Source organism: Rhynchophorus ferrugineus, unplaced genomic scaffold (assembly GCF_030347505.1).
Source record: "Rhynchophorus ferrugineus isolate W39M unplaced genomic scaffold, kcgeb_rfMv2 rfM6, whole genome shotgun sequence".
Classification (NCBI taxonomy): domain Eukaryota; kingdom Metazoa; phylum Arthropoda; class Insecta; order Coleoptera; family Curculionidae; genus Rhynchophorus; species Rhynchophorus ferrugineus.
This window is the reverse complement of record NW_027472585.1, coordinates 18,543,572-18,831,929: the sequence shown is the minus strand read 5'-3', so window position 1 is coordinate 18,831,929 and position 288,358 is coordinate 18,543,572. Positions and strand designations below refer to the sequence as shown.

General features: G+C 32.3%; 8 protein-coding genes and 4 long non-coding RNA genes across 19 annotated transcripts; 5 read left to right on the top strand and 7 right to left on the bottom strand.

Annotated features, from left to right (window-relative positions):
• Positions 1-75,410: 75,410 nt before the first annotated feature.
• LOC143197896 (uncharacterized) lies at positions 75,411-208,530 on the top strand. Of its 4 annotated transcripts, XM_076406692.1 has the most exons (10): positions 75,411-76,033; positions 140,319-140,532; positions 146,771-146,931; positions 147,020-147,237; positions 155,931-156,127; positions 200,453-200,629; positions 201,684-201,929; positions 201,983-202,148; positions 203,016-203,125; positions 207,972-208,530. In XM_076406692.1, the coding sequence occupies exons 1-10, from the start codon at positions 75,923-75,925 to the stop codon at positions 208,166-208,168; spliced, it is 1,797 nt and encodes a 598-aa protein (XP_076262807.1). In that variant the 5' UTR covers positions 75,411-75,922; the 3' UTR covers positions 208,169-208,530. The 4 variants fall into 4 exon arrangements, with proteins under 4 accessions (XP_076262807.1, XP_076262809.1, XP_076262808.1 ...); XM_076406694.1 differs by lacking the exons at positions 75,411-76,033; positions 140,319-140,532; positions 146,771-146,931; positions 147,020-147,237; positions 155,931-156,127 and adding an exon at positions 165,481-166,062; XM_076406693.1 differs by lacking the exons at positions 75,411-76,033; positions 140,319-140,532; positions 146,771-146,931; positions 147,020-147,237; positions 155,931-156,127 and adding an exon at positions 170,999-172,303.
• LOC143199108 (uncharacterized) lies at positions 84,850-89,388 on the top strand. Its single transcript, XR_013006358.1, has 3 exons — positions 84,850-86,133; positions 86,197-88,010; positions 88,358-89,388. It is a non-coding gene; the product is annotated as an uncharacterized LOC143199108 (long non-coding RNA).
• Positions 97,488-97,989, bottom strand: LOC143197908 (uncharacterized). Its single transcript, XR_013006108.1, has 3 exons — positions 97,860-97,989; positions 97,685-97,778; positions 97,488-97,619 (listed from the first exon to the last, which is right to left on the bottom strand). It is a non-coding gene; the product is annotated as an uncharacterized LOC143197908 (long non-coding RNA).
• A 7,641-nt stretch (positions 208,531-216,171) lies between the features above and the next one.
• Positions 216,172-224,184, bottom strand: LOC143197898 (phosphatidylinositol 4,5-bisphosphate 5-phosphatase A). 2 transcript variants are annotated; one of them, XM_076406696.1, is made up of 9 exons: positions 223,623-224,184; positions 223,359-223,527; positions 223,130-223,300; positions 219,250-219,425; positions 218,960-219,190; positions 218,754-218,907; positions 217,215-217,427; positions 216,964-217,152; positions 216,172-216,907 (listed from the first exon to the last, which is right to left on the bottom strand). In XM_076406696.1, exons 1-9 carry the CDS (start codon positions 223,634-223,636, stop codon positions 216,848-216,850), a joined length of 1,377 nt encoding a protein of 458 aa, XP_076262811.1. In that variant the 5' UTR covers positions 223,637-224,184; the 3' UTR covers positions 216,172-216,847. The 2 variants fall into 2 exon arrangements, with proteins under 2 accessions (XP_076262811.1, XP_076262812.1); XM_076406697.1 differs by having other exon boundaries at positions 217,215-217,352.
• An 85-nt stretch (positions 224,185-224,269) lies between these two features.
• LOC143197902 (uncharacterized) lies at positions 224,270-225,455 on the bottom strand. 2 transcript variants are annotated; one of them, XM_076406704.1, is made up of 3 exons: positions 225,244-225,455; positions 224,499-224,621; positions 224,270-224,441 (listed from the first exon to the last, which is right to left on the bottom strand). In XM_076406704.1, the coding sequence occupies exons 1-3, from the start codon at positions 225,311-225,313 to the stop codon at positions 224,332-224,334; spliced, it is 303 nt and encodes a 100-aa protein (XP_076262819.1). In that variant the 5' UTR covers positions 225,314-225,455; the 3' UTR covers positions 224,270-224,331. The 2 variants fall into 2 exon arrangements, with proteins under 2 accessions (XP_076262819.1, XP_076262818.1); XM_076406703.1 differs by lacking the exons at positions 224,270-224,441; positions 224,499-224,621 and adding exons at positions 224,763-225,001; positions 225,053-225,175 and having other exon boundaries at positions 225,244-225,432.
• A 12,320-nt stretch (positions 225,456-237,775) lies between these two features.
• Positions 237,776-239,582, bottom strand: LOC143197899 (isopentenyl-diphosphate Delta-isomerase 1-like). The gene is made up of 2 exons (XM_076406699.1): positions 239,320-239,582; positions 237,776-238,262 (listed from the first exon to the last, which is right to left on the bottom strand). Exons 1-2 carry the CDS (start codon positions 239,535-239,537, stop codon positions 237,806-237,808), a joined length of 675 nt encoding a protein of 224 aa, XP_076262814.1. The 5' UTR covers positions 239,538-239,582; the 3' UTR covers positions 237,776-237,805.
• Positions 239,583-243,247: 3,665 nt separating this feature from the next.
• Positions 243,248-245,780, bottom strand: LOC143197900 (uncharacterized). The gene is made up of 2 exons (XM_076406700.1): positions 245,423-245,780; positions 243,248-243,764 (listed from the first exon to the last, which is right to left on the bottom strand). Exons 1-2 carry the CDS (start codon positions 245,638-245,640, stop codon positions 243,308-243,310), a joined length of 675 nt encoding a protein of 224 aa, XP_076262815.1. The 5' UTR covers positions 245,641-245,780; the 3' UTR covers positions 243,248-243,307.
• A 3,200-nt stretch (positions 245,781-248,980) lies between these two features.
• On the bottom strand, positions 248,981-249,676 carry LOC143197903 (uncharacterized). Its single transcript, XM_076406705.1, has 3 exons — positions 249,496-249,676; positions 249,303-249,425; positions 248,981-249,244 (listed from the first exon to the last, which is right to left on the bottom strand). The coding sequence occupies exons 1-3, from the start codon at positions 249,581-249,583 to the stop codon at positions 249,126-249,128; spliced, it is 330 nt and encodes a 109-aa protein (XP_076262820.1). The 5' UTR covers positions 249,584-249,676; the 3' UTR covers positions 248,981-249,125.
• Positions 249,677-249,801: 125 nt separating this feature from the next.
• LOC143197901 (uncharacterized) lies at positions 249,802-266,659 on the bottom strand. 2 transcript variants are annotated; one of them, XM_076406701.1, is made up of 5 exons: positions 266,482-266,639; positions 266,261-266,410; positions 259,182-259,331; positions 255,317-255,448; positions 249,802-249,963 (listed from the first exon to the last, which is right to left on the bottom strand). In XM_076406701.1, exons 1-5 carry the CDS (start codon positions 266,567-266,569, stop codon positions 249,881-249,883), a joined length of 603 nt encoding a protein of 200 aa, XP_076262816.1. In that variant the 5' UTR covers positions 266,570-266,639; the 3' UTR covers positions 249,802-249,880. The 2 variants fall into 2 exon arrangements, with proteins under 2 accessions (XP_076262816.1, XP_076262817.1); XM_076406702.1 differs by lacking the exons at positions 249,802-249,963; positions 255,317-255,448 and adding an exon at positions 258,401-258,617 and having other exon boundaries at positions 266,482-266,659.
• A 951-nt stretch (positions 266,660-267,610) lies between these two features.
• Positions 267,611-268,356, top strand: LOC143197907 (uncharacterized). The gene is made up of 2 exons (XR_013006107.1): positions 267,611-267,986; positions 268,043-268,356. It is a non-coding gene; the product is annotated as an uncharacterized LOC143197907 (long non-coding RNA).
• A 9,385-nt stretch (positions 268,357-277,741) lies between these two features.
• Positions 277,742-280,476, top strand: LOC143198208 (uncharacterized). 2 transcript variants are annotated; one of them, XR_013006182.1, is made up of 4 exons: positions 277,742-279,469; positions 279,521-279,897; positions 280,044-280,206; positions 280,266-280,476. It is a non-coding gene; the product is annotated as an uncharacterized LOC143198208 (long non-coding RNA). The 2 variants fall into 2 exon arrangements; XR_013006181.1 differs by having other exon boundaries at positions 277,742-279,897.
• Positions 280,477-286,101: 5,625 nt separating this feature from the next.
• LOC143198685 (uncharacterized) lies at positions 286,102-287,354 on the top strand. Its single transcript, XM_076408046.1, has 2 exons — positions 286,102-286,602; positions 286,887-287,354. Exons 1-2 carry the CDS (start codon positions 286,102-286,104, stop codon positions 287,352-287,354), a joined length of 969 nt encoding a protein of 322 aa, XP_076264161.1.
• The last annotated feature ends 1,004 nt before the right edge of the window (positions 287,355-288,358 follow it).

Genomic DNA, 288,358 nt, shown 5'->3' with positions numbered 1-288,358 from the left:
AACAAATAATAAATTATATTAATATCGAATAGATATCAAATGATCATATAGAAAAGATAACTGGATGAATATGGAAATAAATAAATAGATAATAATAAATAGAGAATAGCAAATAGAAAATATAGATTTCAATGAAATTAAAAAGAGAAAATACAATATTTTTAACAAAAAAATTGAACCGACTTGAACTAGAAGGAAAATTAAGAAACAATCAAACTTAAATTTTTCAACCAAATTTAAAATATATTATGTACATAATAATCGCTGTTTTAACTAAATAAAAATAAACAAAAAACTTAATTAACCTATGTATTACATGTGTTTTATATTCTATTATATACACACAATTTAGCTTAATACCTACTTAAACCTTTTTATCTATTTACAATATTATTTTGGGTACTACCAACTGATCACTTTGAAGCCGGTGTCGTTTTTATAATTTTTAGTGAGCTCCTTATTTATTTTTTGAAGTCGGTTTAATTTTTTTGTTAAAAATATATTAATTTTCTCCTTTAGTGTTAGATATTTACTCAGTAAATTATGCAGTTATTTTATTTAATATTACAATGAGTAGGCCAAGTAAAATTGCGGCCCGTATGGGGAAAAATAGGGATAGTGAAACAATTATTGAAAATACGGAGCGCTTCAGGCCCCGGGGTCCGCTACCTAGCCTAAGTGATATGACAAATATTCTAACTAAACTAGAATAAGTTAACTTACGGTCCGAGCCGTGAATCAAACTCGCGACCTCCGATTGGCAGCTAAATGATTTAAGATTTACGCCATAGAATCAACAGTCTACCTTATTTCAACAAGGTCTTATACACTTCAAAAGCAAACTGAATGGCCTTTGCTGAACCACTTCCGATTTTCCGTCAGATCAGCTCAGAAATAACATTATACCCAAATATATTATTATTTTATTATTCGATTACGATGTTTCCTACGATTTCCCTCCCTTTCCTAAAACAGATCCTGATTTTGTTTCAATGGGACTATCTCGGAAGTGCACTCTTTCGAACATAGAACCTCCTTCATTTTCGAAATAGGAAAAAGGAAGTGACACTGGGCGCAGCATTTTCGCAAATAAACCGTTATGAAGTTCTCATCTCCCTTCCTCATGATAAAATATTATATCTATTATTATAGTTATTATTCCTGTTGCTGAGTATTACTGTTGCTGAGACCAACATTTCGGAGGTCTAAAATATTGAGTTACCAGATGGAATTCATAAATACCATAGATAACAGGTCAATTGAAAAGTCCCCGGCCTGATACATAGATGGCACTACTAGAATTAAATCCACACGTTTTTAGTTAGCCCTAACCCTTAAAAGATCCATGTATAAATTTGACAGCGATCGGATTATTAGTTTACTAGCGACCCGCCCCGGCTTCGCACGGGTGCAATGCTGATACTAAATTAAATACACTACAGAAAAAATATGAACGTTGTATATAAAAACATAGCGGCCCGCTCCGACTTTGCACGGGCATAAAATATATATGCCTATGTCACTCAATGAAAACATGATTAAAATCGATCCAGTATTTTTGGTTCATTCATTACTGCCCTTGGCCTGCACGCATTAAATTTGGAGTAAAACAATTCCTTTTCCCCTATAATTACTATGAAGATTTCCTGCTATCTTTGGAATATCTAAATTCATACAATTTTTATACATTACACATTTTTAAACGCAAATTTTAAATTTGTAATATCTCCGAAAATATTTGTTTAATTTACATGCTGTAAGGAACCATATTGATCTATATTAATTGCACACTGTATTTAAGGTACTTAATTCGATAAGGATTAATGCCGTATTGCTTAAAATAGCTTCGTAAATAAGCCATTTTCTCACGTAAAAAGTAAACAATAAAAATGGTTAATGTGGGTTATCCCTAAAAGATAAACATATACCATCGCGGACTTTTTTGTAGACCTTTTTATGGTGTACAATACTGTAGTACATTAATTTGATCTAACTCGTAGGGTTAGGCAGGGTTTTTGCTAATTGCTAAATAAGCCTAAAAAAATAGGTTAATTTACGACATCACGTTAGAAACCTCTAAAATTAGCAATGTTGCCTTAGTATATTATGCATGTATTATACATATAAACCTTCCTCTTGAATCACTCTATCTATTGAAAAAAACCGCATCAAAATCCGTTGCGTAGTTTTAAAGATTTAAGCGCACATAGGGATATAGGGACAGAAAAGGCGACTTTGTTTTATACTATGTAGTGATGAATTATAGCATTTTGAATAAAGCAACTTTGGTTACTGTGAAAAAATGGATAAAAAGGAATTTCTCGTGATGATAAAATATTGCTTTTTGAAGTGAAAAATACAGTTGCAGCAAAAACTTGGCTTGATGCCGAGCTTCCGGACACTGCCCCAGGAAAATCAACCATCAAGGTTTAGTATGCTAACTTTAGACGTGCTGAAATCAGCACCGAAGACGATGAACGCAGTGAACGCTCAATAGAAGTTGTTACCGACGAAAACATTTAAAAAATCTACAAAGTGATTTTGAATGACCGTAAATTGAAATCAAGTTAAATAGCAGACACTCTAAGAATATCAACTGAACGTGTACATCATACCATTCACGAATATTTGGGTATGAGAAAGCTCGAAGCCAAGTGCATGAGAAGCACACGATGATCCCGCTCCATAACGTGGGAAAACGCAACAGTCAGCTGGCAATACTTTTCATTGACTACCTTGAAAAAGGAAGGACCATCAAGAGCGACTATTACATAGCGTTATTGGGCCGTTTGAAGGACGAAATCGCGGAAAAACGGCCGCATTTGAAGAAAAAGAAAGTGCTACTTCTTCAAGACAATGCATCGTGTCACAAAGCGATGGCAAAAATCCGTGAATTGGACTTCTAATTGCTTTCTCATCTACTGTATTCTCCAGATCTAGTCCCCAGCGACTATTTCCTGTTCTCAAATCTCAAAAAAATGCTGGCTGGAAAGAAATTTTCGTCGAATGAATAGATGATCGCCGAAACTAGGGCTATTTTGAAGCAAAGGACAAATCGTACTACAAAAATTGTATCGAAAAGTTGGAGGGTCGTTATAATCAAAAAAAAAAATTTGCGGAAAGAATGTGTTTTACTATGGTAGGTCGGAGACTTTTCAACTGACCTGTTATTTAGAGCAACTTATGATTTCCTTGAATGGTACATGTTTTTGTCTGCGTTTTAAGAAAAAGGTATCTACAAAATATAAACAAAAAAACTTCCTTGTACAAAAAATGCAAATTAACTAGCAAATAACGAAAACATATTGAACCACCTGGTATCTGGTGTTTAGCTCTAAGACACTGTTGAAAATAAAATTGACTTTTTGATTTCTGTCGGCGAAAAAAGCTCGGAAAATCAAATAGCGAGATCGCGTGGGAATTCTTTGTGGAACTCACATGGCGTATGATCGAATAAAGCGATCCGTTCTTGTTGGTTTGCTTTCTATATCGGATTTTGACACTTCTTGTCGCCCCGGGGAGGAAAAAGAACAGGGAAAGGACAAAAACAATCCCTAAAAAAATTGAGGTATTCTCGAGGTGGATTATCCTAAGGTTGGGCCCAGGTTTTCCCATGTCTCGCCTGAAACGCGAAAAATATTTTTACAATGCTCTCAGGGAGAAAATAAAATCAGTATAACAAGAAATCGTTTTTATTAATTACAACTAACATTAGATGTACTATTGCTCTATTGTACATGCATTAATACACAAGCAAGGCAAGGCGATTAATACATCAGTTTGTATTTCCCAAATTAAAATAAAATTAATCTACTTAAGATAAACTTAAGAATACACTTATACACTAAACAAGTTCGTGTGCTTTGGTTCGCTTGAAACTTCTGATTTCCTTCGTGTTGTCCAGTAGCTGTATTGCTTCCATATTGCTGTGATTTAGCAACCTTATTTCATGTTTTAAGGCGAAATCTTGAATCACTTCGTGTATCTATTTGATTTCGAGGTCATCGTGCATCTTTTCGTTGGTTACGTACCGATAAGCATTGGTAATTAATCGTAGAACTTTTTTTGGATACGTTGGATTACTAGTTGATTTGATCTCTTAGAGTAACCGCATATTTTCACCCCATAGGTCCAAATTGTCTTTATGATTGTCTGGTAAACCAATCTCTTTGATTTTAGGTCGAGTTGAGAGTATCTTCTGACTAACCAGTACAGTTGCTTGAGTTTGAGTCTAATGTCGTATGATTTTTGTCTAACATAATGTTTCCACTTTAACCGAGATATATTCCGAGGTGTTTGGTTGATTCTACTTGAGGAATAGGGTGTACGTCAAACGATATAATTAGGTTCTTGTCATTTCGCCGCAAAGCAAAATTAACATGGACAGAGTTGGAGCTATTAAGCTGTATTTTCCAGTCTCTAGTCCATTTGTAGATATTGATTATCGCAACATGTACTTTTTCTACAGTCTTAGACAGAGAAACATCTTTTGCCATGATAACTGTGTCGTCGGCAAATGTTCTAAGTATTATTTCTTTTGTTTTTCGGATATCAGTAGTGTAGAGCAGATGTAGGAGTGGTCCTAAGACACTATCCTGTGGAATTCCGGCCGAAATAGGTTTAAGTATTGAGAATGCCCCCTCATAGGAGATTCTAAATTTTCTTTTGAAAATATATGATTCCAGCAGTAGACGGCGTCCAGGTATATTACAGGGCAGTATTTCTTTTCCTCAAAAGCTTTTTCAACAATCGCTGTTACCCTGTGCACTTGGTCGATTGGCGAGTGGTGATTTCAAAATCCAAACAGGAAATGTGGTATTTCTCTTAATGGTTTAATACGTTTTAACAGTAGTTTCTCAAATAATTTTAATATCGCAGGGAGTAGCGAAGTTGGCCTGTAGGATCCAACTTCTTCTACTGGTTTGTCAGGTTTTTTAAGCGTAATTATAAGAGCAACCTTAAGAGATTTCGGAACATGGTCAGTCTCAAACAGGCATTGAATATATATGCCAACATGATTATTGCTTTTCGTATTAGCAGCTCTTTTAATAACCCAAGTGAAATATCATCAATTCCAGGAGCTTTTTTAGGATTAACGTTGTTGTCAATTTCTGTGGCAACTTCCATTGGAGAAATCAGATTTACAGCTACATCGGGCTGATAAACAGTATTTGTATCAATTGTAGATTCTATATCATTCGGTTGAAATGCGTTAGCTATATGTACTGGGAATAATTCAGCTTTTTCATCGTTGCGTCGCACTCATTAATTTTGATCATATTTAATAGGCGGTACTTTAGTAATTGGTCTTTCAAATCTCTGAGTTGCTTTCCATAGCAGGTAATCTTTGTCTGTTTCCGGGCTTAATTCACTTATATATTTTTGGAAGAAACTCCATTTTTGATTAGTCTGATTACTAATTCTATTAAATATTGTTTTTTTCTGTTAAAATTCTATTAAATATGCAGTATTTCTGGTTTTGTGCTATATTCGTCTAACTTTTCGTCTTTCTCTATCTATTCTCTAATTTTAAGGGGGTAATTAAACTCATAGGCATAGTTTTTGAATATTGATTTTTTGTTTGTGCTGTGGTCTAGATTGTTTTATATAAACTGCTATTTAAATTCAACTACGGTTCCATGTGGTTTAATCTGTTATTAGTTATTAGGGAAGTTTATTTACTTTATATGCTAATGAACATGGATTTATGAGAAAGCTGATACCGCATAAATCAATTTGACAGAACCGAGCATTCTGTGTGAAATTAATTAATTTTTAATTTTTCTAAATAGATAATATTCAAAGTAACTTTGGCTTATAGTTTATATTGGCTCTGGAAAATTACGAAACCAAAATAATGTTATGGATTATAACTTATTTAAATATTATAGTGCAATATATTATCGAAGAACTTAAACTATAATTTATAATGCAGTTATAGTAGTTTGCAGGTTAAAGTTGTTTTATTATATTTACCTTGAACTCTTTTCCACCCGACTTTTCCATGAGGTAGAGTTTCAGTCGCATATTTTATGTAGTGGTATTTCCGTGACAGGTCATTTTGATATCACTGTATTTTTTCTTAGTTTGATTAGATTTAGTCTACTCTATTATATTGAGTCAATTATATATATATATATATATATATATATATATATATATATATATATATATATATATACTCGCACATTCTCTACAATACGATTTTCTACTATTATCTTATATTAATGATACACTATCATTTAATTGTTTCCGCTCTCATCATCCTGTCTTGGTAATTGTCAACATTTGATCATACTCTTACATCTCTACAGATGACTATTGGCATTGATAACTATACAACTGTTTTAGAATATTTAACTATGTTGGCACCTAAATGCTTGGAAAATAGTTTCAAATAGTTATTCTAGTAATTCATATTAACATAAGATTATATATAACTACATAGTATATAAAATTTTACTAAGATATTATACATTGGTTTTTCACAATTTCATTTATCAATCATTCAATTTATATTATTATGCAGTTGTTCTATTCACATGATTTAGCACCATTAGATTTCTAGCTATGCCAAAAAAAAACAAGTTAATGATATCGTTTTGACGCAGTCGAAGAAATATAAACAAAACTGAACCGAATCTCATGTATTTTATGCAAAGAGGAATATTTTGGAGGAGAATAAATCCTTTTGGATAAATAAGTGGCGAGGTACAATACTTTTTACTTAAAATGTTTCTGTAATATTTGACTGTAAAGTACATAACCTTGTATAATGTTATAGCTCGTAAAAGCGGTTTATAACGCCGACAAAAAAAAACTAAACTACATTATGAACTACATAAAACATTTAATTGATAATGGACCAGCCCCCGGTTGTAAATTATTAACGCATTAAATTCGAAATTTAATTAAAACTAGTATAGCGTCACCGACTACAACTTTCCTAGACATCAGTGGACCATAGAATATATTTCATCGTTTTTAACGATCAACATTAACATTTAATAACTCTATAATTGTAACTATTAGATGGGGCTGTACGTCGTCATATCACGCCAAAATATGGACTCTCGAATGTCTTCATAAAATTATTCCGTAGCCGTTTGAATTACCTTGGTTTGTGGTATGTTAATCTTAACACGCCTTCAACTCCGGTCGCGGTACTCGTATGAATTCCTTACCAAATATGACCGTCCGGTCAAATATAGATATTTTTCATCATATTTGTAAGTACTGGCTTGACAAGGTTTAGTTTTGATAAAAATAATAAATTTTAATAATACATTAGGTAGGGGAAAGAGTAAATACGATTTCTTCTAATAGGTAGCCTTAAAGACTCCTAACTAATACATATTCAATGAAGCCCTATTATAGGGCGTTTTAAAGACAACGGTCAGCTTAAATATTACTGTCAAATATTACAATCAAGACTTAAATCCGCCACTTTCGGACGCTTATTTTGCTAGTCCTTCTCTATGGTTCACGACACTGTCACAGTTTGTAAGTTTAAGGTCTTTCAAATGCGATGCTTAAAGGAAATATTACATTTTAGGGAAAAAAATTTCAATCAGTACATATTTGAAGACTACATTCAGACACGCAGATTACGATGATTTGGACCTGTCTGTCGAAAGAAACTTGGAAACATTTCTCAGAGACTTCTGTGGCGAAATTGACCTTTTGGATGGAAAATATAACGAACGATTCTGACCAAAAAACATGGATCAAGATCATAAAAAACGATCTGAAAAATAGGGGTTTTAAATTTCAGAGGCCAGAATAGCTGCGGCTGACCGCCAACTGTATCGAAATTCAGTGAAGAATGTTTGTTCCTGTAGTAACAAAGGCAAGGGTACTGTAAACTGAAGGTAATTTCAGTTTAGCCCATGCGCATTTTCATTTATTTCAATTATTAATCTGAGTGAACAAGTGCTCTCGTAGCAAAGTCTACGCAAGCGCATATACCTTGTTTTGTAAATGGTGTTTAAAATTTTGCTCTAATATATTTTTCTTTGTAGATCGTTCCGCGACGGAGAAACTCAGCCCTATATAATTAAAAACCAATAATTAAACATGTTACACTAGTAAAGAAAATTCTGGTAATTTATTTATTGGCTAGTAAATATAGTAATATGAAAGTTATCATTCATTTTTTTATGAAATATTTTAAATTAAATGCTAATCGAAATGCACATTTTAATAGTTGAGTGTTGTAATTTTGTTGACCGAGTAAATAAAAATTGGAAACCATTTTAAAATAGAAACTCATATTCTATTAGAAAATGTTATTATAAATCTTTAAAACGGAGTGAAAAAGACATATTTATATAGAGATTATATTGATATGATATTATGTATATGATTAATTTCTTTACATCAAGTTTAGTGTTGGGAACAATGGACTGAAATCGACTATCGACTGTTCAGTAATTGACTACTTTTTACTATCGACTATTTCAGTCGCTATTTTTGGTTCGACTGCTTTTACTAATAACTGTTTTCAGTCACTATTTTCGGTCCGACTGATTTTATTACTATTTACTATCGACTGTTTCAGCCATTTACTTTTAGTTACTATTTTCGGTTCTACTAGTTCATTCGACTGATTTTTAACATCCTGGCCTTCCGTCCTAGCCGCGACCTTGAAAGTAATGCGCCGAATAAATGCTTATATAGATTTATATCTAATATATGTGCTTTTATGTTTTTTTTTGTAGTTTGCTTGTGAATAACTATATATTGTAAATTAATATAGCAGCATTTTGGAACGCTAGTTTTCGAGGGCAAAAAAATTAAATTGTAAATGATAGATAGTAAGATACTTTTGACTGGAAAATAGGTAATACTTTGGACTGGTATAATAAGTAATAGTTTTTTGATAAACTTTCACGATTTTTCTCCAAGCCTCTGGTTTGTCGAAACTTTTTCCTAAAATATTGAAAACTAAAATTAGGTTCCAAAGGTTTCAGAAATTGCATAGATCCAAAAGATTTGAAGAATTTTTTACAGTAGCAGTTATTAAATATCTTTCAAAAATATTAACCGCAAGGAGGTGAATAAAGTATATTAAATATTTCTAATAAATACATTTTCTGATAGGAAAGCTCTATTTTAATGTTCAACAATATATTTTGTTGCCTATTAAGAAGAATACCACAGTTTTTATTTGTTAACGAATGGACTATCTTAACAGAATGTGTTCAACTTTTAAAGCCCATTGAAGTAATGACCACCGAGTTATCTGGTGAAAAATATCCCAACGATGTCTTTAATTATACGGTTAATAAGAGGACTGCAACATTCTATCAAATCCAGGATTTTAACAAGTTAATGGGGGAAAAATGACAAAATTGTCTATTAGATGTAATCAATAAAAGACTGGCAACTTTAGAAATGAACGCGATATGCGGAAAATCCATCATTTTTAGATCCTAGATTTAAAAAAGCAGAATTTAGCACTCAGCAATCATTGCACATAATGCTGAGGCCATACAAAAAGTTATCACAAAAGAGGTAGCTTCCATTCTAACTTCAAAAAATACAAATATAGTTCCACAACTGGAAATTCAAGACACAACTACTGACCAAGAATGTATTGACATCTGGAGATACTTTGATAAAAAAATTACTAGAATGGAATAAGTAATTACTCCAAGAACTGCAGTAACTTTACAGATTAAGCAGTATTTGGAAATACCGTTTATTGGGCGTTTAGAAAACCCATTGGATTTTTGGCGAAACCATAAAATGACAATACCTGAGTTATATCAGTTACATGTAAAATATTCCTCTATAGCCGCAACATCTGTCCCTGGGAACGAGTTTTTCCAAAATCTGGGCAAATAATTAACGATCGAAGAAATCGCCTCACGGGAGAAAAGTTGAACATGATAATATGCGCAGTAATTTGAAAATATTTACGTTCAAAAACAAATAAAACTTTTATTTAAAAAGGGTCTGGTAGTTATTGTACGTTCATTTTTAGGTTAATCATGGATTAGCTTTTTCAATGATTAGGTATATGTTTACGTTTTATTTAGTAGTTATAGTTATTGAAAATCGTTAGTTGTTAGGTTTTATTTAAGTTGTATTGTACTATTTATTTTTATAATGCTATGTTATTTAAAAATAGCAATTAATATATTAAAACAAGACAAAATATTTGTGGTGTTATTATTCCATTCATTTTTACACATCCACAGAACATTCAGTATAAGAGTAACCCTACTTCATTTAAAATTATATTTATTACATGATAATAGAAATTAGTAATTTTTTTTCCTTTTTTTTAAAAGGTTACCACGAGAATGAATATATATATACATCTCTGTCTCGCTTAGACTACCATTGGAGAATATAAGGACATTTAAAATTAACTGCTCCAGGCATTTATCTCCAGCCTTTCCTATTTCACGTTTTATACAGATAAGAATTCGTATATCTTCGTCTGACATCGCGAATGGAAAAAACAGTCGAATCACGCATTTGACTTAAAATAGTAATTACTATTCTCAGTCGCTATTTTTTTGACTATTGACTGTTTCGACTGTTTTGCGACTATCAACTGTTTCGGCTGTTTTCAGTCGATAGTTCTCAACGCTAATCAAGTCCGTGCACCATATTTACTTAAAGAAATCATACTGAAACATTTTTAGGCAAAGTCCATAAATCATACTGACATAAAGACCTGATATTATCTAATATCTATAATTCTATAATATCTATATATCTAAGTCAGTTGCATCTTGCACACCATCGGACTGAAAAAAGTTACCAAGTCAATATATCACTAATTTTACAAAACAATAATTTAATTACCTATGCTCTTATATAAAAATATATTCCTTTTTTCCTTGTTTGTTTCACTCCTCCACTTTGAGAGTAGTAGTCATTAGGTCATTAGGGTGCCATTGATGATTAATGTTTTGTTTATTTGATTCATGTCAACTCGTACTGGTAAATTTGATCTCTTCAAAGTATCATTCTTTTGCACTCTTGCATCCTGCAGAATCCTATCTAATTGTTTCTATTTCTCTAATTTAACTTTCATCAGCTTTGCCTCGACAACTACTAGCAACTTCATCTATAAAAGAAATATTAAATTACTATTAAAATATATCATGATTGAAGTATAGAGATTTTTATCAGTTACCGCAATTTTGTGCTACAATTTTTCATGGACGAACCCAATAATGAATCGCCTAGTGAACTGATTATATTTTAATTGATGTATTGTACATTTGCTAACCTAAACCGAATGGATGGTTAATTACAACAAAATGTGTATAACAGTTATAATTACCTTTTATACAACTTCTAATACAATTGTATATTATTTCTCTCGTACCCTTTGCAAAGTTTTTATATAAAAAAAGAATAATTGTCTTTTTTGCTACTTGTAATTATTTTGAAATCTGTAGCTATCGGGGTGAAATGTTGGCATATGTTGAACTTCTATTTGATACCTCTAACGGCAGCATATTTGTTGAGAAGTAGGCCCTCCCCTAAACGCCGACTATGGATTGATGATGAACAGTTCATAAAATACTCTAGATATAAAGGAGGAGTAATCCGTTTACTAGGTTAAATTTTATTGCGCTTTAAAATATAAGTCGTATATAATATATTTTTCCGAAAATAGAAATAGTATTCTAAATAGTGTTGGTTTGGTTTGGGTGTAGCTCGTCTTCGTTCTTAAGATACCGATATTAAAGATAAATCTCGCCTAAATCAACCAATAGTTAAAATAATTTTGTTAATTAATATTAGTTAATTATATGAAACAACAAATAAAAATTAAAATTTCTGTTTGCAAAAATCGACACAGGTCTTAAAAATATTACGGTAGATCGGAATATTTCATCTTTTCATATAGTTACGAAAATAAACATCGACCACAAAACATTTTTGGTTACTTACATAAGAATGGATACCAAAAGAAGATCAATACCCTGGATCCATATGAATTAGGATTGAAAAATGTATTGGAACATTTTTGAACAGCTATTAAAACCAAACGAAATCGAGCCGTTGTAGAAACTAATATTTATAGGTTATAAAAATTGAATCACAGGCCAAATTAATGTGCTAAAATGTACGGAGAAGCTTCACAAACAATTGAAAACAAGGAAGGTGATACTAAGAGCTGCAATTGAAAACAAGGAAGGTGATACTAAGAGCTGCTCGATGTGATTAAACCATTGATTTGGCTCTCTACTGCCAACACCTAATGAGACTGAAACAGTTAATTAAACAAATACCGGAGTTGATCGAAAGTTTCGGCATTTCCTCCATTCTCTGCGCAACTTTCTTAATTGTGTATAGCTTCAACATAATGTGAAAATTACTGGGTTTAGTTTTTAGCCCAGATGTCTAAATACACATTATGACTAACAAGACCTAATCAAATGTTATTATAATGTTTACTTTTTTCCATCAACATTTGTTGTCTTTATATTATTTTTATTAGTGTCTTACTGCGTGTGTAGTGTACTAATGTTCTAATATTTCTAACAAAGATATAACAAATTTTTCTTAATTTTAATGTGCTTTAAAAACTGTATTATTTTAAAACAAATGTCTGGAAATTCCGTTAGACTTCTTCGTAGGTTTTCTTTACACTATCCTATGTTTCTTAACAGTGTATGAAGGGATAACTTACGTCCCTCAAAGGGATGCATATCCCTAAGATTTCTATGAATACTTTCTAAGCTAACAGTTATCTCTCAAATAATGGTATTAAATTATATTTATATTAAAAAAATAGAAAACATTTTACATATTTCATAAATTTAATCTCGAACTAAAATTAGATCTAAAATCAAGGTACGTAGACACTCTGTTTTCGGGTAAGAGTCACACGTTACCAGAATTATGAAAGATATTATTGCAGTTCAAATAGGAAGTTCTGCTACATCTACCATACTCGCCAGATATTTTTTAATATTCATTTATTTCACTGTTGCTGGTCGTTGCCGACTAACCTAATCTAGGTGTATATCTAGGAAGACCCATCAGCCCTATTTTAATCTCTAGTGTAACAATGTTTATGTATTAATATTGCTGTTTTTCTATTATATATACCTCACTACACTACACAAAGTGAATGCATTTTGATCGACATTTGACATGGAAGAAACATATAGTGACAAAACGCAAACAGCTTGGGCTTAAACTAAACCAACTGTATTGGCTGATCGGGCGTAATTCTAAATTATCACTAGATAACAAGTATAAGTCAATACGTATGTTCATTTGGACCTATGGTATTGAACTGTGGGGTACTGCTAGCAAACCTACCAAATCTAACATAGATATCCTCTAGAGGTTCCAGAATTAAGTGTTGCGAGTCATCGTCGATGCCCCATATTACGTCTCCAACAAACTGATTCAGTGTGATGTCCCCTTAGTACCCATAACCATTCGAATATTGGATTCCATAATGATTCGAAGTGTTAGTGCGAATTACTCTGAAAGACTATTAGTGCATCCCAATATTCCCAATACATTCACCAAACAGTTAAATGTGCACGATGACAGTGCAGTGCATAGGCTCAAACGCAAACAACCATAGAATGTAGATAGAGTGGGATTTAATAATCTCTAGAATAAGTTAGAATGGTATATAGAATGAGATTTAGATTATAAGTTGTACAGCAGATTACTTACTGAAGCGTTCATCTACATGTCAGGATAGTTATTATATACTGAAAATCATATAATGATACTTGTTGCTCACGGGCAGGTTGTTGAAGTTCTAAGAGATTAATTGAAGAAAAACATTAGTAATCAGTTTTGTAGTACCTGGAAGCACCTAAAATATTTCTCAGGACTTTGTTCAGGAAAACTTGTATTGTATTTATATTACTTTTCACTGAACATCCCCATAATTGAATATAGGTTTTAATACTTGAAATTTAAATACAGAATATATAGGTATAATAGCAATTTATTATGTACTGATAATTGTGATATCCATCCAAGTAACAATACATTTTCCTATATTTGAATTCCAGTTATTTCCTTTTCTTTTTTTACATGTTCCTTCTGGTCAGTAATTGGGTTAACGCCGTGAATGATAATTATAAATTTTAATATTAATTGCTGTAAATAATTAATTTTTTGCAGATATTGTTAATTAATATTCTGTTAACCACAAGCTGGCGCAACGCTGTTTGTCTAGCACACGGTTTCGAAATGCTGAATAAGGTCGAAAATAGCTCCATGACTGATACCATACGAAAACCAATATCGCTCTTTTGATACGGTATCGCTATGTTTCCAGAAAGACGGGCAGAATATGTACTAGTTAAATGAAAATACCCTTTCCACCTTCGGCATGGTTTATAAAGGGATACTTTTGAAACGTATAGGACGTTTCGTAAACTCCGTACCGCTTAGTACAGTTCACACCTTTCCTATAGTAAGAACAGTTCCCTTCAACTTTATGTGTTTAATGTATTATTTATTATCTTACTTAATATGCCGTTATCCCCGTTTATATCGTTATTATTTAAAGAAGTATTTTCATAAACATGTTAAAACCTCTCGAATATTTTCTTCTATTCTTAATTTCTAACATCAGGTGTATTCACAGGCACAGGAAGGAAAATTAACATACGCAAGTAGATTTTTTGAAGATAGAACTCACATTCTTCTTAAAATTTAAAACAAGATCAAATTGCATTTTATGTTCGGATTTTTTTTAACTTTAAAATAAATTTGATAAAATTAGTGCTAAAACAACAAAAGTTGGTGGAAAGAGGTAATTATTGGAATTACAATTGACTAACTTGTATTAGTTATATCATTTATAAATAATTCATTGCAGATATATTTTTCTTCATGTTGGAAACTGGAATGGTTAATATCCCCTTCGGTTTGGATGAACTTAATCAGACACATCGGACAGGAACTTGAAAAATAATAGAATCGTGAACAAATGTTATATAGATTGCAAATTAACAGCTTAATTATTCACTTGAATGAAACTTTCTGAAAATGGGATTATGATACAATGCTGACAGTTTCCAAGACGGGGTGATGAGAGTGGAAGCCACTAAAGCTGAGTATATAATTAATGTACGATAACTATAGGAAATATTATTGTAGAGTGTAAAAGGTTTATTTGCAAAGATATGTATGTAATTGTTCAGAAAACACATCAACATTTGGTTAAAATGTGCGACCAGAGAAAGTATTGAAAAGAAAACTGAAAAGAAACTGTTTTGCATATGAGTAAATCTAGTTTTATCAAAAAAAAAAATATATAAAGGTAGTAATAAAACCGTCTAAGGAGAAACACAGTGATATCAAAATGTCTTTATAAGGAAACACTGTATCGAAGGACACAAGAACTGAGCGTAAAAGGTAAATGAGCTGTCTAATGAAAGTAAAATATATTATTTGAATATACAATTGTTAATTAGGTGGATTAGGCCTCCAGGGGATACAATACAAAAAAACGCCATGAAAGAAGCTGTAACTCATAAGTAGTATGGAAAAATTTCCATATAAATATAATAAAACACAACCCTAACCTACAAACTATTATAAATATATAATTAATTATAATTTTAATCCTTCGATAATATGCAGTAAATTATATTTTATAACTGTATTTCTTAATTTATTAAAACACTTTTTTATTTTTAACAGTTTAACTGTCTTATTTAGATTAAAATTTTGTTCTGTTTGTAAGTTAAAGCCAAAATGAAATGAGTTTTATTTCATTTTCAGAGTTTATGTAGCAACATTACATTTTACATTTTTACATATATACACATATACATTACATGCGCCCACCTCAGCTATCAATAACCAGATCATCCAGATCTGATATGGGTAAAGTGTACATTATCCCTATCATCCCTCGACAACAATGGAGAGACCGTCGATGCTGCACCGTTAGTCGCTGAAATTACCAATTATCGAATGCAACGCAGCATAACTAAATGGATAAAGCGACAAGGGGCAATTAAGCTTTCCCCCCGATGCTTTTTATCGATAAAAATGTCACTTTTGAAAGGTTTTTAATAGCGTTGATATATCGTACGAGCTTTTCTACACTGTAACGAACGAAATTGACAAAAGACTGCATCAAAATTAGGTTTCATTGAAATAATGGAACTAAAACGCCTATTAAATTATGACATGAGAATCTCTTTATAATCCCTTTCAAATGGCCTGTTAATTTTTAAAAATTATTTTTATAAGGCTAAATTCAATAAAAAATCAAATTTAACAAGAAGAGCCGGCTTGGTAGTGTAGTGGCTTGGCTTACAATGTCATTTTAACCTTTATCGAAGTAATGTATTATTTTAATAATGCTTTGATCATTTGTAATGCGAGATCAAAGAAAACTGGATGAACTATTCCCGAAACTCTCAAATACATTTTTTAGGCGACCCCATTAACCTGGTGTCACCTGCATATATCTTGCAAATTTTCACCGATAATAACAATAGCCATTTTGTCGATTGTCGGTGAACTAAACCTCCTCCCGTGCTCACTGGCAAATATATTGTCAGATCTGATGACGATATTACGGCTGTCACATGACATCCGATCCCTTGCTATGTTAAACATTTTGACTAAATCGTTGTTCTAATCTAAGAAACGTTTGCTTCTCCGTTAGATTGTAAACACAACGCCTATTATTAGCCGGATCTCCAATATAACCAGAGCCGGATTACCAATATAATTAACTAGTTAAAATTGATGATATCTATTTGGTAGTGGTGATAGCGCTACTAGTAAGTGTGTCCTGGCATTTGCAATTGTTTAAGATTTTGTTAATTTATTTCTGATATAAATTTAATTATTACCAAAAACTTTTATGACATAACATCTTATGTGGTATAAAGTCAAACGACGTTCTTTGGAAACAACTATCACACGAGGGTGGTTCATGATCGAGAAAAATACCCTGGCACGTTTATTTACTATTGAAAAAATTCACAAAAATTTGCAGTTTTTCTATTCGGTATCGAAGAATTCCTTGGGAAACTCGAACAGCCATTTGCGCACGAACTCCTTTACCTTGTCGTCGGTGTTGAATCTTTAACGTCCGAGGGCTTCTTTCAGTGGCCCAAACATGTGGTAGTCGCAGGATAATAAATCCGGTCTGTAGAAGGGGTGTTCCAGTACCTCTCACCCTAATTCCGATATTGTATCGAGCGTGAGACGCGCGGTATGAGGCCTCGCGTTATCCTGGAGAAGAATCGCACTTCGCGCTGGAATGCTTCTTCCTTTCAAGCGATAAGCGGGTTTCACGTGGGTTTTCAGAAGGTTAGAGTAGTATGCAGCATTAGTGGAACGTTAGGTGTGCAGGAAATCGACGTACATCACGCCCCGCCGATCGCAGATCACCGTTCACAGAACCTTAACCGCAGACCTGGTTGTCTTCGCTTTGACTGGCACCCCTTCCTCCTTCTTCCTCCACTCCTTAGATGACATCTTGCTTTCGGGAGTGTAATAGGGTACTCATGTCTCGTCTGTAGTGAAGATTTGAGTTAAAAAACCCCTCCGCCTCGTATCGCGTCAGCAAGCGGCGACAAACTTTCAACCACGTAAATTTTTGCTCGAAGTTCAACAGTTTAGGAAGCCATCGCGCCGTTGTTTTGCGATATTGAAGGTGTTCATGAATGATAAACTCTACACTACCAATACTGATGCCGAATTCGAAATGTCTCGAGCATTCATCCTACGGTCCTCCAAAATGAGTTGTTCTACGGCGAATGTTGTCTGGTATGATGCTGGTTCATGGTCGACGATCATGCGGTTCATTCTCGACGGTTTCGCGGCCATCCTTGAGTGCCTTGGCCCGTTTAAACACGACAGCCCTACTCAATCACTCAATATCGAAATGAATTGTCAAACTCAGAATAATTTCCGTCCTTTTAATGCTTTTCCACACTAAAAACCGAATGACACGTTGAGCTACGGCGGTCGTCACTTGACGTTCACTCATGGTCGTATCACGCGCGTGAAACAGCTCCCGACGAAAACTATGCCACACGGTTCGTAAGGGACCCAGCTATCACAAACTCAGGCAACGACATACATATTTGAACCACCCTCGTATTTTTGAATATTGGTCAAGAAGGTTAAGATCTGTCGCTAGTTTTCCATTTTTCTCACAATTATTCCATATTGTCGCATCATATGAACTTTTTATTTTATCCGTTTATCTCTGCCTTACTTTTTAAATTACAGATATAACGTTTTATGATTACAACTATAAAGTATAAATTATAATTATTTTATAAACCCGAAACTGATGGCAAGATTAGTAGAGTAACGGAGGTTGTAATTATGGATTATTAATAGTTTGAAGCATAATTTCCACTCAGCATACAATGCCACTGATTCCACTCAGTGCTTCCTGCTGGCTTATTCTGACAGCGTATATAGCGTTCTTGCCTAACCTTTTTTTCCTATGTGCACTGCACGTTCAAAATAGATGGAGTTATGAGAAGTAAGAGTATAGCTTTATCAATTTATTTATTTATGTATTTGTGATGTTAGCTTTGCTTTTCTTTATAATATTACCCGTCCTCTATTGGCCTTTTTCTTACACTATGTACAACAGATTGTTGTTTATTATTACTGTTAATTGTCAATTATAATTGTTTAATATTGATATTAACCATCATAGTTATTCTGTCATTGTCATTGTCTGTTATTAATATTAACAATACCATTACTTATAATTACCATTACTTGAAAGTACATTTACTTTTATGTACTATTATTTTTCTTTATCACCTGACATCAAAAGCAACTTTCATGATAATAATCTATATTTATTATGATTTATATGTATTTTTAATACCTCTATAATCGGTGAAAACTTCTTACTTAGGAACATTTTCTTTCAGTTTTAAGAATGGTCACCCAACCTTCTCGACATTACCATTCTGAAGTTTAAAATTAATTTCACTTATTTATCATGTTATTTATTCTATTATTAGATGTTACATAATTTATTTTTGACCTCTGTATTTATTTGTTTGAGGTGTTAAATTGTTCTATATTGTTTGGCTCAAATTTAAATTATTTTTATTTTACGCCTTAGAAATAAATACATTTTTAATTAAGATTTTGCTGAGAATATCTAATAAAGGTTAATCCAAAACCAACCCAAACAGTTATATTAAATTAGATTTGTTTTGTTTCTGATTTAACTTTGTGTATATGACACAATATTGTTATATTATTTGGGCTGCTCACCGACTTCAGAGTGTTCAGTTGGTAGTAGTTAAAATAATACTGTAAATAGATAAATAGGTTCAAGTAGGTATTAAGCTAAATTGTGTGTATATAGTGGAATATAAAATACGTGTAGTTCATAGGTTAAATAAGGTTTTCGTTTATAATTATTTAGTTATTATAACGATTATTATATACATATTTTATTTTAAAACGTTTTTGTGTTAAAAATCTGAGTTATTATTTATTACTTTTTAGTGATTTCCTTATTTATTTTTTGAAATCACTTCAATTTTTCTGTTAAAAATATTTTATTTTACTCTTTTTGGTGTTAGATATTTACTCAATATGTTACGCTGTAGTTATTTTATTTAGTATTACAATGGGTAGGTCAAGTCAAGGTGCAGTTTGTATGACGAAAAATAGGAACAAAGAAACAATGATTGAAAATAAAGAACGATTAGAGGTGATTTGGCAAGTATTCTAACCAAACTGGAACAGCAGCAAAGTCATTGCTTCCGCCGGCAATCGAACCCGCACCCTCCGCGTGTGAGCTGATTCTCTAATTACTTGACCATAAAATCAATTGCCTGCAGTATTTCTACAGTTTCCCATATGATACAATTAGTACTTAAAAAGCAAACTGAATGGCTTTTGCGCTGAACGACTTTGGTAAGCAAACACTTACTAAAAATTACTCAAAAACTCATGAAGTGTATACGGTCGCTGCTTTCATCATCAGCTAACTTAAATAACTTACAAGTATACAATTGTCTGTACGTCCCCATAATATATAAATAAATATCCTCTAACTCCTAATCATGGAGTAGTTGTGACTCCCGTCACATCAGCTCAAATATTCGATAATATATGGCATGACAGCCTTGGTCACAAGATGAAAGAAATGCTACAAAAATGGTGTTGCATCGAGCTACACGAATATTACCAAAGGCAAGTGATAATATAAATAAATGCACTCAAAACTGGAAAATAATAATTAACAAAAGTAAATCAGTGCATGTGCAGAACACGTATAATCAGAGCGCACATGCACCAATAACAATAGATAATAGTATCATTCCATATAGTAACAACGCTAAGTTTTTCAAGAAAACAAGTGGACTCAATTTCATGTCAATATCGAAATTATACAACTCTTGGGTAACGTTAGACAGGGCACAGTCTCAAAAGAATCAAACATTCGATCTTGTATAGTGTACTGTAGTGAGTTGCATTTAATTGAATAAAACAGCAGTGTATACAAATATACAATATAAATACACAAATATTATTGGAGGCCGATGGGTCAAGTCAGCAATAAAATTATAAACAAATATCTGATTATTTTAGATAAAAAAAATATGTAAAAATATTACTTGCCTTTGAAATTTACGGGTTTCGATTTCTCCGGATTTCGCTATCAAATATTGTCTTGGTTCCAATGGGACCATCTTGGAAGTGCACTGTTTGTAATAACAAAAAAAGTTTGAAAATCGATCAACAATTGGCGGAGAAATCGGTGAACATACATTAAACAAAATATATACAGTCGCTCATAGAACCTCTTCCTTCTTTGAAGTCGGTTAATAAAAATTAACGCATTACAATTTAGTGACATCTAACAAAATCCTCGTAAGCACTGAATAATTTCACAAATATTTCACCATTTGCTTGAGATCCGACGTGTGGACATTGAAAGTCATCGGCGCACGACAAAAGATACAAATGAAAGGGCCATTTTCCATTATTACGAATAATGGAAGCAATTGCCCTAAAACGAAACAAACCCAACTTCCAGGCTAAAAGGACGATCGAGAGGGTGTCTGGAGCGGAGCGTGCCTTTAATGGGATCGCTCTGATTTGATATCCCTTCGATGGGATTGAATATTTTCAGTGCGGGGTGTTTTTTTCTCTAGAGTAAAATTGTAATATAGGTTCTCGTAAGAGTTCGGGAAAAAACCGGAAAATATATTATTTAGTTTCTGTTATTTTAATTCCTTTACTATTAAGCAAATGTATATATTCTTCATATATAGTCTATTCAAAGTTTTTTTAGTAATGCGTCATGGATATTTGTGACGTCGAAACATTGCAATGTTGCCGAATCAACTCTGAGTTTTAGTTCACTTTGGCTTTGACATACAAGAAAATTCTACATTAAATAAAATAATTGAACAAAAATGTTATCAAATATAATTTATTTTAACATTATAGTACATCTAATACATATATTATCGAAAGGCTTAAAACTACAATTAAAAACACAGGTATAATAGTTTGTAGGTTAGATTTGTTTTGTTTACATTTAACTCTTTTCCATACCATCCAAGATATAGAGTTTCTATACGCGTTTTTTTATGTAGTGGTATCCCCATGGAGGCCTAAACTACCTAATTAACAATTGTATATCTGAGAAACGTATTTTACTTTCATTCGAGAGCATATTAACTTTTTTACGTTTAGTTCTTGTTTCCTTCGATGGTGTGTTTACTTATCTGCTACTATTTGTGTACACCATTCTTCATAAAATTAATCACTGAATTATGTCTAATGCATTTATCATATCTACAAAACAGTTAGTATTCATTCTCTGCTCATGTTTAATTTTGAACAATTACAATCATATCTGTGCACACAAATCTTTCATACCCTACAATACCATATTCTACAGTTATATTCAATAAAATATGTGCATATCTTTAGTTGTTTCCACTCTCATCACTCTGTGCTGGAGGCAAAGTAAAATTGCCACAATTGTTCCCACCACCAGATCCTTTACGCTCTTTAGTTTCTGAGATTGGAAATGATACTAAACACTTCTTGGCCAACATTCAGAAATATAACAGCTGTTTCCAAATGATATCATTTGGCGCTACACATATTATACAGGACAATTTCATGCCCACTTTCTCGCAGTTGACCCAAAATTGCATGCAGTAGTTACCAAACACATGATATATGGACCTTGCGGAGTTTTCAACTACAATTGACCCTCTATGGTTGACGGCAAGTGTTCCAAGCGATACCCAAGAGACCTGATTGCTTAAACCTTAACGAGAAATGATGGATACTCATTGTATCGTCGGCGATCAGTTAGACAAAATGTTGATGTAGACTGGATGAATCGTTGGATCGTGCCATACTTGCCAATATTATCCAAAGCTTTTGGGAATCACATCAATGCGGAATATTGTAACTCTGTGAAGTCGATAAGTACATATGTAAATATGTTAACAAAGGTAGCGATATGACCGTCTTCGTTGTAACCAATGCAAATGACGAAATATTACAGTACCAGATGGGTCACTATGTAAGTAGCAACGAAGCAATTTGGCGTATCTTTTCATTTGCGATCCATGAAAGACACCCTATTTGGCAGTCCATTTAGGAAATAGTCAGGAGGAATGAACCAGGACGACGTAGTCAACTATCCCACGGAGTTTTTAAATTCACTGGAATTGCCTGGATTACCACCTCACAATTTGAAGTTAAAAGTAGGATTAGTTATCATCATACTGCGTAATCATTAATCACCCTTGACTGCGCAATGGAACAAGACTGGTTGTGGAAAAGATGATGAATAACGTCATTAACGCAACAATCATAAATGGAAAATACAAAGGAGAGGATGTCTTAATCCCGCGTATACCGATGATTCCAACGGATTTACCATTTGATTTTAATATGATGACCTTTGTGATGACCATAAGTAAATCTCAAGGCCAGTCATTGGAAGTTTGGAGAATCAACTTGGAGTTTCCCTGTTTCGCGCATGGCCAATTATACATCGCGTGTTCGCGCGTTGGAAAACCGTCATCTTTGTTTATTTACGCATCACAAAACAAATAATATAGTTCAGAAAGCTTTATTACTTTAACGGTTAACAAATTGTATCATAACTGTGTGTATCTGTAAATATCTAAATGAAACCTTATAAATAGTCAGTATTTCAGGAAAATTCTGTTTTTTTTAAGTATGAAACATCATGTGTAATTAATCGAAAATAGTAATAAAAATTCGTTCATACCGAGCATTTTTTTTATTAATTACGGATTATTAGGTCTTTTATTTATCGATTGAGGCAGTAGGAAGTCGGCCAGGTCAGCTAGTCAATTATAAATAGATTCGATTTTCAGTTTGGATTTTAATATAGCTACTTAACAATCAACCAAGTGCACAGATTAACAATCGATTAACGAAAAGTGGTTTAAAGGAAAGGAAAGCTGCCCTGCAGTATTTCTGTACCTGTCACAGGCATTTAACTAGATATGGTGGTTTGAGATCATTTTTGGCATGAGCAAATTGTTTTCGTGGAACTATTGTCATTTACTGGAGTCGAACATTTTTCTAGGAAATCGTTTTTAACCTGCTTTCTTAAGATAATGCCTTGTCATCACTTCTATATATGTTCTATACTGTTGATATCCCATGAACAAAATATTCTCTACTTAAAACGGTTGCTGACGTCGCAGTCTTTGTGACAAAAGAACCTCGAGCCTTATAAACTACAGGTGAAGTCGCCGAGATCCATAAACTAACTGGACTGGAAAGTGAAATTTATAATCCCTAAATCTGTGCATGTGAAAAGACAGAAAGCAAATATGATTTCAGGAATGCCCAAGCATCATGCTAAAGCAGAATTGAAACAAAAATTATTCAAAAATTATTATCAGACTCAAAACTAAACAGCTATACTGGTTAGTAGGAATATATGCCTCTAACTTGGCTAAAGACCTAACGCTAACAAAAAAGTGCAACATAATTACTTGAAAAAGCGTAGAAAATCATAATATTGATAGGAACCAAATTTTAGTTTAAGTTAGTCTAATCTAATATTATGTTGAGTATAAATACTCTTGTATTTATACTAGAATGAGGCGACTTTTTCCATTATTAACAGATTTCGAAAAGGAGGAGCCGGCTTGCTTAGCGCAGTGGTAAAGGCGACAGGACGGTCCTCCTACTGTTACGGTAATCTCGACTTCGAATCCTGAGGGGCATGGTTATAAATTTATGTTTGTGATTTGTGATTATCCTTGGGCAAGAGTGCAAAATTCGACAATGAAATTAATCCAAATCACGTCAGTAACCAACCTGGGTAAGACCTTCTGAGATTATTTCAAAGTTCACCCGCCAGTTGGTAGGCTTAATGCTGAAGAACGTGGTTCGGAGAACGTAGGTCCAGTCCAGATAAACCTTCGTTGGTAAAAGGAGACTTCAAAATATTTTTAAATTTTTATGTATGTTCACCGATTTCTCCATCAATTGTGGACCGATTTTCAAAAAAAAAAAATATATATTCGAAAGAGTGCACTTAAGAGGTAGCCTCATTGGAATCAAGTTAAGATCTGACGGTGGAATCCGGAAAAATCGAGGGAGACCCCCAAATTTCAAAGGTACGTACAATGTTTTCACATATTTTTTTATCTAAAATAATGAGATACTTGTGTATAATATTATTACTGAGCACATGTGACGGAAGACATAACTCCTCAACGGTTAGGTGTTAGGAGTTAGGACTTTGAAGCCGGCGCCGAACCCTAACAGTTATTTGTGTATACGACACAAAATATTATTATTATTTTTGTATTATCTGGGCTGGACATCGACTTCAAACTCATCTGTTGGTAGTAGTTAAAATAATATTGTAAATAGATAAATAGGTCTAGGTAGGTATTAAGCTAAATTGCGTCTACATAGTAGAATATAAATTACGTTTAGTAGATATGTTAAATAAGGTTTTGGTTTATTTTTATTTAGTTATTACAATGATTATATTGTAAAATCTAAGTTTGATAATTTTTTACTTTTCACTGAGTTTTTTATTTATTTTCTGAAGTCGGTTAATTAAAAAAAATATTTTATTTTAGCCTAGATATAAGTATATAGTATACTAGGTCATTCAACCGTGAACATTTGTTTCCAAAAATCATCGAATGTGCAAACAGTTTTTTTGAAACCCAAAAGTGTACTTAAATACTTTACTCACTGTATCCAGTGAAATCCCTAGAACTTATAGTAAATATATTTCAGTCAACTGGTGATATTCAAAAATTATATCTTATATTTTTATGATGATTCAACTCTTCGATATTTTTGAAATGCATACGACCAATTTAAAATATTGCAATATTAATATGAACTTTATAGCTATTGAACCTTCTTAATAACTAAAAACTACACTAATAAAGTATTTTTCTCTCGAATCATATTGGCATTTTTGAATGAATTGATGTCAAAATATATAAGTCGCTCTGTATTTATACTATTGATATGTAAGTGTCTATAATACTGTTCCTGAAATATAGAGAAACATTATCAGTAGTTACTTCATATCTGCCATTCATATTTCTTAATATTGTAACTTCCCCTATATTCTTAGCAGGTGACTATATAGACTCAATAACTTATTTCTCCCTACACTCTCCCATGTCGACTACATCTCGCTCTTTTCATATCTTGTTGAAACCTCTTAAAGTATTTTATTATTACATCACGTCTCACTTAAGATATTTTTGAATTCATCTCTTGCAAAATGTTAGCTAAATTACCATTCTACCTATTTTAACATTGTCCTATAACAAAATTCTAATGTAAATTAGATAATTAAACCAAAATAATGTTTTGAAATATAATTTGTTTAAACATTAGAATAAATCTCCGTAGTCTAACTGCCTTTGGAGTCAGATCTCAACCGGACTTGGATGTAAACAATCAAGCACTTACTGTACTTATTACTAATTCAATAATTTAACTATTTAAACTGAAGTAAATCGAAGTGATGATTTATCTAGGTCTTTCTAGGTCGACCTCTGGAAAGTAAAATGTCTCGTACGATGTTTTATGGCTGCATCATAACGTGGTGGACATACAACCCCAACCTGAGAGAATATTATATTTTTCAACAACCTTAACCCATCAACGCACAAATGTTTTCAGTAAATACACATAAACTTAGGAATTCTTTTCCGTGAAATAACTAAGATTCAGGTATGGTGGCAGTGGTAAAAATCTCCAAAAAAAAGGACACGCTAAGTACCCAATATAAATTTACAAAACTAACCAACAATAACTGTTGGCCCATTAAAAAACTCTCTAACACACAATATCGAAAAAAAAACTATTCACTTGTTTCACACATTTCATATATTTGATTTTAATAGTGCCAACATCAAGGTGATCTTGATTCTTTCCACACTTATCTTTGACAAATCTAACATTAAGTTGTTCTTCATTTTTTAAGATATTTTAGTCATAGTGCTGCTGCACATAATATAATATTTAATAGCATAAATACTTACCTCTCTAAGGAATTTTACTGGTAAAAGGGACGCCACTAACTCTTTCCAGTTTAAATTAACTGATTAAGGACACAATATGTTTTTTAATTCTCACTATTTATTGGCTCCGGCATTGTTAATCACACATGTTAAATGAATTTAAACAAGCAAAGCGTCAAAATAATATTTGCCGGTTTATATCCTCTATTTATTATCATTAATGTTTTGAATAATTTTTACTTCAGACAGCATTGTATCTCTTTTTAACAAGAATAAATAAAAGGAGAAGAAAGAATACAGTCGGATTTGTGTATTTGATACAGTTGTATTTGTGGTACATATAGTAAAAATCATTGTGGTCCGATAGATTGACTATACTGCACCGGCGAGCGTGTCCCCAGTGTTAGAAATATTTGAATATTCTCAGTATTGCTTGGGACCTCACAAGTAGGGCTGTATCTTATCTATAACCAACCTTTTGATATCGGCATAGTGTTAGTCTTCGAGGCGTCTAGTCTAAATTAGCTATAAAAATTAACGGTAATGTTGATGAGTTTTATATTAGGCTATATATACCATACATATGTAATATATAGTAAAAATGACCTTTAAAAATAACAGTAAGAACAAGACATTAATTTACGAAACATTTTAGAGGAGGTAAAAAGAAAAATACAGCATAATACTAAATTTAAAATATATTAATTTATATATTTTAAAATTTAATATTAATTTTAAATTATAAATTGGAGGATATAAAACAATGAACCTTAACTATGCCATAAATTATTAACTAAATTACGTCATATTTGAATACACAATACTACAAATGTATTCTATACAAATTATGTACAAAGACTCAAATACCTAAAAACTTAATGACGTTAATATTTTGTGTTTTTTTTTAGTAAATGTACCTTTCAAATATTTTATTTTATTTCTGCTTAATTCTACTTTTCTCTTATTTGATATTTTGGCAGATTACTCTTCCTTATCAACAAATCATACAGCTGTAGCAAGTACAATCCTTTCCAAATAGCTTCCTTTTCAGGATTAATGGTATGCAATATTTTCAAAATTCAATTCTGGAATATTATTCAGGGATTCATATTGGCTACTTGTATTTGCTTCAATATTGAGTCTTATAACATTCTTAACAAAAAATACTTATATAGACAGACTCTTTTTTGCCCGTAACTCTTCTTGACTTATCGTACCCTACTTAAAATTAAATCGTAAGATAATAATCACATCGATAGTTTTATGGAAAATGGCTTTTTGACTTCTTGTTTTTCGAGAAATTATTTAAGAAATTTTTTGTCTTTATCGTCCTGTGGTTTCCAACTTTCAAAGCCTTACGAATTCTTAAAATATTAGACTGTTTAACATTTATATTATGAATCCGACAAAGACGGCAAAATTCAGTAAGTATGGATACTAAAATCATTAAATTGGGGACACAGAGAAGGCAGAGGATACTTTTTGTCATCGGCTTCAGTTGTGCAGCAAGCTCATGGTGAAATCTTTCTTTCTCTTGCAACTAAGTAAGTCATATTACAAACTTGACATATTAATTTACTTTCACTGCAAAATTTAAGTCATTTAATTAATTTATCCTATTTGTAACAACTGAAACTAAACCTATCTTTGACTATCCATATTTGTAATCCTGTTAAAACGCTGAAATGTTAAACTAAAAGGCCTTCTTTTTAGGTTAATTTTTTTTATTACTCTTCGTGAGTCCACAATCTGCCCTATTGGCAATAAGTATTTCTTATGTCTATATGATATATACATGGCATGTAGAAAATCACTTTATTAAACAAGCTTCTGTATAAAATATTATCTTAATTATATAGTCTTATTCTAAAGCTTATTCTAAAGTCTACATAAGTCCAGTAATCAGATCAGGTGGTGTTAAACGTTTTAGTCTACGCACTTCACTATCACGTCGCATATTTAGCTGATTAGCGAGTACATTGGGACACTCTTTCGAAGTACTTCACACAAACACGTTGAATTACACTCGTTATAGGTCCTAGAGGAATATCGCGTTGTATCACTTTATTTGAAATATAGTACGGAGCATCAACAATGGCACGCAGCACCTTATTTTTGAACCGTTGAATGATGGATAAATTAGATTTGCTAGCGGTACTCCATAGTTGGATTCCATATGTCCAAATGGGCTTGAGTATAGACTCATACAGCAATATCCTGTTATCTAACGATAACTTGGATTTGCGCCCGATAAGCCAATACATTGGATATAATTTTAGTCCCAGTTGTTTCCGTTTAGAGACTATGTGCTTCTTCCAGGTTAAGCGTCGATCTAAGTGAATACCAAGATATTTAACATACTCTGTTTGGGGGAGTTGACGATGATTGATATTCACTGGTGGACGTGTTCTTCTACGCAGGGTAAACGTTATATGCGTGGATTTTGTTTCATTGGCTTTAATGCGCCTTGTCTTCAACCATAATTGTATTTGTTCCAAGTAAAAATGAACGTTATAATATAACTTTAAAAATGTCATATCAAACTCTTTAATATTTAAACAAATAAATGCCCAACATCAAATCAGAGCAATACCGTTTATCGCCATTTCTTATGAGGAAGCGCTTAGCTTGCACCAGCCTGCTGTGTTTCCAAATATAAACCAAGAACTATATATTGTACTAAATAGAAAAACACGTATGTAATCTATTATTATTTTTTGTTTCAAGATAAAATATGAAAGTTAATATTAGAAAGTCTTGTTAAATAAATGATTTTTCTAAAATAAATTGCATCGATAAAGCAAATAGCCTAGCTGTAAATATAGCAACATCGACTTTTCGCATTTCGGTTTGCGGCGAGTAGATTGCGCCGACGAATATACGAATAATTGCCGAATCTTCGGGCCATGATGGTTTTTAATGTATACTAATAGAAGTTTATTTCCAGCTTCATTTATTTCGACAATTATTTACTACCATTTCAATCCAACGGAAGAGGGATTGGTTAATATTAAAAAAGTGCATACCATAAAAAGGGTGAAATTGCCATTTTAATTACATTTTCTGTATCCATTAGCAACATGCATATTTGATTCATCGCGAAATGTAATAAACCGTATCTCTGTAATCGCGCGTCGCTTCCCTCCCAGAAAAAAACTTGAACCAGATACTGCGTTAAACTCGTATTGCGAATTTCCCCCATCCAATAAAAGTGGATCACAAAGCGTCAATTAGCAACAACCATTTTACATTAATTAAACAAAAATCTACCGGCTGCATCCGGTCGTACTTGTCGTCGATGTCATATTACAAATGCAGCGCCCGAATCAAACGGTAAAAGTGATCACTTTATAATTGGACAGTTAGCGAGCGCTGGTCCGGCTGGAGAGGGGTGGCAACGCCGCCCCCGAAACCCGGTCGAGTGTCCCCCCTGTATCGCGCACCCTACACGAACTCACCCTCACTTTTACTAATCGACTTTGGACCACGGGTTATACACCAACGGTTGTTGCTTGATTTTATAGGTTATGAAACGTGTTGGATTTAAAACAAAGACTTTAATTTACTTCACATTGTCCTCTTCATTTCTTCATTATCTTCTATACATATGAAAATGAATTTCTGCCTATGAATCTCGCAAAAACTCGAGTACGGTTGGACCAGTTTGGCTAATATTAATTTTGCAATAATTCTAAGTCCAGAGAAGGTTTATATGGTGAGAATATCGGATAATTGCAAGGAAACTAATAAAAATGAGTATGAAAAGAAATATACTTATGGGTGCACTCGAAAATGTAACATGTCAATTGAAAAGTCCCCGGTCTACAATAGTAAAAAATATGTTTGTTGGCAAAATTAGTATTTTTTATTCAACATCATTCCCTTCAAGGATGATACACAGATCATAGCTATCCTCCAACTTTTCGACAATTTTTGTAGTACGATTTGTCTTTTGCTTCAAAATAGGCCTCAGTTTCTGTTAGCCTCACCTCTTCATTCGACGAAAATTTCTTCCCAGCGAAAATTTTTTGAGATCTAAAAACAGGAAATAGTCGCTGGGAGCCACATCTGGAGAATATGGTCGATGAAGAAGCAATTCGAAGCCCAATTCATGGATTTTTGAGACGGTGCACTGTCTTGGAGAAGGACTTTCTTTTTCTTCAAATGCGGCCGTTTTTTCAGCGATTTCGTTCTTCAAACGATCCAATAACGCTATGCAATAGTCGCTGTTGATTGTCCGTCCTTTTCAAAGATGGTCAATGAAAATTATTCTATGCCCATCCCAAAATACAGACACCATAAACTTGTCAGCCGACTGTTGCGTTTTCCTACGCTTTGGAGCGGGTTCATTGTGTGCAGCCCACTCGGATGACTGTCGATTGGACTTCGGAGTGAAATATTTCATCCATCGTCAAATATCGACTCAAAAACTCGGGTTAATTTCGCTTGATCATCTTCAAACACTGTTCCGAATCATCAACTCGGCGTTGTTTTTGGTCAAAAGTCAGCTCGCGCGGCACTCACTTTGCACAGAGCTTTCTCATACCCAAATATTCATGAATGATATGATGTACACGTTCAGTTGATATCTTTAGAGTGCGGTCATTCAAAGTCATTTTGTGGAATTTTTTAATGTGTTCTTTTCTAACTTCTTTTTCCTAGATGGTTGATTTTCCTGGGGCAGTATCCGAAAACTCGGCATCAAGTCAACTGTATTTTTTCCCTTCAAAAAGCAATATTTTATCAACACGCGAAATTCCTTTTTATCCATATTTTTCACAATAACAAAAGTTGCTTCAAATACCTACAAAAGTATACACGCATCTTTTGAGGGTTAGGGCTAACACGCGAAATTCCGAAGAAACAACAATAAAGACACCACAAACCAGGTGTGTTGGGTAGGAGCCTTAGCTTTGATGGAACATATGATAGAACTCACTATATTTTCCAGACCTGGCCCCTTATGAATACCACCCTTTTGCATCAATGGGACACTCGCTTGCACAACTGCAGTTCAAAGGAGGAACTACAGAGAATAAATGCTCGGGAGATTGTCAAAATGATGGGTAAAATCAAGTGACCAATATTTTGAATAAATAAATTTAACTGTTCCTTGAACATAACATGTTTCCTTTAGCAAAAAAAGCAAGGGATTTATCCACATATCTGATACATAAACTTTTCGAACAAAATATTTCCATGCCACTACATACTTCTACATTTTTTCAAATAATGTAGCGATTTTAGGTATAAAAATGCATGTTGATTTGATAGCAATGTTGAGTATGATGAATGAGAGTGCGAGAATTATTTTCCGAAGCTAGAACTCGTTCTAGCTGCAGAGCTATGTCCATCACATCTCTTGTAACCTCTATGTAAAAGGGTATTTCGACAGCAGATTTCTTTCAAGTATACAGTAAAAGTAATTATGTCGAACTATAATTTTGGTCTTTTGAATGAAGTATTTTGTTGTATTCTCTGACACATGCGTAGACCTCGTAGCATTCATTTGAATACGTCATATCTTAGTACACTCAGTAATGTTGTTTGTACTCCATTTACAGTTCTATCAGCATTACTTATAGTGAGTTTAACAACAGTGAGTGAGTTTAACATTACTTGTAGTGAGTAGTGTACATTGCTGGTAATTTGTTTGCCAACTTGTATGTCAGGTCCTCATGCGATACTTAATCAAAGGTTTGGACGGTGTCTAGAAATAGAATTGAACAAAGTTTTTTCAATTACATCCGATTAATTATCGAGTATTTTCCAAAACGAAACTGGTGAACCGGGATGAGTTGCCTTTTTTATGCAAGTACTTGTATTTTATAAGACATATATTTATGATTTTAGACCTGTATATAATAACATAAACTAAGGGATTTATATACACTGTTTTATAACGCTTTAGAGAATTGTATTACAGTACATGAAAGAGACAGCTATTATTACTACTTAGATGTCGTAAATTATATTATTTAAAAATATAAATAGTTCTAGTATTGTATTTATTTATTTTTCTGTCTTTCTGTCTGTATTAAATCATAAGAATAAAATATTTGTGTAGTTAATTCTTCTTCTTTGTAGAGATCGGTCCTGTAATGGCAGTATTTATTATTATTGACACACAATTCATTTTTTACATCTCAATCTATCCTGATTCTATATCTCATGATAAAAATAAATTGACCACCGACCCTTGGTGCAAACGTTCCACGACAGATTATCCAACTCGATATTACCTAATACTTTCTGGTTAATGTTTCCTTAATACTGGCGCCATCCTTTTATTTTGCCATAAATCAAATAAAATGTTTATCAACACGACAACGTATTTGTTTTCGATCAATCGATTCCTAGCGTTGGCTGTAATTTTTACTCTTAAACAAATTTAGATCCGCACAAAGATCAATGTCTAAAAACACAATTAACTGAATAAAATAATCAAATAAAATGTCAAATAGTTCAATATTATTGAAGAAATTAGTAAGTATGATAGCATTGTTAGGTGTATACATATATTTGTGTTAGCAATATCTGGTTAACATTTGAAATATTATTAACAACTGTTAAACAAGCTAATTTAACCATTTTTACCATTTCATATTATTGAGATTTTCTGTTATCTGCTGACGAAATCCATCAAGCACTTTTAGAAACTTGTGAAGTTAAAATAAACAAATTTTGTGATCCGAATAAAATATCTTTAAAATGACAAATGTAGCATTGTTAGGTGTATACATATATTTGTATTAGCAATATCTGGTTAACATTTGAAATATCATTAACAACTGTTAAACAACCTAATTTAACCATTTTTTCCATTTCATATTATTGAGATTTTCTGTTATCTGCTGACGAAATCCATCAAGCACTTTTAGAAACTTGTGAAGTTGCTCTGTCATATTCAGGAGCAACTTGGAGCATCAAGAAAGTTCAAAGACAATGAAATAATTGGACAGATAATAGGTAAGACTTGTTAGATGAAGCCAAGCTCAAATTCCCAATTACATTTCAGACAGATTGACACTTGGTTATTTAAGTGTTTCTATATACTAAATTGCATTGAAGAAGTCTAAATGGAGGAACGGAGACTAGCAGCACGGCTTAACTGACACGAGGTTGCTAAGTGATAAAGAAAATGGATAAACAACGATCATGTAATAGTTTGCATCACTTATTTAAGATATGCCAAAAGATGCTCGTTACTTGGCTCGCATATTAATTAGCAGTGACAAGTTTAAAATGTAAAATTTGCATTTGTGAATCGCCAGTGGAATAAAATAAAATGGAACCAGTTCTTTGAAACGAATGGTTGCGAAAGATGAAAAGTTAAGATAATCCACGAAGAAGTTTATAACGGTTTATTACAGTCTATAACAACGAGGAACTTCAAGACCTTGTATTTAAATGAATACACTAAGCTAAAACATAAATATTTCGGAATGGAAAATGGGGCAGTTGGCAAAACATTAATAGAGTGTAAAGAGAAAAAAGTGAACAAAATGAACGGTCGATAGATTAAAAATGAAATATTTCATAATTGACTTGAATTGTGATTCTGGTGAAACTTCGGTGAAAATGTGAGTGGCTGAATGAAATTTTTTTGTTGTGAGCCTAGCTTGTGTTCTGGTAATTGTTAGCATGAGGCAATACTGGCAATTACCAGAACAGAATTATATTAATAGACAACTGTAGAATATTATATTATAGAGTGTGAACGACTTATGTGCATAGATGTGTGTTTAGTTGTTCATAGTACATGAGCAACCGGTTAAATTGTATGAGAAGAGAATGAAACTGTTTTGCAGATATAGCAAATGCATTAGGGAGAATGCAGTTATTAAATATAATTGTATGAAGAAGAATGTATTCAACGAGTGATAGAGGAAAACAGTGAACAGTTCAGCAATATCAAAATGACTTGACAAAGACACACAACAACAAAGGAAACAAGAATTAAACTTAAAAAGATAAATATGCTCTCTAATGAAAGTAAAATACATTACTTGTATATACAATTGTTATTTAGGCGGATTAGACTTCCAGAGGATACCACAATATAAAAACATGCTTTAACTAACATGTCAATTGAAAAGTCCTCGGCGTTATGACAATAATTTTTTTTTGCAAAATTATTTTTTTTATTCAACATAATTCCCTTCAAGGGTAGTACGATTTGTCCCTTGCTTCAAAATAAGTCTCAGTTTCGTCGATCACCTCTTTATTGGAGGAGAATTACTTCGCAGCGAGCATTATTTGGAGGTCTGAGAACAGAAAGTAGTCGCTGGTGACCAGATCTGGAGAATACGGTGCATGAGGAAGCAATCTGAAGCCCAATTCATGGATTTTTGATACGGTGCATAGTTTTGGAAGCAGCACTTTCTTTTTCTTCAAATGCGGCCGTTTATGGGCGATTTCGTCCTTTAAACGGTCCAATAACGCTATGTAATAGTCGCTGTTGATAGTCCTTCCTTTTTCAAGGTACTCAATGAAAATTATTCCATGCGCATCCCAAATTACAGACGCCATAACCTTGCCAGCCGACTGTTGCATTTTCCCAAGCTTTGGAGTGGGTTCATCGTGTGCAGTCTTCTCGAATGACTATCGATTGGACTTCGGAATGAAATGATGGGGCCATGTTTCATCCATTGTCACATATCGACGCAAAAACTCGGGTTTATTACGCTTCATCATCTTCAAACTCTGCTCCGAATCATCAACTCGTCGTTGTTTTTGGTCAAAAGCGAGCTCGCGCGGCGCCCACTTTGCACAGAGCTTTCTCACACCCAAATACTCGTAAATAATATGATGTACACGTTCAGTTGACATCTTTAGAGTATCTGCTATTTCATTCAATTTCAATTTACGATCATTCGAAAGTCATTTTGTGGATTTTTTAAATGGTTTGGTCGGTAACAACCTCTTTTGGGCGTCCACTACGTTAACCGTCTTCGATGCTCATTTCACCACGTCTGAACTTAGCATACAAATTCTGTATGGTTGATTTTCCTGGGGCAGTGTCCGGAAACTCAGCATCAAACCAAGTTTTTGTTTCAATTGTATTTTTCCCTCCATTTTTTTTCACAATAACAAAAGTTGCTTCACTCAAAATGCTATAATTCACAAACTAATGATCTAACAGTTGTCAAATTTATACATGCATCTTTTGACAGTTAGGGCAAACTAAAAAACGTATGAATTTAATTCTAGTAGCGCCATCTATGTGTCAGGTCGTGGACTCTTCAATTATCCTGTTACTTCATAGTTAGTGTGGAAGAGTTTAATGTAAACATAATTGAAGGATCCCCTAATTGTGTCGATTTAAGTAACTATAGTTTGGGAGGTCCTTCTATAATATATGTACTAGTTACTGTACTAGTAACATACATCTGTAAAATAAACTGAAACTTAAATTTAAAGCGGCCACATTGCGATCTTGTGACTTTTGATGATGTACACTTGCTGTTTTGTTGGAAAGGCTACACATACGTCCTTAATAATGGCACATATACCACTAATTAATATTTGAAAGTTATAAAAATAAATTCACTTTTAAAAAGAAGAATAGCCAATGAAACAAAATCCACGCACATAACGTTTACCCTGCGTAGAAGAACATGTTTACCAGTGAATATCAATCACCGTCAACTCCCCCAAGCAGAGCATGATAAATATCTTGGTATGCACTTAGATTGACGCCTAACCTGGAAGAAGCACATACTCTCTAAACAGAAACAACTTGGACTCAAATTATATCAAATATATTGGCTCATCGGGCGCAAATCCAAGTTATCATTAGATAACAAGGTATTGCTATATGAGTCTATACTGAAGCCCATTTGGGCATGTGGAATCCAACTATGGGGTACCGCTAGCAAATCTAATATATCCATCATTCAACGGTTCCAAAATAAGGTGTTGCGTGCCATTGTTGATGCTCCGTACTATATTTCAAATAAAGTGATACAACGCGATATTCCTCTAGAACCTATAACGAGTGTAATTCAACGTGTTTGTGTGAAGTACTTCGAAAGAGTGTCAGTGCATCCCAATGTACTTGCTAATCAGCTAAATATGCGACGTGATAGTGAAGTGCGTAGACTAAAATATTTAACACCACCTGATCTGATTACTGGACATATATAGACTTTAGAATAAGCTTTAGAATAAGACTACATAATTAAGATAATATTTTATACAGAAGATTGCTTAATGAAGTGATTTTCTACATGCCATGTATATATAATATAGACATAAGAAATACTTATTGCCAATAGGGCAGATTGTGGATTCACGAAGAGTAATAAAAAAAATAAAAAAAAGAAGAAGAATAACCTTCCCACCCATTTATATAGTCAGCGATAATTTTGCAATCGATGTTAAAATCATAAAATAAAACACAAAAACGACAATTAACAGAATAATTTTCTTTAAAATAAAGAAAATAAGAGCTAATATCTAACTAAAGCTGCTAATATATATTTCATTACTATCGTGACAATATAATTTTTTTTTAATTTAAATTTAAATTTTTATTGAATTAGCGCGGATATTTTCGTAATTTGATTAAATTCTTATTGATTTTATTTCTATTTCATCAATATATATTATATATTGCAATATATATTCTGATATGATTTATGTGTGTGCTGAATGTGGTGGCAGCCCAAAAATGTAATGCTGAACAATGCAAAACTGCAACCTAAGCGGGAGTAGACGCTGTTGCCCGGCAACCAGGTTTAATGACGCCGAAACCCCAAAACCTTTTTGAGCTGGCTCGCGTGATTCGTGTATATTTGCCGATGGTGTTTCCTCGCCCCCTCGGCAAGATTAGCATCTTTGATTGCCATTGGTATATGCCGTCTTTGTTTTGTGCATTGGGAGTCAAAAAACTGACGAGCACTCAATCGAATTGTTGGTGAACGGAAAGATATATTGGATAGACCACAAATTGTTTTGTATCGTTTGGAATAAAAACGAAAAGTATGTGACGAAAATTGTCGAAGCAAAAAAGTTAAATATGACTCGTAGGATGCTTTAACATTTTCGATAGTCCTTCACGTATATTTTACTTGAATTCTTGATATCTAGCTCTTAATAATTACGGTTTGTCTTCAAGTATTCATTCTTCATGAATACTTGATTATGTTTATAATGTTTACGTTAAACTCTTCCACAACACCTATGAAGTAGACTTCTAGGCGAGTTTTTTATATAGTGGTATTCTTTGGAAGCATAGTCCGCCTAATTAACAATTGTATATTCAAGTATTGTATTTCACTTTCATTAGAGAGCATATTTACCTTCTTACGTTTAGTTCTTGTTTCCTTCATTGCTTGAAAATTATATTTTATAACTGCATTATCTCTAATATATTTGACATATTCTCTCCTCATACAATTTAACCAAATGTTCAGGTGTTGCCAACAATTACACACATACTTATGCACATAAGTATTTCATACTTTACAATATAATTTTATGTGGTTATCATATATTAATTATATGCTTTATTTTCGGTGATTCCAACATATCGTATTTATTTTTTGACAAATTTTAGATAAAACACTTTGAACAGGTGGGGCAACAGTCCCGCTACCATTTTGATTGCCTATAACTTTGCTGAAAGAAAGGATAAGTAAGTCTGAAATTCATAAAAAGTTTATTTGTTCTTTTGTTTCGGCATTTTTCATGACACCCTGCAATATCTGAGGCTGAATTTCTTCAACTTTGTGACGAATATTGTCTTTATGATATTAAATCATTTGGGGCTTATTCACATACACTTTTGATTTAAGAAAAGTCATAAGAAAAGTCTGGTGCTGTTAAATCGAGAGATCTGGATGGCCATGCTAAATCGCCACTTCGCGAAAAACGTGATTCAATAATTGAATTGTTGAACGAGCTGTGTGTGCTGTGGCTCCATCTTGCTGAAACCACATGTCCTCTAGTCCTTGCTCTTCTATTTCATGCACAAGAAAATTTTGAATCATAACTTGGTACCGTTCAACAGTAACAGTAACCGCAACACCTTGGTCATTTAAAAAAAAAGGGACTAATGACGTTTTCAACATGAATACCACACCATAGAGTTGTTTTTAGTGGAGGTAATGATGTTCCATGAATTAATTGAGGATTGTGTGTTCCCCAAAACCGACTGTTCTGTTTATTGACGCGACCACTGAGAAGAAAATGGGCTTCATCGCTTCATCATATCAATATAGATTGTATTACTGTACTGAACTCTACAATAAAATTTGGACATCTACCCAATACAATAGTTAAAGCGAAACTGAGCTATATGTCACATAACTAAGATAGCGCGCAATCAAAATGGTAGCGGTACTTTTGCCCCACATGTTAATGTTGTAGCTATAACACGCTAATAAACATTTACAATAAAACCTCAGAATGTTTTTTTTTGATATATTACTCTTAATAATAATGGTATAACTTCATGCATTTATTTTTCATGAATGACAGGAGTTTTTGACATCTATTTTAAATATACGAGCGTACTTGAATGCTTCATTATTTAACAGAAAATTGCTGCTTCGTAATTTAATATATTCACATACGAATTTTCCTAAATTTTACAGTATTAAAACAAATAATATCAATGATTTTTCTACTAAAACTCATACTTAATTATCACTTAATACACAGTCAGTTAAGTCCAAGATCTACTTTTTCTTGTTTTTATATTATTTAGTTTTGATTTTATATTATATAACTTCAATAGCATATAGCGTCTGCTTGATGAACTAGATAAAATAATCAAATATAACTTTACGACAAGAATAAAGGACAATTATATAGTCATGTAAATATTAAGGCAATGTTACTAACGGATGAACAAGAATTAAAATGTTGAAACATTTATGTCAGAATAGGAATTCTTTTTGACACTATGATTTTAATAAAGTGAATCTATGAAGCAATATCTCCTTAGAACCCATAATAAGAGTAATCTAAAGTGTTTGTGTTAAGTACTTGCACTCCCATAGACTTGCATCTATGTGCTTGCTAACCAACTAAATATGCGACATGATAATGAAGTGCGTAGACTAAGCCCTTTAATGCTATCTGATATAATTAATGGACTTTAGAGTAAGATTGAGAATACAATACTTTCATGAAAATCACTTATTAGTCAATGCTAGCTCACCTATGCAGCAGTTATGATAAGAAATTATAATAGAGCACTAATGGTAATAATTTTTAAAAAAATTTAGGTTACACAAGCATAAAAATCAACAAAGGTATAAGCCTTACCTAAGATTAATAATTACATTATATTTAATCTATCATATAATCGCTTTATATTCCGATTAATTTAAAAAGATAAATAAAAAAAATACACAAAATTCCCTTCTCCACATACTCGGCTTTTGTGGATTTGTATACTTAACAGATTGAGTTTAAACTTTTACACAACTTTGTTTTTTAACAGAAGTGTATTTCTATGTAGTAGTGAATGTGTTTCTATTAGAAAGTTCTAATGGAAATGGAAAAGTCTAAGCACATTGGGTTAACTTATAATTTTAAGCTAGTTTTTCACCGTAACCAATATCATGTTAACCGTACTTTTTGATATATAAACGCAATTTGCACAAAACTTGCAAATGAATTTCTGGCAAATAAACGCCCATGAAAGTGCTATTTTAATAAATATTAGAAGAATAAACAACGACAGTGAAACGTTTAACTTGCACAATGAAATATAGTATTAGTATTAAATAATAATTATCAGTATATACATTTTTTCAGTAGTTAACTACCTAACTAACTAGCTTAATAATCACCAAACAAATAATGTTTACAATAAATTTAGAAATGTAGAAGCATATTTTGATGTTGTGCATTAAAAAATCCAAGCAGCTACAATGAGGGTTCTAAGTATATTTTAATATTTTCTGAAGAATTCTTGTATAGAAACTCCCTTTTTCGGTCAATTTTGAGCCAAACCCTTATAAAATGGATACCATTTTATGGAAAGGGAAGAGGAAAATCTAAAATTGTTTATTCCTATTCCGCAAAAAAGAGGGTCAGATATGAGAAAAGTACAAACATAAAAACATTCGGCAACTTTGTCGGAATTTTACTCACTCATCAAAACTGCCTTGACGGGCGAAACGCCGTGGGATACAGTGGAATTGGGGAAGGTTAGCAAGTGCATCCCAGTGGGGATGACGTGTGATGTGGATCGTGAGTTGCCCGCACCAACAGACATTATCCGATTTTTTTTTATATCAAACTTTTATAACAAACATTTTTAAACTAATCAAAAATAGGTTAATAATAAATCACTCTTAATAAAAATATAAGAAAATAAATATTTTAAAACAATTATAGTCAATTAAATAAAACGGTTAACTCACGTTTGCATAATTTATAATGTCAAGTCAGAATGTTATCGCATCGACTTCGACTTTTAGTTTATTTTGGCATTGACATACAACAAAACTGTTATGAATATAAAATAACGAAAAAAAATTAATACAGCTAATTATGCAGCCGCATAGTATATATTATATAATAGTACATAAAGTATAAAATAATAGTTTGTAAGTTAGAGTACTTTTATTATATTTAAATTAAACACTTTCTTAAATATATTTTAAAGTCTCCTTTTACCAACTATGCGTTTATCTGGACTGGACCTACAGGAACTTTAGAAATCATCCCAGAAGACATCCGGTCTTACCCAGCCTGGTTACTGACGTGACTGGCATGATTTGCCTTGTCAGATTTTACATTCCTGCCGAGGACAATCACAAATTTTGAATAATCACAAACATAAATTTATGACCATGCCCCAGTAGGATTCCGACCCACGGCTATCGCAACAGTAGGAGGACCTTCCTATTGCCTTTACCACTGCGCCACCAAGCCGGCTAAATTAAACTCTTTGGGATACCGCCTATAAGGTCCGGTTCTAGATGCGTTTTTTATAAATTGGTATCCCCTAATCCACCTAATTAATCTAATTAACTAATCCTAATCCACCTAATTAACAACTGTATATTCAAGTAATATATAGACTATTCAAAACAGCAGTGACCTCACGTTATCAATATATGCCTGTCGCAAATTGTAAATTCGTTTTAGAGTCAGACTATATTCTCCTTCTCATTTTATTCTATTTAAAAACGATAGAGTTCTGTTTGAAAAAATCGAACCAGCCTGCTAAAGTCGTCCGATTGTAAAACGTCTGCAAAATTCTACAAAGTATTGATTATAATAATTACAGGTTATAAACCACAAAATACAGAAATTAAAAAATATAATATAAAAACAGTATTAGTTATTATTAATCGAGTTCATCCAAATCGTAGGTGTTATGGCCGACAATTCTTCCTTCCACATATACAAACAGCTTTTGGTGGAATATACAGTGATAGAAAGGAAGTCGTCATACTATGTGACCATATTGCTTAGCCATCTGATCCATTGTATGTCTTTTTTGGGACACTTCATTTGTATTTACCTAGTAACAATTTCAAATAGTTCAGTTTTCAGAGTAGTCTCTTCAAAACTTAATCCATGTTTTGAAAGCCATTCTTTCATTACAGCCTTTGTTGATGCTACTGTTGGGATTTTTTCCATCAGTGTGCTATGATATGGTGCATTGTGCATAATAATAAATGATGGTCCCCCCATGTTCTTTAACAATTGATTTTGAAACCATAACAAAAACATTTTAGGTGAGCCGCAATGAACCTTTTACGTACTATGGGTTTATCTGGACTGGACCTACACTTTAACGTGGGCCCCGAACCACGGCCGTCAGCATTAAGCCTACCGACTGGCGAGTGACCAACTCTAGAAATCAGTTACTAGCGTGACTGGGACCATTTTTCCTTGTCGGATTTTACACTCTTGCCTAGGACAATCACAAATTTTAAACAATCACAAATATAAGTTTACGACCATTTCCCAGCAGAATTCGAACCCACGGCTATCGCAACAGTAGCGTCAGCAAGCCGGCAATATAATATATTAAGCAGCGATTTAAAATTTATCAAGATAATCAAAGAGCTAAAATAAAATTGGCCGGATTATAAACTGTACTAATTATAACTAATTTTTTGAATAAGTTTGCGTACGTTTGACAACCGGTCAATTTTGACAGGCTAGTTCGGTTTCACGTTCGAACTTATCAGACATCATTATATCTCTTTTAAACTAAAATAAAATGAGAAGGAATATATTGTCTGATTCTAAAACGAATTTACCAATTGCAGCGGGCAATACATTAAACATCTTGATGACATATGTACAATAAAACATTGAATAGACTATAGCTACATTTACAACATCAATCAGCGCACGCGTTGTTTGTAAATTGATTCAAGTATAAAAGAACAGCACTAATAAATTAAATTATAGGCTTATAAGCTGTTTTTGAAGATTGTTTTTAATTAAAAGCATTATTGTGAAATATCAGTACAATATATTTTATTCAAATTATTGTCCATCGATAGCCGCTACCTTTTATCGTTTTTCAGCCAAGTTTCAGATTCCATTTCGAAACAACGATATACGTTTTGAGGGTATCTATGAATCAACCCATTTTTATTTGGTATCTTCATAATCACTGAAGCGCTATTCAAATAGGTCATAAGACATATGCTGGATTAATTATTAGTTATCAGATGGAGCAAAGTCTGAAGAATATGACGGATGTTAATGTCTCCAAGTATGTTTACACCAGTTTTGACACATTTAGGCGATCTTTATCATGCTGATGACTATCACTGTTATATATTTCCTCGTATTTCGAGTGTCTTTAAGCAGTGCTTAGCTCAAACGTATCAATTCTAATCAATAGCGACCCCCATTGACAGTTTCATTAGGTTTTAGCATCTCATAGTATACCACACCAAACTGATCCCACCTAATATAGAGCATTGGCTTGGAGCCATGGATATTCGCCTTTGCTGTTGATGTTAATGTATAACCAAGTGGTAGCCATGATTTTTTTACTTAGGATTATCGTAATGGATCCGTTTTTGATCAGCAGTAATGACATGATGAAAAAAGTCATAAAGTTGAATATATATGATTCAAGAGACTTTTCAAGGTCTTCTATCTATGCAGCATAAAATGTCCAAACATTTGAGCCATTCCCATATTTTTCAAGCAGTTGATAATGGTTTTTTGTGTTTCTGCCAACATTTCTTCATATTCTTCTTGCGTTTTACATGGACGATCAACAAGTAATACCTTCAAATCCTTATCTTAATAGTTTTCGGCTCTTTCCCTTAGAAATCACCACTTTTAGAAATTCGGATTGAAAAAAAATTACATTCAGACTGGATGAAATGACGTTTACTGAAGCCTATCAGTGAGGCTTCAACATGAAGTTGCGATAGTACCCAATGCAACTTAATACATAACAAGATAATCTGTTATAAATTCTTTAAAATTGATTTATAGGCCATAAATTAAGAATTTAAAAAAGCCGTAAATAATAAAAGATATAATTAATATACTTAAATACTCATGAAATTGATATTTAATGTAATTTAAAATGCAAATGGTGTCTAATACATGAAAGAGCGAAGTTGAATGACTCGACGACACAGAAAAACATATTGGTGCTGACGCGCTGCATCCGCATTTCCCTTTTCCGCAAAGAGAGCGAACGTTATCACATCGAATAGTACTTTCGCTACTACATGAGGCGGGGGTGGGGCTTTAATAAGCAAATACACCACCGGCATTTAATGAACGCACTTAGGGTACACACGCTGCACGAACATACCTTTGAGGGGGGTAGCCGCGCGTGAGTCGATCTATAGACGCCACGAGGCATGGGGTGCGTAAATCTTGATGCAAGACATTGATTCGGATCGCTGGCATGGAACGGAACGTGTTTCGTTTCTATTCTTTCCTTATCGCACCTGATATTTTTTTCCACCGGGGCTGGGGTGAACGTAATAATTAATTATGGTGTTGAAAACTTATTTCTTTTGCGTGATCTTTCAATAATGTTAACGAATTTAATAATTTCGCAGAAGGTGGAAGCCATCTTGTTGTGATATTCCTGTTCAGCCAGCATTGGTTAATTGTCATAGAAAGAATCATACCATCATGGAGCATCGTTTCAGGCTTCTATTCTATAACTTTATGAAAGTTTTCGTGGATGTTTTGATTATATTTCCATTAAAAGGTTATTCAACAATTGCAAGGGAAATACATCACCATAGGGATACCGAAAAGAAATCAATATTTTCTTCGACCTATATTATTTTCAAAAATAAAATATAAATAATAAAATATATAGAAAATAATATATTATAAATCTTTTAAATTAAGCTTTTAGTATTTAATTTTAAAGAATCATGGTGATTTTGTTAATAATATCCCTATATTAAAAAATATTTAAACAAGTATCGATATTTTTTGTGGCGATATTCCCCCTTCTTTTGTTTTCCTAAATGCTTTTTGGATATCGATATTTTTCCTGTCTGTTTCAAGAAAAATAGATATATCTAAAAGAAATAACGATATCGCTTGTCGAATATATGCATTAAAATACAATTTATGGAGATAGACATACTCAAGACAACTTATTTTATTATTCAAACTTATAAAGTGCAAGATTAATTTACAAATGAATTTGTTAAAACTTTTCTTTTCTCCTTCGGTTAATTCACTAATCCAAGGCGATTGTGGAATAAAAACATCAATATGTATTCCCGAAAATAAAATTAAGTTAAAGCCAATCATATACACACATATGTTTTGTACACACATATATAGTTCGTGTCGTTTGGTATGCTTCAATCTTCTGATTGTCACGTTGTCTGATATTGCTTCCACGTTGCTGTGATTTAGTAACCTCTTTTCTTATTTTACGACGATATCTTCCACTTGATTTCGAAATCATGGTGCAGTTATTCGTTGTTTACGTAGCGATATCTATTAGTAATTAATCGAATAGAATAGAATAGAGCTCTGTTTTTAGAAAGAGTGGTTCTATATGTTCTGAAAAAAAAACATTATTAATAAAATACAAACCTTTGGGAAAAATCATTCAAATCGCATCAAGATTAGATTCCCAAAAGTAATGTTATCAAATATCTGCTCTCTTGTGAATCAAATAAGCTGATGTATCTTTGTATGCGTTATATGTACTGCTGACAGACAGAAGTTTCAAACATTTCAGTCAATATAGAGTATAGCTAGTGTTATCACTGAAGCGAGGTAAACTAAACGAAACTAAGCAAAGACCTATTTTGAGAATTAATATTTAGGAGATAATTAGACACATTACGATAATTTGATATGTTAAACCATGTCTATATATTATATCTATATATATTGTAAAAACACTTCTGATATTTAAACACTGTATTGTAGTAGTGTGTATTGCTGTAGAGAAACTCTATAAATTATATTATTAGAAAAATTATTAAAGACATAATTGAGCTTTTAGAGATGAAAACTTCGACGTTACTTGTAAGGTTATGTGCAGATTCGCAATATTTATCTTCTCGGTTTCGAAGGTTTTATATGTTAATCTTAAGAGGTAAGGTTAAGTCGTCTAGCATAATATTTATATTCTTTAAATTAGTTATAAATATTCTAGTCTGTTAAGGAAAATGTGTTTTGATTCGAAAAAAGATTTGAAAAGCTCTTTCAAATATATTTGCATCTGCATCTTAAAAATAGCATCATATAATGTTTCACATGGACACTTAATTTCTATCATATTATTTTCACAATTCCTAACTGGTGATGGTGCTATTATTGGCTACTCTTTAGATAGTATGCAGTATATCAAATATCTGCTCTCTTGTGAATCAAATAAGCTGATGCATCTTTGTATGCGTTATGTATACTTCTGACAGACAGAAGTTTCAAACATTTCGATCAATGTACATACAGTGTATAAGCTAGTGTTATCATTGAAGCGATTTAAACTAAACGAAACTAAGCAAAGACCTATTGTGAGAATTCATATTGAGGAGATAATTAGACACATTAAGATAATTTGATATGTTAAACCATGTCTATATATTATATCTATATATATTGTAAAAACACTTGATATTTAAACACTGTATTGTAGTAGTATGTATTGCTGTAGAGAAACTCTTTAGACTATATTATTAGAAACATTATTAAAAACATAAGTGAGCTTTTAGAGATGAAGACTTCGACGTTATTTGTAAGGTTATGTGCAGATTCGCAATATTTATCTTGTTTGGTTTCGAAGGTTTTATATATTAATCTTAAGAAGTAAAGTTAAGTCGTCTAGCATAATATTTATATTCTTTAAATTAGTTATAAATACTCTAGTCTGTTAAGGAAAATGTATTTTGATTCGAAAAAAGATTTGAAAAGCTTTTTCAAATATATTTGCGTCTGTATCTTAAAAATATCATCATATAATGTTTCAGATGGACACTTAATTTCTATCATATTATTCTCACAAGTCCTAACTGGTGATGGTGCTATTATTGGCTACTCTTTACAGAGTACGCAGTATATCAAATATCTGCTCTCTTGTGAATCAAATAAGCTGATGCATCTTTGCATGCGTTATGTGTACTTCTGACAGACAGAAGTTTCAAACATTTCGATCAATGCATATACAGTGTATAGCTAGTGTTATCATTGAAGCGATTTAAACTAAACCAAACTAAGCAAAGACCTATTGTGCGAATTCATATTAAGGAGATAATTAGACACATTAAGATAATTTAATATGTTAAACCATGTCTATATATTATATCTATATATATTGTAAAACACTTGATATTTAAACACTGTATTATAGTAGTATGTATTACTGTAGAGAAACTCTTTAGACTATATTATTAGAAAAATTATTAAAGACATAATTGAGCTTTTAGAGATGAAGACTTCGACGTTATTTGTAAGGTTATGTGCAGATTCGCAATATTTATCTTGTTTGGTTTCGAAGGTTCTATATATTAATCTTAAAAAGTAAAGTTAAGTCGTCTAGCATAATATTTATATTCTCTAAATTAATTTTAAATATTCCAGTCTGTTAAGAAAAATGCGTTTTGATTTGAAAAAAGATTTGAAAAGCTCTTTCAAATATATTTGCATCTGCATCTCAAAAATATCATCATATAATGTTTCAGATGGACACTTAATTTCTGTCATATTATTTTCACAATTCCTAACTGGTGATGGTGCTATTATTGGCTACTCTTTAGATAGTATGCAGTATATCAAATATCTGCTCTCTTGTCAATCAAATAAGCTGATGCATCTTTGTATGCGTTATGTATACTTCTGACAGACAGAAGTTTCAAACATTTCGGTCAATGCATATACAGTGTATAACTAGTGTTATCACTGAAGCGAGACAAACTAAACCAAACTAAGCAAAAACCTATTTTGAGAATTCATATAGAGGAGATAATTAGACACATTAAGATAATTTGATATGCTAAACCATGTCTATATATTATATCTATTTATATTGTAAAAACACTTCTGATATTTAAACACTGTATTGTAGTAGTGTGTATTGCTGTAGAGAAACTCTATAAATTATATTATTAGAAAAATTATTAAAGACATAATTGAGCCTTTACAGATGAAAACTTCGACGTTACTTGTAAGGTTATGTGCAGATTCGCAATATTTATCTTCTTCGGTTTCGAAGGTTTTATATGTTAATCTTAAGAGGTAAGGTTAAGTCGTCTACCATAATATTTATATTCTTTAAATTAGTTATAAATATTCTAGTCTGTTAAGGAAAACGTGTTTTGATTCGAAAAAAGATTCGAAAATCTCTTTCAAATATATTTGCATCTGCATCTTAAAAATATCATCATATAATTTTTTACATGGACACTTAATCTGTATCATATTATTCTCACAATTCTTAACTGGTGGTGGTGTTATTATTGGCTACTCTGTAGACAGTACGGGCTTCTAAATAAATGTCACAAGATATTCTTTATAAAATTATCATTTACTAACAGTAAACTGTAACCAAATTGTGAATGTATCTTAATATTTAAGTATATAGAATATTTACTTGTATGTTTTAGTGTTTCAATATTCAGTCGAACAATCACATCACGTCACTATTCGACGCAAATAATGTCTGTTGGTTGTACAAATAATATACAGTTAGTAGAACAAAAGCGATTTGATACATATTAAACGTAAAATAATATAAGAATTTATTTGTACTAAAATCTTAGTTAATCGCACTTGTAATTTAAAAATAAATATTTCTTCAATCTCATCATTATTATTATAAATCGATATTTTTGTGACTCTGTTACTATCATCATGCCCATTAATCTACCATAGAAGTGGATGCTGCTGTATTTCCACGATTCTTCTTGAGGAATCGGGCACCCCTCAAGTGACATAACAATGTTTTCACTGCACCCGCTTGTTGTTTACTTATTGACTACTATTTACAGTTTATCAAAAAATATTTTTTCAATATTAACAAAGACACCTTAGGTAAGAATTCCTTAAAGGGACTGATTCGAGTCTCTTAGAGTTTGAGGTGGTGGAAACATACCGGTAACGATTATGAAAATTTTAATTCCCTTACTTTATCTTTTGATTGAAAATAATAATTGCTTTCAGATTCTATCACCCTTAAGGAAACACTCTTTAGAATATGTATATAAATATTCAAACTAAAAACTTGTAAATAACAGTTTTAACATAGTAGTTCAATAATAGTATAAAGTTTATAAATCTCTTAAAAGTAAAGGTAATAGTATCAATTCCACAATAACATATTTTAGGCTAGTTGGTAATGATAACTGTAATTTATATAGTGTTCTCCACAAATTTATATTATTTATAGATACATATTGTGTATGTATAATGAATATGCTTCTTTCCTTTTAGATTAGAGACTGGATAACAAAAAGCTATCGTCAAAGAATATTGATATCATAACATGAAATTGTGAAAAATATATTACAGAAGTGATAGCATATTACTTATTACTTCTTAATTTGTCCATTTTAAAACAATTTTCTTCAACTGAACTTAATAAGTATCCAGTAAAAGTCAGTATCAAATAAGGTATTAAATTAATAAGCTTAAAACGTCCATACTGAAGGACATGTTGTGCATGATACAAACTTTATTGTCAGGGAGAGCTACAACTATCAATTTAGATCCAATTTTCGTAAATTGTGGCCTATACAAAGCCTTTGTCTCCAACGTTAATAAACCTTACATGCTCTAATAGAGCCTCAAAATGGTTATGGTGTGAATCGATCAAATTAACGATCTAAATATTATAGGAATTTATATATGAAAGCCCATATTTACTCTGTTGTATATATATCTGAAATAGATAAATATATATATATAATAAATATATATATATACAGATATATCTGAAATATCCCTCTTTTGTTAAATTTATAATCATATTTAATATTATATCATTTAATATTATCTCTCAACTACACAAAATAAAATGGATTGACTCTTTTGAGTCTGTACTCTGCCTTGCTGTTATCTAAGAGTTGTATTACTTCGACATTAACATGAGGATCAAGTATTTCCTCAAGTCTCCTTGCGATTCTCTTGATTTCCTGAGTCGGTTTCTGAAGGTCTCGGTGCAACAGGTCAATTGAAAAGTCCTCGGCCTGACACGTAAATGGCGCTACTAGAATTAAATCCATATGTTTTTTAGTTAGCCCTAACCCTCAAAAGATGCTGGTATAAATTTGACAGTTCTCGGATCATTAGTTTGTGAATTATAGCATTTTGAGTGAAGCAACTTTTGTTATTGCAAAAAAAAATGGATAAAAAGGGATATCGCATGTTGATAAAATATTGCTTTTTGAAGGAAAAATATACAGTTGAAGCAAAAACTTGGTTTGATGCCGAATTTACGGGCACTGTCCCAAAAAAATCAACCATCAAGTATTGGTTTGCTAAGTTTAGACGTGCTGAAATGAGCACCGAAGACGATGAACGCAATGGACGCCCAAAAGAGGTTGTTGTCGACGAAAAGATTAAAAAAATCCACAAAATGGTTTTGAATGACTATAAAATGAAATTGAACGAAATAGCAGACACTCTAAAGATATCAACTGAAAATGAATACATCATATCATTGGATATGAGAAAGCTCTGTGTCTCAAGAGGGTGCCGCGCAAGCACAGTTTTGACCAAAACCAACGACGAGTTGATAATTCGAAGCAGTGTTTGAAGATGATCAAGCGTAATAAACTCAGGTTTTTGCTTCGATGTCTGACAATAAATGAAACATGGCTCCATCATTTCACTCCGAAATCCAATCGACAGTAATCCAAGTGGACTGCATACGATGAACGCGCTCCAAAGCGTGGGAAAACGCAACAGTCGACTAGCAAGGTTATGGCGTCTGTATTTTGATATGCGCATAGAATAATTTTCATTGGCTACCTTGAAAAAGGAAGGGCAATCAACAGCGACTGCCATAGCGTTATTGGACCGTTTGAAGGACAAAATCGCCGAAAACGGTCGCATTTGAAGAAAAAGAAATGCTGCTTCACCAAGACAATCCACCGTGTCACAAGTCAGTGAAAACAATGGAAAAATCCATGAATTGGGCTTCGAATTGCTTCCCAGCGACTATTTCCTGTTCTCAGATCTCAAAAGAATTCTCGTTGGGAAGAAGACTATTCTAGAAAAATTTTATTGTATTTATATTAGTTTTTTTGGTACATTCCCATAATATATATCCATATAGGTTTCAATATTTTTTTATATAATAGCAAATTATTATCTATTAATAGTTATAATTTTCTTCCAATTAACCAAACTATTCTCCTATATTTTAATTCTAGTTCTTTTATTTTATTTTTTACATCTTCCCTCCAGCAAAGTTTTTCATAAAAATTCATTCCGATATAGCGTTTTTGCTATATGAAATTATAGTATTATTTATTGTTATTGGGCTTGTGCATTAATAGTCTGACTATAAGTGAACTGCATATGTACAGGTTTACTTTCGTTAATTTTTATTTTCGAGGTTTTGGTCTGTTTGTTTATATTATCACTTGCCTGTTGTAATTTTCGTGTGGCTTCTCATTATCAGTAAGTGTAGCCATCGTGATTTTTTCCATTTGTGATATACCACATGCGTAGAGTAGGTTATCCTAATACATTTCCTTATGGTACACCTGCTTGAGCTTCTTTTATTGTAGAGTAGACTCGTTTGACTTTAAACATTATGGCTGTAATGTAAGATTTTAATACTTTAATATATTGTTTCGGTAACATTTCATGGAGCTTAAAAATAAGTAAATTTAAATAATTTATCAAAGACTTGTGCTATATCTGGAGATACATCATTTCTATTACATATGAATTCTATCGCCTAATATTAATTAAGATTCTTATCAAGCATGTTCTTAAGTATGTACTTACTATACAATATATAGTTTTCTTACAATTACATTAAATGAATGAATTTATTTTATCAAAACCTCTTCCACTCTGTTTTATAGAAAGGCATAAATCTTTTACATAAATCTTTCAGTTATGCCTATCGGCACAGTGAGGGTGTGTTACTCAGGGGTACATTACATTCTACCCCTTGAAGCTATTTGTGGTTATCAATACCAACGACGTCCTAATGCTAGAGTATTGTTTCTTAAACAGTCCGGAGTCTAAAGTACAAAACTAAATTCGGACAATTGTTGTTTTTCACAGTAACACTGACCGCATAATTACGCTAAGTGAAGGTCAAACTATTTTTTCTGCATGTGTCACGTACATTATAAATTAAAGCTGTTGATGTTCATAGAAACGAATGTTGACAATAAAGTGCAAATACCGGAGAATATAACGTGTTTTTAAATGGGGTATGTGCGGTAATTCAGTCACAAATATTGTACAAATTAATATTTCTTAAAAATGGTCACTCATGCAGATACATTGACCGAGTAGATAACATTCTGATCGTCTGTTATTTCCGAGAAATCTGCAGATGCTTTAAATAAGCACTAATGAATACCGTGTGCGGAAACATTATGTTTGAAGATCGTGTTCATTGCGTACTCAATATTTCCTTGTTATTGTTATTGCAAAATCAATTTAACGAGCAATTAGTAATTAAACGGAACGCACTCTATAACTGCGGTATCAATGACCCTTTCAATTACCCAGAGATCGTGCTGAAACTTATTGGGGAAAGCTATGCGTTTTTTTATCTTAATGAAAACAGATGCTTGTAAAGGTTGATTGACATGATGGAAAATTGATAAAATATGGAGAGTATTTATAGGAAATCGACGAAAAGGCATGCACGTGACCCGTTAAAGACCATTTTTCAAATATTAGATTCCATATCGATAGGTTATCTGCTTTTAAAAGTAGCTTTAAAGAATCCTTTGGGTGTTCGAAGTACAGTACTGGAGAAAACGAAAATTATACCATTTCCGTTATTTTCTAATAAAAATTGGTTCGTTTTTCTTCTGACGTACAATTCTAATCTTGTCAAAAAGGCGGTGGCAAATTAATTGTAGTTTTACATTCAACCACAAAAAAAACAATTGATTTTTATATTATTATTAGTTATTTTCTAGTATTGTTACATAATATCAGTCAGTAATATTGCTAGAAATTATAACAACAACATTTGTTCAAGATTTTCGTATTAAGATCTCTGAGATTATAACCGCAAAATAGACAGACTTCGAATACGATCTCCCCTTTATAGATTTGTAATCAAATTATGCTCTGCCAAGTCACCAGAGGTCGCGTAAAACGTGTTAATTCTGTACGAATGCAATGAAAAAATAATATTAAAATGTATTAATATTACAGGGGGAAATTAAAAAATAAAATTTTAATAAAATATTTTATTTAAATAATAGTAAACATTTGCTTACTACTAAATTTTGCAGACAAATATTTCCTAAAAGCATGAAAAAAATCGAATATGACAACTAACAACTTATTGTCTAATTGTACATTATTATTGCCTTAAATATTATAAAATATAAAACTATAAATTAAAAAACAGTTTATCCAAAATATACTTGAAAATAGAATATTTAAATGTATTGAAGATAGTAATTACGTGTTGCAATTTTGATTACGCAACCTTCTTTCCTTTTTTATGTATTTTTGTATAGGTACTTAATTGGACCTTATCCATATGATATGTAGCCATGAATTTTTTTTCCTTGCAATTCTATTTACTTTTTTCATCCATCAGAACAAGCAACAGCTAAATATTTTTTTCTTATTATATTAACACATAAATTAAAGTAAATTCCTAATACTATGAGAAAACATGTATCATTCTGACGATCATACTTCCTCAGCTCTGTTTTCTATCTATTTATTCGATTAACTTCTTTAGAAATAGAAACTAGTTGTTTTTCTATAAATACCGGGCCTCTGGAGTTAACATAAGTTGTCGAGTAAAATTAACTACAGATAGCATATGACCTCTAGATTTTATAAAATAAGAATTATAAAAAATAGCATATTATTAAAACTAAAACTAAAACTTACTTGTTCTTTTTGGTATTGCACGGTCTGGCTCCCGCTTTCCTAAAGATAAAGGAATATGTTCCTCTATTTCAATATAACCTATATAGACACAATATAATTTCAATATTGAAGCATCCCAATTTTGAAAAAAGTTGTTCTTACATTTTACATTATGTAAGTTGCAACTAGGAACTGCGTCTTTACTAAGTAGTAGTCTACCACATTTGGGTCTATTTCCTAAAAGCTAAAAAAATGTTGAATAGCACATTTGAATTAACACTACACCCAATATTTTGTAATATTTTTATCGGCGGCACTCTAGAGGCTTGAGAGTACACTTGTTACAAGTGTGCCCATTTAAGTTCCCATTCTATATTTCAATGTTTTGTGATTCTAACTCTTTTTCACTAATACCAGCTGCCCTCTCCGAATTCATATGGTACAAATAAAGAAGATGACCAAACGAATGAAGATGGGACTAAATCTTCAACAACTCACAGCACAAGCATGCAATAAAATAAAATGACAATTAAATAATTTCGGACCTCATTTTTAATTTGCGACATTATTTTGTACAGTATTGTTATAATAAATAACTTCCCAATCACTGGTTTTGTGATTTGTTGATCATCATGGCGAATGTAAGATGGGCCGGAAACTGTTTCGCAAGTTTAAAAAAATATATTGGAATTAATGCCATTCTTGGAAAGAGCCTTTAAACACACCCTGGCCTTTAAACTTTTCTAAGGTTATAGTTCTTCAAATAAGTTTTAACCGTTTTATAGCGACCCTCCAACTTTTCGATACCATTTTTGTAGTACGATTTGTCGATTTGTAGTAGGATTTAACATAATATAACGAATTTTGAGGAAAACGGTATCATTTGGAGGCGTGAAATTTGGCACGGTTAAAGCTTATATTAAGGAAGAATTTTTAGGCCTATAATTTTTGCGTAACACGCGCTACAAATAACTAAATTCCAATAAAACTAAGTACGGCCAAACCAAACAACCAGAAATAGTCGTCAGATTTCTTTTTCTCATTCCAGGTTGATCAGCTAGAACAAAATGGTCGTTTGCTGATGTCGCTTCGGGTTCACGATAGTGAGGTGTTTTGCGGGCGACAGAAACGACTGGGACTGTCGTAGTTGGTTTAACTATCGGGGTTTGTCGATGGGTATGGATTTGATCAGGTTTTTATCGTGTTCGAAGGCGTCTAAAGAGAACCTTATAGTGACCATGTTCGTGAAACTTTTCGGGATGCCTGATACGAGGTGATTGTTCACGTTCCTCATAAATAGTGGGGCTTTGAGTAACGCGCGGACTTTTTTGGATTGGAACATTTGGAGTAGTTCAAGTTGTCTCTGAAAGATGTACCTGTACCAAACCTGTGCTCCGTAGAGGGAGACTGGACGGACTAGCATCTTATAGAGAGTCGCTTTCTGGGGGACTGGGAGAATAGTCAAATAGGTAACACAAACCATATAAACAAATGCATTAGGGTCTTTAAACAAATGCACGGTATACTATTATATAATCAACAACAGACAGATATTTCTTTAAATCAAAAACTGACAGCGTTGGTGTGCAAAATGTTTGGCTAAAAACGATTAAAAATGCGTAAGTACTATCGCGTAGAATTATTTTTTTGGCACGGTTAAAACTTTTTAGACCTCTAATGTTTGTTTAACATGCGCAACAAATAGTTAAATTCCAATAAAACTAAATATATATAAAACATACATATAAACATATAAACAAATACTTTAACAACTCTTATTCGGTATATTATTCATCGTTTTTATTGTACGTAAATCAACTATTGAGAAATTGAGTGAGTTAAAATATTACTAAATAGAGATATTTAATTGTTTAAAGCTTTTGTGCACTTTTTTTTGTGTATTCCCGTATTGTTGAAATTATTAAAGAGTTTGGCAGTATTTTTGGATAAAAAACGATTAAGAATGCCTAAATATTATCACGTAAAATTATTTTCTAAAGTTTTTGTAGAGAGAACAAATTAATGTGTCCGTTTTACCGAAAGGTATGTACAGTTGTGAAATAAAAAGCCGACATGTGGGAAAATTTGAATTAACAAAATTCGAGAATAACAAAATTCGTCCGACTTCTTTTTTAAAATATACTTGGAATTTCCAAATCAGCTTTTAATTTAATGTCTGATGAACAGGGGACAGCTAAGAAAAATTGTTCTTACTAAGGAATAATGGTAATTGATATGGTTCTGGAAACATAGTATATTATTGTACTAGAGGTTATTCTAAAGATTATTAAGATTTTTCTGTAAAAAAAACTGTCTGTCTTTCTGTGGTATTATCTGCTGATTTATTTCAGGTTTCATTAGCAAATATATTTCTTAACAAAGCAATAATAGAATATTAAAGGGAATAAATATGTTCATTTGGGCATCAAGAATTAAAATGAATGTTACAAGAATACTTAAAATTATAAAATAGTTTCATAGAGTTTTAATTCCTCTTTTAAGAACATAAGAGAAAATGGGAAGCAGTAGATAAAAAAGCCAAGGAAGGCAAATACAAGGGTGTGATCGAAGACTAGAATAAATAAACAAAGAGGGATGTAAATTTATTTAAAATTGGTAACGAGATTATTCTTTTAATCAACCTGGTGTATTTATATAGATACGTATTTTAGGTGTGAAGTTTGGAAACTATATAGATACGTAAATGAAGTAATGAAAATATGCAGCAGTTAAGATAACACTAACTACATAATTTGCATAGATGGAATACATATAATAAATAGAACAAATTATGAATTATTAACAGTAAATTTGTTAACAATTTTAAGAATTTATAAATATCAAGATGTTTAACAATTAATATAATAAGATATGTAACTATATGACATCTCATTCTTTGAATTTTTTATCAATTATTTTAATTATTATACTTTATAATTAGTTAATTTAATGATTATAACTATATATATTTTTAATAGACATTTTTAAATTGTAAATAATACATTACCTAATTATGTTCGTTATTCTTTTAATATACATGCTAAAGTCATCTATCCATTTGAAATATGATTTATTCATATATTCTCTGTTTTAATATACAAACATGCATTACTTCATTTTTTATTCCATGTTTATGTTTATAACATAATAGTAAAGGAAGGTCATGTATACTTACATACTCTGAAAATATTACAGCTATCAAAATCTTACTTATTGATTGATTATTAATTACTTGATTGAAATTAGATTTAATTAAATGCCAGTCAAAAAGGTTAGTGAGTGTTCACATTCACATAGTGAGTGTTTTGAGAGAAGCATAATCAATTTAATAAATTGTGGTTAATTTTCGATCACAGGGCGATTAATAGTTTACATTGTACAAACAGTGTTGTTTACGCTGTCTTTCATTAAAAGTAACATAGTTTTAGAGTAATTTTCTATTATTTTAAATCCTACACGTTTATAGACTTATATAGAACATATATAAGTAACATTTTGCATCAGACCACTTTAGAAACTTTTTATTAATAATACACCAATTCTTTGATCAAGCATCGGAGCAGATTACCTTCTAAGTCCAATATTATATTTGGTATAATCAACTATAACAAGCTTCAAGAAGGGGACACGAAGGCATTAAAGTTTCTATATATGATGCTGCAATAATTATAAATCATATCACGAACAAATACAAAGCCATAAAGGATCGGTTTCCTTCCAGACAGACTGACCCACTTACCCAAGCGCCCAGACAGCCTTGTCACACAATTTCGTGAATAATAAATTGCATAATGGGCCGCGCAATTAGCCTGTGGTACCATTAAAACAATGTAGAATTGACATTTTATTGCACACCTACCAGGCCTCGCTAACATAACACGCTGTACACATCCAGATCCGCCAACGTAAATAATTAAAAGACCCCAGTACCGCTATCGTCGATTGTATTTATTCAGCAGACCAAATTTGTTTAATTGTATTTATTTTTCCTATTGGTTTACGCGAATGTGTAATCCCTTTTCTCGATTCCATCAATCCTTTTAATGTAATTATTGATTATACGAATAATATATATATAATTACGATGCAATATACTATGCAAATGAAACAAAAATCCTGATACGAGTTTGGTTCTAACCAAAATAAATATTTGTTATTTGTACTAAGCGAATTGAACACGCAGCAAAGTAGCTTTACGTGAACATTAACAAATTGTATAAATATATCAAATTGTTGTAATTGGAAATCGAATAATGTCATGAGCTAGCGTACATTATGATAAAGAACAAAAATTGCTTATTGTGCTCAGTCATATCTCAATTGCAGGTTTTTGGTTTGATTTAGATGTGGTGATTCTGATGTGAATGAACGACTTGGAAGATCAAAAAAACGTCAAGATATTAAATTGATAAGTTTGTTATAGTAGGAGGTCATGGGTGAATCTGAAGTTAGTCATCTATAACGACATCGAAGTGAACTCATATGTATGTCTTTTTTTGCATAAATAGTCTATTCAAAGTCAGTTAACTCACGTCATCTGAATGGATGACTTCAAAAGGTGGCAATGTTAGCGCGTCAACTCTGAGTTTTAGTTCATTTTGGCCATGACGAATAATAAAATTCTAACCTAAATAAAATAATTAAATAGTTATAAATAAAAAATTATACTATTAAATTAAAAACTGCTTTTGTAAAATATAATTTATTTTGACATTACAGCACATTTAATGCATATATTATCAAAAGACTACAATTAATTATATAGTTATAATAGTTTGGAGGTTAGGGTTGTGTTTTATTATATTTATAATTTTTTCCACATCACCTATGAGTTAAAGTTCCAGGCGTATTTTTATGTAGTGGTATCCCCTGAAGGCCTAATCCGCCTAATTTATAATTATATTTTCCTTTTCAAGTCATTTTGATGTCACTATATTTCTCCTTAGTTTGTTATGTTACTACCTCTTTGGATATTTCTTGATAAAACAAGAATTAATCACTGCACACTCCCTAATGCATTTTCCATATCGACAAAATACTTAGTATTATTTCTCTCGTCACACATTTTAAGCAAGTGCTCATGTATATTCTGAACAATTACACACATATTTGTGCATATAAAACTTTCATACTCTACAGTAAAATTTCCAGCAGTTATCGTAAATTAATTATATCTCACCATTAGTTGTTTCCACTCTTCCACCCTGTCTTGGAAATTGTCAGCATTGAATCATAAATCCCATATTCAGGAAATTTTATTAAAGTGAATAACTAAGCTGTTGTTAAGGGTTATTAATCATTACTATTTCCAGTATAAAGAATAATATATCTGCAATTAACTTACAATGTTATGATCAAAAAAAAACCTAATCAATTTTTATTCCAACGTTTATCATTTTCCATCAACTTTTGTTGTTTTAACACTATTTTTATTACCATTTGGTATATTTGTCCTCTTCTGAAACATTCATGTCTCATCTAACTACATATATTGAAATAATAAGTCTTCCTCGATTTTATTATATGCTTTTAAAAATTGACTTACTTTAAGATTAATGTCTGTAAGTTCCAGTCGACCTCTTCGTAGGTTACCTTTACGCCATTTAAATCCTATATAACAGTCTATGAAAGGATGTTCTATATCCCTCAAAGATCTGCATATCTCTAAGCTTTCTGTGGATACTTTTCAAATTAACAGTTTCTTCTAAAATAATTGTATTAAATTCAGTTTATGTTCAAATAACTATTTACTATTTTGATTATGTCATATATTAGATCTCTGCTAGAGCTAACATCAAGCTGATCCTGATTCAGCACTCCTTATTATAAGGACAGTCTGTCTTCGGTGAATCTAAAATTATATTTTTTATTTTGTTGAGATATTTCTCTGACTCTGTCCATACTAATATTCAGTGCAGCTGCAACACGCTAAATACAGTTTCAATGAAAACCTAAGCAACTTATTAATTAACAGTGAAAATGCTGACCCCTTTAAATAATTTTACTTCCATTAACTCTTTCCTGCCCAAAGTAACTAATTAAACAACAACATTTTGACAACATTTTGAATCGTTCATCATTTGAAAATATTTGCAGACGTTTGACAATCTTACGATTTTGGCAGGCTGAATCGGTTACATTTTCAAAATCCATCTCCATTGCCTATAACATCAAAAGCTTATAGCGCTTTACAATATTTGTCTTCATTGAACATTAATAATCTATTTTGACTTTAATTCCACTATTTATCTACGGATAAAAAAATATCAATTCAAAAGATTATCCACTTATATTTAGAGCTAATTTTTTGAAAATTTGGGTACACTTTGGTAACTCACTCTAAAATCTTTATTGGTGTTTTAATATTTTAAGTGATGTGATGAACTAGGAATTATTTTTGTTAATTTTATTGCCTATTTAGATTTATATTTTTTAACGAAAAATTTTACCTTCAAATCGTTAAAAAAGCACAATTGAACCTTAAGTTTATAAAAGTCTTTGATTGACTTCTGTTGCAGATTTATTAGAATCAGACAAAAAAGATAAGAAATTAAATTTTGAATATTCCATGACTATCTGCTATTTTAATAGTTTTAAAAATTCTCCGAGTTATTTTTCCAAAAAGTCTTTCCTTTATTATTGCTTTTGGTAGTGGCGATTTTGATGTCAATAACAAAGGACTATAACGTCGATGACCAAGCCATTATTCTAAAGCAATATAATATGAATTTGGTTTCATTCGTTTCCTATTATTTTTATTCAAAAGATGAACAATTTGGAGTGGGTTGCTCTCACCCGGCTATTGACCAGACTATGCATAGTTCGACCACCATTTCAAACAAGTAATTCAAAACATGTGTGTGCATATTGATCAACAAATTTACTATTTTGGATTTGTAAACAAATCTTCTTTCTTCATGGCACATTCTCATGTCTGAACCTAAAGTATGTAGCATAAACAAAGAACATTCCCAAATTCTAACTCGTTATTGTCTATCATTTACATGAACTGATACGTTTACAGAATATTTCCAAAAGTGAATTCATACGGCCAATATAACCACCCTAAATTTTATATATTAAAAACTTAATATTAACGTTGCCTTGATATGATAATCATATTAGTCAGGCAAAAGATAGCATTACAAGCTTTTAGTTATATGAATTTAATTGGATGTTTTGATCAAGTTTGGAGTTAGGCGGAATAAGACTATAAGACAGAAAGGACATGAAAGAAATTGCCTCTTTTTGCCAGTCACAACGAAAGCTCTAATCACTTTTTTAAATTACGCACATTTCTCCACGATGTTTTACTAACTATTTCTCATAAATCGATGGGCCGATTTCGTCGTACAATTACAGACTTGAATTGAATAGTAGAATTGATTGCTGAGGATTTTTTTTAATTACATATAATTTTATGAAATTTTAGATAACGTAAAAGTCAAATTATTTACATTATAATTCTAAACGAGAATGAGTAGTTTCTTTTCGAAATGAGTAACCTCTCATACGAAGAAAGAATGTGGAGAGTTGCTTAAAACTACTGTTTAAAAAAAAGGGTTTCTTACATCGACTTGTATCTTCAGCCAAAAAAGGCAGCGAGAAACTTTGAATTTTTAAGGAGTGTAAATTTTGTAAAGGCATTTAACTTGTTGCCATTTTGAACTTAATTATATCTTGCCCATTTCATGCACTCTTAGACCTTCTTTTTGTTATCTAGTCTCTCTATTCTGTTTGGTTCTGGAACACTGTTATAGTTTGATATATAAGCTTGAGGTCTTTCAAAAGCGATGCAGGTAAATACTTCATATTTCTCTCTGAATGGTCATTTCCGAATACCCTTTTTTTATTTGTTGGAATGCCTTCTGTCAACTGCAGTTAGGCATGTAGGCAGGAAGTTGCAGTCGTTTAACAACAAATATGTGAAAAAAACAACCAACAAATTGCACCAAAATATTTTAAAACTCCTTTTCATATAAAATTGCTTCTCACACAATTCTAATGATAAAAAATATTTAGTAAGGATGTTCTTTAACGTTCACTGACAAAACAAGACAGTCAGCATGGGACAATTGATAAACGTTAAGATGGCTGAGATCCATTAACTCGCCAATTTGTTACGTGGATCAATGCAATCAAATTTACAACATAATTGTTGCCTTAAACCCATCCCTTCTCGGTTGGTACAAAAACAATCAATCCTCTACATAAAGATAATCATATTAATAGTATGTCAATAAAAGCCATTAAAAATCATACTGATAGTGATTATCATTACAGCTAAATTCACACAGACTTTAAAAAGCTCTACAGAAACCAAGTTCAACAATATTCTTGAAGATTTGAAAACTTTTTGGTGTAAACACCTTCATATCAGTTCATTATTTGTCCAAGGAGCTCGTAACACTACACCTTACTGATGCACCAAATGCAGAGTAGGATTGTGGGGTAATGATATTACGCTTTGATGATGATGTAGGTCACTCTCCTGGATTAGCACACTGCATTTCGTGCTTGGAATTGTCGTAGTAGGCCGTCGTATTTCTTCATAACCAGTAACAATAAGGCACAGAAAACTCTTCATTTACCATGTGAATGTCTAGAAAGTTGGTTGAGCTACCTGAAAGTTTTTTATAAGTTTGAGCTGGGTTCTTGTATAATAAGTATTGTAATTCATTGTCTTCGAAATTTTTAGTTATCTAGACCGACATCTTTGTCTTTTTGTCAGACGAAAACTGAAACTGGGATATATTACAGCAAGTCATCATAGTTTTCTAACATAGAGTAATATACAGAGTGTTAACTTATTACAAATAATTTCATAATTGTTTGAGTGGTCTCAGTAGGAAGGCGCTGAAAACGTCATTTCGCTGAATTTCATTGGTTAGTTTAAACTATCATTACAGACATCTGTAAAGAAAATATTTTATCAGGAAAGCATTTCATTAGTCCAGGATTTAATGCGCATCATGTGACTAACGTCTGACTTCACATTCTACTGACCAATTATATTTGAAATAAAACCCAAATGTAATTGTAATTTGTTAAAATATAAGTATATAATGAATATAAATATATGAGGTATATAAATAAAAATAATGAAATATAAATATATAAATAAAAAATAATTAAATGTGAATATAAAAAATGCTGCAATTGAAAATATAACATATCTCCTGGCCTTTATAACTAAATGTTTTTATAGTGATATTTCCTTTTTTCATGTTCCTTTAGTGCTATCAATTTAAATAAAATGTATTAAAATTGTTGTTTTCTTCCCTCATACTGAAAGCAGTCTAAGTCTGTATCTGTTAATATTTTAATTATTTGTTCAACACAAAAATGTATTGAGGCAAATTATAATTATTACAATTACAATGTTATTGTGAAAAATGTGGAACGGATATTTACAACCGTTAAATTGTATGGTATACGTCAGAATGGAGAAAACATACCAAAAAGTAATACTTTAAAAAACAGCAACAGAAAACTAAAACATATGATATATATGGAAATTAATTACTCTTATTGTGATAAAATCGAGAAGTAAAGAGACAGCCTAAGGATCTATTAGTAATATAATAAAATAAGCATGATAATCTCCTGTCTATAAAATCAAGCTCATCTTGTTGGTCTGCAAATTGTATTATTTTATTTTGTATTAATATATTTTTTAACATCCTTGTTGAAAAGCTTATCTCGCTTAAGGAGCCTTAAGCTAAAATATTAAACATAAGTATTTTAGCCAATTTACATTTGTTTCAAGTAAATGAACCCCTTTAAAATAATTAAGTTTTAAATTGATGGTACTTTACAAACAACTTTTTAAACGGTAACAAAAACTTTTCATGTAGTATAAACACATTTATCATCAATGTGGACACTTTTTGTTTTTAAGTGTGGGTAATATCTTCATGATTTCTTTTGTTGCATTCCTGTAAATAATATTATAGATGAACATAAATGCTCATACCTAACTAACATCCTTAATCTAGTTAACTTGGGTGGTTTCTTCCAAGGAAAACGACGTCTGGCTTTTTATTTTCGCACATACACTAGATACACAACAGTTTTGAAAATGAGGATATTAGGGGGATTAAGACACAAATATGCTAATTGTACTTTATGTGAGACATACAAAAATGGCGTCATAAACAAGCTGAAACAAACAATCGTGTTGTAGAAATGAGCCAATCAAATGCTTTTATAGACTAATTGAAATGAATGAATCAAAAAGATGGTCTCAGCATTAGTCGGACCACGCAGAACATTGTCTCGATTTCGCCTGTTTAAGTAAATCCTTTATATTCTCTATGTTTTTTAAAAGTGCTTGTTGGACTTCAGCTGCAAACTTCTGCAAATCAGATGACAAAAATTATGGATTTCAAAAGTATATTTTTGAGTAGACATTGAATAGCACAATAATACTAAATAGAAAACTGTTATTTTTTGTAGAGAAATGTCAAAATCATTAAATTAAATAGTTAGGTTAGGTTTTATAACAGTTATTTGCATTAATACTAGCTGTTTCAGCTGCAATCAGAATACATATTAGCACCTAAGGAAACAGGAATCATATAATCGTTTTTCAATTTATATCAAAATGCCTAATATTTTTTAATAGCTGTAAATTGTCAGTTTTGCCGTTTGTTTTACACTTTAATCCTATATATTTTAACCCGTTATTGTAATAATGTCTTAATGTTTTGAATATTTATTTTCCTTTATTTTAATCCACAATATTAATCAATCAAATAATCTAGTTAAACTGTTTTAACACTACCAGTATTTCAACAATGATATATATAAAGCTGCTATTGTAATTATTATTAGAGATTTAGACAACAACTATACTGGAGGTCTGTATTTAATGTTGCCTACATTGATGATAGTAACTTTGTATTGTTAATAGTTTATATTAGGATTGTGTTAATAACTGTTTTGTCAGATTTTTATTGATTCGGTATATTATTATTTTACTATTAGACCATTCAAAGTTAATACATCGGATTATGATGCTTATATTTGGTTGCATAAGTACGAATTTCCTATATATTGGCGAATGCGCCAACTACCACTTATAATCATATTTCATTATTGGAGTATAATTAAACTACCATAGAGATGTCCAATATTATATCACGCATTGTGTCAAGGTATTGCCAAGACACGCAATATTAGAACAATCTATTACGAGTTATATCAGTGACGTACATGGAAATAGAATGCCATCTACAACAATAGAACAGGTGAGATGTGATTATTTCCTGCGAAAACAAAACGGAATTCCCTGACCTACCAATTACGGTACGTTAGTAAAGGATAAGCCCGCTTGATTTCTATTCGGTTTAAGGTTGGAGGCTGAATAATTCTACAAATGGTAGCGCGAATGTTAATTTTTAAGTATCCGGATGAATTTCAACTTAAAAATAGAATTGGAGTTTATTATAGGTTAAAATATAGTTAAATATACGTACATTTTAAATTAATTAATTCATAGATGTTTCGTGGTAATATTACAATTTTACATAACAAGCCTTTTATATCAAAGGTGTTAAATTATAATTATTTAAATAATAAATGAACTAGAATTTATTTAAAGTAAACCGATAAATGATCGTATCTAATAAAGAACAATTTTTAGTGTTTTAGAGTTTTCTTGACAACTACTAATTTTGTGGTGATCTTGAATATTGTTGTCCTACAATCATCTATTTTGCTTATGTACATACACCATAGCATTTACGAATAGCTTTGTGAGTTTTAGAGACATTACACTGATTTTGCAACTAAATTGAATATTTAAAGAAAATATTCTTAGTGTCAATATTTTAATTGAAACTGACCAATCCTACCTCAACAAAAATTTTAATAAAAATGGATTTTTATATTGTTAATGATATAATGTGTTATCCTGGAGTAATCACTCTAATAAAAATAATATATGCAATGAGTGTAAGATAGTAATTTGGATGAAATATTAGAATTTGATTTGGGACAATATATATATATATATATATATATATATATATATATATATATATATATATATATATATATATATATATATCTTATATATATATATATATACATGACGCACTATTCCTTATGACAGCCATACTGAAAATGACGCCCAAAATAAATAAATAACAAACGTACCATAGAAACGAAGTGAGCCAATCAGATGCCGTCGCGGCTTATAGCGTAGCGATTAAAGCAAGTGATAAGTTAAAAGTAGCGCCATCTACATGTTGGACGTCGCGAAATATTTCTCCAAAATTTCCTATTAATTTATATCTCTATCTCTCTATGCGTACAATTTGTCTTAGAAGTTGGCGGACCACCATATATCTTTATCGAATTCAATTAAATTTAAATATATCCATTAACTTAGAGCAAAAATTGTTCTATTTTGTTAGAATTTAGCTTTACTGCATTTTCGAAACGTTTTACATTTCAAAAAATTAACTTGTAGAAAACGTTCTACAACATATGGCACTTCAAAGTTGTAATAACGTGGAGGAATATATTGCAGACATTCTACATCTATGAATTGCAGAATTGGATTAAAACCAACGTTTAAATCCGTATTTCTACCTCTTGTTTCTGAACTTGTTGAATAATATTTTTTTAAACGTAAACATAACTTTATTTATTAATCTTTATTTATTTATTAATCTAATTATCTAAATTATGAATGATGACAACAAAATGTTTCTCGGAACACTTCAGATAATATTTATAAAATATATTTGGTTTATCTCTCCATTGATCTTCGTAAATTGATATACATATCATCAGAATCCGCGTAAATATAAATAACGAGTAGCGTTTCTCAGTTATGAGATACATACATATATTATGAATGAATGAGTTGTTTGGGTATGTCACTAATGATGAACGCTTTAAGATCCAAAACGATAAGCACAATGTGTCCTTCATAGATTCATTAAAAAGAAGCCTTGAAGAAATTGTGCTTCAAAACGCTGGTTTTTATTATTTCATTCAAATAATTCATTCCGCGTACCTCAAAGAAACTTTTTGGTTCTTTGCAAATTAAAATATGAAGACTATGGTTGGCAAGTGTGCGGTGATTTAAAAAAATGTTGCTCGGAAAACAACCGGGTTTTACCAATTTGTTTTGTTTCTTGTGTCTAGAGGGTAACAGAGACCAAGCAAACTATTGAACGAAAAAGAGTAGGCCACTGAGGAAGCTTTAAGTTGGTCAAAAAATAGAGGCTGCTTCAAACATATAGTTCCAAAGTTTCAAGGCCGCCCAGAAGTGCAGATGAAGGAAGATATTTTTGTTGCACCCGAAATTAGACGGCTTATGACTGACCATAATTTATCATGACGGACTTTCAAAAACAAGATTGCCTTTAAGAAAGTCAAAGAGAAACGTTTAGGTAATCTAAATATAAACAAATCGTCAAGAAAAGTTTAGAAGCATTTCAACCTCTGGCTTGTTTAATATACCTGTAAGTATTTTCGATTTCGATTACTTCGATTAAATATTGATTCCATAAAGCCACCAAGGAAAATGGAGGGTTTCGATGATGTCAGACTATTGGTAGAGGTTTTAGAGACACCTTCCAGATTTTTTCTACAATCGAAATATACAAAGAGGAGCCCCATTGAGAAAAAGAATAGCAAATGGGTTTAATGTGCACTAGTGAACGTATGTTAGTAAAAAAATTGTATCGTGAATGTTTTATAAACAAAATTTTTCTCAAGGCCAGTCTCCTTTATTTTAATGTAATAACTAACGTTGGGAACTATCGACTGAAATTGACTATCTGTTTAAGACTGTTTGAGTCGCTATTTTTGGTTAGACTGATTTTATTACTTTTTACTAGTGACTATTTCAGTCGACTGTTTTCAATAGCTATTTTCGGTCCGACGGATTTTATTATCGACTGTTTCAGTGGTGTACTTTTAGTTACTATTTTTGGTTCTATTAGTTTCATTCAAGTGATTTTTAATATTCTGGCTTTGTTGTCCTCATCTCGACCTTGACAAAAATGTACTGAATTTATGCTTACATAGATTTATATGTAATATATACAATTTGATGATTTTTTTGGTAGTTTTCTTGTAAATAACAATATATTGTACATTAATATAGCAGCATTTTGGAAAATTACTTTTCAAGATTATTAGTGTAATAGGGAGAAAGATTAAAAATGTGAATGTTCAATAGTAAAATACTTTTGACTATTGATTGATGACAATAATAGGTAATTTTTTTTTGGTTGACTTTTACGTTTCGATTTAACTCTCTCGATTTTTGTTACAGCCGTTTGGTTGTCAAAACTTTTTTCCTAAAATCTTGAAAGCTAAATTTAGATTCGAAAAATTGTATCGATTTGGAGAAGCCTTTACAAGGTAGATAAATTTCGTAAAAAAATATTAACGATAAAGAGGTAAATATTTCTAATACATACATTTTCTGATAGGAAACCTCTTGTTTAATATTCCACAATTTATTCTCTTGGCTATTAAAAAATACAAGAAAATAATTGTGGTCGCCACACGTTTTGGTTTAGATTTATTTTATCAACAGAGAAATCTGTTTCATAATCTATTTTTATTACTTTATTATTACTACTATTCAGTAGAATGATGCATTCATCGAAACGTTCTAAGGTTTGAGAATATTTTGAAGGAGAATCCTCAACTTCTGCTACCTGCAATTAGATGTCATCAATCCATATTTTTAGATCCTGGGTTTTAAAAAGCAGTATTTGATATTACAAATAATGTATCTAAATGGAAGTATCTTACATTCCAACTTAAAAAAATACAAATACAGTTCTACTACAACAACTTTACAAATTAAGCAGTATTTTGAAATGCCACTTATTTGGCGTTTGGAAAACCCATTAGATTTTTTGTAAGCTCATAAAATGATATTACTTGAATTATATCACTTACATTTTAAATATTCTGCTATACCCGCAACATCTATCCTGTCGGCGCTGAATGAGTAAATTTTTTCTGACTGAGTGAGTTTTTTCTGAGTCCTGTGTTTTTTCAAAATCTGGCCAAATTACTAACGGTCGAAGAAATCTCTTCATGGGAGGAAACCTGAACATTATTATATTTTTGAATAGTCCTTAAAATATATTGCTGTTCAGTAATAAATGATGCATTTATTTTATTTAAAAAGGCTCTGGTAGTAATTGTGCGGTCATTTTTAGTTATGTCATGGATTAGTTTTTTTCTATGATTGTTTGAATGGTTTTATTTGAGTTCTATCGTATTATCTATATTTATTAGAGTATGTTATTTAAAAATAGCAATTCACAGAACATTCAAATATAAGTAAATCTAATTCCTTTAAAATTATATTATTTATTACATGATAATAGTATTCAGTAATTATTTCTTTCCTTTCCTTTTATAAAATTTGCAGGAGAAATAACATTTATATCTAGGTCTCGCTTATACTACTATTAGGAAAATAAGCACATATAAAATAAATTATCGACTATTTTCAGTCGATAGTTCCCAACGCTAGTAATAACTAATTGAACATTACCCAAAAAGGATGCCATTTTCGGCTTCAACACATCCAAAAATATAAAAATTACGTCAGAAAACTTAAACAGTTCTTAGATTTTTTGCAGATCTGTGTTATTTGAATAAATTATGTATATGTGTATTTAAATTATGTTGGATACATTAGTTGTGTAATCATTATCAACATATCCTATATCGATTATAAGAACCGAGATATTTTGACTTATATCGTTTATTTTCCCATTAATATATGAATATGGTTGTTATAATCGAAAAGGAAATTATTGTATAACATTCAAAATATAAATGATACATAATACAAAATAAATTAGAAAACATCACAAAAAAGTATTTTGTTGACTTATAAAACTTTGACTAAAATATATTTTTATAAAAAAAACACTTGTTTGCATGTAATATATTGTATATTAAATATATGTAAAATTATTTATCTGTTATAATTGGTTAAAAGTTGTTATACTCTTTTAACGTTGGAAATTTAGCCATATGTAAAACGAATATTTTATAAAAATATAAAATATTTAATATTAATATAGGAGCTATAATTAATAATTTTTAAAACTATAAATAAGCGATCTGATGGTTCTGAACATGGATTTTATAAAATCTTCTTTAACAAAAATTTTACCAAATTATAACGCAGACTCTAGAAACTTGTCTCAGAGATCAAAAGAACTGAAAATTCACTGACAGTGATAAATATTTGACTATTACAGTGACAAATTAGGTGACTTATCCTACAGTAAAAACCATAGAGTAATAGAGAGAAAATTCTCTGGAGAAAAGTTTTGCTTTGCCCAATATCCAGATGGGGTTATATCGGCTGTTTAAGTAATTTGATTGGTCAACATAAATCTCCATTAAAAGCACCTGTAAGAAAAACATTTTGCTGTGAAGATATTTGATTGGTTCTTTGATAAAGTTTGACACGTGGCAGTCCAGACGTCACGTTTAATTGATCAAAAAAGTTTAAATAAAAAAACAATCTGTAAAATCACATATAAATGTAATATAAAGACTTTGTTTTTTGAGCAAACTTTTAATCTTCCCTGTTAAAATTCTATTTACCTGTTTTATCCAGAAGTATAAGACACACCTTATTATTTTTTACATTCTATCTAAAAGATCCTTACGTAGTATACAAATAAAAGGTTATAAATTTAATTCTTTTTAAATATATTTGACAAAAAATATATTATATAAATAAAAATAGGATAAAATAAAAGAGATAGCTTTCAAAGACCTACTGACAGTATAACGAAATAATTTTCTGAGGCATGTCATTGCCTTGCCTCCTTTGCTCGTATAGGAACATCTGGAATTGCAGGTGTAGAGACAAGTTGCAATTTCTCAACTCCTAGTAATACATCCCCTATTAGTATGGATTGTAAATTATCTAAACGGTCCCCATGTATCCCCAACGGATCCTCTTAACGATTTTCTAAAGTTAAATGAGATGAAAAAAAACTGATGATGAGTGCTTTAAATGATTTCTCAAACATACTAGTCGAAGGATGTATATTCCTGAAACAATAAGCTCTAATACACCCAAAAAAAATTCCAAACTATCTTAGTTAAGTAGCCTTAGCCAATATATTTATTCCGATTATTACACATTTTTTTTCTTTAATGGAATGAATTCCCTCAAGATAATTATTAAATTTTTAATTGATGGCACTTTTGAAACACGTTTGTTCTTACTTGGGCAATACAAGTAAAGCACTATTTAAGTCCTGATGCATTTTACACCAAAATTTCTAGTTATAATTTTAGTGGAGTTGCAACTATCACAAGGTAATTAATCCAACAATAAAAGTATATAGCCGTTTGCATAGATTCTTTCGTAAGCGGATTAATTTCTAAAATTAAAATATAAATATTTGATATTTTATATGATTTTAAAAATGAATAAACTTACCCCAACTTACAACAACAAAAGACGCTGTAACGACAATAAATTTCTTTGATACTTAATCCAATTAGTTTGGGATTTTTTACATTATCAACCAATATTTAAAGATAGCTAAATATTTCTTCGAAAGAAAACGATTCTGCATTTCTTTACTATCTCTACATCCGGGTACACAACACTTCCTGGATCGTGAATTCACTTTACTTATCGTACTACCGGCTTATATATACCAATGAACTATTAACTTAATCTCCCTGTGAAAACTCCATATTAAAAGTATATTTGTTAATGTCTGTTATAACACGTTTTCAAATACAATTACATATACAATATAAATACAATACTTACATATACAATTTTAAATACAATTCAAATACAATGGTCTAAAAATAAAAATATACTTAAATACAAAATTAATATACTTAAATAAAATAAAATAAACGAATTTGTAGATATTCGATTTAAAAAATTTTATATACAGTGGTTTATATTATTCTAAATATTATTCCACTGCACATATTAATATAACATCATAAAATTATGTTAAAATGTATTTGTTTTTAAAAGTGACGTTAATCAATTTTAAATAAAACAATATTAATTTAGATTTTTCGTAATTATCAATTAATTATTATGTAATTGAATAGTAAGAATTAATATAGTAAGAATAATATTATGATACATAAAATAAGTAACAATATCTATTTTTAAAAACCTAATCAATTTATTAAAATATCTCCTTCATTTCATTATTTCATAATTAGCAATAAGCTTATTGACTTAATTAATGTTGAAGTGTATTTCTTAATATGTTAATTGAAATATATAAAAATAAGTAAATTTTCTATATTATGCCAGGCAGGTTGTATACACTTATATATTGATTATTGAAATAGATATTTTCCATTATTAAAATATATCAATTATACCCAACACTAGTAAGAACTTGTGAAAATTTATATATAACTTATGTTTTGTATTTTTAAATTCTAAACTTACCATATTCACCATAAATTCTAACTTCGCATATGAGACCATAAGGAAATAAACAATATGTAGGTATATCATTGGTTCGTAACCTACATATGTTTCTGTTTATTATGATTTAATTTGTATTAATAATTGTTAATACTTTATTTTTATTTAATTTTATATTATTTGATTTTATAAATTTGATGAAATTTAGAGGAAAATAACAAATCACTTATTAGTATTGTATTAATAACAGGCAAATTTGGTTTATAAATATATGTTAATTCCAGTAAGTATATGTTAATATCATAAGCATTATTAGCATAAATTATATAAATTCCATTTGTGGCAATATCAAGAAAATTAGCAGTATAGGGGCATTTTAAAGGCCCACAAAATGACAGAGAACGTCATCATAATATTCGTATCATTGTTCATAGTAATGAAACCATCAATAAGTTCATAAATCTCATTTCGCATTTAAAACATGGCGTAAGCATGTACCTTTGATCAGAATATACATACATATATATATATATATATATATATATATATATATATATATATATATATATATGTATATATATATACTAAGATATTTCTAGACAATATTGTGCGTGTTTGGGCACGTAGATGCTGCTAGATGAATAGTACAAAGTTACATAAAAGGATCTAAAGATACAAGGTACAATTAGGTGAAAGTTAAACTATTATCTTTAAATATAATAATAATAGTGATGAATTGCATTTCACTGAGAAACAGCTTACTTAATATTCCCTATTCTAATCTAGATGTATGAATTGCAGGTATTTTTTCAAGTGAACGAGCCACTTTTTCTTAGATTTTTACTAATATTTTAAAAATACACAAAGGAAACTGAAAAGATTAAAAGTTAACTAACTAAGATCTGAAAAGTTACTGGCTGATGTAGATGAAGATTTTTTAGAATTAATTACATCGTACATTAGATATGCTTAGTACAATCTTAATTTATAAATTAATTTATTACTACTATTCTGTTGCATTAATAGACAAGCAAGGTGTACGGGATTAAAACATATTATAAGTATGTATTTCCTAAATTAAAATAAAACAATTGCTTAAGGTAAAGTTAAGAATACACTTATACACTACACAAGTTTGCGTGGTTTCGTTCGTTTCAAACTTTTTATTTCCTGCGGTTTGTCCAGTAGCAGTATTGCTTCCACGTTGCTCTGATTTAGAAACCTTATTTCATGTTTTAAAGCAAAATCTTAGATCACTTCGTATATCTATTTGATTTCGATGTCATCGTGCAGTTCTTCGTTGGTTATATAGCTATAAGCATTGGTAATTAACCACAGAACTTTGTTTTAGCTGCGTTGGGTTATTAGTTAGTTTGATGTTTTAGTGTAATCACATATTTGCACCCCGTTGGTTCAAGTTGGCTCAATTAATTATTTTTATTGATTGACCAAACCAATATCTTTGATTTTAGGTTAAGTTGAGAGTAACGTTGGACTAACCAGTACAGTTTTTTGACATAACTCTTGAATCTAATCTACTGTGATTTTTGTCTAACATGATGTTTCCAATTTAACCTACCATCGACACGGATGCCGAGATATTAAGCTGATTCTGCTTGAAGAATCGGGCTTCCGTGAAGATGAAACAAAAGAAAATTAATCTAGAGAAGCTTTGCTATCATACAAAATAAAAAAGTCAGACAAAAATTTCACCAAATTACTGCCCTTTGAGAAAACGAGATACATTTTACCATTTTAGTGAATTTTTAAAAATCCAAATGTTATTATATACGATAGAAGAATGTATAGAGAAGGCTCACATTAAATTTTAAGTAAATCGGTTGAGTAGAAATGAGCTATGTCAATCAACTCCAAAAAAGTTTGGAGAAAGACACGTTTAAAGTTATAATTTTTAACTAGTTAGTTTTTAATTTTTTTAATTAGTTATATCTTACATTAGATATGCTTAGTAAAATCTTAATTTACAAATTAATTTATTACTACTGTTCTGTTGTACTTGAATTAATATACAAACCAGGCGAGTACGGTATTAATACGTCAGTATGTATTTCCCAAAAATCTCTGTTAAGATTTTAAAATATTTTTTTAATTAATTACACCTTATATTAAATATGCTTAGTACAGTCTTATAAATTTGATGTATTACCATTGCTTGGAATACATCTTTAAGTAAAAGTAAAAAGAATATCGTTATTTAAATTGATCCCTTAGCGAAATATAAAACCTTATACATAATCAAACTATATACATCGAATACAACTAGTTTGTTTCCATGTAGTCTGATTATTTGCCTAATTAAATATTGCATATCATTGCAATATATTAATGTAAAATGTATTAAAGTAATGATTAAGTAACAATATATATGCCATATCGAAAATAATCGCATTTTATATCGATTTTTAAAAATAAAATCAAAATTTTCTCAAAATATATCGATAATGCTTGACGTTAATTTATCTATTTATCTGCTTCGTTAAAGTTGTATTGCATTTTAAAGTGAAATAAAACAAATATGTAATAATATAAAACATATTTTATATATTGTGAATATTATGGATAACACACACCTAAAATAATTGATTATCGACATCAATTTTTTCTATTATCTGGATCATCGATCAACACCAGTGACGAATCGCAATTTGTAGAGATGTCGACCGCGGAGATAAATATCGTTACATCGGAGATATAAATATAAATATATCGATATGTTTTTTCAACAACAAGGAAAAATATTGGAAAATATCGATATACTTTTTAGTGTATCGATACTCATACTTACTCAAAAAATATGCATACTTTTTAGGCCTTCCTAATACTAAAGATATTTTTCTACATTTTAAACTAAACTAAACTAAACCTTTAAATTAAGTACCTAAAACTTAATTTTGAAGGTTATTTTTTGATATACATATATCGATGTTCGGCATCCCTAGTAGCGTATATTGTGTATCTTCAAACGCTAATCTCCACGTAGTATTATCTAATCAGTTAATCATGACAAAGCTGCGCGTTCATCTTCAGTTAACGCCGATCAAACCAACTAAATGGTAACGTTTTGGACCGAATTGCGTAAAAATTTGGCGTCCGAGCCTTAACCCGACCACCATTCAACAACCTGAACACCGTACGGTGTCTGTTTTGGGACTGTGCGAGTGTGTGTCTGTGTGTGTGTATACAGGATCTCGTTGTTTTGATTCGACAGCCACGGACTCCACGCTACGGTCGGATCGAGTCTCGAGATTCAAAAAATGTTACATTTTCGCATCGGCTATCAATGGTGCCGGTTCGAGGCGACGGCCGCGCGAGAAACCGTGAGACGATCATGTACCTAAACTGATCGGTTTGGTAGTACTGTCTGCGAAACGATCCCCCGGTCGACATCAGGAAGAAAAGCGCGGAAAATCGAATGTTATAGTTTCTAAAAATACTGACCCACGTTGTCACGGCGGTATTTATTCTATTTTAATTGATAGGAACACGATTCAAAATGAGAACGTTGGTGGTGCTCTTGATGGTAACGGTGATGAGTGAGTGGTGTAGGGCCGGTGAACTATTGGAAGTGAACGAGAACACCAAGGCAAATATCGGTAAACTATTGGTAAGTCGTCTAGTATCGGTAGGCGCGGAATGTGTATATGCTAATTGCCCGTTTTTTTTTCTTTGGCCTTGAACTCATTCCGTCCCAAACAATTCTCATTCATCATCGCTTAAAACATACCGAAACCGAATTGGTTTGTATTAAACTACTCTCATGGACTTTAATAACAGTTTATTGTAATTTACCTTCATTAACTACAGTAACTCCAAAACGTACTTCAAGTAATAAGTAGTTAATTAACTAAATCACTATCTATTCATAGAAAATTTTATATACAACGTAAAAATATTTACTTATATAGGGATTTGGTGATTAGCCGTTAACATTATTAAATAAATAGTGTTTTTGATAAAAGTTTGACTCTAAATAGATCTTATATCAACTAAAATTTTATATACCACATGTTTAAGTTTGCAAATGTATATATTATTACTAGTGGTTGCTGAGTAACTCACAATTTCTCTCTATAGTGACTTAAAACTAGGTACTTATCTAGGAAAAACCATTGGGTCTTATTTCGTCTCTGATAAAATAAGGGTTAGTAGCATTTTTCAGTATTTATATCATTTAGTGCACTTCACTACCCAACTACATAACTCAGATGGATTCTCTTTAGTTTTCTAGTTCAGTATTGTTCAAGAATTGCCGCGCTTCGGTGATTTCATGGGAGTACAGTCTTCCCTCATGTCTTGTCGTAAATCTTTTAATTTTGGAATCTGAAAGTCTCAATGTAAATAACTGTCCCTGTAGGATCTGGGAGCATCCACAATACTTCTCAGGACCTTATTCTGAAATACTTGTATTGTGTTAATATTACTTCTCACAGAACATCGCCATAACTGAATTTCATATAGGTTTTAGTATCTGGTTATATAGCGGCATCTTATTATATTCAGATAATTTATTTTTCTTCCAAATAACTAATACATTTTGTTGTTTTAATTCGAGTTCTTTTTTTTTGATATGCTCCTTCCAACGAAGGTTTGCATGAAAATTCATCCCAAGGAACTTAGCATTTATGTATGGGATAGTAATATGAGTTATTGAACTCAATTTGCGCTCATTTACTCTGGTTGATTTTTATCTAGGTACAATTATTTATATTATTACTTGCGTGTTACAGTTTTCTGATTATTCCGATAACAACAAATATCATCATGTCATCAGCAAATGTAGCCATGGTTACATTTTCTATTTGTGGTATGTCACATGTATAGAGTAGGTAACGAACTGGATGCAAAACACTGCCCTACAGTACACCTGCTTTTGTTTATTTCGTTGTTGACTAAACCTCTTATTATATTCTTGTTATATCCTGGCTAAAATATAAGAGTTCAAGAGTTCAATGTTTTGTTCCCGTAACAATTTATGAAGTTTATACATGAATGCGAGACTTTGTCGAGTGCTGGCGCCATAGCCATAGCCATAGTGCTGGACATACCAACAATATACCTCTTTTAATTTAATGTAATTTTTTAATTTAATTATTACATTGTTACTAGTCGTTTCCGACTAACCTACAATTTGTCTTAATGATAATTTTTTATATAACTACAAGGACCCATCGGCCCTATCTCAGTCTCTGGTGAAATAATGTTTATACATGTCACTGTTATTTTTTATTATATGCACCTCACTACACACACTACACAAAATCAGATTGTTTGATTATTTTGAGTCTGCGTCCTATTTTGGTAGTATCTAAAAGCTGCAATACTTTAATATTCTCATGAGAATGGAGTCTTTCCTCATGCCCCATTGCAATTGATTTCTTGACTGATTGTGGGTATCTGAAGGTCTGGATGTAGGTAATCAGTACTATAGTATTTGGGTGCGCCCACAATACCTCTCAGGACTTTGTTCTGAAAAATGTGTATTTTCTTTATGTTACTCTTTGCAGAACATCCCCATAATTGAACTCCGTATGTCCATATAGATTTCAGTATTTGGTTGTATAATAGCAATTTATTATGTACTGATAATTGTGATTTTCTTCCAATTAGCCGGTACATTTTTCTATATTTCAATTCCAGTTCTTTTCTTTTCTTCTTTATATGTTCCTTCCAGCGAAGTTTTGCATCAAGATTCATTCCGAGATATTTAGCGTTGTTGCTATATGCAATGATAGTATTATTTAATGTTATTGGTGCTTGTACGGTCTAATTTACTTTCATTAATATTTATTTTCCATGCTTGTGTCCAATTATTGGCCTGTTGTAATTTTCGTGAAGGTTCTCCACTGATGTCTCCGACAGATTTAATCGCATATCATCAGCAAATATAGCCATCGTAATATTGTCCATTTATGGCATATCAAGTGTAGAATAGACAAAGCATTGGCCCCAGTACACTTCCTTGTGGTACACCTGATTTAGCTTCTTTTATTGTAGAGTAAGCTTCTTCTTGTTTGACTCTAAACATTCTGGTTGTAATGCACGATTTTAATAGTTCGGTGTGTTGTTTTGCTAAACTTTTCTGTAGTTTATGACCAAGGCCTTCATGCCAAACCTTATCGAAGGCTTGTGCTACATCTAAGAATATAGCTGAGCATACTTTTTTATTTTTGTAGGCTTTTTCATCAACATCAAGTTATTCTGTGGATCTGGTCAATTGTTGAATGCTTGTTAATAAACCCAAACTGGTGTGTTGGTATTAGGTTTTTCTCTCTATGATTATTTGAATGTTAATGATACACATAATATTAGACAATAATACTTATCATCACTACCTCTGAGAAACAAGGCACTCTGTTTCAGGGATAGAAATGTTAAATATGCTTGATAATCGTCTACAGTCGTTAAGGTCTCTCATTTTTCAAATTGCCTGCGGAATCATAGTATGCTGTACATTTTTAAAATACTTGGTTAGTTGATTAGTTTCGAGTCAAATTTAACCTAAAGTTAATAATTTTTCTTAATTATTATTAATTTTTGACGCCTTAACATTTGCTTCATTTTTATCATATTATCACGTCTTGCTACTTGTCTTGAAATACTTACCTAAACTTATAATTTTACTTACTAAACTTTACTCCTTTTAAACCAAAAAATCATGAAAATATCTAGAGTAATTTTATTTTTTTTTGTATTTGCATAAACATTCTTTTGATTCATAATAATATGTCAATTTTTACCGAACCAGTAGGTTAAAACAAGATGATTTTTCCATTTTTCAAATGTCCGTTAACCGTATTCAAACTATTACTTGCTTCTAAGTTTTTATTGTATAAATATTATTATACATCAGTATCTACATATGTTATATCGCGCGACTGATACAGCCCTGGCTACGAAGAATGTACATTCGAAGAACTAAAGGTGTATGGTGAGTGAGACTAGACATATAGACATAAATGATTGGTAGAATACATTTTCTATTTTATATAGGTTTTATATTAGAATAGATTGACATTTTCAGTATTAATCATTCCGTATCGCCATTCGACAAATCGCTATATTGGAGTAAAATAAGTTTTCGTTGTTTCAAACCATTCACATAGAACTGACATAGTCGGCAGGATTCCAGACTTCTCTTATGTTTTCCTTTCAATTAATAGGAATAAAATTAATTATCAGTAAGGGATGGCAGGGGTGGGATGACAGGCAAATGTTTCGCTGTAAGGCCACAAAAGGTGGATTGAAGGCGCTCAAGAACGCCTAGCCCTAAACTATTCCTATAAGGAAACATTCAAGATTTAAAAAGAAACCCTAGTCCACGAATTCATAAGCATAAACATAAGCCCTTCATAAGCACCACAGTTCAGAGTGTAACGCCACCAATGGCGGAATGAAGTTACTATAAGCTAACATAGTCTGCTGTAATTTAGACAGAAGCTTGCAATTCATGATGTACAGCTGCCAAAGGCAGATTACAGTACGTCAGTTTTTTAGCCCTATATTGTTCGGATTTGATGTTACCAACACTTAGGAAACCACTTCATACAGTGTATATCATGCAAATATCGGTAGAAAAGCGCTTCACAAATCTGGCTAAAAACAGTGCTATTCAGAAAATTCTAAAAGGCAAGTTGCCGGAAGATGGTACAGGTAGTACTTACATTTTATCTAATTTTAAAATAAATAAAATAAAAAGCCACTGTTACTCCTTGAACGATCTCTGTATACAGAAATGTATTTATATACATTATATTTCTTAAAAAGAAATCTTAAATTAATAACCCTTTGTACTTCAACCGAGTTTAGATGAAAATTATATAAAGTAAAAACATCGCAAGACATAAAATTTTGATAATTTTATTCTGCTATTTCTCTTGTTTTTCATTCTACTGACTTTTTGCGCTTTTTTAGAGCGAATTTATTCATATACATTTTAAACATTTAGTCGCACTATGACATTTTTTAATGTCTCAATTGGGCTTTCTGATGAATCTTTGACGCAAGAGACTTTCATAAGCTACTTTTGAAGCCGTCCTTAACATACACCATTAAAAGTGTTTTGTAAAACTGTGGAACAAATTGTAGTAAGGCGGGGCAAAGTCTGTGGTATACGGTGAATGCATCAACATTTCTTAGTCAATCTCTCAATTTTTGTCGAGTCACTAAAGATGCCTGTTTTGATGGATGTGACGGAAGATAAGACATTCCTCATGATCTATTTTAACCGTTTTTTAATCGCCTGCTTCAATCGTATTTGTGGTTGACAGTAGACAGTTTAATTAATGGTTTGGTCAGATTCGGACAGCTTTTGCTCGCTTCGACCACGATTTGTTTCATTCTTTTTAAAAGTGGTTCCACTTCGTTTCGTTATTATCAAATTGACATCCGGCCAATTAATATTTTCGCTATTAACTCCTGTAGGTACTGTAGCAATGTCTACCTCAATATGTTTAAGATTTTCATCGATATTTTCCACAATGGACTAGACAGTTCTGGTTGACCATTAACATCAAAGATCTTGAGAATAAAATGGCTATAGTAATTCCGAAAATGCCCTTAAGAACTCAAGAACTTAAGAAAAAAAAACAAAATATAAGGGAAATGACACCCTGAAGCCTTTTTTTACGATAACGAGTCTTAATTTTTACAATAGAGACAGTAACTCCGGTAAAACAGTAACTCCAGGCCTTATTTATAAGGGCTGACAAATATTTTGTCAAAAGGCGCCGAGTTTTTTAAAAGCTAAATAGTCCGGAGAAGTGTAATCTGTGATATTGGTAACTTGGTTCGGTTGTTGCTAAACATAATTTCTTTAAACGTCGAATTTTACATCTTATAATAGCGGCTTACAAAATACCCACAAAATATTATCCTAAATGTTGAACACGTGCGGGGTGCCAGCAGGGACATCCACTAAACGACAATAAAGAGCTGGCAACCTCGAGACGTTCATCTGGGATATTACCGAAGGGTACTTTTGATGATTCAGTCACTGACGATCGTTAAGTTTAGACGTGCCATTATCGACTGCTCAGGAGTCCCCGTCAGGTAACATTGCGTCGCTCGCTTTTATCTATAGCTTATTCATTTAGTACATACGTCATCTAAATTTGTGACGTCAAAGCGTCGAAATCAACTCTGAGTTTTAGTTCAGATGGGCTTTGAATACAACAAAATTCTAATCTACATAAAATAATTGAACAAAAATTTTATCAAATATAATTTATATTAACATTATAATACAGCTAAAAACTACAGTTAATATAGCTACAATAGTTTGTAGGCTAGAGTTATAACTTCTTGTCTCTTTTTAACTAGAATAAAATGAGAAGGAAAATATTGTCGGATTCTGAAACGAATTTACAAATTACGGCAGATAATATATTAAACATCTTGATAAAGCATGTACAAAAAAACTTTGAATAGACTATATTTATATTTCCTTAATATGTTATAACGTCAATAAATAGCGGTCACATAATGTAACCATCGCCGTTTGATTTTATCTTACCTCCATTCACCGAGCCACATAAACACCTATAAATATATCAGAATTGAACAATACGTACTAATATATTATTTATCTGTAATTTTTCTCATATACTTCAGAATGTACAGAACTTAACCAATAAGAACAAAAGATAACATATAGATAACAACAATCGCAATTGAAAAGATCGCGATTGACAAGCGATCGTAAGCAATCACGAGACACGGATGCTGAAAAATTTTGATATGTGGTCGAACTGGTTAGGAGTCAGTTATCATAAGTTACTTTCACATGATCAGATGATTGATTCTCAACGCTGTTGTATACAGTTGTTGTGACATTACCCCAAGAAAATTAAATGAGTAGAACAATTATAAAAAAATGTTAAGTTAATTGTCGTTACCGAATAAGCTAAAATATGTCTTTATATGTTAATAAGTTAGCTTTTAAAGAAATAATATTCAAATAATAATTAACATTGCTGTCTTTCTGATAAAAAAACACTTAAATGTAAATAAAAAACACTTAAAAATAATTTAATCCTTTTGAGCCTTTGTCCTGGCCCAGTGTTAACCGATAGTTGTAGAATTTATGTACTAACATAAGAGAGGAGTCTTTCATGTGATTATTTTTTTTCCTGAGCGAAAGTCAGTACCTGAATGTATCGGTGTAGGCAATGATTCTGTAGATTCTGTTCAATAGTATCTGGTTCATCTACAGTACTTCTTAAGGCTTTATTCTGAAAATGTTGCATTTTAGTTATATTTTCCTAGATTTCCAGTTTCAAATCAGGTTATATCTTTTCTGTTTATCATACTTAAAATCTTATAATAAGAAGTTTTTGTTCTCTATAATGAGGACTACTCAAATATTACATGAGATCGGTTCAGAACTTTGGATGGATTCACCGCTTATAAGGGGTAGGCCGGACCTAGTATATACACATATACTAGGCTATAATATCATTAACCGACTACTAAAAAGGTTTTATGTTCGACTGTATATTTGTTTAATGCCGATTTTTCCGTTAATTATGGGTCGATTTTCAAAATTCTCTTTTAATGCGGAAGACTGTATTTCCGAGTTGGTCCCATTCGAGCCAAGTCAGGATCTATTGGGGGAAGGGGAAATTCTCAAATTCCAAAGGCACGTAGAAAGTTTTTACATATATTTGATTTAAAGTAATCAGATATGTGTGTAGAATGTTACTGCTAAACTGATGTGTCGGAAAAATAGAGGTCGTTCAGTGCAATTGCTTTTTACAGTATAACCGTTAGAACGTTCAGCTCACACGCGGAGGTCGCGGGTTCGATTGCCGACGGTCACAACAACTTTTTGTTGTTCTAGTTTGGCCAGAAAAAAATTCAAATCTCTTAGACTAGATAGTGGACCTCCGGCCTGAAGCGTTACTTATTTTCAATTATTGTTTCTTTATTCCTATTTTCCCTCATACGGACTGCATCTTTACTTGGCCTACCCATTGTAATACTTAATAAAATTCAACAAAAAAATTGAACCGACTTCAAAAAATAAATAAGGAACTCACTAAAAGGTAAAAAGCCGGCCGGCTTGGTTGACGCAATGGTACAGGCGACAGGACGGCCCCCCTACTGTACATTTATGGAAAGAAGTATGCGACTGTCGAAGGACGAAAGAAAACTATACTGAGAGACTAATAATATTCTGATATAAGAAAAACCCCTATGCCTAGATATTTCAGCCATTACATCACCTACAGCCTTCTTAACCAGAGTTGTATCAGTCGCGAGATGTAACATATATAGTAACTACCAGTCTCAGAAATTTATGTAGCCGTCGTTATTTAAATGATCAGAGCAAAACTTCTTCTTCTTCTCTAAAAAGAAATAGGAAGAAGAACATATATATCATTTATCCATAAACATTGTGTAATTGATCTCGTTGGATAATTTCATGATTTTTTAAATGATTCCAACATTAGTAGGCGATAGCTAACATACTATCCTATTGAACAAGATATTTTTAATTAGTTTTTGGAGAAGTGATATAATTACAACTATTTCACATTACCACAAATTTATTCATAATCAAACAAGTGATATCATAACATATATTATTTATTAGATAGTATAATAAATATTTAAAAAGCTGCTTCAAATTAATTTGTTCTTCAGTTACTACAAACCATTTTATCTGATTTATATTTATTTAACTTTTGGAAATGAATTTTAACTCTAAATATATCATTATGACATGACGTGAATTATAATTTTTGTTTCATACAATTATTGTTACAAATTCCTTTGAACAAAAAGCAACAGGCAACTCCTTTGGATTCTTAGAAATTATCACGAATTGACATAATAAAACAAACATTTCTTTGCGTCAACTGAAAAAAGTACACTTTAAATTACGACCTCGATTGTCCAACTAACGCAAGCAGAAATTCCTGCAAAAGTCCTTAACGTTTCCAAAAATCCATTGTCGTACCTTGAATGAATAATCGAAATCAGATAAGTTCTCGAAGAAAAAGTTCTTCCTGGAATGGCACGGCACTAGAATCGCAGGAGCTGGTACTGTACATTAAAGTATTTGACGTTATCTTGACGCGGAATATAATACCATTAAATACCACGAAATTTACTGTCTTACACGTAAAATACATTTAATACGCTTTGACTCGATCACATGAACATTCTCCTCAAGTCACGTCTTTTATTAATACTGACTTCATTATTTAACAATTAGCATTATCTCTGCTTAAACTCGTATAATATCGTTTTGAATTTCTGTGATAAAAAGAAACCTTAAATTCACGTATACAACTATCAGTATTGACGCCTTACTTATATGGCTAAAAGAATAACTTTCTCATCACTTACATGCAGATTCTAGTCACGTCATATCGTTTTAAATTTATATCTAAACCTATTAAACTATAAAATTTCTATATTAAAATATCAACGAAACGTAGTGAATAATCTATGATCTCGATATATTTAAACACTTGAGAAGATTTTCAATGATGTTTAAGGCACTTGAATAAACTATATATCAGTTTACTGAAGTATATCAGTGTCATTCATTTTAAACGTCCATACACAATCGCGTCATTGTATGAAAATATACAAAAAGTCTATATCAATTGTGTTCGAATAAAATATAATCCGTTGACCCTTTTATCTTTGTTGTAGCTAAAATGTAAATAACACTTTGGCGATATTAACTTCTATATTTAAATTATTGTATATTTTAGAAATGTTTGTATTTAACTTAACTTTTAAAATAAATTATAATTTATTTTGGTTTTTATCAACTTTAATCACCTTTCTTGTAACTGGACTGCTCCCACTGCTATTCCAGACCGCACAGTGGGACCGAATTCAAAATTTCTGCCCAAAATTCTGAATCCTTTAGAAATGTCAACAACAAAAAAAATACTGACTGACAATGTTAAACCTTTAATTATATTTTAGCAAAAGAATTAAAGCTAAAGGACGCTGGCAACACTTCTTTGATGTAATTCAATACGTTAACTATAGCGACTACTTTCTGCACATTTAAGTGCTCAACTCTCTTATATTTTGTCAAAATGAAGTACTTGCTCTAAATAATATCGTTCATGTCGCCCTTTACCAATCACAAGCAGAGAAAGTCTATAGAAACTGTCACAAAGTTCACAAAGAACATTTTTGTGAGAATTTTATTCACTTCCAGTCTTCTGAAAGGGACTTCAAGGACGAAACACATTCTACGATCGATCAGGCTCACAGAATCGTCAATGATAAATCACTAGAAGAAAATAAATTTAGTTCTGCAACATTTTTAGACGTTACTCAAGTTTAAAATACCTGACCAGTATTCAAAAAAGTTACCCATCTATAACTGACCGATACTTCAAACAAGAAGATTATTCTAACTTAAGAAAAATATAAGCAGATGTGCCACAGGAAAGTGTATTAGAAAAAATACTTCTGTACACTCGGGACATTGCTACACATTGCCTATTCTCAATAAAAATGTTTGCAAATAACCCTCTAACACTCCCAACTATTAGAGATAACAGCACCGTATTAATAAAAAAGTTGCAAACAGCAATTGCCGAAATAAATGCTAGCGCTCAAAATGAATCCAAATAAATCAGTGCATATTGATTTTACCAAAAAAAAAGTATCACAAGCCAGTGTATATAAATTAGTAAGTTGTTCTGTATGAAAATACGTCCTAATATTTTGGTATGATCCTTGATGTTACTCAGGTGGAAGCCACATGTTAAGAAAAAATGTTATGAACTCTAGTTGATGTACAAGAAAATACACTGGTTATTGAGTAGACATCCCTATCGGTATATAATAAGGTTTTTTTAGCGTTGGGAACTATCAACTGAAAACAGTCCAAAGAGTCGATAGTCAAAAAACTAGTGACTGAAAATAGAAATTACGTAATACTATTAACACGCAATTAATAATTTCATTTTAAACGAAGTTGAATTACTTTTATATTTGGATGTAAAAGGAATGGAATTTTTCTATGGAATAGAATAATACTCCACTAATGTTTTATAGTATTTTCATATGTTAATTGCTATTTTTAAATAATATACTATAACAAATATAGACAAAAACTAAAGATGTGCAATAACCATAAATACTAAATATAAATTAAACATACCTAATTTATTACATTAACAATCTTGAAGAATATGGTTCCAAAACGCTGCTCTATTAATATACAGTATATTGTTATTTACAAGCAAACTACCAAAAAAATCATAAAACTATATATATTACATATAAATCTAAGTAAGCATAAATTAGGTACATTTTTGTCCAGGTCGCGGTCAGTACGAGAGAGCCAAAACGTTAAAAAACAGTCGAGTGAAACCAGTAGAACCAAAAATAGTAAATAAAAGTACACTACTGAAACAGTTGATAGTAAATAGTAACAAAACTGGTCACTGGTAAAGAGTAGTAAAATCAGTGGAACAAAAAATAGCGACTGAAACAGTCGATAGTAAAAAGTAGTCAATTACTAAATCGTCGATAGTCGTTTTCAGTCGATAGTTCCCAATGCTGCTTTTTCTCTACCAAAATCTCTTGAATCCAGTATGTATTTATGGTGCTCAACTTTTGGGTTGCACCAGTCCAAAACAATAGAAATATCACGATTTCAAAACTAGATAATGTGAGGTATTTTTGATGCTCCATGGCACATTCATAACGATAATCTGCATATGGACTTGAAGGTAGAAACTGTGGATAAAGTTATCAAGGACTAAGACATGAACAGAGGCACATCAATGTTGAGGTTCTCCAGCTCCTATGTAATGATTGCTGATAAAGAAAGCTGTCCTCCAATAAGTCTTGCAATTTTTAAATTGTTTGAAACAAAATATACATTAGGATATAAAGTTATACAATCAACATGAGTTTATATAAGGTTTTTAAAATCAAGTAACAAAAGTAATTAATATCGAAAACGATTTCTTTGATTAGTGTTTGTATACACTGAATAAAGTAGTTTTACTGCGGGAAAATCCTAGTTTGTTAATGAATTTTTATTCCCGTCTCTTTAATAGCATATTGATGTTTCGTGGAGTTTCTAGTAAAAAGAACTTCTAATCTTGCGATGAGTGAAGCTAGGATTTCCAGGTACTATTATAAAAATGCAAAGCATTAGCAAACAATGAATACAGTCTCGACCTTATGAGCTCCTATTGTGAGCATATACAATTTTTATAATTACGAATTCTGGCTTTGGTCTGTGACTCAGCATTTAAAAGAAACTTATGAATGTTAGCAGATCTTTATTTACATTTTAAATATATTTTAGTACAAGTTAGTTCGGTTTTTTTATGAACGAAAATCTTGTGGGCAGCTTTTCCCCATTTTTCCTACCAAACGCATATTTTGTATATTAGATGATAGGAAGAGATGATGTCTTAAAAGCTCATGTATTTTTATTCGAAATAATTTGTAATCAGAAGGAATAATCTCCGAAGAATATGGTGGATAGGATGAGACGATATCGACAGCTTAATTACATATTTCAAATTAGGGCTGTTGGCCACCCCTAAAAATATCGATATATCGCTTTCGATGGTTTTAAAAGTGTAGGAATGTTCGTCGTGTCGGTCAATCGGTCGAAATGTGTGGCTGCCGCTGCGATAATTTATCAGAACACTCACTACTATTTTTGGAAGGAATTTGCACGGGAACTAAAAACACCGGTTGAATCAAAGTTGTTTATTTTAACTTACGATTGATACATGTGGTCGATGGGAGAATTGACAGGATATTAGGTTAAGGTGAAGGAAGTACGGTAGCGCTGTGGAAGAGTTACTGTTACAGGGGGACGGTGATAAGAAACATGGTACCAATCCACCGGCGTTGCCAACCTTTGTAGTTGTTGATGGTGAATTGGTGGTGGCCTAAAGGGTCGTGGCGGTCGCCACAAAAGAATATTGAAATATCGATGTTTTTGCAATATATATTAATATTTTCAATAAATTCTTACAATGAAAATTAAAGGCTTATTAAAAAAATTACATGGTTTATTATAATGTCTGAGAAATATATTTAAACCTTTTGAAAAAATATCCATATATTGGTCAAAAGAATATCGGCAACATCGATATATTGTTATAATGTATTGAGTGCATCCCTATTTAATGATGATATTTAGTGAAAAATTTTGCGTTTTCCGCACGGGATTTTCAACAACTCGCCATCAGCCGAGCCTCTTAATGACAGAACAGTTAATTAGACGGTCTTGTTCCCATCAGAGGTGTGAAAAATATCCGTCCTCGTTTGCAGCGCGAACTAGCCCGGTCAAATAAAAATAGTACTTTGATCTTTTCGCTTTATGAGTAAGCGGTTTCGTATGCCAAAGTAAATGCGGGTTCACAATGGTTGTGAAGTAGTTTCGAGAAAGTGAAAAATAATTATTATGATTCTTATATATTTGCTTAAACAAATGATTAAAATAGGTTACAAAGAGGGCACCGTTATTGACATCCACTCATGTGATCATTGACGTCAAAATATCATATCATTCCCTCAATTATCTTGAAATGTAGGATGATTTTAAAGAAAGTTGTTTTTTTGGTTAAACTTTGCTAGTGACGAAATCTATTGTTACCAAAGTGGCTTGATAATAATTTGGAGATTCAACTCTTATTTACATGTAAAATTAATTCGGACATCGTCGTACAAATATTCTTATGATCTTGAGGGTTCAAAATTAATAGTTCTTCCACAAAACCTTAGAAATTAGTTCTGGAAACCCACAAAATAAAGTTAGGTTAGATAGTTACCGTATTGAAGCCATCAGATTATACCTATGTAAACAAATGTGTTTCAATATTTTAAAGTTAATATCGATGTAAGTATCGAACCAGACCGAAATAATCATAAAGAACACGTTCAAAATAACTAAAAAATATTTTTAACAAAAAAATTTAACCGACTTCAAAAAATCAAAAAGAAAAAGACTTCAAAGTGATCAGTTGGTAGTAATTAAACTAAAATTGTAAGTAGATAAATAGGTTTAGGTAGATATTAAGCTAAATTGTGCGTAGAGTATTATCTACTGAATAATAATAATAATAATTCTACTGAATATAAAATACGTGTAGTAGGTAGGTTAAATAAGGTTTTTGTTTATTTTTATTTAGTTGTAACAACGATTATTATGTACATATTTTATTTGAAATACTTTTTTCTGTTAAAGTAATATATTAATATATAATTTTTTATATAATAATGTAAGAAAAATCTGTTTGGGCCTCTTAAAGTTTTAAGCAAATTGTTCTTTTACATATATATATATATATATATATATATATATATATATATACCGAACATGGAGCCTCCTCTTTTTTCGAAATACAAGATGAAATATGAACCCAGAAGTGTATTTTTTTTAGTTTGGCCAGATACTTTCAGATATTTGCATCAAAGGGTTGTCGAACTTAATAAATTGGATACCAAACCAAAATTTTCCTGTTCCAGCTTCATTGAAGGGTGTTCATGAAAACTTCTGAAATCAAAATATTTTGAAAATGGATAAAAAACTTAAAACAAAAAGCTCCATCATAAACCATATATAATGATCATTTCCCCTTCATTCAACATTAATGAAAACATTTCCTTTTCTATAACAACATTTAACAATAAAATTGCCTTTGAAATTTTAATGGCGTTTCTCATTCATCAAAACAAACAACGCTTAATTACTGGTATTATTTTTCTTATTACAGTGTCCTGTTGAGAATGTTCCAGACAAGTAATTGTATTAAAATATGACAGGTATTTAGTGCATAAACAATGACTGAGAGTTTTCGTTAAATTATATAAATAAATCAAGATATAGCATCATTTGCTAACGAATTATAATAAGATTTAGATAACGCAACATAATAACAATAACAGAATAATAAAGACATATGTAAGTAACAATAAAAAGTAACAATTAAAAGCTACTGAAATTGTCAACATCTCAGTTTCTAGGATAAATATGAAGATGGTTGTTCAAAAACTATATTTTAACGTTTGTCAAACAACCAAAAGAATTTTATATATATTAGTGTAAGAAGAATCTGTTTGGGCCTCTTAAAGTTTCAAGCAAGTTGTTCTTCTTGTCAGGTATTAAAGTTTTTTTTTGTTTTTTTTTATTACTCTTGGTTGTTCAAAAATCTATATAATGGACAAAGTATTTCTTATGATATTATCATATAAATGACGTGTAAAAAATCACTTCGGTAATCATCTGTATAAAATATCTCATCCGAAGTATTCCTGCAAAGTCTATATATATCCATCAAAAAGATCGGATGCTAACAAACGTTTTAGTTTTCGAACTTTGGTGTTGGCAACTCACATTTAGTTGACTGGCAAGTCCACTGGAGTGCACGGACACACGGAAGGATATAACTCTATATGACTTACTTAACTTAACTGAGTTATGTATATTAGTATATTAGTCGACAAGTTAATGCATTTCATTTAAGTCCAAGTTATTTTCCTTTACTAAACATGTGCTTTACCCAAGTTAGACGTCGGTCTGGCAATTATTAGGAGTTAACCTTTACTGGTAGGAATATTCTTAGATGCAAGGTAAAAGTTACTTAGGTAGGATTGCTTCATTCGCTTTCATACTCTACAGTTTTCAAGCATAGTTGTATTTTGTTAAACTGTTTTTGAAGTCTGCTTCATACGATCATTAGGATTTTGTGATATTCCCATCTGCATCTATTGCCACAGTAATAATTTGTGTATACAACACTAGACTCGATATACTCTCTTGTAGAATATATTGGACGTAGTTCATTGTATTCATAATCTTGTTTATCTTGTTATTCTTGTCTTTAGTAAACTATCTATCTGCAAGGTGAGATATTAGTAGCTGTATGTGCGGATGAGAGGGAAGCTATTTTATTTTAGTATGAAAGCGGAAACAGAAAATAAGAAAAATAATTAATGAAATCTCTGTGAAAGATATAAATTAATAACATTGCTAAATATGTTTATAAAATTCTTATATTTATTTCCCAAATACAGTTTTTATAACATATGCCTTTTTATAAATTTATGACGGTATTTTGGGTCTCTCTGGCAGGTTAGTGTTTTATATTTTATTACCGCTGCCTGGCCTCTTGGAAAGCTTAATTGGGAAAGGAAAAACTCTTATAAGTGGACTATTGGTTCCAAATATTGTTGTCATATACAGTATAGATTCATAGTGGGCGTAATAGAGAAACGACCTTAAATAGGGCGAAATAGGTTTAAGGCGAATAGGCGAGCCAGGTTTTGACAGACTACAAGTTCAACTCAGCCAGGCGATTGTATGGTATACATTCTGGTCAGTGCAGATTAACCAGAGCGAAACTCAGGCTATTCTGTTCTATCGCAAGAAGGATAATGAAGGATCATATCGCCTTCATAATGGAAAAAGTCCCTATACCCTGGCTCCAGAAGATATCATACCTCGGTCTCTAATTCGATCGCAGGTTCCAATGATCAGCCTAAATTCAGCACACTATTTGCAAATGCAATGGCGTGTGTAGCCTATTTTCAATCATTTGCAGGAAAAGCAAACTCCCAATCCCCCAGAAATCTACTCTGTACAAAATGATGTCCGTCCAGTCTGCATCTACGGAGCACAGGTGTGGTACTGGTAGACAACTTACCCTATGGTTTATGACGAACGCAAATACCCATCTAGAATCAGGCATCCCGTTCACGAAAGCCTCACGAAATGCTCAATGTGAGGTTCTCCCTAAGCACCTAGCACGATAACAACACGATGACGATCTGATTAAATCCTTATCGATCCGTAAACCCCGGTAGTTAAACCAAATACGACAGTAAAAGATGATTTGGTTTTAGCTGGTCATCCTGGAAAAAGAAAAAAAAAGTTTTCAGGCATTCACGATTAGTTATTATTCACGCTAATTTTATCAGATAAGACCGGTCGATTATTTATTGACTTGAACCAGCTCTAAGAAAATTATTTAGTGAATTACACCAGATAATTCAACAGCCCTATACATCATACTTTATCAAAAGCCTGAGGTATTTGCAATAATGCAGCTAAACAATATCTTTTAGCATTTAGCTTTTTTATATGCGTTACCAGTTTATGTATTTGTTCTATGGTTCCGTGCTTACTACCAAACACATTGATGTTCAAATATAATATTTCTATTTTCACTTATTTGCTTCTTTAAAGGCTCTTGAATGTTTTTCTCGAAGTTAAACTGTTATTTCGATCAATGTTGATCACCTTTACATTTCGATCCCTCTCAAGGGGCATGAATACAACTTTTAAATCTTCACACATCAATAGGTATGTAAATTAGATCTAAATTATTATATATAAGATTTTCATTATATTAAGCTTCCTTGATATGGAGTGAATAACACAAATAATGCATATATAATATACGATTGTACAACTTGTCTCTGATATTGAAGTATTATCGATAAATGATGTTAACCATTTCATTAATAAGAATTTACATTGACGCCTCTCAGTCACTCTCAGTTTTTTGCGTTTATTCAACTCATGGAAAAGCAAATCTGAAGATAAATAATTGGATAGCTAGCCGTGTTCATAATTTGCCTCCTATAATTTTTCTGTCCATCTATTTGTTCTTTTGTCTGTTGCGTCTTTAGTTATATATTATATCTAATACTCATTATTATTGGCGAAGTTAGATACAGATTTGCCATATTTCCATCTGCTTTGGTTTTATAATGAATGATATCCTTAGTATATTTATATGTCAGATTTCAAATGTTAAATGTATCAAAAACTATATTTTGAAGTAAATTAGTTGTTTTTTTGTTTTAATCCCTTTCGTATTTTATAACTTACGTAACATCTTTTAAAATGATATAATCTAACGATTTCGTAATCATAAGAGATGATTACGAAGTCGTTCGTCAAATTGATTATCTCTTATATTTTTCGAGCTGCAGTCCATCCAATATTTACTTTTTCAACTGTCCGTTGCGTTTTTTCTATTTCGACAAAAATTAAATTGACGTTATGAACTAAGCATATCGTTCAAATTTACACACTCCTATACACTTCACACTCTGGTACTCTTCAGCACGGCGATTACGAAATCGTTCCCTAAATTGCATTATCTCTTATAGTTTCCGAGTTTTAATCCAACGAATATTTACTTTCTCCAACTGTTCGCTGCGTTTTTCCTATTTCGACAAAAATAAAATTGACATTTTGAACTACGGATATCGTTCAAATTTACATAGTAGGTACACTTCAGCATGCTGATTACAAAATAGTTCGCTAAATTGAATGATCTCTTATAGTTTCCGAGTTTTGTCCATCGAATATTTACTTTTTCCGACTGCCCCCTACATTTTTCCTATTTCGACAAAACCTAAAATTGGCGTTATGAACTAGAGATTTCGTTCAAATTTACACGCTATCTACCCTTCGACATGCATGATAGTACGCCCAATGGATTTATCTCTTATACTTTCCAAGTTAAAATCCTCAGCACCATTTGCATATTTAGAGCTATTTCTTGTCTATTTTTAATTCAAACCGTCAGAAACTAAATGTCTTGCCATAATATACGAAAAAAACAATCGAACAATCCCTTAAATAACCCATTCAAGTCAAATAACAAGTCCGAATCATTCGATTTAAAATTAGATAATGGCGTAGGCTCGTAGTTTAACGTTATACACATAAATAAAATAAAATATCTTTATGCCGGACCGACCTATTGTTGAAAACGAAGATTTCTCGCGAAAATCGATGATAATACCGTTTAAATATTTCGTGGGCTTCCAAAATGTTTACGAGGAAATATCGAATTCCACCAATAAACTGTCGTAACTCATTGTATTGTCATAATAAAATGGCTACATAATCTTTAGATCATTATTTATGGCTAAACATCTTTATTTATAGATATATTATTGGGGTAGTGGGTTACGGTGGGTTTATTTTTTTTCCCGTGTTTCATCTCGGAACCTTTGGGAAAGTTTTATTGAGTTTGTACAGGGAATAAAACCTGATATATATGGTTAAGCGTAATCAGATATTTCCAGAATGTATCGGGTCTATTTTTATTAGGTGATTCATTCGTGGTTACATCACCAATATGTACCTCTGTAATTTCTGCATCCCTATGTTGGTATTTATCTTTGGTAGTTGTAAATGTACGTTCACATATTTTTAATGACTTTTTTTAAAACTATTACCCTTAATGGTGCAACAAAATGCCCAGTGGGCAATATATATACATATGACCTGTAGAATTATTTATGTGACTTCCTGTATAAAATATCTTATTATAAATTTCTCTCGAAAGTATATACGTGTGCATTTTTCAGATCGTTAGACGTTTTAGGCTACTATATAGCACTTACTACCTTAACTTACTTAGTACATTTAGCTGATTAACAAGCACATTGTGGTGCACTAACATTTTTACTCTACTTTACTTTATTAATTACACTTTTTACGGGTTTTGAACACATTAATTTTGAACCGTTGAATTATATCTATATTATTACAGAAGATACTTTAGCGTATACCATAATTGGATTCCATATTATAATTTCATAATTTTATTTGCTCCCTATGAGACAATACTTTTAATATAACCTAAAAAATATAACCTGTTCAATAAAACAGTTAATTTACATCATCTAAATTCATGGCGCTGAAACGCGTTGACGCAATATTTCCACACCACCTATGAGGTAGAGTTCTAGGAGTGTTTTTAACTTAGTAGTATCACTTGTTCGCCTAATGCACCTAATTAACAATTGTATATCCAAGTAATATATGTTACTTTCATAATAGAGCATATTTACCATTTTTTTCGAACCGTTGAATTATGTCTACATTATTACAGAAGATTTTTTAGCCTATACCATAATTGGATTCCATATTCCATATTATAATTTCATAATTTTATTTGCTCCCTATGAGACAATACTTTTAATATAACCTAACATTAAGTTGTTTTCGTTTAGAAAGTGCATGGTTTTTCCAAGTTAGACGTCGATCCAGACGCATGCCATTATATTTAGCACCATGCGTGTGGGGGAGTAGAAAATTGATATTCACTGGTGGGCATATTCTTCTACGTAAATGTTAGATTATTTTTCATTTGCTTTAATGGGCCATATTTTCAACAATAGTGGTTTTTTATACATCGACTGTATTTATCGAAAGATTTCAGTAACTGAAAGTGAGTATGAGGGAACTATATAACTTGCAAACCCGTAAGCCAGATTTTGTCAAAGTCTTGACGGTTTTCCTGGAAGAATCTTCAGGTTGTGCTCCAGCTTGAGAATCATGATTACTCTGGTTACTTTCCAAATGCTAGGAAATGTGTGCATAATATTGAGTTAACTACGAACGTTATTGATTTATACCTTTCTCTGATAGTTCTGGTGCAATATTTTGGGTTACTAGATTATATCCAGGAGGTTTTTACAATGAATTTAATTAGTCTCATTATTGTTTTACTTGTCTGATTTAGTAGGTAGCGCGTTGCTTTCCATAACGAGTAATATATAGCCTCAGTTGGCGTCAGATTTTTCAAGCATTCTTAAAGTCTTTGGTATGGTTTGTAAGTTGTGGCTAGTTAGTTCTGTTATTATAAAGAGAAAGGAGGTTATCTTTAATGATAATTTTTGAAAGGGCTATTGTTATTACTCCGACGCTTTTGTGTCATGACTATGTTCAATTGAGTCTTTCAATGAGTTTTTGTCAAATGTTTGTATCGTCCATTAATTTAAACTCATGATTAGTTTTAAAGTGGCCAAGGAAACAATGTAACATGATAAGTTTGTTACTGTTAGATATTAGAATTTGTTAATAGAGTTTTTTTTAATAATTGTGAGATATTTGATGGAGAATATATGATTACAATCTATTCTTTGATTACACAAAATGTAGAGAAGTGGTATAAAAATGTGGAATGTACTACAATACAACATAATGCATAAAGCCGTAGTACAACATTTATTTGCACCATCTTTTGTCGGACGCTATGAACTAATTCTGAAATTGAATATGGAACTGAACGATAACACCAAAACAATAATTATTTATAAAGATATAATGTCATCCGACGTATAAGTAAAACTAATGAAACAATCAGAAAATATTCTTGGTAATAAATTTTTATACATTACAAAAGTACGAAAACGACTTCTACAAATAACGTTATTTTAACACGAAGGTATTTCAAGTGCGAATATAAAAATATTTGAAATGACTAAGCCTCCTGAATTCTGCCTATAAAATTATTTCATATCTGATTATTGAAATAACATAAGAAAGAACGAATTAAAAATAATCACTTCACGTCATGTTTGAATACTGCAGTTAAAAATAGTTCAAAATTGAAGATAAATGTTTCTAAAAGCGCCGATAACTTATATTCATGATTTTGGAAATATTTAAAGAAATACATTTTGTTGTTTGTAACTAAAGCATATAATTGCAGTAAAGATTTAGCAAATAAAAAATATATTTATTAAAATTTAACAAAAACATTATTTTACATTGCCATGTGAGAATAATGCTTTTTTTAAAAAACATCATAAGGTCCTCTAAATAAAGTAATCGATGTTTTTATTAGACACTTGATCTTCTCTGCATCATATAAGTGTTCTTATCAGCTGCAAAATTACATTTTTTAAACAAAACCTCCATTTATTAACAAGAAATTGGGTGGCTTTAAATATCTAGAGTGTAAAAGCGTAGCTTTCATTCTATAACCTGTTCAATAAAACAGTTAATTTACATCATCTAAACTCATGGAACTGAAACGCATTGACGCAATATTTCCACACCACCTATGAGGTAGAGTTCTAAGAGTGTTTTTAACGTAGTGGTATCTCTTGTTCGCCTAATGCACCTAATTAACAATTGTATATCCAAGTAATATATGTTACTTTCATAATAGAGCATATTTACCATTTTTGATTTGTTCTTGTTTCCTTCGTGGCAGTGTTTCTTTGTCAAGTCAGTTTGATGGCACGGTATTTCTACTAAGTGTCTTCTGTTCCCACATGTGTACATTTTTCTTGAGTAAACTATTTTAATCACTGCATTCTACGTAATGCATTTACCACATCTGCAGAACATTTAGTATTCCTCCTCTTTCCATCCATTTTAACCAAATGATCATATATTCTCTGAACAATTACACACATATCTATATACACAGTTATCATACAGTCATCTTATTATTATTAATTATTAACTTAATTATATACTTACCTTTAGTTTTTCCCACACTCATTACCCTGTCTCGGTAATTGTCAGAATTTGATCAAAATCTCACATCCGGAAAATTTCATTCAGTTCTGAGTCGCTATTCATAATAAGCAATAACAATAATAATAATAATAAATAAGTAATAAGTCAATAAATAAGCTATTAATTTGCAATCTACCTAACACTTCACGATTCCACCATTTGTCAATTTCTTCTTCAGTATGTCTGATGGAGTTTTTCCAAACCAAAGGTGTTATTGTAGGTGTTTCTTTCCACATATCCAGACAGATCTTGCTTGTATGTTGAATATCGACGTGCCTCGACCTGCTTCGACCCGACTATTGTAATAGTTTCTTGTCACACCTCATATATTCACTCAATACATATTATGGTTCATTTATCCATGGTAGTCGCCTTTGGACTCGCCAGGAAGTTGGACTCTCAGTGTTTCTAGAATGAAGAACAATATATCTGCAATAAACTATTAATAAATATTATGACTAACAAAAAGTAATCAAATGCTAATCTAACATTTACTTTTTCCCATCAACTTTTATTATCTTTATGCTATTTTTATTACAATGTTGCCTCGATTCGTCAACCGCACAATATGAGGACTGTATAAGGTAAATTCAAGATTATATTTTTTCTCATTTTTCAGTCACAGTGCCCATGGTAATAATGAATATTTCCAATAAAACTTTACTGGCAAAATGAAGGCCACTATGATCGCGTTCCTATTCGAAATAACTTATTAGAGACGCAGTCTAATGGTTTCGGTTTTTTTAATCAGAATAATAATTATTATCAATAATGTTTTGAAGAATTTTGCAGAAATTTGAAAACCGTGTGATTTTTATAGGCCGATTCCATTACATATTCAGACAACATTATTTCTTTTAACTAGAATAAAGTAAAAAGGAAAATATTATCCGATTTTAAAACGAATATACATCATCGTGATGATATATTTTCATATTCATATAAATATTCCATCTTTGACACACTGGTATATCCACGATATAGTATGAGTCATCTAATTGATACTTGAGATTCATTAAGAACATTAAAAAGAATGAACTATGCTAAAATCAATATTTCATAACATCTACACTTTTTGTACAAGCGCTACATGATATTATTATGTTTTTATTCTCCACACGTAACAGTTACCTAATTTTGACTGAAAATGCTATTTTTCTGCATTTCTAATTGTAATGTTTCAGTTTTAATTTAAATCAGTGTCGCCATTAAAATTATACAACTTACATACTTGTTATACAAAATGTGTAATATTGTTAAATAATCCTTAGAAAGAGTTAAATATTTATGATAATTTTACTAGTTTTGGTGAAAAACAACTACAATATGTATGGAGTTTATTTTTTTAATGAGAACTTTCATTTCAACAGAATCGCCGTATTTAAAAGAGACTTATTCTTACAAGTATAGTAATAGTTTTCAACATGTGAAACAGACTATACCGAAAAAATAACGATATATCGATAGTTCTTTCCGCAGCTGACATATTTAGAATAGACAAAGAACTCGACCTTTTCTTACGACTTCTCAATCTTCATTATTCTTTTTTCTCTTGAGAACGGTACACTCTTTGTGAAGATGTCTAATCTCGATAAAGCCATGTCTACATTATGAGTTTCAAAACCACCAGAGGGCGCTACAAGCGGGAGTATTTAGGTCGGGCCATCTCGTGGGCATTAAAAAAACATCAATTGTCATGTTTAACCATATATGAACAATTTTTCATGAGGTCAATAATATAATTTTAAAATGGAATATACAGAAGGTTTTACTCTTTAACACATTAAATACATGTTAATCATGTCACTTTCATTCAGCCTTAATGATTTTTTCCATTTTCACAACATCTGATATAAAAATACATGTAAAAGTATCTTTTGACATTCTAGTTACTTTTCTCATCTATCAAAGAAAAAAACAATACTTAATTATTATTACCACATGTTCACTTGGTTGTTCCTCTTTTTGATTTTGTACTGCCTAATTCCTACCTGCCTGAAGTTGAAGTCGCGGATTCATCTGTTTCATTAACATGTGTCATGTTAACATTTTCAGTTTTGCAATATCTCATTTGACATCGTTTGATTCTGCTGACCTCCAATTTTTTTCGAAGATTTTATTGTGGACTGAACTTCTACTGATCCCTATATTCAACTTATTTCATCATATTTTCCTTCTTGGCAGGTTAATGTAAAGGATCTGTGAACATGTAATACATATTATGTATTTCAATTCAATTATGTTCATCAATAACATTATTTACTAGGCTTATTATTTAAATTTCAATTAGGATTATCACCTTGGTTAAGCAATAGTTTTCCCTATTTGGAACCTATAATCATCCAGTCTTAAATGTAATGAAAACTTTCTTGTACTTGTATAAGAGCACACAAGATATTCCCTTAAGAGAAGTTTATCATCGTTTACTTTAAAAAATCATTTGCGCGCCATTTCACGTCCCAAAATACAACCCTTTTGTTTGGTTTTTATAGAGCGTAAGATAAAGATTATATTTAATAAAACAGTAATAAACAATTTAATATCATAAATAAATAAAAGCACGAATCAAAATAAATGATAAAACAACTGACTACTTATTCAATAAATGATAAAATAATTAAAGTAAATAAACATGCGAGATTTTGATGTCGAGGTGGTCAACAAAAACGTACCTGAGCAACCAATTTTCAATGACAAGGGTGAAATTCAAGCATACTTGAAATATAACAGAAGGCGGTGATAATTACGGTAGATTAATTACTGTAGACTTCTAATGTCAGGTAATATTGAAATATAACGGTACTGACAGTTCATATACTGGCAGCTATAATGGTATCGATAAATAAATGCATCGTCAAATACTAGTAATGGATGGTATCGATAGTCTCAATAAAATGATGGAACGATGGCAATGGGAGGCAATAACCATGGATAATCTTAGTCTATAGTAGTCATTAACATTGACTGGCAATCATTATAAAACAGACAAAACAAACTATGCTAGGAAGAAGTACGACATGTGCAGACGGTACGAAGGGAAAATAACCCACGATGAACTAGCGTATACCGCAACACCAATAATAATGCACGTGCAATAAAATCAAGGGAAGTAGACGCACGAGATCCTGTCATTAGGATTAGTAGTATGTAGTTCAATAAATAAGCGACTTTCTTTCTATTGTGCGCTCACTTCTTCTAACTCCGACTATGATAAACGTGCAAAGCGTATAAGGGAAAAACCCAGAGGTAAACACGCTAAATACGCTGTCACCAAGAGCCGGCAGGAAACATTTTCGGTGGCGCTTATATATGATTCAAGGTATCCAAAGATCACACATCACTAACTTTAGCCACTTTGACGTTAGCTTCTGAATTATAAAATAGTTATAATTTATATTTACAGTTGAAACCATAATACTTTTATTTTTTATTTACCATAATTTAAGAAGTATGGGGAATATAGGACGATTCGAAGAAATAATAAAATACAGTAGAACAAAAAATATAACGATAGATGGATAAATAAATAAGTAAATAGAACAAATAAACAGAACATAAATAAAGATTTAATGAGTAATAAATGATAATTAAAAAGAGAGTACTCTATGAACAAACTCACCATTTTATGAAACTTAGTTTGGGTAGCACACAACTCAGTAAAATAAACCGAATAAGAAGAACGTAATAACTCGAGCCATCTCGTTCTTAGAAGTGAACTCTTATGAAATTCTATCGTCCCTAGAACGTGATCTTAACTAGAAAATATAAACAAAGATCAATAAGAATGTGTGTAATTATTTCTGTTGCTAAGTATTCGTAACGGCGACAAATCATACAAATAAAAGGAAGCGGCAATCCCGCCTAGTCCCTGTAAATTATCGTTCGTACCTTTTTTAAAAAACACCTAAATGATCCAAAATTCAAATTGCAATGTATATATACATATATATATATATATATATATATATATATATATATATATATATACATAAAATAATTTACTCGCTCATATAATGACAATATAGCGACCTTGAGGCATGTCGAATTTTACATCGTAGAATAACGGTCTACAAAATACCCAGAAATATAATCCCAGATGTTGAACACGGGCGGGGTGCCAGCATCGCCAACTAGAACCCGATGACGAATAGCTAGCAACCCCGAGACGTTTATCTGGGATGTTATTGAAGGTTATTTCCATTGATTCAGTGCTCAACCATCGTTTGGTTTAGACGTTCCACCATCGACTGCCCAAGACTCGTCTCCAGGTAACACCGCTGCCATCCGTTTTATCATTTGTATTTTTCACATTTTTATATAGCCAATAAATAACGGTCACATAATGTAAACACCACTGTTTCATTTCGTTTTACTTCCATTCACCGAGCCACATCATTTACCCTAAAACAACATTAAATACTGGGATAATGATTTAAAAAAGATAAGTATATATTAATACTAATATTTCTTAAGTGAGCGAACTTTTAACTTTCTCAATAGTATGCAGATGTTTTCTTGACGAAATTATTCAATTGATATACATTTTATCAGCAGTAGTGTTTTCCTATCGTAGATAACATTTTATCATTGTGTATTTTATTACTGATGCTGTGAATATAGTATTTACTTTACTATGACTAAGCAAGTATTAGAAAAAAAAAGTCAGGTGTCAGACATTTCAATGTATTTTCATGATTGGAAAGTGCAAAGTATGGATTTAAACAATTATTCAACAACTTAACTTAACTGTTAAATTTGTGAGGTCTTCGGGTAATTAATTGAACGAAACTAAATTTCCCTTAACACTTTTTTACGGACACGGACTCTTATACAACTAATGAAAATGTATGAATGTTTGATTCTTGATTGAATGTATGATGCGTGGGCGTCAAAGGATTAATGAGAATCTGCTGTGTGTTTTTCTGCGTGCCCTTGATCGTTTGACCGATCTCATTCTGTGGCCACTTTACTATAAGAAGAAGAGGCCTGACATCACCACAAATTCGATGTCTTCGAAATGAGTGTATATGAAATATGCATATGCTGCTCCATCATATTCTACTGGTCGGTTGTGCAAATTATTATTTGATTAGTGTTTAGGGGTAATTATATGAGTCGGTGAATGGGGGTAGGACCGTTATTTATTGACGATATATAAATATAGAAAATATAATAGATTATAGATAAAAGGGAACGGCGCTGGCTTTACGACGAGGCTTGGGCAGCCGGTGTCAGCCTTGTCAGTGACTGAATGAATCAAACTACCCTTAATTAATATCAGAAATGAACTTCTCGGGGTTGCCAGATCTTCGTAATCGTTAAGTAGTCGGCGCTGCTGGCACCCCGCACATGTTCAACATCTGGAATAATATTTTCCGGTTATTTTGTAGGTCGCTATTCTAAGATGTAAAATTCGACATGCTTCAAGGTCGCTACATTTGTAATGTCAATGACAAACAATTTGCCGGGCTCAAAGAACTCTAACAACTTGGCAGCTGATGAATCAACTATTTCCAAACGTTAATAGAAGGATTAACGGATATTACACGATTTGACTAAATATGTCATTTCGAAAAATTTTATCATCGAGGTTTTATTGCGTATCAGGCAATTAAGAAGAGTTCTGTGACTGGCGTATTGTGGTTAGCGATAAAAAGTAGTTCTACTAGGACAATCCCAAGCGTAAAAGGTAATGGGTTAGTCTAGAATAGCAATTCGCATCAACATCGAAGCGGTATATTCAAGGCCACAACCTCTTGCTGTGTATATGGTTGGTTCAGCAAGACAGATCGTGCTACGAGCTGCTAAAGCCTAATAAAACTATCAAATCATATATATATATATATATATATATATATATATATATATATATATATATATATATATATATATATATATATATATTATATCATTAAATTTATGATCCCTGTGAGTCTCCTACGATCACTTTTGCTGGCTGGTCATTTGCTAACGCTAGTTTGTATCCCCTCCCACGTTGGGATACTTTTTTTTTTTTTTTTTTTGTTCTGGCCTAAAAACCAGGCGGTGGAATGCATGACGCATACCTGGTCGCGGAGACTTGCCCTGGAGTGACAAGTTGGACCGGGTTATGTGGGACTGCCTCTGGGCTTACCAATACACTAAACCGAAACCGCCTCACAGTTGACCCCTGTGGATCACTACTGCTACTGCATTAAATTTGGGGATATGGCACCCGCTGATCGGGCAGCCGTTATTGGGCACGAGAGCCCGGCGATTCTATTGATTCGCGAACCTGAGTTAACACACAACTGGGTACTGTTGTATGGGGGCAAAAGTTATGACTGTAGCGACGGATGAGGTCGTTTCAGCCTGGAAAAGGGGGAGAGCTTAGCGGTGACGCGGTGCTAAGCTCCCAGCATGTCGACCAGCTCGCGAACAAGCGCGTTTTCAGAAGAACTTGAGCTGAGTTGTTGTTTGTGGAATGATTGAGATATGAAGTGCTTGATTTCTGGAGTGTCAGTTTCCCTATGGATTTGATTATTTCTGACAAACCATGGAGCGTTTAATATTCTCCTGAGGAGCTTATTTTGGAAAACTTGAAGCCGTTTGACCTGATTGGGTGTAACAAACTTGAAGTAGACATTAGATCCGTAGAGGAGTACGGACCGAATTAACATCTTGTAAAATAAGCATTTGATGGAGATGGGAAGCCTGCTAGAAGGGCAGATCAGAGGAGATAGCAGGTTTGCTATCCCCGAACCTTTTTGGATTGCTTTCTGGATTTGGGAATGCCAACCGAACCGCCGGTCGAAGTGAAGACCTAGGTACGTGACGTTATCCAGCCATGGAATTATTGCGGTGTCGATCTTAAGTTGCGAGACGCGCAGTGCGTAACGATTCTTGTGGAAAATGATGGCCTGGGTTTTCAGGGGGTTGATTTGCAACCTCCAGAATTTGAACCACTTGACCGCATGATCGAGCTGCTTCTGTAAACGCTCATGAATTGTAACTTCGAACCTGGCGGCCGTGAAGAAAGCAGTGTCGTCAGCGTAAAAGGCGACGTCAATATGCTCTTTTCTCGGCATATCTGAAATAAAGAGATTAAATAAGGCTGGGGCCAGCGGGGAACCTTGAGGTACGCCAGCATCGATTTGTTTACGACTGGAAAGTGACGCCCTGATCTTGACCTGGAAAGATCTGTCCAAGAAATAGGACTTGATGAGAGCGGTTAGGTCTTCTGGGAGGCCTAACCGCACGCACTTTGCGAACAATCCGTCGTGCCAGACCTTGTCGAAGGCTTTGGTTAGGTCCAGAAGAACTGCTCCAAGCTTTTTACGTTGGTCAAGAGCATGATGGATGTGTGCAGCCAGACGGGAAGCTTGATGGACGGATGAGTGGTGAGCGCGAAAGCCGAATTGTTCATCTGGAATGATGTTGTTTTCCTTTGTGAAAGAGTTGAGAGCGTAGAGTATTGCCCTCTCGGCAAGCTTCGAAATGGCGCTGAGAAGGCTGATAGGCCTGTAATCAGATGGAGATGATTTTGCTCCTTTCTTGGGTATAACCGCTATATGTGCGTGTTTCCAAGACGCCGGGAAGTGTTGCAGTCTCATGATGGAGTTAATAATGTTTGCCAGTTCTGCGAGTTGCTTATGCGGGAGCTTTTTTAACTGGGTAATCGATATTCCATCGAAACCTGGAGATTTTTTGGTTTGAAGTTTGCCGATCATAGTCTGTAGAGACTTTGGAGATACAAAATGGTTGAGAAGAAAGGCGGGGGTTACTGGTCTTTTGACGGAGTTGGATTCGTTGATGACAGTGTCAATGTCTTTAGTTTTAGTGTTCTGTGCGGGTGGGAGGCATTTCATTTGAGCTTCGTAGGTCTCTGCAAGGAGCTCGACTTTTTCTTGGTCAGTGACTGCAAAATTTCCTGTAACCGCTGACTTCAGGGGAGGGATGACATTGTGCGTCTTCCCCACGAGGCATTTGGAGACACGCCAGAAGGAAGGGGGGCCATCCAGCCTTTGGTCCGCGAGAAATGAGTTCCATTTCATTGCTCGCCAAGTCGAGACGGCCGCCCTTACCCTCTTGCATGCTCTGTTCGCCTCCCTTTTGTCTGCAGCATCAAGGGTGAATCGAGCTAATCTGCATAAACCGTTTTTGATGCGAATTTCACGTTTAAGAGAAGCGGGAAGATTGTTTTTCCACGGCTGGGGTTGTGATGAAATTTTGACTGTGGAAGATTCGTGAGCAGACTGAATATCGCGAGTTAGCTTGAGTACGGCTTCCTCGAGGTGTTCTGGTGTGTTAATTTTCGGAATTGGATCGGATTTCAGGAGAAGAGATTGGTAGTTTTTCCAGTCGGTTTTTTTCCTGAATCTTGTTAGTGGGACTTGAGTGGTGGCGCAGTTTCCGAGTTTGAGAAGGATCGGACGATGATCAGAGTCTAGTTCGTCAAGGACTCGAACTTCGGAATCGCGATTTACGTCTTGAAGAATAAAGAAATCAAGGATTCTTGCTGCGCCTTGAGAGACTGTACTAGGGTGATGGGTGGGTTCATCTGGCAAGGCAAGACCGTAGCCCAGATCTGCACTTAGAGCTACGATGGCGTTACCTGCGGGATTCGCTCTGGAGCACCCCCAGGTGGGGTGGTGGGCGTTGAAGTCGCCACCTATTATTTTCGGAAATTTTCCTTCGACGAGTGATCGGTATTCGGCATAGTTGAATGCAGAAGATTTCCTGTACAGGGATGTAATCACGAAGGGACGTTCTTGGATATCGATTTTAATGGAGGTTGTTTCGAAGTTGTTTACTGATAACGATGGAAGGAGCTCGTGTTTGACTCCTTTTCTGACGAGAATGGCGGTTCCACCGCCTCGACCCGGAGTTCTATCGTTTCTGTAGACAAAAAAGTGTTCGAAAGAGAGACGATGCGAAGGTTTCAGGAAAGTTTCCTGGATGAGCACGATGTCGACGTCATAGAATGTTATGACGTCCTCCAATTCCGCTTGCTTTCCGCGTAAGCTATTTGCATTCCATGTCATCAGTATAAGAGATTTCGGAACAGCCATTTCGAAGAGTTAAAGGCTGCTGAAAGTTATAGAGACAGGTAAGTGTTGCCGCTTAGGCGGCGACATTTGGAAAAAGACGAGCAAGTTGGTGAGCCAGGGCGATCACTTGTAGGAAAGCCTGCGGGTCAGTAAACGCCTGCATTGTGGAGTTAAGGTCCGGTGTATTGGTTGGAGCAGGAGTTTGAGTTGGAGCAGGCTGGGTAGCGCTGGCTAATTTTTGGGCTAGCTTTCTGCCACCTTGGTTACTCCATGCAGAACCTTGTGGAGGTCTGGTTTCGGTCGGAATTTTTGGTTTTCTTGGAGCAGGACGGCAGGTGCAACCGCTGAAGTTTGCGGTATGAGTTTCACCGCAGTTGCTGCACTTTGGAGGTGCTTCTGGGATTTTGGTACAGGATCTAGTGTCGTGATGCCCGGCACATTTGACGCACCGTGGGGGGGCTCGGCAATATGAGCTGGAGTGCCCGAAAAGCTGGCAGTTGAAGCACTGCACTGGCTGGCCGTTTCCTCTCTGGACCTCGACCTTCACGGTGATGACGCCGAGTTTGGTCATATATATGATCTGTCGCTCTTCGCGAGGGACAACTACCTGAACAATTGGTAGTTCTATCCCGGATTTTAATTTCCATCTTTGCACAAATTTGGGATGGAAGCCTTGATCAAAGAGAAGTTCACGTACTTCGTCAATGCAGAGTGATTCTGGGATGTTTTTTATTATTACCCGGAATGCTCTCTCCTCCGGATGACAGAAGGAATGGTAAGGGTAATTCCTTTCCTCGAGCAGGGTAGTAAGTTTACGGTAATTGTCGCTTGTGGGGACGAATAAGAAAATGCCGTCCTTTTTATTTCGGGTTATAATGTCTATTGATTGTGCCTTAGTAATTCTAATGAGCTCCATGAACCTCTTCTTATCACGGAGCACTATAGGCGGAATTTTTTCCTTTGGGGGACTTTGAGAAACAGTCGCCGAAACGGTTGGCACTGTTTTTGCTGTGGAGGTTAAGACTTGTTTAGTGACCTGGCTACTTACCTGCGCAGGCTGGTCTTGGGTTGGTCTTGTGGTAACTTGTTTCGGTACTGGCTGTGGGGCCGTCTTGGTGGTCGGCTTGTTTTGCACTGGTCTGGTGGCAAATTTTGTAATCGAAGGCTGTACGTTAGCCTTGGCTTTCGATTGGGTAGATTTAGTGGCTGGCTTGGCTACCGGATTGGGTTGTGATTTGGGAGCCTGTTTTCCCTTGTTGCCGGCCTTCGGCAGCTGGCTTTCCTGAGGTGGAGTGACGGGCCCTCTTTTCCTTTTTCCCACCAAGGTGAAACCGTCTTCTGAGTCTTCAGTTTGGTCTAAGTGTTTTGTCGGTTTAGCTGGTGTCTGGGACTGAATTTCTATGGCAGCGGGAATCTTTACTTCCATGGCATCTCTTTGATGCTTCATGAATTGTGTTATCGTAGCTGTGAGAGTTTTTATTTCTTCCTTGAGCTCTTCGGAAGCCTTTTCGCTCTTTTCCAGCTTTTCCGTCTGTTTGTTCAGGGCGTCTGTTTGGGCTTTTGCGAACGTTTTAAGGTCAGCTATCTGCTTTCGCAGGTCTTCGTTCTGTTTTCTCAGATTCCGTTATAAGCACTTCTCGGCTGTCTTCTGAAGATGGTCCATTTGAATTTGAAACCGTTGGGATACTTGGGAATGAACCACTTTCAACTCCCTATCGAGAACATATTTATCTACACTGACCTCTACCATATCATCACAACGTTTATCAGATCCACAGTACAGAAACGCTAGGACTCAGGAGATGGATTAACAAACTTTTTGAAAAAAAGCAACTTTTTCAGTCTCCCTCTTGTTCCCCTACCCATTCCCATGCAATGAAACTCAAAGGTCTGAGACTGGTGCACTGTTATTTCTCTCACAGACACTTGACGTCCTCAAACTCTGCATTGAGCTGTTAATTCTGTAACCAATCCCCAGTATCTGTCCTCCATCTTTTGAGCGGTTGCGATCGCCCTTCCTCTATAAGAATGAGATTCGGACTGAATAATTATAGAAACACCCTAGTCTGCGACAATACTGATCAGTTGATCAGTTATTTAATCACAATTTTTGCGAGATATCGATTATTATTATTATTATTATTGTATAATATTTTAGTATATTTTTACCAACGGTAGTTTATCTGGACTGGACCTACAGTTAAACGTGGGTTCCGAACCACGGTCCTCGGCATTAAGCCTACCGACTGGCCAGTGACCAACGTAGAAACCATCCCAGGTCTTACCCAGCCTGATTATTGGCGTGACTGGGGTGGTTATTCCTTGTCGGATTTTCCACTGTTGCCTAAATAAAGACATTTACAATTACAATCACAAATATAAAGTACATCCATACTGTCAGACCGTCCTGACCACTGCGTCAACGAAGACGGCAAATCGATTACTATCATAAAATTTAATTTATATTAATCGTTCCCTTAACTCCCAATAATTGTCGTTTATATCCATTAACAGGTAATCCGTGTTCCTGGCATCTTGAACATTGATATTTCACTGTTGACGTTCATTTTATCTATGCCCAAAACTTTATCTAAACACACTTTATTGGTTATATATTTTACTTTAATAGATTATAACAAAATTGTTATACACCTAAACATTTGTGTTTGTCAATGTTCTTTGTATTAAATTGTATAGTCGCGAAATGACGATAAAATCATTGAAAGCGGCAAATAATATGTATGATCAGAATACATGGAAGTACCTAATACTTATCATAAGCATTATATACCAATGCTAATTAATTTTAAAGAGTTCTTCACTTTCATTTGTTTCATGCTTTTTGAATACATAATCAGGCACACCTTTGCTAAAGTAATTTTATACATACATTCTATTTCTTTTATAGTTTCCAATAGTTTTTGGTGATCCTAATGTGATTTTCGTTTGGTCTTCTTTTGGTTTTATTTAGGTCAGCTTTTTATAACTTTATAATTTACAAATATGTGAGAAATAATTTTATTTCTTGGTAAATAAAATACAAATATTCAATAAATCATTATAATGGTCACTTTATTGACATTATACAAGGTACTACAATGGTGTTTACAATAACTTTCATATATCATCTAAGTCAACAAGATACCCCTCGAGAGACTAAGGAACTATTTCGTTTCCAGTCAAGGCGCCGGCCTTTATATCAAAAAAGTGTATGACTATCATGGCCATCGCCAGGTCCCGATACCACGTCCGCCTCGACTAGCAAATGCGTGATCAGGTGCCCTACGTAGATACGTCAATAACAATGTTCCGTTCATACATTCTGTTTTTATATCGTCCATTTTGTTCAATACGGACGTCGAACACAAACATCATACAATAACTTTGGTTTCACTGCTTTCCTAATTCACTGTATTCTCCATGTTTTCGTAAAGTCGTTATAGTAAATGCTCCAGCATAATGGTCAATTATTAACATTATCAGCGTCATCTACTTTGAACGGGTTACTCTTTCAGGACTCAATGTATCCTGAGCGATCCTGAGCGCATTTTGATTATAATCGCACGTCTGATTTGTAAGAAATACTTTTATTTACCAAGAAGTAAAAATATTTCTTACAAATAATTGCAATTTACCTTATAAGTTTTACATCCAAACATTTAGTTTTTAATTATGTTTATATTATGTAGATTGATTGTATGTAAACGCAATATTTTTTAATTAACCTCTTATGTCTTCAACAATCTACCCGTGGGCAATAAGTATTATTATATGATTTCTGTTATATAATCAGTTTGTTGGAGACGTAATATGGGGCATCGACGATGATTCACTTTATTTGACACTTTATTCTGGAAGATCTGGAGGATAGCTATGCTATATTTGCTAGTAGTACTAGTGCTAGTAGTAACTTATACAGCAAAACCTTATTATCTAATAATAATTTAGATTTACGCCCTATCAGCCAATACATTTGGTTTAGTTTAAGCCCACACTATTTGCGTTTGTCACTATATGTTTTTTCCATGTCATTTTTCCAAACGCAATATGAACCCTCATTTCCTATTTACGTATATTGTTAAATTTTCTGGTGTTTTTTTTTCTCCCTATTTTCTTTGATAACAAGTCTCCATCATAGTTTTATTAGCGCATATAAACGATAGTGTTATTTTCCATTGTCCCAATACACTGGCTTTGAGGTCTAAGCCTTGAGTAGCTCTCATGCCAAAACTTTTTCAGCCAGTACTCGATGATATCATTTTGAAGAATTGAAATACTTTTTTTAATTTTCATTAACAAATAGATTATTATTAACGATATTTCACTAAAAATTTTTAAGTTTCATATGAAAATTTACGGCAGTTCGTGACTGTATACTACTTAACACTTTTTAAGTTATTAATGCCACTCAGCTGTCGGTTATTCGACTTTTGGTGTATACACCCAACGCCTAATTTCACACCTTGTATATTAAATCACGAGGAACAATTTGTGACAATAATAAAACCAGTAATGTTAAATAATTATAGAAAATGATGATATTTCACATCCTGTTCAGGATTTCACCGAGAAACAAACGTATAATATGACAGAAATGCCCATCAACCTTGAGCTAATATTAGAAGTACTATGTGCATAGTTAGCCATTTATTTATCCGCAAAAAAAAACAAAATCCCGCTTGTTCCAACTAAATATGCAGTTAGAATGATTACCAGAGTAATAATAGTCGAAAACGACACGTTACACCAGGCGATGTTGGTCGATCCTTCGGAGAAATGGAAATTGCGTAAATTTCTTAAATCAGCAGTAAAAAAACGTATAATACAATTTTAATGACATAATACAACGTAGACAGAAACGAATACAGTTTATTTATAAAGATTTTCCCCGTGTGAATTATTTTATTTTTTTAATATAGTTAACACATTACTTAATGAGTATCCGGCTCTAATAATAATTCGCTTTTATACATTCATTAATGCCTGCCGGAGTTCCACAGGGTGGGGTCTTGAGACCACTCCTATATGTGCTCTATACTGCTGATATCCCAAAAACAAAAGAAACAGTACTTAAAACATTTACCGGCGACACAGTCATCATGGCAAAAAAAACATGCAAGTAGTAGCAAAATTTAGAATCTTCTCTCTCTACGCTAGGGTTTGTCTGTACTGGACCAGCGTCCTTGACATTATCTTTATTGGCAGACTCGTGACTAACTTAGAGATGATTCAAGGAAGCATCCGGTCTAAAATAACTGTGATAATTACTCCTTATTGTCTGTAGACTAGTGATTCTCAAACACTATATGTAGAAGTGTATAAAAAGCCAATGACATACATATTACCACTAATATATTCATTACTTAATATTTTTTTCTCAAGATTGTTCTTCCAGTTCTGATCTAAGATTTGAATTCACTCCACATAAATTTAAAACACGACACAGTCTTCATACATAGATTTTGTCTCTTCTACCTTCGGGTAAGTTCACTACCGTCGAGTAGTTCTACTTCAAAGTTTTTATGTTCACGCATTATCACTTAATATTTTTTGCAAACCGTTTAATTTCTGCACGACCATGGTACCCTTAGGTCTTATATGTCTTCACTCCTAATGTACCATAGGGTGTTCACTTCAGTATTCATCGGTACAACTTATAATCCAAATCTTATTCTAGATACTATTCTAACTTGTTTAAGTCTATCCTAAATTCTAAAAACTATTCTGACTTATTCTAGAGATTATTAAATCTCACTATATGTGTCTATTAAACACTTCGTATGGTAATTTGCATTTGAGCCTACGCACTTCATTGTCATCGCGCACATTTAACTGTTTGGCGAGTGCATTAGGATGCACTACTACTCTTTCAGAGTACTTCACACTAGCACTTACACATTATGGGTTCTAAGAGGATATCGCGTTGAATCATTTTGTTGGAGACGTAATTTGGGGCATCTATGATGACTCGCAACAGTTTATTCTGGAACCTCTGGAGGATATCTATGTTCGATTTGCTAGTAGTACCTCACAATTCAATACCATAGGTCCAAATGGGCCTAAATATTGACTTATAGAAAACAAAATGTAGAGCATTTAGTTTTATTCCCCATTTATTAGCCCACTCACTAATGTTTTTGATAACTATTTGTATTCTAATTACAGCTGTCTTAATGTTGTTACTTGTAGCCAGCTAGGTAGTATCCTTAGGAAGTGTAGCAATTGTTACTCCCTCACATGTAGAGCTAAAAACATAGGCTATTACATCTGCATAGTTGGATTTAAAATCTGAATATACGTCATTTATATCATGACGTCAGAAATGTAGGATTTGAGAGTCCATCTAGGTAATTAACTAGTGACTTATATTCAAAACCGTTCTGCTATACCCTCTTAAGAATTTAGGCAAACAAATTTCCTTTCATTTAAACGTTGTCTCACTTACTCACAGCCGTGAAATTATGTACTTGGCAAATGATCTACCTTTTATCTATAAATTCAATTATCATCGCCATATTATTATATATGACTATTTTTTACAGCGTCGTATTTTGTTTGATTAATGCTAGTGCGCAGCAAAATTTTAAAATTATTAAAAATATACCGCAACAAAAAAAGTTGGCAATATTTGACATAAACAATTACAAATATTAATTAAAAACAAGCCAGCACGTGGAGACATATCTGGATGATATTGTAGATGATTTTAATGCTTAAAACATACTTTTAATTCTTTTGCCGACTAAAACTGATCGTCAAAAGAAAGCTAGTAGACTAACATATTATCTTTTTAGTTTATCAATAATCCGCATTTTCAGGGAATTTTTGGTGAATCCTTCATTAATATTAAAAATTTTACCCATTACGATTGAAATATTTTGATTAATTATTATTTAAACCTTATCCAAAACACGCTTTTAAACAGATAAAGTCGTTTTTTTGTAAATAGTGTTGTAATATATGAATGTTTATGAAACTTATTAACTAAAACAATAACAAAATCAAGAGTAACAGCAACATTCTTTCTGAGAACTGTTAACACGAATCAATCAATAGTGACCGTCATTGTACACTGACATCAGTATGCATAACTTTTACTTAATATATTTACAATGTATTTGAGTAAATTTACACAGTTCTTATCTGAATGTTAAACTCAAGCTTATTATCTTTTCCTTCGATGATAATATTTTCCTCGAAAGATTTTATGGTGTGACTGCGTGAATGGGGACCTTTTGTCAGGAATTGTTATATCTGCTTGATTCAACAGTTTACACCAACAATCTTATTTTATCGTTTTACTATAAAAGTAAGAAAACATATAAAATATAGAGAAGAATAAATAACTAAAGTGTTAAGAGCATTAGGTAAATGAAACCATTCAAATACGTTGTAGTATACAAAAGATGCATCTGGGAGCATATTCTTGAATAATCTAGACTATATGGATGTGAACAAGATGTAGTATATCTTATTATGGCTATCTGACACTGCTGCAGACAATAATGTATATGTTTGAACTATGCAAAGAACATAGATGAAAATTGATGATGAAAATTTTTTTTCCTCATCCAAAGATTTCCTCACTCCAAACAAGAAACGCAACTGTAAAACCACTTAAAAGCAATGTTGGATGCTATTTAAGCGCAATTGGAAGGAGTTTCTGCGTCGTTTCGTGGTCGTCGACGAAGCATGGATACACCAGAGACCAAAGAACAGTCGAAACAGTGTACTTCACCCGGCGAACGTGCTCCAAAGAAGCGACTGGCCAAAAAGGTGTTGGTCACCGTTTTCTGGCATTCACAAGGTGTGATCCGCATCGGCTACCTGGAGAAAGCCAAAACAGTCACGGGGATGTACTATGCCAAATTATTGGGCCGATTCGATGCCAAATTACAGAACAAACATTCTCATTTGGCGAATAAAAAAGTGCTCTTCCATTATGACAACTCACCGGCACTAGTGCGCTAGTCCAAATAGCCAAGGCCAAATTAGTGGAGCTAGGCTATGAACGGTTTCCCCATCCACCGTATTCTCCATATTCGGCCTCGTACGAGCGAGACGTTGTCGTGATGGTCTTTTATAGCGTGGAACTGCATGGTACCAATCCACCGGCGTTACCAACCTTTAAACTTGAAATCTAAAATTATCCAATTTTCAATTAAACTAGTAAGAATCCGCCGAAGGTCGCCCAAAATCAAAAGGTTGTTTTCGAACAGAGAATGAAACATAATTCCCCAGCAATTTTAATTGCCAGCTGGTAACGAAGCCGAGATACCAAACAGATCGGTGTTTGATAAACAAGTCGTTGGAATGTCTTGTCTGTTAATTTATTTCTTTTAAACGGTTTATATTTCCTCGGTAATATTTATAAAGTAATTGAGATTATATCTCGGTATGATTTTCCCTCGGAGCTTCTTTTGCAAGTTTATGGTTTCAACCGCATGTTTATGGTTTTCAATAAAACAATTGTCAACATATTACTAAACAATGTCGTTTATAATTCTATTTTGTAATAGTACCGCGTAAAATTAATCATTCACACAATAATTAGCATTAATATTATTAATAACGTTCATTGTGAGCTTATATTATTTTAAGGATATTAATAGATGCAATTTTTGGGCACAATAATTTTCTCTGATGAACATGAATCATTATGTTCGTTAGTCTCGCTTAAATTTGAAATAGGCTGGAGCGATTTGGCTAATTTTGATTTTGACAAATGCGTGGAAGCACAAGAAGGTTTATATGGTGATAAAATATTTACAAATTAGATATGATTTTTATTTCATACAAATATAGGTATTTTTTGATAGGAAAATCGAGTAATTACAATAATTAATAAGTATTAATATAATAATATAATTAATAATATAAGTAATTAAATAATTACATATATGCCTAATATGATATAACTATGTAATAATGGTAATTTCGAAACGTATTTTAATTGCAGTCGAGTAAAGATTTACCAAGAATTCAGTTAAAATATGTAGAAACTATTTGTGGTAAAGCATATTTTGTAAACGTAATTCTTATTTGTTATTATTTAGTCATATATTTAGTGCATGTTTTAAGTATGTTCATCGGTTTCTTCGTCAATTATTAATATAATCAGATATTTCATACAATTCACAACATTCATTTATTATACAATTCTTCAACGGTTAAGAATTAGAGAATATTTCTTTAAATATTATGAGGACGTATAGACAACTAAATCTATACTTTTAAGTTATTTAGGTAAGCGATGATGAAAGCAGGGATCGGACCGCTATACCCTTCAGGGGTTTACCAAAGTCGTACAGTGAAAAGGCCGTTCAGTTTGTTTTTTAAGCACTAACCATATCATATGAGACGCCGTAGAAAAATTGCAGGTAACTGCCTCCACGGTGTAGTGGATAGAGCATTCATCACACACACGGAGATCGCGGCTTCTATTCCCGACGAGGGCAACAACTTTTTGTTGTTCTTCTAGTTTGGCTAGACATTTGTCAAATCGCCTAGGTTAGGTAGCAGACCCTGGGACCTGAATGGTTCTTGATTTTCAATTATTGTTTCTTTATTCCCATTTTTCTCATATGGCTGAAACTTTACTTGTTCTACTCATTGTAATACTTAAAAAATAAACAAGAACCTTATTAACCGACTTCGAAAAAGGAGGAGGTTCTAAGTTCGACTGTATATTTTTTAAGTATGTTCATCGATTTCTTCGTCAATTATTAAAATAATCAGATATTTCATACAATTCACAACATTCATTTATTATACAATTCTTCAACGGTTAGGAGTTAGAGAATATTTCTTTAAATATTATGGGGACGTACAGACAACTAAATCTATACTTTTAAGTTATTTAGGTAAGCTGATGATGAAAGCAGGGATCGGACCGCTATATCCTTCAGGGGTTTTTGAAGAGTTTTCAGTAAGAGTTTGCCTACCAAAGTCGTACAGTGAAAGGGCTGTTCAGTTTGTTTTTAAGCACTAACCATATCATATGAGACGCCGTAGAAATATTGCAGGCAACTGCCTCCACGGTGAAGTGGATAGAGCATTCAGCTCACACACGGAGATCGCGGCTTCGATTCCCGATGAGGGCAACGACTTTTTGTTGTTCTTCTAGTTCGGCTAGACATTTGTCAAATCGCCTAGGTTAGGTAGCAGACCCTGGGACCTGAATGGTTCTTGATTTTCAATTATTGTTTCTTTATTCCCATTTTTCTCATATGGCTGAAACTTTACTTGTTCTACTCATTGTAATACTTAAAAAATAAACAAGAACCTTATTAACCGACTTCGAAAAAGGAGGAGGTTCTAAGTTCGACTGTATATATTTTAAGTATGTTCATCGGTTTCTTCGTCAATTATTAAAATAATCAGATATTTCATACAATTCACAACATTCATTTATTATACAATTCTTCAACGGTTCTTTCTTCAATCGTTCTTTATTTTCAATTATTGTTTCTTTATTTCTATTTTTCTCATACGGCTGCACCTTTACTTGTTCTGCTCATTGTAATACTTAAAAAATAAATAAGAACCTTAATAACCGACTTCGAAAAAGGAGAAGGTTCTATATTCAGCTGTATATATTTTTTTATGTATGTTCGCCGATTTCTCCGTCAGTTTTAGGCCGATTTTCAAAATTGTTTTTCTATTCGAGAGAGTGTATTTACGAGTTGGTCCCATTGGAACCAAGTTCGGATCTGTTGGGGGAGATTGGTGAAATTGAGAAAAACGCTCAAATTTCAAAACCACGTACAAAGTTTTCACATATTTTCACCACCCAAAGAATACAAAAATAATAATATAATTTCGTGACATATACAAAAAATTAAATTTCCAACAAAACAAATCTAAATTAATATAACTGTTTGGGTTCAGCGCCGACTTCAAAGTAGTCAATTGGTAGTAGTTAAAATAATATTGTAAATAGCTAAATAGGTTTACGTAGGTATTAAGCTAAATTGTATGCATATAGTAGAATATAAAATACATGTAGTAGATAGATTAAATAAGGTTTTTGTTTATTTTTATTTAGTTTTTACAACGATTATAATGTACATATTTTATTTTAAAGTGTTTTTTTTTGTGTTAAAAATCTAAGTTATCATTTATTTTTTGAACTCGGTTTAATTTTTTTGTTAAAAATATTTTACTTACTTGCATTTATTTACAAGTTAGACCAGTACTAAATTTTTTATGAAATACCGGGATATAATTACTCTTCCAAACACATATTTCCCTGGTCAGTATTTGATATAATGCTGAATTGAACAAACTTACGGGACATATAGGTCTATATCGCGAAGGAATTTGTTTATAAACTTGTGGTTTGCGTTATTAATTGCTTGATATCCACTCTAAAACTGTTGCAATTTTTTATCAGTGTTATGACTAATGCAACAATTTTATAATTGAACATTTTTGTTGTATTTTTTCCAGAATTGATAAAAAACTTAATATTTAAGGATGTTAGTTACTACATCGTACAGACCACATACCAATAAAAATCGATAATTGATAATTACTAAAAATACCGAATATATGTTATAAAGTGTGACTAATACGGCGCTAGGTCTTCTAAGAATTCAGTATCTGGCTAAATGAAGTGAGGAACTAACAGGTCAATTGAAAAGTCCCCGGCCTGACATACAGATGGTGCTACTAGAATTAAATCCATATGGTTTTTTAGTTATCCCTAACCCTCAAAAGATGCGTGTATAAATTTGACAGCTGTCGGATCATTAGTTTGTGAATTATCGCATTTTGAGTGAAGCAACTTTTGTTATTGTGAAAAAAATTAATAAAAAGGAATTTCTCGTATTGATAAAATATTGATTTTTGAAGGGAAAAAATACAGTTGAAGTAAAAACTTGATGCCGAGTTTCCGGACACTGCCCCAGGAAAATCAACCATCAAGGATTGGTATGCAAAGTTTAGATGTGGTGAAATATGCACCGTAGACGGCGAATGCAGAAGAAGAATTTTAAAAAATCACAAAATTATTTTGAATGAAATAGCAGACACTCTAAATATATCAACTGAATGTGTAATTCATATCATTCACAAATATTTGGATATGAGAAAACCGCGCGAGCTCACTTTTGACCAAAAACAACGACGAGTTGATTATTCGGAGCAATGTTTGAAGATGATCAAGCGTAATAAACCCGAGTTTTTGCGTCGTTATGTCACAATGAATGAAACATGGCTCTATCATTTCACTCCGAAGTCCAATCGATAGTTATCCAAGTGGACTGCACACCATGAACCCGCTCCAAAGCGTGGGAAAACGCAACAGTTGGCTGGCAAGGTTATGGCGTCTGTATTTTGGGATGCGCATGGAATAATTTTCATTGACTACATTGAAAAAGGAAATACCATCAATTGTTACACCCCATATCAGATGGAAACTGTGCTTGGGAGAAAAGTGTAATACCCTGTTTTTTCATTTTTAAATTATATAAAACATAATTACTTAATTTGAAATAGTTTACTCTGTTACTCTCATATAGTAAAATTCGATTGGATATAGTTTTGACGTTATCTATGACGAGCAGTGGCTGTTTTATTAGTCTGAAATGAAATTGGCCATTGACTTGTATTTTACTAAACCAAATATACTCTAATTTGCTTTGCTTTTTGTTTAACATAATGTTTCCAATTTAAACTATCATCGAGATGGATGCCGAAATATTTAGCTGATTCTGTTTGAGGAATCGGGCATTCACCAAGTGATATAATTAAATTTTTGCCATTTTGTCGGAACGCAAAGTAAACAGACAGGTTTGGAGCTAATAAGCTGTATTTTGCAGTCACTAGTCCATTTGAAGATCTTGTTGGCTGTTACAACAACCTAAATCTGTAGCTAAATATATATTTTTTGTCATGATAACTATTTATTTTATTGTGGGGGTATCGAGAGTGCAGAGTAGGCGAAGGAGTGGTCACAAGACACCACCCTGGGGATTTCATCCCACATAGTCTAAAATGTTGGGAATACCCCTTCATGCAAAGCTGTAAATTTTCTCTTGATGTATGAATAAAATATATGACTTTAGCAGTTGACAATAATTTCGCGATAGTAATTTGCCCATTTCCTAGATTAATCTCAAAAGTCATAACCATTAAAAATCTTGTGAGACGTCATTGTTTAGTGGTGATTTCGAAATCCAAACCGGAAATCTGTATAATTATTCGAATAACATTCCGGAACTGATATTTAAAAGTAATTAATACTTAATTTTCCTTTATTTATTTTTTGTACAAACCTTTTTTTAACAATAACGAAGAGGACAAAAAAAGTTATCCAATTTGGTGCTGTAGTTCTGAAGTTATGCGCGTACATTCATTTCGGCGAGTCATCTTTATATAGATGTAACTAGACAACGCATAAATATCTCGAAAATTAGGCGATGTTTGTACCTTGTACCTTTGTTACTAAATATGGTTTTTCGAAAAAAAATACGAAGCCGGATTTGTACGCATAACAGAATGTATGAATGTATAGCGGCATTAATCCTTACATTCATCATGTTTATGTGAAATGTTTATTTTCAGCGAATATCATCCTTTACGACAGCAATAAACCAGTGTCGCTTCTCTTATCTTTAATCGCTCATTAAATTTTAAAACTTAGATCAAAGTGTTTCTTATCATACTCATATATACGAGTTTGAATCAATATTACACCAGACCGTCATAATTACATGCGATATTAGTTGTTTACCAGGTAGTATATGTTACTAATTAAATCCAAATTCCTTTGATTCGAGGACGATTTAAGAAAAAGATTAAGCTCATAATTATCATCAACCATTATATTCATGTTAACCCATTAAGACCAGCGGGCTAATGTAGACAGTTGTTTCGCGAATATGAAATGTAAATAAATGAAAAAAATCATACAATTTGATCAAAGACAGTTGTAAAGAGTTCTTTAAAGCTTAGATATGCATTAACGCAATATATATATATATATATATATATATATATATATATATAAGCACCCTAAAGATACAGATAAAGTTACACTTGACGTGTATAGGGACTCTTTTTCTTCGATTATTGATTTTAGAGAAATTATTAGGTATTTAGTTAGTTGGAGCAAAGCTTGTTGCTCCCGATTAACAATTGGGCTATGAACAGATCATCCAACGATGAGCTATCTTCTTCTCTTAATTGTTAAAAGTTGTTCGATTGAATTCAATTGAGGAAATCTATTTTTATATCTAGCTACACACCATTGGTCCTAATTTAGCCTTTAGTCTAACAATGTTTATTAATTTCTATTAACACTGTTGTTTTTCTATTAAATATACCTCATTACCTTGCACTATACGGAGACTTTCGACTCCGTGTCCCCTTTTATCATATTATTCAAGAGTGTAATACGTCGACATTAACATGGGAATGAAGTCTCTCCTCATGTCTCCTTACGAATGTCTTGCTTTCCTGAATGACAGTCGGTATCTGAAGGTAGCGGTGTAAGCATCAGGTCTACAATAAATGGTTGTACTTACTATACTTCTTAGAATTTTGTTTCGGATAATTTGTACTATATTTACATTGCTTTTCGCGGAACATCCCCATAGTGAATAGTAATTTATTATATACTGATAATTGTGATTTTAAGAACACCGAACATTTTCCTATATTTGAACTCCAGTTCTTTCCTTTTCTATTTAACGTGTTTCTTCCAGCGAAGTCTTGGATCAAAAGTTTTGTGAGGTAATTAGCGTTGTTGTTATATTGATTCATAGTATTATTGATTTTTGTTGTTTTTGCGGTTTCATTATAGGTAATTCATTTTGGATAATTTTTTTCCAGGGTATTAAGGCCCAAATATTTTTATTGTCTAGTACCTTGCTGTAATTTTTGAATTTCCTCATCGCTATTGTCCGATAGAAAGAATCGCAGTATCCTTGTGATACAACTGCTTTGGGCACTTTCATTGCAGAATATACTATATTTTGATTAACTCTAAATATTCTGATTGTGATTCCCGCTGTTGGAGACAATGGCGAAGAAGCCACATGAAAATTTCAACAAGCAAGAGACAATATAATTAATTGGTCCCAAACTTTGAAAATAAAAATTAACGAAAGTAAATCTGTGCACATACAGTTCACGTATAATCAGACTGCAAAAGCTCCAGTAACATTAAATAATACTATGATTCCATATAGCAATAATGCCAAGTATCTCGAAATGAATCTTGAAGCAAAACTTCGATGGAAGACGAACAACTGGTCTTAACATATAGGAAAATGTATTTGTTAATTGGAAGAAAATAACATTTATCTGTACATAATAAATTGCTATTATATAAGCAAGTATTGAAACTTATATAGATCCACGGAATTTAATTAAATTTCCAGAACAAGATCCTGAGAAGTATTGTAGGTGCACCGGGATACTATGGGACTGATAACTAACACCGAAACCTTCAGATAAACGCTGTCACTCTGGAAATTAAGACAACTGCAAGGAATCATGAGGACAGACTCCATTCTCATGTTAATATCGACATAATGCAACACTTGTATAACACCAGAACAAGACACAAACTCAAAATAACCAAACCATTTAATTATATTGTGTAGTGTAGTGTAGTGAGGTTCATTTACAAGATCAGCATTTAAATTAGCAGTGTTACTACATAAACATTATTATACATCAAGATTTAAGTTATTGTAAAGACAAATAGTAAGTTAGGTGGCAACGACCAGAATGTAACAAATAAATAAATATAAAACAACTCTGACCATTCTCGAAACACACTAACAGTTTAATATTTAGTATTTTTAAGTTATTTATTGTATATAGACCCCAATCATGAAACGCTTAACATTATTTTAATTACAAGCCCCTCAAACTCTTTTAGAAACGTATAACTATGTTGCTCCGTCATATCTCAATTGTCGGTTTTGGTTTTACTGATTTTTGTGTCAAATACTCGGAGACAGTAAATTACAATATTTAATGCACAAAGACCCACCTTAAACTTTTCAGACAGTTTAGAGACAGACAGACATCAATTGCACAAATAGCATAATGTGATTTATCATAATGCCTGTCTCAATATCATAAGCACATATTGATATACAATGAAACAAATTAGTGATTTCTATAAAAACAGATAATAATGGAGATATTATCAAACCTATAGGATTAAATATAACTGCAATGCTTTCGAAATCTGCATTAAAAAATTATTATAGAAATAGTTATCTCAGCTTTTACTTTTAATTGATAAACTTATGTTTACAATAATTTTACCTAACGCATTCGATCAAAACTTACTGTAGCGCACTCATATTATCTAAAAGCACTAATATGGTTTACCATAATGTACTATAATTGCATTCTACATCCCATGCCGTATCGCTATGAGTAACTGATAAGAATATGGCGGATATGATAGGGCGATCTGCTTATCTACAATATATGCCAAGGTGAAATTAAGTGTTTAGTAGTGCGTGTGTGTGTTAAGCATGGCGAATAGTGATATTTTATTATAGATAAGTGCAAGTATATTTATCGTATTAAAAATGGAAATATAGTCAATTCAAAATAGCACTGCCACGAGTGTCAATATATGTCTGTCTAAAGTTGTAATTTTGTTTTAGAGTCAGACAATATCATCTTTGTCATTTTATTCTATTTAAAAAGAGATAAAATGCTGTTAGGGAAGTTCGAACACGTAACGGAATGAGCCTGCAAAAGTTGTCCGTTTGCCAAACTTCTGAAAATTCTTCAAAATATTATAATTACGGATTATAAACCGGCAAAAGTTATTTTAACGCTTTGTTTTAATAAATTTGAAATCACCGCTGTTTTTATTTTGCGCCTTTTGCGCAGCTGCACTATATATTAGCACGGTCACTAAAATAACTCAAAAAATAAAAAACAATATAACCTTAAATTCGCCAAAAAGAAACCGTGTTTATGCGAAACAGGTGACGAATCAAGATCAATCTTGGTGTTTCAGAGATCAAATATACGAAATGTATAAAGCAGTAAGTGTTTTTTTCCTATTTAATACAATTATTTCAGAGAAAATTGTTAGTCTGGAAAGTATCTCCAAAGATCCAAAAGTTATACAGCTATTTGAGAGATGTAGAACATCCGTTAATACATTGTTGGATAACACAGGATTTAAGTGGTGTAAAAATAACCCACGAAGGGGTTTAATGGAACTTCCAGAGATTGCTTTTAAAAGAATATAATTTTTAAAAACATATAACAATATCAAGGAAGAATTGTATCAATTTATATATTTAAAAGAGCCATAAATATTTCAGAATGGTACATTGGATTGCTCATGGCAAGTCCAAGGGTGACCACCATGAAAAAATGAACCATAACTTGCCTTTGCAGTAGTTTGAAAATCAGCTTTTAAAGAACGTGGAGGAACCATCAGTTATTGTTTTGTACAATGCACCATATTCACCATATATATATATATATATATATATATATATATATATATATATATATATATATATATATATATATATATATATATATATATATATATATACATACAGTACGCGGGTGGAAGAGTGGTGGCTTAAAGTACAAATTAGGAAATCATGTAGTTTTGAGGAAATCATGTTAAAGAATGAACTATTTCAAATTATTACTCGGTAAATATAAATGAAATATTTAATTTCATTTTATGTAATTTATTTTTTAGAATTAACCCTGAGAAAAGATAGATAGTAGATCAGATTACTGAATGTTATGGCCACAGAGTATTATGTCTCCCTTCCTAGCACTGCATTTTTAATCCAATTGAGTTGATATTTCAAACAATTATTACAATAGATATTCAGGTCGATGAGGATATTCAAACCAGAACTGTCTGGATTTATGGAAAGAGGCATTGTCGAAAATAACACCTTCGGTTTGTATGAGCTCGATCAGACACATTGAAGAAGAAATTGACAAATGGTAGAATCTTGAGTGAGTTTTTAATAGATTGGAAATAAAAAGCTTGGTTATAACTTGACTAGTATTTCTGGAAGTGGCTGTGATTGAATAAAACTTTATCAGTGTTGGTTTATTATTCAATGCTGACGATTATCAAGACAGTGTGATGAAAGAGGAAACCACTAAAGGTCAATATCCATTTAATATACTAATCGTAGGGAATTGTATTATAGAGTGTAAAAGCTTTATGAGCATGTGTGTTATTGTTCAGAATATACATGAACGCTTGGTTAACATGCATGAGTACAGAAATAACACTAACTATTTTGCAGATATGGCAAATACATTAAGGAGAATGCAGTGATTAAATGTAGTTTTATCAAGAAAGATATATACAGATAGTAATAGGACGAACTAAAGAGAAATATAGTAATATCATAATGACTTTACAAGGATACATTCCATCGAAAGAAACAAAAACTAAGCGTAAAAGATTAATGAAATAAATGCTCTCTAATGAAAGTATAATACATTACTCAGATATACAATTGTTAATTAAGTGGATTAGTCCGTCGGGGGATACCACTACATACAAAAACGCGTCTAGAACCTTACCGATGTTAGTGTGGAAAAAGCTCAATGTATATATAATAAATCAACTCTAACTTATAAATTATTGTAGCTGTAAATTTAATTGTAGTTTTAAGTTCTTCAATAATAAATGAATTTGATGTACTATAATGTTAAAATAAATTATATTTAATAGAATATTTCTTCAATTATTTTACTTATATTAAAATTTTGTTATATGTCAAAACCTAAACGTACTAAAACTCAAAGTAGCTGCGGCAATATTGCGACGTTTCCCGTGTCACTGCTATTTTGAATTGACTATACAAATGTAATAATTTGAAATATTAGGTGAAAGATTAATAAGAGGTCTGTGATGTCAAATATTCGTTCATTATGACATTTTGCGTTTCGTTTGAACTTTCTGGCTTGTTTTGGTCTTAGTTTTATGGTGTCATTTTTTTTTGTAGAATCGAAATGTATATCGAATAATGTGAGAACACTGTGCAGTATTTATTTAAAATGGGTTGTTATAACCATTGCACGTGTTTATGAATTGTACACAAGTTTTGTTTTGTTTTACACAAGTATGTTTTCATAGAGTAATATATAGCGTATTAACTTACTACATATAGTTTCAGAATTGGTTTGAGTGGAATTACGAAGATATCAATTGGCACTGGTTGAGGATTTCATACGCATAACGTGATTAACCTATGACATCACATTCTATTGATCAATTAAATTTGAAATAAAACCCAAATGTAATTACTCAAAACAATTTATTAAAATAAAAGTATGAAATTGCTAAAATATAAGTATATATGTATTTATATAATGAAATATAAATATATAAGTAAAAAATAATTAAATGTGAATATGTGAAAAAGCTAAAGGTGAAAAAAGCTAATAAAAAGCTAAAAGAGAATATAATTGAGATCAGAACATATCTCTTGGCAAATCTTATCCAAATTGTCTATAGTGCTTTTTCCATTTTTCATATTTCTTTAGTGCTATCAATTTAAATAAAAAAGTCTATGTCTGTTAATATATTACTTACTTGTTCCATACAAAAATATATCGAGGGAAGTTATGTTATTGAAGTTAACAATGTTATTGTGAAAGTTGTTGTTATCAGATACTATATTGTCTATAAAATCATGGTCATCTTGTTGGTTTACAAATTGTATTATTTCATTTTATATTAATGTATAAAAAAATCTACCCTATCTCGGTTAAGGAGCTTTAAGCCAAAATATTTTTATAAGTACCTTAACCAATATACATTTGTTTCAAGTATATGATTGAAAATAACTAAGTTTTTAATTGATGGATCTTTTCAAAAAACTTTTCAAAGGACAAGAAAAACTTTTCTACTGAAACTTTTCATGTAGTATAATTACATTTACCTCCAATGTAATTTTAACATCTCCCCATTTGGACACATTTTAAGTTTAAAGTGTCAGTAATACTTTTTCTGTTCTATTCTGTAAAACTAATATATATATATATATATATATATATATATATATATATATATATGAACAAAAATGCTCTATATATGTATACGTACCAGGTAAATGAAATCCTAAGTCATACACACTAGTTAATCTGGCTAAATTGGGTTGTTTCTTCCCAAGAAAACGACGTCTGGTTTTTAATTTCCGCATATACGGCTATACAACACCTTTGAGTGTGAAGATACATTATAATCAAATAATAGTGATTATAATTAAGATACAAGAATACTGATCGTACGCTATGTCTGGTATACAAAAATTGACAATGTCGTTATAGCAATTAAGTAATCAAATGCCTTTGTAGGAGGAAGGTAATAATCGAAGAGGTAGTCTCAGAGCAAGCTTTAGTTGGACCACGCAAAACATTTCCTCGATTTCGCCTATTTAAGTAAATCTTCTATATATACTCTATGCATGTTGTACCCACCGAGTAGATAACAATACTGCCTATCAGCATATATTAAAACAGTATACAGTAATTAAAATGTAATGTCCAATTTAGCACATGCGCATTTTCATTTATTTGAACTAATAAGGTCTGAGAAAACAAACGCTCTTCTGTCAGACTCTCTGCAAGCGCATACAGTTTGTTCTGTAACCGATTAACCGGTAAATTCTGATTTAGAAAAATGTAGTTTATTTCCAAGTTGGTCACACCAGCCGGAAATGATCATCAATCATTTAACCTGATTAACCTTCTACTCATTTATTTCATCTTATTACTTACTGGATAAACCCATGAAACAATAAGGGTAATAATAAATAGAAAATGATAGAATAATACAAAGACACAAATTATCTAAGTTGGTTACGGTTCGAGAGTCGTTTTTCAATGATTTTAATGATCTAGATAGGATATTAACAACAACAGTTACAAAGCAGATCGGCTTTAAGTATCATCACAGCGGGAGAACCTTTCCCAAGGATATTTTGATTTCTAGGTATCAATATAAGATAATAAGGTTACATCATCTTCTAAAAATACTAGTCCCCTTCACTATCTTAGGTATTACGCCTATTTACCTATATTATTTGAATTTGAGATAAGGAGTTGTTTTTTTGGAACTAAATGCTATATTGTTTATTTTTGATAGTACTGAAACTACACCTGCAAGTATTTCCGAATAATTGTTGCTTTACACTCAGAGGAATCTCTAAGAATCTCGAAAATGAGATAAGAAAGCGGGGGATTTAATAAAGTTATAATAAGCAAAACAATGCCTTAAAAACCATTTCTTCTTGACGTTAGACTTTTATGTTAAATAATCTTGTAAAAAAATGAAATCATGAATATTCTTTACATATAAATTAATTAAAAACGTATTTTTAAAAAGACCGAGCTTTTGATAATAAAAATCAAATAATGTTATTAGTAGTTTGTTGAAAACATTGGTTAAAATTTTTGTGACATACTATCTGTCCTTAATGTTACAAAGTACTCGATTCATTTATCTAATTTATTAATGAGGGATATTAATGAGAAATGATAATTTATTTTTAAATAAAGCGAGTTTTTGATAATAAAAATCATATAATATTTTTAGTAGTTTGTTGAAAACGTTTCTAAAAAGTTTTTACATATTATTTGTCCTTAATGTTATCAAGTATTCGATTCATATATCTAATTTATTCATGAGCGGTTAAGGAATTTGAAGAGGGCCCATTTCTAGGATATGGGTACCCAATGGATGGGATGTACATTTGAGTACACAACCCTTCTTAGACAAAACAGAGACATATAGTAGCCGATCTCCCAGCTTCTCGATCACTAGAGGGCACACCAACCGTATTCGTTATTAACATTTTCTGGCAAGAACGATCTGAACAAGAAAGCCGAGATAATAACTTATGACACCGTTAAATAACATTTAGATAACATAACGTAATAACAGTAGCTGAATGATAAAGATATATGTAAATACAATTAATGTGTAACAATTAAATGTTATATGTATGTAACAATTCTTGCTTGCAAAATATATATATATTATATATATATATATATATATATATATATATATATATATATATATATATCACGATTTTAGCTTTTGCCTTTGGTTTGGTTTGGTATTTGTCTGCCTGAAGATGAAGGACCCTTTTGAGTCGTTATTCTTAATCGTGTGTATTATATTATTTCTATATATTACATTCTAATGATCCCATCCAATTAATTATCAACCCGAACAAACCAATAAACTAGCAGGAAAAAGTCTATTATAATATCATTTTATTATTACCTATAAAGCTATTTCTCTAGTCGTACTATGACAATTGGCTTAATGTTATCAGGATTGCTATGGCAGTCCACTGTCATGTCATTATAACGTAATATCAAAGCAAATTTGTACCCAATCTTATTTCTGATCTTTGTGATGACATTTTTCTTCAATAAAACAATATATTTTATAATCGTAATATTCTCTAACCCTCAACACCATTTTGTCTTCTCATTCGTAAAAGTTTTGGCAAAGTGAAAGTGAAATGAAAGGGGTAATTATATTACTGAAGGTATTCAGCGAGTCAAGGAACCTAAAACTGGAAATTCCTGAGAACAAATAACATAGATATAGCTCTGATATCGGAAACTCATTTTTCTAAACAAAATTACATTAAAATAGGGAGTTGTGATGCATACTGGACACTACACCCCAGGGAACGTGCTCGAGGCGGAACAGCTCTAATTATAAAATAAAATATATAGCAAGAAATTACTGTGTATAATCACTACTATAGTTAGCATTGAAAATAACGGCGCTGAAATATCATTCAGGACGCGAACCCACTTACTAGCTCACCAACAGGAATAAAGTGGCAGACCTACTGGATTTTTACCTTTTGAAAGGCATCTCATTGAACTAAAGGCACATCGAGAGCTTGTGCGAACTATTATCTGTATTGGATCTGGATAACACTCCAGTAAATAAAGAAGCCTAAACCGTTTAAACCTGAGACTCAAAAGTATAGACAATCTTTAGCTGCAAACCCGAAATATAATTGAACAAGTTTGGTCTGTTGCAAAAGAAGCTACCTCGGCATCAATGAAAATCAGAATATGAAGTAAAGTACCCTCTTGATATTAGGGAATTTATAAAACAAATATGAAACACTAGGAAAGTATAGCACAGAACCAGAAATACTGCAGGAAAAGAATATTTAATAGAATTCGTAATCAGACAGATAAATAGATTAAAGAATATAAATAAATTTGTTTCGAAAAATATGTAAGTATGTAACGCCGGGAAGCAGACAACGATCACTCGTTATGGAAAGCAACTCGGATATTTAAAAGACCAATATTTAGACTACCGCCTTAAAAATGATCTAAATGAATTTAGTATAAGAGAACATTTACATTTAGATAATTTGTTCCAACCGAATAATATAGAACCTACAATAAATACACCCTATTTATTACGACGATGTAGCTGATTTCTCCAATGTAACTTGCCACAGAAACAAACTCATTCGTAAAAGGCTCCTGGAATTGATGATATTTCACCTGGATTTTTGAAAGAGCTGCCACGAAATATAACCATCATGTTTTAATGTTACTCGAATAATTATGCTTAAAAAAACTGGACAAACTGCTCTAGCCTAGTCACTGCTACCTGAGATATTAAATTATTTTAAAATCTGCTCTTAAAGCTTATCGAAATTAAACTACTTATAGAAATGCCAGATTCCCAGTTTGTATTTCGATTTGGAGTTAATTAACATCTACATAATCTTGGCCAGTGGTTTTATTTATCATACCGTTAACATAATACTAAAATATTTATATACATATGATTAATACAATCATTTTAATTAAACAAAATCTGCAAACAAAATTTTTCGATTCATATTCTGAAGAGATACCAGCGCCGTCTATAAATAACTCTAATTTTAATAACTATATGACAAACAAAAGTTGATTTGTGTAATATTGTATAGATGGCGCGATCGTGTTATGCAAGGTTTTTATTGTTAAAATGTTAATAAAATAAATTTTAATCTGAATTTATTAAAGTCCTATACAAATAAATCGAATTTATAAATTATGTGAAAAATAAACCGTAATTTTAATTAGTATTATATGGACTGCGTGCATATCTCGCGGTATAAGATGGCGCCACTGGCTAGTATTCTGTAGTCTTATTGACAGATTTGGGTACAAGTAATGATATATTAGTTAAACTTAAATCTTTATTCACATTTACCTAAAATTTAACAAATACCAACGATATAAATTGTAGAAATAATAGTAAGCGCCCGAAAGTTAATTCTCTAGATATCATGGCGGCCAATGTATCAGCGTTGCCAACCGATAGCTATTCTGGGGACGCCGTAGTTCCATTACCAAGCCAAATTAGATCTGATTGCTCCAATGCAAGCAAGCATCTCCTGGAATTGATGATATTTCACCACGAAATGTAACCATCATGTTAACATAGAGACTCAATGCCTGTCTAAGACTGAAGCATTTTCCGCAATGTTTTAATGTTACTCGAGTAATTATGATTAAAAAACTTGACAAACTGCTCTAGACAAGTCACTGCTACCTGAGATATCAAAATTATTTGAACAACTGCTCTTAAAGCTTATAGAAATTAAAATACTAATAGAAATGCCGGATTTCCAGTTCGGATTTCAATTTGGAGTTAATTTACAAAATGAGCAAATTGCTATCGCGGAATTACTGTCGACTGTTGGTTTAATATATTTTCGAATTGATACATACTATATTTCCGATGATAGCTTAAGCTGAAATCATCATGTTAATCCAAAAGCAGATCAAATTATACTCAAGGTCAAGCAACTCTATTGATTAGTCGGAAAATATTTTCAACTTGACCTAAAATCAAAAATATTGGTTTATCAGTTAATCATAAAACCAATTTGGACCTATGGGGTGCAAATATGGGGTTGTCCTAAAATATCAAACTAACTAACTAGCAATCCATCGCATCCAAAACAAAGTTCTACGATTAATTACCAATGATTATTGCTACCAAAACCAACGAAGAGCTGCATGATAACCACGAAATCAAACGAATATATGAAGTGACCAAAAAATTTCTGGTTAAAACGTGAAATAAGCTTGTTAAATCACAGAAACGCGGAAGCAACACAGCTACTGGACAACACGCTACTGCAAATCAGTACATTGTTACCTTTAACTTTAGATTAAGTAGTTTAGTTATATTTCAGTTAGGAAAATACATAATGATGTATTAATTCCGCACTCCTTGCTTGTTTGTTAATTCAAGTACAATAGAACAGTAGTAATAAATTAATATGTAAATTAAAATTGTACTATGTTAAGCAGATCTAATTATTTTTAAAAAAATGACGTAAATATCAAATTTATCAAGGTAGCAATGACTTTAATCAGACTTTCTAATACAAAAAATAATTTTTTCTTTTACTTAATAAAATAATGTTTTTGTCCACTGTTAATATAATCTAAATAGCTTCAATCTAACTATTCTCTGTTGGTTCCACCCTGTAAATCTACAAATTCCGTTCTTCTACCCACGTCACCTTGTTGACAATACGGAAACAATACTACAAAAAATCCATTTATCATCCTTTAAAAGAATTGACCTTTTATTGGCATCGATCCATGTCGTTCGCTTTTTGAAATTGGCGTATTGTCACGCCTCGAAAAAAATCGAAATCCGAGAAACGGTACCCGAGACACGGTACCCGCTTAGGGTACTCGTATCCTATTCGATAAACAGAAATGACTTTTCCTCGAACAGTATCTGCGATAATTCATTACGCAGAATTTTTAAATATTCAATTGTTTCTAATTTTTTCCTCGTCCAATTGAGGAAGTCTACTTTTGATATTAAGATATTTATTGATGACTAATACAAGCACTTACACTTAATCAAAACCTCGGTTCTTTAGTGTTTTTTTTCTTTATAAAACAATTATTCCAAACATAAACACAGTTAATTAACAAAGTCAGATTCTCGTTTTTTTAAATTTGTATTGATGTCAGCTCCATCTCTAGGTTACTTCAGTAGCTTGAGAGATAACGGTTGATTCAAATTATAACTGATAGGTGACGTTAGCGCTAAAATATTTATTGTTTATTATGAAAATATGTTTAAAAAGATGTTTATTATACTAAATGATATTTTTTCACAGTTTTTCTTCTCTAGAAGTTGCGAGTTCGAATACCGCGAAGATATGGACGTATTTTAAGTTGGTGATTATTTATAATTGTTGATATTAATTGATATAGATAAACTAAGACTGGGTAAGACCGGATATCTTATGCGACAGTCTCTAAGTTAGCCACTTGCCAGAGAGCAGTCTTCTCAAAATGATACTTGGCAAATACTATCAAATATTGATTTTGCGACGTTGCCAGTTCTTGTAAATTATATGTATTTCAAAAATGTAATGTGTATAGTTTATAATTTATTGAATTCAAAATCTATGTCGAAAATATCGAAAATCGATATGTCTATAATATACGAATATTCTATTCTAAAATCTCTATAAATTTTTAATTAAAAATAATTTTCATAAACACAGAAATAAAAAAAAATTATATATGCTATAACCATTATAATTTATTTAGTTGCTATTGTATTATAAGGTAAATTGAATATGTTTATTATTTTAAACGGTTCATCTTTTTAATTCTTTATCTACAAAGGTGCCCGGAACTCTGTTGTTCTTGCTATACTACTTCTCAACGTTTCAAAAACTTTAATTGAGTCGAATTTCAGCCTTTCTTGTTCAATTTTCTCGCTTACTAGCTAAATTTTATCTAAATTTGCTATAGAATTGAATTATATTTTCAAAATTAAAATAAATAATAGTAAATATAGTCACCTGAACTAAATCACTATAAAAGCCTGTTCAGTGGTTCAATAATATTCATAATTCATGACTTATTTTAGAGCCCACCAACTTAGAGATGCATTCCCGGCACCCGACATTACCCAGCACCAGGCCTGACATGGATATCTTAAAAATTAATCAAATTAATCAACGAATTCGGTTAATATATTCATATATGGAAAATAGCAATAAAACAGTGATTCTAGAGAGTTCACCAGATTCTGAGCCAGTGGTAGCATATATCTGATTGAATTCTATCTCTCTATCCCTTGTAAAACTGTCGAAGTTAAGCCAGAACTGACAACATGTCAATAAATATAGGTCAACACCACTCACATTCCATGTTGAGCTGCGGGTTCAGTTTAGATAAAACTGCTGCTGATAAGAATAATACTGTACAATATATATATATATATATATATATATATATATATATATATATATATATATATAAATGAATTTGCGATATATTTTTTGTAGAATCGGAATACCATTATTACAAATATCTTAGAAACAATCGATCATATAGATTATTTTCAAGTATGAATGGTTGTATAATATAGACACATCTACTGGAGTATGTATGAAGAGTTGCATAATATATTACATTAAATTGTGCAAAATAATCAGTTATTTAGTTTATGATACAACAATTAATATTTAATCAGAATTAATAACACTACTTGTCTGTTTTAATAACTATATGATAGACGGAAGATCGTTCAAGCAATATCGTAGAGAGGGCGCTGTCAAGCGTTGTCACTCACTGATTTTTTCATTTACATTTTTTCGTTTTTTAATTACTTTAAGTCAAAGTCACTTTAATATAATAAGTAGGTGATATAATTTGGATGATTGCGCCACCAATACTTTAATTATTAAACAGTTTTATCTTGGCCAGTGGTTTTATTTATCATACCGTTAACATAATACCAAAATATATACAAATGATTAATACAAGCATTTTAATTAAACAAAATCTACAAAGTTTTTCGATTAATAGTCTGAAGTAATGCCAACGCCATCTATAAATAACTCTAATTTTAAGAACTAAATGACAAACAAAAGTTGATTTAAATAATATTTTATAGATGGCGCGATCATGTTATGCTGAGTTTTTATCGCTAAATTTTAATTAAATTATATCTTTCTTTTTAATATTCATCGGAAACTTATATTTAAAACAAAAAAATATTTATATATAAAATAAATTTTAATCCGAATTTATTAAAGTGCTATACAAAATAAATCTTAATTTTAATTATATGGACTGCGTGTATATCCCGCGGTATAAGATGGCGCCACTGGCTAGTATTCTGTAGCCTTCATGACAGATTTGGGTACAAGGAATGATAACTTAAATTTGGTTAAACTTATTTTTTTTTTCACATTTACCTAAAATATAACAAACGCCAGCTATATAAATAAAATAGAAATAATAGTATGCGCACGGAAGTTAATTATCTAGATTTGTCAATGTACCAGCGTTGCCAACTGATAGCTATTCTGCTGAATGTGCAGTTGCCTAACGATCGCGGTGGACGCCATATTTCCATTTCCAAGCTAATTTGATTTTTTTTTTGAATTTTGAACTATTTCTTCTATATTCGTTCTAAAGTGTAACGTTCGAAATTATTAGGTTCTTATTCACAAAGCACAGTGTTATAAAAAAAGTCTATACGTTCTGTTTCATTTCATTCGGATAGAATTAGAAACGAGGTTTAGAAATGCTTTAGCTTTTGGGAGGAATTCTGACTGAAACTATTTTCATTTAATAGTATGATTTATCTACACAACACTTTATGAAGACCTGTTTAGTTCTTCGGCCAATATTTATATTTCTATAAGAACAGAAAATGATAAGGTTTCAAAATAAAATTCATTTTCTGATCAGACATGATTAAAATTAATATGTAAATGTTATCCCTTTAAAAAATCGAATCAATTAGAGTTTAATGTGTTTATGTATTACCGATATTTGATCCACCGATAATCAGTTATTCACAGCCAGAGATCGCAATAGTATAACTTCTTCAAACAAGAGTGCAAAATCAGACCGAGAAAATGATCCCAGTCAGACCAGTAACTATGCTGTGTAAGACCGGATATCTTCTGAGATGATCTCCAAAGATGGTCACTTGCCAGTCGGTAGGCTTAATGCCGATGACCGTGGTTTGGAGCCCACATTAAACAGTAGATCCAGTTCAGATAAACCGTAGTGAGTAAAAAAGGAGACTCTGAAATATATTTTTTAAAAATTCAAGGGTTTCAATTTTAATCGAAGATGTATAGCTTTAAAGCTTCAGCTACAATTTATGTCAGGCGTTAAAGTTAGGATAGCGAACATGGATCTGTCATAACAATTATCAGAATCAGAGTACCTGTGTACTCATCCCAGTCAGGCTGACTGTACTATTTCTGTTTATAGGCAACTCTACGACGTTAAAATACAACCATATATACATGGCACGGTCACCATATGAGCGCTGCCATCTATTAACTCAATTCTAATTTATGGTTACAACACTTGCTATTAGTTTACTCATATTCTCTATATATGTTTTTTGTACAACTACGAGCACATTCATTCCATTTTATATAAATTGTTTTTTATAGCTTGGTGGCAGTACGATCACCTTGTGTATTTTGTACATAGGTTATCGCAGTTATATGTCGGTTTTGACACTTTAGATATAGAGATTTTAACATGAAAGACCAGGGATGCATAAACTGGAGAAGGATGAAGAATTAACAAAAGCAATTGAACAAAGACCCATATCGAACAGAAAAGAGCAATTGATCAAGTATTCATGTTTTTGCGTTGTCCATTTTTATATATTTAAAAACCAACGCTGAAAGACAATCGAAGCGTTGCCGCATCGTCAAAAAAAGAAGTTGTTCAATTTTATTGGTACTGATTGTACATGCTACAAGCGAAAACCAGCGATATACTCGGAATTTACTGAGAATTCATGAAATAAACACATTATTGATCAAAGTCATATTTGTTTATTGTTTCGCCAAGTAATTACCGATAACATAAATAGAATTAATTAACCAATAATGTTTTATAGATGCATGATTTTTACACCATTTATAAATAAATTTAATTCAAAATCACAAATGCCAACCAAATAATTTTTTTTTCTATTCTATTTTTAAATATACATGTCCTATACTTAAACCGGTTGCAGTTTATTTTAGAACCAATGTGCTTTAGTTCTAGCTTTCTATGAATTCATTTACAGTTTTTCGAAACCACACTTGTTTGGGATTACTCATACAACAAACAGTACCACCGCAACCCGAATGATTTTTTATTAATTTTTGGAACCTTTCATTCCACTGAATTTTTATTAAATCACTTTCGATGATAATAATTGATGGTGACAGATGAAACTTTACTAATAATGTTTAATAGATGATGCCATTATTTGTTAATGGCGCCATTTTTTATTGCCAAATATTTCTTGGAAAAATTCTGATGCACAACTACAATATAAACGTTTAAACTTCATGAATTTTAGAAAGCCAGATTAGTTAACGAGGAAATATAACGTTTATAAATTCTATCCAAAATAGCAGTGAACTCTCAATCTGTCATCTCAATTTATGACGTCAAAACTGACAGTTAATATTTTATTAATTTTAGTTTATTTTAGCTTCGATATATAACAATATTCTAACATAAATAAAATTTTGATTAAATTAGATTTAATCACTGCATTCTCCCTAATGTATTTAAGAGCAAAATAGTTAATATTAATTTTTCCTTATACATTTTAACCAAATTCTCGTATATATTATGATACACACGTATTTATTCACATAAATCTTTCATAATCTACAATACGATTTTCTACAGTTATCCTATTAATTACATACTCACCTTTATGGTTCCACTCTCATCATCCTGTCTTGGTCTATCTGCATTAAATCATAATCCCTTAACCAAAAAGTTCCTTTCACTCAATTGGAACATTCGGGACTTCGGGACCAGTATTCAAGTCAAAAAATAAGCTGAATATATATATATATATATATATATATATATATATATATATATATATATATATATAAATGAATTTCCGATATATTTTTTATTTTTTATAGAATCGGAATACCATAATTATAAATATCTTGGAAACAATCGATCATATGGATTATTTTGAAGTATGAATGGTTGTATAATATAGACACATCTACTTGGAGTATGTATGAAGAGTTGCATAATATATTACATTAAATTGTACAAAATAATCAGTTATTTAGTTTATGATACAACAATTAATATTTAATCAGAATTAATAACACTACTTGTCTGTTTTAATAACTATATGATAGACGAAAGATCGTTTAAGCAATATCGTAGAGAGGGTGCTGTCAAGCGTAGTCACTCACTGATTTTTTCATTTACATTTTTTCGTTTTTTAATCACTTTATGTCAAAGTCACTTTAATATAATAAGTAGGTGATATAATTTGGATGATTGCGCCACCAATACTTTAATTATTAAACAGTTTTATCTTGGCCAGTGATTTTATTTATCATCCCGTTAACATAATACCAAAAGATATACAAATGATTAATACAAGAATTTCACGTCCTGTGGCGAAATCCTGTATTACTTTGTAAATCAATTTGATTTAGAAGTAACTTTGCGGCTCTTCGTTTTTTATATAGTAATAAGCATTGCTAATTAATCAAGCACTGGAATACTAGTTGTTTAGTGCAATCCCATAACTAATACCAATCCCTGTCTTAGGATAGATCCCTGTGTATCCCAATCTTAGGTCAAGTATATTCCAACTAACCAGTACCGTTCTTTGACCTTAAGTTTTGTCTACTCTAACGTGATATTTCCAAATTAACTTACCATCAAGATGGATGCCGATTTATTTCACTGATTCTGCTTCGTAATCCGTAGTGTGTAAGTGTAAGTGTAATTCACCACAAATGACGCTATACGTTGGTTGCTGGCGCCACCAGTTATATTAATGTTATCTTATTATGTAAATAGCTTTTACAAACAAAACATTGTTGCTATATAAGTCTATAATATCTTTTGTAATACGGCTTATTAGAAATCAAATAAATACCAATTGTATGCATAATAACCTGCCTATCTGATAAAAATATACCCATAAAACAATGTATACATGTTTTTAGTCGCATATTTAATCACCAATATTTTTTTAAAATAAAAAGTGTATAACAAGACATAATAGTTATCATTAGTCAATCCTCATAAATATTCAATAGTAATCTAGAAAAAAACATGACTGTGTATAAGAGATCATTTGAAAGTCCCCGACCTGACACATAGATGGCGCTACCAGAATTAAATCCATATGTTTTATAGTCACTCCTAATCCTCAAAAGATGCGTGTATAAATTTGACTGCTTTTGGATCATTAGTCTGTGAAGCAATTTGTTGTGAAGCATTTTGAGTGACGCAACTTTTGTTATTGTGAAAAAAAATGGATAAAAATGAATTTCGCGTTTTGATAAAATATTGCCCTTTGAAGGGAAAAAATACAGTTCAAGCCAGAATTTGGCTTGATGCCGAGTTTCCGGAGATTGCCTCAGGAAAATCAACCATCAAGGATTGGAATGATAAGTTTAAACGTGGTGAAATGAGCACCGAAGGCGGTGAACGTAGTGAACACCCAAAACAGGTTGTTACCGACGAAAATATTTTAAAAATTCACAAAATGACTTTGAATGGCCGTAAATTGAAATTGAATGAAATAGCAGACACTCTAAAGATATCAACTAAACGTGTACATCATATTATTTATGAGTATTTGGATATGAGAAAGCTCTGTGCAAAGTGGGTGCCGCGCGAGCTGACTTTTGGCCAAAAACAACGACGAGTTAATGATTCGGAGCAGTGTTTAAAGATGATCAAGCGTAATAAGCCTGAGTTTTTGCGTCGATTTGTCACAATGGATGAAACATGGCTCCATCATTTCACTCCGAAGTCCAATCGACAGTCATCCGAGTGGACTGCACAAGATAAACCCGCTCTAAAGCCTGTATTTTGAGATGCGCATGGAATAATTTTCATTGACTACCTTTAGAAAGGAAGGACCATCAATAGCGACTATTACATAGCGTTTTTGTACCATTTGTAGGACGAAATCGCCGAAAAACTAGCACAAGAAAGAGCTGCTTCACCAATACACTATGACACAAGTCAGTGAAAACGATGGCAAAAATCCATCCATCGACCGTATTCTCCAGATCTGACCCCCAGCGTCTATTTCCTGTTCTCAGATCTCAAAAGAATGCTCGCTGGGAATAAATTTTCGTCAAATGAAGAGGTGATCGCCGAAACTGAGACCTATTTTGAAGCAAAGGAGAAATCTTACTACAAAAATGATATCGAAAAGTTGGAGGGTCGCTATAATCAGCGTATCACCCTTGAAGGGAATTATGTTGACTAGAAAAACTAATTTTACCAAAAAAATGTGTTTTAGTATGATAGGCCGGGGACTTCTCAATTGACCTGTTATTTAATCATTAATATTTTTTTATAAATAATAAATGTATACCAAAACAAAACAAAACATAATAGTTGTCATTAGTCAATCCTCTTAAATATTCAATAATAATCTAGAAAAAACATTACTGTGTATATACAGTTGCCCAAATTCTAAGACAATTATTTTTCTGTTATAGAACGCCGGCACGAAGCCGAATGTACATTTTGCCGACCAAATCGATGGATTCAACAGCAGCACGTTGAAATCCGGACCTATCGTACTACAAGACAAACGGACTATCTTCATTTCTGACCTCCAGTACAAGGGCAAGGAGCAAACGCTGTCATATTGGGCGGGAACGTCGAACCCAAACGGCAAAAAAACTTTAATAAGCAAACAACCGTTCGAAGGTATGACAAATGATTTTTAAGACAATGTTCGTCGGTGTTTCGGTAGACATAGATAGAAAAAGATTCAGACCGTTCTTTGTGGTTTCTGGGCTCCTTTTATTTATATAACATACAGTTTGTACTGTATTAAACAATTAAGAAGTAGATCAAATTAGAGGCAATTCAGTCACGCTTTCAGCTGCTAGTAATCCGTTGATGATTTTAGAGTTGCCTAACGGTATCGTCACATTTTAAAGTATCTTATTAACAATATATTAATACTTCACTATTAGTGACTTATTATTTTTTTCAAATTATAGTTTTACTTTAAGTTGTGATTTTTATTATAAACTGTATTTTTAATTTAAGATAACTTTTGCTTTATAGGCAAGCGATTATTATTAAAGGAAATTCATTTCTTGTAATTTTATCAATATTAAAAGAATAAATTAAACTAAACTGCACTTGACATGAACTGATTTAAAATTAATCCTTAATTGCTTAAGTACTTTTAATCTTTCGATGCTATAATTAAGCAATGGAATTATTTATTTATTTTTTTTGGAAATACACATTGTTTTTCTTAATCAACTAACCACTTGGTTTTTTAAAAACTTGGCAAGAGAAAAATTTTGGAGATCCTCGGTAAAGAGATTAAAAAAAAAGAAATGACAACCTAAATCAAATCACTCACACAAACACTAAAACTTTCATCACAAAAATCTAGAATTTGGTGGATGTCACCGATTTGGCACTATGCTCTTTAAGAACATGTGAGAAGTTGCCAGTCCAAATGTAATGATTTCTCAGCTTCCAAGATAAAAACAGTCTTGGCAGACTGTAAACGTTTAAAGATGCGAGATTGCAGAAGTTATTGGAGCAAGAGCCTAAACATACTCAAAAATAAGTGGCAGAAAAGTTGAATGTGCGCCGAGTCGCAATTTGTGAACGATTACAAGCGATGGAAAGGATCCAAAAGGTGGGAAGATACGATACATGAATCCGATACATGAATACGATTCATGAATATACATGAATTGAATGACAGGCCATCAAAAAATCGAAAAATCGTGACTCTGATGCTACTTCAAAGGTATGAAAGAAAATCATTTCTCCATCGAATAGTATCGCGATAATAAATTGATTTATTTAAAAAATCTCGAGCAAAAAAAAAACCATGGGTTTGAGGTATTGTTACTGCTATAATATCAGCTTATTTATGGTCTTGTAAGTTTTATATCATATACAGGAACTAAGAATGCAAATATGACTGCTCTTCAATAGAAAACGTACTTGTATTAAGATATATCTGGCTAATCATTATACCAGGTATGTTGGTAATTTTTCCCAGTTTTTTCGCGAAAAAATATATTATATTATATATGAATCTAGACATTTTACCCATATCTGAGGCGGTTTATGGATGCGACTTCAAAAGAACAATTTCTGCTGTAAGGTAATTCATTCTATCGTGCTATTTTTTCCTCGAAAATGAAAATCCCCATCACTACGAAAAGGTGGTAGGGACAGGTCTAAAGAGTATTTTTTATCAACAACACTCCTTTTACTAGTTTTGCTTTATGAGACTGGTCGATGTCATGCTACAATCATGTCTTTGAACGTATTGTGAATCTTTTATGTTGATTGAGGAAGCATAGTTGAAATTCATCCCTTGTTGTTGGGGTGACCTTTATTATTTTTCCAGATTTAAACAGCTCATAATATCACTACGATTGACACCGACCTGATTCCAACAAACATATGATCTGACCATGGCAATTTGACCTTGCACTCCATAGGCCGACTACATAAATAGGCTGACACTATAGTAGTATAAATGATTTATATATAAATTTGGTCCGTCTTTGTGCCTTTTTGTTGTTAATATTTCTTTCTTTTCTTCTTTTTTATATATTAATGCACGGGGGGTGGACCAAATAAGGTGAACACAACTGAAGATGACATAGTATTTATTTCCCAACTCAAGTCAACTTCAGGTAATACATCCCCCATTAGGAAGTAATGCAAATTATCTAAAGGGCCCTTATGTTAATCCTTTTCACATTTTCCTAAAAATCCAACTATCTCCATCAAGAAACCTTAAGACACTATGTTTATTAGAACACTTACTCAAAATAATTTTTTTAAAAGAAATGATCCCCACCCCAAAGCAGTTACATTTTTAATTGATGGCAATGTGTTCATTTTTTTTTTCAAGACTGAACCCTTTTTGCTATGTGTCCATCTTGCAATATGGCAGTGTTTGGCGGCAATATGCATGGGGAAATCTTCATTATTGAGGATGCTGATATATTCAATCGCTGTAATTGTGTCAATAATTTGAATGACAGGACCAGCTAAATACCACGATATTGGCACCCAAACCATAACGAAACCTCCCCCAGATTGGATTGGAACAGAAGCTGGTAGTATTTGGTGTTCTCCATATATAAATTCGGTTAATTGGAGCACATCACATTTTTCCAATCATCAAGTGTCTTTCTTTTATGATCGTTGCACTACTTCTTTCGCAGCTTAGCGTTAGTTTCCGTTATAAACACTTTGGCAATCGCAGTCCTTTCATGAATGTTAACGTTGTGGAGCTCTCATCATATTTTCTGTGTTGGAACAGTGAGTGTTGAGTTCTGCTATCACATTTACTGCTGTAGTTTCATATTGTCCGGCCACAATTTTTATTAATGTTCCTTGATCTGTCAGTTACCTTGAGGTTTTGTCCACGATTCTTCTTCGTCAATAATGTTTTTTAATGTTATGTGTATGCTGGCGCTCGTAAAACGTTAAGCAATTATTAGATTACACATTTCACCGGTCACTTGATAGAGCCAAGAGCCAAAGATCTGATTTCAAAACGAAGCAAGCAAAATACAAATTACGAGCATCCCAGCGGCTCTATTCACTCGGACTTTGAAATGACCTCGAAAACCAACACAATATTTTGAAATTCAGTATGCATGTAAATTTTGTATAATATTTCTTCTATCTTCTCTCTTTTTCATATTTGTTTAGTGTCATCAATTTAACAGGATCTAGAGTTCTGTCTTTTTGTTTTCTTATACTGAAAGCAAACATTGAGTCTTTCTTTGTTAAAATTCTGTCTACCTGTCATATCCAAAATATATGGCGCACCTTATTATTTTTAATATTCTCATTGGAAGATCATCATGTGGTGTACAATTAAAAGGTTTCAAATTTACATTTTTAAACATATTTAACAAAAAATATGGTATATACATAATCGACGTAGCAATATTACGGGATAAAATAAATGAGATAGCTCAAAAACCTACTGGCAGTATAATAAAACAATTTTTTGAGGCATGACATATTGCCTTGCCTCGTTTGTTCGTATAGGAACATCTCGAATTGAAGGTATATGGAATGAAGTTGGAATTTCTCAACTCCTGGTAATGTATCCACCATTAATATTGAATGTACGAAGATGAGCACTTTAAATGATTTCTCAAACATACTAGCCATCATTCGGCTATATTCTTATATTCGGTATATTCTTGAATCCAGGAGCTCCAATAAATCTAAAGGAAAAAATTTTAACTGTCTTGATTTTTATATATAATCTTAAGCCTATATATTTCTTCGGATAAGTACAATATATTTTTTAATCCAATGGGGGGGTTTAAGGTAGTTATTAAATCCTTAACTGAAGTTACTTTAACAAATGTGTTCTTACTTGGGCAACAAGCACTATTTAAACCCTGAACTTCGATTAATCGTCCCTTAAAAGGTTTGCATTCAGTAGCTATTATTTCAGTAGTTGTTGAACTATCAAAGAATTGATCCAAGTATAAAGTATAACGTTGTTTGTATAGCTTCTTTTGGAAGGGGATTAATTTCTAAAATTAAAAAATAATTATTTGATATTTTATATGATGATTAATATGAACAAACTTACCCCAACTTACATCAAAACATGGTGTAACGATCATAAATGTCTTTGATACTTAATCTAGTCAGTTTGGAATGTCTAATATCGATTTCTTCGAAGTAAATCGATTCTGCATTTCTTTACTATACAACATTTAGCGATTAAGGCAAGTAGTAAGTTAAAAGTAGCAACATATAGAGTCTGTCATTATGTCTGCATTAACTAAACGTATGAATCCATATCATCAAATTACTAGTATTTTTGGAGTATTCCGAATAAGTATTGTCAGTGCTTATGCAGATGATATGAAGAACAGTCTAGGTGATTGAAGGTGCTGAAGACAGATGTCGCTACTGTTGATTTTATAAACTTTATTATATTGAATGCTTCGTGAAAAATCGTGATTCCCAAACGTAGAAAATGCCTTGCGCATTTATTTGTCTCTCACGATCACCAACTGCAGTGGCGAACGTGCTTTTTCCATTAAGGGTAGGCGCCAAATGGGACGCAGCTTGGTGAGGTGACGCAGTGGGGGTCATGGTGAGTGTACGCGGGATAAAACTGTCAAAACGCTGAAACTTCGTAGGCTTCGTACAATGAGAATTGGTATTACACTAATAACGACTGAAATGGTATTTAATTCTGAATCCGATTTGGAAAACGAATTTGGATCTGTAATGGTAATGTTCATCTCCTAGATGGCTAGTAAAAGGTAACTGAGAAGTTGTATGTAAAAACAAGAAAAACTCGGGGAGAATTTACTTTAATTAAAGAACTTAGTGAAGAGATTTAAATAAAGATTTTAATTCTCATGTAGTCTCCATGATTTGAATCGTGCAAATTTTGTCGAATCCGCACAGCTTCGATTAATTCTTCTTCCATTTTTAAACACTCACACTGCTTTTCGCAGGATCATCTTAGCTAAAACTGCGTCACGGCACGCTGCGAAGCAACCGACAAAATCTCGCCGAGACTCACGCTGGGTCTGGGGCTTTTGCACCTGGCCTAAAACGTATTAAAAATGAGTTAAGGAACACGATGGGCCAAGACGTTTTAATTATCTCACTTTGATAAATATAGAACATAATTTGCTTAAAGAAGTCGTTATTGATGGTGTTATTTCTAGATTTGCCTATATTAAGTTCAGAAATTGTATTTGTAGCAGTTTTGTTTTATTTAATACCCGAAACTAGAGAAGCTAAAGCAAATCAAGGACCTCCTGACAGAATTTGTTATATATATATATATATGTATATATATATATATATATATATATATATATATATATATATGTATATATATATATATATATATATATGTATATACATATATATATATATATATATATATATATATGTATATATATATATATATATATATATATATATATATATATTACTACATAGTATAAAACAAAGTCGCCTTTTCTGTCCCTATATCCCTACGTGCGCTTAAATCTTTAAAACTACGCAACGGATTTTGATGCGGTTTTTTTCAATAGATAGAGTGATTCAAGAGGAAGGTTTATATGTATAATACATGCATAATATACTAAGGCAACATTGCTAATTTTAGAGGTTTCTAACGTGATGTCGTAAATTAACCTATTTTTTAGGCTTATTTAGCAATTAGCAAAAATGCTGCCAAACCCTACGAGTTAGATCAAATTAATATACTACAGTATTGTACACCATAAAAAGGTCTACAAAAAAGTCCGCGATGGTATATGTTTATCTTTTAGGGATAACCCACATTAACCATTTTTATTGTTTACTTTTTACGTGAGAAAATGGCTTATTTACGAAGCTATTTTAAGCAATACGGCATTAATCCTTATCGAATTAAGTACCTTAAATACAGTGTGCAATTAATATAGATCAATATGGTTCCTTACAGCGTGTAAATTAAACAAATATTTTCGGAGATATGACAAATTTAAAATTTGCGTTTAAAAATGTGTAATGTAATAAAAATTGTATGAATTTAGATATTCCAAAGATAGCAGGAAATCTTCATAGTAAGTATAGGGGAAGAGGAATTGTTTTACTCCAAATTTAATGCGTGCAGGCCAAGGGCAGTAATGAATGAACCAAAAATACTGGATCGATTTTAATCATGTTAAGCCGGGGCGGGTCGCTAGTATATATATATATATATATATATATATACTAGCGTATATTATATATATATTGTATATTATATATATATATATATATATATATATATATATATATATATTGATAATATTCGGTAAATATTTATAAATCTCTACTGGTTTATGATATATTCGTTAATATTTATTTAATTTATAAATAATTGATTTCTATTTTAATTCTGTGTTTTTTGTTCCGACAGGAAATCACTCTAACGTAGACCTCTCCATGTCATCACTGACGATAACATTAGATAACGTCACGTTTATCGGCGTCGGAGAGGAGGATCATCTCTTGGCTTACGTCATGCTCGTGAACGCCACGGGCGTGAACATTAGCCTGATTAGAGAGGACCGGAAATCGGTTAGTATAAGTGATTTTTACTGTTTGTTCCTTTGATTCATTCATATTGTCGCCCCTCGCCTCTCACTTGCGGCTTCCCCTTCTCCAGGTCTCCGATATACCGGTTTACACCGTGCCGAAATGTTGCCCTCAGAAACAGCTGATCTACCCGGAAACCGGATGCGGCGAGGTTCCCCAATCGGTGGACTGGAACGTGACCATATTCGAGAGCAACGTCACCGGCCTGGATCCCGATATCATCCTGGATGGCTCTCAGTACGAGCTCAATCTATACCACTACAAACCCAAGTGCGATGATGGACAACTGTAAGATATAATTAGGTTTCGATATTAAAGGATGTCAGTAGGATTTTAATTAAAAACTTCTTGTTTCGTACGTGTAGGATTATTTTTAAAATCAGAGCGTAAAATAAAGATTATATCTAATAAAATAATATTAATTAATTTTAATTAATTTAACATCTTAAATAGAAAAAACAGAGATCAAAATAAATGATATATCAAGTACTTACTCAATATATGGAAAAATGAATAAAGCAAATAACTGTGCGAAATCTTGATGTCGAAGTGGTTCTGAAAACATAATGAAAACGTACCTGAGCAACTAATTTTCAATAAGAACGGTGAAATTAAAAATGTACTTGAAATATACTTTTAATATCAGGTACTTGTATATTGTTAATAATAGTATCGACAAGTACTGGTATTGGATGGTATTGATAATCCCAATAAAAGTCACTGGCAATGATGGAATAATCAGTATGGTGAATAATAAAATTAGTCCATAGTATGACAATATAGTATGTCAATGAATGTCGGACAATCATTATCAAATAGACAATTACGGTAAGTGATAGCAATGATAAACTATGCTAAGGTCAAAGTTAATGTGTAAATATGTAAAACAAATGAGCAGCACTGTTGCTAGTGACCTCACTTCTTCAGGTCCAGCTATGATAAACTTACACCGCATACAAGAGAGAAAGCTAAAAGCCACATGCTAGATGTGCTGCTACCAAGAGCTAACAGAAACAAGTTTCGGTGGCGTTTATGTATACTTTAAGTTACCCATAGATCATAACTAAACATCAGTAACTCTGGTCACTTTGCCGTTAGTTTCTGGTTGATAAAATAGTTAAAACTTATATTTACAGTTGCAACCATAAAATTATTATCTTTGATTTTCAATAATTTAAGAATTATGTGGAATTTACGACGATTCGAAGAAGTAATAAAATGGAGTAGAATTAAACAGATAACGATAAATGAATACAAAAATAAATAAGTAAGTAGTAAGTACAGGACAATGAATAGAGAATAATAAATAGAAAATAATAAATAAATAATAATAAACGGAAAATAGTAAATAGAATATAATAAATGAACACTAACAAATATATAATACTAACTGGAGATTTAATAAATAATAAATGGGAATTAAAAAGAGGAAACTAAAATTATCTGTGAACAAACTCACCATTTGATGAAACTCAGCTTGGACGACAAAACCAGTACAAATCTGAATAAGAACGTAGACTCTCCCCGTCGCGTCTTTAGAAATGAACTCTTATGATCTCCTCTCGAAGAAAGATCGACAATATTACCATTGATGATAATTATTTCTCTTGCCTGGTATTCGCAACGGCGAGAAATCATAAAATTAAAAAGAAGCGGTAATCCCGCCTAGTGCCTTTACAATATGGTTCAAAACCTTTAAAAAAAATATAATCGACACAAAATTAAAAGGTCTAAAATATTGAACTGTCAGATGGAATTCCAAGTACGATAGATATTTGGAACGATTTATCATTTTCTTGAATGGTACGTGTAATTGTCTGTGATTTAGAAAAAAATATTAAGAAAATATAAACAAATAAAACTCGGTTTTACGGGCGTTAAATACAAATTATATTTAAATAAAATAACGTGACCACATTCGATAGCAATGTCACCGGCTTGGATCCCGACATCATCCTGGGTAGCTCTCAGTACGAGCTCAATCTGTACCACCCAAGTACGATGATGCGCAACTGAAAGATATTATTAGGTTTCGATATTACTAGAATAGTAGGATTTTAATTAGAAGCTTCTTTTTCGCACGTGTAAGATTATTTTTAAACTCAAAGCGTAAAATAAAGATAATGAATTTAACATCTTAAAAAAACGCAGATCAATATAAATGATATAACAGCTCATTACACAATAAATGGCAAAATAAAGCATATTCAAAGCACGCGAGATGTTGGTGACGAAGTAGTTGGATGATGGTTCTGAAAACGTATCTAAGAAACCAATGTACAATGACAAGGACGAAATTAATAATATATCTAATATATCAGACATATACTTCTAACGTCAGGTAATATTGAAATATAACGGTGTTGACGTTAATATATTGGCAGCTAAAAGTACGAGCGATTGATTGTATTAAAGGATCATAGCATTGATAAATAATAGTACTGATAAATACATGTGCCGACAAGTCATGCTACTGAAAATGGATGGTACTGATAATATCAATAACAGACAATGACAATGGCAGTCTATAACAGGTCAATTGAAAAGTCCCTGGCCTGGCATATGCCATCTATATGGATATCGCTACAAGAATTAAATGCATGTGCCTTAGTTAGCCCTAATTCTCAAAAGATGCATGTATAAATTTGACAGTTGTCGGATCATTACTTTGTGAATTATAGCACTTTGACTGAAGCAACTTTTCTTATTGTAAAAAAAATGGATATAAAGGAATTTCCCCTGTTGATAAAAGATTGCTTTTTGAGGAGGAAAATACAGTTGAAGCAAAAACTTGGACTTGATTTTTTTTTGTTCTGGCCTAAAAACCAGGCGGTGGAATGCATGACGCATACCTGGTCCCGGAGACTTGCCCTGGAGTGACAAGTTGGACCGGGTTATGTGGGACTGCCTCTGGGCTTACCAATACACTAAACCGAAACCGCCTCACAGTTGACCCCTGTGGATCACTACTGCTACTGCATTAAATTTGGGGATATGGCACCCGCTGATCGGGCAGCCGTTATTGGGCACGAGAGCCCGGCGATTCTATTGATTCGCGAACCTGAGTTAACACACAACTGGGTACTGTTGTATGGGGGCAAAAGTTATGACTGTAGCGACGGATGAGGTCGTTTCAGCCTGGAAAAGGGGGAGAGCTTAGCGGTGACGCGGTGCTAAGCTCCCAGCATGTCGACCAGCTCGCGAACAAGCGCGTTTTCAGAAGAACTTGAGCTGAGTTGTTGTTTGTGGAATGATTGAGATATGAAGTGCTTGATTTCTGGAGTGTCAGTTTCCCTATGGATTTGATTATTTCTGACAAACCATGGAGCGTTTAATATTCTCCTGAGGAGCTTATTTTGGAAAACTTGAAGCCGTTTGACCTGGTTGGGTGTAACAAACTTGAAGTAGACATTAGATCCGTAGAGGAGTACGGACCGAATTAACATCTTGTAAAATAAGCATTTGATGGAGATGGGAAGCCTGCTAGAAGGGCAGATCAGAGGAGATAGCAGGTTTGCTATCCCCGAAACTTTTTGGATTGTTTTCTGGATTTGGGAATGCCAACCGAACCGCCGGTCGAAGTGAAGACCTAGGTACGTGACGTTATCCAGCCATGGAATTATTGCGGTGTCGATCTTAAGTTGCGAGACGCGCAGTGCGTAACGCTGCTTGTGGAAAATGATGGCCTGGGTTTTCAGGGGGTTGATTTGCAACCGTGCGGCCGTGAAGAAAGCAGTGTCGTCAGCGTAAAAGGCGACGTCAATATGCTCTTTTCTCGGCATATCTGAAATAAAGAGATTAAATAAGGCTGGGGCCAGCGGGGAACCTTGAGGTACGCCAGCATCGATTTGTTTACGACTGGAAAGTGACGCCCTGATCTTGACCTGGAAAGATCTGTCCGAGAGATAGGACTTGATGAGAGCGGTTAGGTCTTCTGGAAGGCCTAACCGCACGCACTTTGCGAACAATCCGTCGTGCCAGACCTTGTCGAAGGCTTTGGTTAGGTCCAGAAGAACTGCTCCAAGCTTTTTACGTTGGTCAAGAGCATGATGGATGTGTGCAGCCAGACGGGAAGCTTGATGGACGGATGAGTGGTGAGCGCGAAAGCCGAATTGTTCATCTGGAATGATGTTGTTTTCCTTTGTGAAAGAGTTGAGAGCGTAGAGTATTGCCCTCTCGGCAAGCTTCGAAATGGCGCTGAGAAGGCTGATAGGCCTGTAATCAGATGGAGATGATTTTGCTCCTTTCTTGGGTATAACCGCTATATGTGCGTGTTTCCAAGACGCCGGGAAGTGTTGCAGTCTCATGATGGAGTTAATAATGTTTGCCAGTTCTGCGAGTTGCTTATGCGGGAGCTTTTTTAACTGGGTAATCGATATTCCATCGAAACCTGGAGATTTTTTGGTTTGAAGTTTGCCGATCATAGTCTGTAGAGACTTTGGAGATACAAAATGGTTGAGAAGAAAGGCGGGGGTTACTGGTCTTTTGACGGAGTTGGATTCGTTGATGACAGTGTCAATGTCTTTAGTTTTAGTGTTCTGTGCGGGTGGGAGGCATTTCATTTGAGCTTCGTAGGTCTCTGCAAGGAGCTCGACTTTTTCTTGGTCAGTGACTGCAAAATTTCCTGTAACCGCTGACTTCAGGGGAGGGATGACATTGTGCGTCTTCCCCACGAGGCATTTGGAGACACGCCAGAAGGAAGGGGGGCCATCCAGCCTTTGGTCCGCGAGAAATGAGTTCCATTTCATTGCTCGCCAAGTCGAGACGGCCGCCCTTACCCTCTTGCATGCTCTGTTCGCCTCCCTTTTGTCTGCAGCATCAAGGGTGAATCGAGCTAATCTGCATAAACCGTTTTTGATGCGAATTTCACGTTTAAGAGAAGCGGGAAGATTGTTTTTCCACGGCTGGGGTTGTGATGAAATTTTGACTGTGGAAGATTCGTGAGCAGACTGAATATCGCGAGTTAGCTTGAGTACGGCTTCCTCGAGGTGTTCTGATGTGTTAATTTTCGGAATTGGATCGGATTTCAGGAGAAGAGATTGGTAGTTTTTCCAGTCGGTTTTTTTCCTGAATCTTGTTAGTGGGACTTGAGTGGTGGCGCAGTTTCCGAGTTTGAGAAGGATCGGACGATGATCAGAGTCTAGTTCGTCAAGGACTCGAACTTCGGAATCGCGATTTACGTCTTGAAGAATAAAGAAATCAAGGATTCTTGCTGCGCCTTGAGAGACTGTACTAGGGTGATGGGTGGGTTCATCTGGCAAGGCAAGACCGTAGCCCAGATCTGCACTTAGAGCTACGATGGCGTTACCTGCGGGATTCGCTCTGGAACACCCCCAGGTGGGGTGGTGGGCGTTGAAGTCGCCACCTATTATTTTCGGAAATTTTCCGTCGACGAGTGATCGGTATTCGGCATAGTTGAATGCAGAAGATTTCCTGTACAGGGATGTAATCACGAAGGGACGTTCTTGGATATCGATTTTAATGGAGGTTGTTTCGAAGTTGTTTACTGATAACGATGGAAGGAGCTCGTGTTTGACTCCTTTTCTGACGAGAATGGCGGTTCCACCGCCTCGACCCGGAGTTCTATCGTTTTTGTAGACAAAAAAGTGTTCGAAAGAGAGACGATGCGAAGGTTTCAGGAAAGTTTCCTGGATGAGCACGATGTCGACGTCATAGAATGTTATGACGTCCTCCAATTCCGCTTGCTTTCCGCGTAAGCTATTTGCATTCCATGTCATCAGTATAAGAGATTTCGGAACAGCCATTTCGAAGAGTTAAAGGCTGCTGAAAGTTATAGAGACAGGTAAGTGTTGCCGCTTAGGCGGCGACATTTGGAAAAAGACGAGCAAGTTGGTGAGCCAGGGCGATCACCTGTAGGAAAGCCTGCGGGTCAGTAAACGCCTGCATTGTGGAGTTAAGGTCCGGTGTATTGGTTGGAGCAGGAGTTTGAGTTGGAGCAGGCTGGGTAGCGCTGGCTAATTTTTGGGCTAGCTTTCTGCCACCTTGGTTACTCCATGCAGAACCTTGTGGAGGTCTGGTTTCGGTCGGAATTTTTGGTTTTCTTGGAGCAGGACGGCAGGTGCAACCGCTGAAGTTTGCGGTATGAGTTTCACCGCAGTTGCTGCACTTTGGAGGTGCTTCTGGGATTTTGGTACAGGATCTAGTGTCGTGATGCCCGGCACATTTGACGCACCGTGGGGGGGCTCGGCAATATGAGCTGGAGTGCCCGAAAAGCTGGCAGTTGAAGCACTGCACTGGCTGGCCGTTTCCTCTCTGGACCTCGACCTTCACTGTGATGACGCCGAGTTTGGTCATATATATGATCTGTCGCTCTTCGCGAGGGACAACTACCTGAACAATTGGTAGTTCTGTCCCGGATTTTAATTTCCATCTTTGCACAAATTTGGGATGGAAGCCTTGATCAAAGAGAAGTTCACGTACTTCGTCAATGCAGAGTGATTCTGGGATGTTTTTTATTATTACCCGGAATGCTCTCTCCTCCGGATGACAGAAGGAATGGTAAGGGTAATTCCTTTCCTCGAGCAGGGTAGTAAGTTTACGGTAATTGTCGCTTGTGGCGACGAATAAGAAAATGCCGTCCTTTTTATTTCGGGTTATAATGTCTATTGATTGTGCCTTAGTAATTCTAATGAGCTCCATGAACCTCTTCTTATCACGGAGCACTATAGGCGGAATTTTTTCCTTTGGGGGACTTTGAGAAACAGTCGCCGAAACGGTTGGCACTGTTTTTGCTGTGGAGGTTAAGACTTGTTTAGTGACCTGGCTACTTACCTGCGCAGGCTGGTCTTGGGTTGGTCTTGTGGTAACTTGTTTCGGTACTGGCTGTGGGGCCGTCTTGGTGGTCGGCTTGTTTTGCACTGGTCTGGTGGCAAATTTTGTAATCGAAGGCTGTACGTTAGCCTTGGCTTTCGATTGGGTAGATTTAGTGGCTGGCTTGGCTACCGGATTGGGTTGTGATTTGGGAGCCTGTTTTCCCTTGTTGCCGGCCTTCGGCAGCTGGCTTTCCTGAGGTGGAGTGACGGGCCCTCTTTTCCTTTTTCCCACCAAGGTGAAACCGTCTTCTGAGTCTTCAGTTTGGTCTAAGTGTTGTGTCGGTTTAGCTGGTGTCTGGGACTGAATTTCTATGGCAGCGGGAATCTTTACTTCCATGGCATCTCTTTGATGCTTCATGAATTGTGTTATCGTAGCTGTGAGAGTTTTTATTTCTTCCTTGAGCTCTTCGGAAGCCTTTTCGCTCTTTTCCAGCTTTTCCGTCTGTTTGTTCAGGGCGTCTGTTTGGGCTTTTGCGAACGTTTTAAGGTCAGCTATCTGCTTTCGCAGGTCTTCGTTCTGTTTTCTCAATTCCGTTATAAGCACTTCTCGGCTGTCTTCTGAAGATAGTCCATTTGAATTTGAAACATTGGGATTATGTTCAGGAGGCGACGTCGGCTCTGACGTACATGACGCCATTGCCTTGTCTGTAAAAACGCCTTTTCGGCGCTTACAGACGCTTTTTTTTTTTTTTACGTAGGCACTGGTGAAACGTGATAACGGGTCGACCGTCTTAGGGAAAGTTTCGGGTAATTCTCGGAAGCGCAGATAGGTTCGGCGGACCGGACACGACCGTTCTCTTCGAGAGCTAGCACGGAACTGCAAAAACTTGGCTTGTTTCCGAATTTCCGAATACTGCATCAGGAAAATCAACCATCAAGGATAGGTACGCTAAGTTTAGACGTGGTGAAATAAGCACCGAAGGCGGTGAACCCAGTGGACGCCCAAAAGAGGTTGTTACCGATGAAAACATTTAAAAACTCCACAATATGATTTTGAATGACCATAAGTTGAAATTGAATGAAATAGCACTCTAAAGATATCAACTAAACGTGTACATTATAGCATGCACGAATATCTGAGTATGAGAAAGCTCTGTGTAAAGTGGGCGACACACACTCGGGGCGAGCTCGTTTTTGACCAAAAACAACGACGAGTTGATGATTCGGAGCAGTGTTTGAATATGATCAAACCTAATAAACCAGAGTTTTTAAGTCGATATGTGACAATAGATGAAACATGGCTCCATAATTTCACTCCGTCCAATCGACAGTCATCCGAGTGGACTGCACATGATGAACCCGCTCCAAAAAGTGGGAAAATGCAACAGTCAACAGCTGGCAAGGTTATGGCGTCTGTATATTAGAATGCAAATGGAATAATTTTAATTGACTGCCTTGATAGAGGAAAGACCAGCAACACCGACCATTACATAGCGTTATTGCACCGTTTGAAGGACGAAATCGCCAAAAAACAGCCGCATTAAAAGAAAGTCCTGGTTGACTAAGACAATGTGCCGTGTCACAGGTCAGTGAAAACGATGGCAAAAATCCATGAATTGGGCTTTGAATTGCTTCTTCATCCACCGTATTCTCCAGATCTGGCCCCCAACGACTATTTCCTGATCTCAAATCTCAAAAAAATGCTCGCTGGGAAGAAATTTTCGTGTAATGAAGGGGTGAACGACGAAACTGAGGCCTATTTTGAAGCAAAGGACAAATCGTACTACAAAAATGGTATCGAAAAGTTGGAGGGTCGCTATAATCATTGTATCACCCTTGAAGGGAATTATGTTAAATAAAAAAACTAATTTTGCAAAAAAAGTGTTTTACTATGGTAGGCCGGGGACTTTTCAATTGACCTATTACACAGTTACTTTGGCATCAACTTCTGACTTATAAAAGAGTTATTATTTATACCTTTCAATTGCAACCATAAGACATTTATCTTTAATTTACAGTAAAATTTGTAAAAAAAAAATAATGTTTAAAAATGTATAAAAATATAAAAAAGATGATGATCCAAAAATATTAGTTTAATAATTTTAAAATATAATTTTTTTACAAGCTGATATTTATTATTATTTTTATTAAATTATATTATATTATTTTTATTATTTTTATTTTATATTTAATTATGTTATTTTGTAGTGTTGCTATGAGTCATAATGAAATCTATGGCCTGATATACAACTCATCGCTGATCATCAAAGGAGAAGGCATCAAGGCTCATCATCAGTTCTGCGTGGACACGTCCTTCGACTCCAGCAAACGACTATACGAGACAATCACCATCGTTTGTTATTCAGTGAACGAGCAGGTTTCAAATCTGTATATTTATTTACCAGGTGAGTTAAAATTGCTTCTAATTATTACTATTGACCACCGTTTGGTCGAAATTTGACCATAAATTGTTAAGTTAATCATGTTTCTCTAACAACAGAGTAAAGGGAATAATTAAAAATGCTGTGTTACTAAATCATATTTTTACGCCATAACAATAACACACAGCACAACAACGTATCAAAATATATGCAAAAAAATGTAGAAAAAAATTAATTACCTCTAGTACAATGATATACTATGTCTCCAGAATCATGTCAATTACTATAAGTCTTTAAGCAAGAACAACTTTGCTTAGATGTTGTCTGGTCATCAGACATGAAATTAAATCAAAACCTGATTCCGAAAATCTAAATATTTTTCAGTTATTATTCTCAAATTTTCGATAAAGTAGACATTTTAATTTGTTCTGTTTAAAACTATGTAAAATATAGCTTGACTTTACCATACTATTCTTAATCGTTCCAAACTTACTATAACACATTAGTCTAACAAAACTCTCTATGTAATATCAAATAATTGAAAGTGACACAAAATCTTTAAAAAACACTGCTTAAAATTTGTATTGACTATGAGTTAATTATATTAATCATTAGCTTCGTTTGTCAACACACTCATTTTCTGTTCTTCGTTCAAATTTAAAATTTAAGTATATCTACTCTAACTACAATCTGCCCTATTGGCAATAAGTATTTCTTATGTCTATATTATATATACATGGCATGTAGAAAATCACTTCATTAAGCAATCTTCTGTATAAAATATTATCTTAATTAATTAGTCTTATTCTAAAGCTTATTCTAAAGTCTATATATGTCCAGTAATCAGATCAGGTGGTGTTAAACGTTTTAGTCTACCCACTTCACTATCACGTCGCATATTTAGCTGATTAGCGAGTACATTGGGATGCACTGACCCTCTTTCGAAGTACTTCGCACAAACACGATGAATTACACTCGTTATAGGTTCTAGAGGAATATCGCGTTGTATCAATTTATTTGAAATATAGTACGGAGCATCAACAATGGCACGCAACACCTTATTTTGGAACCGTTGAATGATGGATATATTAGATTTGCTAGCAGTACCCCATAGTTGGATTCCATATGTCCAAATGGGCTTGAGTATAGACTCATACCTTGTTACTTAATGATAACTTGGATTTGCGCCCGATGAGCCAATACATTTGATATAAATTTAGTCCCAGTTGTTTCCGTTTAGAGAGTATGTGCTTCTTCCAGGTTAGGCGTCGATCTAAATGCATACCAAGATATTTAACATGCTCTGCTTGGGGGAGTTGACGATGATTGATATTCACTGGTGGACATGTTCTTCTACGCAGGGTAAACGTTATATGCGTGGATTTTGTTTCATTGGCTTTAATGCGCTATGTCTTCAACCATAATTGTATTTGGTCCAGGTAGGTTTGTAGGTTTATTGATGCTGTGACTGGATCTTCATGGCATGCTAAGATTGCTGTATCGTCTGCATATGTTACCACAGTTGTTATTTTTGTGGTGGCCATACTTTGTCAAAAGCCTGATATATGTCCAGAAAAGCAGCCGAACAATATCTTTTGGCATTTAGGTCAGCGTTTATTTTGTTTACAAGTCTATGCACTTTTTCTATAATCCCATGCTTATTGCGAAAGCCAAACTGATGTTCTGGAATTATTTTTATTTTTTCTATTATATAGTTTTTCTCGAAAACTTTCGAGATTATTGCTAATAAACTTATAGGTCGGTAAGAGGTCACATCTTCTGGTGGTTTTCCTGGTTCAAGAATCATTAATATTTTAGCTACTTTCCAGATACTAGGGAAGTAATTAATTCGTAGCATAGCATTAAATATAAATGTTAATAATTTTATACCCTTTTCTGATAGTTCTTTTAAAATTTGGCCAGTAATTAAGTCATAACCAGGAGCTTTTTAAATATTAATCTCTCTCATTATTGTATGTTTAACTTTTTTGACCGTTAATTTCTCGTGCGGTAAATCCATTTGAAATGGCGAATCTAGAAAGCTAGTAATTTTATTTTCCTCATCCTTATGTAGCTGAGACTGGAAAGGTTTAAAAACATTTTTTAAGTATTTTGAGAAAATGTCGGCCTTCTCTTTATTGTTTCTCGGCCAATTATTTTCGTTTGTTTTAATAGGTGGGTTATGCTGCTGGGATCTCGTAAGCTTTTTAGTTGCTTTCCACAACGAATAGTCTGTAGCCTCAGTTGATGTCAAATTTTCTAGGTATTCTTGACTGCCTTGGTTTTGTTCAGTTTGGATTAGCTCTTTCAGCTCTTTTATTACCCTATTAAACTTTCTTTTATTCTCTTCAGTCCTTTGCTGTTGCCAATTTCGTCGTAATTATCTTTTTTCTGCTATCTTTTTCTCTATTGTACATGATATATGTGTATTTTTTCTTAGAGCAACATAGATAAATAGGTTATAAATAAATTGTGTGTATATACTAGTATATAAAATACGTATAGTAGAAAGGTTTTTGTTTTTTTTTGTTTATTTTAATTTAGTTATTACAACCATCATTATGTAGATATTTAGTTTTATAACTTTTTGCTTTTGCTGTTAAAAAAAGTGTGATTGCATCTTACTTTTTAGTGACTTCCTTATTTATTTTTCAGTCGGTTCAATTTTTTTGTTAAAAATATTTTATATAATTTCACGTTTTTTACTATACTTGGTCGATGACTTACATTGTATAAAAAATATTTTATCCAATATTGTAACCAAAGCTATGCCTCACAATAACCGGAAATGATAAGTAAGATGCATTTTGTGGTGGAGAATGATATCCTGTTTATGTTATGTTTGATTCTCTTTACATATATATAGTTCTGGTTTTTAACTAGAATTTACTCTAAGTTATCTCTACTTTATTAGATAATTTATTTTTTAATTAATTTGTCTGATAGCAGAAATGTGAGTTAATATTCTGAATTGAGTTCGTAAATCCCTGCCCCTCTCAATTATCCTTAAATAAGGATCGTTGAATAGAATATTTCTGTGGACTTGGAGATATCTGAAACTCGTAATACATTACACATTGCTGATCCAACCTCATGGGCGTTAGTGATAAGACCATCCCCTCTCATACACTAACCCATTTTGTGCTTGACATCGTCGTTGTATGATAGTAGGTTGTATATCAGCCTTCGGGACCATTTTGGGTCTATTTACAGACATACAATATACATCACAATTACTGTATCAGCTATCATTTAAAGTATACAATGTTATTACAAATATGTTGCAAGATGACAAGCAAATTATGTAAAAGAATACGGATTCATGAATGCTACAGTATAATGGTCGCATAACCTATGGAGTGTTAAACATACATTATACAAAAAATTTAAGCGAACATGCATGATATTACATAGATGCACACTATTATATTTCTAGTAACAGTCCTGTTACGGTTAGAAAATTAATCGCTTGTCCAGGTTCTCTAGCCTAAGACACTGGTCCATCATCTGTCCCAGGTTGACCAACGGTCTTTGCGAGTTGTATCTTCGGCATTCGATTCGTATGTGTTTGGTTGAGAGTAAGTAACCACATTCGACGCCCAGTGCTGGACTTCTTCCCTTAATGAGAAACTCATGGGTCAGTCAGTCAATAAGCTTAAATTGTGCCTTCTGATGTTACTGGTGTTAAGGCCGTAATAATACTCTCTGTTCACCTCCCATAGCTTGTTGTTTTCTGTTAAATCCCATCTGAGTTGGTCTAGATGTCTAAAGATTCTAGTAGAGTGGTGCTTCATATATCTACTCCAGAAGAGGAAATTCAGTAAGTGATCCCTCCCTCTTCCTGGTTAAGTAATTTGTTCCTTTATTTTCAATGATTCTAGAGTGGGAAGGGAGCCACATAAAGGCGATAGTTTTGCCGCTCCTTTCCAATTTAGAGGTTAGTTTACGGATAAGCACTCCTAGCGGGTGTAGAGGTAGATATGATTGGGGGCACTTTAAGGAGCTCAATGAATCGGAGGCGATAAGTAATCGTTTATCTTGCACATCTTGTATTGAGGTCAGAGCCCTATATATGGCAAACAGTTCAGCCGTCAATATACTCTATGAAACGGGAAGCCTGACTTGTCCTTCCGACTTCACCGATATAAATTCTGCCCTCATATAGTCGTCGCTGTTGGAATCGTAAGGTATTCAGAATGTTTCTCAGTTTTATATTGATTGAATTGGGTGCTGATACTGCCAGAGTCGTAACTGTCCCTTGGTAGACTCCTCATGGAGGGACCGACAGTCACCTGCGACAGTGGTGGAGGCAATTATCCTAGGAGGTGTATATCGGTGAAGTCTCCTTTTAGCTCGGTATACTTGACCCAGCGATGCTCCAACTTATTTAACCCGTCTGAAAGATATGTTTTTTCCAGATTTGCATAGTGGGCCTCCGTGGCGGCGGTAACTTCCTCATTCGACTTAAGTTTCTACCCGATTAGTGACTTTTTCAAGTACGAATATAAAAAGGTTGCACATAGATAAATCTGAAAAATTTGGAAACATTGCGTAGGCCAATTCAGCCAATCTGGCAGTGGCGAATGTGAAGTGTGAGTCGAAGCGTTGTCATGGTTGAAGAGCCTCAAGAGTGTCATGGATTATTCGGCATAGTACAGCCATGTGACCGTTTTGCCCTTCTCCAGGTAGTCGATGTAGATCATACCTTGTGAATTCCAGAAAACGGCGACCATCACCTTTCGGGCCGATAGTATAGTCTTCGCCTTATTTAGAGCACATTCGACGGGCGAAGTTTACATCTTGGTACAATGTGTACCAGTGGATCCATGACGCAGAAACTCCTTCGTATTGCGCTTAAACATCGTCAAACACTACTCTAAAGTAGTCTCACGTTTGTGCTTGTTGTCTGGAGTAAGTAAACGTGGCGCCTAAGCTGTCTTTCGAGATGCCTACCCCCTCAGCTATCTCGTGCACCTTCAATGGGCGGTTTGCCAATACGATATGGTGGATTTTTGTTATTTTATTTTCCGTGGCAGGCATTTTCGGGAAACCCGGATGTGACTCATCGAAAAACGGACATGCGACCGCGTTGAAACTCATTAAACCAATTTTTGACAGTCACCATTGAAAGAGAAGTGTCGCCATATAGCATTTAAGCGCTCTCTGATTACGCTAAGCGAATTCCACTGACCAATATTACTTTTCTAAAATCTGTGACACGCCGGTTTCCACACGCGGTAAAAACAAAACTGAGAGTCTTATTCGGCTGAAATTTCGACAGTAAAATGTATTACACGACAGCAAATTTTCTATGCGATAATAACTAAGTACTTATTGGACCACCCTCGTCTACCTGCCTCTCATCGCCAGTCACATTATGCCACAGAAAACAGACCGGGTTTTTATACAATAAATATTGCATTTCATTATCTTCGAACTTTTTTGATTCCCCAGGCTATTCTTTACCATTGACATCATAATCACTATTTTTAAATCATCATCATTTAAATAATTCAATCAACCTAATGCTCATGTTTAATTATGAACAATTACAACCATTTCTGCGCGCACAAATTTTTGACGCCCTACAATTCCATTTTCTACAGTTATATTCTATTAATTATGTGCATACCTTTAGTTGTTTCCACTCTCATTACTAGGAATTTCAAGTATTATCATATATCCTGAAGGTTTCCTTTAGTCACTTTCACTTTCCAAGTTACTGTCCAAGGCAATCACTAAACTGTTAATTTCCAATCTATCTAAAGCATTTTCACGATCCACCATTTATCAATCAAATTCTCTGTATGTCTTATCGAGTTTAAAATAATAACTGATAGTTCCTTTAGGTTTTTAACCATTGATTTTCAAACAATAATAAAAACATGTTATGGTTCATTTCCCCATGATAGTTGCGCTTAGATTTGGAGGAAAACACTAATTCTGTACCAGAAATAAAACCATTATTATTACCTACATGAATAGCAATATATCTGCAATTCACTATTAATAAGTATTATGATCAACAAAATCAAATCGAATGCTATTGTAACTTTTACCTTTTTCCATCAATTTTTGTTGTCTTTAGACTTTTTTTGCTACTGTCTTGCCAAAAGTGCCCTAATAAACCATTTTGAAATATCCAAACTCAGAGTTGATGCGGCAACATTGCGACTTTTTGACATCACAAATTTCTATGACGCATACATAAAAAAACGTTGAATAGACTATATGTGAAAACATTGTACGTGCCTTTGAAATTTGAGGTTTTCCCTCGATTTCCCCCCATCGTTCCTAACTTGACTCCAATGGGACCACCTCGGAAGGGCACTCTTTCGAATAAAAAAAGAATTTTAAAAATCGGTCCATAAAGGACGGAGAAATCGGCGAACATACTTTAAAAAAAATACAGCCGAACATAGAATCTCCTTCTTTTTTGAAGTCGGTTAAAAATTAAATCACTTTGTTTAATAATAGTTTGACATACTCAGTTTCCATTTAATTATCTTTTCAATCATAAAATTTAGAGATTTGTCTGAAAAATGTCGATAGTTGTAAATGAGAGTATCGAACTTTTAGTTGTCAAGTAAAATTCGATAATGAAGACCAAGAGTTTCTGAAGGAGATTATCCGACGATTGGTTTGAGATTTCTCCCCGCGGTCGTCAAGTGAATTTTGCATAAAAAAAGGACTGGGGCGGGAGAAGCTTCGATACAGTATAGAATTTTTGTTTTGAGATTCTCTTAAAAATATTTTTTATCGATGTATTTCTATAGTTTTTCTTTGGTATTTTTTCTTATTTTTGATGTGAATACTAAAACTTTCCGATTTTATAACCTTGTTGATTGTTTACAGTCTGCATAAATTACGCTATAGTCCGACCTTTACTTTTTCATGCTAGATGCCAATGAATAACATTGTTTCTTGAGTGGAAAAAATGTATAAATATTCAGAGATTAATACGACTGTACGTCGTCTCAACAGATATCTAGTTAATACAAGCACGACAAATATACATAAACAATATTACACATCAGGAAAAACTTTTTTCTTCATAAGTTATACGAATACAAAAGAGAAAAATATTCAAAAATTATTTCCGTCCGTAATGTTCAAAATAATTGGTAGATGTAACTGTATCTATTTCGTTCAAATTTTTTCGGACGAATAATCTACTGCTAAATGAGTAAAAAGACGTTCTTAATTATTTATACAACACTAACTTTGCAGGGTTTCTAGTTCTACAAGTATATTGCCTCTCTGCGATATTTTGCAGTTCGGAATTGTCGTTATAGATCTATAGTTCATCACCAGTCACAATACGTCACAGTAAGGCCGTATTTTTTGATTGGCAAGGAATGAAACAGCGTTGTCGAAACGGTTCAATAGTATTTTCAGTTTGCTTAGCAGCTGTTTATATTAATTTATTTATCTTTGCATTTTCAGCGGGGTATCGATGATCAAAATACATGCAAGCACTTAAAGCATCTAAGCACTAAGCATCTAAAACAACTGTTTACTAAATAGTTACGTTTAATACTACTTACGTTTTGAACCAGTCCTTAAGTTATATTTTGCTCCTTTATTATAAAAATACAGAAGAAATATCCTCAATTTTTGGGGTCTCCTCGGGGAGTAGTGTAGGAAATGCAAACGTCTTCTGCTCGTAAAGACCCTAGAACTATGTAAAATATTGATTTTGGATTAGGAGACATTACCTATGCATTGTAGATTTTTATATTATAACAAGTCAATTGAAACGTCCCCGGCCTGACACATAGATGGCGCTACTATATATGAATTAAATCCATATATTTTTTAGTTAAGATGCGTGTAATGTAATAAATGTAATAAATTTGACAGCTGTCGGATCATTAGTTTGTGAATTACAGCATTTTGAGTGAAGCAACTTTTGCTATTGTGAAAAAAATGGATAAAAACGAATTGGCGGGTTGGTAAAATATTGCTTTTTGAAGGAAAAAAATACAGTTGAGGCAAAAACTTGGCTTGATGGCGAGTTTCCGGACACTGCCCCAGGAAAATCAACCATCAAGGATTCGTATGCTAAATTTAGGCATGGTGATATGAGCATCGAAGACGGTGAACGCAGTGGACGCCCAAAAGAGGTTATCGACGAAAACATTTAAAAAATCAACAAAATAATTTTGAATTACCGTAAATTGAAACTGAAAGAAACAGCAGATACTCTAAAGATATCAACTGAACGTGTACATCATATCATTCACGAATATTTGGGTATGAGAAAGCTCTGTGTAAAGTGAGTGCCGCGGGAGCTCACTTTTGACCAAAAACAACGAGGAGTTGAAGATTCGGAGCAGTGTTTGAAGATGATCAATCGTAATTAACCCGAGTTTTTGCGTCGATATGTGACAATGGATGAAACATGGCTCCATCATTTCACTCCGAAGTTCAATCGTCATCCGAGTGGACCGCACACGATGAACCCGTTTCATGCTGTCGGCTGGCAAGGTTATTGCGTCTGTATTTTGGGATGCGCATGGAATAATTTTCATGACTACCTTGGAAAAGGAAGCGAATGGATCAACAGCGTCTATTACATAGTGTTATTGGACCGTTTGAACGACGAAATCGCCGAAAAATGGCCGCATTTGAAGAAAAAGAAAGTGCTGTTTCACCAAGACAATGCACCGTGTCACAAGTCAGTGAAAACGATGGCACAAATCCATGAATTGGGCTTCCAATTGCTTCCTCATCCATTGTATTCTCCAGATCTGGCCACCAGCGACTCTTTCCTATTCTCAGATCTCAAAGGAATGCTCGCTATGAAGAAATTTTTTGTCGAATGAAGAGGCGGTCGACGAAATTGGGGCCTGTTTTGAAGCAAAGGATAAATCGTAATACAAAAATAGTATCGAAAAGTTGGAGGGTCGCTATAATCAGTGTATCACCCTTGAAGAGAATTATGTTGAATAAAAAAAACTAATTTTGCCAAAAAAATGTGCTTTATTATGGTAGGCCGGGGACTTTTCAATTGACCTGTTATAAGTATATTCTTAACTTTGGCTTGAGTGGATTAATTTTATTTTAATTTGGGAAATATATACCGATGTATTAATCGCGTACTCGCCTTGCTTGTATATTAATACAAGTACAACAGAACAGTAGTAATAAATTAATTTATAAATTAAGATTGTACTCAGCATATTTAATGTAATATATAATTAATTAAAAAAATATATTGTCCTTAATATGTGTTGAACGCAATCCAACATAAACATATATTAACACATTTTATAACATATACGAAGCATTGTCATTCAAGCCATGTACTTGATTTGGTGATTCACAACCAGTTTATACAAATAGCTGTTATTTCGAGAGAAATCGCGTTAGTCTTGTTAGTCGATTGTGCTGAAGCTAAGCAAATATGATGATCGCGTTAGCTTTATCGCTTGTTCTTTCGGCTGTACCGTCCGGTTATTGTTTGTGCCCTAAATCTTTAAGAGTGAAAATACCGGCTGAATCTATTCAAGCCGACCACAGTGTCTTTTTTGGTAATATGACTTTTACGCGAGATCAGTATTTCGAACAGAACGGTGAGTTATGGGCATGCCCATGCTTATCTAAAGCCTGCATAAGAAAATGTTGTCCTGCTGGAAAAGAACTTGTGAAAGTTTCCGCTGAATTGCCATCATGCCAGCCTAGTAATGAATACCTTCAGGTCAACGTATATGATCCAAAAACATCCAGTAACACAGAGAAGGGGGATTTTTTTATTATTCATAATATGATCTGTCCAAAAGGACACGAGCATTATAAGCTTGAACAAGTCAACATTTTGAAAAATGGGTCACTCTTTGATGATTACAGTGTAGACAAGCCGGACATGTATTGTGTAGATTATTTAAATGGTTCAAAGATCGCTCTCTTTTGCGGAAAACCTGACGTAGATTATTGGAAATTGCTAGTTTGTTTTAGTAAGTATTAAATATGTTTCCTATATTTTACGACTAAAATGTAAGAGTAAAGTATGTTGAATATTTTTAAAAATATAATTAGGACTTACATTAGATATGCTTAGTAAAATCTTAATTAACAAATTAGTTTATCACTACTGTTGTACTTGAATTAATAAACAACCAAGGCGAGTACAGGATTAATAGATCAGTATGTATTTCCTAAATTAAAATAAAACTAAACTACTTAAGCTAAAGTTAAGAATACACTTATACACTAAACAAGTTCGTGTGGTTTGGTTCGCTTCAATCTTCTGATTTCCTCTGCGTTGTTCAGTAGCCATATTGTTTCCACGTTACTGTGATTTAGCAGCCTTATTTCATGTTTTAAGGCAAAATCTTGGATCACTTAGAGTTCCATGAATGTATAGACAGTTATTCCACGGTGTAAAATTCGACATGCCTCAAGGTCGCTACAATACTCCCCTGCCAGAATTTTACTTATAATTCGTAACAAAAAATATACAAAAAGGTATAAAAAATAAGTATGCTGTATAGAAAGAGCTTTAAAACATTTGGATATGATTATACAAGACTAATTTATACGGCTCACAAAACGAAATATAGGGTACGGTGGTCGTGCGCTAGTATATCTTTCGGTCCTACAGATACAGTTGCGTCACAGTTGCTTTGGCAGTTGAACGTGGTCTATGAACAACGTTGAAAACAAGCGATTTTTCGGACATGGATCCCGTAACTTATTACCCGCCGTCGTAACTTATTTGCTTCGACGACGAGATGTTGTCAATTCTGGTCCCGCGGCGAAGACATGACGACTCTACGGTGACTGCTATCGGTACCTAGCTTTTGGGGCTACTCTGTGACTAATCCGTAGTCACATAGGTTACGTATCAAAAATGTTGCACGTATCCTCCATTCACGAGTCCAAACCCAATTTTGCGAAAGATGTTTTGTGTGTGGGTCACCACTTTAGGGTGTGTTTATATTGCTCGGTGAATGGAGGTAAAACGAAATAGTGTATTTTACATTAGTATTGTATGTTTTACGTTATTAGACAGTTATTCCACGATGTAAACTTCGACATGCCGCAAGGTCGCTACAAATGTTTTAATAGAACCATGAAGTTCTTTGATTTTGAACCTGATCTGCAGAGCCTTTTGTCTGATGTATGATGGATTGATCTTCACATAGCGATCATAGGAAATAACAAGTTATTCATAATTTAGACAAATATATGTCAATAAATTTCAATATTTATTGACCCTAAAACCCATTCTCCGTTAATTAGAATAACTGTCGCTGCAGATTAGATAATAATAATTTACCGTCCGCCTAATCTTCAGAAAATTTACAGTTAATTTGCAGAAACGATCGTTCAGTCACTTATTTCAACTTTTTCTTCGCCCTTTCCCTTTCCTTTTGTGTTATTACCTTGCTGCTTTGTCTTTGCAGTTTATTTTATGTTTTATAATAACAAATGTATTATCGAAAATTTTCTTCCTTGTCTTATAGCCAGTTAAGTCAATCAGCTTTTCATTTTCTTCGTTCCTTCCATTTCCTTTTGTTTTAATTATCTTCCGCGAATTTACTTACTTGCTCTGCTAGGGTTTCTCAGGAGTTTCTGTTTGTTAATGTATTCTTGTTCACTTCTTGACAGTGCCTTTGGAAAACACTAGAAGAAATATTTCTATTAATTCGTGCTTATTCATATGCTAATTTTCGGACCTCCTCTGGTAAAAGTCCAATGCAAATTGATGCCAACTTATTTTTTGTTATTCCCCGGCATTCATATTCTTTAAAAATCTGTGCCATGTTATGATACATCCATAATTTAATGGTAACAGTTACTTGGGACTTTACAGATCAATGCCCACTATCGGTGACGTAATGTAATTTTATGTTTATTACAGAAACTACCGTTTTTTTGGCACATCTTTTGTTGCCGACTTGCTTTTGCCTTGACTTGCCTTAAATTTGTTCTTCTTCGGAGGGTTTATTTGTCTTCGATGGGTCACGCGGACAACAGGAAGGGGATTGTATACCTGCCCTGTTACGATGCAGCTAAATAACATAGCATCACTTCAAGCGGGTACATTTTAGCCATTGCCCCGTTATACATAGTTATAATTAACTCCAAACGTAATATTTACCCAATAAATATATTAAATAGTGTGCATTCGCGGCTGCATCAAAGCTCAATTAAAGTTCAATTGTGGGTAACAAAGCTGTTTGGAAGTCGATGATCGTAACTGTTAGGTCCTGACGTGATTGAGAGACAGAAGAGTTCTAATGGCAGTTCAATATATGTTAAATAAATGAATGAATAAAAAACATTTTATCGGTTAATACCGGAACTAGATAGGTTCGTCAATGTGAATGAATTTATAATTTACTCAAGGTATTATCTATTGCTTTTTCTTGCCTTTTGTGCTTTTACACGTAGATTACATTATCATGTAATTTGCTTATTACGCAGTATTTGTCGATTACTATTGAACGAAAAATAATTATGATGTTTTCAGTAGTGGGTGCTTGAGATTTTTTGTGATGGATAATTACGATGATATATCTGATGGTACGATAATACGATTCCAGTCAATTCGAAGAATGAAATAAAATGTATATATATATATATATATATATATATATATATATCTATATACATATATATAGATATACATATACATATATATATATATATATATATATATGTATATATTAAGTGTATGTTCACCAATTCCTCCGTCAATTGTGGGCCGATTTTCAAAATTATTTTTTTATTCGAAAGTGTGCACTTCTGAGGTAACCAAATCAGGATCTGTTGGGGGAAGGGGAGAAAATCGATGAAAACGCTCAAATTTCAAAGGTACATTTAATGTTTCATCTATTATTTATCTATAATAATCAGATATTTGTGTATAATGTTAATGCTGAGCTGATGTGAAGGAAAATCTGAATTCGTTCAGTGCAGAAGCCATTCAGTTTGCATTTTAAAGACAAACTATAGCTTATAAAACATCGTTGAAATATTGTACTCTACTTCTACTACGGTGTAATGGTTAAAGCATTAGGCTCCCTAGTGGAAATCGCGTGTTCGATTCCCGGCGGGGATAATGACTGTTTGTTGTTTAGTTAGAACATCTGTCAAATCTAGGTGACTAGGTAGCGGACCCGGCGGCCTGAAGCGCTCCTTAATTTCAATCATTGGTTCTTTATTCCTACTTTTCCTCATACGGGCCTTTACCGGGCCTCACCTTTACTTGACCTGCCTATTGTAATATTAAATAAAATAACTGCGTAATTTATTGAGTAAATATCTAACACTAAATAGAGAAAAATAGAATATCTAACACTAAATAGAGAAAAATAGAATATTTTTAACAAAAAATTTGAACCGACTTCAGAAAATAAATAAGGAACTAAACTGTAAAAAATAATAAAAAATTTTAACACAAAAAAAACCTTCTAAAACAAAATATATGTACATAATAATCGTTGTAATAACTAAAAAAATAAACAAAAACCTTATTTAACCTATCTACTAGGAATATTTCATATACTACTATATACACACAATTTAGCTTAATATCTTCCTATACCTATTTATCTATTTAGAATATTATTTTAACTACTATCAACTGATCAGTTTGAAGTCGTTCCTCATTTATTTTTATGATATATTTATCATATATATCGTTTATTTTTTGAAGCCGGCTGAAATTTTTTGTTAAACAGATTTTTTGGTTATGAAAATGCAAAAGAAATATAACTAATTTGTAGAACTTTGTTTAGTTGGGATAGTAACTAACCCAAACAGGATTAAGCGCACTAAGCTAAACTCAAGCCTCTTCTGTCCATAAAGAATCTATAGCAGTTGTCTTAATAATTTTACCTTAACAAATAACTTTAGAGAGTGTAATTTTGAATTAGAATACACACAACATTATAGAGTTTTATATTATTAATATCTGCTGTTTAACCATTGTATAATGGATCCGTACTATGATTTGAACTCGATTTATTAATTTAATTATGTTTCTCACACTGCAGAGTAAATGGAATAATTTAAAAGTGTATAAATAAATATATCATACTATAATTTGTTTTAACAATGTTTTCAACATAAGATCAGATATATATTGTATATATGATGTTAATTAAAGCAATATATGTCTGTATATTAAAACATATATGAAAACTATCTCAAGAACCCCCTCTAAACTTTTCTAAATTGCATTTAATTAAATTTAATTGCCATTAAATTTCAAAAATTAACTACACCGAACGTAATAACAAAAGTATCATAAGTTTATTTTCAGAATTGTAACAACTTCAGATTATCAAATATAAGTATATATGATCTTTTTTTACTTTTATGTCATGAACGTTATTATAGAATAATAAATCAAGTAATACATGTTTGTATATTAACACAATAACGAAAACAAGTAGGTAATTTATTATTTAACAATTTAGATATGTATATTAATGGAAATTATTTACAATTATTTAATTAACTATTCACTTTTCAAAATGAAGGTATATAAACTTAATAATAAATAGCCTCACAAAACCACAATTTATCGTTTACATGCGAGTTTTCGATAGTACAGTACGGTAGCAGACATGCCTCCTTCTGGAAGACAACGGACGTCTCGTAACGCTGAAAATGTGGCTCTGATACGAGATAGTGTTGCAGTCTTCAGAAACATTAACTCGGAGACGTAGTTCCCAGTTGCACATTTCTGTACGCAATTTAAGACAAATTTTGAAAACTGATTTGTAAATAAAAATGTTCCCGTACAAAATTCAATTAGTCCAAAAATTGCTACCGATATTAAAATCGAAAGATCAACGAGTTGAGTACAGTAATGCAACCCTAAGGCTATCTGGTAAAATTGAGGATTTGTCGTCTAAATTCATAATGAGCGATGAAGCCCATTTTCTTCACTGTGGCCACGTCAATAAACAGAACAATCGGTTATGGGGAACACAGAATCCTCAATCAATTAATGAAAAATCACTGCATTCACTAAAAACAACCGTATGGTGTGGCATTCATGCTGCAAACATCATTGGTCCCTATTTTCTTGAAAATGACCAAGGTGGTGCAGTTACTGTTACTGCTGAACGGTACCAAGACATGATTCGAAATTTTTTTGTCCTTAAAATGGAAGAGTCTACCCGTTCAACAATTCAAATATGGAATGACGTTTTTTCACGAATACTAATTTTCATTTAACTATACTACACCATATATACACCATACTAAGTGGCCATTTAGCATGACCAGCCAGATCTCCGGATTTAACAGCACCAGACTTTTTCTTATGGGATTTTTGAAAATCACAAGTGTATGTGAATAAGCCCCAAACGATTTAATTTTTAGCAAAGTTATAGGCAATCAAAATAGTAGCGAGATTTTTGCCCCATGTTGTATGTTTTATGGCACTAATCTGAGAGCTATTCCTTCCTAAAATTTTTTCCTAAGCTAATTAATATATGTTATATCACAGTTTGTTATATATATGAAATATTATCAATTGGATCACGTGTATCACTCGATTAGGTGAATCACTACCGTTGAGTATACATATAGATGTGTTTAAAGATAATGCCGCCTTATTTCGCTTGTTAGTCGATCGGGTATTTTGAAGGTAAACAGTAATTATGAAAACGCTAGCTTTATCGCTCATTATTTTGGCTGTACCGTTCGCTAATTGTCGGTGTCCCGAAGCTTTAAGAGTGAAAATACCGGTTGAATCTATTCAAGCCAACCACAGTGTCTTTTTCGGTAATATAACCTTTACGCCGGATCAGTATTTCGAAGAGAACGGTGAGATATGGGCATGCCCGTGCTTAGCTAAAGCCTGCATAAGAAAATGTTGTCCCGCTGAAAAGGAACTTGTGAGAGGTTCCATTGAATCGCCATCATGCCAGCCCAGTACCGAATCTCTTCAGGTCAACGTATATGATCCAGAAACATCCAGTAGCACAGCGATTGGTGATTTTTTAATTATTCATAATAGTATATGTCCAGAAGGACACGTATATTTTAAGCCTAACTATGTACACATTCTGAAAAATGGGTCAATCATTGATGATGCCGAAATACACTACAACCCGAAGATGTATTGTGTAGATAATTTCAATGGTTCAATGCTCGCTCTCATTTGCGGAAAACCCGACGTAGTTTCTGAGAAGTTACCTTCATATTCAACGGAAATTTCCTTTTGTTTTAGTAAGTATTAAATATGTTATCTATTTTTGAAGAGTAAAAGGTAAATGTAAATATATATAGTATATAGTATACAGTACGAAGTACGAATAACTACATTTACGAAGTTAACTATGATAACTATGTTAACTATATTTACTATTTATCAAAAGTAAAAAGTAAATGCACTATTCCTGTGGCGTATGTGGAATATTATTAACATATATAATAGTAACAAGATACAAAATCTTATTTTGACAATATTTTCAATATTATACAAGGAATAATATTAATTAAAGCCTGTATATTAAAACATAATAACATATTATAATATTGGATTATAAAAAAAGTTTTGCTTGATATCAAAATACCTGCAAGTACTTAATAAGTAACCTTTTAGAACGACTAATTTTTCTCAAATAGATCAAATTTTTATCTTCTACACTACAGCGACCAAAAATAAGAAGAGATAATTGATAATTATTTGGTTATGTTTCGCGCTATTTTTATCTCTTAAAATATATCTTTTAAATCTCCTTTGATGAAAAAAATGCAGAAGAAATGTAATTATTTTTTTTAGTTTTATTTAGTTAGGGTAGTAACTAACACAAAAAAGATTAGCGCACTAAGCTAAACTCAAGCTTTTTCTGTCCGTAAAGAATCTAGAACAGTTTTCTTAATAATTTAACCTTGACAAATGATGCAACAAAAAAGCATGAAGTATGATAACACATTTAGTAATAATAGGCCTAATAATAGAACATTTTGATTATCGCTCAACTGTGTGACCGATTTTTTTATCCTTTTAAAGATAATTGTAATATTATTGCGATTTGATAACGATTGTTTTATGTCACTTAAATAATTATTGTTGAATCAACTCGCTTTGTACTAAAAAATCTGATAGAATCACCTCCTGAATCGAGTTTACATCTCTTTTTACTTCAGTATCAGGATTTGTATCAGGTATTAGGTTTTAGTATCACCCTTAGTGGTCATTCGTCTGACCAGTAGGCAACAAGAAATGATAACTAAGTAATTTTCTGAGTAAAATATCTTATTCTAAATCTTACTCTACAATAAGTCTTTGTACATTCATTAAACAGATCGGATGGCGTTTTTGGCAAAAAAATGCAGAAGAAATATAATTATTTTTTTTTAGTTTTGTTTAGTTAGGATAGTAACTAACCCAAAAAAGATTAGCGCACTAAGCTAAACTCAAGCTTCTTCTGTCCGTAAAGAATCTAGAACAGTTTTCTTAATAATTTAACCTTGACAAATGACGCAACAAAAAAGCATGAAGTATGATAACACATTTAGTAATAAAAGGCCTAATAATAGAACATTTTGATTATCGCTCGACTGTGTGACCGATTTTTTTATCCTTTTAAAGATAATTGTAATATTATTGCGATTTGATAACGATTGTTTTATGTCACTTAAATAATTATTGTTGAATCAACTCGCTTTGTACTAAAAAATCTGATAGAATCATCTCCTTAATCAAGTTAACATCTCGTTTTACTTAAGTATCAGGATTTGTATCAGGTATTAGGTTTTGATATCACCCTTAGTAGTTATTCATCTGACCAGTAGGCAACAAGAAATGATAACTATTATATACATGAGACGTAGAAAATAATTAAGTAATTTTCTGAGTAAAATATCTTACTCTAAATCTTACTCTACAATAAGTCTTTGTACATTCATTAAACAGATCGGATGGCGTTTTTGGCAAAAAAATGCAGAAGAAATATAATTATTTTTTTTTAGTTTTGTTTAGTTAGGATAGTAACTAACCCAAAAAAGATTAGCGCACTAAGCTAAACTCAAGCTTCTTCTGTCCGTAAAGAATCTAGAACAGTTTTCTTAATAATTTAACCTTGACAAATGACGCAACAAAAAAGCATGAAGTATGATAACACATTTAGTAATAAAAGGCCTAATAATAGAACATTTTGATTATCGCTCGACTGTGTGACCGATTTTTTTATCCTTTTAAAGATAATTGTAAAATTATTGCGATTTGATAACGATTGTTTTATGTCACTTAAATAATTGTTGTTGAATCAACTCGCTTTGTACTAAAAAATCTGATAGAATCACCTCCTGAATCGAGTTTACATCTCTTTTTACTTCAGTATCAGGATTTGTATCAGGTATTAGGTTTTAGTATCGCCCTTAGTGGTCATTCGTCTGACCAGTAGGCAACAAGAAATGATAACGATTATAATACATGAGACGTAGAAAATAATTAAGTAATTTTCTGAGTAAAATATCTTATTCTAAATCTTACTCTACAATAAGACTTTGTACATTCATTAAACAGATCGGATGGCGTTTTTGGCAAAAAAATGCAGAAGAAATATAATTACTTTTTTTAGTTTTGTTTAGTTAGGGTAGTAACTAACCCAAAAAAGATTAGCGCACTAAGCTAAACTCAAGCTTCTTCTGTCCGTAAAGAATCTAGAACAGTTTTCTTAATAATTTAACCTTGACAAATGACGCAACAAAAAAGCATGAAGTATGATAACACATTTAGTAATAAAAGGCCTAATAATAGAACATTTTGATTATCGCTCGACTGTGTGACCGATTTTTTTATCCTTTTAAAGATAATTGTAAAATTATTGCGATTTGATAACGATTGTTTTATGTCACTTAAATAATTGTTGTTGAATCAACTCGCTTTGTACTAAAAAATCTGATAGAATCACCTCCTGAATCGAGTTTACATCTCTTTTTACTTCAGTATCAGGATTTGTATCAGGTATTAGGTTTTAGTATCGCCCTTAGTGGTCATTCGTCTGACCAGTAGGCAACAAGAAATGATAACCATTATATACATGAGACGTAGAAAATAATTAAGTAATTTTCTGAGTAAAATATCTTATTCTAAATCTTACTCTACAATAAGTCTTTGTACATTCATTAAACAGATCGGATGGCGTTTTTGGCAAAAAAATGCAGAAGAAATATAATTATTTTTTTTTAGTTTTGTTTAGTTAGGATAGTAACTAACCCAAAAAAAGATTAGCGCACTAAGCTAAACTCAAGCTTCTTCTGTCCGTAAAGAATCTAGAACAGTTTTCTTAATAATTTAACCTTGACAAATGACGCAACAAAAAAGCATGAAGTATGATAACACATTTAGTAATAATAGGCCTAATAATAGAACATTTTGATTATCGCTCAACTGTGTGACCGATTTTTTTATCCTTTTAAAGATAATTGTAATATTATTGCGATTTGATAACGATTGTTTTATGTCACTTAAATAATTGTTGTTGAATCAACTCGCTTTGTACTAAAAAATCTGATAGAATCACCTCCTGAATCGAGTTTACATCTCTTTTTACTTCAGTATCAGGATTTGTATCAGGTATTAGGTTTTAGTATCGCCCTTAGTGGTCATTCGTCTGACCAGTAGGCAACAAGAAATGATAACGATTATATACATGAGACGTAGAAAATAATTAAGTAATTTTCTGAGTAAAATATCTTACTCTAAATTTTACTCTACAATAAGACTTTGTATATCCATTAAACAGATCGGATGGCGTTTTTGGCAAAAAAATGCAGAAGAAATATAATTACTTTTTTTAGTTTTGTTTAGTTAGGGTAGTAACTAACCCAAAAAAGATTAGCGCACTAAGCTAAACTCAAGCTTCTTCTGTCCGTAAAGAATCTAGAACAGTTTTCTTAATAATTTAACCTTGACAAATGACGCAACAAAAAAGCATGAAGTATGATAACACATTTAGTAATAAAAGGCCTAATAATAGAACATTTTGATTATCGCTCGACTGTGTGACCGATTTTTTTATCCTTTTAAAGATAATTGTAAAATTATTGCGATTTGATAACGATTGTTTTATGTCACTTAAATAATTGTTGTTGAATCAACTCGCTTTGTACTAAAAAATCTGATAGAATCACCTCCTGAATCGAGTTTACATCTCTTTTTACTTCAGTATCAGGATTTGTATCAGGTATTAGGTTTTAGTATCGCCCTTAGTGGTCATTCGTCTGACCAGTAGGCAACAAGAAATGATAACCATTATATACATGAGACGTAGAAAATAATTAAGTAATTTTCTGAGTAAAATATCTTATTCTAAATCTTACTCTACAATAAGTCTTTGTACATTCATTAAACAGATCGGATGGCGTTTTTGGCAAAAAAATGCAGAAGAAATATAATTATTTTTTTTTAGTTTTGTTTAGTTAGGATAGTAACTAACCCAAAAAAGATTAGCGCACTAAGCTAAACTCAAGCTTCTTCTGTCCGTAAAGAATCTAGAACAGTTTTCTTAATAATTTAACCTTGACAAATGACGCAACAAAAAAGCATGAAGTATGATAACACATTTAGTAATAAAAGGCCTAATAATAGAACATTTTGATTATCGCTCGACTGTGTGACCGATTTTTTTATCCTTTTAAAGATAATTGTAAAATTATTGCGATTTGATAACGATTGTTTTATGCCACTTAAATAATTGTTGTTGAATCAACTCGCTTTGTACTAAAAAATCTGATAGAATCACCTCCTGAATCGAGTTTACATCTCTTTTTACTTCAGTATCAGGATTTGTATCAGGTATTAGGTTTTAGTATCGCCCTTAGTGGTCATTCGTCTGACCAGTAGGCAACAAGAAATGATAACGATTATAATACATGAGACGTAGAAAATAATTAAGTAATTTTCTGAGTAAAATATCTTATTCTAAATCTTACTCTACAATAAGACTTTGTACATTCATTAAACAGATCGGATGGCGTTTTTGGCAAAAAAATGCAGAAGAAATATAATTACTTTTTTTAGTTTTGTTTAGTTAGGGTAGTAACTAACCCAAAAAAGATTAGCGCACTAAGCTAAACTCAAGCTTCTTCTGTCCGTTAAGAATCTAGAACAGTTTTCATAATAATTTAACCTTGAAAAATAACTACAAAGAGTGTAATTTTTAAATAGTATACACACAAAATATGCATTAGAGTTTCTTATATTCTCAATATCTGCTGTTTAACCATTGTATAACGGATCTCTACCATGATTTGACTAGGTATGCAGTAAAAATATCGATATATCGATATTTTCTGAAGAAAACTATCGATATTTTGGCCGACATATCGATATATCGAAAGATTTTTAGTCGATATTTAATTAAGGTCCTTAAAATAATCACTACATTTTAAAATATTTAGAAATAATATAAATCTTTTTAAGCCAATATTTCACTATCTTTTAACTTTTCCTTAAAAATATTTAAAAAAAATATATTTTTCCTTAATTAAAACAATATATGTCTATATATTAAAACAAAAGAATCATAAGATTATTTTCAGAATTGTAACAAATTATCAAATATAAGTACATATGATCTTCCTTTATTTTTATGTCACAAACATCAATATAGAATAACAAATCAAGTAGTACATATTTGTATATTAAAACAATAACCATAACAAGTAGGTAATTATTTTTTAAATAATTAAAATAAATAAAATGTTTAAAGAATATATTCATATATATATATATATATATATATATATATATATATATATATATATATATATATATATATATATATATATATATATATATATATATATATTCGTTTGTTATTCACAGTACCCACAGTAATCTTTAGCACGGCAGTAAACCGCTAAAAAAACATTTTCAATAAAATTGTAGGGACTTATTTTATTTAATACCATCAATAATTACCTCTCTAACGGAATTTACCGGCAAAAGGGGGCGTTCGTTATCTCGTTCCTTTTCGAAATAACCTATTAAAGTCGCAATCAATATGTGACCCTGAATATCTATCGTTTTCGGCATTTTTAAATATGATATATGATATGTAACGGAGCAACTTAAAATTTATCAAAATAAAGGGCTAAAATAATGTTTGTCGGTTTATAATCTGTAATAATTATAACTAATATTTTGAATAATTTAACGTAGATCTAACAACCGGACGGCGACCAGCTCTCAGACGTATGCGAAATTCTTGAAAGCAATAGTGATAAGAGGTTTTAACTCTTACCTATAAATTATTGCGACTGTATAATTAACTGTAGTTTTTATATATAGTGTAATGTCAAAATAAATTATATTTGGTAATATTTTTGTTCAATTATTTTACTGTCAAAACCAAACTGAATTAAAACTCAAGAGTTGATGCGGCAACATTGTAACGTTGAACGTAACAAATATCTACGACGTATTACTAAAAAAGCTTTGAATATACTATACGCTTTAATGTGTTTGTAATGTGTATTTGAAGGTACAACCTAGGGATGTCGAAAATATATCGTATAAAATATATATGTATAAAAATAAATTAATAATTTTAAAATAGAGTGTCGAACATAGACTGAAGCAAAGATACATAAGAAATATCGATATTGTTAAAGGAAATATCGATTTTCTTATATATAATACTAGCGACCCGCCCCGGCTTCGCACGGGTGCAATGCTGATACTAAATTAAATACGCTACAGAAAAAATATGAACGTTGTATATAAAAACATAGCGGCCCGCTCCGACTTTGCACGGGCATAAAATATATATGCCTATGTCACTCAATGAATACATGATTAAAATCGATCCAGTATTTTTGGTTCATTCATTACTTCCCTTGGCCTGCACGCATTAAATTTGGAGTAAAACAATTCCTCTTCCCCTATACTTACTATGAAGATTTCCTGCTATCTTTGGAATATCTAAATTCATACAATTTTTATTACATTACACATTTTTAAACGCAAATTTTAAATTTGTAATATCTCCGAAAATATTTGTTTAATTTACATGCTGTAAGGAACCATATTGATCTATATTAATTGCACACTGTATTTAAGGTACTTAATTCGATAAGGATTAATGCCGTATTGCTTAAAATAGCTTCGTAAATAAGCCATTTTCTCATGTAAAAAGTGAACAATAAAAATGGTTAATGTGGGTTATCCCTAAAAGATAAACATATACCATCGCGGACTTTTTTGTAGACCTTTTTATGGTGTACAATACTGTAGTACATTAATTTGATCTAACTCGTAGGGTTAGGCAGCGTTTTTGCTAATTGCTAAATAAGCCTAAAAAATAGGTTAATTTACGACATCACGTTAGAAACCTCTAAAATTAGCAATGTTGCCTTAGTATATTATGCATGTATTATACATATAAACCTTCCTCTTGAATCACTCTATCTATTGAAAAAAACCGCATCAAAATCCGTTGCGAAGTTTTAAAGATTTAAACGCACATAGGGATATAGGGACAGAAAAGGCGACTTTGTTTTATACTATGTAGTGATATATAATGTAGTAATGACATTAGCCCTGATAATTATGATATTACTAATTATTATATATTGATATTATTAATTACACATCATTTACAATTTAGTAACAGTGTGTTAATAAGTTTCCATATTTGTTAACGGAGAACCCATTCTTCGTCACTGTCAATAACTGTCACAATATATAATATAACATCACTCTTCTTTCCTCTTCATTCCACAACTTTTACCGTTCATTTCCTTGCTTTCTTTTGACTTTTCATTTTCTTTTATTTTTCTAATGAACAAGTAAATCATCCATAGAAAAGCCCTGGCATTAGATTCTATGCGGAATATTTGAAAAACAGGAAATTGAACTTCAATTATAAGTATTTTTTAATTATTATTAGGTCATAATCATAAATAATAAATTATCTATCGATTGTATTGATATTTGATCGAAAATTTTGAGATATTTTAAGTGTGACCGGTTATAAAATTACGCAACAAAAATGCATGAAGTATGATAACGCATTTAGTAATAATAGGCCTAATAATAGAAAATTTTGATTATCGCTCGACTGTGTAGACCGATTTTTTTATCCTTTTAAAGGTAATTGTAAAATTATTGCGATTTGATAACGATTGTTTTATGTCACTTAAATAATTATTGTTGAATCAACTCGCTTTGTACTAAAAAATCTGATAGAATCATCTCCTTAATCGAGCTTTACTTCAGTATCAGGATTTGTATCAGATATTAGGTTTTGATATCACCCTTAGTAGTTATTCATCTGACCAGTAGGCAACAAGAAATGATAACTTCTACAATAAGACTTTGTATATCCATTAAACAGATCGGATGGCATTAGAGGTCTTTAGTCTATACATATCACTAAGTTGTACATTACATATCATCATATATCATATATATCAAGCATATTTGGTTTACTCACACTCTTTTGAAGTACTTAACACAAATACTTTAAATTACACTCCTAAAGGTTCTAAAAACAAGTTTAAGTACTGATTTGTACAACAATGCCTTATCTTCTGTAAGTTTAAACTCAAGTTGTATTCGCTTTGCAAGTTTTAACCAGCGTCGCCTAGATGCATACCAGGGTATTTAGCACCCTCTGCTGTGTGGGAATGTTTTAATATAAGATCGGACTCAGTATACTGCCTTGTAAAACACCTGAATATTAGATTATATATATAAAATATAGAATATATTAGATGTAATTCAGTAAGTTCTTGGTCTTGTTTTATGATAAAATATCTATTTGTGCCAACCATTACAATCAACGAATTGTACATGGAAAGGTGACTATCAACATGAACTATTTAGAGCTATTTAGATTATCATTATTATCTCCAAAGGATGTACAGAATAAAGATTAATATTTGATCTTATTCAATTAACATTGTTGATGGTTCATCGAAATGTACAAGAAGATGTACTTCAATTCTACAATTCTACACAATATAATCTACAAGCCTGTGTGTATTTTATCAATGGCTTGAGATATGTCCAATTATGTTGCCGAACAATATATTTTAATATTCATGTCTAGTTTTATTTTGTTTTCCAGCCTATGAACTTGGTTTACAGTTCTGGGCTTATTACGAGGCCCAAAATGATTTTTTTCTCTCATATTATTAAGCCTTTTTCTTTATTTTATTTTATTTTTATATTTTATTTAAAGATATTATCAGTAATAAACTTTTGCAGACATCATTTGCTTTTTCCCAGGTTTGGGACTCATGATTATTTTAGCTACTTTCCAATTAGTTAGGAAAGTTAGTTAGTTAAAATCATATCCGGGAGATGTTTTACAATTCTATGATACATCTATGAATTTGAATGATTTAATATAATTTTAAACGATTTTTCTTCATCTTTAAGTAGCTCAGACAGGAAGGACTTAAATACATTTTTAGGTGATTGGAGAATATTTCCGCTTATCCTTTATTCTTTATTGTTCTACTACTATGTTGAGATCTTGTAAGCATTCATAACAGTTGTCGAGATAAGATAAATACAGTGAAATATATGTACTATTAATGAATCAAAATTTTGTTCTTTTTATCCTATTATATTAATAAATAATATTCAAAATTACTTTCCGAAAGCTACCGTATTGTAATCATATTACAAATATGATATAAAACTCTATATTTGCATATAAGCATACATTCGGTATATCACTAATCACGCTCAATCTGAAGGCTAGGATGACAAAGCGAGAATGTTAAAAACTAGTCGGTATAAATCTAGTAACGACTGTTTTAGTCGACTGAAGTAGTCAATTATTAGCGGCCGAAAATAGTAATATTTAAAACAATTGAATTAACTAGGCCACGACTGAAATTAGTTAACTGAAGTCGTCGATAGTAAAAAGTAGTCAGTTACTAAACAGTCGATAATTGCCAACTCTAATTACTACCTTTAAGAAAGATTTGCAATATTAATTATTATTACATCATTAATATCCAATACATTTGATAACGGAGTTTAATATTAATTCATGTTTATCTGTTATATCCTTAATAAATCAACTGATAACCTTTGTGGGGATTCATAGTGTGTTTTTTGAGATAGTACTCCAATATAGTACTATTTATTAACGAGTTTTATGAATTGCCATTATGGATTTTATATATTAGTTTCTCAACAATTTTAAATTAAATTTTGTCGTGTCAAAGTTGATCACGTAACAGTTAAAAATATTTATTTATTTTATCAACATTTTTTGTGACAAAAAATCTATAGTATTGGGTTACAATGTTAATGTGTTGGTTCACCACCCACTGTGTGCCACCTGTTATTAATATTTTCATTGTTTTACCAGTTTTTTGCCCTTTATATTATTAGTCCTGAGCGCCACGTTAAATGTTATTACGATTATATAATCTCCTCTAGCAACAACTTTATTATTTAACATATTGAAGAACTATTCTGTCTTGCGGTTAACGTTAGGTTGACAATAAATAGTAGACGTTGTTTTTGGTAAATGAACTTTCTCGACTATTACTGTAGTTGACTGTAAGTATTCTTTACTAAATTTTTCTCATTCGTAGTGCCTCAGTGCATCACATCTTCAAGGATGATTATGATTAACAGGTCAATTGAAAAGTCCACGTCCTGATACATTCATATGTTTTTTAGTTAGCCCTAACCCTCAAAAGATGCGTATATAAATTTGACAGCTATCGGACCATTTGTTTGTTTGAAATGAGCACCGAAGACGGTGAACGCAGTAGGCGCCGAAAAGAGGTTGTTACTGACGAAAACATCAAAAAATCCACAAAATAATTTTGAATGGCCGTAAAATGAAACTGAATGAAATAGCAGACACTCTAAAGATATCAACTGAACGTGTACATCATATCATTCACGAATATTTGGGTATGAGAAAGCTCTGTGTAAAGTGCGTGCCGCGCTAGCTAATTTTTGAACAGCGACGAGTTGATGATTTCGGAGTGTTTTATGATGATTAAGCGTAATAAACCCGAGTTTTTGCGTCAATATGTGACAATGAATGAAATATGGTTCCATCATTTCTCTCCGAAGTCTATTCGATAGTCATTCGAGTGGACTGCACACGATGATCCCGCTCCAAAACGTGGGAAAACAACAATCGGCTGACAAGGTTACGGCGTCTGTATTTTGGGATGCGCATGGATAATTTTCATGGACTACCTTTAAAAAGGAAGGACCATCAACAGCGACTATTACATAGCGTTATTGGACCGTTTGAAGGACGAAATCGCCGAGAAACGGCCGCATTTGAAGAAAAAGGAAGTGCTGCTTCACCAAGATAATGCACCTTGTCACAAGTTATTGAAAACGATGGCAAAAATCCATGAATTGGGCTTCGAATTGCTTCCTCATCCATCGTACTCTCCAGATCTGCCCCCCAGCGACTATTTCCTGTTCTTAGATCTCAAAAGAATGCTCGCTGGGAAGAAATTTTCGTCGAATGAAGAGGTAATCTCCGAAGCTGAGGCCTATTTTGAAATTATGTTCAATAAAAAAAAATTGCCAAAAATATGTTTTACTATGGTAGGCCGGGGACTTTTTAATTGATTTGTTATACTTCCATACTCTTCACTATCTGAGTGTTTTGTAAAGTTTATATTTGAGAATCGGCAGATATTTTTTATCCGTGAAATGTGTTTTGCAATCTATCATTATCTCAATATGATGAATTTTTAGATTGAAACAAAATTTCTTATCACGGTTGAGAGTAGATTAAGCATGATACTATTTTTTTTTAATTGGTTTACTTATCATTTCTACCAACTTAGTGATATCACTGACAGCTTTAATAAGTGATGGTGTTGTTTGTTTATCTTTTAGTTAACTTTTATCTAGTAATGACTTATAATTATGAAACCCCTTTAATCCATATAAAATATTATCAAATATAAATGTTTTGACAACATTAATCTTAAATCATTCATTATTATCTTCCTAGTGAAATATAATATTTCCCTCTCGTTGAACATATTTTATATCAGACCTGAATGTTTGTTGATTTATTTAATATCTGTCGTTTCCTTTATGAACTCGGAGATTTATGGTGACTCACATCCTATTTTATTCGGAAAATATACTATAATATATTGTTATGAAATGTCAAAGTAATTTACTTTAAAATTATTTTAAGAAAAAATGTGGCCATATTTTGAAAGGCGGCACAAAATGAGACTGGGTATCTAAACTTATGCCAAATGCTCTTTTTAAAATGTATTGAAGTCTTCTCTTTATCAATAAGGGTTTATCTGAACTGGACATACTGTTTAACGTGGGTTCCGAACCACGGTCCTCTGCATTAAGCCTACCGACTGGCGAGTGACCAGCTTAGGAACTATCTCAGAAGATATCCGGTCTTACCCAATCTGGTCACTAGCGTGACTCTTGCCTAGGATAATTACAAATATTAAACAATCACAAACATAAGTTTACGATCATGTCCCAGCAGGATTCACACCCGTAACTATCGCAACAGTAGGTGGACCGTCTTGTCGTCTTTACCACTGCGTCAACCAAGCCAGCATGCCAAATATTTGTCTCGCTTATTACAGTATTAGCATTAAAAACATGATTTTGTTTCTTCACATGCACAGTCCACTGCAAGAGCAATATAAATCGCGCGATATAACACATCCGTCCAAAATTATTTATGAGTAATACTGTATCGCCATCCGCCAGTTTTCTTCTAGTATACAATGATTTCTCAACTATTTATGGCTGCAAATTGCAATAGTCTACGGATGGGAAATGAACTACTGCCCTGAAGCGGCCAGATCTTGTGCCCAGACAAGCACACAGCACCTACAATCCAACTTTTGTAACCTTGCAGCTTTTGCTACAACACTTTTGCCCAAATTTTATTGAAGTACACCAAGGAATGCTTCGACTAACTGTAGAATTATTGCCAATCCAAAGTCAACCTGTCTTCTTTTCCTTATAATTAGTTGTATTCCAGTTAACTGAATGAATTCAAAAGAGAATAGCTTTATGACCTCAGAAGAATCCTAATTTAAAATGTACACTCTTATTTAACTTGAAAAAACTATTTTATGCAACTGGATGGCAATATTAAACGACACTGAGGACACAAATCCATCACACCACAAACCTATTAAGGTTTCTAAACGTCAAACTTCTCAAAATTGTTACAGCACACAACTACATGGGCATCTTTCCTGGAATACACAGTCCGTAGATTTTCATGACTCACCATTACGATTTTTAGCTTTTACTTTCTTGACCATTTTAAACTAAATTTTATTGCGCTAAAATTTAACAATTGATAAACATGCCTCTGATGTTGTAATAGCTAAAAATAATCTTATGTTAATTTGTATTCTGTAGACTATTTCTATCTGCGAATATATTATTCATACTAAAAGGTAAATACCAGTGCTTTTTCGTTATCATATATTCGATGAATTAGTCTTACTGTAATCTACGTTAATAAATTAAATTGGATCTGTATATACGAGGGTGACTATAGAATTTCGAGTTCAAAAGCATTCTGTTCTCACAAAATACTTATGTTCACTATAAAAGGTCTTTCTTAGCGCTAGTTTTAGAGATACTAGTGACATTTTATATTTTCTATCTTTTAATTTTGTCAGTTTGCTAGAAATTCAGTTTTCGATATACAATACCTAAATAATCTAGCTGCGCGAAGGGCATAAATTATTATCTAAAAATTAATTTGTCAGTATTTATGTTGTAATTAGTGTAGGAAAATATCTTGCTTTGCAGTGTCTTAAATAGTACTTAAAAAATGACATGATGATCACTAATCGTAAAAAACATTCATTGAGAAAAATTGCTACATTATGTTAATTGTCCATGCATTTTTGCACTGCTTTATCAGCCATGTTGAATAACTTATCTCAGCTCGAAAGAAATACTTTCAATAAAAGCTCTGTCGAAAAAATATACCGAAATCATATGTATATAAAACAAATTATTTCTATAGGAAGTATATAATTGCCCAAAAAGTTCAAAATATCCAGTATCTTCTTGACTATTTTCACAAAATATAAACTATTGTACGTCTGGTTATTTTCTAGTACAAACTTCTGAAAACTGAATACGTCAAATTTAGCTTTTCTTTCGAATCTATACTTCTATCCGCCTAGACAGAAATAAACAAACAAAAACACATGCGCTTCACATGCGCCCAAGTACCAACTAGCTTTGGGAACTATTAACTGAAAACAGTCGAAATAATCGATAGTCTCAAAATAGTCGATAGTAATTACTTATTCGAGTGATTTTTTTTATGCGCTATATATATTTGCAGGTATATTTTAAAATTATTATCCATTTAACAGCTCAATGAATGAAGTTCCAACATTCAATAGGTTTCGAGATTAAAATAAATAATCGAGAGACTTAGAAAATTAAAAAGGGCAATCAAAAAGGACCTAACATTTGACAAGATATGATAAATACAGTCGAATGTACTTATCGTCATGTCACTTATCACTATCAAGGCTAGCACGGCAAAGCCAGAACACTAAAATCCACTCAGTATAAAACTAATAACTATAGTTTATCCAAAGTTATTTTGTACATATGTCATCTAAAATTGTGACGTCAAAACGTCGCAATGTTGCTGTATCAACTCTGAGTTCAATGTTGCTGTATCAACTCTGAGTTCAATTTGGCATTGACATCTAACAAAATTCTAATCTAAATAAAATGATTAAGCAAAAATACTGTTATCAAATATAATTTATTTTAACATTATAGTAAATCTAATGCATATATATCAAAGGACTTAAAACTACAATTACGTACACAGTTATAATGGTTTCTAGATTAGGCTTTTGTTTAATATTTACATTGAACTTTTTTCCATACCACCTATGACTTAGAGTTCTAGGCACACTTGTAGTTGTATAAGTTATCCTAGGAGCCTCATCCACGTAATAAACATTTGTATATACAAGTAATATATTTAACTTTCATTAGAAAGCATATTAGTTCTTGTGTCCTTCGGTACAGTGTTTCGCTGTAAAGACATTTTGATATCCCTTTATTTCTCCTTCAATCATTGTTCTCTTGAACACATTTGCTATATCTCAAAACAGTTACTTTCTAGTCTCTCCTGACACATTTTAACCAAATTCTCATATATATTCTGAACAATTACATACATATCTGTACGCATAAATCTTTGACACGCTACTATAGGATTTCTTAAAAGTTATCATATAATAATTATATACGTACCTTTACTTGTTTCCATTCCCATCACCCTGTCTTAGAAATTGGCAGCACTGAATCATATCATCTTCAGAAACTTTCATTCAAGTCAATAAGTATGCCGCTAATTTCCATTCTATCTAACATTTGTTCACAACGCCATCATTTGTTAATTTCTTCTTCAATGTGTCTGATAAAGTTCATCCAAACCGAAGGTTCCTGTTTCCAGCACGAAGTACACTATATCTGCAATGAATTATAAATAAATATTGTGACTAATTAAACCTAATTAATTGTCATTCCAACATTTAACTTTTTCCATCAACTTTTGTTGTCATAACACTATTTTTATTATCATCTTGCCATGAGTGACTGTTGGGTATATTAGTCCCATTCTAAAATATCCGTGTCTCATCTAAATACATAAATTGAAATAATAAGTCTTCCTTTGTTTTATTATATGCTTTTAAAAATTTTATTATTTTAAAAGCAATATCCGAAAATTTCATTTACCTCTTCGATACTTTTCAGACTAACTGTTTACTTTGAAATCATTATATCAAATTATGTTTCTATTTCATATATTTAATCTGATAGAGCTAACATCAAGCTGATCTTGATTTGTCACCTGCTTCGTATGATGACGGTGAATTCAAGATTATATATTTCAGTGACCGTGTCCATACTAATATGCAGTGCAGTTTGCGTTTACCGGTTTATAACCTTTTATCACTATTGTTTTGAAGAATTTTTCATACGTTTGACAATCGGACGACTTTGACAGGCTAGTTCGGTTACACCTTCGAACTTATCAGACAGCGTTGTGTCTCTTTTTAACTAAATTAAAATGAGAAGGAAAATATTTTCTTATTCTAAAACGGATTTACAAATTGCGGCAGAAAATACATTAAACATCTTGATAATGTATGTTCAAAAAAACGTTAGACAGACTATAGTTAACTTCAGTTTCGATTGAAGTAGTGGACTAGTCGCGACTGAAAATAGTTGACTGAAATAGTCGATAGTAAAAAGTAGCCAATTACTAACCAATTCGATAGTTTCCAACTCTAATTATTACCTATGTAGAAATAATGCAATATATTAATTATTATGGCATTATTAATGTCCATATATTAATACATTTAATTCATTTTATACCCGATTTTAATATTAATTGATGTTTATCTGGTATTTCCCTTTATTAATTCAACAGATAGCCTTTGTTGTGATTCACAGCGTATTTTACGCGATAGTACTGCGATATAGTACTATTTAACGGGTTTCATGTGTTGCCATTATGAGTTTTATGTATTAGTTTCTCGACAATTTTAAATTAAATTTTATTGTCGCAGTTGGTTGCATAACAGTTAAAAATATCTATGTATTTATTCATTGGCATTACAAGTAAAATCCTATACATTTTTGTTATCGTCTAGTTGGGGTTTTTCAGGGAATTAGTTTTATAGTAAATTACAATAAGAAATAAAATCTCTATAAACATGAATTATTGTATTTGATGCACAGATGGTAACACTAAAGAACAATGAAAAGTGTTACGGATTCAGAAAAAATAAAAAGCATTTTCAATATAACACGCTATTACCATATATATTTGCTTGATTCTGCCTATAAAAACAAAATTGCCATTGAAAACAGCTGTAAAATTGCATTGCCTTATTTACTGGTTATTTAATTTATCATCACCAATAGAACAACTTTTTCTGGGGAAATTCGTTTATCTCCTTTGTTTAATGCAGTCAAATATTTAACATTATATCATATCAAGCGCTTAACAAAGCAAAGAAAAGATGGAATGTAAAAAAATATCTGCCACACAAATTGATTGAAAATGCCATTTCGAACTCTCTCAACATTGGCATTTGATTTCTCCCAAAGAGTTCTCTAAGGCCAGTTGTGACTGATGGAATTGAATAATTTGAACAAAGAAATATTGTTGCAAATACGAAAAATACTAGCAATAGCGAGTGACAGTGGCAAAGCCATTCTATGGCATGAAATCCAGAAATCCTCTCAAGTGCACTGACAAGCCAGAACACTTTCTGATGACTACTTGATTAGATCGATGCTGTATGATTTTGCTAGCACACGTGTTCGAAATTCTGCAAAAGTACGAGAACAGATCCATGATTAGATAGCCAAGAAACCAACATCATTCCTTAAACACAGTAGTACATTATTGCCAGAAAGATGGGAGAAATTAAGTAAATTATGTAATATACATTATTAATTATTATAATTAGTATTATAAAATTATGGATAATATTTTAATTAATTTGTATTGCACTAGTTTTTCTCAATATATATGTATTAAGGTGATAAAATTAGCACAATACATGAAAGTGCCTAACATATAAAACTATAGGAACTGCTAGGGCGCCATCATGTCAGCAATAATGCTGAAAATCTACAAAATAAACGATATTAGACTGCTAATGAATTTACTATATATTTTAAATTGATAGTTGGTTCTCAGAGAAGAAAGCACTATCATTTTGTAGCCTAAACGCTTGAAACAACAGCATTTTCGGCTTTCTTTAGTTGAATAATTAATATTTCCTCGAAATTAGTACTTTTTATATGACGCATATACTGTAACTGACCTAGTTTATGCGCTTAAATTATTATATAGTGCAAAATGTTCTTAGCTGTAATAATCATCAATCATTGTTAGTTAGTTATATGATTAATCATCACATACTAATTTGAAGTAAATGATTTATTTAAAAGTATAATACACATGATGGAGTTTTAGAAAAAAAGCTCCAAGAAGTTTTTATATATTTCCATTAAGCAAAATAGACTTTATTACTTTTAAATAATGTAAATTAAACGTTATACCAAAACGCTTGAATAGTACTGACGTAATGTTTCGCTCTTTCGTAAAGACTTATTTTTATTGTAATGTATTATTTTCGTCCATGAATGTTATCTATGGGGCAATCATTTGTATGAGGGCCATTTTAGTATAATATAAATATTTACTTAATTTTTTATCATCTTTCAAATAGTTGAGGTGTGACATAATATCTAATTAAAATTGAATGAATTAGATTACGTGCTTGCATGTATGTATTATGACTTTTTTTCACTTTCAAAAACATTTTGGGAGAGAAATTGATACAATATATATCATTCAAAATATTTTCCATAATTTTCTGTAACACTTTTTCATCATCGATAAATTTTCACTAACGCTGCTTCGATATGAACAAGTGGTAATCAGAAGGCGCTATGTCTGTTAAGTATGCTGGATGGCGCAGAACTTCCCATTCGAGCTGCAAGAGTGTATCCTTCACAACCCTTATCACCTGTGGCCGTACGTCATCAGGCAAAATAACGGCATTGAGTCTGTTACTCACCATTGATGGTTCATGATCATTTATTTATTTTTAGTATTTAAATGAAAATCAAACATAATTTTTAAAATTAATTTATTAAAATAAAATCCTATACAAATATACATAAGTGTAAATAATATAAATATATATAAACAAAAAGCAAAAAAAAACAATTATGAACTCTATTCTAGGCAAAATTTAAATATTTATAATTCTTCTATAACCCCTTCCCATATTTGTTTAGTGCCATCAATTTTATGGGATCTATTGGAGTTCTAACTGATCTTGATATATTGAAGGTAAACTTTAAATCCTTCCCTGTTGATATTGCATTAACTTCATTAAACCTAAAATACAATCACACCCCAGAATAACTTTTAAAATTTGGTCTTGAAAACATTATGGATTGGACAGTTGAAACATTAAAAATTGATGTGTTTTTTAAAGATATTTAGATTTTAGAGTATAAATACTCTGTGGAACTACTTAATATAGAATGTAGACAAATAGTGCATGTTGTCTCTTTTTCAGAAGTTTTGTTAAATAGACTGAAATAAGACTAAAATACAATATTAGACTTTTGTTTTTCTCAGAGCAAAGTTCTCTGGAACTGAAAATATAGACTCAACTGGTGATTTAACAACCTCAAGTAGTACTAGATCTCCCGTTAAAAAAGAATATAAGTTATCTAACATGTTCATCTTCTTCACAATTTTCTCTGGGAGAATGATGTGAAAAAATGGAAGTGATAATGTGGCCTTTTAAAAATTTCTCGAACATACTAGGTGAAGGATGCTGTTTCTACCTCCATGACCTCTAATAGATCCAACAAAATTCTTTAAGCAATCTTGGCTAAGATTTGTTAAACAAATGTAGTTATTTGTAAATTTGGACAAAATAGATTTCTTTAAGGTAATAAATCCCCTAAAAGTAGCAATTAAATTTTTAATCGATGGCACCGTAACAAATATTTTCTTAACAAGGCAATCAAATTTAAATATACAATAGCTCTATTATAAAATTATTGAACACCGATTGTTCTAAAAAGTTAAAGTATTACAAATATTTTAGGGGTATCTTACAATGGAAAGTAGTACTTATTGCTACTAATTATCCAGTTATCTTAATTATTACCTTCTTGTAAGACTTCTTTATGTAGAAACATCACACTGACAGCATACGAACAACTTAGTAGATTAATTGAATTTTATTACTACTAACATCTTCATAAGTAGGTTTTGATTTTCTGTAAACAAACAATTTATAAACAGACATGTACTAGATAGATGTTATATGTACCTGATAAAAACAATGTTGGATATGCATTTACCTTAATACCTGTTCGAGAAGGAAGGGTAATTCTAAATTTTTCACTAAAATGTCTGTGAGAGGAGTGAGATGACGTTGATATATTTGCATTTTGATTTATCCAGGTAACTTACTACTATTTACTTGATCAACAAATTTTTGGAAAGGAACGAGGTCATTCTTTGGGAAAAGATGTCTAATTTCCGTAGTAGATTTTTACCCTGGTACACTACATCTTTTACTACACTGACGCATTGTCATCAATTTTTATATTATTACTCCATAATAATTAATATAAAACAGAAAATATGCACAACGTAAAACGAAGATTTCTTGATCTACACAGAAACACAAAAACCAAAACCTTCAAACAACAAACTAAAAAATGAACGCCTTAGAAAATGCTGATTTCACACAATTTGATCGACCTATCACGTTCCATATTAGTGGCGGCACCAGGAATTTAAACTAGTCAATCCCAATTTGCCATCGCAGCGCTACCGTTGATTAAAGAAAACATTTCCCGAAGGTCGCCTATACCGTGAAACTTCTATTTTTTCTATGGACTAGATATCATTACTTATTTATCACGTGAGGTTTCATTCATTATGCATTCAGGAATTGTTTGAATATACGCATTTTTGTGGAAATTTGATAAAATATTAGGTCTAATAATTTTTATACTTACGTTGTTTGAAACCCAAAAAACCCTATATATATATATATATATAAGTCGATTTTTGGCCCATAACCATTCATAATTAATATTTCGATTAGCCTCGATGCCGCGAAATCAGTTTTATAACTATGAAATATCAGGTTATGAAATATCATTGTTGGTTAAATTTTAAACTAGGACGAAAAATTATATTAAAGTAAAATTAGTATTAAAGCAATTAAACATTTTAAATATAGAAAAACGAAGATCAAAATAAATGATACAGCAGCTACTTAAAATACAAATGCAACAATTGAATAAAATTTATTTTACGCGTGCGAGATCTCGATGTTGAGGTCCTGATGGTCGGACGACGGTCCTGAAACGAAGTCCAAAAGAAACCTGAGAATCCATGTTTAATTGGCAATGGTGAAATTAAATATATATATATATAAAATATAACTTTTTTATAAGGAGGGAAAAACTTATATAGTCGTTGTGCCAGACTCTGAAAAATAAATACTGTGTTTGTAACTATTTTCCAAACAACAATAATGTCGAAATTAAAGGTCCAAAATATTGCTATATTAATGTTCAATATATTGTTATTTACAATCACACTGCAAACTACACTTCAGCAACAGCTCAATTCCGGCCTACCATAGTAAAACACATTTGGCAAAATTAGTTTTTTTATTCAACATAATTCCCTTCAAGGGTGATACACTGATTATAGCGACCATCTAACTTTTCAATACCATTTTTGCAGTACGATTTGTCTTCATTCTTTTGAGATCTGAGAACATAATTTTCATTGACTACCTTGAAAAAGGAAGGACCATCAACGGCGACTATTATATAGCGTTATTGGACAGTTTGAAGGACGAAATCGCCGAAAAACGACCGCATTTGAAGAAAAAGAAAGTGCTGCTTCACCAAGATAATACACCGTGTCACAAGTTAGTGAAAACGAAAAGTGACCTCGCGCGGCACCCACTTTGCACAGAGCTTTCTCATACCCAAATGTTCGTTAATGATATGATTTACACGTCCAGTTGATATCCTTAGAGTGTCTGCTATTTCATTTAATTTTTTATTTCAATTTACGGTTATTCAAAATCATTTTGTGAATTTTTTTAATGTTTTCGTCGGTAACAACCTTTTTTGGGCGTCCACTGCATTCACCATCTTTGGTGCTCATTTCACCACGTCTAAACCTAGCATCCAATCCTTGATGGTTGCTTTTCCTAGGGCAGTGTCCGGAAACTCGGCATCAAGCCAAGTTTTTGCTTCAACTGTATTTTTTCCCTTCAAAAAGCAATATTTTATCAACACGCGAAATTCCTTTTTATCCATTTTTTCATAACATTTTTTCAATAACAAAAGGTGCTTAACTCAAAATGTTCTAATTCACAAACTAATGATCCGACAGCTGTCAAATTTAGACACGCGTCTCTTGAGGGTTAGGGCTAAGTAACAGATATATGGATTTAATTCTAGTAGCGCCATCTATGTGTCAGGCCGGAGACTTTTCAAATGAATTGTTAAAATCATATATATTACATACAAATCTACGTAAGCACAAATTCGCCACATTATTTTGAAGGTCACGGCTAGGACGCCAAAAACCAGAAGTTGAATGCGAATAGTCGAACCGAAAAGAGCAACTGAAACAGTAGATAGTAAAAAGTAGTCAAAAGTGAAATAAAAATAATATAATTTTGTGACATATACACAAAATTAAATTACGAACAAAACAAATCTACTTTGTTTCTCGTAGCGGCTTCACCGAATAGATAAAAAGGTTTAGGTAGCTATTAAGCTAACCTGTGTATATATAAGATAAAATGCGTGCAGTAGATTAAACTATTAGGTTAAATAAGACGTTTGTTATTACAACGATTATTTTGTACATATTTTATTTTAAAACGTTTTTTTTATGTTAAATATAAGTTTGATTATTTTTTACTTTTAGTACTTGTTTAGTTTATTTTTCCTTATTTATTTTTTGAAGTAAATTCAATTTTTTAGTTATTGTGTCTACAATTAAGCTTATTTTTACAGTATATTGGCTTTATTATACGTCGGCTAATAATAAACTAAAATCTGGACTGTACATGACCGTGTAGCTGTTAATACTTTAGAGCGCTTATCGCGACTATTTTTTTTTAATTCCATAACGATATGGTGAATATAGTCCCAATTTTAATTATAACAGCAATTAGTCACTGGCGCATTGTTCTCTGAGTAACGCGGTGTTCCCATCTTGTGGTAACGATAGATAATATTTAAATTGTATTATTTGAAATCAGAGCTGTCGCGGAGTAACATGTACGCGGTGATTATTTGCATTTTCGTGGTTCTCTATACCACGGTGGTGAAATCGCAATGCCCCTCGTCATTGAAAGTGAACATCACGGACGGTATTACGGGTGAGAATTACATCCTTCACGATGGCATAGTGTACGTCCTGGGCCAATATGAGATAATAGATGATGCTATTTGGGGATGCCCCTGTTCTGTGAAACCGTGCATACGAAAATGTTGTCCAGACAATGAGGAATTGACTAAAGATTCTCAGGATAGGACTCAGTGTGTGTCCAGTAACTACACGCTGGATGTAAAGGTTTACGATGGCACCCATCCGGTAAAGGAACAGGTCGACTTTTTTACCATTCACGGTGCACAGTGTAGCGACGATTCAACGATCGTTGTCTCCACCAAGTTCTACATCCAGAAGAACGGATATTTTTTCGACGATAACGCCATTTATTACCCGCCCGATTCGTACTGTCTAGATTACTACAATGGTGTCATGATTGCCCTGATATGTGTTAAACCTTTGAAAACCAGTTATTGGGCTCTAATAATTGATATAAGTAAGTGATTGTTATAAAATTTATAAGAAGCACTTTGTCTATTGTCTTTATCTAAGTCTGTTGCATAGTCTAGCCAAAGTTACTTTGTACATACGCCATTTAAATTTGCGACGTCAAAACGTCGCAATATTGCCGTACCAATTCTGAGTTCAGATTGGCTTTGGTATACCACAAAATTCTAATCTAAATAAAATAATTAAACAAATATACTATTATCAAATATAATTCGAAGGGCTTAAAACTACAATTAAGTACACAGTTATAATAGTATGTAGGTTAGGGTTGTGTTTGATTATATTTACATTTAACTCTTTTCCATATCACTTATGAATTAAAGTTCTGAAAGCCTAATCCACCTAATTAACAATTGTCTATCCAAGTAATATATTTTACTTTCGTTAGAGAGCATATTTACCTTTTAGCTTAGTTCTTGTGACCTTCGTACAGTGTTTCCTCGTAAAGACAATTTGATATCACTGTATTTTTCCTTCATTTTTTACATTAATGCCTGTATACATCAATCTTATTAAAACTAGATTTAGTCATTGCATTCTCCTTAATTAATTTGCCATATCTGCAAATTCTCTCTTGACACATTTTAACCAAATACTCTTGTATATTCTGAACAGTAACACACATATCTGTGCATATAAATCTTTTACACTAGAATATCTCTATAATCTTTTATCTAGAATAACATTTCCTACAGTTATCATATATTAATTATATACTTACCGTTTTTTGTTTGCACTCTCATCATCCCACCAATGTGTCTGATCAAGTTCATCCGAAGGTATTATTAACCATTCCAGTTTCCAGCATGAAGTACAATATATCTGCATTGAATTATTAATAAATATTATGACTAATAAAACCTAATCAATTGTTATTCCAACGTTTACCTTTTTCCGTCAACTATTGCTGTCATAACACAATTATTATTATCATCTTGCCGTGAGTGACGATTGGATATATTGATCCTATTCTGAAATATCCACGTCTCATCTAAATACATAAATTGAAATAATAAATCTTCCTTCATTGTGTTATATGCTTTTCAAAATTGTATTCTTTTAAAACCAATATCCGGAAGTTCCATTTTCAAATAATTTTATTAAATTATGTTAGTATTGGAAATCTGCTCACTGTTTTTATTCATTTCATATATTTAGTCTCTGATAGAGCTAACATAAAGCTGATCTTGATTCGTCACCAACTTCCTATGAGGACCGTTTCTTAGTGACCATGATCTTGATTATATTTTTCATTCGTCAATCTGTTCTATCTGGCTTCGGAATTTTCAATCAGAGTCATAATAATTACTTGAATTATTTGATTTGAAATTAATCAAAACAAACAAAGCATTAAAATAACGTTTGCCGGTTTATCACTTTTGTATATCTTAACACTATTGTTTTGAAGAATTTTGAATACGTTTCACAACCGGGCGACTTTGGCAGGCTAGTTCGGTTACACGTCCAAACTTAGCAGAGAGTATTGTGTCTTTTTTGATTAGAATAAAATGAGAAGGAATATTTTATCTGATTTTAAATCGAATTTACAAATTGCGGCAGACAATACATTGAATTTTGTACAAAAAAAACTATAGACTGTAGTATTATTTTCTTGTAACTATGGATCAATTTGCTTATGAATGAAACCGTGTTGTTTTAATATCTCCGTTGATTAGTCATCCTAGAAATATTGACCTCAAAACTTTTACAGTTTGTGGAAAGTTATTTCCACAAACATTATTATTACTAATAATTTCCGACTAACTTACATTTTATCGCTGCAAAAACGTAAAACTAGGTTTCTTATTCTTATTCTTTTAACTTTTTCTCTCTAATCTAATTAAATAAAATAAAAATTGGTAGCACATTTCAGTGTTTCTTTCCATTTAATTCACTTCACTACAAAACTACACAAGCTCGTAGGGTTTGATTCTCTTGAGTGTGCGTCCAAGTGTCTGTTATCCAAAAATTGCAACACTCGTAATCTCATCTACGACAGTTGGAATGTGAAGGCCTCGATGTAAGTAATTGTTCCTATAGCATGTCGGTGAATTCACAATACTTTTTTCTTTGACTTTAAACATCCTGACTGAGATGTAGGAGTTTAAGAGTTCAATGTATTTATAGTTTATACATGAGTGTGTTTTGCCAGACTTCATCGAATGCTTGCACTACGTCCAAGAAGCTAATTTTTTTTCTCTTCATAGACTTTTCAGTAATGTCTATGATGTATTATGAATAATTACATCAATATTTATGAGAACTTCTGGTAGTTATATTTCGAAATATACGAAACATTTAATGATTAACATTTGTCACGAAAGAATTTTTCACGAAAACATAAAAAAGCAGCTAAATTATTAATACTATTAAGACGATGGTATATAATAAAGCCATTTGTAACATATATTAGTGTACATTTTAGATTTCTGCACTTTCCCATATAAACATAGAAATCTGTGTGAATGGAATGTACATAAAAAAGAAATGAAATAATGATACCCAACATGTTTCATAGAATTTTAATATTTTGAAATAACACTGACATAATATAATAATTGTAATTGGATAAGTTCTAGTTTATTATTATTATTATTACTATTTTATTCGAATGTGTGTTTACAAATATTTTTTAAACGTACCATAAGTGAAACGGAGATGTACTTATTAGTTATCATACAAAGTTTAGGGAACGCAGAAAGACGTAATTGTTGGTTTCTATTCTATTTTGAACGGTGTAAAATTATTTGATTTAAATAATGACGCTCAAACATTTTTAACTTATTTTAATATTATTTCAACTGCTACTTTTTAATAACATAATATAATTAATATAATAGTATATAGATAACAGAAACAGTCAATCAAAAACACCTAATAGTTGCCGATATACAACATAACATAAATACAGTCAAAAGTGTTTTACTATTTATCAATCAAAATTGTGTTCTTTTTACAGTATTGCATTGCATGCATATTATATGCACTTTATACACTAGAGGTATGAAACAATTGATGCTCTTCTAGCAATTTCGGCTCTTCTGTACTTAACGTTACCTTCGAACCATGGTCCTTAGCATTAGGCCTAACGACTGGTGTGTAATCAGCTTAAGAAATCATCCCAGAAGACAATACCTAGGGTAGTTACTGACGGATATTTCTGTCATTTAGTGTGACATTTTATCTACTATTCCTAGTATTTTATCTAATGCTACACTATTTTCCATTGGTTTTCTTATTTAATTTCAATAAATTCCCTGTTGTGATCAATTAAACATTTGTGAAAATAAATGGGATGCTTGGATATATCCAATTTTGACGATCTATGATAACTTACTTTATGTTGCTTAAACCGTTCTGACTATATTATTTATTCCTACATTCCTACATGTATATACATATATATATATATATATATATATATATATATATATATATATATATATATATATATATATATATATATATTTATATATATATAATATATATATATATATATATAATGTATATGTATATATATATATATATATATATATATATATATAGAAATAATTATTGTATAATTTTATCACCATGTAAATATTAAAATTATGTGTAATATTTATTTTACTTTAAAATGTATGTATGTATGTTTACTACACTAGCAAAGTGGCCACTTATTTCCGCTTAAATGTGTACGTTTAACCAAAGAAAATGCAGGACTTAGTTCATTTGCAAACATTTTTGGAAGATGTTTATGTTATAGAGCAAATATTTGTACAATTTTAAGTTTATTAAAAATCCTCGATTTTGTTTAAATCATTTTTAAAGACTAATCAATTATATATGTGCCTTCCTTAATTTTTCTGGACAAACTGTACTTCTGCCGCTGTAGAACCTGTGGGATTTACAACCGTTTGTGAAGACCCCTGTCGGCTTCAACTACGATTTTTCACGCATGATCCTCGTACGTAATTCCTTTTTCATTGCTTCTAATTGTTCGTTTCAGAATTTAGTTTCATTTCAGCAGCAATCCATAAATAAAAACTTGGTCCACTAAATGTTTTACTGTTATTCATTCAGAACCAAATTATTGAGCTTCTTTTGATATCCAGCTTTATGTAAATGCTGAAAAGCGTTTTATGTCGATGTTTAGTTCCATAGCAATGTTCGAGAATTGAGTTAGCAATTAATTTTGTACTAATATTTCTCAATAAAGCTTCAAATTTATGGTTATGGTATGAAACTTGACTTTGATTTTGAAACTAAAATGAATTACAAAAATACCATAATAATCAAACCAAAAGACAAATATAATATTCCATTGTTAGATCTCTTTATAAGCCTAAATAATATTTGAAATGATACTGAAAAATATTTTAGATTCTTAGTGTTGGGAAAAACGGACAAATGCTTACTTTTTCTCAAGACTTCCACTGTTATTTTAAGCATTATAAAACTGATACAAGGCTATATATTTATCTACACACACAGAAGTAGGGGTGTTGGCCACCGAAAAAATATCGATATATCGGAGAAAAAATATTTTATATCGATATTTTAGAAAAAAATTGTTATATATTTTTAAGAACAAATAAAAATAGTGAAATATTAGCCTAAAAAATATTTTTTTCTAAATATATTAAATAGTAGTGATATTTTTGATGGACCTTTAAAACTGGTAATTTTAATTTGGTAATTGATTTATAAAAAATATATTTAATTTATTTTGAAAAAAATATCGAAAAACATCGGCTAAAAAAATACCAGTATTTTTTCAGAAAATATCGATATATCAATATTTTTTCTGCATCCCTACACAGAAGGAATCAAAGGTTGCAAATGATAATTTAGTATTTTATTGCCTATGCATGGGTTATATAATTTTTATATAACGCAAAATAGACTAGTTTATCGTGTTTATGTAATATTCTCCTTTTTGTTTCAGATGTTATTTTATCAACAATATGTTTTATCGTTACTGCAATTATGTACAGACTGATCTTAACAGATAACATAATCTTGAAGAAATGCATCATAAGTTTCTCATCCTCTATGTGCCTGGTGTTCATATCTTTGATAATAATGAACGTTCAAGCCAATGCATCAGCTTGTAAAATCTTTGGTAAGTATTGCATATGCTATTTTTATAGATGATGTTAAAACTCTATAGGTGCAAAATTTATATGGTTATTATTTTTGCGTCCCTCTTAAGGATGTGCGCATTTATTTTGTGACAAGGAAATTTTTCCTCCAAAGATTTGTCATCTTGTAAAGTATTTCAAGTTTTTTCGACTAATTTGGACAAATATTTTTGGAATATGGTTATCGTATATTGTAGTAATAATAAAAATAATAAATAAAGTAAAGAAAATATTTTAAAAATTTAATAAATTAAATGCTATAATAATTAATGCAAATAGTGCATCTTAATTTCCTAATAGAGATGCTTGAATTTTGACTGAGTATAAGGCCCCTGCTGATGAATGTTTATATGGGTTATAGTCATTATTGGACAAATCATTAAATTATACTAAGCTATACTATAACAATATCCTTCTTTTTTGGCATAATTAGAACATATGAATTCCCAAAGTGTGTAATTGTAATAGACATAGTCAACAATATATCTCATGCAGGTTTAATTTCTTACAGTTAAAGTTACAGTTATTTCTTTGGCAATTTATTTTGGAATATTAAATCTAACTTCTCCCGCTTTCACGCTCATTCTGTTGAAAGGTGTTATCGAGGTATTCGAAACATATATTCCAACATTTTGTATATTACATTTTGCCCATCAGTTTATTTAAATAATTAGTTCTCTTCCAATGCAAATAGACAGCTATACTATCATTTTTTCTTTTAGTTCGCTGCGAATATAGTTATTTCTAACTATTTGGATCATTTGAGTTCCCGTTTTGGCATTGTTGAGTCTATTTTATATCATAGGATGTTCAACTTTATTGGTTCAGGGTTTAGTTTACAATTTTGCGAATAAGTCTGCTTATTCGCTAATCTAAAGGATATTTATATTTTTGTAATGTCCCTCAAGATAAGAAGAATGGGGAATGAACAAAATTCATATCCCGAGTTTCATCTACGTTTATATAGTTTACAGGCACATTTCGTACTATGAGTTTTTATACATGTTTGTTAGATTTGATTTTACTTTTTTTCAGGGTTTTCATTCTTAACACTGACAGTGTTCTCCTTCTTCTGGCTACCCATCTCTTGCATTGAGTTATTCTATTTGGTGCTGGTACCATTCGAAAACAGACAAAAAGAATGCCGTTGGTATTACTATATTGGAGTATCATCGGCTCTTTCCATCTGTATACTGGCAGTGTCATTATTCTCTGGCCAATTTGGCGTACCGGATATACCAGACACGTTCATCCGACATCCCAGTAGCTGCAAATATGATGGTAAGTTCCGTCCTATCAATGTATCAGCTTGCCCTTAATTATCTTTGTTTTAGTTGGATTCAATCGTACGTTAATTCTGTTTGTTCCAATGATATTGTCATTCACGCTATCTATGATATTTATAGTGATTACCACTAAATGGATACAAAAGAATGACAATCAGGAGGAAGTCAGAAACACTTACTACTGGATTCAAAACAGGAACAACTATAAATTCATGTAAGTTAACATTTTTATCATTAATATTCCAACAAAAATGTATGTTACCGCGGTGTATAATGAGCGAGGCGTAGGATATTTAAATGACAATTAGTTTCTTAACAAAAAAGTTACCTAGATATTAAATTTTTATTAATTGTGTTGTTTTGGTTGATTTTGAACTAAAATTAGTAAAATGAGTAAGAAGTTAATAATTTAAACAAACTAACAGTGATATTCATGTACACAACCGTTCAGAAGTTTGGAAACACTCTACGTTTAGTTTTACATTTAGTTAAGTTGAATTAACAAAATGCTAGTTACTTATCAGTTTTCCCTTATTTTGAAGAAAAGACGCAAAAGTTACTACACCGCCAAGAGTTCAATGACTGTAATAAATTATTAAAAAGAATAAGTAAAATTCGAAAACAAGCAATTAAAAATAAGGAAGGTCCTTTTTGACGAGTTCAAAATTTAATGAACATGTATTTTTTTATTTGTATAAACTAAGTGAATATTACTGTAATGTTTAATAAGATTTGAGTGTAATAAATCATAATCATCTTTTTTGCTATCGCGTTCTATAATTATTTTATGGTTTTCCAACATTTGAACATATAATTAAAATATAATGTGACTGTTCCTATTTATAACATTTCGAGGACTACGTTAATAAGCGGATACTCTGAAGCACTTTGTCCAAAATATCCTAAGTATTATATTCTGATTGATATACATATTACAACATTTATAATTGATCCAACGCTTAATGATACTCATGATAAGGGACTACTCAAACAAACTCATATTATAAAACTGTATTTACCTTACGATATTTTTATAGACGATGTTAAAACTTATTTATATACTTACTTATATATTTTACAGGTGCAGAACTTATATGGTTATTATTTTTGCGTCTCTCTTATGGTGTGCACATTTATTTTATGACAAGGATTCCTCACAGTTGCCACTGGATGTTTTGGAAGCAGCTTTGGGTAAGTAATCTTAAATAACTGAATCTGAAAATAATTGACGAATAATTGACATCTTTGCATACATTATAACTGTTTAACAGTTAGTACAAGAACAAAGGATTAACAAAAAGCGTAACTTAATAAGTTTTTTTTAATAAAAATTGAGAAGAATACCAAAAGAAAAGTTCCCTACTTTTCTAGATATTGTTTGTCTTTCTTTGGGGTACTTCGTTGAATATTATAATTTGATGACTCTTATGAGGACTATCTGTTTGAATTATTATTGTTTTCACTATGTCTATTGTTTGGCGAGAGCCTACAAGCCATCTAAATTTTTTTAAATTTATTTATTGCATTGTTACTAGTCATTGTCGACTAACCTACAATTTACCTTTACAATATTTTTAATCTGTATATATATATTTAGTTCATCGGTCCTTATATATCTTAGTCTCTGGTGTAATAATGTTTATGTATTAGCACTACTGTTTGTTAAATGCTCCTCACTACAATGGACAATACAAGATCAAATGGTTTAATGAGTGTCATGTCGCTTTGCGATTATCATGATTTGCTTAGTAACAGTCAGTATCTGAAGGTCTTGGTGTAAGTAATCAGTCCTGCAGTATCTTGAGTACATTCACAATAGTACTCAGGACTTTCTTCTAGAAATTTCGCATTGTTTTTATATTAGTTTTCATGAAACATCCCTATGATTTAATTACTGTTATTTTAAAATAATCTTGAAAGGAAATAAGATGTAATTATTTATCAATATACAAATATTACAATTAACAAACCAGAGTTATTCACTTGATACTCAAGTTGAAATTTAACTAAGATTACTGTTTGTTATTTTAAGTTTATATATTATGTCTAAATTATGTAATCTTTTATAAACATATTTAATTCTAAAGGAAAATGAGAAAATAAAAGGACATGCAAGGTAACAAATGTAATTTATTTATCAACATATAAAAACCAAAATTATCTATTTCTCTTCAATAATATATCTTGCACGACAATAAAAAATACATTCGTTGTTTCCTCATCGAATCTGTTCGATATGTAAAAACAGCATAGAAACCCCTGTCTCAATGAAATCATTAAAAACAAGGAATGCAATGCAACCCGTGTGCAGAATATACACGTATACATTCATGACTATATTCTTTTAACATTTCATATTGTGATTCATTTACCATGATTAACATAAAATCTTATATCGTATCCGAAACTAAGATTGTAGCTTATACAACAACATATATCCGGTATTTTTGACCACATTTACCCATACTTTAACACTTGTAACATCATTTTTATGTTCTGTGCCTATAGAATTCAATTGGTTTGCGTTCTGACTGTTATATAAATCTTTATGAGTTAATAAATCTAATCTTTTCAAATTGCCACTGCTTAAATTAAGTGGCATATAATCAACGAGCTGTGATTTTGTCAGATATACTCACATAAAGGACATCGAATTATATTTTCGAGTGCTTTTACTTTCGCAGGTTCAGCTATGTCTAAAATATAATGAATTTGGTATGAAACTAAATCCACTTTGCACAATTAAAATAAAAATTGAATGGATACATATCGGGATGGGATGTCCCCATAATCTGTTCAGATTAAAAGTTTTATTATAGCTTTTTTGATAATATTCATAAATCAATAATTAATCCATTACTACCAGCCATTTATAATCAAAATATAAACAGTACAAAACAAATCAACTATAAACAACAAAATTCATAACCTTACAAAACAGAGCTTTTACGTCGCAAAACCAAACGGAAGCTACCGAAGGGTACTGAATATCGCTTATGATTCTCCAGAAATAGCCACTAGACTCATTGTTACTGAAGAAAACTTTGAAACATATCCTTTAAAGGGGTCTAATGGCCGAATCCTCCACAGGTTTCATTTTGACAAATCCAGAAAAGATGAACTAGCCCTCCACGGCAGATGCTAACTGTGATCGCTGACACAATTCCTTCTTTGAAAAGGGCTAAAACTAAAGGGCCGAGACTTTACTAGAGGCCGTCAGCTCTCAATAAAAAAAAACTCCAGGCCCAGATGGTATTAAAACAAACTATATGAAAAATCTCACCAGCAAGCGACTTCTCGAGCTTGCAAATATCATAAACTCCATACTAAGGTTAAAGAAATTTCCCAAAAATTGGAAACACGCATACGTTGCAATTATTCCCAAGAAGAAAGCCAGTCGAATCCATCCGACTACAGGCCCATCAGCCTGATTAGTTCACTCTTCAAACTTGCCGAAAAAGCGATATTGCGCGCTCTCAACAGTTTCACTAACGCAAATCACATAATTCCTAACGAACAATTCGGTTTCCATGCTAAACCATCCATCTTCAAAGCCACCATCCATCAGGCTCTTCGTAAAGGTCGCAGAACTGGAGCCATCTTTCTAGATGTATCCAAAATTTTCCACCAATTGTGACACAACGGCCTAATTTTTAAAGCAAAAAAAGCAAGTTTACCGCATGCCATAATATCCCTAATTTTCCTAATTTAATCCTTTTCAAGTAGAGATCTCCGCGGAAGTTCCATAAGGTTCTCCATTAGTCCCGGCCCTGTTCAATTTGTTTATGGCTGATTTCTCACTCCAAAACCAATCAAACACGGCATTTTATGCAGACGTAGCATCTTCAACCGGATACTATCCCGATACCATTCGTAATAGACTCCAAACCCACTCAACCAGGCGATCGCGTGGTACAAGTTCTGGAGACTACAGATTAACCCGAGCAAAAGTCAGGCTATTATCAATAAAGTCCATATCCCCTGGCTCCAATAAGTGACATACCTCTCCAATTTGATCGTAGGTTCCAATGGTCGGCACAAATCCAACAGCCTATCTGCAAAGGCAATGGCGTGTATAGCCTCCTATATCCACTACTCTGCAGAAAAAATAAACTTCCAATCCCCCTGTATATCTGGTCCGATCGGTCTGCCTTTTTGGAGCACAGGCCACACACGTATATATATATATATATATATATATATATATATATATATATATATATATATATATATATATACGGAATTAAGGTATGGAGCACTAGAACACGGATCAATGAAAAATAGAAACATGTGATCTTTGAGTTATCGGTAGGATAGAAAGAAACATTGCAATCAATAGTGGAGATTAACTCCTGTAAAGCTGTGTATAAGTAACGAAGCGAAGTACTAGTAAACTAGAAACATGAGGTCGGACAGATCTACAGGTAGGATAAAAAGCTATTGAAACCGATGAAGAAGAGTTTAGTTACAATGTATTAGAATTAGATATAAATATCAATTCAACACAACTGGATCTAAAGTTGAAGATAAATCAAATTGACGTTCGATCATATTATAAATGGAATAATAGACCTAGATATCTATATCAGAAAAACAGAGAATTTAATTACCGAAAAAGGATACCAACAATGCATTTTTCGGGTAAAGTATATGTAAGAAATTCATCAAAATGTTAGCACATAAGATTCAATGACATGACGAGCAAGTTACAGTTGGAGAGATAAGATTGTGACTATTGTTTATTCACTAAAGGTAGTAATTATTCGGTAGTACTCAATACTGATGCACTAATAGAAGGACATAAAGAGCAAACAGTGTATTTAATGGAAAGTCTTTATGAAATATAACAGAAGTAGAATGCTTACTTGGAATGAAAATAATGGAGATAGGAGATATTAAAGATTTACCAAAAAACACATAATTTAACGATTGATTGTGGAATTCAACGTAGAAGATTGTTACATCGATTGAATTTAATATTAACATCAGCATAAGTGCAGAAATAATTTAAAATGTACCATATGGAAGATTAAAATGCAGTTTTATCTAAGTTTCGTTAGTTACGAGATCATATCTAAATAGACCAATTTGATACACCAATGGAAGTCAACTTTAATGTTTATGAAAGTGAAGAGATAATGAAAGATGTATATTTGGTTACGAAACCTGATATTGCGTACAGTGTTTCGTTTTTAAGCAGATATATAGAGACACCAATAAAAGGAGCATGGAAAGTTGTAAAAATAGTATGATACCTTAATGGTACCAAAAGACCATGGATTAATGTAAAGCGATAGTGGACTTGAAGAAGCAAGTTATGAAGACTGGGATGGTAATACAATCTAGAAGGTTTTAATGGATTAATACCATTTTATAAAAGCAACCCAGTGGCATGGAATAAATTCATTCGAAGACAACTACATATGTGCATTTTTGGCAGCCCAAGAACAAACTAAATAATTGGTATTCAAAGTCGATAGTGTTTTGGGGGCTATTTTTTAAGAGTGTTCAAAGAGAAAATTATGTCGAAAGAAGAAAATTAATTGTTACGTTTGTATATCACATAATTGTGCAAGCTTATTCGATTAAATCATTAAGTAAAGTTAAGTTAAATTCTCACCATGTAGAAATAGGATAGTCCTAAGTTCAAACAAATCTGTATGTAGAATGTAATAGTTTTGTTCTGGCAATTTAAATGTATTTTTGTAATATTTGTTTATAATGTTAATTAGGTTAATTGTTAGGTACATTTAAATTGATATGGGATGTTAAATATATGATACAAGAGCCAGTGTAGAAAGGAAGAAGAACGATTAGAGGGCGCTGTAATGTGTATCGAGTCTGTTCAAAAATGTATAAAAAAGCATAGATGTAAATAAAGTTTCTCTTTTGTTCTAAGGCCATAAGTGGTGTTCTTAATTTCGTCCCATCCCGAATCATAAGTGATTCGTAACACACTTATCATTACTTTTTCACGCACCTAAACATAGCGTAATATTTTATTGTTATTAATATGTTGCTCTTACACCTGTTTCAGGTATTCTGACTTTAGCGGCTTTGGTCTTGAACAAATACACACGAAGAGAAATCAGCAACCTGTACAGGAAGAAACCGACTGTAGCCGCGCATTCTATTCCCTTGAACTCGATGGCCACCCCGGCCACTCCCGATGTCGAAAGTAACCCATTTTTCCCCAACAACCACGCCAACAACGCCGGCGAGAATAATCGATGATCGTCGATTGTTCCGAACCAGCGCCATCCCCGTCACTACTAGAATAAACTCGCCAAAGACTGATTCAACTATTTAAGTCTTCATCAAACGCAGCATTAGTTAGAGCTTCATTAATCGGTTTCAAAACTTAACGACAGTATTGTTACAATAATTATTTATGACTTATTTATTCGAGAGAAACAAAACGTTATCTTAATTTATATCCTACACTTATATTTTCTTTTTATTAGTTTTAGGTAATCAGTGTAATTTAATAAGAGCAAAAGTTTTTCGCAAGAATCGCAAATAAATTTAGTTTGTATGGATGTTGAAAATATACCAAAGTTTGCCCTCTTTATTTAAAATATAACACTATGATCAAATGGTTTGTTTTATTTCTTATCGTTAAATCGTTTTATTTCTTTTTTTATAAACAATCTGCCCGTGGACAATAAGTATTATTATATGATTTCCGTTTTATAAAATAACTTATAATCTAAATCTTAATCTAGATATTATTCTGTTGACATTTTACGGTTACTAGTTGATACTCTGAAATTACTTTTAACAAACAGCATTATTTAATACACCTATTCAAACAGGAAGATTCTGTATGAACAAACTAATGAATTAATCTATATACATTAACAACAACGTGGTTTCTCTCCTGACTAATACTTGTATATACAACCACATAACTCGAAAGTCCCTAGAAACTAATAACATTTCATTAATGTACTTAACACAGATTCCTTCTTTTAATTAAAGAAGAAATATTTACTTTAACATACTCTAACTTATTTTAAGGTCTGTCCTAACTTATTCTAAAGACTATTCTAACTTATTCTAGAGATTGTTAAATCTCACTCTATGTGTCTATTAATCAGTTCGTATGGTAGTTTGCGTTTGAGCTTTTGCACTACACTGTCATCGCGAACATTTAACTCTTTGGCGAGTGCTCTGGGATGTACTAATAGTCCTTTTAACATTTCGAATCACATTCGTTATGGGTTCTAAGGGGATATCGCGCTGAATCAGTTTGTTGTAGACGTAATATGGGGCATCAACAATGGCTCGTAACACTTTGTTTTGGAATATTTACTAGTGATCGCCCAATAGTCGAAATTCGGCCACGATTTATTAAGTTAATCATATTTCTCTAACACTAAAGGGACTAATTTAAAAACGATATATTATACGTCTAATATATATAAGTAATATATGTCTGTATATTAAAATATCAAGAACTAACAGTTACTGACAAACCTTCTTTATATAGCATTTAATTAAATATAATTTCCATTATGTTTCAATAATCACCAAATTATTGATATGTTTAAATTACTACACCACTGAGCATTATAACAAAAGTATGGTAAGTAAGATTGTTTTCAGTGCCTTCAATTTCAGAGCATTAAATATAAATATATATTGTCTTATTGTAAAATATTGTAAAAAATCGGCCAGTTGCAGTTTTCACAGTAAGTTCATGTCAGACAAAAATCTGACCAGATAAAACTCAAGATACTCCCAACTTGACTTAATTATAAACGCTATTTGAGTTTATGGTATTCGTATATAAGGTTTCACTAAGGAAACAAGCGATCTAGTAATCCAACGTTGCCAAAATAGAGTTTTTCGATAAATTAGCAATACTTACCGATACATAAACAACAAAGATCGTGCAGATGACCTAGACATCAAATTCATCTAGGGATATCCAATATTTCACTGCAAAACATGAAAAGTGTTACTAAATCACAGCAAGATGGAAACAATACAAGTACTGGACAACGCACAGGAGTTCAGATGATTGAAGTGAATAAAACCACATCAACTTGTATGGTGAATAAGTGTTATTCTTAATTTTACAATGAGTACACCAAATTAGTTCTAATCTGGGAAATACATACTATACGTATTTATCTATATCGTCTTGCTTGTGTATATACTGCTGCAAGTACATCAGTAAAAAATTAACTTGTAAATAAAGATTCTAATGTAATGTAAAGGTATTGTAAAGATGTAATACATTTTTTTGTATCCCATGTAATCCTAGTATCCAGATCTTTTTGTTACCCAGTGTTACATAAATTGTTTTATGGTCAATGTTTAGTTGCATAGCGATATTGTAAAATAAGTTTTTTTCGGTTTGGATTAGTAAGCGTAAGCGAAGATTTTTTTTAACATCAACATTACCGGAACCAAAAAGAGCCAACCAATTCAAACACCGATATCTGCTAAAATAGCACCTATCGTCATAAACACCACAATATTTTCGATGTATTTTTTACTTTACTAAAATATAAAAAACCTTTAAAATGCAATAACTTTTTACTATGTAAACGATTGATGTTACTTTTATCTAGTTCTTCTTGTTAGTAGTTTCAATCAAATTTCTATTACGACAAGGATGATGTTAATACAACCAGACATTACTCTGACCCAATCAACTTTAGAAAAAACCATAAGTTATTTTCTTTTAGGTTTAAGATTGAATTTTTTTATTATTTAATTATTACATTATTACTAGTCGTTTCCAACTAAACTAGAATATGTCTTTATAACTTAAATTTAGGTATATAACTAGGAGGATCTATTGGCCCTTTCTCAATCTCTGGTGAAATAATGTTTATACATGTAACTGCTGTGTTTTTTATTATATGCCACCTCACTACACAAGATTAGATGGTTTGATTCTTTTGAGTCTGTGTCCTGTTCTGGTGGTATCCAATAGTTGTAATACTTCAGTATTCTCATGAGAATGGAGTCTTTCCTGCCCCCTTGCAATTCTCTTGATTTCTTGACTGACTGTGGGTATCTGAAGATCTCGAGATGTAGGTAATCAGTCCTATAGTATTTGGGTACACCCACAATACCTCTCAGGAGTTTGTTCTGAAAAATTTATATTTTATTTATATTACTCTTTGCAGAACATCCCCATAATTGAACTCCGTATGTCCATATAGGTTTCAGTATTTGCTTCTATAACAGCAATTTATTATGTACTCATAATTGTCATTTTCTTCTAATTAGCCAGTACATTTTCCTATATTTCAATTCCAGTTCTTTTCTTTTCTATTTTATATGTTCCTTCCAGCGAACTTTTACATCAAGATTCATCCCGAGATATTTAGCGTTGTTGCTATATGAATGAAATGAGTATTATTTGATGTTATTGGTGCTTATACTGTACACTGTTTACAGGTGGTTTTACTGTTTATAGGTGATACATAGATTTACTTTCATTAATTTTTATTTTCCAAGCTTGTGTCCAATTATTTATATTGTCACTTGCCTGTTGTAGTTTTCGTGAGGCTTCTTTACTATTGTCTCCGACAGCTATAATAGCAGTATCATCAGCAAATGTAGCCATCGTAATATTCTCCATTTGTGGTATATCACAAGTGTAGAGTAGATAAGGCATTGGTCCCAGTACACTTGCTTGTGGTACACCTGCTTTAGCTTCGTTTATTGTAGAGTAAGCTTATACTTGTTTGACTCTAAACATTCTGGTTGTAATGTAACATTTTATGTAGTTTATGAACAAGGCCTTCATACCAAACCTTATCGAAGGCTAGTGCTACATCTAAGAATATAGCTGAGCATACTCTTTTATTTTCGTAAAATTCTTTCGCTTTTTCAATAATATCTGTTATTCGGTGGACTTGGTCAATTGTTGAATGCTTATTAATAAACCCAAACTGGTGTGTTGGTATTAGGTTTTTTCTCTCTATGATCGGTTTTATTATTTTCAACAGAAGTTTTTCAAAACCTTAGATATTACTGGCAGCAGTGATAGAGGTCTATAGACATTTGTTTCGATTGGTGACTTCCCAGATTTTGGGATCATTATAATTTCCGCCATCTTCCAAATGCCTAGAACATTTTTTAATCTAAATGCTGTATTGATCAAGTTGGTGAGTTTTATAATTCCCTTTCTTGGTAGTTTTTGCAGTAATTCTCCTGTTATTAAATCGTAGCCTGGTGATTTCATGGGGTTAATGTCAGTTTTAATAACTTTGGTTAGCTCTATTGGCGTGACTAATTCAATCATCGAATTTTCAGCTTCTATATCTGGCAAATTATGTTCAATATTACATTCGTTTGGTTGGAAAGTTTTTTCTAGACATTCAGCAAATGCTTCTGCTTTTTGGTGATTGTCACGTGCCCAATTCCCACATAAGTCTCTTATAGATGGACTATGTAGACATGAGCGCTTTAGATATTTGGTGGTGTTCTGTTTTGTTATCATTTATTTCGTAATTAAACTTTTTCAGCTACCATTTCCTTGACTTCTTTTGGATATTAATTCCTTTAATTGTTCCCTTAATTTCTGGAGTATTATTCCATGCAGCTTGTTAAATATCTACTACGAATTGTTCTGCTTCAAAATTTAGTTGTTCAGTTGTTTTGAGGGGTACATTTAGTTGAATTCGTTTGTTCAATTCTTCAGCAAATCCTTCCTAGTCTGTTTTCTTGTTTGTTAACGTTGGATTTCTTTCTTTTCTTATTATATTTTCGCTCAACGCCAGAATCACTGGCGTATGATCTGAACTTAGCTCAAAATTTCCTTAAACTTTTATATAGTTGGATGTTATATTTCTTACTATGAAGATAGCTAACAGGTCTGGGGTTTTCTCTTGATCAGTCGGCCAATAAGTTGGTTTTCCAGTTGACATGTAACTACATCTTAGTTCAGCAGTTGCTTTATGCAGTTCATTGCCTTTAGTTGTGATTCTGGATCCCCATTTTGTATTTTTTGCATTGAAATCACCTCCAATTATAAATTATTCTCCCAGGTTGCTTAGGACATTCAAATAATTTCCCTTTTTTTTTATTGTATCTTGGAAGACAATTTTATAAAGGATTCTTTTGTCAAATGGGTTTATGATATTAGGCAAATATCTATATTTTACATATCTAAGAATACTTGCAGGGTGGCGTAATGTTGCTGGATTCCATTAGCATTGGGGGTAACAGGCCTAATGTTTTTCAATTCTTTCGGAAAAATCTGTTGTTCTGTTGTTGTGGTGGTGTTGCATTCCTGTTAGTTTAAGTAGCAATTCGTTGGTGGTTGCTTTATCTTCCTTTGTGTCTCTTTGGCTATTTTGACTGATACTTTGGGCATAAGTCATTTCACCATTAATTTGGTTATATTTTTTAGGTTGTTTCTTATCAACCAGTGTTTCTTGAGGTTTAACTTGAGCTACTCTATTTCTCCTCTCTAGTGTTTTAGCAACTACACATCCTCTATAACTTGCCGGATGCGCTTCATTACAGTTTGCACATTTCGCCTTAGCTTCGTTGGGTTTTCTACACTCTGTGGTGATATGTTTACCTGAACATTTTACACATCTACTTACTCTTCTGCAGAATTTCTGTGTGTGTCCATGCAATTGGCATCCTTTGCGTTGCGGTATTAAGTTCGATTTTTTAAGAGGTTCGATTTTTATTTCGACCCCTAAGATTCTTTTAATACCAAAAATGGTTTTTGCGTCCGTATCATGTTCAAAGGCAACTTTGAAATAAATAGTGGTAATGGCTTCTTATGGACTAAAATTTCTCCTTTGTTATTTTTGGTCTTTTCTTTTTTTAAAACGTTTGTCGCATTTAAGCCCATTTTGGTTTAGTTCTGCGATAATTTTTTCAGTTTTAACTGTTGATGGAAGCCCTCTTTAATGTTTTTTTTTACGTATTGTTGAAATAATACTGTTATTTTTATTTTTATGTTTCAAATTATCCTACCCTGCATTTGTGGTCCAGATGTTGAGTTTTCGACCCTTAACGTTTTATGGCATTTTGCATTTATTTTCTACTATACCGACTTTTTTTTCCGATCGCACTTTCACTTTTCATTTTCACAGTCTTTAAAATGTTATTGTTAGACTTTTTTTAACGCCGCATTTGTGACACAGGTGTTTTGCACTTTTGTTTCGTTTCACTGACTGTCTATCCGGATACGTCTTTACTCTGTGAAAGTCACACGTCGACTTTAGATTGAAAATTAATATGAACGTATCATGCACCATATATTAACCACCTGATAATACAAGTAAATATAGGCATACAAACTCATTTGAGATCAGAAGAAGAAGAATCTGTAACTAGTATTTATCTGTTTTTGTTAACACCATTCTACAACATATAGAAACATCGATAGAAATAAAATTTCCGATACTACAAACTTTAGCGAAAAATATTAATAAAAAAAGCATAGGGCAGGGTCATACTTTCAGATGTCGTTTAATTAATCACCAGTAATAGCAACAGTTTTCTCAAAAATGATCACCAAAGCCCCCTGCTTTCACTATTTCAGGTCAAAATTTAGAAAAAAGCTAGATAGAATAACTTTTATAAATTTTAATTTAAAAACTAAGAGATAGATATAGAAAATGTACAAATATATGTAAAAAAATTAGCGAAAAACAAGGTAGTGTGCGACTCCAACAGTGAAATTCCTCAAAGAGGGACCCACATATCAGCCACAGTTCAACAGAATTGCAAAGAAAATGAAATCTATAAAAATGTTAAAATAACTAACCCAGAACGAACAACACCAAGGACTTCAGGAATACTTGAAAAATATGGGGTCAACTGACGAAACAGATATAGCATACTTCCGAAACCAGAAGATTGAATAAAACCATAGAAAATATAAAATATCGAGAAATGTTACCAAGGTTGCGGTTAACTCTAGCAGATAGTGTCGAAACCTGTACGACTTGAATTATTACATTAATAATTCTAAGATAGTTGAAACTTATCAATGAGAACGTGGAATATTTTTTAAATAAATAATTGGAAATCTCAGAAAGAGAGAATTAAATTTTAATGACACTATTATATTTGACCACTAATTATTATCTTCAGTGACCTACAGAAACCAAACCATCAAAACTAACTGCGTACAGCTTACATATTGGATTACAATATATTGTTGGTTGAGGCTTTAAAAGAATTTAATAGTTTTATTAAACAAATTAAATAAAATTTACACAGCTTACAATCTTTGCAAACAAAACAAAAGCCTGGTATAGGAATCAAAACAACCAAGTGTTCATATATTTTTAAATTAAATAACGCCCACTGTAATTATAAAATCCTAACACTTGTCTTACTTTTACAACAGTTTTTTTAGCTTAGTAAGCTTGCTCGTTTATTAAAAAAATTGTAAGATGATGAAGAAGAAACAGATGTAAGATTACTGAACTTAAAAAATGCTTTAAAACTATAAATCACTGTTCACTATAAATATTCAATATACCAAACAAGATGATGACAATAATAGATAACAGTCATTAAGTTTAGCTTTAGAACTGCATACCTTATTTGCTATGGTAAATTTAAACTATATTTTATTATAAAGTGATTTAATCCCAATGACATATTTGAGGCTATTGAACTTATAATGCTTAAAACATTATATATTTGTGTTCATTCAGGCCAATTTTAGTTCTAAATAAATAAACACCAAGAGTTTCCTGTCAGGACGTAAATTATTAATTATTTATATTCCCTTAAAACGATGTAACAGTCTTTATTATTTCATAAATAACCTACGTTTATCTTTAAACAGTTACAATTAATTTACTCAGTATTATTGTTAAAAAAACTTAAATTCCAATGGCAAACATATCTCAGGTTATTAAACTCAAAATAATGCTAAATAAACTGATATATATTTTATTACTGCTTTAATTTTTAAATTTAAGCAGATAATTAATATTAGTGACGTATTTGAACTGCAAACTGTCATTGTTTACCCATATTTAAAAATTTCTCACCTGCCTTTACTTTACGTTCATGCCACTTTTCATGATAATTTATTCGGTATTTTACTATAAGAATAACACATTGAATGAAAACTACTAAGAAACTGATTACTATATTACTATTATTTTTAGTTTCAATTAACAATACAGTAACAATATATGAGAATTAAGAAGCTCAATAATGTTTACCATTCATCCTTTAATAACAAAAATTCGAATTTTTGCATTTCAATTGAAGGTAAAAAAAACATCCATATCAATCACAAATAGATTTGAATTTATTGAATATATAATAGCACTTATTGTAACAGCGTTCACATGATCACATCACTATCAGTATAAAAATAAACTTACCAAAGACTTTATCCAAGTGTCACTCCAAAAAAGAAAAATAGATATTTAATATGTTTAAATAAATTGTACTATAAAGAAATGCTTTCATAGACACCTACTACAAAATAAAATATATAAAAATCTATAATTTACAATGATACAAAAAAAATTGTAAGCTATACAAGTTAAAAAATAAAAAAAATATTTGCCATCATAGACTTTTTACTTAGATTAGTAAAATGTAACCATCTGGTGTTGATTGATGGACATAATTTTTAAAATATAATTGCCACAGTGAAATGTGTACTGTCAATATAGGCTGCCGATAGCTTTAAATATTATATATGTCAAGCGTCAGTCGGAATTCAACTCTTTATTCAATGCAGCCTTTGATAATTTAATAATTTATTATTTTGTACTAGCAATTAAAGTCTGCTTTAAGATTAGTATCAATGCAACTTTTCTAGGAATCAATTAAGTGTCATCTAACAGACAAAATAGAACTTTGAATTTACTAGACGTAGAGATAATTAGCTAGGTGAAATAGAATTGGGTCCGCCCTCTAACGTTGTAGATGCGCGCCATTCCTTAGTCAGTCACTTTCGTTTTTGACTATGGGGAATGTATCGCTCACACCCAATACGCTCATGACCTGTAACAAAACCGTTTTTCACATTTGGTACCGGGCTGTCGTTAATTCAAACGAACCTTGTCCTCTGTTTGACTGAAATAAACCAAACAGTACTGTCCTCTACATCTACTTGGCAAGTCCGGAATGGTTATCTCGTATTTTTGGGGTCTAGCCATCTGAACTGGTCGATCATAATCATTTGGCGCCGATACGCATTTGCTTACATACTCATAAGATACATAGTCATCCAAGGCTCCAAAATGCTCCTAATAAATCCCACCAAAATTACATCAAACTTAAACATCGCAAACTTATTCTTATTCCATACCTTGAACAATCCAATCCAATCATCCTTCGTACATGGAATGTCCTTTGTGACCTTGTAATATGCCTTGTTGATCTCTCCTTCCTCCCATCTGTGTATTTTATCAAACTGGACCACATTTTCTGAATAATCTGAAAATACCTGATCCGGAACACTACCAGATTGTAATGTTCTATCATCAAAGCGCCTTGCTCTCTTATTAATACGTTGGGGTATCTAAATAATTGTTTCAAATTGTATTCGATCAAGCAATATGAGCATTGTTTGTCAGAAAGCTAAGCCTATGAAGCTAATAATAGAAACAGAAGTTGGGATGCTGCGGTTAGTTTCAAGTTTATGTGAGTAGATGATTTCTTAAATTAATAAAGTTTAAGACAGCAAATGATAAATATTAAGTTGAGATTTTAATATGAACCCCAACAAGTATTATGTATTATCAAAAGTGTAATTTAGATACAAACGTTTGGGAAGTGATGGTTTCGGTCTTAATGATTAGAATTGCGTCTCGAACTGCCTCGAAAGTTTAATGATGTAGAATTACAAGCTCTGTTGAGTGAAGATTTAACACACACGCAACTAGAGCTTGCGCCTAGATGTCATCAGAACAGGATTTGTACTTTTTACGCTTGTAAGTGAAGTATTGAAAAACTAAGTCAACGTATTAACATTGATTATGCGGTAACAAAAATTTACTTTTTATAGGAAATTATGACGGGTGATGATAGTAATATATTTTCAAGGAAAAAAAACGTCATAGGCAGACCGTAGGCAACATACTACAATAAATCAACGCCAAGGAAAGGAAACATATGAAAACCTATTTTATATCTTCGAGAGATCAAGTACCATTCCACAACACACTTTATAAAGAAACGGTTCAACACGCTACATTATGTTCTTAAATTCGTCGTTGTTTGTTTTTTATTTTCATTCTTGACAAAGGATACCACTTATGAAAATACATTGTTATAAAATATAATTTTGTTAAAATAATAAACATAAGTACCATACGGGCGTTTAAATATTGTAATCTAATCTTTTCTTATATTTGCAAGGTCATTTTAAAGTTATTTGGAAGAAACGCACGTACCTAACCGTTAAAAACACAAATTATACATCTTGGTACACCTAATGCTCCGGTGTATTAACGACGGATCAAAGGTTGCCAAAGCTAAAGCGGCAATATACATTATATATGAATTAATTAAAAACAAGAAACATGGAATATAACGCAAAAAATATCAGTTTTTGGGTACATTATTATGATAAATGATTATATGAATATCTATTAATAGCAGAAATACAATAATACTTATAATTAAATCAAGATAATAATAGATCAAAGGAGGCGAGAACTGAAGTTAGTCTGCATAAACAAATGGTGTTAAAAATACCTTTACCATGGGACATAAAACTGTCACCAGTTTATTAAAATCATATCCTGCAAAATATTATCCAACCAGTCCAACACCGTTTAGCGTTAATAAAAGAGCAGATAAAGCGAATGAATGTTACACAATCATAGAGGAAGACAGTACATACCTTAATAATAAATTCTGCGCTGACGGGTTTGTGATCGCTCAATGTATAACTCGGATGCGACTTGTACGACAATTGTTCCACTTTTAAGGTCACATTTTCATAATTGTTCGAATTGACGCAATAAAGAATCCGATCGCACCAAGCGGGCCTTCGCCTGGAAGGAAATTTTTGAAAAACAAATACTCGGCCGGGAGACATAACCTTACTTGTGGTCATAATCATTCGTTCCCACGTCGAACTTGAACGTAGGCGGAAATTCAGGGTCCTTCTCAGTAAACTCACTGAACGCCTCACCTTTCCGCATCACGTAGCGAAGCTGATCGTGTTCGAACAATTTTTTCAGGTCCTTCTTCAATACAATCCTCTCGATTTCCTCGGGTGTCCGATCGAAATCTTCCATGAGACGAAAGTTGAGATCACCCATCCAGAAAACGTAACTGAAACGAGTCAAGTCAGTTCTGTTCGATACCGGTTGTCGTGGGATCTGGAACCTTACTCATGGTAGAATATTTTCTTCGTTTCTTCTACATGAAAGTCTTGATCCTTAATAATACTGTTATAATCTTCCACTCTATCTTTTAACTGATTATCGTGAGCGCTCAAGTGGGCGTTAACAAAACATATTGAGCATCCGTAGATACTTAATCGTATACTAACGGCACCTTTATTTCCCTGCAAAGTAAATAATATATTAGTATTTTTCTTGAACAATGATATAGGCCAATGATGTTTGTGGCCAACCAGTGTGGGCCGCCAATGCAAACTTTAGGCAAGCCAAAATTATTATCTTAACACAACCATATTTTATATAACACAATATATTTTCGGCAGATTTGTATAGCACATAATATTGAACATAATATTTATATAATTGTGACAATATTATACAGTAAAAGTATGTTAAGTAAGTCGTCCTATTAGTAGATAACGCAACGCTCGTACTGAGCCATATCAAATATGGAGGAAAATTATTAAATACATTATTAAATATTATTACACAATTTCATTATTCTAAATAACAGGTCAATTGAAAAGTCCTCGGCCTACCATAGTAAAACACATTTTTTTGACAAAATTAGTTTTTTTATTCAACATAATTCCCTTCAAGACTGATAGACTGATTATAGCGACCCTCCAACTTTTCGATACCATTTTTGTAGTACGATTTGTCCTTTGCTTCAAAATAGATCTCAGTTTCGTCGATCATCTCATTCGACGAAAATTTCTTTCCAGCGAGCATTCTTTTGAGATCTGAGAACAGGAAAAAGTCTCGGGGGCCAGATCCGGAGAATACGGTGGGTGAGGAAGCAGTTCAATGCCCAATTCATGGATTTTTGACACGGTGCATTGTCTTGGTGAAGCAGCACTTTTTCTTCAAATGCGGCCGTTTTTCGGCGATTTCGTCCTTCAAACGGTCCAATAACGCTATGTAATAGTCACTGTTGATGTTCATTCCTTTTCCAAGGTAGTCAATGAAAATTATTCCACACGCATCCCAAAATATAGACGCCATAACCTTGCCAGCCGACTGTTGGGTTTTCCCACGCATTGGAGCGGGTTCATCGTGTGTAGTTCACTCGGATGACTGTCAATTAGACTTCGGAGTGAAATGATGGGCCATGTTTCATCCATTGTCACATATTGAGGCAAGAACTCGGGTTTATTTATGTTTGATCTTCAAACACTGCTCCGATTCGTCAAGTCGTCGTTGTTTTTGGTCAAAAGTGAGCTAGCGCAGCACCCACTTTGCGCAGAGCTTTCTGATACCCAAATATTCGTGCATGATATGATGTACACGTTCAGTTGATATCTTTAGAGTGTCTGCTATTTCATTCAGTTTCAATTTACGGCCATTCAAAATAATTTTGTAGGTTTTTGTAAAGGTTTTCGTCGGTAACAACCTTTGAGGCGTCCACTGCGTTCACCGTCTTCGGTGCTCATTTCACCACGTCTAAACTTAGCATACCAATCCTTGATGGTTGATTTTCCTAGGGCAGTGTCCGGAAACTCGGCATCAAACCAAGTTTTTGCTTCAACTGTATATTTTTTCCTTCAAAAGCAATATTTTATCAGGCGAAATTCCATTTTTTTCACAATAACAAAAGTTACTTCACTCAAAATGCTATAATTCACAAACTAATGATCCGATTGCTGTCAAATTTATACACACATCTTTTGAGAGTTAGTACTAATTAAATATATATATGGATTTAAGTCTAGTAGCGCCATCTATGCGTCAGGCAGGGGACTTTTCAATTCACTTGTTATAAGACTATAACTATAGATCTACAACCTACCTCCAAAACGAAAGGTAAAATAAAATAGTTATAGAAAAAAAATTAACCGACTTTAAAAAATAAATAAGGAACTCACTAAAATGTAACACATAATCAAACTTAAATTTTTAACACAAAAATATTTTAATAACTAAATAAAAATAAACAAAAACCTTATCTAATCTATCTACTCCAGGTATATTTTATTCTACTATATACACACAATTTAGCTTAATACCTACCTGAACCTTTTTATCAATTTACCATATTACTTTAACTACTACCAATTGATCACTTTGAAGTCTGTACAAGCAATAAATTAGATTTGTTTCTAATGTAATTTTTTTGGTATATGTCACAAAATTATATTATTATTTTTGTATTTTTTAAACTTGACACCGACTTCAAAGTGATCAGTTGGTAATAGTAAAAATAATATTGGAAATAGATAAATAGATTTATGTAGGTATTAAGTTAAATTATTCGGTACATAATTGACGGAGAAATCGGTGAACATACATTTACAAAATACAGTCGAACAAAGAATCTCGTCCTTATTTGAAGTTAATCAGTCATTTCCACAAGCAAAGAAGATAATATCAATTAATACTAACAGAAACATCATCAGAGTCCAAAGACTCCTAAAATAAACAAGGTGTTCCACTCATAACAATTGTTAACACCGCTAGATACCTATAAAAACTAAACGACTGGCGAGAAAATTACAATTTTACACTGATGAAGCGGAATCTTCCGTAAAAACGTAAGCCACTTTATTAAACATGTTAGGAATATCAGCAAAACAGGATTTTTACAAGTATAAGAGGGATGGAGTATGTCTACATCAAAAATATCGCGTGTCACATTATATAATAGTAAATGATATACCCATATAGAAGAACTAAAAAAAATCATTCTTAATTAAACAAATCTCCCTTTTCGATAACTCAATAGAAAATAATTAAAACAGTAGCCTAGAATACTGAATATCCTGTAAAACTGATACCGACGATTATATGATCTCTTCTCGGTCATACCATCACCATTCATAATATTTGAAAAAAAAAACATAAGATAGTGACATCTTAAATATAGGCAGAAAAAACAGTTGAATTGTCTTAACCTATTTTCAAAACATGTTTTTGAAAAACTGCGGGTAAATTAAAACCTACAATTTAAGTACCATCACCTTGTAGTAAAGTTTTCAAAATAATGATTGATGTATCCGTAGATCATAACACAATTTACAAGCAAAATTATTTGTAGTATTAAAGACATGTTTGTAAATGTTGAAGGAAACTCATGCAAATTTAAAATTGGCTCTAAAGGAAAAATCACAATTGCAATTGCAAAAATTGAATAATCAACATTTATATTTAGTGATTTGATTCTAAAACTGAAAAACATATTTCCAATATAATAAATAACCCATAAGTCCATGAAACTAAAATTTCCTGTAACTGGTGTATTAATATTTGCACAGATGGTGTTCTAGCAATATCTGGATATATACATATACACATGTGAAACAGCTAAATATAGAATATGGACACATGTATCATGAAATATTAACTATCAAAATTGAAAATGGTACTGGAACAATATGTTAAATACCACTTACTTAGTATTTAATACTAAGCTATGGGAACAGTTAATTAATTCATTTAATGGAAGGAATAATAAACTGACTTATTTATCTGAAATTCTTATTATTATTTATTAACATAGATTCAGGTATGCAAATACTCAAGAGAATATACCAGAGGATATGGAGAAAGAAAGTATATGAAGGTAATTTGCAAAAATTTTAATCAATTTCAAAATATTCCTATAAAACTTGACAAGGCTGTCATAAACTATTTGACAACACTGGAAGATAAATTTATTTTATTACTTCCAAAATTTAGATACAACAAATAATGTATTTGGTTTGATATCAATATGAATTTTAGGTTAAAGATAATCTTATAATTATGAGGTATGTAATAGGAATTATTTTATATTATAGTGAAAATTATTATCATAAACTATTGTGAAATTGTAAAAAGTTGAGAATCAGTGATCTAGGCCATAAAATATTAGATATAAAAAGATTCTTACCCACATACCACCAAAACCAGTTCTGGTGTATTCTGACTCAATTTCTCGAATATTTAATAAGTGTTTTCTGAGAGAGAACACAATAAGCAATAATCCTTGTAGTCGAATGGACTTCAGTTTAACATAACTCCTGTTTTGTAGTATTTCCTGTATAGAATAGGTCCATGAATCCTACAAATATAAAGAAATTGACATGATCTAATTCTATATATGTATACTGATATTGTACCCTGAATAACGCGTCCAGTAACATAGTCTGCGGCTGTGCTTTAACTTCTTGTAAAGAAATCACGAAAAAATCGGGTAGTTTCTCATTTTTCTGATTTGTCAAAGAAAGAAATTCCATTAATCTTTGCTCCGGTTCGCTTGTACCCACGTTGTAGGTGATCATGTACAATCTATAACAGTAATTACAAATCTTATTGCGTTTTTTAATCAGTCCTTTGGGATTATCACAATTACAATCAGATATTGTCTTAAAGCTCTACTTTACCTTAAATTTTCCATTGTAGGGGTATACTTTCACAAATTTTAGAAGTGTATGTTCACGGCGCGTTTTCTGTAATCAATCAACTTTCGTGCAGCACAGCCAATTAACGGAAAACATGATAATCCAACAATCGCAAAAAATGTATGTTTCAAATATATAACACCACTCTTACGTCATGACGGTGTTTCTGTTTATATCGGTTGACGTTAGTGACCTTGCAAAATCCAGTTTTCAGAAGGCTTATTTTCGATTCAATTTTAAATATTTCTGTTCCTCATTATGCCAAATACGTTTTCGCGGTTAATTCATAGTCTCATCACGCCTTCGATTCATAGTACTTTCCAATACATGCAAATTTAATATTTGCATTTTTGTATTTTTAGTCATCTACATTTACTTTAAAATTATTAGAAATGTTGTTATTGAATATGCTGTAGAAAGAAAAATCTTGCATGAACCGTTGCTTTGTTCCTAATTCGTATGAGATTATTAAATCAGATAAAATAATATTAATTAACACTATAATATTTCATTACTTCCAGCCACTGATTATAGAGTTGCCTGACGATCGATCCTTTATATTATTGATTAGACTTTATATTTGTTTTAGAGATATTTCCTATCAATAATCGAATAAAAACTCATATTAATAACGTGGTATTAACGAAATCGATATTTTTTATTATCCACGTGGGTTATAGAATACATTACTTTACTGGGAGCTTTGGATAATGTTGATCGAAGCGTAAGTCGTGTCTTGGTAATAAGTACGAGGGCTCAAGTTACTGGCCTCGTCAAAATAATATTCTCTTAAACTAGCGCCTAAAAGGATACAATGTTATTCTATTTAAGACCCGTTGTAATGGGCGAAAAACTCACCAGAAGGATTTAAACAATATACTATATTCTCGATTTTTTTTCGATCTATTGTAGATTTGCGATTCATTTTGCAGTTATCGGTGCCTGCAGGACATATTCGGTCAAAACATGTAATAGTTCTTACTGTAATAAAACATCGATTATTATAAAATATTAGACTTTATAGTCCGTTGTTAGGCAGCCAAACATACAGGCCGTTTAAGACATTTTATCGTTTGAGGAATATGGTGAATATCATTATCGATTAAAAGAAACACATACACAAACAAATGTACAAATATTTTATTCAATAAATTACTTATATATGATTGGGGGCACTAAAAATGTCAATGTAATGCTTCAGAAATATTCTGGTACACCGTGATACGGGGTTAACTCTAAGTTGTTGGATCTGTAAGGATTAGGGTTGTACTGATTGATGGATTCATATTTGGTGTTCTCATAATGAGTGTAGGGACTTAGGCTGCTGTGTTCCTCAAAATAGTAGTCCTTAATGGTGGAATCTAAAATTTGGGATTATGTGAATTCGCTTAATGATGTCTTATCTTACTAACCATAATCATCCAAGCATGAAATGGTGATTTGTATGCGACTTTTATCGGGACTGGACCGCTTATGTTGTTTGCAGTTGTTGGTTGAAGATGGACATGGTTGACCAAAGCATGTGGGAGCAGGCACTGAAAGAGATATTCACCATATTCAGTTTATGAAAAAATGACCGTTATAAAAGCAAATGAGCCCTTACCGTATTGATGTGATGGACACAAAAGAGCCCAGAGAAGAAACACTGCGAAACACAATTGCGTTTTATCCATTGCACGTTTTAGACTGATTCTTCCAATAAAAAATCCAACACTGTGCTTCGCTGTTTATAAGTTCACTAAATTCTAGAAACTTCTTTCGTTTTTATTTCTCTCAAACCGATAACGCAGATATTTCAACATATTCTGCAATATATTTATATCAAGTATACAGAGTGAGCTGTGAAAATATCAACTGTCAAACAGACTCCATAACATTAACGTTAATATACCAATTTTTTCTTGACTTTGAATCATAATATTTACATCTGGTTTTGTTTTGGGTTTGATTATATGTTTACTTCATTGAAATGCACCAATTATTATTTGCTTATATGCAGATATTTTTACAAAAAAGTAATTATAATTTAAGTGGGGTTAGAAATTTGTTTGGTTAAATGTCACTGTCAATACTTGCAATTCTAATTTTTTACTAATTGAGTTGACTGATTTTTATTGGCGATGTCGATGAGCTATATAAAATATAAAAATGTTATTTGAAGCAAAAGTTATAATTTCTTATCAATTATTCACTAACGGAAAAATGCGACGTTGTCAAATCAATATTTTTGTTACAAATTGTCAGATCTTTTTTTTTACAAATTAATTCAGTATTCATGTTTACTGTGTGAGTTTTAAAATTTATTACATGATTTTTACATACAATATTACATTTCGAAGTATGAACAATGAGTTCTAACAAATTTTGATGATTATTTACTCGTTACTATTTTGAAAAATTGCTTCGCTTTATTGTCAACACTGTATATAAGATGTTTTTAATCCACGAACTGATAATACACCGAGGTTAAATGTAGGGTATCGATCTGAATTGTTAAATGCGAAATGATAAAGCCCGACTTGTGAAGAATTCTAGTAATTATTGGAGTAATATGTGCCCTCGCTCTGGTTCCGTTTTACACTATGTACTGGATTATTAAATAAACAAAAAAAGTAGAACACTATAAAATGGAAATATCGACACTGACATGTTCTAATTTTAATATAATTAGTATTTTTTATGTTTAATTAATTTTTTATGTTTAACTCGCTGTACAACGCTTGTTAAGTTTTATTTAACGTTTTTAGACGTCTTTTCAAATATGATAAATGTCATATTAGTTTTTAATTATCAAATTAAAGTTTCATCACGGTTGGTTTTCGAAAGCATAGTGTAGTGTGAAGTAGGTTATTTGTTTTATTAAACTTAGTTGTCCAACTAGTACCAAATAGCCTTTTGCTGATATTGCTTCAGTTTAGGGAAATTTGGATTTTGCGATTGACACTATTGCTCTATACCACTATACGATTGAGACTATGGGGTACGACTGGGATTGCCATATTTCAGCTACCTCCCGTGAATAGTGAGAGTTTGATTGATAGTCCATCTTTATTCTGAGCATATTTTTAGATATTTTCGTTGCTCCTCGTATAAGTTTTTAATAATCTTATCGTTATTTATTGTCTTAATATCCTAGTTCTTAATAATCGATTACAAAATCGATTCTTAAAATCGATTTACAAACGATCGAGTGTGGGATACTTAGATCAGTACGTATTTACGTATTACAAATTATGTATTATAAATTAAAATTAAATTAGACTAACTTAAGCTAAAGTTAATAGCAACACTTACACACTTTATACAAATTCATGTTGTTTGGTTACCTTCAATATTTCTTGTATGTTGTTCAGTAGTTATATTGATTCCAAGCATACTGCAATTTATTAAAGTTTTTTCATGTTTTATGGCTAAATTTTGGTTAACTTCTTGCAGGTTTTCATTGGTTAGGTGACGATAAGCAATGGAAATTAATTGAAGGACTTTGTTATGGCAGCGTTAGATTACTAGTTGGTTTAATGACCTAGTGCACGTCCATATAGACACTCCAAATAGGCCTTATAGTTGACTGATAAATCAAGATATTATTTTAGGTTCAGTTGCAAGTATTTTCTGACTAGCCAGTAAATTTGTTTTATTCTGAGTCTGATATGTTTGCTTTTATGTAAGCTTTCATATTAAACAAATGTGTACAATTTAATCTATTATCGATATGAATACCAAGATATTTCACTGATTCTGCTTGAGGAACAGAGCGTCTCACACATGATATAACTAATTCATGATAAATGTCACATTAGTTTTTAATTATCAAATTAAAGTTTCACGGTTATCACGGTTGGTTTTCGAAAGCATAGTGTAGTGTGGAGTAGGTTATTTGTTTTTATTAAACTTAGTTGTCCAACTAGTACCAAATAGCCTTTTGCTGATATTGCTTCAGTTTAGGGAAATTTGGATTTTGCGGGTGACTATGGGGTACGACTGGGATTGCCATATTTTAGCTACCTCCCGTGAATAGTGAGAGGGTAGAACTTTAATCAGTGGATTTGCATGTTGTAAGGTATCAAGGGAGAACCTCTCACTGGGCATATTCGTGAAGTTTTTCACGAATGGGACGCCTGGCTCGACGTGGGTGTTCACGTTCTTCATAAACTATGCATTGAGTAACGCGTAACTTTTTTAGATTGAAACACTTGGAGCTCTTAGAGACATACTTGCAGGAAACCTGTTTTCCATAGAGACGGACTGGTCGAACCCCAATTTTATACAGCGTTGCCACAGAAAGTGGGATTGGGAGTTTGCTTTTTCGGTTTTGCAGATGGCGTGCTGGATTTGGGATGACCACTGGAACCTGCGATCGAAATGGGGACCGAGATTTGTTGATTTTTCGATTTGAAGGCGATATGTGTGGAGCTCCCTCCGATGATGGAGCAGAATAGCCTGAGTTTTGCTCGGATTAATCTGAAATTGCCAGAATTTGTACCACTTGAGTACTTGGTTGAGTTGGGCTTGGAGTATTGCAGTCTATTTTGTACTGTATTGGGATAGTATCTGGTGGTGAAAAACGCGGCGTCGTCCGCATAAAATATCGTGTTCGATTGCTTCGGGCAATGAAAATCGACCATTTACCAATCTTTTCTTAAAGAAACCTTTCTTCCAATTATGAGAGAATCAGTGATACTAAATCATTCGGTAAATCTAGTTTTTTGGATTTAAAAATTAGACCGTCGTGCTAAGCTTGTTAGAAAGCTTTGGAGACGCCTAGAAAGGCGGCCTCAACCTGTAATGTGAGTAGCTTGATGATTGCTTGAATGTCTAGCACGGAAACCGAATTGTTCGTCGGGAATTATGTGGCTTGCGTCTGTCAAAGGAATGTGTCAGTGATAACATCTAGCCTAAGTCGTGGATGACCCAATGAAGGAATGGATTTTATTTGATTTCAGAACGATTCAGTAAGGAGATTGGTTTTTTCTGAATTGGTTAGTGCGACAACCGTGGGGGATTCGGCCTTTAGAGGTTTAAACTTTTCCACATAACATCCCCATTTCCTCTCATTCCAGACTTTTACCCTACTTCCCTGATTGCACAGAGAAGATTAAGTTTTATTGCTGTTTATAGACAAGCTTTCAAGATCGTTTGGGGTGTTTTTAATATTTTATTATATATTATTTTTTACACGTCCACATATTAGTAACCATTATCTTATTTCGTCTTCTGCCATCCTACTTCAAAGAAAACATATATAACTTAATATAGATATATTTGGTGTAATATTCGGAGGGTTTCCTATTTTGTTGTTTGAATATTGGCATTGTGGAGCAGATATAACAGTAATTTTTTGGCAAAATTAGTTTTTTATATTCAAAATAATTCCCTTCAAGAGTGATACACTGATTATAGCGACCCTTCAACTTTTTGATACCAATTTTGTAGTACGATTTGTCCTTTGCTTTAAAATAGGTCTCAGTTTCGGCGATCACCTTTTCATTCGACGAAAATTCTTCCCAGCGAGCATTCTTTTGAGTCGATCTAGTTGCATACCAAGATATTTAGCATCCTCTACTTGCGGGAGTTGACAATTATTGATATAGACTGGCCTTATGACTTTTGTTTCGTTAGCATTAATACGCCATGTTTTCACCCACAATTTTATTTGATTTAGGTGTGTTTGTAGGTTAATTGATGCTATGGCTGGATCTTCATGACAGGCTAAGACTGTCGTGTCGTCTGCATATATTGCCACAGTGGTTATTTTTGTTATAGATAGATCGGCTGTGTACCACGACCGATTTTAGGACAGATTTTAGTTCATCATCCGAATGAGGGAGAAGTTTCTTTAATTTAACCTGCAATCCTGTATGCCATACTTTGTTAAAAGTCTGAGATATGTCTAGAAATATGGCTGAACAATATCTGTTGGTGTTTAAGTTCATGTTTATTGTGTTTACAAGTCTCTGCACTTGTTCTATTGTTCCATGCTTATTGCTGCACTTATTATTATTGGTGTTCTGAAACTTTTCTTTCTTGTATTATGTAATTTAGCCTCTTTATATTCAATTTCTCAAAAAAAGTTTCGAGATTATCGGTAAGAAATTTATAGGTCGGTAAGGGATGACATCTTCTGGTGTTATCCTTAGTTTGAGAATTATTATTATTTCATCTACTTTCCAGATGCTAGGAAAATAAATAATTCGTAATATAGAATTGAATATGAATGTTGTTAATAATTTTACATCCTTAGTATATAGTTCCTGTATTATTTTTATTTTGTGTTATTGGATCATATCCAGGAGTTTTTTTACAATTAATCTCTTTGGTTATCATTTGTTTTTTAGAAATGAAGTAATTCATTTAAGATGCAACAATCAGTGCATAGTTGTGGAATAACTTTAGAGACGCAGATTACAACGGTTTGGGCATACCTATTTAATAAAACACAACTGTGCCGAAATTTAGTGAAGTGTGACAACTTTTATTTATTAAATTTGCTAATCGGCACTGATAATTTTCATTATATCGAATAATATTGAAAGAATCGAAATATAACTTGAATTAACAGTTTCAGTTAGCAAAAGCAGAGGAATTACAAAATAAAGATGTGATCGAAACCACAAGACTACCTACCGCGAAAGGTGAGTAGACTAGTTCTACTCATAAGGGCGCCTGGAGTGCTCTTGGACAGACGTTGTGGCTTCTTTATGATAATTTATTGGTCTATGTAAGCTTTATTTTTGTTAGTGTCCAGTTGGATAATCAATTTAAGCTGTTTACTTTTTACTGATTAATTTTAAAGGATTTACAATAGATGGTGTTACTCTGTATTAAATTGCGTCGGGTACATTTGTAACCAACTTCATGTTAAATCTCACTGACTTTTAGTTAGTTAGTTTAGTTAGGCTTTACTTTTCAGTATGTGTCACTTCATTGGAGTATGAACAAAACATTTTTTCAGCGCGTTGAAAATGTCTGAATTTGTAATTTGAAGAAACTGTTGGCTGAAGGTAATCGAAAGCTGTGTGAAGCTTGGTTGCCATTCTCCATCAGTTTAAACCTTTGAAAACTGAATTCGATGTTTTAAAAGTGATGATTTTGATATCGCAAACAAAGAACGTTCTGGACAGTCAAAAACACTCGAAGACGAGAATTTGAAGGTATTACTCAGTGATGATACGTGTAAAAGTCAAGAAGAATATTTAGATTATTGGCAGTAACACAAGAAACCATTTCCGATCGGTTGAAGAACATGGGAATGATCCAAAAGTTTGGATATTTTGTGCCGTATGAATTGAAACCAAGAGACATACAAAGACTTTTGTTCATATGTGAACAGCTGCTTCAACGACAAAATCGAAAAGGTTATTTGTGTCATATTGTACTGTTGGAGAAAAGTGGGTTCATTACGATAGTCCAAAGCGAAAAAATATAGGAAACCATGATGGATCAACAAAATCATATATCAACATAAGGCCAAAGCCGAAAATCCATGACTCCAAGCTAAAACTCCATGAAATCATTAATAGGGATCACTCGACTACAATTGATACGTTTGTGCACTGCGTAAAAATCGGCTGGAATATGAGCAAAGACACAACAATGTGATTTTTCAGTTTGACAACGTCTGTCCACATGTTACAAAACCCATGAAAACATCCTTGGAAATATTAAAATGGGAAGTGTTATCCTGCCCGCCGTATTCTCCAGGCCTTATTCCTTTTAGTTACAAAAGATAAATCGTTTGAGATAGAATCCGTAAATTGCCTGAAAATATACAATATGTCGATTTTTCACAATAAAACTTCAAGCATAGGAAAAATCCTTTTAAAGTAATTTGTAGGTCTAATATTAACAGTAAACATTCTACAGTTAGAAAATTAAATTGATTTTATATCAATGATGTGCTATGTTGAGTTGCCTATAGTTTGCATTAGTTGGGTAGATTGTGTACGAAAATTTTAAAAATATATCTTATGTTAATGTAATTCATTCTTGTATTTTAACGCAGTAAAAGGTGTGCTTATAAAAAGAAGTCTCGGTAACGTAAAAGTTTCTCAGGCTCTCAGATGACGTATTCAGTAAAATTCAAATTATATGCGTTATAAATATGTATTTATGTAGACTAGTGAGGACCAAAGCTGAGACAAAGAGACGACTGGGACCTTTTTGTAGGTGCCAGTTGATAGTGATCGCTGGCTATTTTGAGTGTCAACTTCGGTTACGGTTATGCATTATTAATAAAGCGTTTTGTTATGCTCTTTCTTAGATCAATACCCTGTACAGATGCAACCAATAACAAATGTCTCGTTTTCTAAGACCGGAATTTTAAAGAACCACGTTATTCTTCTAGAACATATTGTCACACAATTAAAATTACTCATCAAAACCCTAATGGTGTGTACAGACTTGAACGAAGCAAACGTTCGGGGTATGAGCGAGACCATATAATATTCGGCAAATATTCGGCGAAAATCTCTCCATTCGCGGTGATCGAAAAAAATTCGTGGCGCGTTCGGGTCTTCTCGGAAAGTTTCGGTGTCCAAAAATAATTTGACGGTTTTCATCGTTTGGTTCGGAGGCATGTATTCTTTTGTTTATAACCATAGTTTTCAGAAGGGCATGCCAAAATAAAACATCTTGCGAATCATTTTTCGACGGTACGTGTAGTGTTCTTTTCAGTGGTGTGCAACTCCAATGGTAAGTAGTGGGGCAAAGTTTTGCTTAGTTCAATCATTGGCGGCGCTGACAACGTGAATTTGATTGGTTAGTTTAAAATAGTTATATAGAAACCTGTAAGGAAAACACTTTGCTTTGATTGGTCTGCCATTTCGCCAGTTTACTTTGTGATGTCACATTTATTGGCCAATAGTATTTAAATGAAAATCAAATATAATTTTTAAAATTGATTTATTAAAATAAAATCCTATACAAATATACATAAGTGTAAATTATATAAATATATATAAACGAAAAGCAAAAAAAACAATTATGAACTCTATTCTAGGCAAAATTAAAATATCTATAACTCTTCTATAATGCCTCCCCATATTTGTTTAGTGCCATCAGTTTTATGGGATCTATTAGAGTTCTAACTTATCTTGATATATTGAAGATAAACTTTAAATCCTTCCCTGTAGATATTGCATTAACTTCATTAAACCAAAAATACAATCACACCTCATAATATCTTTAAAAATTTGGTCTTGAAAATATTATAGATTGGACAGTTGAAACACTAAAAATGTAGGTGTTTTTTAAAGATATTTGGATTTTCAAGTGGTACTAATATGTTCATCTTCTTCACAATGTTCTCCGGAAGAATGATGTGAAACAATTGAAGTGATAATATGCCCTTTTAAAGATTTCTCGAACATACTAGGTAAAGGATGCTGTATCTACCTCCATGACCTCTAATAGATCCAACAAAATTCTTTAAGCAATCTTGGCTAAGATTTGTTAAACAAATGTAGTTATTTGTACATTTAGACAAAATAGATTTCTTTAAGGTAATAAATCCCCTAAAAGTAGCAATTACATTTTTAATTGATAGCACCGTAAGAAATATTTTCTTAACAAGGCAATCAAATTTAGTAATCAATTAATTAATTTACTTAATTTTATTAATTATACAATAGCTCTACTATAAAATTATTGAACACTGATTGTTCTAAAAAGTTAAAGTATTATATATATTTTAAGAATATTTTACAATTAAAATTAGTATTTATTACTACTAATTATCTAGTTATCTTAATTATTACCTTCTTGTAAGACTTCTTTATGTAGAGAGATCACACTATCAGCATACGAACAACTTAGTAGATAATTGAATTTTATTGCTACTAACATCTTCATAAGTAGGTTTTGATTTTCTGTAAACAAACAATATATAAACAGACATGTAGTAGATAATTTTATATGTACCTGATAAAAACAATGTTGGATATGCATTTACCCTAATATCTGTTCGTGAAGGAAGGGTAATTTTAAATGATTCACTAAAATGTCCGTGACAGACACCATGACGTTGATATATTTGCATTTTGGTTTATCCAGGTAACTTACTACTATTTACTTGATCAACCCATTTTTGGAAAGGAGCGAGATCATTCTTAGGGAAACGACGTCTAATTCCCGTAGTAGATTTTTACCCTGGTACACTAAATCTTTTACTACACTGCCGCATTGTCATCAATTTTTATATTATTATTCCATAATAATTAATGTACAACAGAAAATATGCACAACGTAAAACGAAGATTTCTTGATCTAAACAAAAACACAAAAACCAAAACCTTGGACAAAGAAAATGGACGGCCATAGAAACTGCTGACTTCACACAATTTGATCGACCAATCACGTTCCATGTTCGTGGCGACACCAGGAATTTAAACTAACCAATCACAATTTGCGATCGCAGCGCTACCGTTGATTAAACTAAACAAAACATTTCCCCAAGGTCGTCTATACCGTGAAATTTCTATTTTTCTTAAATTGCTTAAAGAATTTTGTTGGATCTATTAGAGGTCATGAAGGTAGAAACAGCATCCTTCATCTAGTATGTTCGAGAAATCTTTAAAAGGGCTCATCATCACTTCAATTTTTTCACATCATTCTCCCGAAGAAAATTGTGAAGAAGATGAACATGTTAGATAATTTATATTCTTTTTTAACGGGAAATCTAGTACCACTTGAGGTTGTCAAATTACCAGTTGAGTCTATATTTTCAGTTCCAGAGAACTTTGCTCTGACGAAAACAAGAGTCTAATATTGTATTTTAGTCTTATTTCAGGCTATTTAACAAAACCTCTGAAAAAGAGACAACATGCAATATTTGTCTACATTCTATTTTAAGTAGTTCCACAGATTAAATACTCTAAAATCTAAATATCTTTAAAAAACACATAAATTTTTGGTGTTTCAACTGTTCAATCCATAATGATTTTCAAGACCAAATCTTAAAAGTTATTACGACGTGTGATTGTATTTTTGGTTTAATGAAATTAATGCAATATCAACAGGAAAGGATTTAAAGTTTACCTTCAATATATCAATATAAGTTAGAACTCTAATAGATCCCATAAAATTGATGGCACTAAACAAATATGGTAAGGTATTATAAAAGAATTATAGATATTTTAATTTTGCCTAGAATAGAGTTCATAATTGTTCTTTTTTTGCTTTTTGTTTATATATATATTTATATTATTTACACTTATGTATATTTGTATAGGATTTTATTTTAATAAATTAATTTTAAAAATTAAATTTTATTTTCATTTAAATACTATTGTCCAATAAATGTGACGTCACAAAATAAACAGGCGAAATGGCAGACCAATCAAAGCAAGGTATTTTCCTTACAGGTTTCTACATAACTATTTTAAACTAACCAATCAAATTCACGTTGTCAGCGCCGCCAATGATTGAACTAAGCAACAATTTGCCCCACTACTTACCATTGGAGTTGCACACTCCTGTAAATAGGTGGTTATTTTTACACGTTGATGTGTCACATTTTAAAATGTTTGTATTTTATGAATTAAATAAAATTAGCAGTATAATTACATGTATTACTATTAATCATTAATAGATATTAAACAAATAATTATCATTCAAAAAGATCTTTATAATAATAATTAAATTAGCTCAAACTTTTCCACAATTCACTGTTGGCCAGATCCGCGGCTCCTAGAACTATGTTCTGTTCGTCACCCAGCGCTGAAAGTCGTTCCGGCGAACACTGAAACTAAGCAATGTACATGCACACTACAACTTTGAACCAATTTTGAAACCTGTTCACGCACGTTCGCCGTTTTCAGTTCTGCTCATTTTCAATTTTTTACGAAATTCGCCCCGAATGATCAGGTCTGTACCCATCATAAGGTATTTTCTATTAGTCGATATCGTATTGTCGTTAACGTTATTTCACAGCATCGGCACGTCCCAAAACTCCCCGACACATGTCCTACCTTTAATTACATAATTAAATGGACCGCAAAACATAAATAAGAATTTGGATTAGGTTTTAACCTTGATGTCGAAGCCGAGAAGAAGTGCGATTAGTTCTGGGCGACCAGGAGAGTCACGTTGGTGGCTTCTGAAGAGAGATATTTCGGCGTGGCGTCGTGCCATCGACCTCCAACGATTAAATAATAATAATAACAGAAAAAAAACTAACTGATTTGATTTATAAAAGTACTAGTTTGAAATAGGGGCAAAAGACGATGGAAAAAATATGTAATTGGGATGCTGGTGAAGTATTACGGTGTCGAAAACAAACAAAAGGAATAATTGCTGCCTTGTTGACTGAAATGAGGCTCATATTTACATAGGGTGTTTCGACAGATGATAATTTTAAGGAGATATTTCAGCTTAGATGTTTTGATTTTAGGTACTTTTTTAAGTGTTCAAAGTTAAAAAAAAACAATATTAATGTTTAAAGAAGACATAAAAGTAAAATAAGTGACAAAATTATAAATACAAAATATTGCAGGCTGATGAAGTGTTGGGTTTCAAAGAATGGCCATTGTTGATCAGATTTTGTACGTTGACAAAGTATGGATATTTTGTCCGTTATTTTTTTGACCCATATATCGATTTTTGTTAGCCAAAGTTTTTCGATATTTAAAAATAAATTAGTAGTATTTCTAAAATGTGTTAAATAGCATTTTAATTATTTTTAATAAACCTTTAAGATTCGTACTTAATTTTTAAGGTTTAGGTTAATCCAAATTTTGCTATAGTACGATAGAAGAATCTATAGAGAAGACTAACACCGAGTTTCAAGTAGATCGGTTTAGTAGAACTTCAGATATCATGTCAAACATCTCGAAAAAAGCAGTTTTCAAAAAATTTCTTTTAAAATTTCAGAACTTCAAAGTTTATTTGTATATGCGTCATCGAAAATTGTGATGTCAAAACGTCGCAATGTTGCCGCATCAACTCTGAGTTTTAGTTCAGTTTGGCTTTGACATACAACAAAATTCTAATCTAAATAAAATAATAGAAGAAATATGTTATCAAACGTATCTAGTTTATTTTAACATTATAGTACATCTAATGCATATATTATCGAAGGACTTAAAACTACAATTAAGAACACAGGTATAATAATTTGTAGATTAGAGTTTTTTTATTATATTTACATTGAACTCTTCTCCACACTACCCATGAAGGGTGGTTTCACCACCACCACCATTTGTATAATGTCAAGTTTTATTACCTTTTAGAAAGATACTTATTAATGTATCATGAATCCAAATATTGGAAAAAGTTAAATGAAAATTCATATTAAATTTTTTTCAAATTTATAATTTTCAAGATATGTGAATCTTCTTTTTTGTAAACACTATTTCGATTGTACAATTTAGAAACAACTATTATTGTTATTTGAGAGTAAAGTCCCTTTTGGGTAAAGATACTACTATCCAAATTGTTGTTGAATTGTTTTAAAATGTATAATTTTAAATATGTGACATATATAGAATATGCTCATTTCTTTCAAGATATACAAGAGTGACAAAAATATGAAAATTGCCTACTTTATTAAAGTGTGTCAATTTATCTTCAGCGTAAAGATAAATTTAGGGTAAAAGAAATAAAATATCACGTTAAATTTAATTATAACGTATATTTAAATTTTAAAGATATATAACATTCTCCAAATGTAATTATAAAACTTAACTGATTAGTACAGCATTATATTCCAATTATATAACGAAAAATATATTATCTGCATATCAGTTAGGTATTATAAACAAAATAACTAACAATGGTAAATAAAATGTAAACTGTTACATTTCTAAGGAAATGTAAATGTTACATGCAAGATGCCAACAACTGGAAAAAATATACTTCAGAAAATGTTACATACACCACACGGAATTGAGACCTCAGTTAGAATGTTTAGAGTACAACAAGAGTACAACAAACTGCAGGTATATTACAACAAAGTGTTTCAGAGCCAATTCTTACCTGATATACTACAAATGATAAATATCCCAATTACTAAATTTGCTGATGATACTTCAATAATCATAGTAAATATTAATCTCTCGCATTCAGTTCACTGAATAATAACTAATATTATAGAGAACAAAGATCATAAAGCTATTTAAGGGATCAAACAAAATCTATAATAAAATTTGATTTGTTACGTTTATGGAAATTTAATTCGATTTAATATTGAATCTTATAATCTTGTCGTCATCTACTATATCACCTATACGATCCAAATTATCCCACCAGTATTTCAGTTTCCCATTTCTAATGAGCATTTCCACCCAAGGTGTCAATTCGCCATCGGTCTCTCTCAGAAACTCATCAATCTCATCTCGGGCTACGTATCTAACTTCAGAAATCTCGTTTAAGTTCAGTGATAACTGAACGTCCTTCTTTATGATAATTATATAGTCGATCTCGTGCTCTCCATATTTTCCATCTCTAGCATCCTTGTAGTGGATGCGAGTGACGTAGATTATGTCATCGAGAGATATTTCGTGGGGTTGTATACCAAGTTCATGATGGAGCTTTCGGATAACAGCCCTTTTAATTCCGAGGGCGTTAAATTCTTCGTCTTCTCCCTCTATGTTGGCTAACGGATGGCTGCAGCAAGTATTGGAGTATCTGTAACGATTAATTTGTGCTTTACTTTGATGATACTAATTTCATTGAAATTTAATACATGTTCTTTGAATGTTTCTTATATCTAATTTAAGTCATTATGTAGTTTTGGGTAGTAGAGATGGCACATATGATAATTAAAACTGCACAAGGGGAGTTTTTGGGTTATGTAAAATGTTCGGAAGCTTTCTGACTAAAACCGGATCAGCTCGAGAAAGAAATTCAAATATTGACTCCTTCTCCTCTTCGCTCTAGAAAGGACTGGATTATATTTATAAAGTCTAGGAGATTTAGGTCTTCCTAAACCCGGATCAGTTGGAGGAAGATATTCAAATATTAATTCTAACTGCTTCTCATCCTAGGAAGAAGTGGATTAGTTTGATAAGGTCATGGAAGTATACCTAGTTAAAAGTATTGATGGATGATTTTTCATTTCTGCTAACATGATACTATTCAGTATTGAAAGAATGATGTTAGATTGGCAGTGATGAATCACCGATTCAACCTATTTATCTTGCAAGGTATCGCTGAGCGCTCTTATGTAAAAGATAACTATGAGTCTCTCATTTGCAATTACTGGTCTTTTCGGTAATTATACGTTGTTCAAATTGCTTAATTAATGTCAGTAGAGATCCATAGTAAGGGTTACATTCGGCTTTAACAACTCGTAATACACTACATTATTTGCTGATACCATGACGATTCAAAGGTGATAATTGTGATGTTAAATAAGAATAATAACCTTAAAGGGACAATATCGTTCGACGACAGAACAAAACTTGTTGAAAATCCTAGCTCAAACTTTCAAATAACTTTCAGACAGCTTAACTTTACGAATCAATTGTTTCTAGAAATTTATATTCGATGGGAAAAATCCAGTAAGAAAGATAAGCAACCATACAAATAGACTGAGGATATCATTTCCAACAATATTTTTATTTTATTACTGCATTGCTGTATTGTGGACAATGATGGAAATATTCTTAAAAGCTTTTTAAAGCAAAAATAAGTATACGCAGGCACCTAATACTAACAGTAATACAGATAGAGTGTTACTTACTTATTAGGATATGTTACTTTCTGAGATGATCGCTTCTGGAACAATAACTCTTCTTTACTGTTGAAAAGGAATACACTAAACGCTCTGTGGAGTTTTATGGTACCGTCGTTCTGTATCAAATGGCACTGTTCTTTCGATGCAGAACCCATAACTATATCGAACTCGTCAACCAAGATACATTCTTCGTCTTGCAGATATTTCTCTTGAGTAGGATCCATCGTGTAAAAATACCGAAAGCATTCTCGTACATCGAATGAGGGTTTATACAGCCTTTATATAGCAGTTTAAAATAACTAACAAAAGCAGAGAACATAATGGAGATTTAAATTTCAAATACTCCAGATGTAGTAAGATATGTTTGTTTGCATTCCACCAATGACTTATTTATTTAAATTAGCTATTGGTATAATCAATAGTTATATAAATTGATTTTTAGCAGCTGATAATATGCTTCAATGAACTTATACATAGTTAAATGTTATCAAAGCCAAGCGTATTAATTTTAAGGTCTTTGACTGTATTTTGATCAGCGAAATTTTAATGTGAAAATGTACTAAAGACTTTTAGGAGGTATAATGATGGTGCCCTGTCATATCTCAACTGATTCAAAAGTAGAGATTTTGATGACAATGGTAAATAATGGCCCTGGATGACCTAATAAGTTCGGACGCGACAAACTGCAAGGCTTATTAGACATAAACCTAGTTCAAACTCTAACAAAGTTTTCAGACAGCTGACGAACCAACTGTTTCTAAATATTTACATTATAACAACAATTATTCAATATCGTTTCATCATTGCTCAACAACATGTTTCAATATCTTTTATTATTTGCCAGGTAAAAAAGGAAGGCTTTCTGTGACTTATCGTGACTGATATCGTGAACGACGATGAAAAGTGAATCTACTACTATTATACGAAGAGCAAACAGTCATGCGTTAGCTCAGGGAACTATCCATATCAATACCGAAGCTGAATATTCTTGAGCAAGTAGTCTTGGTGAACATGTAGTGGGAATGGCAAGGCCTATTACAAAGGCAAGTGTAATAAGAGTTTATAAAATTGAATGAAACTGTTACTGTAGATAGACATCTATGTCAAAAGAACACAAGAAAAACTAGCAATAGCGAGCAATGGACGCAAAATCATCTTCTTGCATAACGACCCTTGGCCGCACATTGCAATCATTGTGAAATATACACCGTTGCAGCTCGATAGTGATTTCTAATTAATAATTGTGTAGAATAATGTGGCATGGCTTGGCTAATATATAGCTTCAAAATGATTAACAAGTGGGAAAATAGATCAATGATTTGATCGCTGTCAAACCAACTTTTTGTGTATTCCCTGCCCAATTTGCAAATTCGTTTTAGAATCAGACAATATTTTCCTTTTTAGTTTATTCTAGTTAAAAAGAGATTCTATGCTGTCTGATAAGTTCAATCGTATAGCCGAACTAGCTTACCAAGGTGCCCCGGTTGTCAAACTTATGCAAAATTCTACAAAACAATAATGATGAGAACTTATAAACCATCAATAAAAATATTAATTTTAGAAAAATACTTTCTAATGGTCTAATGGAATTTGGGTAAAAGTAACGCAAAAGGTGTAAATGATTACCAGAGTCGAACTATAGTTGCTCAAAGTAGGTATATGTTTTGTAGAAGTTTTGAAAAACATCGATAGCAATTGGATTGATAGAATCTGAAGTATTAAGGTTGTAGAAACAACCCTTATCGTAGTTTTTTTTTCGAGGCAGTGTCAGAATATTGGAGAAAGAAAAATCAAAATTCATATTAAATTGCTTTAGATTTCATGATATTTAAGATACATAACATGATGAAATATTAGCCAGAATATAAACCCAAAATAAGTTCAAATGGAACAATGACAAATTAGGAAGATAAATATGACTATATAAGTATATTTTTATCGCAAAGTCAATAAATATTTGAATAATGTCGAAGTGTATTGCCCTTTAGAAAGATGCTTATTAAAGTAGCGTAAATTGGAATATTCGAGAAAGATAAATGATATTTCGTATTAAATAGTTTTAGAATTTACATACTTTTTTTTGAAAATACAATTTCCATTGTAGAATATAAAAAATTTATAATTGTTATTTGAGTGATATGCGACAGAATATAGCATATATAACAGGTAAATTGAAAAGTCCCCGGCTTACAATAGTAAAACACATTTTTTTAGCAAAATTAGTTTTTTATTCAACATAATTACCTTCAAGGGTGATGCACTGATTATAGCGACCCTCCAACTTCTCGATACCATTTTTGTAGTACGATTTGTCTTTTACTTCAAAATAGGCCTCAGTTTCGGCGATTACTTCTTCATGCGAGGACAATTTCTTCCCACCGAGCATTCTTTTGAGATCTGAGAACAGGAAATAGTCATTGGGGGCCAGATTTAGAGAATACGGTGGATGAGGAAGCAATTCGAAGTCCAGTTCATGGATTTTTGCCATCGTGTTCACTGACTTGTGACACGGTGCATTGTCTTGGTGAAGCAGCACTTTATTTTTCTTCAAACGTTTTGGAGCGGGTCCATCGTGTGCAGTCTACTCGGATGACTGTCGATTGGAATTCGGATTGAAATGATGAAACCATGTTTCATCCATTGTCACATATCGACGAAAAAGCTCGGATTTATTAGGCTTGATCATCTTCAAACACCGCTACTAATTATCAACTCGTCGTTGTTTTTGGTCAAAAGTGGGCTTGCGCATTGCGGCATCCACTTTGCACAGAGCTTTCTCATATTCTCTATTTCTCATACCCAAATATTTGTAAATAATATCAATTTACGGTCATTCAAAATAATTTTGTGGATGTTTTAAATGTTTTCGTCGGTAACAACCATTTTTAGGCGTCCACTGCGTTCACCGTCTTCGGTGCAAATTTCACCACGTCTAAACTTAGCATACCAATCCTTGATGGTTGATTTTCCTGGGGCAGTATCCGGAAACTCGGTATCAAGCCAAGTTTTTGCTTCATATGTATTTTTCCCTTCAAAAAGCAATATTTTATCATCACGCCAAATCCCTTTTTATGCATTATTTTCACAATAACAAAAGCTGCTTGTCTCAAAATGCTATAATTCACAAACTAATGACAGCTGTAAAATGTATACATGCATCTTTTGAGGGTTAGGCTTAACTAAAAAATATGTGGATTTAATTCTAGTAGCGCTATCTACATGTCAGGCCGGTGACTTTTCAATTGACTTTTATATAGAATCCACTTTTTTTTTCAAAATATACTTTTCGTTGTATAATTTAAAAAGTAGATGTTGTATAAAAATGATTACAATATCATTTATATATTTCAGAGGCCAACATATGAAAATTACCTACTTTATTAAGATGTACCAATTTGTCTCCTGGGTAAAGATAAAACTATTAAAATATATGCATTTTGACGGTAAAAAAAACAAAAACTCACGTTAAATATAAATGTAATTTTTAAGATATATGATATATTACAAATTGAATTATAAAACTTAATTTAAGCAAAGCATATTAATTAAAATATGTTCCAATTATATAAGGAAAAATCTATTATCTGTATGTCAGTTATGTATTATAAACAAAACAATTAATATTTTCAAATAATATGTAAAAAGCTACATGCGTAATGCAAACCACTCAAAAAGAACTTCAGAAAATGTCACTAAAGTCCTACGCGGGATTCAGACTTCAGTCAGAATGTTTAGTGTAAACAAGAGGAAGCCTACCCCACCATATAACAAACTGCAGGTGTATTAGAAGGAAATATCTTGGAGCCAAGTCTAATCTGAATTAGATGAATGAATGATTAGATTTGCCGATAATGCAATATTCATAGATAATATTAATCATTTACATTAAGTTCACTACATAATAACTAATGCTAAAGAGAATAAAACTCATAAAGCTATTTAAGGGATCTAACAAAATATTTAATAAAAACTGAGTTGTTACATTTATTGCGATTTAATTTGATTTAATATTAAATCTTATAATTTTGTCATCATTCGCTAAATCACCAATACGTTCCAAATTATCCCACCAGTACCCCAGATTCCCATTTTTGATGAGCAGTTCCATCCATGGAGTCAATTCAGCATTGGTCTCTCTGAGGAACTCGTCAATCTTATCTCGGGCTACGTATTTAACTTCAGAAACCTCGTTGAAGTTCAGTGACAACTGAACGTCTTTCTTTATGATAATTATATAGGCGATCTCGTGCTCTCCATATTTTCCATCTCCAGGATCCTTGTAATGGATACGAGCGACATAGATTGCGTCATCCAGAGAAATTTCGTGAGGTTGTATACCAAGTTCATGATGGAGCTTTCGAATAGCAGCTCTTTTAACTCCGAGAGCGTTAAATTCTTCGTCTTCTTCTTCGATGTTTGCTAACGGGTGACTGCAGCATGTATTAGAGTATCTGTAATGATTAATTTATGCTTTATTTTGGTAACGCTGATTGCATTTCAATATAATATAATTTATTTGGGCGTTTATTATTTGCAATTTCATTTATTAAAATCAAATCAATTATTAAAGTTTGCAAACATGATAATTAAACATAGTTTCTAAGATAATAATACCTTTTTCTTCTTTTACCCGTTTTGTCACTAAACTGGATTAGCTGTTTATTTTCTAGGTTTAATTAGTAATTAATAATTTTTCTATTAACATAACGGTTCAGCATTGAAAGATTTTTTTTGTTCTGGCCTAAAACCAGGCGGTGGAATGCATGACGCATACCTGGTCGCGAAGACTTGCCCTGGAGTGACAGGTTGGACCGGGTTATGTGGGACTGCTTCTGGGCTTACCAATACACTAAACCGAAACCGCCTCACAGTTGATCCCTGTGGATCGCTATTGCTACTGCATTAAATTTGGGGATATGGCACCCGCTGATCGGGCAGCCGTTATTGGGCACGAGGGCCCGGCCATTCTATTTATTCGCGAACCTGAGTTAACACACAACTGGATACTGTTGTATGGGGGCAAAATTTATGACTATAGCGACGGATGAGGTCGTTTTAGCCTGGAAAAGGGGGGGAGCTTGGCGGTGACGCGGTGAGAACTTGAGCTGAGTTGTTGTTTGTGGAATGATTGAGATATGAAGTGCTTGATTTCTGGAGTGTCAGTTTCCCTATGAATTTGATTATTTCTGACAAATCAAGGAGCGTTAAAAATTCTTCTGAGGAGCTTATTTTGGAAAACTTGAAGCCGTTTCACCTGGTTGAGTGTAACAAATTTGAAGTAGACATCCGTAGAGGGTTACGGACCGAATTAACATCTTGTAAAATAAGCATTTGATGGAGATGGGAAGTCTGCTAGAACGGCAGATTAGAGAAGATACCAGGTTTGCTATCCCCGAACCTTTCTGGATTGCTTTGGATTTGGGATTGCCAACCGTACCGTCCGTTGGAGTGGAGACCTAGGTACGTGACGTTATCCAGCCATGGAATTATTGCAGTATGTAACGCTTCTTATCGAAAATGATGGCCTGGGTTTTCAAGTGGTTGATTTGCAACCTCCACCATTTGAACCACTTGACCGCACGATCGAGATGCTTCTGTAAACGTTCATGAACCGTAACTTGGAACCTGGCGGCCGTGAAGAAAGCAGTGTCGTCAGCATAAACCGCGACGTCAATGTGCTCTTTTCTCGGCAGATCTGAAATAAAGAGGTTAAATAAGGCTGGAGCCAGTGGGGAACCTTGAGGTATGCCAGCATACCATTGAAGGAATGAGGTTAGTTTGACAGTGATCAATCATCGATTCAACTTAGGTTCTTGAAACTCTGACGGGGTGCTCTAGTTCAAAAGATGACTTTGCGTCTCTTATTTGCAAGTGCTGGTCATTCTTGTGTTAATACATTATTCAAATTGCTCAATTGACACCATGACTTGCAGGTCCTATAACGATTCAAAAGTGGTAATTCTGATGCTAAATAGGAATAACAGCCTCAAAAGGACTCAGTTCTGTGAAAAAGTTTTCAATACATAAACGTTGGTTTAAAACCTGTTAAAGTAAAAATAGTACATTCAAGCATCTAACACAAATGTAATACTAAAAGAGTGTTACTTACCTATTGGGATATGTTACTTTGTAAGGTGATCGCTTCTGTAACAATAACTCTTCTTTACTGTTGAAAAGGAATACACTAAACGCTCTGTGGAGTTTTACGTTACCATCGTTCTGTACCAAATGGCACTGTTCTTTCGATGCAGAACCCAAGACTATATCGAACTCGTCGATCAAGAAACATTTCTCGTCTTGCAGATATTTCTCTTGAGTAGGGTCCATTGTGTAAAAATACCGAAAGCATTCTCGTATATCGAATGGGGGTTAGTACAGCTTTTATACAGCAATTTTAAATAACTAACAAAAGTAGGGAACATAAAGGAGATTTAAATTTCAAATACTCCAGATGTAGTAAGATTTGTTTGTTCGCATTTGGAGCAATGATTTATTTATTTAAATCAGTCGTAGGCATAATAAATATTTATATAGGTTGATTTATGCTTCAATGAACTTATACGTAGTTGATGAATTCACTAACAACATTGCTGATAACATCTTGTTATTAAGTTAAGAGTATTAATTATGAGGATTCTGTGTCTGTATTTCGTAAAATAGAAGGGTCATGACGTATTGTGACTAACGATGAAATGTGAATCTACTACGAGTGTACCAGTCGGAAAAGGTTATGCGTTAGTCTAGTGGAACCATCCACATCGATACCAAAACAAAATATTTATGGTCAGAAAAGGAAGGTGTATTAAGAGCTTATAAAATCGAACGAAACTGTTATTGCAGATGTCTACCGATGTCAAATGAATGACGCGTTGTTGCAAGAAGTACCAGCAATAGCGAGCAGCAGATGCAAAATCATCTTCTTACATGCCAACGCTTGGACAGACGTGCAAGTATTGTGAAAGATACATTGTTGCAGCTCGAATGGGGAGTTCTGTATACATAGTTCTTCATACATAGTGAATTCTGATTAATAACTGTTCAGATCGATACAGAGTGTTTTGGCTGGTACACGGTTCTAGAATGCTCAAGAAATGGAAAATGAATGGCTGATATAACCCACATAGTTTTTACGAAACGATATAGCCATGTTACTAGAAAAGTGAGAAAATGGAGAAAATGATAGACGATATATTGAATCAATTTATACATTGTATTAATATTTCTCAATTAATGTCTTCTAAAAATGAAAAAATGATCAGAATACATACAAGTACCTAAGAGATCTGTATTTAGAATGGAACAAATATGAAAAGTTACTTAATAGTGACTTGACCATCTCTTAAATAATTCACATATTTCTTCTTTGCTAATATAGCGACACTGATAAATGAATCGCTAGATATAATTCACTATATGAATCAAGCGTATGATAATAGTCCAGATGAATGTAATAAAGAATGACAAAAATATTGATTTATATTAAAATTAAAAGTAAGTTTACTGAGATTTTACCAGAAATAAAATCAAAAAAAAAAAATCAAAATTCGCTGTGTTAAGTCAAACAGCTTCAGAAACACTTCGTAAGATTGACGTCACTTGCCGTTTCCAAACTATCATTTTCACATTACATTTGAATTTTTTAGCGTAGGGATGCACAAAAATATCGATATAATTTTTTTTTAAATAAGAAATTTTTTTTTGTCCAAAATATAAATATGATATTTTTTTAGCTGATATTTTTCGATATTTTATCAGAACAAATTAAATATAAATTTGAATAAACCTTTAAAATTGGTATTTAATTTTAAATGTTTGGACGATATATTTTTTGTATGTATATAGTTTGTATGTGGTATATATATATATATATATATATATATATATATATATATATATATATACCACTACTATTTTAGCTTGCTTCGATTTTATTTGGATTATTTTTCTTATATTTTATCAGAATAAATTAAATATAATTTTTATCAAACCTTTAAAATTGGTACTTAATTTAAAATGTTTGGACTATTTAGGAAATTTAGAAACAGTATATATTTTTTAGACTAATATTTCACTACTTTTATTTTTTCCTAAAAATATCTATATATTTTTATGTAAAATATCGATATTTTTTATACTATATATTCGATATATTTTCGGTGGGCTAACACTCCTATTTTAGCGTGCTTTGATTTTATTTAGATTATTTTTCTAATATTTTATTAGAATAAATTAAATATAATTTTAATTAAACTCTAAAATTGGTACTTAATTTTAAATGTTTGAACTATTTAGGAAATTTAGAAACAATATATATTTTTTAGACTAATATTTCACTATTTCTATTTTTTCTTAAAAATATCGATATATTTTTTTTGTAAAATATCGATAGTTCTTATACTTATTGCAAAAAATATATCGATTTTTTTGGCCGATATATCGATATATCGATATTTAAAAAAAATTATATATATATATATATATATATATATATATATATATATATATATATGTATATATATATATATATATATATATATATATATATATATATATATATATGTGTATATATATATATATATATATATATATATATATATATATATATATATATATATATATATATATATATATATATATATATATATATATATATATATATATATAGAAATATCGATATTTTGCCGGTGGCTAACACTCCTATTTTAAAGTGCTTCGATTTTATTTAGATTATTTTTCTTCTATTTTATTTTTAGATTATTTTATCTATTTAGGAAATTTGAAAACAATATATATTTTTTGGACTAATATTTCAGTATTTTTATTTTTTCTTAAAAATATCGATATATTTTTTTGTAAAATATCGATATTTTTTATACTTATTGCAAAAATATATCGGTTTTTTTTGGCCGATATATCGATATATCGATATTAAAAAAATTATCTATATGTATATAGAGATATCGATATTTTTTGGTGGCTAACACTCCTATTTTAGCGTGCTTCGACTTTATTTAGATTATTTTTCTTATATTTCACAGTTAAAAAATTGGTTTTGTGCAACCAACGAAAAGAAAAGATAAATGAAAAAAATTAATGGGGATTTGTCAAGGCTAATAACCTAAATTTACCATTGATCGATTTGTCGATAATGCTGTGTGACCGTACTAGATCAAGATTAATCCTATAGATGCTAAGACAAACCAAAATTGTATCGATGAAGTGAACAACTGTATGATGATTATTTGAAGATATAGATGCTAATGTTTTTGACAGGGCTATTAAGATATTCATTTTAAAGAGTTGATAGTAACTACAACACAGAAAAAAATACAAATATGTTTTACTTAATTTATTAGTCCATATTTGTGTTTACAACATAAAAGTAAAGAACGTTCATATATACTGATATTGGATGCTCTGAAGTTGTTACAATTTTGGAAATAATCTTAGTCATGATACCTTTGTTGTAATGTGTAAATGAATCTTAAATTAATTATTTTTAATTAAATGCTATTTAAAAAATGTTAGTGAGTGTTAGTTCTTGAAATAGTTTGTACATATTTTAATATGTTTGAATATAGAGATATTTATTATTTTAATTAACATGATATATCAAACATATTTCTAATTTTATATTGAAAATACTGCGAAGACAAGTTTTAGTAATATATCATTTAAAAATTATTTTCTAATTTGAGAGAAATATGATTAATTTATTAAAATGTGGTCAAATTTCGACCACAGGGCGATCACCAGTACTTCATAAATATCCGCAGGTATAACTATTTAATATTAGTGTCTATTTAACAAATTCAAGACTTGATATTAGCAGAGCGGTAGGATATAGATAAAGTTTCTTCAAGTCCCTTGTAATATACGTTTCGACCATATGGATTGTTTTGGGTATATTGTCTGGTCATTGTTATATTCCCTATTAGATTAGAATTTAATCAAATCAAAAAATCCTGTAACAAATTGTAGAGTACTACCTGATCTGTCCATGCATTTGACATTTACGGTCAAAAATCTCTTATCATTTGTGGTTTCCGAACGCTTCTCACAATTGCTAGTGTTTGGCGGACATTGCAAGACTGAACATAAATAACTTCCCTCTGGAATTAGTGTTTCATATCATTACTTCTGATATATCACGATAATAAGACATATTTGTTGTGTACTCACCTGTGTCGTTATAAAGGCTTCGTCCAGAATTATGCTCCACAACCAGCATCATTATCATAAAGAAACGTATAGGTTTTAGATTAATCATAATTTATGAGCGTGTAAATAGTAAAATTATTTAAATACTAACCACGGAAATATTTAATACGTATTTTACGATTTTATATTAATTATCATCCGTAATAAACACACAGGCTATGTTTAAATGATAACCTTTGTTAAATTTATATGCAAATTATACATGTAGCAAATTTTAATATTTGTTTTTAAGTCGCTTAGATTTGTGCATTAAAAAAAAAACTTCGCTTTCTGTTTTATGTTTATATTGCAATGTACATCTTTTAAGTTTAATTTTCTGGTATTGTCCTTGTATTAATTCTGGATCTTAGTAGTTCTTTATATGATTAACGTAAGCATGTTGTGGTGGTATGTTGTTCTGTATAAAGTTGTCCATCCATATGATATTACCTGTAACAATATCGAATTAAAATTACAGAGTAAATTGAGATTAATGTTCAATATCTAGATGCCACTACAATCGAGTGTTTCCTTCCATTTTATTGATTTGTTTCAATCTCTATGCCAACACTCACGGAGGCATTTGATTGGTTTAACTTATTGGTTAACTATAGTTCATTTAATTGGTTATTCAATTCCTTTGGAGCGTTTCTTGTTTATTTGTTTTGGCATATGATTAACGTTTTGGTGACTACATTTTAATCATAATTAAATAGTTATAATGCATCATCGTTCAAAGCAGTGTTGTGTAGCCAAATATACAGAAAATAAAGAATTGAGACATTGTATTCTTTTCAAGAAGTCTCTGGCTCTATTTAAAAAATAGGTATGTGTGGTTATTAATTATGTATATGAGGTCTGTGATTAAGCATTGTTTTTAGCTGGTATTTATACAATTATATACATCGAGCATTGATATTATTATATATAAACATATAGTTTTTTTCAGAAAGTTTAACCTATTCTTCAATCAGTTACATATTGGTCATAGTAAAAACCCAATATGTTTTAAGTGGAACAAATTATTTTATAACAAACTCAATCAATATTTGAATATCCCAGATATTTGGAAGATGGCGGAAATTATAATGATCCCAAAACCTGAGAAGTCACCAAACGAAATAAAAGCCTATAGACCTATATCACTGCTGCCAGTAATATCTAAAGTTTTTGAAAAACTCTTGTTGAAAAGAATAAACCCGATTATAGAGAGAGAAAACTTAATACCAACACACCAGTTTGGGTTTATTAACAAGCACTCAACAATTGACCAGGTCCACAGAAGAATAGATGTTATTGAAAAGGCCTACGTAAAAAAAGTATGCTCACCTATATTCTTAGATGCAGCACAGGCCTTCAATAATATTTGGCATGAAGGCCTTGTTCATAAACTACAAAAAATGCTAGCAAAACAACACACCGAATTATTAAAATCATACATTACAATCAGAATGTTTACAGTCAAACAAGAAGAAGCTTACTCTACAATAAAAGAAGCTAAATCAGGTGTACCACAAGGAAGTGTACTTGGACCAGTGCTTTATCTACTATACACTTGTGATATACCACAAATGGAAAATATTATGATGGCTACATTTGCTGATGATACTGCGATTATAACTGTCGGAGACAATAGTGAAGAAGCCTCACGGAAATTACAATAGGCAAGTGACAATATAAATAATTGGACAAAGCTTGGGAAATAAATATTAATGAAAGTAAATCTGTACATGTGCAGTTCATAAACAGACCCTACAAGTACCAACGCTAAATATCTCGGAATGAATCTCGATGCAAAACTTCGCTGGAAGGAACGTATAAATAAGAAAAGAAAAGAACTGGAATTGAAATATAGGAAAATGTACTGGCTAATTGGAAGAAAATCATAATTATCAGTACATAATAAATTGCTATTATATAAGCAAATACTGAAACCTATATGACATACGGTGTTCAATTATGGGGATGTTATGCAAAAAGTAACATAAATAATATACAACTTTTTCAAAACATAGTCCTGAGAGGTATTATGGGTGCACTCAAATACTATAGAACTGATTACCTACATCGGGACCTTCAGTCACCGCAGTCACTCAAGAAATCAAGAGAATTGCAAGGGGACATGAGGAAATATTCCATTCTCATGAGAATATTGAAATATTGCAGCTTTTGGATACCACCAGAACAGGACTGACTCAAAAGAATCAAACCATCTGATCTTGTCTAGTATTGTGTAGTGAGGAGCATATATTAAAATATACAGCAGTGACATGTATCAACATTATATCACCAGATTCTCAGATAGGGCCGATATATACCTAGAGACCGGCTCCTAGTTATATACCTAGATTTAATTGATCATAAAGACAAATTGTAGGTTAGACGAAAAAGACTAGTAACAATGTATTAAATATATAATAGTAAATATTTGAATAGTCTGAAAGACCCTTAGGAAGATGGCTATTAAACTAGCATCAATGTTTTAAGAGGTACGTTTATTTAAATAAATATATTTTAACTAAGTATCCCGATCCACAAAATATTGTGGCTTAAGGATGCTTGACCAAACTAGCTATTCTAAATTACAGTAGAATGTATGGAATCAAAAATTATGATAAAAAAGTAATTAAAAACAATTTTTGTTTATAATCTTTTATGACTCTGTGGACTACCAAAATTAAATTAAGTTGATAGGGACAAAAGAGTACTGTTAGGTGGGGGTACGTATTACATTTCAATTTGTTGTTTAGTATAATATGACGTCAGGTAAACTCTTTTTAGCAACCAAATGCATCACAATAAAATACTTTCTTTACAGATGCCTATAATGGAAGTATAAACTAATCATTCAATATGCCCCGGTACTGACGAATAAATGGCGCTACCTTATAACCTAGTTCATACAATTGATGATATTTTGTCCGGATTATTATTTCCTTGTCGGTATTTCTGCCCCGAAAAGCATTATTTTTTTTTTGTACAACTGTCTTAGCTTTTTTTGAAAAATTAAGTGGCAGAGATGAAGAGGAAGGGGAACGGTTTCCTCAGGATATGAAATATTTAAAAGATAATATCAAAGTGTATTACGTGGGAGAAAGAGGTTTGGAAAATTTTTTACAGAAAAACAAAAAGAAAATATAAGAATTAAGCACTTTGTAATCGCATATTTGTAATTAATACGAATTATAAGAAAAAATTGAAGCTTGAATGGCTCTCCATTAGCAAACCTACTTGCCGGTTAATTTAATATTGACAGAAACAGGAAGAAAATGGAACATGTGAAGAACCATACCTTATTTATACACAGTATCAATTCAAGGGCGAGAATAACTGACGCCCCTCACTCGAATATGCCACCCAAAAGAATCTGTTATATATTCTAGAGCGTTATTGACACAAAATTTAACTTACATAAAAATATATTTATGGTCGAAAATCTTGAGAACGCCAACAAAGCAAGATCCAAACCAAGGGAATCCCCATGAACACAATATGTACCCTAAGATCATTAAGGGCAAAATCGAAAACCAAGATTTGGAATACCCAAGAGGCAAAATCTTATTTAATAAGTCTTCGAGCCTCACAAAAATGTTCATAAGCAACAATCTCCAGAACTAGTTGTCAACAATAAAACCCACAGTAGGCATGAGTTTTTCGTTTTGGAAAACGACTAAAACAATAAAGAAACCTAAAGCTCAAATAACTTTTATTTGAGAACAACATAGGAGGGCGGGAAAGATCAAATGAAGGAAAAGCCAGTACCTTTGCTGAGTATCTAAGTAATATAACTCAACCATTTTTTTTGTTCTGGCCTAAAACCAGGCGGTGGAATGCATGACGCATATCTGGTCGCGGAGTCTTGCCCTGGAGTGACAAGTTGGACCGTGTTATGTGGGACAGCCTCTGGTTTTACCACTACCTGACCTAGCGCCATCTTCTAACCTAGTTCCTACATGATATTTTGTTTGGATTTCCTTGTGGTATTTCTGCCATGAAAAGCATTCAGCATGTTTGAAGGTGGCACAAATAAGTATACTTAGAAAGCCTGACAAACCAGCAGAACAAATTGGATCTTACAAGCCTATAGCCCATTTTATAGAAAAGGCGTTTGAAGAAAATAAATACTGCCCTACAATATTTCTGGATGTCTCACTAGCTTTTGATAGGATATTGTTTTTGGGACTGACTGATGGTTGGAATCGTATTTTATTGAAAGGAAATATAGAATTTTGCATGAAGAGATATTTTCAACCTTTAAACCTGTTTTGCTTGGGGTTCCGCAGGCTAATGTTTTGGGACTATTCCTATATCTGTTCTACATTGCTGAAATCCCAATAAAAAACAATCGTCCTTGGAATATTTGCCAGCGATACAGTTACTATGGCTAAAGACATATCTCTATAAAAGGATGTATAAGTGGCAGTCAACAAGATCTACAAATGAACTAGAATCCATGGCAACTTTGCATTGCACTGAAGTAATAAAAGCTAATTTTATTACGATTATGATATCATTATAGTGAAAAATCTAGGTATCCATCTCGATGGCAGTTTAAATTGGAAACATCACGTTACATAAAAATCAGAGCAGATCAGACTCAGAATCAAGAAATTGCGGTGGATAGCCTGAAGATACTAACTTGACCAAAACTTTTAAGGAGATTGCTTTATCAGTTATAAAGTCTATTTGGACATAAGGGATTCAAATATGGGGTTGTACTAAATCATCAAATTAATTCACAATCTAATGATGCCAAAACAAAATTCTTTGATTAATTACTATTGTTTATACCCACGTAAACAACCTCTAAGTCCGATGGATTTACGAAGTTATCCAAGATTTCGCCTTAAAGTACGAAATATCTAAGCTTATTTATCTATTCACAACATTATTTTAAGTACTACCAACTGATCACTTTGAAGTCGGTAGTGATTTCCTTATTTATTATTTTGAAGTCGGTTCATTTTTTTTGTTAAAAATATTCTATTGTTCTCTTTTTAGTGATAGATATTTAGTCAATAAATTACGCAGTTATTTTATTAAGTATTACAATGGGTAGGCCAAGTAGAGGCGCCGCCCGTATGAGGAGAATTAGAAATAAAGAAACAATGGTTGGAAAATGAGGAACGCTTCAGGCCCCGGTTTCCACTACCTAGACAAGGTGATTTGATAAATATTCTCTTCAAACTAGAACAACAAAAGTTGTTGCGCCCCTGTCGGGAATCAAACCCGCGAACTCCGCATGTGAGTTGGACGCTGTGCCCATTACACCATAGAAGCAGTTACCTGCGGTATTTCTACGCTTTTTCATATGATATATTTAGTGCTTAAAGAGCAAACTGAATGGCTTTTAGAATGAACTACTTCCAATTTTCCATCACATCAGTTCGGCAATTACATTATACCTAAATATCTGATTTTTTTAGATAAAAAATATGTGAAAACTTTGTACATGCCTTAGGAATGGCTAGTTTTCCCTCGATTTCCCCCTTCCCCCACCTGATTTGGTTCCAATAGGACCACCTCGGAAGTGTATTTTTCGAATAAAAAAAGAATTTTGAACATTAGTCCATAAATGACGGAGAAATCGGTGAACATACATTAAAAAATGTACAGCCGAACCTTCTCCTTTCTTGAAGCCGGTTAAAAAATTAGAGGGACGCTGGAAGTTTAATCAACGGATTTAAGCGATTTATTGGTGTTATCTGCTGTATTATAAAATATAAAGATCTGTATAGCTGAAAGTAATAGGATATGTTAATTACAAAAAGATAGAACGGTTTTAATAGAGTTACACAAATACCTTGCGTATTTTTACAAACTATTTTCACAAATAATTTTGTGCGCTGTTCACTGGAGGTCTTCAGGTATTTCTCACATGATTCCGTATTTTCTGGACAAGGCATTGATTTACAGGTGTCTCCGGTAAATGTATCTGAAATAATGTATTGAATTAAACAATATTGCATATTAAACTTCTTAATGTTTAAATTAAAACTAAGAAGTCCTAACAGACTATCATCTGGTTTTAAAATTTTTAAAATACTTTAATCGCCGCTAGATTTATATTTGTTTTGTTTATAACTGCTTTAAAATAATTTCGATAGCACTTTGAGATTATATATTATTCTTAACATAAGAAAAACTATATTGGGTCTTTGTGTGTAGGTTGTTCATTTTCTCATTTTTAAAATGCATTTATTGATACAAATTGACACTATATATAAAAGATGAAATGTTTTCTTTAATTTAGTACAACTTTTTCATATTTTTCTGGCAACATAGCGATATTGTATTTTATAAGTCTTCGAAATAATTAAAGAGCTAATGCTCAAATAACTTTTATTAGGGACAACATAGGACGGCGGAAAAGATCAAATAAGGGGAAAGCTAGTACATTTGCTGAGTATCTAAGTAATATAATTCAATAATTTTTTTGTTCTGGCCTAAAACCAGGTGGTAGAATGCATGACGCATACCTGGTCGCGGGACTTGCCCTGCAGTGACAAGTTGGACCGGGTTATGTGGAATTAACTCTGGGCTTACCAATACACTAAACCGAAGCCGCCTCACTGCTGCTGCATTAAATTTGGGGATATGGCACTCGCTGATCGGGCAGTCGTTATTGGACACGAGACTGAAACTGGATATTATCGTATGGGGGCAAAAGTTATGACTGCCGCGACGGATGAGGTCGTTTCTGCCTGAAAGAAGGGGGGGGGGGTTAGCGGTGACGCGATGCTAAGAATATTTCCCAGGACAATGAAAAATTGCCAAAGTCGTAATCATGCCCAAATCAGGCAAAGCACTACAGGATAGGACAACAAGCCACCAGGAAGGACAATAAGCCTCCTACAAGTAATTATTGAAATAATTGAAAAATCATTCTAAACGGAGTGAAGCAGCATTTAAGTACACCACACGTAGACGTAAGAATTACACTGCGACCCTTTCAACTAGTGACGATAATAACACAAAATAACTGCGATCTACACTGATGACACTGTCGTTTTTAAGTGTATTTTGATCCAAAACTGCTTCGTTCCAACTTCATCACAATCTGAATAATATCGAGTAATGGTTTTACCAATGGAGAACAAAAGCAAACTAAACCAAGTTTACTCATGGTACTTGGATTTGGAAAGGAACGTAAAAGAAGAATATGTAAAATTTTTGAGCCTTTACTTGGATCGTAGGTTTATTTGGTAGAAGCACATCTGGACCAAGCGTAAACAAATCGACAGCAGGCTCCGTAGTATAAATTGGCTAATAGGGCGCCAATTCTATTTTAGAAATGAGAGCAAGATGAAGGTATGCAAATCCTTAATTTGCTTCAATCCTTCATTCCTAAAGTCGATGTCGAGTTAAGAGGAAAACAGCACGTGAGGCGCATGAGATGCGCCAACAGAGTGAAGACTTCTAATTAAAAAATACAACAACAGACACTTTAAAAGAGGGAAAATACAGTGTCGTATTGTTTTTAAATAGATTGCCATGGCCCAGAATAGAGAAAGAAAAAAAACTGGCCAACAGTGAAGGTCAATTGAAAAGTGATAGGTCCTGGCCTGCTAAACTGGCTTGCTTGCTTAAACTAGAGTTAAATCCATACGTTTTTAGTTAGCCCTAACCCTCAAAAGATGCGTGTATAAATTTGACAGCTGTCGGATCGTTACTTTGTGAATTTTGAGTGAAACAACTTTTATTATTGTGAAAAAATAGATAAAAAGGAATTTTGCGTGTTGATAAAATATTGCTTTAAAAGGGAAAAATACAGTTGAAGCAAAAACTTGGCTTGATGACAAGTTTTCAGACACTGGCCCAGGAAAAGCAACCATCAAGGGTTGGTATGCCAAGTTTAGACATGGTGAAATGATCAGCGAAGACGGTAAAGGCAGTCGACACGTAAAAGAGGCTGGTACCGACAAAAACGAATGAAATAGCAGACACTCTAAAGATATCAACTGAACGTGTACATTATATCATGCACAAATATTTGGGTATGAAAAAGCTCTGTGCAAAGTGGGTGCCGCGCGAGCTCACTTTTGACCAAAATCAACGACGAGTTAATGATTCGGAGCAGTGTTTGAAGATCAAACATAATAAACCCGAGTTCTTGCCTCGATATGTGACAATGGATGAAACATGGTCCATCATTTCACTCCGAATTCCAATCGAGAGTCATTCGAGTGAACTACACACGGTGAACCCGCTCCAGAGCATGGGAAAGTGCATCAGCAGCATCGGCGTCTGTATATTGGGATGCGCATGGAATAATTTTCATTGACTACCTTGAAAAAAGGAAGGATCATCAACAGCGACTAGTACGAAGACTGGTTGAAGAAAAAGAAAGTGCAGCTTCACCAAGATAACATACCGTCATAAGCCAATAAAAACGATGGCAAAAATCCATGAATTCGAATTGCTTCGAATTGCTTCGAAGGCTTCGAATTGCTTCCTCATCCACCGTATTCTCCAGATCTGGTCCCAGCGACTATTTCCTGTTCTGAGATCTCAAAAGAATGCTTGCTGGGAAGAAATTTCCGTCGAACGAAGAGGTGATCACTGAAACCGAGGCCTATTTGTTTATGTTTTGTGTAACTAACATTTATCCCATATTTTAAATTTGAAGAATCTATTGCAATATTTCAGAGACACATTCGCTTTATTATCCTGAATATAGTTATGTATAATATTTAATTCATGTATACTTACATATATCGCTTGAAGATACATTTAAATAAAATATGTACATTAATAATATTGTAAATATCATTATGTTCTACTGTAGTATCAAGACAACTTATTTTGATTGTTTATTTGGAACTGAACCCGATGATCTTTGTTCATTTTGTTTTTTCCAATCATATCTCGGCTAAATGAAACGCTGTTTATCTGAACATTTTTATTTCACTGATAATACTACATAATGAAAACGATATAGAGGTGTTTTACTTTAAAATTTCGGGATCAGATTTCGTCCATTCTTACTTTTATTATTGGTATTGGTAGAACGCTTGAATAAAATGTATTTCGCATTTGATTTGAACCGTTTTGGTCACAATTGTATGGGTAAAGTGACGTGTATGTATCAGCTTTTAGAATTTCTAAAAACAAAACAATAAGCATTTAAATAAATTAATTAATATAAGGCTGGGGAAAAGTAATTTTACTTTTAAACTCGTATTTCGCAAGAAAATTTCATAGATATAATTTCATAGCCATTACATTCTTGTTGAAAATAAACAAAATTGAGCCATTTTGAAACGAGCGGTTGAAAAAGAGCGGTCCACATTAAAGATTTTCATTCAATCATGATTAGAATAACGACTAGAAATGGTCATTAGGAAAGGCGTTTTTTCCATCACGATGGACTACATATATTATGAACACATATATCATATATCAGTGACTCGGCAACAATTGAGAAAGGTTGGTTAAGACCTTTTGATGATGAATCATGGCCCATGGCGTTGAAATAATATTCATCCTTACCCTCAATTACTTCCTTTTACATCTTAATTTTTATTTTTTGCCTTAAAAGTAATAAACGATGAAAACTAATGAGTATTTAAATAGAGGCTTCATAAATAGTGCTAAGTTATTCGAAGGTCTTCATTCCTATTGTGTAATAATCATTAGTGATCATGTTAAGAAACAATCTTGTTTACCTGTCCCATTTAAGCATTGTATCAACGAGGTTATTTTATTTTCATTTCTTGTTATAGAAGTGGTAGTTTCGACGTAACAATTTGTAGATCCTTTTGGACAAAGTAGCTTGTCTCCGTTTAGGTATCCGCAATACCATGCCCAATTAAACCCTACAAAAATATGTTCATTAATTATAAAATTCAGGTTTCAGAAAATCTTATAGTTTATCCTACCTTGCATTAATGTGTATGTTTTAGCATCATTATTCGTTATTGTTGTTGAGGCTATAATTCCAACAATTATTAATGTTACTAATTTCATTTCAAAGAGAAGCGTAGTACTTTAGTTCGTGTGTAGTCCGAATTCTCTGCTTGCCATGTAATATCGGAACAAATAAGAAAATTACTACATAAACCTTGACCTCTGATAATGATATTCTTTAACAAAAGCATATTTGCAACGCGAGAAAGTCAATATTTGATTACTATTATTTTGTTCAACTCAAATATTATCAAAAAAACAAAACCACCTTTTTTGCATAACTCTAAAACCAACTGGCCATTATTTAGAGAGAAACTAGACAGTCTAATATCCCTAAATGTACCTCTCAACACTGAAAAAACAAGTGGTAACATGGTACGAAACTCCTAATAGCGCGACATATCAAAAGTTTAATTATATTTCATCGACAGTTAAACAAAAAACTGTTGAAAAGAGGAAACTGCGAAAAACATGACAACACATAAGAACAGAAGAAAACAAGAGAAAATTCAACAAGGCATCAAAAGTGTTGAAAGAGCTAATAAATAACGATCAAAATCAAGGAATTCAAAAATATTTAGAAAACTTAATGCCAACTGATGCAACGGGATATTCTCTCTGGAAAGCAACAAAAAAGATTAAGAAACAACAACGACATAAACCACCCATTAAAATTGATAATAGTACCAGGGCAATGATAAAGATAAAGCGGAAAACTAAACACTTAATAATTGTATTTAATCCGTACCTATCTGAAATATTCGTAACAGAAGAAAATTATATAGTTAACATTCTTAGCACTCCATTTCAAATGGTTTTGCCACATGAGAAATTTACTGTTAAGGAAATAAAAGAAACAATAAATAGTTAAAGAAATCAATGCTAAAAAAGCTCATGGTTTTGACTTAATTCTAAGAGAGCTCTCAGCAAAGTGCCTGAAATCAATAACGTTTATATTTAATGTCGTGTTAAGACTAAATTACTTTGCTAGCATTTGGGAAGCGGCTGAAATTACCATGATTCTTATACCTAGGAAAAAATCAGAAGACGTCTCCTCTTGTTACCCCTGATCTCTAAAATTTTTGAAAAACTATACATTAAAAGACTCAAAGTAATCATAGAAGAGATAAATATTATTCCAAACCACCAATTTGGCTTCCGTAATAAACACGGAATAACAGAAGAAATACATAGATTTGTTAACAAAATTAATAAAGATCTAAATGATAAAAAATAGTGCTCCGCTGCTTTTCTGGATATATCTCAAGCCTTCGACAAGGTATTGCACACTGGACTGCACGTTCACACACTTTCAAACATAACATGACAATATGACATTTCCTTTAGACACCTTCTATTTTTTTTTTATATTTTCAAATATGTAATATCAGAAATTTGTATGTAGAAACCTGTACACATATGACCATTTTTCAATCTCACCTTTACTATAATATTCAAACAAATCTTCTTTTCAGATTATTTAACTTAAATATCCTGTTGTTCTATAGCAATTTATAAAACCAGTGCTGCGAAATTAGAATAATTTATTAATACTCCTGACGTTATACATATATTTTAGAAATTTTTTTTTTTCGAATTTGTCTACTGCTAATTTTCTGTATTAAATATTAAATAATTATATTACATAAAATTAACTTGAAAAATGCCTTCTAACCACAACTCTCGTCTGTAAACAACAACGCGTAGCTGTGAAATTTGATAAGCTGGTTTCGAATGAATGCGCATGAGCAAGCAGCACATCTTGTGCACAAACGGTCGAAAAGGAAAAATTTACAAGGGTTTGTTTTAGTTAGTGCCACCGCTCGAGAAATGCCCAGTCCAGACAGCGTCTCGATAGAAAATGAATAAAAAAACAGCACTATAACATATATCTTAATAAGAAGCAGGTTAGCTTTCTGTAAAAAAATGTACACTTGTAATAAGCATATAATAGATAGATAATTGTATTTGCATCCCCAAAAGCAATGTTAGATAGGCATTTACTCTTGGACTTCGTTAAGGGTAGTTTTGAATTCCTTACTACAATGTCCTTGACACACACACGCTGACGGTGATAAATTTGTAATGTGTTTAATCCAGATAATATAGTATTTACTTTAAACGATATGTCCTTTCTGTAAGATGTAAGTACACCTATTTTTCGACGTAAAATGAAGATATCCTTTTATTTTATCAGGTTCAGAATGGCTGCAAACACTTAAAACAAAACCACTTCGAACAGCAAACTTAATCAAATGTTTTGGTTCTAACAATTTAAACTAGCCAATCACACGTTGCAATCGCAGCTGAACCTCTGATTCAACCGGGCGAATCATTTCCCCAAGGTTGCTGTACAGTCGAATTTTTATTTTAGTATTTAGACATTGTTTATATTATTGTATTAGATGTAAATGTAAAATTTATTAAGATTTTTCGGTAAATTTTATTGGTATTAACAGTTAAAATTAATGTTGTAGAGAATATTAGAAATTATAAAATAGTTTATAGAATTTTAAATCCGTATTTGTTGGTGAGTTGTTACTCTTATGTGGGGTACAAGACAAAGTAGAAAGCCATTGACGATTAAGCTATAGAAGACAAATTAAAGACGATCTATCTGCAAAGGTAAGATTCTAGAATATTACATAAAATAGTAACCTTGAATTAAATAATAATAACAAAATATGACAGGTATTATAAATAAGTAAAGAACAATGCAATTTTATTTTAAAGTGTAGGTAAAGAAATTATTCTTTTATCAAATAAGGTTGAGGTTATTTATTATATTTCAATGCATATTTTAGGTGAAAAATATGGATAAAGGAGAAAAATTATATGAATACTTAAATGAAGTAAAATTAACTACATAATTGGCATATATGAGACATATGGGACAAATAAAAGAAGTTATGAATTACTAGCAGTAACTTAATAAATATTTTAAACAGCTGATAAATATTAATGTGTTAAAAACCAGTGCAATAAAATATAAAACTATAAGACAATTTAATTCATAGTTCATTTAGTAATTGTAGATACATTAACATAATTTCTATATAGTAAAAAATAATCTGTCCATTTTTGTTCGTTTTTGTTTTAGTATACGATATTACTTCATATAAAACTTATATTACTTCATTTAATTTTCCATATTTATGCTTATAACATAAAAGTAAAGAATCATATATACTTATATTGATGCCCAGAAGTTGTTACAGTTCTGAGAATAATCTTAGATATGATTCTTTTGTTATATTCTTTAGTGGCGTAGTAATTTAAACTTATCAATGTTTTGCTAAACATGGAAATTTAATGGACATTAGAATTAATAAAATATCATTTAAAAAAAGGTAGTAAGTGTTAGTTCTTGAGATAGTTTGCTTATGTTTTAATATACAGACGTTTGTTACTATAATTAACGTTATGTATCAAATATATTCCTTAATTTATATTGAAAAATTGTCAAAATGAATTGTAGTAACATTAATATATCATTTTTAAATTATTCTCGTTACTCGATTATAAGAAACATGATTAATTTAATAAATTGTGTCGAATTTCGACCACAGCTCGATCACTAGTAGAGATAATTCACTTCCAAATATTAGATCTCGTCCATTGTTACTGTCATCACCTGCATCTGCTGAACGGTTTTATTGTATTGTTCCGGTTTGTTGGATACTTTTTGGTTACAATTGCATGGGTAGGATGAGGTAAAGTTATGAAATTTAAGGACTTCTAAAAGAGATAATAAATATTAATATGAATTCGTTTTGACATAGTGTATGGGTTGTTAGATAGTTTGTTCATTCAAAAGTTATAACAAAAATTCCGGGCAAAACAGTGTTAGCTGATTTAAAAGTGCGTTTTATTTATAGTGATGTTTGCGCTAGTCTCACAATCTGCTTCCTCATTTTCATTAAGTTTGGGAAATACAAACATAAATATAATTAATCCCGTACAGGCCTTTTTTATATATTAATGCAAGTATAACAGAACAGTAGTAATAAATTGATTTGTGAATTAAGATTGTACTAAACATATCGAGTGTAAGATGTAATTAGAAAAAATGCATTAAGAATATTACAACCGGAGTCGGCCAAAATACATTAAAGCAAATTTAATTGAATTTCAAATTAGAAAATACTGTCACCTGTGTGTTTAAAATACAAAATACAATATTTTAATAATTTTTAACTAAAGTTCAAAATACAAATTAGAATATATTGTTGCCTATATATATAGCCTCTTGTTGGGGAATTAAGGAAACCTGCTATATTCGGATACCGTTCAAAGAAGACAAACTTTTTGTTTTTATCTATTAGAGAATCTAATTAATTCTAACTCCATTTTTGATGTATGTGGTTGATCACTGTTTCTGGCCCCAAAACCATAAAGTCATCATCTCCTTTACTTTCCAGAGGTTCCAGAATAAAGTATTGTGAATAATCGTCGATGGCCCATATTATGTTTCCAGCAAACTAATATCCCCTTAGAACCCATAACGAGTGTGTTAGTGTAAAGTATCCTGAAAGACTACTAGTGCATCGCAATGCACTCGCCAAAGAGTTAAATGTGCGCGATGACAGTGAAGTACATAGGCTCAAACACAAACAACCATTCGAACTGATTAATAGACACATAGAGATTGAGATTTAATAATCTGTAGAATAACTTAGAATAGTCTTTAGAATAAGTTAGCATATACTTTATAATAAGTTAAAATAGCATCTAAAATAAGATTTAGATCATAAGTTGTACAGCAGATCTCTTACTGAAGTGATCTTCTACATGTCAGGATAGTTATATTATATAACGGAAATCATATAATAATACTTATTGCCTTAGGAGATTAATAAAAAAATCTTCTTTACTTTGTATCTTCTTCGTCTTCTTAATCTTCTTTGTTTTGATCCTTTCTGGTAATTAATCTGGCTTTTTGTAATTAGGGTAACATGACGACAATATGGTTTAATTTATTTAAGATGACAGTTTCAAAAACTTATCAAATCATTTTATTAATATCCCTTGTAGATGTTGTCCAATAATAGTCAAATGATTAAGTTATAATCCTTAAACTTAGACATTAAATTAGGCAGAAGTCTAGCATAGTAACAACTGTTGCCCTGAGTGTAGTCTAAATCTTCAGCAATTAGTTTCAATACTAAATGATCTTCTCCAACTATTCTAGTTCTGTGGCCGAGAAAGTGTTAGGTACTCGGGGTCTGATGTTTCTTACTCTGGTTTAAATTATATACATTTGATAATGGAAATGATATTATCCTCAACTTTTAGTAGTTCTCTATTATATCAAATTACCTTGTAATATTTTAATAACCATGTGCAACTATATAAGATATAAAGTACCTTACAAACTCTGTGTTTAGACATACTTTAACATGTCAACACGTTACAATTTTTGAACTAGATCTCTGCTTAGTTTCTTTTACGTTATATGAGTTCTGTTCAAAGTGTTTGATATTTTTGTTTGCCATAACACACATATCAGGCTGTAAAAACTTGAAAAAATATCACACTGTTCAATCAAATATGTGTCACTTACCCTTAACTTGATAACGTATAGCCCGCAGAACTATATATTTACTGTATAGGAAATCAAATATTTGATGTTGACTATATGCAGTACTGAACAGCAATGAAAGTTCAGTGAGTTCAGTTAGAAACTCATTTGTCATTCGAATCTTAGTAGAAATATATACTGACTTCATGCACACTTATCCGACTAAACCAATAACAATATTTTAGGTATACTTTTTTTATATTATTAGGTAACTGAAAAAAGATCAAAATTGTTAGGGACAAATGACGTCTAATCTCAAATGTTATCAACAGTGTTATTTACCTCGATATTAGGTTAATTATACTTTAGACATAATTAAAAGTACTTCAAATATTAAATACTTACATTATTATGGTCTTTATATATTTAATGTATAGGATATCAAATATTTGATATTAACTTTTAGTAATCTAACTAAGATGGGATTTGATTGACACTTGTTTAAGCCTTGAATCTAATTAGCATTTTTCTTTATATTTTGAGTATATGCAGTACTGGACAGCAATGAAAGTTCAGTGAGTTCAGTTAGAAACTCATTTGTCATTCGAATCTTAGTAGAAATATATACTGACTTCATGCACACTTATCCGACTAAACCAATAATAATATTTTAGGTATACTTTTTTTATATTATTAGGTAACTGAAAAAAGATCAAAATTATTAGGGACAAATGACGTCTAATCTCAAATGTTATCGACAGTGTTATTTACCTCGATATTAGGTTAATTATACTTTAGATATAATTAAAGATACTTCAAATATTAAATACTTACATTATTATGATCTTATTGAAGTAAATAAATGATCAATGTATTAGTACTAGTTTAGTATAGTATAGTTTGAACTGATTTTCTAGCTTGGAACAAAAATACACAACTTGTTTGGGAGTTATATGGATGTACAATTATATTAGGAATCCTAACGTCATCGATACACGTACACTGTGTAACATATAATGTCTAACTACAATAAAAATTATTAAAATAATATATAAATAAGACCTGTATGCACATAAACCGTCCAGCGTGACCAAAACAACTACGTCAAGTGGATAATTGGAACTCTTTAGCACGCATTTGGCAGTTTAATTTTTCTTTTAAATCGATTTTTTGCAGAAATAACTTTTATTCCTTTTTTCAAAAATCATTGAACCTAGTATGAATATATTTATCGACGTTTTAGTGGTGCGAAATATTCAAATATCTTCATTACGATTGTTCAATTAGTATTAGATGATCATGTTAAGAAACACGTACGTGATCCGTTTAAACATTGCAGAAACGAGGAAAGTGTCTTCTCATTATCTGTCGTAGAAATGCAGGTATTGACACTACAATAATTTGATCCTTTAGGACAAACGATCATATTCCCATGTCGGTCTGCACAAACTGTTACCCATTTTAAACCTATAAAAATATTTTAGTATTTTATCGATTATTCGATTCAGATTAAAATGTATTCTTATATGCTATCCTACCTTTGATGAATGTGTAAGTTTTGGCATCATTAAATGTTACTATCATCCAACCAACGATTCCAAAAATTGCTAATGTTGGTATATTCATTTCAAAGGGAAACGGAGAACGTCGTTAGTTGGTGTGTAGTACGAGTTTTCTGTTTGCTATATAATTTCAGAACAAATTGTTATATAAACCTTGATAACGCTGGCTGTGATATCGGTATATTTTTAACAAAAGCTATTTGCCATGTCAGAAAGTCATCATAAGTTTATTATTGTACTATAACTAGAATAAATATTCATCTATTATGTTTTCTGATTGCCTTGATTCAATAATGGGATCGAATTAAACGATAACCAGTGAACTAAAAACTACCATATAATGGCCGATTTAGTGTATTAAATGAAGTGTTGTTGTTATGTTATCTCCTTTTTTGAGTCCTTGTGATTGAAATGTTTGTTTAACTGGTTGAATTCGGGATTTTGATAGGAAAATCAAACGGTGGAATGGAGGGCGTTTTTTTAATTACTAGAGAAGATAACTCGGGAATGATATGAAGGCCTTTCTTAATAGGCTAGATCAGTGTTTCCCATTTGCCGGGTCGCGACCCTATGCCAGCCCATCAAATAATACACTAGGTCGCAACATTTCCGCCTAGTTTTAGAAATAATATCTACGATCGATCGACGTATCGTAAGTATTCGTAAGGGGTGAGCAATGGATGAACGAGTAATAAAACAAAGTACCAGTGCCGGGAGCAGTACAAGTAAGCAGTTGAGTGATAGTGAGTTAGCACAGTCCAGTCCACGTTCTAATATTGATTCCAATAAACGGGTGCACGATAAACAGGTAAATTAATATTCATAAAAGAACAAGAGGTCATGAATGCAACAATACCTTGAAGATTATATTCAATTCGGCTTAACGGAGGGCACATATAACAAAAAATTAAATGTTAATTGTAAACTTAGAAAAAATAGAAATTTCACGGTATAGGCGACCTTGGGGAAATGTTTTGTTTAGTTCAATCAACTGTAGCGCTGCGATCGCAAATTGTGATTGGCTAGTTTAAATTCCTGGTGCCGCCACTAACATGAAATATCCATCCATTATTATATTTTTATTTATGGGCGTCCATTTTTATGATTGTTGTTTGTAGGTTATGGTTTTTGTTTAGATCACGAAATTTTCGTTTTACGTTGTGCATATTTTCTGTTTTACATTAATTATTATGGAGTAATAATATAAAAATTGATGACAATGCGTCAGTGTAGTAAAAGTTGTAGTGTACCGGGGTAAAATTCTACTACGGAAATTAGACATCGTTTCCCAAAGAATGATCTCGCTCCTTTCCAAAAATGGGTTGATCAAGTAAATAGTAGTAAGTTACCTGGATAAACCACAATGCAAATATATCAACGTCATGGTGTTTGTTATGGACATTTTAGTGAAAAATTTAGAATTATCCTTTCTTCACGAACAGGTATTAGGGTAAATGTATATCCATCATTGGTTTTATCAGGTACATATAAAATTATCTATCAACTACATGTCTGTTTATATATTGTTTGTTTACAGAAATTCAAAACCTTATGAAGATGTTAGTAGTAATAAAATTCAATTAATCTACCAAGTTGTTCGTATGCTGTCAGTGTGATGTCTATACATAAAGAAGTCTTACAAGAAGGTAACAATTAATATTACTGGATAATTAGTAGTAATAAATACTACTTTTAATTGTAAAATATCCTTAAAATATTTGCAATACTTTAACTTTTTAGAACAATCAGTATTCAATCATTTTATAGTAGAGGAATTATATATTAAATTTGATTGCCTTGTTAAGAAAATATTTGTTATGGTGCCATCAATTAAAAATTTAATTGCTACTTTTAGGGGATTTATTACCTTAAAGAAATCTATTTTGTTTAAATTTACAAAGAACTACATTTGTTTAACAAATCTTAACCAAGATTGCTTAAAGAATTTTGTTGGATATATTAGAGGTCATGGAGGTAGAAACAGCATCCTTCCCCAAGTATGTTCGAGAAATTTTTAAAAGGGCTCATCACTTCAATTTTTTCACATCATTCTCCCGGAGAAAATTGTGAAGAAGATGAACATGTTAGATAACTTATATTCTTTTTTAACGAGAGATCTAGTACCACTTGAGGTTGTTAAATCACCAGTTGAGTTTATATTTTCAGTTCCAGAGAATTTTGCTCTGAAGAAAACGAGTCTAATATTGTATTTTAGTCTTATTTCAGGCTATTTAACAAAACTTCTGAAAAAGAGACAACATGCAATATTTGTCTATATTCTATATTAAGTAGTTCCACAGATTAAATACTCCACAATCTAAATATTTTTAAAAAACACATACATTTTTAGTGTTTGAACTGTCCAATCCATAATGATTTTCAATACCAAATTTTAAGTTATTATGAGGTGTGATTGTATTTTTGGTTTAATGAAGTTAATGCAATATCAACAGGGAAGGATTTAAAGTTTACCTGCAATATATCAAGATAAGTTAGAACTCTAATAGATCCCATAAAATTGATTGCACTAAACATATATGGGAAGGCGTTATAGAAGAATTATAGATATTTTAATATTGCCTAGAAGAGTTCATAATTGTTTTTTTTGCTTTTTGTTTATATATATTTATATTATTTACACTTATGTATATTTGTATAGGATTTTATTTTAATAAATTAATTTTAAAATTTAAATTTGATTTTTATTTAAATACTATTGGGCAATAAATGTGACGTCACAAAATAATCAGGGAAAATGGCAGACCAATCAAGGCAAGATATTTTCCTTACAGGTTTCTACATAACTATTCTAAACTAACCAATCAAATTAGCGTTGTCAGCGCCGCCAATGATTGGACTAAGCGAAACTTTGCCCCACTACTTACCATTGCAGTTGCACACCCCTGATTGTAAAGTCGACCTGTCAAACGAATCAATGTCAATGTCAATGAAACCTTCAAAGTTCCAGAGACATTTGGCTAACTAAAACATCCCGACTACAAAGAAAAGCCAAAAGAGTTCTTCGCAAAAAGGGACAGTTAAATAATAAGAAAAAATAAGGGATCTATTTTTTCACAAAGAACTCAAGCTCAAGCTCAAGTTGTTTTGGCTTCGTATGAAATTTCACAATTTATTTCCAAATTTGGCTATCAACATGCTATTAGTGAAGAGGTAATACTTAACACGGTAAAACAGTTTGTGGATATACCAGATAACATTGAAAAAAAAACAGTCGTAAGCAATCTGAAATCATGTCATGTTATTTTCGTTGTAAATCGATTAAAATACAGACATATCTGGTAATGATATTCTGATCTATTTTGTACGATATGATTTTGAGAATACTATCTATGAAAAGTTTTTTGTAGAGCAATGTCAGGCATTCGTACTGCGCTTTATCCAATGGTAAAATTTGTAGCACCGGAATGGGTAAGGATGCACTGTAGCATTTATAAAGAGACATTGGCTGACAAGAAAATGTCTTTATCCTTGACAACAACGGTGCAAAAGTGTGTCATGTTCATAAACGTTATAAAATTTCGTTTACTGAACTGAAGATTGTTCTATATTTTGTGCAAAGAAATGGGAAGTGATCACGAACATCTTCTTTAACACTGAGAGATGTGATGGCTCTCAAGAAGCAATTTCATGATATTAATTGGTTGGCAAAGAAGCCTACACATGTGATATTTTTGACTTTTCAAATATATTTAAAATATAAAGATGGCTCGGCAATGTAGCAATATTTAAAGTGCAAGACAAGTGAAGATATCAGGAAAAAGCTTAATATGTGGACAGAACGGCGAAAACACGGAACTTCAAACGATTAAGTAATTTAAGTGAAATATAAAAAGAGTAAAACATGATTGCTTTGTCACAAGACATATTAACTCAAATTAAGAATATTTATTAGGACTAGAGAGGAATCTGCAAACATATTTTCCTCCTATCAACAGCAACAAAGCCATTAAACAAAATTAGAGACCCATTTATATTGGTTCCGAAACTAATTTTCCATATTTAGATGTCTATTCTTTAATTGAACTATCAACTGCCATAGCATTCAAGGATATATTTGACACAAGATCATTGATAGATTTTTGGTTCACCCTTTCGTCAAGCATACACAAAATTAGCTCAGCACGCAATCACTTTTTAGTGCCTTTTGTCACAACCTCTAAATGTGGAGCTGGATTTTTAACACTTAATAATAAATATAGAAACCGACTTGAAGTGGAGCCAGACCTCACAATAAAACTTTTATCAGTTTTCGCGAAGTAAAGAATAAGCAACAGCTCAATACTTCGCATTAGAATTTAGTGACTAAATATGCGATATAAAAATATGTAGTGTTAATAAAACATTTTTACTATTAATAAGTGCGGATTATTTTACCTAATGGATCCAGCTTGGGTTTAAAAGTATTAAGTTGGTCGCGAATTAGTGTGGTAATTACCGGGCCATGGCAGAATAATGTTTGGGAAACACTGGGCTAGGTAAGTGTTATCACAAAAATGTTGATTTATAGAAATAATATACTATAGAGAGAATAGTAAAAATACATATATTTTAAGATTTTACCAGAAATAAAAACAGAAAATTCAAAAATTCGCCTTTCTAAAGCGGCCCATAGGAGTTCAATATGATTGTGAAATATTTGAGTTTGTGCAACATAATTGACCGTTTGTAAACGAGATTGAAAGGTTGCGCAATATATTGTGTATTTTTCAAAATCTTGAAAATATTTGCACAGACGGGGAGATATTGTGCCATCTGTTGTCAAGATTGCTCAAAATCACAAGAGATGATCCTTCTGCATAGGTTCCAGAATATAGTGTTGCGAGTCATCGTCGATGCCCCATATTACGTGTCCAACAAACTGATTCAGCGCGATATTCCCCTATAACTATTAGTAAGATTATTAGTACATTAGAAGTGCGTAGGCTCAAGCGCACTAACTGATTAATAGATATATAGAGTGAGATTTAATAATCTCTAGAATAAACTAGAATAGTTCTTAGAATAAGTTAGAGTAGACTTTAAGATAAGTTAGAATAGTATCTAGAATAAGATTTAGATTATAAGTTGTATAGAAGATCACTTACTGAAGTGATCTACTATATGTCAGGATAGTTATATTATATAACTGAAATCATATAATAATACTTATTGTCCACTGGCAGATTGTACACGTTCTAGGAGATTAATAAAAAAAAGTTGATCCTTCACATCGCACAACTTTCAATATCGCCTCCGTACAACAAAATATTTTGCACAAAACAAGCTATATTTTTTGTTGCTTTGGCGAGTGTCGTTATTTCGCGACTATAGAATAGTATGGTGTTAAGCTAAAGGGGACGGGGACATGCATAAACTGTATATATAAAATAATAAATTAATAAATAAATAAAATTAATAACGCAAACAGGGGGGGTTAAAAGAATAAATAGTGTATATACAACATGAACACAAATACAAGACTATAAACACAACTATAACGAAGTAGAGGCTCTATCCAGGCAGCACACATTTTTGGTCAGTAACTCTAAACTTAGCATAGGGTAGATTCTATGGAGAAAATCAACCTCTCATAGAAATCCGAAGAGTCTGTCTGTATTTTCTCCTATTAAAGCATTTTTAAAATTTTGCAGCCCATACTTAGTTCTAATCTGGGTCAGCCGTGGACAGTCGTTCAATATGTGGTAGACTGAAATGGGGGCACGGTGACAAATCTCACAGTGGGCAGTCGGGCTCAAAGTCGTGACCGTGCGAGAAACGACAGTGGCCCAATCTGAGTTGATTCAAAGCTACGACATTGTGACGAAGTGAAGGAATGCGAATGGAGGAGAAAGTATCAGCTTTCACCTAAAAGGGCCTGTTCTGGTTGGTCTCCTGGACCCAACGACGTTGTACCTCTCTATTTGTGAAAAAAGATACGACTGGTATAAGATCGGTATGGACACAAACATCCGTGATGGGGAGGGGAGATGAGGCTGTCAATTTAGCTGATCCCATTCAGATAGAGGGTACAAAAATTGTCCATAACTTATTCGGTTCTATGAACTTTTCCAGTCTTACTCTGGCCGCAAGCACATATATACTGATGGCTCTAAATCTTGCAGCGGGCTCGGCAGTGTATTCATGGTGGACAAACGGGCATTTCGTTTCAAACTCCCTGAACAAGGTTCAGTATTGATCGCTGAACTCTTCGCTATATTCAAACCTTTATCGTACATCTCAATACAAACCTTCAAAGAATGGTTAATCCTGACCGACTCCAGAAATTATCTCTATTGTTCTAACAATATCACTTCAATGCTTTCTTCAATACTTAATACTTTTAACAATTCTTATGTTAATGTTTTCTTCAATCAATGCCTATTTCAATCCTTTCTGCAATCAAATAAACTCAATACTTCTTCAATCAATTCAACTCAATACTTACTTCGATCAATTCAACTTAATATTTTCTTCGATCATTCAATACTTTCTTCAGTCAACTCAATACTTCTTCAATTAATTCAATACTTTCTTCAATCAGTTCAATACTTTCTTCTTCTCAATTCTCAACAACATTTTCAACAATACTTCCTTCTTCTCATTTGAACTCTTTCTCTCGTTGTCGATGGAAATATTGTCTCTCGTTGTCGATGCACCGTGTTTTATCGATGAAGCTCCTCCTGCGGGTTCTTGATGGTGACAAGGCTTGTCCAAGCAACCCTTTTCTGTACCCTGGTTCGCTGAGAATATCGGGATGGGAAACTCTCATCCAGCTAGGAACTTCTCACGCTGATAAACTTTTCGAACTCTTAAGGAATTCCCGAAAAATCCACGATTTCGGGTCTTCTTGATATTTATGGTTATAGGCGCCATAAGAAGTCCTCTACCAGGTCTGACTTCTGACACGTTTAGTCTAGCCTCGGTATTTGAACCGTCGTTATCTGAAACACTCGACAACGAGCCGATGGGATATCATTTTTGTTGAACACGTATGTTCTCTGGACTTGGTACCTTTTTTGGTTGGCTAATTTCACCAGACATTTAATACAATGCGACGTTATATTTTGTATCAATGCCATAATTCTTTTCCCATGTCATAAATATTAGGAATATCAGTTAAAGTTCTCATAAATTAGACCCGTTCACTATCTAACCGAAATATATCTACATTTAACGTAAACTTAAATTTACACGAATGCCCAAATAGGAATAATTAAATTTGCACCGCAATACAGGTAATAACGCTAAAGAGTACTCAATAATAGCATAATCCCAACTTGAGAACTATAGAGAATAGTATTATTGAAAGCAAGTGCCCTATGTTTGTTAAAACAAATCTAAATTTTTTCCCTAATTGTTCTAATTGAAAACCTACTGTAAACTATAAAAAATTGTTGCAAAGGTATTTGACTAACTTATTTGTAGTCAAGGAATGACAACTTTTCAAATAAGCAACTTAGTTTAACAAGACAACGTTTCGGCAGAAAATTGGAGACACTAGCTATAATTTTTTGTGGATTAATTTGCAGCTTCCAAAATTTAACTATTATATTTAACTGCTCTAGAAATCTGAGACATCTCTTACTCTTTAGTAAATTCGGAAATTGATATATAAAACAGTAAATCATATATTTGAGACCGTAGAAAGCTGGGGTAGACAACAGCCATGAAGATTAAGCAGTATATCGATGCATTATTGGTATTATTAAAATTAATTTGCGACTAAAATAGGTTTTATTGAGCAGGCATATTATTTTGGTTACATGAGAATTTTTATGTGTTTGGTTTACTCTTCCTGGCTTGACAAAAATATATACGCTTAAAATTAGACAAAGTCTATGATGGAAAAAAATTCAACCGGTTCATCATGTCGTTGAAACTTAATCTGGGGATTGCCTACGGAAAAGTTAGAGCATCAAGAATATTTTTCCAGTGAGCCTTGTTGGACGTTGGTCATTAAAAAACTTATCCAAAGTTACAAAGAGATATTTTAATATGAATATATATAGTTGTTTTTATTTGTATTAATTTATGCCCGCATAATATTATATAGATAAGGAATTGATCTATAGGGAATGAACCACAATTACTTCTTATAAATATCTTTAGAGATTGGGAGAAAATTAGAGAGATTGACTGCGATATATAGATATTTATACGTCCACCATACATATCTCGGAATTTGATATTCGATAAATTCATACGAATTTAGCTTACTATTTATGAAGATTGAACACCTAGTTCAAGAGGACACCTAGTATATGAATTCTCGAGACCATGGGATCGGCAAAGGATTAAATAGTTACGGTGGATGATATTCGATGGCAAAGAGTTTTGAAACCACCACGGGGCTTGATTTTAGCAAGTACGGTGAGTAACGACGAGTAAGATCGCGATCCCTCTTACTGCCGCTAGTGTGGATACCATGTCACTTGGTGATACTTGGGAATGAACAAGTAGATGTCACGGTGATATATGCCATCCACTCTCAACTCCCTATTGACACTTATACATCCACATTGATCTTTATCCCATCATCAAAACCTTTGCCAGAGAGACAGTGTAAAGACTGACCAAACAAATTCCGTTTGCTTCTCGTTACCATGCAGTAAAACTCAATCGGTTGACACTGGGCTCTCAAGCGCTCCAATAGGCTGTGAATTCTATGACCATACACGGTGTCTTTCACATTTTAAACGGCTTGTGATAGGTTAATGGGATTTCTACGAGAGGTTGATTATTACCATAGAATTTAACACATATTAATTGTTTCCTTAACAACTAATAATTATTCTTTGTATCGTTTAATTGTTTTACCGCTTCCTGTCATCCTAAACGTTGACCTTTCATTCTTGGGATTAATTTTATCTGTACCTAAATCTTTTGTCATATATTTCACTTTCATTTATTTATTTTATTATGTATTACTTTTGATTATTTATTTGTTATTAAAATAAGTGTTGCTCAGACAGGTCACTACTCATACGTCGAAACAAGTAGTGATCAAAATGACAAAGTTTTCGGTGTGGTAGTGTTCCCATTTTGTCTTCATCGGTTTCGCCTGTTGTGGTTGAGTATTGTCATGCTATAGAATTACATTGTTGTGTCTTTGCTCGTCTTCAGGCCATTTTTCGTGCAGTGTTCCGTTCAAACGCATCAATAGTAGTCGATAACTACCAATCAGAGTGGTAGTTTCGTTAGATTTTAGTAACTCATAGTATGCCATATCAAACTGATCCCATAAATACAGAACATGGGTACAGAGCTGGCAGCACTGAATATTTGGCTTTTTTCTTGATATTGATGCATGACCAGATAGCATGATTTTTTATCTTAGGATTATGATAATATGTTCACTTTTCATCATTAATAATAATACAATTCAAGAAACCTTTTCTATTTTGTCGTTGAAGCAGCATGTCACACATCACCAAGAGCCTTTCAATGTCTCTTAGCTTCAATTTATACCTCTCAAAATATCCAAGCTTTTGGATCATTGCAACAGTCTTCAACATATTAAAAATTGTTTGTTGTGTTACTCCCAATAATTCTGCATATTCTTCATGTGTTTTACGCGGGATCATCATCGAATAATGCCTTCAAATACTCCTCTTCAAAATTTGTTGGCTGTCCAGAACGCTCCTTGTCTTTAGTATGAAAATCGCCACATTTAAAACAGCGAAAATATTATTTACACGCTGAAATCGATGGAGTATGTTTATGAAACGTAAAATTTCAAATAAATTCAATTTACTCGATACAAATTCAAACGCTTTCAAGGGACTAAAACATTTTTTGTTTACACATCGAAATTACACATACCAGAAAGTGAATTCTGTTGTTAGTTACAAATATACCAGATGCGACTTAATAGGCAGTAACATCACGACTCTTAAATATTTTAAAATTTATTTATAGGCCATATATAAAATCTTAGAGTGGTTTAGATTATAAAGAAGTCCAGCTTTTGTTTGTTATTTCTTCATGCTTTTACTTTAGATATACATTTTGGATTTAAATATTCGAATTTATTTAAATTATCATATATTCCCAATTTATTTTTCGTACTCACGGGCTGTAGGCATTGTCTACTATCTTCCTTAAGTCTTCTCCTATTTTGCTGCCTGTAATTTTGCTCTTCTTTGTAATTTGTTAGATTTTCCAGCAAAAATCGAGATTTAAATCCAGCAATATCAGAAAAATATCACAAATATATCAACATTATAATTAAGGTAGCATACATTTATATTTTTTGTACCTTTATGATGCCATTTTTGCCATTATCTTATACAATATTATGACTTTGAAGGCTAAATTTATATATTGTTGACTATCTCGCGAATGTTATTTTATCGGTTCTATTAGATATGAATATGAATTAATAATGTGATATATTTCTGGATCTTTCCCCTTATATATAAACCTTTGGTGACAGCTTATTCAACAACTAGTAAGTTATCTCTCTCTTCGAGAGCTGCATTTTATTATTGGACAATTAATTCTGCAATTAGTTATCTTTGGACTTTTGTTTCCATCCTCCAAGTTGCTTTTTCTCATTTGACATCATTGGCAAGAGATTTATTCAAATCTAATAATAACGTTAATGTAGAAAAGGCAAATGTGATATTAGCACCTGTTTACACTGTATAACCCAATAATCCTAATGGAGCCAGCTTGGTGGCGCAGTGGTAAAAACGAAAAGACCTAACCCTGTTGTGTGAATAGTCGCGCGTTCGAATACTGTTGGCTTATGTTTTTGATTTTTTAACATTTGTGAGTGTTTAACATTGTTAAGAGTGCAAAATCCGACAAGGAAAATAATTCTAGTCACGCCAGTAACCAGGCTGAGTAAGACCTGTAAGTCTAAGTAAGTCTTCTGGGATAATTTCTAGGTTGGTCACTGGTCAGTCGGTAGGCTTAATGCCGAGGACCGCGGTTGGGAGTTCACGTTGAACAGTAGGTCCAATCCATAATTTTATATAGATTATAATTTTTTGATCAAAGCCAAAATGAACTAAAACTCAAGGTTGATGCAGCAATATTTCGGAAGATTTTACTTCATGAGTTTAGATGAGTTCACTGTTTTTTGAACGGACTATATCTATCAATCTATCTGTCTATATATATATACAAGTATATATATATATATATATATATATATATATATATATATATATATATATATATATATATATATATATATATATGGAATGAAAATAGGGTGTGTATTGTCTGGTCTTCCTGTCGCCATCATAGAAGAATTGAACGATATCTGATGGTTACTGCTGCATTATTCAACTGTTGCAGGCCTGATATCACCAAGAAACCTACGTCGTTTCATTACATTGTTATAAATATCCGATTGTGCAAGAGAGTCCCGATGTACAGTTTCGACATTGACAAAAAAACCCGAGGAATTTGCACAAGGCCCACGGAGAAGACGCGTACTGCTACTTGCCTTTAATGTAACATAAAGACGACGAGAGAAAGTACCGAGTCCGCCCACGGTACTTTACGAAACATTAACTTTACGACGCGTGTCTTTTTAAGAGCAGAAAACGTTATCTAATGATATTGTATAAGGTAGACTATAAAGGATCTATGCTAATAAATAATATTGGAACTGTAGTAGTTTACGCCCAGGCAGAGAACTCCTGTCAGAACTTATACGAACTAGCCATTAATCTTTCGGATACAACTAAACGAAATGTAACTTAACAATAAATTCGTAATCGTGCCTGTCTTTGGACTATTTTTTATGCACCATGCCTTATTCGGCTTCCTTAACACTATTACGTAATTTAACACATACCTATAGTCTATTCCAAACAGTAAAGACGCACGTCATCACTATATGCCTGTCGAAAGTTGTAAATTCCTTTTACAGTCAGACTATATTTTCCTTCTCAATTTATTCTATTTGAAAGGAGATAGAATACTGTTTGACAAGTTCGAACATGTAACCGAACGAACTTGAAAAACTTGTCCGTTTGCCAAAGGTATGCGAAATTCTTCAAAATATTATAACTAAAGTTTATAAACCGGCAAACATTGTTTTAACGCTTTGTTTTAATAAGTTTCAAATCGCCGCGGTTTTCATCGAAAATAATTATTTTGCGCGTATTATGTAACCTTAATTCACAAAAAAAATCCGTCTTTATGCCCAACAGATAACGAATCAAGATCAGCTTGATGTTAGCTGTATGAGGGATTAAATATACAAAATATATAAAAAAAACAAAAGTAGTTTTTTCAATCGAAACATAATTTAACACAATTATTTCAGAAAAAAAATTTTTAGTCTGGTAAATATCCATAAAAAGTCAAAAGATATGCGCTATTTGAGGTATGTAGAACATCCCTTCATCACTATTGGGTAATATAAGTGGTGAAAGATAATCCACAAAAGGGTTTAATGGAACTTCTAGTCATCACTTTTAAAAGAATACAATTTTAGTAATATATAGCAAAATCAAGGAAGAATTATTATATCAATTTGTATACTTAGATGAGACATGGATATTTCAGAATGGGTCACCATGGCAAGATGGTGATATATATAGTGTAAAGAAAGCAAAAGTTGATGGAAGAGGGTAAACATTGGAATAACTATCGATTAGGTTTTGTTACTCATAATATTTACTAATAATTCATTACATACATGTAGTTCTTAATGATGGAAACAGGAATGGTTTAATTCCTGGTGCACAAAATCCAAAGGTGATTGCCATGGAGAAATGAACCATAACTTGTTTTTGCACTGGTTTGGAAATCAGCTTTCAAAGAACTTCATTTTAAAGAAGAACCATTAGTTATTGTTATGGATAATGCACCATATCATAGTACGCTGCTGGATCCCAACAAGTGCATCAGCAAAGGCTGCAATTAAGGAATGGCGTAAAGTACTTGAAATAAGTTTTGAAGAACCCATGTTAAAGAATGAATTATTTCAAATTCTTATTCGGTAAATATAAATGAAACATTTAATTGGATTTTATGGAATTAACTTTATTAGAAATAAGCTTGAGAAAAGATACATGGTAGGTCAGATTGATGAATGTTATGACCACAGAGTATTACGTCTGCCTCCCTACCACTGCATATTTAATCCAATTGAGTTGATATGGGGTATTCCAAAGAATTATTACAATATATATTCAGGTCGAGGAGCATATTCAAACCAGAACTGTCTGATTTTATGGAAAGAGGCATTGTCGAAAATTACACCTTCACCACATTGAAGAAGAAATTGTTGTATGATAAACAGCTTAGTTATTCAGTTGAATAGTGTTTCTGAAAGTGACAGTGGTTGAATAAAACTTTATGAATGTTGGTTTATCATTCAATGCTGACAATTACCAAGACAGGTTGATAAAGAAGAAACAAATAAAGGTCAGTATACAATTAATATACTTTAACTGTAGGAAATTGTATTATAGTGGGTGAAAGTTTTATGATCATATGTATTATTGTTCAGAATATACATGAACGTTTACTTAAAATGTACGTGGAGAGAAATAATATTAACTTTTTTGCAGATATGATAAATGCATTAAAGAGAATTCACTGATTGAATCTGGTTTTATCAAGAAAGATGTGTACAGGTAGTAACAGAACAAACTAGGGAGAAATATTGTAATATGTAAATAACTTTACAAGGAAACATTGCATCGAGGAAAACAAGAACTAACTGCGTAAAAGGTAAATATGCTCTCTAGTAAAATTAAAATACATTACTCAGATATACAATTGTTAAATAGGTGGATTAGGCCTTCGAGAGATATCGTTACATAAAAAACGCGGCTAGAACTCTACCTATACTAGTGTGGAAAAAAGTTCAATGTAAATATAATAAAACAACTCTAACCTATGAAATATTGTGGCTATATAATTAATTGTAGTTTTAACTTATTCGATAATATATGCTTTAGATGTACTATGATGTTAAAAAATATATTAAATAACATATTTGTTTCATAATTTTATTTAGATTAGAATTTTGTTATAGGTCAAAGCCAAAATGTACTAAAACTCAGAGTTGGTGCGGCAACATAGCGACGTTTTGACAGATCACGTGGGTTCGCTGCTGTTTTAAATTGACTGTATATATTAGTCGGCTTAGCAAGGATTTTGCCTTTGTTTTTTTTTGTAGGCAAGGCTCTACATTCTAGGAATTTTCTTTCTTATTTTCGGAACGGTAAATCGAGCGAGCAATATATGACGCACGTAAAAACATTTAAATTAAACATTTAATAACTATTAAGTGATCTGTATGGTTAATTTCAATATATAATGGCTAATCCACAACATCTTTCTGTCGATTTATCAATTGAATCACCCGCTATTCGATATAATGATCAACAAGTCCTGAAAAACAAGTGGTCTGAAAACAGACGAAAATCAGCGACTATTGGCTTCAAAAACCTATCTAAACATACAACAGTTTCAGTGCTCTGATAGAAGAGACTGAAGAAAACCAGAACAACAAAGAAAACCAACCGAAAACAATTCCCAGATCACCCCTAATAACAATATATAAGGTAGGTGTTGTTAAACTTCTGCATGACCTACTCAAAACAATATGTTAAGAGTTTATAAGAGATTATAAGATTGAAGTGTTTGACTCTGAACATTTTAAAGTTTTAATAAGAGAATTGGACAATAGAAGCACGCAGTACCATACTTTTCGACCAAAGTCCGAAAAAACTTTTAAATTTGTCATAAAAGAACTACATCACGCCACCGATCCAAATACAATTAAAACAGCCCTAGCTGAACAAGGCCACGAAGTTGTCAATGTACATAATATTAAACACCATACAATAAAGAAGCCACTGCCAATGTTTTATATTGATTTGAAGCCAAAAGGAAATAATAAACCTGTTTACGAGATTAAGTACTTGGACCACAATGTCATTAAATGTGAGCCACCATACACATAAAGAATCATCCTACAATGCATCAGATGCCAAGCATATGGGCATACCAAAACATAATGTCGCAAGTTGTATAGATGTGTGAAATGTGCAGGAGAGCATTCGACCAATGATTGCACGCGCAAAACATGTGACGATAAAGTAAAATGCGTCAACTGTGACGGTGAACATCCTGCAAATTATAGGGGATGTCTAGTCCATAAAGCGTTACAACAAAAATTTTTCCAGTACTGAGAGGGAAAAGAAACTTACAGCCCCCAAAACAGCTCATACCATTTAACTCGCCCAAAGCACCAATACAACATCCTCATATATCATACGCACACGCACTAGTTAGTCAGACACAATCTAATACGCAGACAACGCCAATCACCACTGACCCTCTAAGTAATATTAGTAAATTAGAGCAAATGATGGGTAAACTTATGGAACAATTGAGTACAATGATGAATTTACTCACCGTCGTCGTTACCAAGCTAGCCTAATGACCGATAGGCATTACAGCAAACACAAAATAGCAATAATAGCAATTAGAAATAAAATTTCCGATACCATAGACTTTTGTGTTACAAAACATATTGACCCCAAAACGTGCAAAGCTGAACCATGTTTCGATCTATCATCTGATCACTCACCAGTTATTATAAGAGTGAACTCAAATTTTCTCAAGAAAACAAAACTATCTTCTTTGCATAATATCAAAACTAAGTGGTCATTATTTAGAGAGAAATTAGAAAGTTTAATATCTCTAAATTTACCTCTCAAAACAGAAAAACCTACAGAAATAGCAGCAAAATATATAACAAAATCTATACAAGATGCCGCCTGGTACGCAACACCTAATAGCGCGACATATCAGAAGTTTAATTATACTTCATTTATAATTAAACAAAAAATTGCCGAAAAAAAACCGCGAAAAACTTGGCAACAAAGCAGAAGAGAAGAAAATAAGACGAAGTTCAACAAGTCCACAAAAGGGCTGAAAGAGCTAATAAATAAGGAACAAAATTAAGGAAGTAAGAATTATTAAGAAAACTTAACGCCAACTGATGCAACAGAATATTCTCTCTGGAAAGTAACAAAAAAATTTAAAAACCTCAACAAGATAATCCACCCTTTAAAATTGACGACAATACCTGGGCTAGGAATGATAAAGATAAAGCGGAAGTTTTCTCTAAATATTTAAAGACAGTATTTAATCCGTACCGGTCTGAAATCCGCAACAGAAGAAAATAACATAGTTGACTTTCTTAACACTCCATTTTAGATGGATCTCACAGACAGAGATTTTATTGGTGAACAGGGTGACGGATACACTGACATACAGCCCATATATTCGGGTGTTCCGCAGGGTGGTGTCCTTGGCCCATTGTTATATCTATTGTATACAGCTAACCTACCGATTTCAAGAAACACTACTGTTGCAACATATGCTGACGATACAGCGGTTTTATCATCACACGGGGATCCAATATCAGCCACAAGAAATCTCCAACTTCATCTTAACGAAGTCGAATTGTGGTTGAAAACGTGGCGTATCAAAGCATATGCGACAAAATCTGCACATGTGACACTCACCCTTTGTAGGAGAACATGTTCTTCAGTAAAATTGAATAATCATGAACTTCCTCAAGCAGCCAACGTTAAATATCTGGGAATGCATTTCGACCGACGTTTGACATGGAAAAAACATATAGTTACAAAACGTAAGCAGCTTGGGCTTAAACTAAACCAATTGTATTGGCTTAAATCTAAATTATCATTAGATAATAAGGTGTTTCTGTATAAGTCAATACTTAAGCCCATTTGGACCTATCGAATTAAACTGTGGGGTACTACTAGTAAATCTAACATAGTTATCCTCTAGAGGTTCTAGAATAGTGTGTCCAGAAGTGTTGCGAATCATTTTCGATGCCCCATATTACGTGTTCAACAAACTGATTCAGCGTAATATTCTCGTAGAACCCTTAAGGAGTGTAATTCGGAGTGTTAGTGCGAGGTACTCTGGAGGACTATTAGTGCATCCCAATGCACTCTACATATTATCATACGAACTGATCAATAGACACATAGAGTGAGATTTAAAATTCTCTAGAATAAGCTAAAATAGTTAGGATATACTTTAAAATAAGTTAGAATAGTATCTAGATTAAGATTTAGATTTTAAGTTGTACAGTAGATCACTTACTGAAATTATCTACTACATGTCAGGACAGTTATATTATATATCTGAAATCATATAATAATACTTTTTGCTCACGGGCAGATTGTTGACGTTCTAGGAGATTAATAAAAAAAAGCTTTCGATTTAATTTGATTTCTGAACAGAAAACAGCTAAAAAATCGTTCTTGCTTAAGGATTGATGGTAATATTGTATAGTATATCATTGTACTAGAGATAATTTTAAAGGTTATTAATATTGTTTTGTAAATTTTTGGTGGTATTAAGTTCTAATTCATTTCAGAATTTTAACAAATGAATTTTTTTTAACAGAGCACTAACTGAATATTGCAAGTAAATACGTATAATTTGCGCATCATAAATGAATGTTGAAAATAATATTAACAATTATAAAATAGCTTCAAAGAATTGTAATTCCTCGTTTGTTGTTGAGTTATTAGTTCCCGGGTGGGACATAAGACAAAGTAGAAATCAGTAGATAAGTGAAAACTATAGAAGTCAAATTACAGATGAGCTATATGCAAAGATGACATCAAAGGGTGGAGTAACTAAGCAAAACTAAGCTAACTTGCAACTTTATTTAAAAATTTATAGTTAGGTGAGAAATATTGATAAAGCATAAATACTGTATGAATATATAAATGAAGCAAGGATTATATTCGGCAGTTAAAATGAAATTAACTACATAATTTCCATAGATGGAATACATGGGACAAATGTAATAAATTATGAATTAGTAACAGAATATTTGTAACAATGCTAAATTATTGAGATCAACATTTCGTCCTAAAGAATGCAATAAGTTTGCTAAATCACAGCAACGTGGAAGCGATACAGCTAGTGGGCAACACGCAGGAAATCAGAAGATTGAAGTGAACCAAACCAAACGAACTAGTTTAGTGTGTAAGTGGATTTTTAACTTTAGTTTAAGTAGATTAGTTTTATTCTAATTTGGGAAATACATACTGATATACTAATCCTGTACACGCCTTGCTTGTATGTTAATGCAAGTACAACTGAACAATAGTAATAAAATAGTTTGTAAATTAAGATTGTACTAAGCCTTAAACCTTTAAATTTTAAAGGCATGTACAAAGTTTTCACATATTTTTTTATCTAAAAGATCAGATATCTGATCAGATATATTGTGTATAATGTTGTTGCTGAGCTGATGTGACGAAAAACCGGAAGTCGTTCAGTGCAAAAGCCGTTCAGTTTGCTCTTTAAACACTAACCATATCATATGAGAAGCCTCAGAAATATTGCAGGCACACGCGGAGGTTGCGGGTTCGATTCCCGGCGGGAGCAACAACATTCTGTTGGTCTAGTTTGGTTACAACATTTGTCAATGCACCTAGGTTAGGTAGCAGACCCCGGGATCTGAAGCGTTTCTTATTTTCAATAATTGTTTCTTTTTTCCTATTTTTCCTCATACGGGCTGCACCTTTACTTGGCCTACTCATTGTAATACTGAATAAGATAACAGCGTAATTTAGTGAGTAAATAACTAACTCTAAAACGAGAAAAAGAAAATATGTTTAACAAAAAAATTGAACTTGGGACTGATTAACTAATCTGGGAAATACATACTGATGTATTAATCTCGTACACGCCTTGCTTGTATACTTATGCAAGTACAACGGAACCATAGTGGAGCAATTGTGGGTTCGATTCCAGGCGGGGGTAACAACTTTTTGTTGGTCTAGTTTGGTTACAACATCTGTCAATGCATCTAGGTTAGGTAGCGAACCCCGGGGCCTGAAGCGTTCCTTATTTTGAATAATTGTTTCTTAATTTCTATTTTTCCTCATACGGGCTGCACCTTTACTTGGCCTACTCATTGTAATACTGAATAAGATAACAGCGTAATTTATTGAATAAAAATCTAACACTAAAAAAAGAAAAATTAAATATTTTTAGCAAAAAAATTGAATTGGCTTCAAAAAATTAAATAAAGAACTCACAAAATATTAATAAAATAATAAAATTTTGATTTTTAACACAAAAGAAGCCTGTTAATATAACATATGTACATAATAATCGTTGTAATCTTATATATAAAAATGAATCGCAAAATATGTTCCTAAGCGCATAACTCAACAACGCCTGGACCAATTTGGCCAAATCTTTTTTTAAAATGTTCGTTGAAGTTCAGGGATGGTTTTTACGGCGAGAAAAATTAGAATTATTGCTGGAAAAACCCTAAAAATAGCCCTTTTTGTTTGAATTTGTTTCGTGTATCAGTTGACAATTCATCTGTCATCTGTCAAAAGTCATCTGTAACAGACAACTTTTTTTTTTTAAATTTGATATGACTTGAACTCAAATCCTTTTAATCCGTACGAATTGTTTTATTTATTTAAAATTTTTTATTTGTTTAAAATTTAATTAAATTCATATATCGTGTTTTGTGCAGAGTGTTTAGTTAGTTAGTGTTTGTTTAGTTCGTGATTAGTGAAAAAATAATTTATATTTGATATGCCTCCTATAAGACGAAGCAATTTAGGTAGAAGAACCAGAAATGCTATAAATCAAGCTAATTACCGATCTAATCGTACTGCACAAGAACGTGACGACGGAAATGAACGTGAAAGAATTCGGATATCACAAACGCGTGAAGCGCGAGCGCGACATTCAACTAATAATCGCGCAAGTTTGAATCCAGCTGCTTTCAGTTACGATGTGTCAATTAACTACAGTAACTACCAATGTGTTGTTATTGGTTCTATGAACTTGGTTTGCTCACACTGTAAGGCATTAAAATACAAAAACGATGCCAATGGATTGTGTTGCGCAAATGGTAAAGTGAAATTGATACAATTGGATCCACCACCAGAACCATTGTACTCATTGGTTTCAGGAATAGGAACAGATTCTATACACTTTTTGACACATATTCAACAATATAACAATTGCTTTCAAATGACTTCATTTGGGGCAACAAATGCAGTTCGGGAAAATTTTATGCCAACTTTCAAGGTATGTATTATAGCAGTTACTCATAATTATTTTAGCGAACAAAATTTTCTGTCACCAAAGTTAAGATGTGTTACTAATCTTCAATTTCTTAATCATTACGAAATATATCACTTAGTCATCATATTATATGGTGATTCAGTTTCAGTGACACTTTTATTATATTTTATATTTGATAGATATTAGTTAAAACTAAATATATACTTTTTAAGATCAAATATTATTTAAGTTTGATCATTGACAATCCATTAATTTATACCACACCATAATATTTTTTTTATTTACAGATACAAGGGCAAATATATCACAGAGCAGGTTCACTGTTACCAGTGTCAGATAGCGACAACAAATTCCTGCAAATTTATTTTATGGGCAATTCACCACAAGAAATTGATCTGCGTTGTGCACATAACAATTTAGTAAAAAGGTCTATTGTAGAACAATTACAAACTTTATTTCATCAACACAATCAATTGATTATATTGTTTAAAACTGCCCTGGATCTGATGCCATCCGATAATCACAAAATTGTAATCAGAGCTGATAAAACATCTGCAGGTCAACATACAAGACGTTTTAATGCACCAACTATTGATGAAGTTGCTATCGTTGTAGTTGGAGAAAACTTGGAATCCCGTGATATTGTTTTACATCGTCGAAATTTTCAATTACAACCTATAAAGGAAACACACCGCTCATATGATGCACTGCAATATCCCATTATATTTTGGCAAGGTGAAGATGGCTACGATTGATCAATAAAAATGATAAATCCCATTACAGGTAACTAAAATATTAGTTTAGCTATGGCGATAATATCTCAGTCACTATATTATGTATTTTAATTTTATATTTGAATGTTATTAAAACAAAATCTGTTTACAGGTTCTGAAACCAACAAAAAAGTCAGTTCAATGAACTATTATTCATACCGCCTAATGATTCGGGAAAATGCAGATAATCACATATTGAAATGTCGGCGATTATATCACAAATATGTTGATGACATGTATGTTAAAATTGAAACGGAGAGATTAACATTCATCAGGTTGAATCAAACCAAACTCCGATCTGAAGAGTATATTCACCTTCGAGATGCGATTAATACTGATGGAAATGCACAGAATGTCGGTCGGATGACTATTCTTCCAGCAACATACATCGGAAGCCCTCGGCATATGCACGAATATGCTCAAGATGCCATGTCGTATGTTCGTCATTATGGTACAGCAGATTTGTTCATCACATTTACATGCAATCCGCAATGGATAGAAATTAAGCAGGAGTTATTACCTGGGAAATCATCCATTGATCGTCATGATATTACAGCCAGAGTCTTTAGACAAAAGTTGAAATCTTTAATGAATTTCATCGTAAAACATAATGTGTTTGGTGAGACACGCTGCTGGATGTATTCTGTGGAGTGGCAGAAACGAGGATTGCCACATGCACACATTTTGATTTGGTTGGTTGAAAAGATAAGGCCAAATGAAGTTGATGCAGTGATATCAGCTGAAATCCCTAATGTACAAGTAGATCCTGGATTGCATGAGGTAGTTATCAAAAACATGATACATGGTCCCTGTGGAACTCTTAATCAAAATTCACCGTGTATGATGGATGGTAAATGTTCAAAACGATATCCACGGACATTAATATCGGAAACAATTACTGGTAATGACGGTTATCCATTGTATCGTCGCAGATCGACAGCAGACAATGGAAAATCAACAATTGTCAAATTAAATTAACAAGATAT

Bases quoted from the DNA above. Each gene is read 5' to 3' on its own strand.
- LOC143197899 (XM_076406699.1), bottom strand. From the start codon at position 239,537: ATGGATCCTACTCAAGAGAAATATCTGCAAGACGAAGAATGTATCTTG. The intron at 238,263-239,319 runs GTAAGTAACACT...TAATCGTTACAG, and splicing joins AAAGTAACATATCCTAATAA to ATACTCCAATACTTGCTGCA.
- LOC143197896 (XM_076406692.1), top strand. From the start codon at position 75,923: ATGAGAACGTTGGTGGTGCTCTTGATGGTAACGGTGATGAGTGAGTGG. The intron at 147,238-155,930 runs GTAAGATATAAT...GTTATTTTGTAG, and splicing joins AAGTGCGATGATGGACAACT to TGTTGCTATGAGTCATAATG. The intron at 203,126-207,971 runs GTAAGTAATCTT...CACCTGTTTCAG, and splicing joins TGTTTTGGAAGCAGCTTTGG to GTATTCTGACTTTAGCGGCT.
- LOC143197902 (XM_076406703.1), bottom strand. From the start codon at position 225,313: ATGGATAAAACGCAATTGTGTTTCGCAGTGTTTCTTCTCTGGGCTCTT. The intron at 225,176-225,243 runs GTAAGGGCTCAT...TATCTCTTTCAG, and splicing joins GTGTCCATCACATCAATACG to TGCCTGCTCCCACATGCTTT. The intron at 225,002-225,052 runs GTTAGTAAGATA...CCCAAATTTTAG, and splicing joins TTCATGCTTGGATGATTATG to ATTCCACCATTAAGGACTAC.
- LOC143197901 (XM_076406701.1), bottom strand. From the start codon at position 266,569: ATGAATATACCAACATTAGCAATTTTTGGAATCGTTGGTTGGATGATA. The intron at 266,411-266,481 runs GTAGGATAGCAT...ATATTTTTATAG, and splicing joins AACTTACACATTCATCAAAG to GTTTAAAATGGGTAACAGTT. The intron at 255,449-259,181 runs GTAAACAAGATT...ACATTATTTCAG, and splicing joins ACAATGCTTAAATGGGACAG to ATACATTTACCGGAGACACC.
- LOC143197900 (XM_076406700.1), bottom strand. From the start codon at position 245,640: ATGGACCCTACTCAAGAGAAATATCTGCAAGACGAGAAATGTTTCTTG. The intron at 243,765-245,422 runs GTAAGTAACACT...TAATCATTACAG, and splicing joins AAAGTAACATATCCCAATAG to ATACTCTAATACATGCTGCA.
- LOC143197898 (XM_076406696.1), bottom strand. The intron at 223,301-223,358 runs GTACAATATCAG...TTATATTTGTAG, and splicing joins TACTGGACGCGTTATTCAGG to GATTCATGGACCTATTCTAT. The intron at 217,153-217,214 runs GTATGGAATAAG...GGGATTTATTAG, and splicing joins ATTGGATTGGATTGTTCAAG to GAGCATTTTGGAGCCTTGGA.
- LOC143197903 (XM_076406705.1), bottom strand. From the start codon at position 249,583: ATGATTAATCTAAAACCTATACGTTTCTTTATGATAATGATGCTGGTT. The intron at 249,426-249,495 runs GTGAGTACACAA...CACTAATTCCAG, and splicing joins AAGCCTTTATAACGACACAG to AGGGAAGTTATTTATGTTCA. The intron at 249,245-249,302 runs GTAGTACTCTAC...CTAATCTAATAG, and splicing joins CAAATGCATGGACAGATCAG to GGAATATAACAATGACCAGA.
- LOC143198685 (XM_076408046.1), top strand. From the start codon at position 286,102: ATGCCTCCTATAAGACGAAGCAATTTAGGTAGAAGAACCAGAAATGCT. The intron at 286,603-286,886 runs GTATGTATTATA...TTTTATTTACAG, and splicing joins ATTTTATGCCAACTTTCAAG to ATACAAGGGCAAATATATCA.